The sequence below is a fragment of the Schistosoma haematobium genome, chromosome 1 (assembly GCF_000699445.3).
Source record: "Schistosoma haematobium chromosome 1, whole genome shotgun sequence".
Lineage (NCBI taxonomy): Eukaryota > Metazoa > Platyhelminthes > Trematoda > Strigeidida > Schistosomatidae > Schistosoma > Schistosoma haematobium.
In genome coordinates, this window is record NC_067196.1 from 21,044,983 (window position 1) to 21,295,096 (window position 250,114).

General features: G+C 34.8%; 4 protein-coding genes across 8 annotated transcripts in view; 2 read left to right on the forward strand and 2 right to left on the reverse strand.

The window, feature by feature from the left end:
• Positions 1–4,694, forward strand: part of MS3_00004745 (uncharacterized protein) — a 15,809-nt gene extending 11,115 nt beyond the window's left edge. For both annotated transcript variants that reach the window (XM_051212708.1, XM_051212709.1), the window contains one exon: positions 4,249–4,694. Coding sequence is in view for 1 of the 2 variants with exons in the window: in XM_051212709.1 (XP_051073384.1) it covers positions 4,249–4,390 (142 nt within the window). In the remaining variant the exon portion in view is untranslated. The remainder of the gene's footprint in view (positions 1–4,248) is intronic.
• Positions 4,695–13,191: 8,497 nt separating this feature from the next.
• On the forward strand, positions 13,192–156,296 carry MS3_00004756 (uncharacterized protein). 3 transcript variants are annotated; one of them, XM_051212722.1, is made up of 23 exons: positions 13,192–14,226; positions 16,014–16,176; positions 19,193–20,038; positions 45,296–45,594; positions 46,889–46,977; positions 61,102–61,772; positions 67,702–68,576; positions 70,627–71,197; positions 77,585–77,972; positions 80,867–81,942; positions 84,446–84,893; positions 90,269–90,809; positions 95,155–95,257; positions 96,761–96,850; positions 98,336–98,451; positions 101,104–101,185; positions 111,576–111,707; positions 114,162–114,216; positions 116,020–116,393; positions 118,518–119,172; positions 120,179–120,253; positions 121,322–123,781; positions 155,312–156,296. In XM_051212722.1, the coding sequence occupies exons 3-22, from the start codon at positions 19,352–19,354 to the stop codon at positions 121,831–121,833; spliced, it is 7,839 nt and encodes a 2,612-aa protein (XP_051073386.1). In that variant the 5' UTR covers positions 13,192–14,226; positions 16,014–16,176; positions 19,193–19,351; the 3' UTR covers positions 121,834–123,781; positions 155,312–156,296. The 3 variants fall into 3 exon arrangements, with proteins under 3 accessions (XP_051073386.1, XP_051073385.1, XP_051073387.1); XM_051212723.1 differs by lacking the exons at positions 45,296–45,594; positions 46,889–46,977; positions 61,102–61,772; ... (15 more) ...; positions 121,322–123,781; positions 155,312–156,296 and adding exons at positions 15,683–15,887; positions 20,923–21,792 and having other exon boundaries at positions 13,192–14,082; positions 14,127–14,226; positions 15,927–16,176; XM_051212724.1 differs by lacking the exons at positions 13,192–14,226; positions 16,014–16,176; positions 19,193–20,038; ... (16 more) ...; positions 121,322–123,781; positions 155,312–156,296 and adding an exon at positions 41,181–42,144 and having other exon boundaries at positions 46,889–47,565.
• MS3_00004768 (uncharacterized protein) lies at positions 86,705–87,816 on the reverse strand (the record flags this gene model as incomplete). 2 transcript variants are annotated; one of them, XM_051212741.1, is made up of 2 exons in its annotated part: positions 87,366–87,816; positions 86,705–87,335 (listed from the first exon to the last, which is right to left on the reverse strand). In XM_051212741.1, the coding sequence occupies exons 1-2, from the start codon at positions 87,697–87,699 to the stop codon at positions 86,890–86,892; spliced, it is 780 nt and encodes a 259-aa protein (XP_051073388.1). In that variant the 5' UTR covers positions 87,700–87,816. The 2 variants fall into 2 exon arrangements, with proteins under 2 accessions (XP_051073388.1, XP_012792614.1); XM_012937160.2 differs by having other exon boundaries at positions 86,890–87,816.
• MS3_00004779 (uncharacterized protein) lies at positions 113,234–185,087 on the reverse strand. The gene is made up of 8 exons (XM_051212749.1): positions 184,867–185,087; positions 153,494–154,198; positions 145,949–146,098; positions 132,564–133,592; positions 131,352–131,519; positions 128,251–128,667; positions 125,124–126,608; positions 113,234–115,038 (listed from the first exon to the last, which is right to left on the reverse strand). Exons 2-7 carry the CDS (start codon positions 154,166–154,168, stop codon positions 126,402–126,404), a joined length of 2,646 nt encoding a protein of 881 aa, XP_051073389.1. The 5' UTR covers positions 154,169–154,198; positions 184,867–185,087; the 3' UTR covers positions 113,234–115,038; positions 125,124–126,401.
• Positions 185,088–250,114: the final 65,027 nt, after the last annotated feature.

The following is a 250,114-nucleotide window of genomic DNA, read 5'->3' on the forward strand; positions in this document are numbered from 1 at the left end:
ATAAGTGAGATCCATCGGACTTAAGCTGTACATAAAAGATTAGCTTCGGGAGAGATGCCATTTTACTATGGTCATGAAGAAGAAAGTGCCTCACATACGCAGAGCTGAAATTATGCTGTTCAGAAGAGCACTTATAGGATAATCATCTCATGGATCCAGAATCATCACACCATTCTTCGAAACAAAGAAGGTGGTGAATACAATAAATTTTATACGTCTACTATTGATAGCAACAAATATGATAAAAACCAGTTTATGAGAGGCCACAATCGATCGTAGAGGAGTGTCCAGGAAAGGATCTGACCATTGTGATGAAGGACTTGAGCACAGAAAGTTAAGGCACAAAATAGATTCACAGAAGCATGCATGAGAGTGAAGAGCAGCATTGAACCTGATAAGCAGAAATACGTGGGAGACCTAGCATTGACAGTGGAAATAGCTGTAAGAGAAGAAAATATGAAACCTCTCCATAAGTGTTACCCCACCAACGATCCAAGAAATCAGCATGGCCACCAGAAAAACCAAGAGTGGGAAAACAGCAGAACCAGACAAAATACCAGCTGAAGTCAGACATAGAGGTGACTGTAAAGATACTCCACGTTCTACTCAGAAGGATTTGGGAGTAGGAACAAGTATCGACAGACTGTAAAAAGGGATATCTCATCAAGATACCAAAGAAAGGAGATCTCAGTAAGTATGAGGACTGCAGAGACATTACATTACTATCAATACCAGGTAAATTTTTTGACAGTGTTGCTGATCCAAATGAAAGAGTTGGCAAACGCCCAACTTCGAGACCAACAAACTGGCTTTCGTACGTGGTCTATCCATGCGTCGATAAAATTGCGACACTCCGGATCATTGTTGAGTGGTCAGTTGAATGGAACTCATCACTGTACATGAGATGACATTTGGTTGTGTGGATGAGAGAAGCTTATAAAGCATTCTTCTACACTATGGTGTGTCTGAGAAGATTGGCATCGTCATACGGAATTCGTACGACGGAACACACTGCGAAGTGGTGCATTGGTGCAGCTGACAGTTGCATTCCAAGTGAGAACCGGCGTCAGACGAGGCTTCTCACTCTCCTCCTTTCTCTTCATTCCGGTGGTTGGCGTCCACATTTGAGGAGAAGCACTGAATACAATTGAGAACTCGGATGCAGCTAGACGATTTGTGCTTTGCAGATGACCTAGCTCTTCTATCCCATACACATCAAAAAATGCAAGTGAAGACAACCACTGTAGCACTAGCCTCTGCATCAGAAAGACTCATTATACTCAAGTTGAAAAGCAAGATATTAAAGTACAATACAGAGAACACCAACGCAATCTGACTTGCTGGAGAAGCTCTGGAAGGTGTGTACAGTTCTACGTACTTGGGCAGTATCATCGATAAATAAGGAGGCTTTGGTGCAGAAGTTGGAACACGGATTGCCAAACCAAGGACTGCATTTTCATGGTTGAATAACATACGGTTCTCAAAACAGCTGCCAGCCAACATCAAAGGCAGGATCTCTAATACAAACATCAAGACAAATCTGTCGTAAGTAGATGGGATGTGGTGAATTACTACAACCATCATCATAAATTTAAAGGTATTTTAAACAGTTGTCTATGCAAAATACACCAGATCCGTTGGATGGATCCTACTGCTGCAGCCAACAAACCAGCTGTAAATTGCAGAGGAGTTTAGGTAAGGACACTGAAGGTAGGTAGGATATATCCTTTGGAAATCATCAGACTGCATCTCGAGACAAATCATGACTTGTAATCCTGAAGGCGAAAGCAAAGGAGGTAGAACAAAGAACATATTGCATCGGTAATTGAATGAATAGCAAGTGGGAGCAACAGGAAAGGATTGCCAAGACAGAGTTAACCAGAGATTCCGGGCGGGTGGCCTATACTCCACAAGGGTTAACTGGTCCAAGTAAATTGAATATAATGTCAACATTGTGTTTTGAGCTTCGTATCCTAGCTGCTCAATAAATTTCTTTCCACTACTTGTGAGCGTGTACGAATGTTTTTTTCTATCTCTTTGGATAAATCGGTAGATTATCATACTAATCAAAATTTGAATGTAGCATTCTTCCGATCAAATGTTGTAATCCAGCAAAAAATAGATGAATGGTTTTTATCTAGGTGTTCCTTTAAGAGAATTATATAGTTTGAACACAGTTCTAGGTATCGACCATAGAACAAAGTGCAATTGCTACTGTTGATAATTTATCCACTCCTTATATGGTTAGTCTCCGTTTATGGTATGACGGATGGTTTAAAATATTCTTCCCACTCTCAGGTACATTATGGTAATAATACAACTCACGTTATATCAGATCCAGGATTCACGACCTAGATTAGTTGACCATATTAACACTAGATAGTAATTAATTCAACACAATTATAAAAACTGTCACATAGTGAGTCCGGAGTAGATATCAATAACAGGAAAGTAAACCAGATATTCAGTAGTCAATAGCCTAATTGCTTGTTTGTTCATGCTCAACGAACAATCATATTTTAATTTCACCACCACATGAATTAGTAGTCACAACTTTTCTTCTCATATACAGCCACTAGCAAACACGCAACTGTGATTTATTTTAATGATCTGTAAGAATTTGTTCAGTTCGAAGACCGGTTTATTTACAGACTTTCATTAGATGATTAACATTGGAAACTATGGTATGAACATGTTTTGCCTAGTCCCAGTCTCACAGTTCCGTGAGTACTCAATACCCTATTGTGACTGTAAGTTCAGCTAGTTATCACGTAATTTATCCACCAATCGAAATACGACTTATTCACTCTTGTACTGTACTAAACCAATGACGTTCAACCGGTCTGATCATCCTAGCGTCTTTATTGGTCCTTTGCTCTCCTAGTCCGTCCAGTTGAGTCCGGAACACCAATAACAGCTTCTGCTGTACGAATCATTTATTTCAAAACATGCTTAGTTTATATGCCAGCAAAACAGACCTCATCGTAATATAAAATAGGATATAACATTTATGCAAAATAAAGCCCAAAGTGGCTGTGAACGTGCGAGACTGTAATCAATAAACTGAACATAACTTAAGAACAGTAAATCGTACAATAAAAATCTATAGGTCAAAATGAAGCTTATAATAAGAGGAAAATAGATATACATAATCCAATTACTAAATAGTTATACCATAAGAATATGTAGATAATATTAGGCCATTAATAAGTCTCAGAAGTTACTCGTAATTTAGTCTTCGCTAGGATATAACAGATCCCATACGTGGAATCAAACAATCAACTTTCAAGTCTCATAACCACTTTGATACACTCAGAAATAATTTTTACTCATTTTATTCAAAATAAAATATCATATGATCACTAACAATGTTTATGAATACGTAGAGTTGTTTAAGGTGGATACCAAAAATGTTTAAAAGGAAGAAATTACTTTGACCAATTCTTGTTTTTGTTTTTCCCTCTGACTTTTGTTTTAGATAGTCGATAGTTTTTTAAGAGATTTATTGTTTGGTATATTCACAAAAACAAGAGATTAGTTTTTCCAGTGAACTATGTTCTTTAAACTGCAGAAAAAACTTGCAAACACAGTACTTACAATAACAATCAGTACAGGACATGAATTTATATAAATATTTTTTGAACAGAACCAATCACTATGGATTTGGTTTTACCAGTAAAAGTTATCAATCTGTATCTGTGTATATGTGCGCATTTTTGTTAGTTCAATTATAACCGTTATCGGTATATGGTTATGGAAATTGTTGATTTTCATTGAAATCATGAACCGATCGATGTTAGATCACCATTGATAACCTGGGAGTATGCTTCTGATTTCATGTCAATATTAACCACTTTATTTCTAAGGTCATTCGAAATAAAAGACTCCTGCCCTCCATGTCTTTATTTCTTACTTTAGGAAAGTTTATTTAGGTAACTTATTTAATGTTTAGAGGTATATGTACATTGACCAGATTGAGGGCGTACCGTTTTTTCAGCCATTTTTAACTCATCAACAATTCAGTATGCGATGAAATTGTTAGAATGGCTTACATATTTTTGATTTTGAGATGGTGGAGAAGATTTGATATTTCTGATTAAAAATAACTGTGGGGCGGTATGTTACGTTAATACAACCTTTAAATGTGTACTGGTCAATTTATCCAAAAATTAAATTTAGATATATTATATTTAAGTTATTAGTCCAAGGGACTTCTTCTACTCTTATTATTATTGTTGTTATTATTAGAAATGGCGAGTTTATGTGTTGTTGTGATCCGTACTTGAATTTACCGTGTCGTTTTGGTATCACTGAATTGGCATCATTGGAGGACTTTGTAAAACAACATATTTGGTCATCCATATACAAACAATTTGCAATTGATGAATGAATTTCTTTGTAATATATATCTGGAGTGAGAGATTCCATATTTTCCTTCAAATGATTTTTTTGTACAGATTACCTATGCTTTATTCTATTTTGGTTGAGATAATTGACTTATGTGTTAATATCCTCTTAATGAGTAAACGAGTACTTCACACCTGAATTGTGGACTTTACTGCTATCCAATGAACGGTCATGCATATAACAGCTAGAAAATAAAAAAGGTCGTAATTCGGGTTTTTTGAAATGTTCGTACTATCGAATACAAACAAAAAGTCTAAGGGTTATTTTCGCAACGTATATTAGTCGACTATTTCGGTTTTAAGTGTCCAACTTGAAAATAGGACTAGTTAGATCCAAAGTTCGAAGCACATGGATTCCATATCTGCTTACAAACTGGTAGGGGATCATGTTTGCTAAATATCGCTTGTTAATGCTTCTCCGATGAGGCAACCTTTTCTGCTAAATGTATTGATCGTTAATTTTGTGTTACCTAAGGATATCCAACTGAAGGAAAATACGGAATACATGCCTCACATCATTCGGTATCAGTGCCTGAGCCACGATTCGTTGCCAAGCGTTGGTAATCAGACACTACGAATAACTTACTCGTATCATAATCCTTACTATAAGCAGGGCACATTGAGGATGAAATCGAACTGCATGTTTACAAGGAAATGAAGCAGCCGAGAGATCTACACTCTATCGACAGTAAACAAGTAGTCGGACATACCTTTGACGACTTGGAATAAGTCCATTGCTCTCACTTTAAATGACAACTGGTCATGTTCTAAACTTAAGAGCTAAGACTTATCGTAATGACCTTGACAACCTATCTATTCTGGCGAGTTGGAAATTAGAGGTGATACGGTAGGTAAGTCGTAACTACTTTACAAGGTTGAGCTGTTCAGGAGCATGTCAAAAACACTTGGTCTACATAGACCGTTTTGTAGTTGGCTGGATAGCAGCTTTTGAACCTCAAAGTCGGTTCTGCTATATTGCTACACTAGACAGACAATTTCTTTAAACATTATCTCCCTATGTTATGGTAGAGAATGTGGATCTAATCGTTCAGGCTACAAGGACATGACAGTGTATCGACTACATAATACAATCAACTGATCTAACTGTTCGATCAACAACTAGAGTGAACCAGTACTTAGTGGTTCATAAGTGAAGCGAATCGACAGTTCAGGTTACCATTTGATATGTAGTGTGAATTGGTGTGTTTTTTCATTTCTTGACAAATTATAGACCACCTTGGTCTGACATTTCGGTTTTTGTCGCCAGAAAAATGGATTGTGGGTTCCATCCGTGCTAAATGAAGTTCATTCAAACACTACAGGGAGGAAAAATCTTAGAATTTAGATGTTTATTGCCGTATTTCAAACAAAGTGTTGTTATTTTGCAAAAGTACCATAAGTCACATCGTATACTCATGCCTCTCATGGTGATTTTAGATGGATTTTTCTTCCAAACAGTTTGCCGGACGTTGTATAGCTCGTTGAGAATTAGTTGTCTGTAAATCTAATTTTTTCGTGATCTTTGCTGTGCTATCAGTGTAATAATACCATGACTCTGGTGCTTCAGCAGCGAGGGTGGAACCGCCAGAATTCACTGGATGATTCTTTGTATCGAGTAGTGCTTGCACGTATGGCGTAAGACTGGCTGTAACCCTAAATTTTACCTGCAATATTAGTCAAGTTCTCCGGGCCTAGTGGCTGAATAAATGTGCAGGGAATTCACCTTGCTGGTGTCACATCAAAATTTCTAGGAAAGCATTGTCCACGTTATAAGGTTCAAATAATTGTTTCATCCGCCATATCGATTGGAGCGGAGACTGTCCCCTAACTCGCGTTCATTCATGCTGAGGTAGTTTTGACAAACTACTTCAGCCTATCATAGGCTTCAGGTACTTGAAAATTGTCTATAACATCAGGTATCTCTGATAAGACTTCTGTTATGAGGATTCTCGGCATAAAAGAATTTTTCGAAGCCTTTCAAAATGACGTTGGCCCTCAATTTGTGTTAATCGAACACGCGGGTTAAGTTTACTAAATTATGTTACATCCATCGAGTTACAGGCATTTAATCGAGATTCCAATAAATTCACTAAGTTATGCAAAGGAATCACTTACGGTAGCAGGCCTCAAAATACCGAGGAATGGACTTAAAATTATGATATTCAGTGTAAGGACAGGGCTCACAAGATTTGTTATTGATTCGTACGAGAACCTAATCAAGACTTGAGAAGTAAAGGATAACATCCAAAGTCATGTATTAATAAGCAAGGCTGTAATGAGGTATGCAAGTTGAGGAGAAGGTAAAATTACATTCAGAACGAAGTTAACAGCAGTCATGTGATGACTGATACTTAGGGTTCCTCTTGAGCAACCACCACAGATATATATCACTCGGTTACTATATGTCCACCGGAGCGTTCAGAATCGATGGCATTGACAGTGGTACTAATATAGCAATATCCTTTGGCGTAACCTTGACCAGTTATTTCGTGTAGTGTTGGAGTCCCAGAAAGGGCATCACTAAACTACTGTGATCTCTGGTCGCAGGCCATTATTCATAAGGCAAAGAAACGAACGACGTTAGTAACATTTATTTCAGCATCAAGTGTAACGTGAGTATCAATCAATTAATAGTAAAGTTTATTTGAAACCGATACATACAAAAACAAGATGCCGGACATAAGTGTGATTGAGCACAGAAGATTATGTCGCATTATAGATGGGGGAAGTACTTTATACAGCAGGACATACAAATATATATAGATTGATGTGTGAACATTTAATGACATCGATATGGGTTATCTCACCCCTTAACCAATGACTAATTTGTGAGACTAAATATCTCACTTCCTCTCAAAACCTAAGTTTTTCTTTTGAATCTTTGAAACAGCTACTCGTGTTTTTGTTATGTGTGGTTTTATTTTGAACATTTTGTGTGAGGTGGTATTAGTGTACTGATGAGAAATGTTTTGTACATGTTTCCCATGGTTCGTGATACCCAGAAATGCACCAGTGTTTCTCCACTCTAAAGATGGCATATGTGCCAAGCAATTCGTGTTTATATTTTCACTTCATACAATTATCAGTCTATCTTTATTTGTCTATGTATTCGGGTAGTCCTCTTAGGATAAAAATCACTTTCACGTGTTATGAACTCACATGACATACATGAATTTTTTCTATATATTCAATCTCTTTACTCAGTTTCTCACTGATTTTGGGACGTCCAAATATATTTTGTCTAAAGATCTATCGTTAGATTCTCTTGGGCTATGAGTTTCTCTATGTGAAAGAAGTGATCACTATAAAAGTGCTTCGAATCATTCTCTTATCTTACTTTAAAGAAGATAATGTGTTAAACGGTTTATCTTGATTGGTGTCACCTGTATCATCATTGTGTGACCCCCTTTGTGGCTGTATTGTGTGCGTTCCGCAGTGCGCAACGGAAATCAAGAGTCGGCGACAATATCCAACAGAAGAATAAAGACACCTAATAGCATTATTTTTGTTAAATAGTTGTTACTGATATCTTTCCAGCATCTTTGTATCAGTGAATGGACTTAATGCAATTGTTAGGTAAACGGATTACTGTACCATAGTCCGTTCACTAATTCTAGTTTGGCGGTTATTGATAAGTAAAAACGGTGTATTTCATTCTTTATAAAGATGTTGATATTCCAACCACGATCTCACATGTCTAACATTGAATAATCTGTTTGTGTTGCCACTGTGTTTCCAGTCATTATGGGTATGGCTGTAATAACATTTTGAACTAACGGAATTCGATACTCATAACAACCCGAGGAATTTGCTCTGTATTTATTTATTCGTCACACCGATGTTCCCCTAATATGAGTACTACTGTGCTTAACTGGATAAGAATCATAATTCAAGCTGATCCTCTCTTTGTAATTTTCGGGTGCAGAGAGTAAACCTTGATTCTTGTGCACTTGGATGTTAACATATTCGCAACTTACGCTAGTCTCTGCGCACAGACAAATGCAAGATATTTAGGGCTGTCTGCAGAAATTTTCACTCGGAATGTTTTATACGGACAAAAATTGTTAGTGTGATATGAGGGGTAACCATATTATGCTCTCCGTACTAGTCCTCAATACCAACAGCTGGCTTGGAAGTTTTCAGATCGTTCCCATAGGCTCTGCATAATGGAAATCTGCTTTTCTTCAGCGAACATTATAATAATATTTTTCAGATTCTGAAAAGACTATATATAGAAGTGAAAGCTATAACTCTGAGCTTTCAGTTCAACAAAGTATTCAGTTCTGATCTAGTCATGACTATTACAGTTTACACAAGCTACCTATGAAAATTACTAGATTGGACACCTCACTTAGTCCTATTACTATTTGGTAGCACAATAATAGACTAGAGCATAACCCAAATGTTACAAGTAAAAACATGACAACTTTATATGTGAACATCAACATATAATAACCATAAATGCCTGACTGTAAGTTTCAAGCAATCGCTAGTAGGTTTTGTTGAATATATAAGAAGTGGAAAAAATTGAGCTGATGACGATAAGCACTGCTTCTTACAATGATGTTGAAGTTCAATAAGAAAACGAAGTTTCTGGAGTTCAATACATTTGAGAAATTGAGTCTTGCACGCGTACTTATTTTTAAAGGCAAATTACTTGACCTTCAAATATATTTACAGTTTAGGACTAGAGGACAGCCACTTTAGTAAGTAATCGCGAAACAAGAAATACGTGGAACTAACACTGAGATCACATTTATGCTTTGGACGTAAACCGAAAGAAGTAAATTTGAATGTAAAGGTATTATATACTTCATTAATTGGAATCCTATATAATCAACTAATTTCTTATTGATAAATGGTAATTTTAGTCAGTTAAATGTAAAACAGGGATGTTTCAGTCAGAACTCATGAATATTTCATCAGTACTGCAAGTCTAAACACTGCTCATAAATATCTTACTATGTACTGTCCTGTAACACACGTTTTCATGGACGATATACACAATGGTCTGTTGGGAGATCCTTTTATTTAGAAACAAAGAAACCAGTCAGGTTTCCAGTTATAAATATATATTAAAAATTCGAGGTGAACAAAGACACCCGTCACAGCCCTTTGAACCACCGGAGCTAAGCTAAAAGTTAATCACTATGGCAAAAGATGAACGAGAAATGAATACCACAAATCGTGAAATAGATAATTCGTGAAATATTAAAATATATACTTAGATTGTATATATTTGGAAACACTGTACTTCCTGATTATTTCTTCAACATTATTTGTTTATGTGGTCATGGACACCAAATCCTACTTATCCACCGATGTGCCAAAATATACAGGTCCAGCAATCACGCCAACCGATCCTCTTCATTTAGTTTTTAGTATTATATAGATAATCAACAGGCTGGTAAATATTTACAAAAAATTCAGTTTATGTAATGATTCGAAGATCAAGTGTTCGGGTTCTGGAAACCTGACCTCTATATTTTCAACTTCTTTTTCTCATACTTGCGTGTTATTAGATTATTATTATCATGAAGTACCAACTAATCCCTCCGTCTCATCAAACAACCAGGGATCTTTTGTAACTGATCAGAAGACTGAACTTGATGAGTCGTAAACTGGAAATTATTTAATGTAAAACGTTATATGCCTGATTTTTTACCTACTATGCTTGTTGAATCATGAAATACAACTATGCGGACTATAACTGTGATATCGGTGGCACAATTTTTCCGTTCCAAAGTAGACCACTCCACACACAGGAAAACGCTCACAACATAGTGGCTAGCAGCAAAAGGACACAATCTTTACATCTGTCAAAAGATATTGAGTCTCAGTCATAAGACTAATGAACAACCGTATCATGAAATTACTGTGGAAGGAAAAGATGACTTCGAACAGAATGCTTGTACGATTATTTTACATGTCTCTAAAAAGCTTAAAAATACGTTTCAAAAGTTTGAATACAAATACTTTAGGTAAATACTGATTTTAGTGTGGCGAAATGTATTTATTGGGGTTTTGTTGAACCAATCAAGGTCACCCTAAACATTTCCGCCTCTTTCGAGTAAGTTCTTAGATTTCGTTGGTGAATATTTTCATTTCGTTTTATTATAACGGTTTTATTTTATTATTATCAATTCTGACAATAAAGAAAAGTCTTCTTGCGAATAATCTTTCGTCTGGCAGCCTAGTATTTCAGTGTTCTTAAACTAGTTAGCGTCTGGTTTGAATACTCATTTAGTTAAAATACATTGAAGATGGTTATGAAATGAGATCAGGAAGAATCTGAAATATGGTGCTTATCCTTAGGTAACTATGGATCTCTTAGTCAGGTAATCTATTGATTGAGACTTCTGTGTGTGTTCGTACCACTTTTCAATAAGGCAGTATCATTGTAAAGCGAACTCTAGTACTTGTGCAAAGTTATGTAGCAAAAAATGTCAGCCTTTGTTATTTTATGATAACCGCACATAGTATTGAAGCTTATACAGCAAGCCTGATAAACGTTGCGGCCTAATGTTTATATATATATATATATATATATATATATATATTCCTGAATAGCTCATAAACAGTGAAACATTTTGTACATTTTGAAGGATTTTGAACGTTTTTCCAATTTTTGATCAGCGAACGGAATGTCTAATTGCCTGTGCTTATCTTTTTCTGGTAAAACTCACGGGTGTTTCGTCTTTTTTAACTGAGTTGCTTACAAGCGTATGCATGCTAGCAAGCTGTTTCTGCCTCAAAAGTGCACATATTTTGATATCGTCTTGGATCATAAAATCCCTTAAGCTTTTTGAACGAATTTGTCCGGGTTAAGAATCACAGTCAGTTGAGCTATACTAGGTTACTGTTCAGAGATATGTTTATAAAAGTCAGGTGGCTTCTTGGTTAACATTGTTGTCAACTAAATAAAAATTTACCATTAATTCAACACCCAGTTATTAGATCATCGATATTTTGTCTTTCTAATATCAACTGTTCATGAAACTTTCTTTCATGGACATTAGGTACTTGTTTTGTGTAAACGATTACCAAATGGTATATCATTTCCTTGCAAACCGTTTTGAGATAATCGGATGCCAAACTTTCTATTCAGAAATCAGAAATTAAACTGTAAAAGCTTTTGTTCCACCTAATTTGTTTTACGTGATAACATTAAGTTTTTGCACTCAGATTAACCGAATCAATGAACTTTTCATGTTTACAGATGAATGAAAATAAATAAAGATAACTTTTCGTGTTCACATTGCTCTTTTTTTAATCCTTGTACATTGTTCGGTGTTACTAATTACATCATTTAGACTATTTGGTCTTAAAACGCCTGGATACTCAATGTTTTATTAATTCTAGCCTTGACTTTACTTTTAATCTGTATTCAATGCACATGGTGAATTCTTATCGTTTACCTGTTGAAAATATGTGCATCCTAAAGAGGCATATGAGAAGGTAAGCTTGAGGAAAATGTTAGCACAATTTGTCAAGTATTCGTGATTTTCATTTGTCACAACCATTAAAGTGCTTTAAGAACAAACTTTTCCGTTGACGGATCGTAGTTTTAATAATATTTTAGCTTAACTGGAAGGAATATGTAATAAATGATGTCTAAATGTCTCAATATACCTTACATACTTCTTTCAGATGAAAAAAGGTGAATCATACAAGATGTAAAAATAAATAAAATGACACACGTAAGATTAAACCAGGGTAAACACAACTTCGCTAAGATTAATAAAATAACAATGACCATAATTGGTCAACCTAGTGTCGTTGAGAGCAGTAAAAATTAACACAAATTTATTCTGATAAGAGAACTAAAAATAAAGTGAAATAAAATATGTTTTTTTAATTTTACCGAGTTGATTTTTGGATTAATTTCGATATGGACTTGTTAATTTATAAGTGCATTTATCAAGTAGAATTTTTTAGTTTTGGAGATATTTCTTTTACATACGGTAAGTAATTTCAGAGTTTGAATAAATGTCTGTGTTTCATAATGGTTAGCCAACGCCGAAAAATCTTCCAAAAACCAGAGCCATGACTTTTCATCTCTGAGGTGAATGTCGCATTTTAAGTAGGAATTAGAAATTCAAACGTATGGCGGAATGCCACTTTGTATCTTGTTCCTAGGTATAAATATTCAAAACTATAATTTGGAAGTTTTTGTAATGTGTTTATCTGTAAATAAAGTCTAATCACTGCATCAGTGGTTACTTACTTAATTACGTCTGTTACCCATCTTGGATGAGCATAGGCCGCCCACCAATACTCTCCATCTAACCCTGTCCTGGGCAATCCTTTATATGTCTGCTTCCAACTCCCAATGTAGTATATTCTTCAGCCTCTCTTTATTCCGTTTCCCTTCACTATCCAAAGTTGGGGTTTACCTCATGATGTTGTACTGTGATTTCTTCAATGTGTGTTCTATCCATTTGCAATGTCCTTTCCTAAGTTCTTCTTCCAAAATCTGGTTTATTCTCTCCTACATAAGCTATTGCTGATGGCATTCGACCAACTGATATTGGGTACCTTGCTCAATCAAATGTTTACAAATACCTGTACTTTTTTGTTGATGGTTGTGATAGTTGTCGAAGTTTCAGCTTCGTACAGTAAGACTGTTTTGACGTTCGTATTAAAGATACTGATTTTGGTATTGGCTGACAGTTGTTTTGAGTTTCATATGTTCTTCGACTATAGAAATGCTGCCCTTGCTTTGCCAATCTTGCATCACTGGTTTCCAGGGTTAATTATAAATCCATTTGCTTTTCTATTGAATGTTGCCAATCACTTCTGGCAATTTATAAAGACGTATTACTTAAATTCAAGTATGTAATTATTTATTTACATTACTTTTTCTTCAAGATTCTCGGTACCTGTACGTTTGTATAACAGAGCATAACTGTTCTATTAAGATGTAAGAGCCTGGATAGAACCTGTCTTACTTGAATACTAGTGTGATGATAAGTTGCTCTTTTGTAGGATATATATACAGATGTAAATTAAACCAGCAACTTAGCGGTCTGAGCACGCGGCTTTAAAACAGTGATTCATAACTTTACACCCCAATCACTCTTCTGTGGTTAAATTGAAGTTTTTGATCAGATAAAGTAACTTGAGTGAATGGTTTTATCTAATTACCTTATTTTCGGTAAGTATTTACTTTGGAGCTCTAAACCTTAAAAACCTTAAACCTTAATACGAGAGAATTAACGTCAATTAGATAGTTTAGTCGATATAAAAACATTTAATTTTTACACATACTTGTTGATTCATCAAAAGAGGTACTGTTATACCTTACCAGTTACTACTCAAGCTGAGATACAAATTGATTCACGTAAATAAACAAGGTTTATCTTGCTAAAACCAATTCTAAATGCCAGACAACACATTTGGCACAATCTATTACTTTTGATAAATCATACAATTAAACGTAACTATGGTGAATATGTTTGTTAAATGTTCCGCTAATAATACTAACAAGTCTTTTGAACATGTTATTTTGTAAGGTTATTGTTATAACAAATATGACAATGTTTAGCTAAAAAAAACTTTTTTTTAAAAGAATCGGTAGAAAATGCACTCCGTACGAACACAATTTTAGAGAGCAACTGGCATCTGAGACGTTCTATAAACAATACGATACTTTATTAAGCTGATGTATTTGCACGTACTAATAAAAGTTTTAATGAATTGTGTAAATTAATTTTTCAGTAAAATATTGGTTAGAAATGAAACAGTTTTAAGACTTCAGATACTTGAAATTGTGGTAAAATATAATCCATAGATCCTTTATCCACAAGCTTTTATTATGGTAAGTAATATTTATCCTATGTATTACTTCTAAAATTCAAATTATAGATCAAATACCACTCGCAGTTTAGCTTTTCTCTATTTATGTCGACTAAAAATCTTTTTCTGACTTCGTTTGGTAATATGAACTTTAACAAACAACCGTTTATTAATAAAGTACACATATTTACATATATGGCATTATTATCAAGTATAACCCTTATCTTGGTTGGTTTATATGTAACCTTCCCGAGTTGTAAGACTGAATCTCTAATAGAAATTTACGTTGCCTTAGTATCCAAAGTGCTTTTTGATAGTCAAAACAGGTTTTACTGTCTACTTCTTAATATCATACACAGTCGTGTAGTTACTGAATCTTGTTCTGAACCAAGTTATATAAAAATGCTTCTTTGCTTAAATCATCATAATGTCAAAGAGCAAAAAATAAATATTGTAAGTAGTCTAACCAAACGCTGTTATAATGCTGTAGTTGAATGGATGTTGTAGTAAAAATTTTGTCAAACCAAATTTAAAGTAATTCACAACTTTTCGTATCTAATCAAAAGTTATTTGAAAAAGTACTTCTCATCATGAACTCGTACCATTGTTCAAACCACTTAAATCTATAAAGAATTAGACAGCTGTTGAGTTTTAGTTTACCACTCTTCAAAATCGAGGGTCTGTAGCAAAGTTACATGTGAAATTCTTATAAAATTATTATAGCATGAAACTTATCGCGTAATGCATGACAAGTCCTTCCCGAACAGTAACTTTTATAAATAGAACTATGAACAAATACGATAAGATACTCGTTAATGATAAGAGTTGATCCAAACTAATATATTATTGACTGATTGAACTAATGAATATCATTTCACCCGATAAGTACTGCAAGCGCAAAATTAAAACATTTTTTATCACAAGTATTTTCTAACTTATTGAGATTACTATTTATGGAATGGACTACATGCAGACATTAATTATTACAAAAAGTACAGACATAATTAGCTTGTAAAATATATATACATTTATAATGATTTTACAGTCGTAAACTATGCAACTTACCATGGAAAAGTACTCTTCCTTTTTGAAGTATAAATATTAGTTATATAACCCAAAAGGAAAATAACCGTAGCCTTATACATGTATTTAATACATGAAATGTAGTTGATGCCTGTCACAAAACAGGTTGTTTCATTAATTTAATTTGAATTAGTTAACAAAAAATTAGATAAATGGCTATATGCTTAATGAATTATACATACTGTAAAAAATAAACTATATAATATCTATGACCTGTAAATCCTGTGATGGTTTATAGGATAAATCAAAGCAAAAATACAATAAACACAAAGAATATGTTTTAAATTTTGGAAAATGAATTTTTTCTAGGCTTGGTAACTACATTTTGTCAGAGTGCTACACACTCAGCCCATTGACTTACCACAGCTTTTTATTCTTATTTATATTCAACAAAGTTTTATGAAGCGCTGTCTTCGTTCATGATCAATTACACAGTCGTCTGTTATGGCAGTCGATAAGTTATTACTTAAGCTGAAGTGTCTGGGATATCTTGTAATTGTGGTTGTGGTAAAATTGTTTCCAATTAGTTCAAATGATTTCACGGTAGTTGTATGGCATGCCATTCAGAACTTAAATAAAGAAAATAGAATAACCCTCTGGGTAAATGGAATACTTTTTCATAAACGTTTTTCCCGTTAGAATATTAAGAACGTTTCCAGCTTATCGTTGAGAAAAAATATATACCGAAGTAATAAAATGAATCGACTACTTCACTTGAATTTGTAGCCGCATCAACACTGGTAGGTCGACGTCCAACAGAATCTCGGCATGAATGAAGAAAACTCATCTCTCTTTTTAATGCCTATCAAGAGACAAGAATGCTGCTGAGCAATCTGCTTTCTATTATTATATGGCTCTCGAAGACGACTTATGAAACAAGAAGACACAAGTAGGTTTCAAATATTTGGTCATGGGTGTTTATTAAACATTCATCCCCCTATGGTGGAACTACTGAGTAAGCGATACTAAGGTTTCGAAAAGCGTTATAGGTAATATGGACTAGTTCGTCAACGATAATAGTAATTTTCATCGACTGAGGTGACTGAGACTTGTACTAAATATGTTTAATCACTGTCTACTTCAATGTTCAACGTTGTGCGACTTAAGGGCAGGTTGGGAAGCTAGCGGTTATCAAATAATGACATGGGATCAGTTCGTGAAGTCGCTATTTGTTGGTCATAGCCACGTAGAGTAATTCGGACTCCTCGTTTATGCCTGTTTAATACTCGTAATGTTTCGCATGTACTAGAAACCTCATCACTTTGTTTCAATCTTAACGCCAGACGACTGACATATGTACTAAGTATACTCAATATCTAACCAATAGTTCAAACTTTGTCGAAAGTTGTGATGTACTTTGATTATATTGCCTTTAAGTTAAGCTATGTCACAATCAATGCAAATACTCGACACCCATCCTCTATCAGATGATATTCTTGTTAACTAACTGCTCTTCTTGCGTTGGTCCTTGGCTTTTAGTCACACTTAGCATCATAATTCCTTTTAAGTATTTATTTCCTTCTTTATGTTGTTGAATCTCTTCCCATTTACCAATGTAAAGCAAGACAACTTGAATTAGTTCAAACTTTATATGTTTCTAAATAGCTTTGATTTTGTCTGACTGTTTTTATCCTAATAATGCAGTTTCATTTAAATATTGTCTAATTAAAATATTCCTTTTATCCTTTTAGTATATCCCTCAGGTTTTCTAGTCCCTTTTTTTAGAGTAGAATAATCGCCATTATTTATATGATTTACGAGTAATGAAGTTAACGGCCAAAAATGGTTTCGATTTCTATGGAGTATATATATATGAAAGTTTATGTATAGAAGTTCGTTCAGCCCCCAAAATTTCCTTCTTTACTTTTAGTCTTCTTGCTCAGTAGCCGTTTTGGATTAATGCATAGGAAGTTCGTGTATTAGTATAAGTCTCGGACATCGTGCGTCATAAAAAACCCGATCCATTTTCAGTTGATTTTTGTTCCCAATACAATTGTCATTATAATTGGTTAATTCCGCATATTTTATGCCAGATAAATTAAATTCTTAATGAGTTTATGGAATATTATCTTCGTGAAAATAAACCAGTATTTTTCGTAAAAATACTGTACTTTTTAAAATCCTATAGTAAAAATTGAATTTCAGGTCATATTGATCAACCGAAAACTGGCACATTTCCCACATTTAACCTCTTAAATATAAACCTTTCTTGACTAAAACTCTAATGCACATATTTTTTTTAAAATGGCTTAAGTCTTAAAAGGAGATTTAATAAAAAGGAAGACAGTTTCATTCATTATTGATGAATTAGTGAAAGTTTAGTTTAGAATAAAAAACGAACACGATTAAACAGATATGTCTGATTTTCTTTTATTCATTTAACTTTCAAACGATAACATACACAAATACCCATGTCCACATGTAACTAATTTACACTTAAAAGTTTATTCTTCTCTTTTCTTTTTATTGACAATAAAATGTTTAAGAAAAGTTTTAACATCCTCTTTCTTTTTCTTCTTCTTCTTCTTCGTATTATTATTATTTTCCATTTTGTGTATATTTTAAACAATTTTTCTCGGTCAAAGGCCTTTAATTTGAACACTTTCTATCCTATCAATAATTAAGTGTTCTACATTTTCCCTCTATAAATTCACATATATATGAATATGTATACATACGACTAAACATGCATCATATTATTATCCTTTTCTATTTTGTTATACACTTGAAGATAATAATAAATTATTTTTTGTGAATAAAACATAATTCATAATGAAAGAGTCTCTATCTCTTAACTGTTTAGATTATATTATAAATATATTATTCAGATGTTAAAAATGTTTAAAAAAAACTTCCCAAACACTGAATATTGTTGTAGCATAGATATTTTGTCTGATTAATTAAAATTATAATAAAAGAAATTGTAAGTTTTAATAATATAATTTAACTGAATTTGTTGAGAATGAAAATAGATATAGCTATAGCTATAGTTAACATGCATCATACTTCAATTGGTTAACTACCATATGTAAAGTTCAGTAGTAACATTTTGAATTACTCATCTAAACACCACAAATTCAATTGACTAAGAGTTTCTTTAAAGTTTCAGAAATATTTTAATAATCAGTTGTAACAGTTATAAAATATTGATTTAGGTTTCCTCGGTATAAATACGTTATACTATTCGTACTAGTTTTTTTAGAATGGACGGATTGTGGTTGGCAGTGAAATACAGAATACACGTTTTGTATTATTTAGGGATCACCATTCGGGTGTACCTAAACTACAGTAGTGGTTTTCACACTAAAACACTAACCTAGTACCTTTCAATACCAATAAAGGCACAAATTGAACCCGTATCAATCATTTTTGCACTAATTGCTTCTTTGATATTCTAGATATTAGTTACTTACTTACTTACGCCTGTTACTCTCAGTGGAGAATAGGCCACCGACTAGTATTATCCAACCCACTCTTTCCTGGGCCTTCCTTTCTAGTTCTATCCAGTTGTTATTCATTCTTCTCATTTCTGTCCCCATTCCTCGGTGTAATGTGTTCTTTGGTCTTCCTCTTTTCCTTCGGCCTTGTGGATTCCAAGTGAGAGCTTTCCTTGTGACGCACTTGGGTGCTTTCCTCAAGGTGTGGATATTATGCTTCCGCTTTTATTACTTTACGTCAATCCGTAAACAGTTACAAATCAAATAAATACCAGGGGTAAGTATATAATGTTTTTGTGTGTAGGAAGTTTCCTGTCTATAAACTTAGAGTTTGAATTCGACATACGCCTGGGCATCTTTCATATACCACTAAATAAAATTTAACCTCATATTTTGTGAGTCAGAATTGGTGGTTTGATCTTCCTGATCAACCATTATTCAAGTCTGTATATCTTTTTTACATTTTAGAAAGTGACACCATTCAACATGTATGCAATACTCTCATCACTGTTTCTCGGTCAAAACATGGTTCGAATGGCTTTAAAAACCACTGACTTATTTTACTATTTCCTACGAGAATGTGAAGATATTTGAGATCATGTTTATTTTTAAATTTCAGTCTCAACAATGTTAAGTAAATCGTCAACTTTTCATGTTTCAACGCGACACGTCTATGAGCATGAATTAAAGCACCTTCCATATCACCAAAGTCAAAACCATCGATCACAGAAACAGTCAAAGGTCGATGATCCAACTCCCCATTCAAATCAATACACTAAACATAATCAGCGTCAAGTTTTAAATTCGAATATGTTCCGATCGGAAATCATGTTTAATTCTAAAGTAAGTAGATCACTACATATTGATGTTAATACTATTACTAACAATAATGTAAGCAGTATCTCACCTACAAATTCATGTTTTACTATTTCTTCAAATGATAATCATATCGCTTGTAAATTAAACGATATTAGTGATACTGATGAAGAGATCATTGATGATAATGACTCTGACAATGATATTGATGATGATAGTTTCTATAATAAAGATGAAGTCGATGAATTATTCTTTTTCATACCAACTGTATCTTCTAATGAGGTAAAGTATGGGAATCAATTAAAACAGCACCAATCTATTCCATTCACACAAAACACAAATCGTATACATAAATTGTACGATGATTCACTCAATTTACAAGTTTCACCAAAACTTCCAAGTTTAAAAGAACGTATAACTCGTACACAAAACATCTGGTGTCTACCAAATTTAAGTAGGATAGAATCCGAAAAATTATTGGAGTTTGCTGAAATTGGAGTAAGTATAATTTTATCATTAGTATTTTTCTATTAATAATTAAAATGATAATCTAAAGTTCTTGATTCCTTTCTAAATAATATGAATTTCAGGAAACTATTAAAAATCAATAAATAGTGAATACAGATTAAACACTGGTATAGTGTGCTTAAATAATATACATTTTAAAACTTATCAGTTATAAAATATTTACTAAGTTTTTCTTAGGAGAACTGAAAACGACAGATTTCATTTACAAGTATAAATACTGTAAGCTTTAAATTAATCTCAAGTTTAGATAAAATAGTTGTCTAGTATTGTTTGCTTAATAATAATTATAAGAAGAAGAAGAAATTTCGAAGTATTTACACTTGGTACAGTTAAAATAAGTTTGGAAGTATTATCACAATAATTTTTATACCTGCAATTCCCGTATTCAACGGATTAGTAGGTATTTAATTTTGTGCAAACCTAACATATAGGAAGTAATATTATAGATTAATTACTATTGTAATGAACAGAACACGGGTGGGGATAATCGAATTATATTTAGAACAAAATTACAGAGTTACTTGGTGAAATAGAAGAACCATACTATAATACTTAATTTGCAAAATGTTCAATAATTGTCTCGAACTTTGTTGTTCTTGCATTTCCACACTAATTGCTTTCTATTCCCGCTCTTCCTTTCTTGATCTTTCCCATCTTCTGCTGCCAGACATTACATTCCTGACTCGCGTCATATACTATTCATATCAATATAAGTAGTACGCACCACACTATTGCTACCAATATTATCATTACTATTATTATCATTATTATTATTTATATTATAATAGTAATTAATTAGTATTTTTTAGTCAGTTAATAAGAAACAATTAAATTTTGATTTATTTAACGTATAGAAACATATGAAGATAGAATTATCATGTTATTATTTGGAAGGAACTGTAAAAATAACTTATCCAATTTCGGGAGACAGTAGAAAGTTTTTTTGGATTAACTAGTTTTAAAGAGATGGAAATTTAAGCTCTGGATATTTCATTTTGGCCAACTATTTTGGAATCTTTTCTTTATTAGAAATAAAATTTAGGTGAATCATTCCAGTATTTTGTTCTTTGATTTTCCATATTTTTAAAGGTTCTTTTCTAACAACCATAGCAATTGGATTAAAGTACTCACTTTTATGATAAAAAATATATGTTTTTGTTACAGCCAATCATAAAAACTGATTCACTAGGAGTTTTAGTTTGATTTGGTGTTAGTTTTTGTTTAGTGACCATAATAGAGATAAGAGGCCTTGTTTGAATGAAAATTTATAGTTCTGTTCTATTGCTGTCAATGATTCGACTGCGCGAAAGATCGCTTTTTCAGATCCATTGAGATAGATTTGGGAGATAATTGCCCCTACACCATAATTCTAAACAGCTGAGGCAATGGCATTAGGTAAGGATGGATCGTATTAAGTAAAATATTGGGAGATTGGAGTTCCTTTATTTTACCGAAAGCTGATTGATAATCTTTATACCGATTCCGTCTTGTAATTCCCATCAACTAATAACTCAAAGGAACGCATTATAGCCTATTCTCTTAATTAATATCCCGAAATATTATTATCATGCTGAAATGATTGACTAATAATTCAGTTTTTAACACGAAGTGATATTTTCACTTAGGTTTATTACAACCTTATTCACTTATATTGTTTTCTAAGATTTAAAAACAGCCACATTTTTAGGCTGTTCATGTCACAACACATTTGTTTAATAAATTCATTGTCTTTCTTAACATAACATGAATTATGTGTAAACCACTGACCTTATTTACGTGCTGTGTATAAATGTAGATCAACTGGAGAATATGATGTTTTTACTCATTTATTTATCGATAATGGAGTTATAATCAGGATGTTGTTAAGAGATTCACTTCTGCTTAATACATATTGATAATGTTGGAATTAGTTGACCGACTCAGAGAGATTAAATATTCAGAGGTAGAGCTCCTAACTGCTTTCCTATCACCCTTCTAAAACCGCACTATCTGCTTTTGTGGGGTAAGGTAAACAAGTCGTGATTAGCTCTTGCGTTCAATATGGATACAAGAATATATTCCGCTATGATTTTACATGGGTGAGAGGAAAGCGGTTACGCGTTCTATTATTGGATGAAAATAATAATTTAGTTATGATATAATAATTGCGTTGATCAACTTTCTTTGTGTAACAACTTAAAGGGATAAATAAGAGAGACTGATGATATTCATTTATTATACTAGAATTTCTATTCATAAAATTAAAATAATGAAATTCCAAATAAATAAATGGATTATTGTATCCACTTTTCACCACTAAGGCTAAAATATATCCTTCATTTTACCAGTATAGGAAGGCTGTTTCGTGGAGATCGTAGGATTTTCATGGATTAAATCGCTAAGTGATCTGAGCTAGGTTTCCATTAAGAGCCACGAAGCACTGGGCAGCCGCTTCCTCTTAATATAAAACTTCTCAGAAAAGTGCATAAATGATCCCGCCACTTGAGATTGAATCCTAAACTTTTGGTCTCACACACGAACCCTCAACATTTGAACTAATTAGCCGATATCTATCGATATTCATGTCTAACTTCAATTGTTTCACGATATTGGTGAATAACTGTCTCACATCCGACAGAGTTGAACGCCACTGATTGCCACTTCTCACTAGCTTTCGAATGGTGATATATCTACGATCATTTCATGGTTTAAACTGTAAAAATATCTTGAAGTGTCCGAAAAGTGTTTTAAATGTCTTGTAACTAATTGGTATCTTAAGAAAATTCCCAAAAAATCTAGAGGTCAATCTATTTGTGTTTGTCCCTTATCAGATTTATCAGGTATTCTGTAAAATCTCTTTTCCAAGAGCTTCTAGAACAACAAGATTACCAGTTCACATAAATACTCTTTGATTTCTGTAAACAATACTAATCTTCTATATCTTGCCTCGTAAGGAGTTCGAGTGTCAAAGATTCCAGAAATCTGCAGGTAGATTTTTAGGTCAGTGTCTCGAGCACTCAGTCTACTGTACACGCTCACTACTTAAAAATTTGTAGATCGAATGAAACAAATCTCCAGTGCTCTTTGGCTGTCAATGGGTATCTAGCTGAATTCACTCATTAATGCAGACTAACTGTACAAGTAAAGTAGATCTGTATTTTTAGAAACCTTGTTTCAATATAAGAACTTAATGAAATGAGATATAGTTTATTCTTGACATTTACGAGACATACTACTGATATAATGGAATCATGATATTAACTAAAACAAATTTAGATTTCTGTTTGAAAACCCTCATGACATTAAAACCTACAGATAAAAGAACGGCGAACATTTTTTCGATCAGTGATTGAATAAAATATCGAAGTTTAAGGGAATTAAATTTTATAACGTACAACATATTGGTTTCAGGTCGTTAGTACTAAAATTTTATCATCATAAGTAGATGAACAGTGGCTAGCAATGGAATCCGGGACGTGGGTTTCATCCTATTAGGGACTCGTCAGATGAAGGTTGACGTTTACTCTGAGACTAGGACCCAGTACTGTTTGCTTCAAATGCCATCGGGTTATCCACTGAGATGAAGGTACATACAGCTAATGAGCCCCAAATGGGACGAAATACTCGTCCTGGATTCCACTACTAGCCATCATCCATCTCTGCTTATAATGCTTGTGACTTAAGGTAAAATCGAGGCCATCCGAGCAGGATGCACATGTGCCAATAAGAGATTGATCAATTGCGGTCCTAAACATCAATGGGAAGATTCAAAAACTAATACAAAAATGAATTTTATGGTCGTTTTATGATCATTGGAACGATTAGTGTTTAATTTACACTGGAATCATATTGCAGTCCAAACAGAATTGTGAGATTATTAGTCAAACCAGATGTAGGTAACACAGGCTGATAAAAATAATGGTGGTGAAGACAATTCAGTAAAAAAATATCCTCCACGATTATACCATTCACTCAGTCTTTAGAATCTCGTTTATAGCAATTTAACAAATAAAGTAGTCTGCTGGAGGAAGGAAAGAGGATTTTTTATTTCAAATATCAAGAAGAGAGCTGTGTACCGATCAAGACAATGAGAATTATACGGTTCATTATAAAGATTTATGCACAGAAAACTGACTTGAAATGGCTAGTATAAGAGTTTTAAAGCCGAGTCACAAGTTAAATGTGATGTGAGATTTAATGATTTAACGACTGAATTGGATAGTTTGTAAACTCAATTACCATTGTAATAAATATAGTCTGTCAATCTACACTTTTACTTATCATCATCAAATGACAATAATGGCGATGATAAACCTTATTTTCTAAAAGTTTTGTTTATCAGTTTTGTCCAATGATCCAAATCAATTGCAAAATTATATGTGCAAATATGTAATTCATGCCTAGTAAAAATAAATACATGAACAATGTTTTATTGTAGACAGGAAGTCTATAATGATATGAAAAATTGATTAAAAATGTATTCGTAAATAATAGTTGTGTTTACTGAAATATTCTGTTAAACTTTGTACACAATTTGAATGGTGTATCAAAACCATAAAAAACTGTTACAATACTTAACTGATTTAATTAACGTTTCATCTGATTCAGTTCAACGGAATAGAAATACGGTACTTCTGTAGGGTACGTTACATACAGGGATGTTTATTAGTAGTGTGACTGAATGTGGTGTAAAAGTTGCAACAATTGTGATGACTTTCAGTGTATCAGAAGTATGGATTTGGCAGAAACACTTAGAGATCAAACGTGAAGACAGTTCGGATGGTAGAAAACACTGAAAGATGCAAGTGGACGACCAACGGCTATGTATATGCATAATGTAAATACATTGCAACTTCTCTCAATAAAAAAGACATTATTCCTACCTATTACCGTGTTTGATACTTCAACTAATAATCGATAACTTTCGTCTATATAGTAGTTAAATGGATGACACTTTTATTTGTGACTAAAACATCAACCTCAATATTATCCTGAATAGGTTCGGTAATTGTGATCAGTTAGTGATTTAATATATGAGTAATTCTTTGAGGACACTGCCCTACTAGAACTATTTACACTTTTAAACAATTATGGCAAGGTGGGAGAGGTCGGACCAAAAACTTATGCATTGTAGAGGCTTTGGTAACTTAGCACTTCAGGTTTAGATTTTGTGAGTGTGAGCAACATGTGCAATCTTTCATTCTTCCAAGAACCTAAAACTTCTTCTGGTATGTTTCCCTCTGGTTTTTATCATTTTGTTTCACATTTTAATCAGTAACCAGTTATTATTATTCCCTTACAACCTTGCATTATCGCTATCGGATGGTTGTTATTACCTCCATGCTTTTCAATTTTTCATATCTCTCAAGTGAACAGTTATTTCTCTTATCTTCGACCAACAAATTCTTTTCACTTTTCTATTTTTTTAAAAACCGCAAGATCATTATACAAACTTATTTTGAAGTCTCCAAACAGTATATGATTTAATCTCCTTTTCTTCCGCAAACTCATATATTTGTTAAATCATTATAAGTATGATGATACAGATATAGTAGATGATATTAAAAGTTCCTTCCCTGTACAACTTTTATCTTTTACTACCTAAATGATTATAGATGTCGGAAAGTTTCTGTCAAGTCTTCTAATATTCTGATCAGCTAAAAGATTTCAACTGAAATGGTTCATCTCATTATTGAACTTCTAAACAGAAGAAATAATGATGATCATGTCTGAAATTTCGCAAACTATCATAATTACTTGGATAGATAGCGTAAAAATACAATATACACAAGTAAACACGAATAAACAAGACACGTTTTACTTAATTAATCAATACTACACTCATAAGAAACATTAACTAGATAATATTTAAATGTTAGCATTATTAGAATGTAAATTTGTTGATTTATTAGTAGTTAAGTTGCAATTATAATTAGCTTATCAGCGGTCGTACAAAGTTGAACTTCAAAAATAATGAGATAATACTAAGTAATAAATCAGAAACATTAAAATGTCAATCACTGATATTTTTCAACTATTACAAGGTCAAATTAATATTAGTCATCGTCACTGAATCGATCCTTCTTGATTAACTGTTAAAAACCAATAAGAATTACCATAGCTGATTTATCGTAGTTTGGGACCCTACATCAGTGCTTATTCATGATCTTATCAGGAATTATAAACCTGACTGGATCATGGTATTCACAGATCTCTGCTCTTAAAAGCTTCACTAGCTTAAGTTATTCCATAAAGAAGATCTCGAAATCGGGTTAAGCTTGACAATCAACCAAATAGATAATGCAAGTTAATTGATATGTACACATTCCCTATTTGACTAAGTAATATCAGTTTATGCTAACTGTTGAATTCTTCAAAATAATCTTATCTCAATAGTACTTTGCTATTAAAAGGGTTAAAATAAAAATCAAATATTTAACGTTATGAAACTCAAACAAAATATGCCCAATTATTATTTATTAAATGTAAAACATAAACAAATTACTACCCATATTTTAAAATTAGAATAGTCCAACCACTGCTATATTTAAACAATGAATAAAGTTCAGTTGTTACCAGAGTATTAATTTAAAGGTGAAACAATATGTAAAAATAATGAACATATTCTAAAGTCTACAAACTTGATCAATTTTCATAGCAGTCAATGTTGAATATGAATTTGTTTTGTTTATAAATACCAGTTTCCAAACAGTGATAAGTAGTTTAATGAATACAGTTTTTCTCATTATAAATTTTCTAAATTTGATACTTATACTAGTTAACGTTTTCTAGTCAAAATACTTATTGGGTTCAGAGGTTAAAGAGTTTCTCACTGTGAAGATATTTCACTTTTTCACATGAATACTTATTGTTAAGGACCATTACTCAAATATAGTTAGGTTATTTGTAGTAAGATGTTGAAAATTAACAAGTACATGTGATATGTAGTTATTTAGACTAACCGCCTTTTTGAAATGTAATTACTCGAATATGACCAATACTTAGGAATAAAGCGACCTTAGTTTATACTCAGTATACATTAGTCACTATCTTAATACCTTACTGATGCTGTCTCTAACTTTGATTCTGAATGATGCAGTCCTAGTCCCACGGAGAACATCAAATTGTTTAGAACGTAGAACTAGGATTTCCTGCCAATTGCCAAAATCGACCAAACACCAAAATATATTTGCACGCAGTCAGATCACTTAAACTAATGGGTAGCTCTAAGAATTAGATACTGGTAGCTACTCAGTGATTACTGGTTGTAGTTTATTAAGTATTTTTTAGGGTCATCTAGTTGACAGTTATCACAACAACCAAGCTTAAATTAGGTAAGGTTTTCAGAAATATATATACACGAAAACTCAGTGTGGACCAATTGATTTTAGTGATTTTAGTGACAAAATCCTCAATCAGAACATTGATTCCTATGACATTGTCCCTGTGCTAAACCAGTGTTGCGTCAAAAAGTACTAGCAACTTTGAGTTTACTCTGAGTCCTTGTTGGTCTTCTGTATAATAACTTCTCGCCTAGTCCGGCCCGTTCAGTTCAGAACACAAATATCTGCCTCCATTGTGTTAATCGTGTATTTCAACCATACATAGTTTATATACAAGCAAACCAGACATCACACCATAAAATAGAAAAGAACAGTTATACAAGATCAAGTCAAAAGTGGCTATGAGTGTGAAATACTGTAACTAATAGATTGAGAATAACTTAAGAATAGTGAATCGTTTAATAATAGTCAATAGGTCAACTGAATAACATAATTATCAAATTTGAACACTGAATATTTTTATTGTTGGAATATTGAACTGACCTTGTCGTTGTTGAACAGTTGAGTCATACATAAACAAATCAAAAATATTTATTTTCAAATAACTCATGTTTTATGTGCAAGAGTCTGTAAAATCTCATTGTTGGTATTAACGATTGAACTTTGAAAAACTTTCGTTGTCATTTATGATTCCCGAAAGGCTTTCCTCTGTATAGTGGATTTCGATTGTGGAATCATAAAAGCGTGTTTCATCCCATTTGAAATTCGTCAGCTGAATATACCTAAACCCCAATGTCAATGTTCACAGTGCGGTACATCCATCTGACCAGTACCAAATAGGATTGAACAGACGTCGTGGATTGCGTTGTTAGTTACAGTTCAAATGCATTAAAACTCAAGTTATAGTTACATTTCATTTCCAAATCAGTCGAATGAATCTAAATAGCTGTCAAGAAAAACATCACCATTGCACTGTTGTCTGAGTTTACTTATAATATGTGGCTTTCTAAATATTATTCATAAATTTTCAGTCGTTTGATTTAATTTTTTTTGTAAAATATCAAGTAAATCATCATAAATGACACCTAACCTTATGCTCTTTATCACCATTACCGCTGATTATGAACTCTTAACTAATTTACCTACCATATATATTTTTGAACTTGGTTAAACCTTTTTTTATTCCATGCCAATCATCCGGCTGATTTAAGGAAATTTACAGAATTCATGAGTGAATGCACTTTATTTCTACCATATTGACTGATACACAACAACTTATTTGATCATAACAACATTGAAATTTAAAATCACCTGTTTATTGGAATCTCTTATAAACAATATTCAAGCATATGTATTTGTGCATAGAATGAAATCAAATCAAGGTCAGCAGTGATGTTTTAAATATAAAGTAGTCAATAAACTGCTTTCACTAAGTATACTTTAAATGATAGGGTAAACATACACCTTTAGACTGGTACACTACTTCTTATAAATAGCATGAATAATTTTGTCCAAATGTTTGATTGCTTGATGATAAATGTCTTGTACAAAGTTCCATTATTCTTTTTACTACTGTATTCCGTAGTTAGATGTAATAAAAAATAACTACAAATGAGGTGAATAGACATCGAAATTACTATTGCGAGTATTACAATAAAAAATGATCAGGTTATTGAGGAAATTTATAAAATGAATGGTTATTTAAAGTTTAAATTCATAAATGAGAGCTAGGATGTTACAGGTTCTGTGTTAGAAATTCATCGCCTTCTTGTCGTCAGTTAACAAATCTATAACCAAAAATAAATATTCGATAAGTAATAGATTTTGTTCTGTGAACCATTTTACGTGAGAAATGACAATAATAATGACAAAATTGATGGTAATGAAACCCATAGTTCATTTGACCGGTTGATCCAGTTGAAACATCAAGACAATAATTATCTAGTCTTTACATCATTCTCTACTGACCTGCACATATGTATGTATTTAAGTATATTGTCTGAGATGTTTAGTGTATTTAAGTGTGTTGCTAAATACACTGAATAGATAATTAATTAGCACAATCATAAATTTACAGAATACATCAAAATTGCGATCACACTGATTCGTTAAATAAACCTGTGAACTGAATTATCTATTCAAGAAAACCTGATGTAAACCATTTTTAAGGTACAGCGTGTTTCGTTAACCACAAAGTAGTCTAATGTGAAGTGTTTAGTATATTCTTTGTAACATTTTCATAATGTTATATATAACAGATCATATTTGCTACTTGATCAGTCTCTGTTGACATATGTACGCCGATGCTAATTGAATATACAAGTGTTCTTTTTGATTTATTTTGCCCTGCGTGAGACTCATCACCTTATCGCTTCAAATCTAAATGGGTTACTCAAAAATGTACCGAAATGTATCTGCTTTGTTATAATTTAATCATCGTCTTTCATTTCTATAAAAATAGTACATCAGGTGACTGCCTATGAGACTATGATATGAGGTTGACTAAGAATTACTTACCTGAAGCAAATTAATAAGGCAAAGCTCAGGTGAATTGACATTAGAAGACAAAGCTGACCGATTATTTGTAATTTAAACTAATGATTAGTACTAGAATCCAGAACATACCGTTTTATACATATATTGTAATTCCTAGCCGAATGTATCAAAGAATCGGATTCAGTTCTGTCTGCTCTGATAACATGGAGGCTATCTAATAGGATTGAGGTAGCTAATCGATTGGTTTGTATGTGTATAATTATCAAACTTTTTAGCTAGAAACCGACAGTTCCATTTCACGCAAGTATAAATAAGTTTTCTACGAGTAAAAAATCGTAACAGATCTACAATAAATTTAATGTAGCGATTATGAATGTACACCAGCACGGCAGATTTACCTACATTGTTGTTGACAAATACATTCATAACAACCATCAACATTCCATTCCCTTAACTTGTATGTTTATTCAACTGGAACACTGTGAATTGAAACTTGCTGTACTTCATACCGTTGATTCATCCCCTAAATCTTTTTTGATTATAGACCAACTGAATGAATTCTAAAAATTACGGGTTTTACAGTTTTGATTAGAATATTATTGAACATCTGTGTAGTTGTTATCATATTCAATTAAGCAGAGAAATGAAAGAATCATATTTTGTTTTTATATGAAACATAGTAAGGAGATAATGAAAATAGAATTTAAATTATGGTTCTCTTTGATATTCTGTTGCAAATAGTTTGCTATTTAAATTCATGTGCGAACATTAATATTCAAGGTTGAACAAATGTGATTAATTCACCTTTTATCATCAAAGTGAATTTATTTTCTTTTTAGTATTTTGACAAATTTTTTTTCTATGGTTAAGATCATGAATCAGTTGAAGCTAGACCACCATGGAGTCCCAAAATAGGACGAAACGGCCGTCCAGTGCTTTCAGGTTTTCCATGGTGGTCTAGGTTTAACTGACTCATGATCTTAACCATTGAAATTACTATAATATCCACAAAACCTATCTGATATTAAATTTTTTTCCTTATAATTTTTTCAGCTTCTTATTCAATTTGTGACAAGTAATTCATGGTAGTTACGTCTCTGTAATCTCTAGTAAACATTTAACATTGAAAACTTATTTACAATCCTGAAGGAAATTTTTCGTATCACACTTTTGTTAAAAAAAGGAAAAACCTAGGGATAAATCATAACTGACAGGAATTTAAACTTTATCACATGGCTCAGAATCGATCACAATGGCGTAAGTGTATACACTCTCTGTCTTCCCTTAAACTATGAGATTAAAATCGCTTCATGTCTTTCTTTTTACAAATTGATTCTTTCTTCTTGTACTATATCCTTACATAAAATATATTACACCATTGAGTTAACTGCCTCTATGAATCCGGTATTCGTCTTGATGTGCTGATGAGGTATGGCAACTTGGACCGATGCATATATGTTCCTGGTCCTACGTTGTAATTGACTGACTGAGGCTCAAGTCGAATCCTTGAGAAGTTTGTTGGTATCTAGTTATAAGAAGTTCTATATCTGAAGGAAACAATTAATCCGTGCCTTACGGTTTTTAGTGATTGTCCGACCAAAATCAGTCCATAACGCGAATTATTTCCAGGTTATCAACTAAGTTTCGTCAATCGTAAGTAATAAGTGTTAAATAGCTCAGTTGGTTCAATACATTATCATATTCTAAACAGTGTTAACTTGACAGAAGCTGGTGAAATTATATGAGCTCTAAAGATCTGAAACTAGGTCTTTGATATAGCCGGTTGACCATGGGGTCATATCATGATATTTTGCATTGTTTCTGACTTGGTTTTGCATTTAAATCAAACTATCACAAAGACTATTAACTGATGGAATTTAAAATATCTAAGTTTGACTCTTTTAAAGGATCGAGAGTTTGAGAAATATTCCGATAAACAGGTCATGTAGTCCTCATACTCTACAATATTTTGTTCCCTTCACGGTATGAAAACGTAATCCTATTACATAACGCCTATCTCCATTATATAAGATTTAAGTTAATTTTCACTAACATTTTTGATCGTACTGGCAAAATATCAGTATAAATTGCTAACAGAAATATCATCTTTTTATACATCTTAACAGCACTTCGGTTTATTAGATATTTACTCCGCAAGCAATGAAAGATGAACAAGCAGTTTTGTGAATTGATTCAAGCTAGATATACACACTTAGATGGCCGCTCAGTGATCGAGAAGTTAAGCATTTTCTCACGAGGTTAAAGATCTTAGGTTCAATTCCTGATAGTGTATTCGTACAACATTCACTACGTCGGGGTCTCATGACAGGACGAAACGGCTGTGCAGTGTTCTTAGGTTTTCAGTGGTGGCCTAGCAAAGATCATTTCATGATTTAAGCTATGAAAATTCTACAATCTTCACAAAACTGTGTACCGAAAAAGTATACTTTTTTGAAAAATAGATTGTTTATTCATCAGCATGATAGTGGGCATTTTATCTTATAAATAAAAGTATATCTCCTGAGATCGAGTGTTATGCACCAATAGTTCTGATGTTGCTCAAACTTAAATTTGTTTTCCATCAAGAATTTACAAGATTTTAATTATATGGGAAGTACTACATGAGATGAAGATCTACTTTCGCTAACATGTGACAGTGCTTTTTCTTAAAAAAATCTAGATGAATGTGAATAAAACTTTGAAAGGCCTCTTCGGTCTAATGTTGTGAAATTGTTTTCTTATGTTAGCGGGTAACACCGAGATTCAGAAAATAAATCACTTTTGTGTAGTAAATTTTGTATACTCACGAGACCCTGTTTTCACCAGAACATTAAATAAATGCCATGACCAGTTGTTGAGCCCATATGCATTTAAGAAACCTACGTCTTGGGAAAATATACCTATGGATAGTAACCATTTTAGGTTAAAAAATCAAATAACATTACAAACGGGATATTCTTGCGTATAACAATGAAACATGCTATGAACAACATTTTTGTACTCAAATAAATTAAATAACGTTGAACAGTCTATTCTGCTGTCTAATGACTATGTTTCTCTGAAAAAACGTTCCTGAGGTCCTTCTCTGCTGGTTCGTTAGTTCTCACGCCACTGCATATATGAGTAATGGGTGTAGACTCAGCAAATCTAGTCCTGGGTTACCAGGTTCTTTGGCTAATGAGTGGGATGTCGCAAGCAGCGTCGAGTTGCAGGTGAGCATGGTGACCGTCAACCTCGACGGCTACATATTTTCGTCGACTATGTTCTGTTCGTGTGTGTGCTACCATTACTTTTCTGGTTGATTCATGACGTTTACATCTCCTGAAATAAAATCGCGGTGGACGACGATACGTCTTCATTTTACAGCAGAATTCCTTATGTCCTTTATGCTGATATTTAGTGCAACAGTGATTTTTATATGGGCAAAACTTCTTGTAATGCCACTCATCGCATAACCGGTACGAGGATGAAGGCTGTTTGTCAGCGCTGTCCAGTTTTTGTACAAAAGAATCTTTCTGGCCATTTATTACCTGTACGTATGGTAACCGACCACTATTTTCAGCCATAAAAGTGTCGTGTTTTCAGTTCATCGACTTTTGATATTCACTAGTCACTTCTTGTAGCGTTATATTTGGATATTGTTCAATTCTACTCAGAATTCCGGTTCTGGTATCTGCATCTTCAGGCGACAGTATACTGCATACAAAACGAGACACTTGAACTGGTCTTCTGTAATTAGCGATAATTTAAAACGCTCATTTCGCGATTTACTATACTAGCATATTGCACCCACTAATAGTTTCCAGCTTTTGCTAACCTGAGACATTGGTAACAAATATTGAAAAAAGATGACAACAAAATTACGACCATTGTATCAAATGAATGATCTTTGGGATTCTTGAGGGGAATGAAGTTGGTGTAGCGTTTACGTTCAGCTGTGCCAAGTTTGCGTAGCAATACTCCAACCTATGCGGCATCACAAAATTTTTCTAGGTCGCCCTTGAGTACATCTTCGTATTTCTTTAACCACGATTCGAATGTAACACCAGTCAAACTATCAAAATGAAATTTACGAATAGAATTAATGATGTGATCGACATGGGATTTGAATGAGTCATCTGTTATCCCCATTTGATTTAAGTTCATTTGCTGGGTTAGACTTTCTAGAATTCGTTTTCGTGTCGCTTCAACTTGGTTAAAGGTAAATGACGTCCTGATAAGTTGATGCCGTTGCAGTTGTTATATCTAGGGACTAGATTCTTGATATACCGCGTACAACTTGAGCACTCGAACACTAGAACCCTCCAAGTCGCAAATGAGGAGACAGATGACGAGTGAGAGTGAATGCTATTTCAAACAGTGTCAAATGTGGTACGAAACTGTCTGGTATTTACAGTTTTTATTAAAAGTGAAATCATCATTATAGTTATCCAATCCGCATACAGTGGTTTTTAGCACTTGTCTAATAGGGAGACTATACGTCGAGATTCTGGAATGTTCTTCCAAAATATGATTGGATGGAATGTCTTCGACTATTTTTGAGCTTATTAGAGATTCCTCGAATTCACCCGTGAGCCGTACTTTACAAACTTATGCATGTGGTACTTTTTAAATCAAGTTTTCCTTTAAAGCATTTCTCTTTTGTCTAATGAGAGCATCAATGTTAGAATAATTAATTATATTCACGAAATTTCTTCCATCATATCAGAATAAGCAAACAGCTGGGTGATATTTTTATACTTGTAATTTTAAGATATTCATATCAATCAAATATTTTCAACATGCTTTCGTACGCTCACAAATGATTTACTTTATTTCACACTAGGCAAAAATATTCCATCCAAATTCAATAAAAGTTTAGTTACATTATTCCTACAGATTAGATAATCATGTAGTTACTATTTATCACGAATCGATGTTAACTGATGAGCGACTGAAAACTAAAGATCATTGGTGAGCTTTTTCATTTTTAATTTTAGAACTTCTCAAGAGTTCTGTATTCACTACCCATTATAGCACCAAATCCAGTATCTAATATCCTCGCTTCGAGCATGCTATCATTAAGTCGAAATTAAGTAGTTCAGATTTATAATTCCAGTAAACCCATGAGTGAGAACGATAATCATCTAGTGTCATCAGAAACATTTATCTTGATCCAGATCTGATTGAATGCCATTGGTCCTATCATTTTACTAAGATTTTAAAAGACTATTATCAGAATAGTTGCTACTGAGTATATGACACTTATTAGGATATAAGGGTAGTATGAGATAAACAGAAATTAATTTCACTGAACCAGCCAGTTACATTTAATTTGGAAAATGGGGCCAGATTAAAAAGTGTTGGATATTGGCTCAGTGTTTTAGAGGTTAAGCATTCACGCATAAGACCACAGGTCTCATGTTTGATCACTGGATGCGAGGTCATGGATATGCACTACTGAAACGTCTCGTACTAAAACTAAACGGCCGTCCAGGGCATCCAGTTTTTCCTTGATGGTCTATCTAAGATCAATACTCGACTTAAAATGTTAAAAAGCCTGTTGTTTTAACTTTCAAAACTAGATGTGTTGTGTGTATGTGTACATCTGTTTATCCTAATACTTCAAAGCCAATCAATGCCGAATGTCCATCATATATCTTTAACATAAAATTCAGTGTACACAAAAACTTTTGTATTGGCAATAACTGTCTGATAGATAACAAGAGACTAATATACAGACAGATAGGTGTAATTTTTATCCATGTACCTGTGTTTGGTAAACACATATTTTACATTACTGGGATCTGAAAAAATTCTAAGTGAATAAACTTGATCTTTTTTTACAGAAAAAAAGCTAACTCTTTATGAAACATTTAATTGTATATCTAAAATAAGTCGACTACATACGTACTACATATATAAATAAGCATTATTCATTTATTATTGCATTACATTTATTGGACTATTTCTGTTCACTGTTTAGTCTGAAAGTACTGATAATTTATTGATATTAATTGACACATGTAGTTTTATATTACCTTAGTTATTATTGACAGACACTCAAATTTCATAGTTAACATTAAGTAAAAATTAAGACATCAAATTTGAAATCTTGTTTTGAACTTTAATTTATTAAAGATTGGACTTGATCTTTTTTTTAAGTTATCACTTGAAAAGCAGTACATTTTCATAACTGGATTGATAAAATAAATAAACTACAACTTTATTTTTGTCGACAATGTTCACCTTAGTTTTTCTATTATTTCTCTCCATATAGATTTTATCAGTTTACATAAAAAATGGATCATTAACCAAATTATTTTTTCTCAATAAACACTTTAATTTACAAAATATGCTAACGGTTTAGATAAATATGATACTGGCTTTTACTCAGTGATCAGTCAGGGTGAACAATGAAGTTCTAGGAGGGGCTATTTAAGGTCAAAATAGGTGTATCGTAAAGTAACTGATTGTGATACAAATTGACCCATGTTCCAATCTTATGAGATACTCCACTTCTCACAAGACTGATTTGTTAACTAACACAAGATCTAATGCAAACAAGATTTCTTACCGACAACTTCTGACTATTTTAAAAGCGATTACTTTTTATTTACAAAGACATCGTTTGACTCATTACGAATTTTGTGAGTGATATAATAGTTATCATTGAGTGTGACTGTTAGCACTCTCCAAATAGATATAATCCTACATCACAGAGTGCTGAGCCATATTCCACATTATATAACAATACTGTGTCATCATTTCATACATACAGTTATCGTTATCATGTTGAAGAGAGCAGAGACAAAGATTTGAGTAGAATGGCATGCATTTATTTTCTTTCGTTAGGTTACCATCAGCTGTAATATTAAAAAGTCATAATTCTAATATCATTGCGAGGAGAATCAGCAATCCTTTTTCCTTAATTTGCCAGTTGAAGATAAATTTTACTGACCAATAAGAACATGAGTATAAACTCTGTTAAAGGTCCACTTGAAAATATTTCATTTAAACAAAAATATAAGAAAAAACATCTTGAAATTCACTTGTTACTATTGTGTAATAACTTCAAGATTTTTATCTATATAATCTACCCTTTTACTGGAATATGATAGTCGGTTAAGCTGGCATTTGTTAAATATAATTTTCTTCCAATACTGACATCAAATTAAAAATTATTGCAAATGGAGAAGCACTAGACTGAAGTTTCAGTATTTAACATGAGCGCGACATCTATCGCTAACAAAAGTAAATGACTGTCCTAAAATTTTGTAGTTGTGTTAAATAGGAAATACAGGTCTTCAGATTCGAATTTAGTAATCACTGAATGCTCTTTAAATCCTACGCCCGATCCCTAATGAGAATGTGAGTACGCGTTTCTGAGAAGTTCTAACATTTAGACAAAACAGTCATCGAGTGTCCACTGGTTCTCGATGATTCTTCAGTTGATACTAGTTTGCAATGAAAATTGTCTTCAAATCGAACTGCTTTCCACAACCACTTAGTTAAACATTGGTACATATTTTCAATAACAGTCAACTTAAAGTATGCACCGATGTCCATCTATTGTCACCGAATTCCAGTTAAGCGGTCTAAATATATCTTATCCGCTAAAGGACGTGAAGGTTCTGATTTTAGTATTTTGGGAGGGAATTCGTATGCTTATTGTCTTGTAATCTGATACTAAACGAAGCGACTATTCAATACTTTGTGATGTCAGTCTGTGACATAGTTTATCAATAATTTAAGCTATCTGGCAAACTGAAAGACAAACCCCATAAAAGCAGTCTTTTAACAGTAGAGCAGACTTTTCAGTGTTCTCTTGCCTGAAAATGTTGATTCTTAATCACTGAGCGATGTAACTCTATTGACTCACCTACTTCATAAAGAAAGTGGAGTGCATCAACATAAAAGTAGTACTTTTTCTAATACTAATCGATGATGTCTTGAAAATTGTCTAGTGATTATTTACCTTGTTAAGTGTTTGTCTGGTAGGCAAACCAATAAGTTTACTAAAATGAATATGATATGAAAATTGTTGGTCTGAAATGTGTACACCACTCATTCGCTTAATACAATTATTAGATAGCTTATAAAATGGCAGTTAACAATGACATAACTAAGTTATTTGTTTTAAAACCATTATATAAGCGAATAACCAAAACCATAACTTTTTATTAGAACCATAACTAAAATCCTTGTAACACATAGACTTGAAATATACAGCAAAATTATTCATAGACTAGTGGAATATAAATGAAGCGGCTAATAACTAGCAATCAAACATCAGTCCTAAATATATAGATTACTATACAAGGAACTTAGTTGTTTACTAATCATTTGCTGAAATGACTCACATAATTATATTCATGAGAGGCAAAGTTATGCTGACCAATCTTAACTTGATCAATATGAAAAAAACACATCTACGCAAATTGATGACTTTTGAAGCGAATCAAAATTTACTTCAACTATTCTGGTGAAACGCGAAAACTAGTTAGTCTCTCATAAATCAACGAATAAATAAATTCATTGGGATTGCAAACATAATGAATTGTTCCCAAAGGGGCAATTTATGTTTTAACTGTATTACATGTATCATTAGTAAAGATTCTTAACTTTGACAAGTGCTAATTCTTTTTTAAAATAATATCATGCAAATGTTAGTATAACATATAAAAATAATTACCGAATTCTTCCATAATATTTGTTTAGAAATTACTTCATATCACTTTTTTCATTAGCATATATAAACTTTTATTTTAGAAATTACATTATTAGAGGGACTTATATAAGATAGTGATAGGTGTTGTTTTAATCGGTAACAATATTGCTGCAATAAAACGTAACTTGTTCAAATTATGTACTGTTCTAATTTGAGATAAGATGGTGGTTGGAGGTAGTGTACGCAATGTTGAGTCGCCTAGACTATTGGCCACATTGCAACTTGGTCGATAGCATTCAATCTGCACTAAGAAGGACTTGAAACACATGACATTGATCACCACCCAGTGACCAATAAATTGTGACTGTTCTATTTTCTATAGAATACAACTAAATTGCCCAACAAAGGAATATATATATATATATATATATATATATATGCACGTATATCAGTGCAGACTATTTGGTTTTTGACTTTCCTTGTTTTTCGTTACAATCAAGGTATTTGTTTATCTTTCACTTTGCATTTCTAACTGGCTAATAATAATAATAATAATAATAATAATAGATTTGATTACTTTCTCATGATCGGAAATGAATAAACAAATGTGTTGCACAAAATAAGTACTTGACTGATAAATCGAATTTTTGTGAGAGCTATGTACAACAATTATTAATCATTTCTCCCATAAAATAAAACTTCTTTTAGTGGATTTTCTTCATTTTTTTATACTTAGAGGATTATTCATTTGATAATTATGCTTATTAGTTGTAATTTGTTCTCATTTTCTATGATAGAAAACTAACCAGGTATACAAAAAATGACATGGGTTTCAACCAATAAACAAGTATATCAACTGATGCATTCTTATTTTACGGTAACTAAACTAATCGATCAAGTTTATGGTTCTACATAATTTACAATTCTTTATACAGTTGAACAAAAACTGAAATGTTGTGATTTTATATTTTTTTAGTAGAAAATAATTAACTCTTTCCATAGCCACTGTATCCTATTAACTAATGTAAGTAACACTAAATAACTTCTAGCTAGAAGATTCACGTCTTTCCATTTGGATGAACATGTGTAGTTAATGGTGTACGGGATATTCTTGGCTTCATATATCAAAACTTGCGGTAAACGATTGTCTTTGTATTTATTTACGGTAGATTGAAACCCGTTCAATGTCAGTCACTACTAACTGGTGTAGCAATTTTTCTTATTCAGTTTATACAAATCATTAGTCTGTCATATTTCTTAAGGTGGGAGAATGTTTACTTATAACCATAAAATAGATATCATTTCCAATCATGTATATGCAACTCTATGTGATGGTAATTTATGGTAATAAACGTTATTATACCTTATTAGGTGGTTTGATGTACCTGGGAGAGAACCTTTGACCTAATTTTCGTGCTAGCTAGCAATAGCCAACACGACAAACCTATAATCTTGAAGGGACTAATGTCTGTTGTATGATTCGATTCTGTAACACCCACCTTCACAGTATGAAATGTTGAACCTAAGCTACTGAAGGCGAGATCAATCTACATTAGAACAAATGCATTTACATTGAATGACCACTAAGTAATGACCAGTAACAAATCTGTCTAGTACTTAGTAATGATAATCGTATATCGATCAAAATATATTCAAATTGATCCCGATTCACCTAGGTTAGTAGCCTCATTGCAGCTAGAATTATAAAATTCAATCCACATTGTTCTTACTTTACTCAAATAAAGGATTATTTCATAACTGTATTTTGATCAAGTTTAAATACTACTGAGCTCAGTTTTCAACTGGAAGATCCATAGGAATAAACGAAATCACCAATCACTTTTTTCGGTAACACAACGATCCAACTATCTCGAGCGACAGAAGACTGGAAAAAGTAAAGAAAAAACAATGTATTAGTGCATTTTTTTAGTTCCCAGCATATATTTGGAGAATTTTGGTTTATTTTTCAAGTGAAAACATTTTACTGTGTTATTAAATATTAAATATTGTGAACATAGGTTGCAAAGTGGAGTATTCCATCTGTTTTTTTCTATTGTTCAATAGGTGTGCGGTGCCCTGGATTTTCGGACATTTTTTCTATTCATTAAGTGGATAAGTTACACCTAAGAGTATAGCATTCACTAGAGGTTTTATTTTAAATGTCTGAAGTTGTCTACCTCCGTTTTCTACCAACACGTTAGTGTAGCGCGTATAAACATCCTGGCTGAAAAATGCAACTAATGTGAAATTAGAGCTATAATTGAAATTACATGTAGCACCCATTCACTAAATGGACGAGAAAATACCTGAGAATCCAGAGCACTCCATGCTTGTTGAACGTTGAAAATCGGATGTATATGTTCATACTAGGTTTTACGGTATCGAAATTTAGTTTGGCGTTTGTCTTATCAAATGGACTCAGAACATTATATTGTGGTTTTTGATGAACAATTAAACAAATGGACTAGCATGGAAATGCTGATTAGCATAGATGATAGGGTCAGACATGTGACCTTATCTAGAAGTTTACTTAATTTTGACCTTACAACCATTATTCAATTAGTTGCATACGATGAATCAGTTAAACAACCAGATGTTTGCACACTTCAGTTAAAGACAATTCCAAATATAATTAGATATCGATCTGAAAAACATCTATGAAATATGTGTGTCTGTCAACTACAATAGTCAGTCTGTTGTTCTAGCCAATTTGTCTCTATGTCTTCCTCCCTCCTTACCTGTATATCCATGCACGCACCTGGGTTCCATTGTAGATACATTTCATTTAATCTAGTTAGAGGAAATCTTATTATTACAGGTAATTCCGGTTCCTATTAATTTTTATTGGATAATGGACATAAGCATACAAAATGACTTTATTTCTTCGGGCTTCACAGCAGCTTGACAATAGGTTGACTTACTATTTCTCAAATGTCATAAATTTTTAGAACACATAGTAGATGAACCTTTTTCATCACAATAAATGTATCATCTACATATCTAAGCCAAATTCGTGGTTTAATGTGATTGGTGAAAATATTTGATTCCTTTTCAGCGACCACCAAATCGATTTCAAAAATACCAAAATATTACAAAAAGGTTTTTCCAATTACAAAGAAAGGAGAGTAGCTGAAGCGTTCCATATAATGTTTAATCCTACTGCTCTCAATAGAAAAGAAGGCCTTACTATACATCCTACTTGGACTACGTATCGGAGCCACATAGTCTGATATTATTTACAATTCACACTACCATATTACAAATTAAACTCAATCCTTTCTCACCATAAAAATCATACAATTTTCATCCTTAACAGTGTACACTTACATACACACAAATTACATACACGTCGCTTATGAAACACCTTGACCGAAATAACACGACATTGATTTATTCAGACCTGTTTTTTGATTGATCGCAAAATATTCTTGTTGTTCTGTTGTACTATTTAAACTTGGATTAATTTTAATTCGGTTATCTATTGTCTGAAGAAGTGGCTTACACTAAGTCACAAAACGTCAGAAAATTTAATATTTCTACTCATTGGGATATTACAAATATATTAATTTATTTATAACAGTCTATCCAATGCTCAATTTATTCGAAATTATCAAATCAAATCTTGGTAATGATACCTACAATGAAGAATTTCCTTTATATGATCTCATGTAAATATTTAATAGTAGAATAGGTTTCATATGTTTTTTATTTACTCAATATAATATTGAAAAATGAAAAGATTCTCTTTCACTAGCATTTAATTAACTATTTAATAAATATCCTAGAAATTTCGTATAAAAAAAGTTTTACTTCATATTCTTTGGCTACTAATGAACTTTCATAGAAACTAGACAGCTATAAAAACAAACTATGAGAATAGTTGAAGACTGACATTATAGAAGATTATTATTATTTTTAATAGAATAAATAGAATAATAATTTGATGTTTAAAATGATTCATAAAGTTGACTTGATTTATGGTGTGTACACATTTATCAAATTATAAAAATGTCAAGCCTTCTTCTTTTTTGTTTTACTTTCTTGTCATCATTTCCAAAAATCATATAAACATTGTAATCAATGACTTGTGATACCATTCAAATATTGTTTCAACTAGTGATCAATGATGTTTTTGTACAGAATAAACAATATGTATTTGATCATCCTCATTGAATCATTGAATATATAGATATATAATAATAATAATTATTATTATTATTATTATTATTATTATTATTAAGATGAAAAATTGAATGATCACTAGGATACAAGCAAATAAAAATTTATCCAGGTTTTCCATGGTGGTTTAGCTTTAATTGACTCATGATTTCAACCAGTGGAATTTCTAAAAATCTCCACAAAACCGATTGTGATAATAATCAACTGCTCACTAGTGACTGACTTCAGGAGATACTCCTGGAGTTCTAGTGAGAAGCCGTTACCAGTGGAGTTCAACCAGGTCTGTTGTGAGATATCAGCTCACTGAAGACAATAGTGTACGGTGACGCAACTTCGTGGATTGGTTGAAGTTAGACATTGACAACGTTGGATGCCGGCTCAGTGGTCTAGTGGTTAAGTGCTCGCGCGCAGCCAGTAGGTCCTGGGTTCGAATCCCGCGAGGTGCGGGATCGTGGATGCGCACTGCCGAGGAGTCCCGTACTAGGACGAAACGGCCGTCCAGTGCTCCCAGGTTTCCCATGGTGGTCTAGCTCCAACTGACTCATGACTTCAACCAGTGAAATTTCTAAGAATCTCCATAAAACCCATTCTGATAAAAATGTATCCATCTTAAAATTGTGTATAATATTAAAAATTAAAACTTGATTACTAAATTAAATCAATAACAATATCAAAAAGAACCCTATAAATAAAACTCTATTATGATTAATTGTCTTGAAAGTTTGAAATTATATTCATCGGTACTGGGTTTCTTTCAAAATTGAATATGTTATTGTAGTTAAATAGATAAAACAAACAAATAATAATGAATATAAAAAGTAATTTAAGTTTGTTCACTTTTGTTTTTACGAAAAAAAGAACAATTACATATTAAGTGATGAGTTGACAAAGAGTTGAATGATAATAAAATATGATTTAGTCATTGTTTTATGTTAAAGTTTAGATTAGAATTCATTAAAATGCCTAATCACAATTCTACTGAATTACTTCTAAGTACTTACTTATATACACCTGTTACCGTTCGTGGAGTAGAATAGGTTGCCCACCAGCACTCTCCATCCAACCCTGTCCTAGACAATAATTTACAGTTGCTATACACTCTTTTAATGTTTGCTTCTGATTCTCAACGCAATATGCTGTTCAGTCTTCCCCTCTTCTGTTTCCCTCTAGGATTCCAAGTTAACGCTTGCTTCATGAGACAGTTCGATGAGTTCCTCAATGTGTTTTTTTATCCATTTACAACGTATTTTTCCTAATTTCTTCTTCTTCTCCTGCGAGCTGGTTTGTTCTCTCCCATAGTAGAATGATACTGATGGTATCCGGTCAACGGACATTGAGTATATTGTGTAGAAAATTGTTAATATATACCTTTACATTTTTGATGAACGTTGTAGTAGTTCTCGAAGTTTCAGCTTCATACAGTAGAACCGTCTTGACGTTCGTACCGAAGATTTTGACTCTGATTTTGGTTGACAGTTATTTTGGGTTCCATATATTCCTCAATTGTAGGAATGCTGCCCTTGCTTTGCTAATTCGTGCCTTCCCATCCGCATTAAATCCTCCTTATTTATCAATGATACTGTCCAGGTACACGAAAGTTTCTACCTGTTCCAGAGCTCCTTCGTCAAGTGTGACTGGATTGGTGTTCTCCGTGTAATTCGGGATCTTGGTTTTTCCTTTGTTTATGTTTAGGTCTACTGATGCAGAGACTGCTGTTACACTAGTTGTCTTCATCTAAGTTTGTTCGTGTGCATGGGATAGAAGGGCCAGGTCATCTGCAAAATCCAAATCGTCTAACTGATTCTGAGTTGTCCGTTGTATTCCATGCTCTCACTCAGATGTGGAGGTCTTCATAATCGAGCCCACCATCAGAAAAAAGTGGAAGGGAGAGAGTAGACAGCCTTAGTTTTAAGTAATTAGCTTTAAAAAGCTACATGAATAGAATTATATATGAAAACTGAAATTACACGTTATAGATTCTTGATTATATTAACTGGAATATAAATGGTCATAATGACCAAACTGTTAAATCTTCAAATCCATTATTTATTGAAATGAAAGCAAATTCCTTACAATAGTCATTTCATTTTTTACCCGACTATTGTAGATGAGTCAGTTGGGAACTTTTATAATTGAATATGTACTTCTGGTTTCATAACCTATACTATCTTATACAGTATGAAAATAATGAAATGAATTAATATTGTGGTGAATGACAGCTTAGTTGTGGAAAACTGGATCATCGTTTTGTGCAAAATTACACAGTGGTTTTGTAAAATATGAAAAGCATGCACTAAATACATTATTTGTATATCTTCTTTCACTTGTTCATGACATACTTCATGATTCTTCCAATTCTGTTATTGTTCCAACTGTTCTCTGTTTCCCTTCCTGTTCTCTTCAATTCAATCCTATTCGGGCAAGCATTTCACTTCCGACTGGTGTTACGTACTACTTATATCTATCAGCATAAGCAGCGTGCACCATAATATGAGCTATTTCAAGTTAAATTTCTTAAAATCCACTTTCATTACTACCAATGATAATAACGCTACTCAAAAATTAACTAGCGATATAAAATCATTTAGAATTTGTTACTACGTTTAGTGTCATAAATTTCTTCTGTTTTCTACCTTTCAGAATTTCATCGTTCGTGTAAACCAACAAAATTCAAGTATGGTACTCACTCGTGTTTGTCCACCAACAACAGCGATACGTTCACTCAATAAAATTAACGGTTATTTACATGCTAAACACAAAGACTACATTGAAGACAACTACAACAAAAATCAACATCAGAATGTTTATTTACCAATCAAACATAATTTGATTGAAATACTTCCTCATGATGGTTATTGTTTGACTGGAGATAAGAAAATGCGTTTAATATTCAAAAGTTTGATACATTTATTAGAATTCTATTTACTTGTTCAAGTAAGGTAAGTCAATAGTGGCATAGGAATTTGTGGAGATTGTAGTATGATTCGATTGAAGTTAGACATTATTACCATTAAATGCCGGCTCAGTGGTCTAGAGGTTACACGTTCGTGCGCGGGACCAGAGGTCCCAGCTGCACACTGCTGAAGAGTCCCGTACTAAGACGAGACGGCCGTCCAGTGCTTTCGGATTTTTAATGGTTGTCTGGCTTAGACTGACTCGTGAATTCAACTGTTAAAGTCAATATTTATTAACACGTCACTAAATTTTTTCGATTGTTTGCTCTGCGATCTGATATCATTTAGGGAGTTATTGTTGTTCTTGGGTGGAACTCCTGATTAATGTGTCTGTCACAGCACACGGAGTTAAATGCACGTCTGTATTACTTACCAATCTGGTCTTGTAATGATCCATCTAGGATTGTAAGACCATGTCATCTGTCTAAGATGATTTGAAGCGCTTTTATCCTTTTTCGTCTAGAAGTGTCTATTACCAGTACAATTGAAGATTTTATTAACATTAAGTTCAAGTGTATAAGCTTTCAGTTAGGTCAGCCCCTGAAATATGTTCATTACAAAGTATATGTGTTAGATAAGATAATCTAGAATTTTTATACTTTTCTCGAGGTTCATGAGTTATGATCTAATTGCATTTCACTCCGCTAGAAGCGATACAAACGGCAGTATTTGAATGAAGTGGATGGTTTTCACCTAATAAAATAAAGCTCACGACTTGTTTGCAAAACTTCAAATATCTATCTATAGCCATATTCATAATGACGTCAAAAGATTCTCCATTCACCCCACTAATTCTCTTGTAAATATGAGGCGACACAGAGTGAAGTACTGCTAAAATTATAAAAAGACAATAAGACTTCAAAATAATAGAATAAACTGGTGAGATAAATGGTTTGTTGCAACAAATATACATTTTTATCAGTTCATAGCCTGTAAAAATGTTTGATAACAACCAAACTACTGAGCATCAACAAGTAGCATAGCATATAACACAAAAATGGAGATTCTCAAATGCGATAAAGTACGCGTCTTGAATTCCACTTATAGCCACAATCCATCTCTTTCATAAAATTTGTATAATTCTTTATCAATAAAAGTCGTAAAAACTCACTTATAAAGTCTACTTGTTCTTACCATTTCTTCAATGGTTAAGGCCATCAACCTACAATTCATTGTGTAAAGGATTTTTAGATTAAATAATTCATCCAATAAAAAGTCCATCCATTCCTTCTGAGTCTTTTACTTACTTCTTTCCTGATTTTCTCACTCTGTTAAAAAGCAATCGTGGATCATTCCTTCGTTTACCATCGGCAATTTGTCAAGCAAAAACTACGCAGGAACTTGACCAAATTAATAAACAGGGGATAAGTAAGTAACATATTTTATACGAATACTTCTGTACCAACGCCAATTTGTACTATTTTATAAATGATATTATTATGTTAATAACAATATAAACTGTTGCTTTATGTCATGTTTAAACATAATTTCTATCTCACTCTTACTCTTTATTACTAAGTGATTGGGAAAATCCAATCTGATGGTTCATTTTGAATCCAAACTAAAAAGTAGATATTCGTTAGCAATGTAATTAATTACCCGAGTCTTTATGCCGAAAAATATCAGATGAATCCTGCATCTATCTGACCAAATGAATAATAGCACAAATGACTTTATTCAGCTATCTAAATGTGTTGTACGCGGTCACTAAACTTAATCTCATTCGAAACAAACATAGCAGTTTAGGTGGCCAAATTGTTTAGGGTTATCTCCTCATAAAAACTTACTTACTTAACCCTGTTACCGCTAGTGGAGGATCATGGGTCGTCCACCAGTATTCTCCATCGAACTCTATCCTGGACAATCCTTTACAGTTGTCTCCAATTGTTTCCAGTCGCTATTCATTCTTTTAATGTCTTTCTCATATTCTCGGCACAGTGCGTTGTTCAGTCTTCCTCTCTTATGTTTCCCTCTAGGATTCCAAGTTAACGCTTGCTTCGTGATACAGTTCGATGATTTCCTCAATGTGTATCCTATCCATTTGCAACGTCTTTCTAATTTCTTCTTCCTCTTCTGGAAGCTGGTTTGTTCTCTTTCATAGTAGACTGATACTAATGGTATCCGGTCAACGGACATTAAGTATATTGCGTAGATAATTGTTTATTAATACTCGTGCATTGCTGATGATGGTTGTAGTAGAAAGGGGAGAGAGCAAGCAGCCATGTCTGACTCCGGCCCTCACCTCGAATGCGTCTGTCTGTAGTCCTGCATGCATTATTTTACAGTGTAGTCCATCGTATGAATTCTGGATTATGATGATTTTCTCAGTTACTCACTCCATAGTGTCGAAGAAGTTTCCACAATGTTTTCTTATCCACACTATTGACTGCTTTCTCACAGTCAATGAAGTTGATGTATAGTGACGATTTCCATTCAATTGATTGTTCAACAATGATCCTTAGTGTTGCGATCTGGTCTGTGCACGACCGACCATCACGAAAACCAGCCTGTTGATCTCGAAGCTGGACGTTTACTGAGTCTTTCATCCGGTTTAGCAACACTGTGTTAGGAAATTTTCCTGGTACTGATAGTAGTATGCTGCCTGTGTAGTACTCGCACTTGCTCAGATCTCCTTTCTTCGGTATCTTGATGAGGTATCCTTCTTTCCAGTCCATGGCACTTGTTCTTCCTCCCAAATCTTCCTGAATAGAACGAGGAACATGTTTGCACTTATTTCTATATCCGACTTCAGTACATCAGCTGATATATTGTCAGGTTTGGCTGCTTTCCCACTCTTGAGTTGTCTGATGACCATCCTGATTTCTTCGATCGTTGGTGGGGTGACATTTGTAGGATAGTTTTCATGTGCTACTTCGATGTCTTATGGATTCAGTGGAGCTGCCCTATTCAAGAGTTAAATTGCTATGTAACATTATTCTTCTATGTATTTCTTCTTTTAGAAATGAAAGTCAGATGTATAAAGGTCAACACTTCACAGTATCGAACTCAACAACCATCCGCCACCCCTTGCAATACATAAAATCGTAGGTATCCTTAACGCATCATTCAGCTAGCAATGTACCGATTACTCTTCGCCGTTAATGATTTGGAGTGATGAAGACATTGTAGTTCAGACGGATACTTTGAGTGATTCTGAGTTCTTTGAGTTAGATAATTCTAGTAGAAACCTTGATTTAAGAGACTTTGTTGTTGTTCAGCATTATATTATAAGTTTCAAGATTAAACCAGTTGGTTTAGAAAGTGTAACATTACTAAAATACTGATTAACTTACAATTTCGCAGTGGATTTGTGGGAATACGTGACTGTTCTTGATTATATGTGTTCTAAATCAATACTAGCAACTTCATAAATTCACCATTATGACATAGATTCATAGTAGTCAGTATACGATAATGTCTCTTCAGGCGTTCTTTTAGGACGCAGTTTTCATATTAATCAAACTAACTTACTGTGATTATTTTTTGAAATGTCAAACTCATAGATTTTTTAAATGTAAGCTGTCATGAGTTTAAAACAAATAGTTAACGTGTTTAGTTTCCATTTCTTCATCCTGTCATATCTACCAATTGAATCAGCGAAGATCAGTAATGATGACTCAGCTTAATTCAGAGATACCATGCTGTCAAATTGTATAATTACTAAGCAACATCAAAATTTCAACGTCTATTAGTTTAAATAGTATGTAACTTATCAAAAATGGTTTGAATTATCCCTCTGTTGATATTCTTGACTGAATTTAGATCAGTCTTTGTTGGCACATGTACCCTCTACCCGAAATCTCATCATATAGTTTTATCCGGAACAGATGGACTATAACGATTAAAGTTAAGTCCGGAATATCAGCAATCGCATTATTTAAACTGTTCTTTGTAATAGTGGTACAAATATCACATCTATTGCACAAATGCTCGGATATTTGTATACATTAGCCCTCTAAACAACACATCGTTTAAAGCGAAAAGTATTATTTTCTATTCCCAGTGTAAACGTCATCACATGCAATCGATGGGTCCCTAATAAGGTGAAACGTGCATCATAAATCTTATCACTAACCACAAGCCGTATATTCTATATAAAACAAGTAATTTGTGCAGTAAATACACGAACTGAGATCATGAAACTGTCTTTGATATTTTAAGTACATCAATGTCATTCACTTCAAAATACCCCCCTCACTATTTATGGTAATACATATGTGTCATCTCCGCCTCCGTTGTTCCGAATATCCGTGGAAGTTATCTTGAGTCGCGTTGTTCATCTGAGTCCTTTCAATGTTATACAGTTGTAACTCACCCTCATTATTATCACCATCATCACCTAATTAAGGCTAGATGTAATTCTGTATAATGCATAAATATCCACAAAAATAGAGAGAGATACATTTTCACTTATGTACAGTTACAAACTCAGATATTTTGTCATTGTGCGAAATAAATTATTTGGAAATTTGGGACACCATCTGGAATGGATGATTTGAAATCCATTCTTTGTCTAGTTTATGGACAGAAATATGACATAAATGATACATGTTTTTTTGTTCAATATTATAAAATCTCTATAATTCGGTCAAAATATAATGCCCATAAGAATTTACAGGTGGAAATGCTATTATCATTCATAAATTGTTGGCTTTTATCGATTACAGTGAAAATATCAACTTCTGTTTGACCACAGGATCAGATTACTTGTGGGATTTGTATGTATTCATTTCGCAATATGGCAAAGATTTTTACTTTGTAAACGCTTATTGTTTATATATGTAGGTGTATTAAGACCTTATCATCAAGCATAGACATAAGAAAATAGATCATTGAGTTATCTATGTTTCTAAATGCATATTGCACAATCAGATTGAACAATTTAATTTTGTGATAGATATTTGGGTTAAGCTTTAGGATTAAAAGTTAAAAATAGGAGTTAGGGTATTAAATTAGAGTCAGAGTTTTTCATCATAAACTGACATGGGTTGGAATTCAGGAATGCTATTTAGATGAGAGCATAACCATCGTTTTTCAATGGTCAATAAAAGTGCGAATTTTTATGTTCATTTAGTGTGTCAGTGCTGCAAGTATGCGTTTATTTTTACTGGGGACTTTATTTAAATAATCTGAAGGTATCTACATATATTTTCTGTAAACAAGCCACTGCACCGCATCCCAGCTTGGCTGATATCAAAGCAAACGAAATGAAATTTAGAGCTCTAAATTAAAACCTCAGTGAAGATTATGCTTTAGTATGTAGTATCTACTCACTAAATAGACGGAAAAATGATATTGCACACATGTTGAACATTTAGAAGTATGTGCGCAACAAATTCATATGCACGCATCGTATTCCTTATGTAGCCATATGGATGACCGAATTTTGAGCAAACATCCAGGAGGTACTATCTTAAATTTGATCAGTTTGACCTTTATATGTCAGCTAACCTTGAAACTATTAACTATATACCTATATATACATATATACCAGTAGGATATGTTTATTTCACCCACTTTTCCAAACATTCACGGCAAATAAAATCATATTGCGAAAAATTTAGAGTTATGAATGAAACACAATCAAATATTCATATACTGATCATTTTAAAATTGATCCATCTGTCTTTCTGTATCCATATTCGATGATCGAACTTCGACGTGTATGTTTATATGTCCCTAACAAGTTTATTTACATTGATATATTTATTATGTCACAGATCATAAACATATAGTCGATGTAAGTGGTTCTGTATAAATCTTTCATAATTTGAAGATGTTTTTCATTACAAACCTACATCCGATAAAGAAATATTGGATTACAGGCTACATCAGACAGATATTTTGTTCTAGTATTAAACTTATCAACAATGCATACACTTCAGGGCATATGGGACTGAAGACAATACAGTCACCCTGACGAGTTGGTATCGAATGATCCATTTACAATATAGAATGATCTACACAACCACTCTTATGAGTAAATTGGAGATCAGTTTCTGGATTTCTAGTCGGAAGTCATGATTTATGAAGTTACTCACATGAGAATCAAAGTATTTGAACACATATGGGGCCCGATCATGACACTATATCACCATTGATATTTTACTTCCTAAAAGACTTGCACCATTGGATCATGGGTGTGTACAATTGAGAATTTCCAAATTCAAACTGAACAATTTTTGAGTGCTTTATGGTTTTCATTGGTTTCTAGAGTAATATAATTTGATCAAAACGTAAAGTAATTTCAAATTAGGCAAAACAAGCTCTTTAAAAGATAAGCTTTAATGAAATCTGCTTTCTTCCAGTTTCCAGTTTCATATATTATGAGAGAGCCCTTTTCATCTCACCGAACAATATTGTCATTATTTTTAGATTTAAGGTCAAATTACCTCGACGTTATTTTAATTCATATATTAACTATATTTTTTGACACTCAATAGCAGTCAAATCTAAAAAGGTTTGTTTTGATTTATTTAGGCCTTCAATAGTTAGGTGAATCTACACCAGCTAAATTCCAGTCTCATTTGAGATAATGAAGCGGTATATTTCGCTAAACAGTCTTAAACAGAATGAAAGGCACCTCCTGAATTTTATTGCTAAAGATTTTCAAAATATATTGATTTCTTTGTAACGAACACGATGATACTGAAGGTCATTTAGGTTTTAAACACTATTGCATTGATTCGTTTTGTTTTTCAATTAGTGAACCTGTCTGACAAACACCATAGTAATGATACTAATAATAATAATTAATCTACTGAGATGATTCATCCGTGACAGTAAAAATAACATTTACTACAATAAAGAAAAAAGATATACAGAACAAGAGAACAATTAAGAGAGTAACTAGATTCACTTTTTCTATTAACTAGTTCGTCGATTATTTTTTGCATTTGACATGTCTATTTTGACAGATCCAAAAAATGATGCTGATATTTAATGTGTTCAATGATAAATCAATATTCGATATGATTAAGGAGATGACAAATACGACTAGAACAAGAGTAACATTTTGTTATCTCAGTAAAATAAATAAAGCTGTCTGGCATCTCTCTGTTAAATTAATAACATTTATGTGTATTTATTATTTGTTGCGAAAATTATTCTAAATTGTTTGGATTCTACAAAATGAACAGGTGATATTTTAAAAGATGATCTTCTCAAAATTAGAGATCAGATGAAAAGGCATTGTAAACTGGGAGTTACTAGGAACGTTGTTTCACCCTATTATAGGACACTAACTAACCTAAATATGACAAAATATAGAACCTTGAAGTGTCTTTTGAAGAGTATCGCACCTTTAAGACACTCAGTGGAAATCTAATATTTCACAGTGTAACTATCATTCAATATCATCAGTGTACAACTGTTTCGTCATTCGAAAATGGTTAATTCTAATGGTCTTTGATTATCACTAGGACTGTGGAATCCATTTCATAGTTAATCATCATTGCGCATACTATTATTACCAATCAGTACGGTTTTGATGATTAGTTTAACTGATCCTATATGAAGTACCTCATATACATGACTAAGAAATGTCAAACCTGAATGAAATAATTATCCAGTACCTTCTAGTTTTAAATTATTTCCAAGTGGTTGATTAAAAGCTAACTTCCAAACGATCAGTCTTGACAGACTTTTAGCCCGAATTAATTAAATTTTTAAAAATAACAACCCATAAAACATTTATCAGATAATGCACATCACTTAACTATAGACAAGATCATTGTTTATAGATAAATTATTTATTACATTTCTATTTGATTTAGTAAAACAAATTAGATACTATTTACCACCTGCAGATCAAACATAAATCAATAATTTGCAAAATCTAAAAAACACATTAAAATCAGAAATGAAGCAGTCGCCCTTCGAACAATTTTCTTTTGGAAAACACATAGTTCCTCTAATAAATGGTAGTCTGTAATATTCAGTACGAGGTCGTGGCTCATTGGCCTAAAGGTTAGGCGAAGTTCCTGGGTTCGATTCCCGCATGTGAGGTAGCAGATGGACGCTATTGAGGAGTTCCATACCAGGACGAAACAGCTGTCTAGTACTCCGAGGTTCCCGATTGTAATTTAACTCAGACCAGTTCGTGATTTCAGTGGAAGTCTATAATATATATGCAGGTGATATTCGTTACGGATTGAAATTATCTGAGCAACCATTGGAAAACAGTGAGGTTTGAACAGACGTAACCACTTAGTATGGTATGAGCTTCCTCAGGAGTATCTGCTCCAATTCTCAATAGAAATTGGATCTAGAACTGTAAGCGATTAAACTTTTGACCACAGAAATTAAACTCGATTGCCTTCATTTCCAAATACAACTAGTTCACCATATTTCGAAGCCATTACTGATGGCATTGAGTGTTAGAATTCTTCACTTATAGTGAAAAAGTATCGTTTTTGTTACGAGTACATACTTTTTTAAATCGTTGATCGTGTGTATTAGTCATACTTCTTGTTACTGTATTAATTTAGCTGTTATGGAATGAGTTATAGTTGCAAACGGAATCATTATTTCAAACAATAGTACTTTACAAACTTAGAAACATAAAACCCTTTTGTGACATAGTAATCTGATCAAATCAAGAACTGGACAGTGATTTTTTTTCAGTAATGGTACGGTGAAACGATTCCATGATCAACTGGTCGAGCACTAAACAGATCAAACGTAGTGGCTATGTATGCAGTTTTTCACTCTGCTTAAAGTTCACTTTCCCTTGTGAAAACTAGTGATAATATCCGATTATCCTAACAAAATAGATGGAAGTAAAATGTGGTCTCCAAATTCTATGGTTCCAAGTTGAACAGCCCATCTCTGAAGCTACTAATTGAGTTAATGAGTTTGAATCGGTTAACTTTAGAGTTTGGTTTTATCTTTGTACCGCTAACCTATTATCTAGTGTTTAATGAACATTGGTGACATTTCTAATTAGATTAATATATTTGTAATATCCCAATGAGTAGAAAAATTAAATTTCCTGACGTTTCGTGACTCTTGCGTTGTTCCTTGGTACTATTTAAACTTGGATTAATTTTGATTTGGTTATTTATTCTCCGAAGAAGTGACTTACACTGAGTCACGAAACGTCAGAAAATTTAATTTCTCTACTCATTGGGATATTACAAATATAATAATTTATTTGTAACAATCTACCCAATGTTCAATTTATTCGAAATTATCAAAACAAACCTTGGTAATAATACCTATTTTCTAATTAAGAACCAGGTATTCGATTCTGTATGTAATTATTTTATTCAACTAGTTCAGTTTAATTTTAATAATATCGTCAATGATTATAACATATTTACTCTTTCTCAAAACATATTTTTAGATACAGCTAAGTATGGATTGAAAAATATCCATCCACTTACATTTCAAGTATGAACCCACTAGGTGATTTTAAATACATACTATTCAATAAATAATGAGAAATAAGGTCAATTCGATTAGTTCTGAATCTTCTTACTTAACATAAAATCAATTTTACTGAACTAGAGATAAACTGTTTTAAATCAAGTATTTCACATCAACCAAGTAGATTCTTCTATATAGTGAACTTGATATCAACCTTTCAATATCATGCAAAATAATAATCAAGGAAGTAAGATCTATTCAAGCTTTCAATTTTTAAAGCTTCAAATTTAATTTATGTCTTTAAAAAGATATCCCCAGTCCAGTTATGTAGTTTTATGAGTTGCACTTCAAAACTTAGCATATTCTTTTTATCATCATCTGAAGTTTTCTACTTTTATCGTGTCAGCCAGCTGGTATGTTTTCTTTGTTGTGATTGCATAGTCTGGAATGTTAATTATGTATTTCGGAAACTCAATCTCTGTTCTCTTTTCCTCGATATGTTCTCTCAAATAAATGGGTAGTCAATTTACATTATTTGATCACCGAGTAGTAACGGATACCTTGTTAGTGGTGCTGATCGAATACTACCACTCAAGTTTCAAGGTCGCCACTAGCCTAAGTAACTCGATATCACATGTAGTATGTCAGGTGTTTGGTGTTAGTCGGCGGGATACTCTGAACCCAGGTTTCATCTTAATTGGTACTCGTCAACAAGGCGTGCTTGCACTCTTCATAGAACTAACGCTTCCTTTTATAATTCGAGTCTGAATCACTGTAATTTACAGTCCGAGAAGTTTCTGCAATTTTACGGATAGCCAGTACCATAAGCAACTTTTACAAATCCTTTTGTTGATTTCACACGATCCCTAATAAATTACGACCGAATGATATATTTGGTAGGACAATTTGAATCCACTTATTTTATGGATTTCTTACAACTTTGTCAATTTTTAAAGTCAAAAACTAAGTAGTAATCGATGTTTTGTTTTTCTGGTCGTTGACGTGTACATTAAATTGATGAGATAGTAATTTATGGTCGACCTTTGAGCGACGCTAAGATGGCCTTGAAAATGTTCACCTACCTACTAGAGTTAAATAAGGGTTATAAAGCAGTTTGAAGAATAAGGATTAAAATTTACAGTTGATGGTTGGAGTTAAGAATTAGATTTATAGTTTTCATCAGGAACTGATATCAACTCTAATACCAAAACGCTATTTAGCCAAGTGAATGACTGAAGTTCGTGCCAAAATCTAAGTCGTGTTATTCTAAATCTGATTGGTTCGTCCGTAAATTATAGTCTCGCCATTAAATTCTATAGATCTCATTGAAATACGATCACTAGTTTAAGTGAATTGGTATTGTAGTAGAATTTGTTAGTTATCAAGCTGTTGAAGGGTGCGGATAATGAGGGAAAGATGTTTTCTTTAATTTGACCCATACTGTCAATCAATAACTGTTGGATGAGCGATTGAGTTTCCGCCATAAACTAGTCATTCTTCTATTTCGGGAAACCGTAGGCAAGCAGGTATATAACCAGACAATGAGAAGGAGAAGAAAGCGCGTAGATGAAGATTTATTTTACAATTATTTACATACTGATCCAAGTCACATTGATTAGAGGTTTAAATTCTTAAATAATTTCAACTAAGTTTAATTCATCGTGGATATTGTGGTTAGGGTGAAGTAGTGTAATCATTAATGATGGCTGAATTACTGACACATATTTTTTGGATACTAATGGCAACAGAATTAGTCTAGTAGAAGCTCATGGCCTAAATAATATGCTTTCTAACGCTTATCAATAACGTTTGTCTACAATTTCCATGAAAATGTACCTTACTCTGGGACATGATAAAAATTAATATCAGAAAGATTGTCAGTAGTTGAATAAACTATATGTAAATTATAAATTCATTTGTGATCCTGTTACAATCATTTTTAAATCAAAAGAAAAGAAAAAAAGTTGTGAGAAATAACTTTCTGAATAAGATAAAACAAATTCTGGCATAGTATTAACTGATTTAAAGCAAATTAATTGAGCATATGTTATCATCTTCAAATCAACACGCAAACACTATTTAGTTAATTTCGAAAAAAGAAAGTGTGATAATATATGTTAATTAATATGAAACTGAGAATTTAACTAACTTATATATTGAATTATTTGAGAAATAAAATTACATTTGTCTGTATAAATTCTTGTTTGATGAATACATTGATTAAATTGGTAACACTGAAAAATTGGATGATAGAGACTTACTTACTTACGCCTGTTACTTCCAATGGAACATAGACCGCCGACCAGTATTCTCTAACCTACTCTATCCTGGGCCTTCCATTCCAGTTCTCTCCAATTTTTGTTAATTTTTTTTCATATCTGTCTCCATTTTTCGACATAATGTGTTCTTTGGTCATCCTCTTTTCCTTTGGCCTTGTGGATTCCAAGTGAGGGCTTGCCTCATGACATAGTTGGGTGCTTTTTTCAATGTGTCTCCTATCCACTTCCAGAGCTTCTTCCCGGTTTTTTCCTCCGCTAGGATCTGGTTTGTTCTCTCCCACATTAGGTTGTTGCTGATAGTGTCCGGCCAACGGAACCGAAGTAGTTTGCGTAAACAGTTATTAATAAACACTTGTATCTTCTGGATGATGGCTTTCGTAGTTCTCCAGGTTTCCGCCCCATACAGTAGAACTGTCTTGACATTTGTATTGAAAATTCTGACCTTGGTGTTGGATTATAGAGAGAGTTGGAAATTAAGAAAATTCTCATTTTGTTTAAGTTTCGAACTATTGTAGTTTATCATAATTTTAAGATATATTGGTCTCGCTCATATTCTAACGTGAAGTCTATGGAAGGGTGGTATGAGTTAAAGGTGTGTAAGATATCCTCTAATTCAATATTATCATCATAAACAAAAAAATATGTTGTCCATGTGTTCAAAAAGGAATAGAAAGTTAGAATATTTTCGGTGTTAATAAAAGATTTCCATGTAAAGAAGTTGTAAACGAATAGTCATAAATGAAATCCTGTAAATAAAACATAGTGTATAGAAATAACTTTCACATCTCAGGAAATGCACGGAATACAGTGGACAGTTTGAATACAACTAGACGATTTGGATTTTGCATATGATCTAGCTCTTTTACTCCATACACACTAACAAATATAAGTGAAGACAACTAGTGTAGCAACAGCCTCTGCAGCAGTAGACCTCAACATACACAAGAGAAAATGCAAGATCGTGAAATGTAATACAACGAGCACAAACCTAATCACATATGGTGGATAAGTTCTGGAAGATGTGGAGACCTTCACGTACCTGGACAGTACCACTGATACATAAGAAGGATCTGATGAAGATGAGAAGGCACAGATTGGCAAAGTAAAGGCAGCACTCCTACAATTAAAGAACATGTGGAACTTACAACAACTGTCGGCCAACTTCAAAGTCAGAATCTTCAATACAAACGTCAATATAGTTCTGTCGTAAGTAGCTGAAACTTGGGGAATTGCTACAACCATCATCAAAAAGGTATAAGTGTTTATTAATAGTTACCTACGCAAGATACTCCAGAATCATTGGCTAGACACCTATTGTAACAGCAAATAAACCAGATTTCAATTGAAGAGGAAATGAATATTTGACTCTGCAGGTGGATGGGAAACACTTTGCAAAAATCGTTAAATTGTATAACAAATCAATCCCTAACTTGTAATTTTCAAAGGAAGAGGAAAAACTGCTGGCTCTAGAATACACTGTGTTTCGAATCGGAGGTAAATATCAAAACGACCAAAATGACTTACGAATAACTGGAATGGAGAGTTCAGGACAGAGAAGGCTGGAGATTCCTGGTTTTTGGTCTATGCTCCATAAGAGTTAACGAGCGTAAGTCAATAAACAATTATAGAAATGCATAGAAATATTGTAACATTAGTCAAGTGAACCTTTTCTTCCTATGATTCAAACTTTTCAGTTGTACATATAATTATGTACATAATGTTTTATCAATTGTACATCAATTGCGATGTTTAGGCAAAAACAAACTTCACTTCTGATACCACCTTTTAGTGCAAACCACTAGTTTAGTGATGGTTAAAACCGCTTGTAGAATAAACTTAATTTTCATCGACTAACAATTTGAAAATTATCAGCAGAATTCCGTTTCTTATTTCTCAAAGTACCTTTATTGAGATAATTTATTGTAGTGAATTTTTGATGACTGAAAATCTAGACACAAACATTTATGCATCAGCACAATAAATAAATGTATCATAAATTGTGTTGATTTATTTATTCTATTAAACAAAATGAAACAAATTTAACAAGTATACCAAATAACTTGGCAATAGATAGAAAATTTTACTTAAATTTACTATAGTACTATTACTATGGTAGTACTATAGTACTGCTCGTACGTAAGACATAGTTGAAATCAGATGTAGGTAATTAAGCTTTTGGTAATGTTGTATTTATTTGAACCGAATCGTATAATCGTAAACATTTCATTTTTTTTCCCACCATTAATGATGATGTTGTACAGAAAGGCCGATTAAAACTTGGCAACTAAGTCATTCATCTGAAAGACATAAATTATTCCTTCTGATTCACGAATCATCATTTCTCATACAACTGGTATCGATTTTCATATATTTTTAAAGAAGGACTACATTAGTTGTATTTTTTTAAATTTTATTTTACTAAGTCTAATTGCTAGGACTGATCTAAAATAATTATAGTTGCGCAATCACAAGTTTTTCTAAAAAAAATAGTTATCAGATGATTGATTATGAAGTTTATTCTTCAGTTTGAGTGGATATGATATTTTGAGTGAATTTTTGCTGAAAGAAAACTATTCATCTCCCTATAATTCAATTCTCAATGGTTCTTCTATTTATATCTGTTCCTAATCAAAGCTAACATTGAAATGTGAAGAAACATTCCAATTTTGAATAAAGGAATGAGTGAATGTACAAGTTAAGTAATAGTAGTATATGTTATTTTAAATATATATATCTTAGTTATCTTCAAAATCACTTAAATGTAAAATTATACAAAGAACATATTGTTTGACTTGAAGATTTAACTGGTGATAAATAGGATGTTGTGAACATAGAAATTATATTTACTACATACTATATATATTACTTAGCCCCAGTATCTCTCAGAGTATAGGTCGATGATTAAGTATATCCAAGTCACTATGTCTTAGACTTTCCATCGCAGTTTTTGCCACGTCATATTCGTGGGGATTTATTAATCCATCTCTTCTATTCAAATTTACGAACGGCAGTAACCCCAGGTGGGTCGCAAGAGGAGTTAATTGTATATTTCCCTCTTTCAAATCGAAAATTTTCATTGGATTATTAATTAGTTTATTATGACATGTTAATTTATTTAAGTATACACATGTGTTTGTGTGTCCTTAACTATCTGTTGATTGTTTGTGTGCCAGTAAGGTGTAGACATTCACTTCATTCAACATATGATCTGATAATCATCATTACACACACTAAGGTAAATAAACAAGTATGTTTTCATAGAACTTTGTAATCGCATTTAATTGCTTTGCTCGAAAAAGTTTGATTTCCCTGTAATAAAAAATCAATTCTTCGGTAATGGATTGGCTCTCCTTTATTGTTTGACTAACACTAATTCCAAACAGTTTATTAGATAAAGGGGAGGAAGGACGATGCATACCTAAAGCTGTATGCATAAATGAGTCATGGATACACAAAAAGAAGTAGGTTTGAAATGCAATAATGAATCACAGTTTTATCATACATGCACATACACACCTACAAAACAGTAGCAGGTGTGTGTTTTAAAACATCGTAGCTATATTTTCCCTTTATGTAACATACAGATAGTTAACCTTCGAAAGGTCACATGCATAGTAATGGGCTGGTTATAATGTCAGATATTGATTGGGTTAAGTTCATTTTCGCAACCGACTTGAAACGATTTTATCTCCTTCTTCAGAGTGGAAATGCTAATTTATGTATATGCATTCTATTATTCAGTTTACTGGAATTGTTTACAAATAGATTGATAAAAAATTACTTATCGTTCTATAAAAGTGAATAAAATAATAAACCACAATTCTTATAATTCAATATTCGACAGAATTTTGGAAATCAACCAATAATTGGAATGTTGACTATAAACCATTTTTGAAAAATCCATTCCTTCCTAATTCACAATTGTTTACTTCACAAAATTCAATGAAATCATCCAAATTAAGAAATCAACAAGATAGTAATATGTCAGTTAATCAGATATCACAACAACAGACACGAGAATATCCACGTTGGAGACAAATGAATATCATTTGTAATAAAAAAGATAATAAGCTGACAACAACGACAACAACACCACGTATACGCCCGAGAGCAAGTTCAGTAAATGATCGTTCAACACAACATCATTATGAAACAAAATTAAAACATAAAGAAATTGAGAAGCCCATAAATATCAATAATAATAATAAAATTAATCATGCAGATAATTTATTTAAAACAATGAAACAAAGATTAGATTTTAGAAATAATTATTTACATAAAACGAATGATAATAATAGCAAAGTAGATCGATTGTCATTAGAAAAACATTCTTGTCAACAGATTACAAATATTCTATCACCATCATCATCATCATCATCATCGTCTTCTTCAAATGTTCCCATAATTACTACAACTATTCAGAAAATATCTCCTTTAAATAAAACTGATAAAATTAATGAATCCATTGAATGTTCTTCTCTTCGATTAAATCAAAATCGACGTCATCAAAATGGGGTAAGTCATGGTATTTTATAAGGAATTTATATAGATATTGGTGCAATTAGAATTTTCGGTCATACTTAGTCACTTACTTACGCCCGTTACTCCTCGTTGAGGAGTATAGGTCGCCCACCAGAATTCCCCATCAAACTCTGTCCTGGGTTTCCCGGTCATAAAATGTAACCAAATAGATTATGAACTAAGGCAATATCGAGGCACACGCACAGTATGCACATATGCCAATAACAGAGTGGTCAGTTGCATTCTTAAGCCTCAGTGGGAAGATACAAGCAAAACAATACCAAGTGAATATTATAGTTCAGTTTAAAATTATTAGATGATGTGCAATCGCTACACAATATGAGCTCAAAGGTAAAACCTTGAAGTTCGAAAGTGAACACTAGTTTACCTGAAGTTCCTGTAGAAAGTTATGAACTAAGGTAGTTTACATATTTTGGGAATGAGACAAATATTACCGATTTTTTGAATGACTGTTGTCCAATGTTACAAATTTATTGATATTGAAAATATGAACTAACTCAGTAGTCTGGCGGCACAGTGTTCGTGATGAAATATAGGGATCTTTGGTTAGATCCCTGTAGGTGTGTCTATTTTTTAGGCGTGATGAACTAGGATGTATACAACTATCTAACGCTTCCCAAGTATCCATTAGGTTTCTTCTTAAATGATATTAGTTTGTATTGAGATCAACTCCAGATTGAATAATCTTCACAGAATTCCATTATTATAAAACCATCATATTTAATGAACTTAATGTAATCAATAGTTCAATATACAAGTCTGTTACTAATTTAAACAGCAGACCTTAAACACTTAGGAAAAATTTATCTGTATTGGTTGTTTAAATCCTCATATTGATATTCAGGATTTTAATTCATGTACTAGACCTCAATGAGAAGATTTAAACAACCAATACAAACGAATTAAACCTCATCCCATTTCATAAGTCAGTGATTATCTGGTCTCAGTAACTAAGTGGATAACGCGACAGAGTTTGAAGTGTACGGTACTAGGTTCGAATTCCAGAGTAAATGTCGACTACGAGGAACAGGTACATCCAGCTGATTAGTCCCAAACGAGATGAAACGCGCACCCTAGATTCCGCTGTTAACCACCATCCTAGTCTTCCCATTTAGACAGAAATTTTCAGGTCGATCGTTTAAAGAACCATTCTTCAACCTGACATCAATTTGTGCAATGGTTGTCGTTGGAAATCATATTCACAAAAAAAGTATGCAGTCTTGGAACTCAAAATGTTTCTCAAGCTACAAGGTAGGAAGCAGTGTTCACCTCGATGAAATAGTTGAAGTTTTTAGGAAACTGCGTTCATAAACAACAATCAAAATGAAACAATTAGTACGGGACCATTTTGTATCTCACACTTAGATCACGTGAACTCCGTCTGCATTCCTCATATTAACTGTCGAAATCTTGACTTGACTGGTAAAGTACGCAGATACATCAGTGACTGTAAATAACTGTTTAGATTATCTAAAGATGAACCCGTGTTTGTGTGCAAGTATATCCTTATAGTGAACTAAAAATGTGGTGGTATGTTTCACTTTAAAGGTTTTATTTACGCTTATAGACGTCGTTTACACACTCACATACACGCACACATAGAAGTACTTTGTCTGAATATATAATCCTCGAGTGGACTAAAAATATTACAGTTTCTAATAATAACTAACAAATAATATATTTACTGTAGAATTTCTACACTTTACTTATTAATAACGTAGAATTGATAATATTTAGAATAAGTAATGGCTTTTTCTCATTACGACAGACTAGACAGTCGTATGATTGGAATTATTTCATTTTCCGCGGTTCCTCATAATAAACATATGATTACCAGGAATTATATAATTTTACATTTTAATATTCGGTGAATAAATATGTATGAATGGATTCTGGTTAGCGGTTAAACTCAAAAAGCGCGTTTCGTCCTATTTGGGACCCATCAACTGGGATAAATACACCCCTGTATTGACTGTCACAGTATGCATTCTACAAAAAACTCGTTAAAAAGTGTTTTTGTTGAGACCATTTGTTTAGAATCTGTGTATTCCAACAAAAACTGACCCGAAATTCAACCAAGAATATAAACAACAGGATTATCCAAACGCTTTCAAATAATGATATGAACCTGCACAGAGTTTCACGAATCCTATCTTTAGTATGTGCTGTTGCTAAATAGTGTTATAATAGTACATTTCTATTAATAAATTAACGTATAAATTTACTATAATAATTTATACCAACTTTTTTAAATGTAAACTGTCAACTTTTCAGTCAACTTGTCAGTTTTGCTTAAATTTCTTCTTTGTTCAATGATCACACTGTCATATTCCAAGCAAAATGTTTCACGTAAACCACTTATCAAAACTATCGAAAGTTGAATAAAAATCCAGTGTGCCACTAATTCAAATATCACTAATCATATGAAATTGACAGAATACAATAAAGCCAATCAAGTTTATTCAGTCTTATTACAGGACATTAGTTAGATGATCAGGCAAAACTTCATTGGATAATCAATGAGCTTCATTGATGTAATTCCTTAAATTTAATCAGTCTTGTAACATCTTTACGCTTTAAGCATTAGATATAGCTAAATACCACATGTGTTAGTATGTTTATACAGATTGAAGAGAAACTGACTCGAATATATGACTTATATTTTCGGTCTGAACACTGGTTCATTTACTATACTGCGGTAAGTCAAAGGTATTATTAACCCTCTTGCAATAGCTGTCAGACAAATGCTGGTGCATGTGCATAGTAAACTACTTAATGCACTGGGTGTATTGCTGTAGAACATTTCAAGACAAACATTACACTAATTACTACTCAGTGATTAATCAATTCAAAGATGAGTCTTAGAGGGGGATTCAGTAATGTCTTGGACTATGAATCAAGGTAACTAGGGTTCGGATCGTGCAGGTAACATGAACTAGCCAAAAGCTGAAGGTTTATTTTCATGAAAAGTAACAGATAGCAAGACACCCAGCTTTAGAATTTCATATCGATCACTTCTAACCACCCAACAACTAGTATATTAATTTGAATCTCATACTAACTAATTTATTTTGAACGCTTGAGTAATAAGGTTGGTCGACAAACGTTAGATATAAACCACAGAAATATGTTTCGGATTAAACAGTTATCCCTGATGTTCTTTCGTTTGTTTTAACATCTATCTGTTGTGGTCACGGTTATACTCTTACCAAATATTTTTCTGACGTCACAATGGACAAAATTTTATAGTTTCAACCAAAAAAATCACAGAAAGATAATAAAAAGATTTTCCAACATATCCAATTCAAAAAATTGTTTTAAAGAGTTTCAGTGTTAAGCATTTATATTAAGGTGACTGTTTGTGGAGGAAAGTTTTTTCCGATAAATAGTAAAATTGTCCATTTCATCTTCCAATTAGAGTCACGATCAATTTGTTTATCCGGAACACGTCCGTGATCTCTCTCCCGTATATTTTCATATTAACGCATAATTACATAAAAACTGCATCAAGATGTACGTCAACAGGTATGGAAAAGTAAAACACAATATTTCATTACAGTCAATAATAGAATGTCCAGTAGCTGGTTACAAACTATTACACACTTTTTTGCAAACCACCCTTTCTTTTTTCAATGATATTAGCTTTATATAATTAGTTTCTAATAAATTTGAACAAGTAATAGAAATAAATAAACATTTGTTACAAAGCGCAATCAGTCAGTTGCTTCTATTTTCCTCAATTCCGAAAGTTGAACAACATTACAATTAATTCTACGTTAAGTATTTAAGTGCCATGGATCATAATTCCACATGACTAAATGTGGTTCAATATAGAAAAGATGGATTATGGGCAGTAGTGGGATTCAGAACACTCACTTTGTCTTGATTGGGAATCTTCAAATGGGTGCATTTGCATCCTAGTGTTTATGTTCACTTGGGGACTCGAACCCAACACCCTTTGCTCCGAACTCACAGCATGCTATCCATTGAGCTACCGAATTCAAATAGCCAGATATTTATGAATGGTTATTAGTAAGGGTTAGAATTCATTTTTGGAAAAGTGAAATAGACTGCTATTAGTTACTTAAATTCAGTAAAAATGTGTCGTATCACAATAATTATAATATAGTTGACTAAATTTTATCTTATTACTACAAATTTACCGTCGCGCAGAATGACGGTTTGAAAAAGTGATGAATTTATAAGAAAAGCTTACTATATACAATATGAATATGAATTTACTGGTATTTGCTACGCAGGTTTTCTTCTACGATTTTCTGTTTAATGACTTGAACATATTCATAGTTGTTAGTCTAAGCTGTGTTTTTATATAAAAAGTATGTCGTGTGGATTCATATGATTATCGTGAATAGTGGTTGGAGATGCTGTGTAACATTGAGCAGATTCGTATAATCTTTACCTTCTATTAGGTCCTGTGTTTTGAAATTAGGTGATACCTTTTTACTATCACTGACATTAGTGCCATATTGGTGTTCATCTCAATGTACTGACATTATGTGCGTGCTTATACCAATGCACATATTTTGTTAGGTGTTACGTTTCTCTTGACTGACTGACTTGTACCTGTGGTACAACTTAATAATATGAATGAAATATTTTTCACTCTTTACTGGCCCTCAACAAATCTGAAAAAATGATTTCGAGTATAAAATTTACTTGTGATATCAAAGAAGATTGGTGGAATTAGGAGAAGGAGAAGATAGCCATGAAAAACTCAACCAACCAACAAGAGCAAAGTTTCGTTAATCATGATTAAATGAAGGACATGTAGAGTTGCAAATTTTGTAGGGAATAAACATAAACTTACGGTTGTAATTAACTAAATAAATGGCAAAACAATAAAGAATTCTAACGGCCCAATCTCCCAATTTTTGTGAAAACTTGACCCATTTTGGGGAAATTTTGAGGTTTTGGTGCCATTTCCCCAAATCCCCAGTATTTCCTCAAAATCTCCCTTAAACCTTGGTGAAGGTCATTTGACTTTGGTGGTTTCCCCAAACTTGGAAGATTGGGGGTTTTAGGGACTGATTAAATACCAACAGCTTGTTTATTCTTTAATCAGTTAAAGCTTGGAAAATTTTCTACTTTTAATGTAGTTGATCAACGTCCAACCGGTAATAGACTGGATAACAGGAAACATGCTTCGTTTACAGAACGTTAACATAATTGTTTTATCGATGTACTGGTTAACAGAAGCGATAAGCTTCATGGTTTTTAAATGATCGAGACAATTTTTAGGTCACGTAAGATCTTTCCGGTAGTGTTTCGTTTTCTCAGTTGGTTTAATTGTGAACCCCTCATTTTCATCCTGGACAGCATCATGAGGCTCAACTTTAAGTAGAATTCATCACTCTTGACTATTAGACAAACAGTAAGTCAGTCCTTATTGGTGATCTTGCTTTTGATTGATTGTCTTTTCAGGTTTTACTAGCTTCATGTAACCTTCCTCGTAACGCCGTTGACTGAAATCAACCGACAATTCGATACAGATCACTCCATGTAGAAATGGTCAAGGGTTAAATGAACTAAGCAACCAGCGGGAATGCACTGACAAAAAAGGACAGTAAAACCTGCCATGACAACTAACCTGAGACAAATTCGTTGAAACAAACTGACTTAGTGCTTGCAGAATAATTGGAGAGCTTACTTTTCCATGAGCTTACAGCTCCATGGTAACAGCGTCCAGAGTGACAAAGAAAGCTCTGAAATTAAACCGTACGTAATATAGAAAACTTTAGTAAGCATCAGTTATGCAGTTTACTTGACTATCTTCATACAATCCTACGTAACGTTTTAGGTCTCTGCACTTTTCTATTGATCTACATATTGATTTACCTTATGAAATCTACCTCTTTAACACATATGTTCACATAACTTTCAGGTATATGAAGGAGCTGAAAACGAATTCTGGGATGCTCTTTTGCAAGCTAAATCTTCAAATCCAGTCCAAACTGTTGAGACACAGGCATGGCGTTTATGGAATCCGAACCAAAATACAAAACATCCTATGAACATAACCAATACATTCACCGGGGTTAATACTTCCATCATCATTACCACCACTACTACCGCTGCAAATACCGACACTAATAATCAATCACAAGAGGGAAAATTATTCACTTCAGCTTTTCATTTAAACAGCACATCTTGTGAACCAACAAAAACAAGTACTCGTAGTAAAGGTAACACTGAGTATCATGATTTAAACTTTCCACTTGAAATTGTCAACTCACAAGATAAAAAGCGTCAATTAAAACATCAAATCTCATTACCATCAGATAGATCCCATTTGACATCAGATGCATATGATAAACAATTTGTACTTAAGACTCACCAAACAACTATACAGCCTGTATGCATGAATCTGGTAAATGATAGTGTAGGGAATTCAACCACTAATGCTATGAAGTGTAATCCCATTGTACATACAACAAGTAATACTAGTCATACTACTAAAAACTGTGCTGGTAGTATATGCGACGATTTAAAACTTCCAAATTACTTTACACGTATTGTAAATACTAATCATTATAATGATACCGTGAATTACCAAGACACTGCAACTAATCCAATTTATTCAAGTGGATGTTTGAACAACGAGCTAAGAGTTGACACTAGTTTTAACTATTATGATACTAATGATAATAGAGATGATAATTTACAGTTTAATGGAAAAGAAACTGGTAATATCGACAAAACATTATCGGATTACGATGCATTAGTGGATCAAGAAATAGGAGGCTATAAAAATACAAGGTTAGTTATATCTTTTACTAGTTTAGTTCAACATGTATTATTCGATTTTTGTCATAACTATGACAAGTTATTTATTTTTATAGACCAACAGTTTATAACATAATGTCCGTTGAAGTAATGTTGAATTGAATGACGAAATTTTAATCGGTTCTGAAGTTTATAGAATGTTATTATTTGTTAGGAAGCCTGCCATGAATACTATAAGAGTAAAGAATTCTCCAGAACACATTTGGCCAATCAGCTTCATTCAGCAAATTTTAGTGAATATTACATGTTACTACTAAAAGAATTTATCACTTTTCATCATCATAGAATATGTTACTGACTATCGAGACTCCATAACCTCGTGTTATTATTGTTCAGAGATAGGTAGTGAGTTTAAGTCTCATCGTGAAAATCAGCATGAATTCAGAAACACTCACTGGATGAGTGGTAAAGAAAATGAAACACATCTATAAATTGATTAATAGATTTTCACTCGAGTAAAATTCGGACTGTCAGTTTTTACGACTTGTTCAGCTGGGTTTTCATTGAAGTATAAGTAAGTAATTATCGACTATATTGACGAATATTTATGACATATCAGGACATAATTCAAGCTAAAAACTATAAACCGTTTTATTCCGCTAACAAATAGACCACTTACCATAAGAAATTAAGATTTGGTATTTAGTTATGAACAGGGTTCAGAGTGCATACTATCAAAACGTTCCCAAATTTGAGTGAAGAATATCTAGAAACGATTAGTCTTTTTGAGTCTAGTAATGTTAACCAGTCACATGTGTATATATTCGAATTTGTGTCCAACTATTTATATGAATAGGAGAATGAAAGTAGATGAAGTAGAGTTCGAACCCGTTTGAAACCATAATGTTTTACATATCAGATATCTGTGTAATCAAAATAAATATAGAGATATAAAACTTAGTATGGAATAAAAGAAACTAATATTTAACTTGTAAAGTTTTATTGTAAGTTTATCCTGCAAAAAAAAACGGTTGATCAGATGGAAATTCGGGTACGACGGTAGATATTTTTTTCAAAACTCATAAGTATCATGTTTCATTGTTAAACTTACTATACCATATTTAATTTTCTTTATGATATTCTAATATGAGACTAGGTGTTACAGGAATAAAAATCGATTAATAATTTGAGTTAAGGTTTCTATAAGCATAAAGTTACAAATCAATGAAAATATTGTTTATTCATGATAATATTTAATTGTATAGTTTCCTTTTTTACATTAAATTTACCTTGTAAACAATTTTTGTTAAGGGCTAGTATCATTTACTTACTTACTTACGTATGCCTGTTACTCCACGTGAAAGAGCATAGGCCGCTCACCAGCATTCTCCATCCAACGACTAGTATCACTACAACACAATTATTTAATAATCAAAAAAAATATTGGACAGGTTAGATTAAAGTAACTATTGAATACCAATCAAATGCCCCTAATAATAATATCGTGCTCATATAGACAAAACAATAGAGAAAGGAATATGAATGTCTTCCAAATTAACTTTTATGAACTTATCTATGATATAAACTACTGAAAAATTTGACGAGGATCTTTAAACGATTAAAATTAGATCACTGTGTAAATATTAACTATAACTAAAAATCAATTAAAGCAAATTAAAGTAAAAAGTGCTAATATTTTCGATTTATTATTATTATTATTGTTATATACATTAACATTTTCTTATTAACTCAGTCCAGTCTATTTCGAATTATCATTTATTCATTACAATATTGTAATTTAATAATGCATTTATGATTGAAATGGACAAAATGCCTGGATAACACTTGTAAATGAAACAACAATTCACACTCATACATATACACTACCGCATGTGAATAATGGAAATCTTAGGAGTATATATATATATATATATATATATATATATATATATTCACATGTATTGATAAATGTACTGTATAGGCATGATAATTCTAAACTTATCAATTATTAATTACTCAATCATATTTATTATTTACATATATAACTAAATATTTATTAAATATTTCTTTATGTAACCTTTAGATATTCATTAAATTTGAATGATTTAGCAACACCTCAAACAGTTGGACATGTATTTGTTATGAAAGCTACAGCTTATCCTATAGATGAATATAATTTTTCATCGCATCCACCAATTGATTCCTTAAACAATAATTTCTCTTCAATTTCATTGAAATGTTCAACAACAACATCAACAACAACCACAGTATCAGGAGCATGTTATGCAAAGTTGAAAAAAGACATATCATATCAAGACAATCATACTCCAGGAACAATAACCACAATGTCAACAATAAATGATACATGTAAACATAAGAGTAATAACAATATATCTGAACCTTTGCATACAAGCAATAAACCAAAATTAAGACGCGCATATTCGCTGAAAAAACAATCATCATCAACATCTAAGCGAACACAGCCATATGAAGATTTATTATTGTTTAATGCAAATTTGAATGAGAATAATAATAACACTAACAACAGTTTGGACAATGATGGTAATAATGACAGTTATAATCGTAGGCATGGATTATTATTTCTAGGGGAAAGTTCAACATGTTTACGCAATAACATATTGCCTACAGATAAGGTTAGTGAAAAATACTACCATGACTATTATTATTATATGGTTGTCTATTTTAATGTTCAAGCGGTGGTTTGATCGTTAGACTTCGGATGTTACTATCTTTTGATACATTTCTGACTGAGAGTTTAGTGGAAATTTATTTAAAGCGTAACTGGATTTTATTAAGCATTACTATCATTTTCAAAATTATGGATAATTATAGAAAATTTACAATTATCTTATCCTAGTTTGGAATATCAGCCAACATTTGTGGTGAAAATGATCTAATCAGAATCAAGAAAGCAACTATCAGCTGTTTTGCTAGAAATTTTAAAAAGCAATGCTAGCGGACATGTTATTAAGATCTTTGTGGCAAAGTATGTGTGTATCGTTTAACAAACGAAGACTAGGATAGGATAAACGAATTTATTGTATTGTGCGAAATTACACACTGCGTTTACATAATATGAAAGTAATGAATTGAATACATCATTTGACCATCTTGAATTGTTTCTTACAAACTCCATCATTCTTTTATTTCTACTGCTACTTCGATTGCTTTTGCTCTCGGTTCTTTTCCATTCATTTTTCTCTTCTGTCGGTAATAATCCTACTTTCAGTTCTTGATACATACTACTTCTATCTGTTCGCATAAGTAGCGCACAACACAATAGTACTTAGATTAAATAAGATTAGTAGAAAAAAATCTACTGTTCAGTCATACAACAAAAAGAAATACGACATGAGAGGGAACTCAAAAGTTGAGCCTACTTAATCTGGCACAGATTCCCTCCAAAATACATTCTAATAAACTCGAGTTTATTTCTTCATTCGAAATAATTTTAACAACTAAATCATGCCTTTATAGATGTATGGAATATAATAAACACCATTGTACCATATAAATGATTGACAGGATTTGGATTTTGTTCTTAGAAATTCACTTCATTAAATATTTGGCTAACCTTTTTAAAAATGTTATAAAAAACTGAGAAATGTTTTCTGGGAATATAGGAGAGTCTATGGCCTGATAAAAGATTCAATTAAAACTCTTCACTTGAATGAAGATGACTCTGTAGAGCAAAATAGTTTGCTGAAAGATACGGAAAATCGATTATAAACCTCTGAAAGATTAGTAATCTTTTAAAGCGATCATGCCCTCTAGATCTTTATTATTTTTGTGTTAAAAAATTCTCGATTTTCACAATCTCTTTACCTACTGGCTTAGTGAAGTTGTGATCATGGTTGGAACAACTGAAAATTTTCATTGGACTTCATAGATCAAAACCTGGACCTACAAGTTGTGCGGAGGAAAACGTTACTTTTAGAACGCGAATAGGAATTCAGTGATCCACATTTTCGAATTCAATCAACTTGAAATATAATGCAATGATCAGTCAATACCGTTAGTTAGTAACCGCTTCACCACTGACATCGTTTAATTTAACCAACCATGACTACTCAAGCATGCTGAGCGCTACGGAGAAAAACTATACAAGGATGAAACAGTATTTCTTAGTTCCCATCCGTTCTTCAGTTGACATCGATTAGTGGAAATATCACTCACGTATGCTTAAAAATTAAGTTGGTTAGTTCGTGAAAACGGTGTAAGGTTGGAATTTCGATCGTTTTAAAGTCAATAATAATATTTGAAACTATTATCATTATCATATAGAACGATAGCCTGGACTGTTGTTTCAGAGAATTGGCATATTTTGGAAAAGAAGAAAAGTACAAGAACTTATTTTTCGATCGACCTCTATCTACATGATTTATGAAACTCGATATACTACTGAAATAAATGCTACTAAAATAAAAGTCACTAGACGGCTGTAAATTATTACAGCTACTCATGTTATTCAATGGAACGTTTTGTTAGTCGTTGATAAGAATGAGATAGCTATTAATGATTGGAGTGGATGATGGCTAATATTGTGAAATGACGGAATGTTGGAAATATGTATCGTTTGGTGCTTAGTACCTATAAGGTAATCGACAAGTAACGAAGTCTGTTGGTCCTGAGTTCCATTTGAGGTAATGTCGTGAATGAAATTTCATTCTAAGACAAGACAGCTACCCTCCGTCACAATGGTTTTTAACAGTTGTCTAACTAAAGCCGGCTTGTGATACAAACTATATCCGAATTAATTATTTTCCAGAAGATTCCCATTATCGTTCAGGTTGTATTACAATCAAGAGATAATACTAATCCATGAGACTATTGATTGTTTGTTTGAATCATCAAATAAAATGTACTATATAATAGCTCACATCCTCGAACTATTAGAAACAAATAGTTGAGGCTGGTAGATGGTGTAATGGAAAGTAAAAGATTACATTGCTATATTGTATCTACTCTTTGTCAACCTCTAAATTTCGAACGTTGTCATACAGTCTATTAGTACGGAGCTCGGTTCCCATAGTTACTGATGTGTATTTTTTCTCCATTCTCTGATTTATTCCTTATGGTTGAAAAAAAACGAGTTTTGGTTAGACAAGTGTTTTTAGCTGTTTAATATGATCTAGCTGAATGAAATCTTTTTCGCGATTCATTTTTATATGATACAACTATCAAATATTAATAATAATAATGAAAGGACGACTGGATTTATTCGCAAATGTCTGTTATGAGCACATTCCTCCCAACCTGTCATGCCAGATGAAAAACACAAGTAGTGTGAAATCTGTGGTTCGAGATTAAATGTTTGGTGAGAATAACTATCCAATATACTATACTAACCTACTAAACGAACGGAAAAATCCAAAAAGTGCTAGGTACGATACGTTTTCTGAACATTGAAGACGTTGTAGATAATCTCAACTAGCAAACCATTTAAAAAGTTGTTTGAGTACCTTCACTGTTGATGTAATGCAGCTATCCATAGATGATATGGAATAATGAATGAACGGTATTGAGAATTAACTGCGATCAAATAATTCGCACCGTCGGTTTAGGATTCTAGATGTTAATGTGCTTGTTGAAAATTCAAATTATCCTGGTCCTGATCTTACGCAGTTTCAAAGTTTTGTGATTCTGAAATGTTCCAAACCAGGACGAAAAAACTATATATTTGTCATTAGTTTCCAATGGTTCAGTGTCTAACGTCGATCAGTGGTAAAAACCAGTTCTATATTCCAACAAGTTCTGAATTCGTTTAAGGTAAACCATATAATCGAAAAATGACTAATACTCAAGAAGTGAGTATCTAAGAAATGCCGAGTATTTCATTTGACATAAAAGTGTAAGTGAAAGGTTAGGTAGAAAAATGTTAAGTCTATAAAATATGGAAATACCTGAGTAATCTACTTTTGAAGATTTTAGAGCTGTGATATTCCTGGGGTCAAGTTTAACTGCCCCATCCACTTCGTAGATACAATTGTTATTTTACCTACACTATAAAATGCGACCAATCATAATTTAAAAAGTAAAAGTCAAAAAATTAGGCACATTTAAAACGAATGATATCAGTGCGAAAAACGATGAACAGATTACCTGATTATTAGCTGTTTTCAAAATTCTAACTATTCAACACGAACAATATAAACTAACATAATATTTAGTGAGAATATGTACACAAGACTACTGTCAGGCTAATTCAATAGTATGTTAATTGATGAAACAAATTTTCGGAGGCATTTTTATACCAAACGACTCACATTAAATCTAGATGTGGAAAGGTTTGACTGGAAATCCAGCACAACACTGACAGTAAAAGAAAAACGGAACAAATTTTTATGAAACTAAATTCAAACACAGTACTTTGAATAAATTTGGTAAATTGTTTTTAGTGGAGTTTCGTTGTCTAAGATGGATGGTTTAGTCGAGAGGCTTTCACTGTCTTTCTGGATGGTATCGTCAGCACAAACTTTATGTAAAGATGAGCTGTTCGAATCTTCCCACCTGTGAATGTCAGCCTATCCTTTCGACTTTGATCTTTATTAGTTGCTATTGACTCTTGTCCTGTCATTACTGACAGATCTGTTCCAATCATCTTCCCCTTCGACCTGATTCCTGATACCGTATTTGTCCATGATTTTGCTAACTGGTTAGTGAATTAGGTCAGTTTTGGTACGTTTATTGACTGCTAATGAGCTCCAAAAAATCCTCTGGTCTTCTTTGCCTTTGATGTGTCTGAACTCTCGACATTTTCGCAGTCTAAAGTATGTCCACAATGGTTCATGTCCATTGACATCAGCGAAGCCACATAATAACGTTTGATAAATTGTCGATTTTCATCTTGCTTCATTAGAATTAGATATTGAAAGGGATTTCGCTCCTTGCTTTATGTTTATAAGTTGAGTAATACATTTATATTTATAAAAAATTTATATGCGTTGACTAATTATAACCTAATGGCTGAATTCCTCAATTTTTAACCAGTAGGTTACACATTCGACTTCCATCTCCCCCTGGTTTAGACATCTGAGTAGCGTGGTTAATTTTGAGGACAATTCTTACCAGAAAGTTGACTACGTAACCTTTTATGTAATAAAAATTTGTAATACACATGACATCATATTTATATAAGTCGTCTACTGAAACTGTGTTCTTTTAATAAGCAAGATAATTTTTGTTTTGTAGTCTGAAAGAGATATAAAACTTAAAGTTTATTGACTACTGAACCTATATATTGGTATTGAAATGAATCATCACAGCCTAGTTTTACTTTTTATGTCACCTATACTTTAACTGAATATGAGTCCAATTTATTTTTAGCTATTCAGCGTACTTATTGACTTTTAGTGTAGTAGAAAGTCACTAATTTCATGGACTAATGGTGTAAATTGATTAGTTCACTTTTGAAGATTTTTATCAACAAATTTGTTTATCATAATGATCGATGCTTAACAGTTGAATTATTCAATCAGTGGAAATGAAGATTTCGACAGATCTCAGTTTATTGAATATCAGTTCAGGTTGTTACATTATATCATTACTGTGACAAGAACTTAATCATCTGGAAGTTGGACGAGTTAAAATTATAATAACATCAATTATATAGGCTAAACATAAATAATATGATTTGTACGTATTTGTATGTATCTTGTCGTTGTTGATGTTGGGCGCTGTAATTGATCAGTCTCTTTCGATAATGCGTGCATCTTGTGCGAATTAATTGGATACTGAAGTTTGGTCACAAACTCTTAATTGAAGCTAGATATTTGCTAGCAGTGGGATGCGGGACACATATTTTGGTCCGAAAAAACTGATCAATTGCTGTTCTCAACATCAGCAACAGGAAGACACAAACACTTACAGATTAAGTTCATCCTTGTTACACAGGGCGGTGGCTATCTGAATTTAGCAATTCAATGGATGACGTGTTGAGCGTTTGAAGCTCAATGTGATCAACAACACTGAAATGCAGTCACATACAGATTATAAATCCTACTTAGGACGAAACGCACATCCTGGATTTCACTGCTAGTCACCATCTAAATCCAACTAAGTGGAGAATATAGTTAAAAAAGAAAAATGAAATTGAGAGGTTTGATATATAAGAGATAAAATTTAAACTTAAGATCTGAAGGGAGATAAATAGGGAATACCCTTGGTTTACTACAGTCTATCTTTAGCTATAACACCTAACCCTTAACGGACTCTAATCAGAAATTTTACGTCTACCAACATGACTCAGTTTGAAATTCAGTGGCTCTATTTTTAGAAGAAGAAAAACATATCAGAAATATTCTTGAAGTGTTACTCAGGTTGTTTAGTAGAAGTTGCGCTTTGTCAGAGTTCATATCAAATAGTACTAGTCTGCCTTATTTTACTTCAATGGAAGATTCTCTGTATAGAAGATCGATTAACAGCAGATAGTTATAAACGGTGATGAGTTAGGGTTTGATTCACAATAAAGCATACTGTTAATCAAAATAGATCGCCAAGTGACAATTCCAAGTTATCGGTCTTGATTCTGTCTGTCAAAAACTTATGTTAACAGTTGAATTCATGTATCCATCTAAGCTAGATCACCAGTGAAGAACTGGTGGTATTGGATGACCGTTTAGTACTAATATGGAACTCTCTAAAAGCGCGCATTCACGACCTCACACGCAGGACTCAAACCAAAGACCTTCAGTCTCGCGCGCGAATGCTTAACCTCTCGACCACTGATCCGGCATCCAACGGTGTTAAGGTCGAACTTCAAGATCATAGACTACCTTAGATCGACTCGTGAATTCAACTGTTAAAATACTACAATCTCCACAAACCCCCATACTGTAAAACTTATTCCATTTATTTTAAATGTTTAAATTCATCTGCCATATGATCATTTATGAATACTCCGTATAAAAGAATCATCTCAGCTGGAGGTAAATACCTTCACTGTGATTACAGTTTCGTGAGTGTGTTGATTTTTGTTATTATATGTATGTCCTTCCCTCTCTTTCATCTCCATTTGATAGACTGAGAAAATTACTAGAATGTACGATGAAAACGAGGCGGATACAACACATAGACAGAAAACAGTTAAAACAATTTCTGAAAATAATCATCGACCTACTAGTTCATCATCACCGCCGTTATCATCCAAAGTAGTCATGCAAAAACTGGACGAAATAAAAAATGACTCATCCACGTATAAACCGGTCACTAAAATTATTTATTCAAAAACATTGAATAGTCAAAGTAATTATCACCCAGACTTAGAGACATCAGATGTTACTGATACATTTGTAAACCATTATGATAAGTCCAAGAAATATGATATACTACATGGAGATCATACAATTTGCTTTGAAACTGATATGGAATTAAATAAGAATTATTTCCAAGATATTGAACAAAATTCAAGTGAGTTAACATATTTAAACGGTAATTGTAAATAAATCTTTTATGAGAAAACGGAAATGTTATATTTAATTATCTAACTTAAGCAATAAATATTTGGCTGATGGATATATTGAATGATTTATTAAAAACGTTATGTAACCGAGTCAAATCGGCCTATGCTTTTTTAGGAGTAACAGGCGTAAGTAAACCTAAGTAAAAAAAACAATTCAAATATTGTCACAATGATTTAAGTGAACTGTAAAGACTAATGTACTACAATGTACATTTTCACCGTGATTTGATGTTATCTAAAGTATTACTAGAGATCAGATGGTACTCTATAAGATTTTCATTTTTTTATTGGAAATTTCTTAGTAGAACCTTTTTACAACCTCGTAAACTCTTGCAACATTGAATTTCATTTCAATGGTCTGAAAGTAAAGTGCTTACTGAAGAACCTGAGTGCTATCGATTCAATCTCGTGTAAAGTCGTAGGTGAATTCAAATTGAAGATGGGACTGTTATTCATTGGCAAATCATCTCAGTAGTTTCTTTTCAGATGACAGAACATCATGTCGAAAAGTATCTGGACAATATAATAAGCTCGTTATCGAGTTTCTAGATCGTGGCCGAAAAACGATTGAAACAACATTATATTTTCGTATTCATGAACATCATCCCAAGTGACTGAGTAAAGATGTAGTCAATGCAGTAAACAACTCAATACTAGCCCATTAAGTGCAAACTGATCATCATGCGAGTATAAGTCAATCTTTTTCAACAATTTATCAGGTTAGTAATTCTTAACCAAAGTCAGTCCGACTCAAAGTTTTTCAAGCAGTAAGAGCAATAGCCTTTCGGATTAAAAAGTCGAGACTGTGTACAAAAGAAAAATCTTCAAGACCGTCTCTTGCCTTGGCCAATAAACCAATAATAGGCCTAACCATGGGAAGACCTCATTTAACTAATGTACGTACAACATTTCTTGGTCAAACATTATTGTCTTTCTTATTTTTATTTACATGCTTTTGTGTTATTATTATTATTGGTTCAATATCACTATTAATCTCCCAAACACATGATTAATTCAGTAACCACGTACCCCACTTTATCATTTCCTACTGAATTCATATGATTTTGTGCATGATATTGTCATCCACTAAACAATTAGTCGAATTTGTAACTACATTATCGCTCATTATATCACTTTATTTATATATAATAAAACCGTTTGTACTGTCATATCATTTGCATGACAGTGTTAAGCGATCTATGTATGTTATTGTTCTGATCGTGATACGTAATTCATCCTAATAAATTTTATTTAGTAAAAATTGTATTTGTTATGCTAACCGACAAATTTTGAAAGTATTTTAAACTTTGATGTTTATTTAAGTGGTTTATTTATTTTGTAACGCGTGATTTCAGCAGTCATTTTGATTATTTCATCTTTTGATCCTAGCATAATTTAATATTATCTTAAAGTGTTTAAGTGATTGAATAAATTAATCTAACCATATTTGTGAGTGATTATATAGTATTTTACATAATGGTTGATACTGGAATCTAGAAGTCACGGTCTGTCCTCATTTAGGATATTCTTTTTTCATACTGTTAATCTTCTCACTAGGGATTGAAACCAGAACCTCTGGTCATAATTTCCATAATGTTCTTTGTCCGCTACGATAATGAGCAATGGTAGATCATAACCAGTTCAGTAGGTATGACATTTAGATAATGAAGGATATCCAGTTTGTAAATCGAGACAAATGTCGGAGAAAGCTATGCGTTAGTAGAGATAAACTGGTGGAATTTGGCACTAGCGAATAACAATGGGAAAATGTAAACCTTCACAGCTTATTTTTACATTATCTTTTTAAGTGGTTTTTCAAGTTTTTAAAATCCTCTGTTAGACAGCATTAAGCACTGAACTATAATATTCTACTGTTGTATAAGTTGCAGACTGGATAAGATAAATATGATTTCTATATATTAAGACTTGACATTAGTGAAGCCAATTTGTCCGTTTTAAGGAATAATTTCACCAGACATAGCATTATCAATACTATGTGACTTATTCCCCTCATATCACTTAAAAAATCACCTTTCAACTAAAGAAACCATTAGGATAAAATGAAGCATTGAATACTTTGTTTTATCTGTGTTCGGTACTTTGACTTTTGTTCATTGTCCACATAAATGTGTTCGCTTTAAAATAACGAACCTATTGGTAAAAACAATATGTTGTTCATAATGGTGAAATAAAATAAACCCATAAAATAAGATGTTTAGTTATGATTATTTAAAATATATACCACATTTTCCTATAAAATCTCTTAATCATCTGAAGAGAAAAGTACTTGGAGGGGTTTAAAAATAAAAATAATCGTCGAGACCATTATTTATGGACGAACCAATCACGTATAAGATAAAAGATCTCGGATTTTGGCGCGAAATTCATCCATCAATTTGGATAAATAGAGTTTTGGCATAATAGCTGATGTCAATCCGTGATGAAAACCCGAAATCTAATTCCTAAGCTTAACCAACAACTGTAAATTATAACTCATTACACAAGTTCATAACCCTCATTTGGTCCTGGTTATTAAATGAACACTCTCAAGGTCAGTCTAGTGTCTCTCAAAGGTCGTCTATAAATTTTGGTCTCACCAAATAAACTTTTAATAACTGTTATGGTTAATTCAAATTATGCAAGTTTTCTGATTTAACTGGATTCTGAAGATATGGGAGATCAAATGGAACTATTGACCAAATGTCTGGATAAATTACTCATATTAGAAACTTTTTATTTACACACCAGCTGCTAAACAATAGTATTTTGGACATAATCTCAACAAAAATAAATAAGAATTTTCGATTCCTTATTCATAAATTATTTTTTATCTCATATATAGAAGTAAAGAAATTAACCATGTCAACGGCTATAACGATGACGGCAACGACAACAACAGCACTGATATCAGAAACTGTAACAAAATCAGTTAATTCTGAATGTCCAACATTAACTTTGTTGTCTGCTCCAAGGATATCACTGCCTCATGAGATTTATCAAAGTGAACAAAATGTTTGGGATAAAAGTTCAAACAGTAGACAACAACAACAAAATAATAATCCACACTCTTATCGTCATCAAATATCATCAGATTCTCAACAAAATAAAAGTTTCAAACTTGAATCTAATACATCATCACCTGGAGCTAGTAGTCGAGCTAGTACTGTATTTTGTCCACCATGGGATACTGCCCCAATTGGTCCATATATTGCAGATTTATTAAAATTAAATCCACCGTTCTCATCAACTCTTGATGATTTACAACAATCTCCTAATGCTTATCACTCTAATGATTATAATTCCAATAATCTTAATAACAGTAAAATTCATTCACAATCAAGGAATACACATTATCAACGTAAAGATTCTACACGGAGTCGTAGTAAAACATTATCTAGTGTTGAACATCAACTATTGATTGGAAATTTACTTACTGACTATAATAATTATTATTGTTCTTCGTCTACTGCGACAACAACAACTACTAATGATAATAATCCAGTAATTTCACCTTCATCACTATTAAATAGTAATAATAAAACTGATATGTCTAATCTTTTCAGTCTGTGGGAACAACAACAACAAAATCAGTCGAACAATAGAGAACTGAAAGAGTTGTCATCAACATCACTAGGAAATATGAATGAGTTTTTTAAAAGTTTACAAAATGATTTTTTAACTGAAACGACAACCGCGGTATTGGAAACATCAACGACGACGCCGACGACGGTGACGATGTCAGCAGCAGCAACAACAAAATCGTTAACAATGAAGGATGATAGTGATAAATTATCACCACCACTTCCAGTGAGAAGTAAAGGTGGACTAAATGATCCTTATTCACTTGTTAATGTGTCAAAAAATAATTCATTAGATTACAAATTACATTCATTTATTGATTTTACAGATGACATTAGTGTAAGTTGAATTAAATTAATTCATTTAGAAAGTGAATGATATCATGTATGAAAATGTAATTTATTTTAAGTTTTATTCAACCACATGAATAACTATGAACTATTCAAGATGGTTATTTACACAGTTATTAATAGTGAATATTGTATGAGAATTAAAGAGAAAAAAGATATTATCAGTATGAGGATACTGGTTGGTCGTTCCTTCCTAGTTTGGCAATCCCCAGCAGTGCTCATCCTTAATCGGTCGTCCAGTACTTCCAGGTTTTCAATGGTGGTCTAGCTTAGATTGACTTGCGAAAAAAGATACATTGAATAGTTTGTCTGTTAATATTTATTTAGAATAAATTTTTAGTCAGGACAAAAAATATGACCAGAATGTCGTTATAATTCGATTTACAGAAATTTCTTTGTGTTTTATATTATGAAAGAACGTTAGTTGAAAATTCCATAATCAGTGAAATTGATATGCTATATAACATTAATTTGAATTTGGTTTCTATTGAAATTAGCTTTCACATTCACAAAAATAGGTTCTCTCTTTCACTAATATTTTTCTGTGTAAGAATTGGGGAAGTATCACTAAATTTCACTAGTGAGACGAAGATGGTTGAATTGTTACAAGCCTTTGCTTAACCACACGGGGAAGTACTCAAGAGCCCGAATGTATAAATTCCTAGAACATCTGCCAATATAACTTGCTCCACAGAAGCAATTGAACTGATAGATACAGATCCCCATGTGTTTGAGCAAAGGTGTTGTCAAAACGGTTAACTCCATTTTAGACCATCTAGTTCGAACAGGACATACAGCCAACATGGAGCAGTCTTTCGCAATAATATATCGTACTAACAGAAGTCTACCTAATTCCGTCAGACTGCGAATCCTACAGACGGTTGAAGAAATTGCTATTCGGATCAAAAAGCCAGAGCTGTGCATCCAAAAGAAATGCGTTCAGCCACTTTTTTTTACCCTGGTCAACTTTGGAGCCAACCAGTTAACAATCACTCTTATAATATGGTGACGTAATTTGTATAATGTTCATTTTATGTCCCAAACTTATTATTATTGTTATTACTATTATTATTATTATCTTTACCATTGTTATTACCATCTTTATCGTTCTTCTTCTTATTGTTATCACTACACTTGATAACATTTCTGAGAAAATTATTCAGCATCCACCCCTATCTACTATATCTGACCTAATTCATATTATTCTACATATTACGCAATTTCTGATTTGTAATCACAATATTCTCTCTCTCTCTCTCTCTTACCCCATGTTGACCATATTTATTCTGATCATTTATACCACAATTTCATTTCGCCTATAAACTGATTCAAGTTAACACTTTATATTAAACAGCCCCAACATTAACGAGCTGAGTTGATTTCATATAACAAACAACAATTCTCAATTCACATATTACAATTTCCAAATGATTTACTCTGCCTTAAATCTGACCAATTTTATGGATTATTAATTTGGATTTATGAATTGTAGAACCTGATGAGAAATTCATTGAAAAGAATGTTCATTTTTATTTTTCCTCCATTAACAGATTTCGATTATTGTACAATATGTTGTAAATTCAGTAAGCGCTTCTAAAATGGTTAACTAATCAATAGATTATTGGTACGAAAGTGGTACATAAGTCTAATATGAAGGGACCCATGAATCGTGATACTAATAGTATCAAAGAATCGAAAACGAAGAACAGTGTGAAATTAATTAGAGATTTTATGCAAAAAATTCCATATACCTGCCTTACTGTTATTCGTAGTTTCAAAAATACAATACTGATTGTATCTGAGACCAAATTTATTGGGTGGACTAACCACGTCGTTTAGTCAGCTTAAAATTTGCTATAATCAGAATAAGTGTTGACAGTAGTTAGTTACATCTCATAAATATTATCATTAGTTTCTTTAAGATAGACAAGCAGAGTGATTTAAGCAGATATGCTGGCTGAATTTTATTACTAAACGAAATTTATTCAAGTTTAATATCGTCTTTCAATACTTTATTGTTGGTTTTGTAATTCATACTTTAAAACTTTGTTAAATTCAAATAACTGACAGTATGAACATAAAATCAGTGTACTTTAAATCTAACAGGTGAAGAGCAAAGATTTAAAAAAAAGTTTTAAAAGAAAAAGGTCATCACTTTGAACAGAGTTTTCATCATGATATGGTATAAAGCAGAGGAACTATTAAGATATCAGGAAGCATTTTATAATTAGTTCCTCCTTGTTTAATACTATTTTACGTTCATAAATGTATACAAAACGGAACTGTTGACATTCAACTCTTGTATCACGCATGATACTATAAGATTAATGAAACAAACTGTTTTAATTCATTTTTTTCCCATTTCAGTTCATTAATGATGGATACTTTTTATGACTATTATTACTTAACAAAATAATTATTTAACTATTCAATTGTATGTTGAGCAAATATATTCTGTAATCACTTTTCATTCGTACTTTTTTTAAATTTAGCCATATGCTGTAACTGCCTGTCATTCAATGAATTATAATAATAACAATAATAATAATACTAGTAACAATTCAGTACAAGATTGTTCATGTCTAACATCAAGCGAATTACAAACTTCTTCATCTCATATAACGAGACCGTTGAATAATCATCATATTCATGGTAAACTTCGTGATGATAATAATAATGGTAATAAAAATGTAGATGATAGAAGCAATATTAACATCAATACCACTACCAATATTACCAGTAACGGTGCTACAATTGATAATCACAATACCAATTACAGTGTAACTAATAATGCGGATAGTACTACTATCGAAGAACTGATACCGTACGATTATTCCTTGTCAAATAAATCACTACCTTTAGATTTCTGCCAGAATCCATTAAATAGTTCATTGGATAGTACTACAAGCCATGGTAAAATATGGCCGGATAATTATGTTTGTAAGTCGGACTGAATTTTTTGTTTCACTAATAAAATATTTTTATTACACTTGCAAGAACTGCTTGAGAACTATTAATTACTTGCTCTTCATCAGTGTTAACCTTATTAGTAATCTACGTGCTTTAACTTAAGATGCAAAAGTGGTGTATAGACGAACAATTCTTTTACAGTAGTTCAGCAGTTAAACAATGGCGTCTTAACCTCAGTATCTTGATATCTTGAGTCAAACATTAAACAATGCGAAGAGTGTACACTTCCAGAGAATCTTAATACAAGATAAAGTAAAATATATCGATCAATTTGTGTTTCAAGTGAATTGATTTAATATTTTATACACATATATCCAGGTGGAAATATCACGAGTTTGTTACAAATAGATATGAGTCAAGCGACTTTTTACTACCATTTTACTCACTCGATATTAATTAATAATTGGAAATAGGACAGATTTATCTACATAACCTTTTACAATGTCTTGTAATATTAACAATAGATCTACCATACAATAAGATGTCTATGTATGTAGTTTGCAATCATATTCATTTGAGAAATCTATCCGATTAATTTAAGTTTTATTTCTAGCTGATATTCATAATTAATTTTTATCGCTTAGGAAATCTGTGATAATCAAAGATAACTAGAGAAATGTTTAGTATTAGTTCAGATGTTCTCAACAATATACATCCACAACCATACAGGAGATCAATCCCAGGACAATTATGTCTCGTAGAGAACACACTGTTTCCAGATCACTGATATGAAATCTGGTATCTCTAGATTCAATTAGTCTGTTACACTTTCTCTGAATAAATGAAACTCAACCAATTATAACTCTTGTCAACTTATAAAACAAAATAATCTGTCAATAAAAAAAAGAGAATGAATTCTAGAAGTATGTATCATTATTAGAATAAAGTTAATATGGAGTATAAATGAAATTTGAATGTTATTCATAACTTTTCTAGATTAAAATATATATCAAGACATAAAGTGTCCATAGAATGTTCACAATTGAAGGTTATCAACAAGTACACTTGGTCAAAGTAATACAATAAGCGATTATTTCAAGATATTAAGAAGTTAATTGAATTTGAACATTATTTGTGAAGAAATTAATTTGAATTAGACCTTGAATTTGTGAATAACTGGATACCTTAAAAGATTAATTATTAATGCTTAATAATTACACTTATATTGTAGAAGGTTGTATCTTTATAATGCTCTATTATTATTATTAATTTGAATTTCACGCTATTAATTACTCCTTAAATAACATCTTCAGATACTAATTTTTTCGATGACTGCTTATACTTTTACTACCTCTACCACTATGAGATTTAAATCGACAATTCTATCTCTGTACTAGTGTGGTATGACAACTTGAACTGATGTACGTACGTACGAAGTTCTACGTAGTTGCTGACTGACTGACTGATTTATTATCAAAATACTGTGGTGCGTGCTAGTTATATTGATATAAGTAGTATATGACGCGAGTCAGGAATGCAATGTCTGGCAGCAGAAGATGGGGGAAGATCAAGAAAGCAAGAGCGGGAATAGAATGCAATTTGTATGAAAATGCAAGAACAATGAAGTCCGAGGCATTTTGAAACAATTGGTGGACATTTTGCAAATTAACGCTTTGATATATGGTTCTCAGATTCTATTGAGGTGCTCTGTAATTTCGTGTTAAATGTATTCGATTGTCCCCGCCCGTGTTCTTGTTTACTGCAATACAAGTTACATAATGTATAATCTATTCGAAAATTGTTCAGTTATCTTGGAACCAGATAAATAAAAACGACTTGTGTACAGAAAACGAGATTTATGATTGTTTATTATAGATATACATGTATATATGCAAATTATTTCAAAGATTTACTTGATTAGTTATTTAGAAAAACATATAAGTTGATTCTTACGAGTTGTATTTGTTAGATATAAAACTGATTATTAACTATTCATCTGAGTTTCTTTTATAAGAATAACATTGTGTTATTCATTATCGTCTTCACAGACATCGAATTCATCGCTTATATAGAGAATTTCTTTGTTCTGTAGTTTACTATAAGCTTCATAATCATGTTTATATTGTTCTTCTTCATGAGAACCCACTTCATAAATATCTTCTTCGATAATTTCATCATCACTATCCAATCTATCTCTTTCGTATTCATACCATTTTGCTTCATAATCATAGTCGTCAGTAATTTCGTGTTCATTCGTCTGGTTATGAATGTCGAAAGGATTATTATCAACTAGTCTATGATAAAATCTTACATGTTTGAATTTTCTGGTGATTTTGTAAACAGTTGGATTGTAGTCGTCATTGTCATCTGTTAAGCTTTCAGAATAGTCTAGACTGTCATATGTGGAATCACTGAACCTCTCCTCATTGTCAGATTCATTGTTATCAATTTTTTCAAATAGTTCATTTCGATCTATCAATAGAAGACGATAAGTCCAATTACCAATGGTTAAAGTAGTCGTATGATCGAAATCATGATAAGAATGATTCGTTAAGTTGAATAATTTATCAAGATATAGATTGGTCATCGGATCAACGCTGTCATAATCACTTTCGAACCCATTAACATTAATATTATTAATACTGGTACCAGCTTTACATCGATGTTGATGCCTCATAGTTTTCAAAACATAATAATAACTTTTTTCCAAATTAAATCCACAATCTGTAATATGATTATTACATATTTCGTCATTTGTAAAATCATCTTTTTCATAAACTGTAATTTGTATAAGCTGAGATTTCTTAATTGGTAAGAATTCACTTATCTCCATCATGATCTATATAATATATTTGTCATCATCAATAATATGACCTATTTATTTTTCTAGTGTATGGTGCACACTATGCACATTCATGTTTATTTAATCATCATCATGACTATTAACACTATCAAAAACAACAACCGATTACTGGTTTAAATACCACAAATTATATGGTAATTTCCTGTGTGATTGGTTAACTTGTTGACCATGCTCATATGACTATAGTAATTACGTGAATTACCTTTAAAAAATTGTGCTGCTATAAATGGAAACAACATTTACAAAAAGTTACAATAGATTTTCGAAACATATTTGTTTACATATTGTTTATGAGTAAAGAGCATTTGGAAAGTGAGGTGTTCATATTGTCAGTTTGTATATTTTTAGATTTTTAGTATTGAAGAAAATTATGTTGATAGTACCTATTATGTTCGATTTCAGGATTGATATACCTGAATAATATTTTGTTTCATTAACGGAAAAAATCTGTTAGGTACGTTTGGATAAATAGAATGGAATGTAAATACTTAAAATGTGTTGTTTACTTTTCAGTCAGTGTGGATCATTCTTTTGTTATTCACTTTGTAGGAAATGTAACAGTTTGACATGTATTTACTCGATTAATTTTACTGATCCTTATTGATTGATCTTTGGATACATTTTGACAAAGAGACAAAATATTAGTTGAGTATTTGATGGAAAAATAGCTTAGTCGTTACAATATTCAGCTTCTAATTCTGAGGTCTCTCGTTTGAGAGTTGCTCAATTAATTTAGGTTTGGACAGCCAGGTATTAACACTAGCTCCCATGAGCTTAGTTCACGATTCCAAGTTTAATAAACAAACTCGTTTATGGTAAATCAGTAGCGGAACATAATAAAACCTATAATGGACAAATTTTGACTAGTTTTGTGGATACGTTTTTTTTTCTCATCAAACATGGATGATGTAAACGAAAGTAGAATAGGGTAAAACACCAAGGATATCTAAACCCAGGTGATTTAAAATGATCACATGGCTATTTTGAAGGTCAGATGTCGAGTTGAAACTTTTCGTCTAAAGAAGCAAAATTTAATGCAGATCAGTATTGATCAAGATATTTGTAACTGGAATTTCATATGCTCAGACACCATTTAAGTTAGCATTCATTAATGATTAAAAAAGATAGCGAAAATTAGCCCATGCCAGTTTAGATCAAGAAATAACATTGATCTATGAAACCCACTAATTGCGAATTTAATTTCTGTGATGGAATTCTATTGAAGAGATATTCATACCATCAGAGACCAGATAGATTATGCAAAATAATCTGAAAGTGGTACATAACCATACTATTGCTACTGCATTTCTAAACAATTCTGTATGTATGCTCTTAGTTTTACGCTAGAATACTCATATATTGAAATATTCACAGTATTTAATACAAAATCATCTCTTGTAATTCTTCTATACTTATTGTTCATTTCGTGAATCTTCTTTGATGAGTACACTTTTGATATTATTCTGAAAAGTACGTCAGCTAGTTTTTAAAGATTGATAATATTACGTTTAGATTGTACGGAGTTGAAGAAAAACCACGAATTAAAATAAACTTATATTATTCCGCTATGTTTATTGTGTTTGCTTTAGTCATTTTATTTATATTCTTCAATTCATACCGACTGTTTATTTTGTTTTATCCCCTATTCAAATTATTGTATACATTCATTCGCCTGTATCATAGATGTAAAAACTTTTCAATGAATTTTTTTGCATTTATTTGATATTGTTCACCCATGATTTCTGCCGGATTTATTTACAAGGCTGAAAAATTCAATGAATAACTAGCTACAACTAAATAGGGTCACATGGTAAAAATTACTATAGGAGTTAGCCTGGTTGTAAACGTTTGTGATAAAAGATAAGTGGCAATTAACCACTGTTAAAAATTACATCTTTTTCCAAAAAAAAATTATATTTTACATATTCATGAGTTCATTGAATGTAATGCAGAAAGTTGTTGCTACGCTATGTATTTTATTTTCAAGATTTTGGAATATAATTAAACTGAATGTTATCATTACCATTATTGTTGAAATGTTTTAGATAAAAATAAGGTGATTTCAAAGATGTTAATCTGTCCTTCTGTGCTGATATGAATCATCCATTTGAATCATTACTATTCACATTAATTCCCAACTTACTGACTGACTAAGGTCAGGAATGAAGAGACTCTAACAAACATAAATGAGCAAACACTTTTTTTAGATGATTTACAGAATTTTTTTTACATTCTAATATGGTTATGTTGTAGGGAGGAGTTGTAAATATTCGTTCAATTTCTAGGCCGAGGTGTCACGTAATGATTCCCTTTTAGTTACTGACTAAATTCAATGAGAAGTGAGTGTTTATTTTGACCCTAGCATCTAACTCCTTAAAAATACATACTCATGACCTTGCTAAGGGTCGAACTCAAAATTCTCAGATCCTAGTCCAATTGGAGTTAAAGTCATGATGAACACTGCCAACATTTTAGTATACATATAATTATCAGTGCTTTATAATATTTTTTCCCGAAATATTGTTTAAATTCTAAACTACAGATGCTCAAGTACTACCAAAACATTTACGCGATCAAGTTCAATTCACTGATATCAATTCATTTGATCATACAATCACATTTCGATCAGATCCGTTCAATGATATGCCACAAATGGAATTTAACAATTTAAAAACTCTTGAACATATATCATTAAATAAAAAAGATGAACTAACTGATAAGGATTCATTTACACAACAATGTATTGCACCTTTATCAATTGGTGAATCATTACAAACTTCATCATCTACTAATTCATTAGCTTCATCATTTGATTCAAAAACATCACTTTCTTCATGGAATTCTTCAGAATCTTATTCACAAATACCTAGTAAATCAGAACAATATCATTTACCATTGAATACAAATATGAATAATAAATTAATTCATTCAATAAATACAAGCCAATTGAATTTTGAAAAAGTTTCATTATTAACTCATGAACAATTACAATCTTCAAATAATTTAGATAAAATAAATTGGTCTAGTGATTTACCACAAAAATCAAAGAGAGTTGGTCGGCATATTAAGAAATTTTTTCATAGGTAAATTTATTATTTCATTTCTATTTCATTAATTAGTTTTATAAATATGAATTTACATTAAAAGGTTTGTAAAGATCAATTTTATCTGAATCTAATTCTCATCACAGTTTGATATCAACTAGGAAACTATTGAAAACTAAGGATCTTTGAACATTTTTTTTTGTTGTATTAAAACACTTTGGAAACTAACATTCACTTGGAATAAAGTAATTTGTTAAATAAAATTAGTACTATATTTGAATTACTAGCAAATGAGTGTGTGTAATTGAAACTATTATTATTATTATTATTATTATTATTATTAGTGGCTTTATTCAATATTATATGTTTACTACAATATAGAACACCAGTGGGGACAATCGAATGTATTTAACACAAAATTACAGGACTTGTTAATAAAACCTAACAATTATAAAGTGAATGCTTCATTTGCAAAGTGTCCACCACTTGTCTCAAAATGACTCAGACTTCATTGTTCTTACATTTTCATACAAATTGCATCCTGTCCCCATTTTTTAAAAATCTTCGATCCTCTTGTCTCTCTGCTGCCCGACCTTCTGTTCACGACTAACATCATATACCACTTATGTCAATATAAGTAGCACACACCACACCAATATTAAGTATTTCAAAAAGTTTTTTTTACAAAATAAAAAGCGGAAAAAAACAAATAACTGCATATATATAGACATGTTTGAGAATACAAGTTATTGAATAGGTCAGCTGTAACAACCTATTCATCGCATAGTATATTTGCTAGATAAGGTAATGCAGATCTTTCATACCTTCACTTACGTACGTGAATTCTGATGTATTGGCTCCTCGTTCTACTAGAAGATATACTGGGCGAAAGATAACAATGAAGTGGATGATTAGTATTTGATAAGGTAACACCTGTTAAGAATTTACAAAATTTCAAATGTCTACTCACGAAGATGTTAATAATGACCTTAAAGATTCACCACACTTCCTGCTTACTACATTCAGCACTCCCCATAATACCACAAAATCCCGGAAGAACAGTAACGAACAATAGGTAGTATGTGAGAATTAACAAATGACGAGTAATGCCAAAAACATGAAGCCTCCTTATTTAGTAAGTCAGATTGAAAACTTTATTCGCTATCGATAAAACATAAGAAAACCAAGAGAGATCAGAGGAAAAGTTACATCAAGATAAATGACCTTGGAAACTTTTTATTATGGAATCTCCAACAGTACAAACTTTATTAAATGTGTAATCGCTGCTCATATCTCAGGCTACAGTTAAGAGTTTGACATTTGGAAAGAATAATTGTGAGACAATTAACAACGGACCATCGTTCAGTGAGAGACTAGAACTCATTCATTTTAAAGGGATGTGAAGAGGTAGAAATAGACATACATACTGTGAGATTGTCCGCATATTTAACAAATGTGTTTTCTGTGGGGGATGTCAGTCCATGAAGAAAAAAGAGAGAAGAAAGGAGAGAACATCTCTTTGTGGCACACCTTCTTGAGTCAGTAGAGAAGTTAAACAGTTGAACACAGTGTACTGTTCTCTTCCAGTGAGGTAGGAACATAGGCAGTTGGTTATCCAGCTGTCAGTGTTGATGCTGATTAACTTGTTAAGTAGTACTCTTGGAATAGAGTCGAAAGCAGAAGTATAGTCTAAAAATGCTGACATACTTTATGACTGATTATTCATGTGATTATAAGTCTGTCATCCCTGTAACTTGAACTGTCTTATTCAGATGTTGTGAAGCAATAGGAATTGCTTTTGCATTTGGTTTAATTACATCAGTAGTTCAATTAGTTTATATCTCGGAACTAAGTTGTGTTTAGTTATCAAACCTGAATATCTTATCCACCAAGCCATCGGTTGGGTGGCAACTATCCGTGGAAAATGTCGTTATGGACTGCAGATTTTACTATTCGCTTTCATAATATTTTGCATGTCTTCGTACTTAACAATTCAAGGAGTTTTAAGAACACTTCAATAACCTCAGAATTCATTTTTTACACTAAGCAATATTTGATTTGGTTGGATTTAAATGGTTATTAATCTCAAGATATAGTACATTACAACACAAATGATAGCATCAATTTCGGTAAAGATAATTTTGATATTGATCGGAAATCTACCTTTATTTTATATGAGTGTTAGACGCCATTAACCTTTCTAATTCAGTAAATCTATTTCATGCATTGAATGACAGCTAGTAATGTAGTACATGATGCGCGTTTCGTGCTACTTGGAACTCGTCATCTGGGTGTGCCTGGGTACTATAATCTGTGTTCACTCTGGGACTCGGACCCGGATCTGGTATCTTTCACTCCAGTTGCCAACGCATCATACACTTCGCTACTGAGTCCATATATCCCCTGGCTTTGACGATAGGATGAAGTTTAATACATTTGTATTGATTGTTCAAATCTTCCCATTGATGATTCAAATGAATTAAATAATAATGTTTGGAACATCATAAGGTTATAAGTAAAAGGGTTCATATTACTCCTAGCTTTCATACAGACTGCTTTGTCAGTATTGAAAAGTTTACTTATTTCACGTTGTGGTAGGAAACTACCATAAACGATCAAATATGATTTGTTGTATAAACAAGTTCTTAAGATAAGTGTTGACTAATACATAATTATAACAAGTGAATAACTCTATTTCTAACCCTGTTACGATTATGTTGAACTATTTAAACTTTTCAACGTGTGAAAACATAATATGGTGTATGTATGTACGTATATATTTGTGTTATCATGCTTAAATTTTCTTCGCTTCCACAAAACCTCATGCCCTTTACCTATCTACGGAGGATTTATATGTTAAGTTTCATTATGCGTATATTAATAAAAGATGCTGGTGTTACTATTATTATTACTATTGTTATTATTATTATTAATTTATTCCATTTTAAGTGAAAACATGACCTCATATCAAACTCTGACATTCTGCATTTATTTCAACGATATTATTATGTCCAGATAATAGTATGTTGAAAAAATCATCATCATTGTAGACATGTCTTGTCAGACGCGAAATAAAAAGATTGGTATATATATATATATATATATATATATATATATATATATATATATAAGGGGAGGATAGAAATGATCAATTGTTAAGCTATTGTACATTTATTTAACTGCATACAAATAGCTTCCTGATGAAAATACCAAGTAGATGTGCTGGAATAAAGAATCATTTTGGCTGAAATATATCAAAATAACAAAATAAGTAAATGTGTTAAGTGATACACCCTGTCATTGATTTACTTATACACAACTGAAAAATACTGATGTTTATTTACATGCTACATGAATTAGAAGATAATGAAGATCCAGATAGTTAACAACTCGTTCTTCGTAAGTTTACGATTCCGAAAATCACTGATCTATAATCCTTTTTATGATGTAACTTGAGGTTACCAGATGCTTTAAAGATTCCACTGGTAACAATTTTTATTTATAAAATTGTCTAAGATCATAATATGAACTACATTTCACACATAGACGCGTATAAGATGTTTGTCTCTTTGGTAATGAGTCATTAGTCCACACAGCAGTTCATGAAACATGGAATATATGTCTAAGTTGTTAATATTTGTCACAAAATGTATTCAAAGCATTTCTGGTCTATGGTGGAACAGTAGAATAGTGAGGTTTCAGTCAAGTACTGAAAAAAATGTTTGTTAAAGTTGTGATCCTATATTATTTGGTATGGCTGAGACAAATGTCATGTATGCACACCCATAGCCTACCCCAAAACTGTAAGGATAGTTAAAAGAGAAGCAGGTTGAATGGAGGCTACAAAACTCAAATCCATTCGCGAAATCATTGACTGCTCTTTCAGTCGTGTCGGAAGGTTAAAATTTCTGAATCTATGATTGTAATTGGTAATTGGTGACTTAAGGCAGTCATATACGACATATAAGTTATGTAATGCAATGATATACCACAAAATCGACTAATTTAATGCAGATATCTTCTCTATATATTTCATAATTATTATTTTACAATTTCATTCTATCATTGTTGTGATTTGTAACAACCTAAATCGATGCAAATATTCATGCCAGGTATTAGATTGTTTACAATTATCTGACTGACAGTGAATACAAATTAAATCGATCATTTACCAATGGTAAATCATATAACATTAAGAAATATCTAATTCACGCTGAGTTATAATAAAAACATCATTAAAATAACATTGTACATATTTATTATTAATAGGGAATAATAACAAGAATGGAATGAAAAAATAACAATTTTACATCGTTCCGTTCCATTCTATTTTCTTTTCTTTATTCATGTAAAATGTTTTTATTTATTTATTTATTTATTTTAGATTAATGACTAATCCTAAAAGTCAAATAGCAGAACAAATTAATTTATTTATAGAATGTACAAAAGCAAGCAGTGATCGTGGTCCATATCGAACAATGCAATCAGTAAGTGAATATGTATAAATATAATCTATTGAACAATGTCTATGATTTACTAATCATAATAATCGCTGAAAAATTCCCATTATATTAAAACACAATTAATATGAACGAAGAATATTCTTTTCAATGAATTTCTCATCAGGTTCTACAATTCATAAATCCAAATTAATAATCCATAAAATTGGTCAGATTTAAGGCAGAGTACATCATTTGGAAATTGTAATATATGAATTGAGCATTGTTGTTTGTTATATAAAATCAATTCAGATAGTTAATGTTGGGACTGTTTAATATAAAGTGTTAACTTGAATCAGTTTATAGGCGAAATGAAATTGTGCGATAAAGGATCAGAATAAATATGATCAACATGGGGTAAGAGAGAGAGAGAGAGAATATTGTGATTACAAATCAGAAATTGCGTAATACGTAAAATAATTAGGTCAAATATAGTAGATTCAGGGGGTGGATATTGAATAAATTCCTCAAAAAGGGGTTATCAAGTGTAAAGACAATAATAGTAATAATAATAATGGTAATAATAACAGTAATAATAATAATAACAATAAGTTTGGGACATAAAATGAACGTTAATCAGATTACGTCACCATATTATAAGACTGATTATTAGTTAGTTGGCCAGGGTAAAAGGAGTGGCTGAGCATACTTCTTTTGGATACAAAACTCTGGCTTTTAGATCCGAATAGCAATTTCTTCAACCGTCTGTAGGATTCGCAGTCTGACGGAATTAGGTAGACTGCTGTTGACACGATAGATTATTGCAAAAAATTGCTCCAATCGTATCCATAGTGCATATAGTCTTGATTCTATGATGTAGTGTCTTGATAAGGTTCCTTTTTTGTTGTAGAGGAACGGAACTGAGAAAGTTAGTATATTGACCCGTTCAGGTCATTTCCCTGTTTATGTTTCTTTTTAGCGATCCATCTTTTCTCCTTGTAAGCAGAACATCTAGGAAGGCTATTTTACCCCCCATTTTCTTGTTATCCACACCCTCATATGGTATCCACCTGAGCATCGGTAATCAAATAAATGAATATCTACTGAATAACTGATAGTCATCTTTAATCATTAAAGCTAACTAAAGTGTATCAGTAAATGAATTCAACACTTGCGGTATACAATATCATATGATACTGAATTAAGTTATATTTATCGTTTGGTTTCAAGAATGTTGTTAATAAGTGATCGAAAACATTTCTAATATTAATTTGATTGACCGAACAGGTCCTAATGTAATTATCACATTACCATTGGAAGATTTAACTATTTGAATTTACGAATTCATTAAATACTTGCTCAAAAAATTAGTTCAAGCTTTTAAAGTTATTAAACATACGAACTATTAAAATTAGAAAACCTATTTGCTAGATATTTGGTTGTGTAAAAATGACCCTGAATGGAGCAATTATCGACTCCTTCATCTTTGCTTTTTCCACATATGTATATTGTTCCTTAACTACGTCATTTAGTTTATTTTTTCCTGTATAGATTCGCCAATTCATCAATGGTATGACCAATTATCTCCTCAAGAATCCATATCTTGGTCTTCCAAAAGCTGTTGAACGAGAGAAAAAGGAGGTAACATCTTTCTATCAATCCCAATAATTATTGTCATTACTGTTTAGTAGTCTTATTTGTCTTTGTTTGGTTTACTCATGTTGTGATATGCTCGTTTACTAGCTAGTCACTTAGTAATCTCAACTTCAATACAGTGAACTAGACCACTTTTATCCTCTGATTTCCTGTCTTGTAATAAGAACGAGAATTTCACTTTTGTATAGAAGATTTGTTAGTAGAGACCCCAGAAGAAATAATTTATATTCAAGTTTATTCCTTTATATATTGTTTATTCAGTGATTAATATTTACGAAATTTTATCAAACGGGACAATTGTTATTGAACACAAAATACAGCGAGTTAAAACAAACGAAAATGCATTGAAAATCATACAACTAACTGTATATTGAATATTCGATATAAGCAAAAACGTCCTATAAGTCCATGAAAAGAATTCATTCTCCATAAACTAATGTAACAAAAATGCGTTAAAAGTTGACTAGACGAAAAACACCTTAAACTGATGTGTGAATTTTAAGATAGACTTTCTTCTTCATACGTTGTATTTGAAAATTCCACTTCCACAACATGGAGAGATATCCAAATAAATTATTATATTGATTGATATGAATATTCAGGGAAGGGGTCTAGAAATATCATTCAAGCACTAATGATAACTCGGACAATGCAAGCATCTACAGGTTAGTTATCGTCTGAAGAACTCTGAAATAATAAGGAACATTAGTATATACACAAATACAGGTTAAAATTACACTGAATTTTCGATCTTATAAAAAGTGAATAATAACAGTGCAAACTAATTTGAGGCCAAAAAAGCAAACACGTTTTATTTTCTTGTTTCATGTGAATGTGTTCGATTAGAAGGTAGTTTATATCACGAATGGATATTGACCGGTATTAGCTCTACCGGGAACTTAAAAGTCAATAACAAGGATGGTCCTTGAGCTATAGAGCAAAAAGAAACCCTTAAAATTTGAGCCACCGGATTCTGAAGTATTGGCCTGAATGTAATGTGATCAATGTATAAACCAGGTTTTCAAAGGTAATATAAGGTTCGATTTGAATGTAAAATGTGTTTTATGATTTTATTTAAACATAGACAACTCAGACGTGCACACAACTGACACATTTTGAATGGATTCTGGCTCAGAAATCATTTAACACCAAACAATACAGATTAGTTATTTCATCTTTGTCTAGGCTCTTTAAGATTGCAAACTTATAACCTTACATCCACTAAAAATAAAAATCTTCCGGGTATTGAAATAAGTACAATATCATGATATTGCTCACATGAAATTCAACAGTCTTCATTCTGTTATTTTAATCCTTGCCACAAATGATTCACTGTAGTGTTATTTAAAGAAATGAAGAGGAAAATAAAGTATCTGATTGATTTCTTAATCACACACATTCTAATTTATTCTTTTTTAAAACCTTCACCGATTCATATCATAAATTGTCTTTTAATTAATTTAATTTTAGTTAAATGAATTCGGATATGTAAATGTTGGTTTTCATTTAGAATCAGCTTTACAACGATATATCCTCAAACCATTACATCTTCATGTGATTAAACAATTAGAACAGGAACAAGTAAAGTGAGTAACTGAAGTGATAATTATTAAATTTAACTGTAAGAAGTAGGTTTATTTTGTAGTTTCATCAAATGTATCGAATAGATTAGTATTAATTACACTTAATAATCACTATGATCTAAACTTATTTAAGGTATTTAAAATCAGAAGGCATTAAATAAGTGTTTTGTCCTAGTATGGAACTCGTCACTAGTGCAGAGCTATTAACTCATCGATGATCGAACACAGTATCTTCAACTTTTTAATGAACATGTTACTACTAGTAATCCATATTTCTCTCTGTCAGCTCACAATATGATATTATTATCATCTATTACTATCGCCGTTAACTAGCTTCTTGCAGACACTATTGAATTCAAGTGCTTATAACTTTTCGTTAAAAACTGACAAACTTGTCTTGACACTACTCGTTGGCAAACTTACAATCATAGTTTAGTCTAAAGATCTATAAAGATATTTTACTCAATAAATCCATTTTAAAATTATTCACTTCTCTCATGAGAAAATCACACAAAAAGTTAGTAGACAACCTAATAACTCTGCGAAGAAATTATTATTAAATTTTGTTTGACTAGACTAGGCTGGAAAAAATGAATATAACCGTGTCTTGTTAAAAGATGATTATATACACACGACAGTGCGTGATGCCATGCGGTCTCGTGAATCTAGTAAAGATCGAAATGTGGAATCTAACTTGGTGTTTTACAGCTCATGCCTTCACTGAAGGACCTAAATATTTTGTACTTGATCAGTAGCTGAATCGTGGGCTCACATTGTTAAGACTCCTTAAATTATGATGAAACAGCCGGCCAGAGCTCAGTCTTTTCCTAGTTTTTACCTAGTTAATATAAATTTGTGACAAGAATAAACTTCGTTATTCGTATTCCTTATCAAGTTTTCAACATTTTAAAATATTTTGGGAGGACACCATACAACAGTTCTTGCTTGAAAAGAGTTGTCTTTATATATGAATGAACGATAATTAATTTAATCGAAGTTTAACTAACCTATCACTATCATTTTAGTAGTTGGAATCATGAGTTGACCTAAGCTAGATCACTACTGATGGCCTGGAAGCACTGGATGGCCGTTTCGCCCTAGCATGAGACTCCTCAACAGCGCACCCACGATCTCACACACAGAACATTAACACCGTTGGATGCCGGCTCAGTGGTCTAGAGGTCAGGAGGTCGCGCGCGAGACCGAAGGTCTCGGGTTCGAGTCCCGCGTGTGTGGTCATGGAGAGTCACCCATATTAGGACGCAACAGCCGTCCAATGCTCCCAGGTTCTAAACTGCGGTCAAGCTTAGATCGGCTCATGAATTCAACTCCCAAAATTACTACAATCTCCACAAATCCCCATTCTGATATTATTATTATTATTGTCATGATCATCAGTGTGCATATTTCTATGTGTAAACTGATTTTCAAGCTTAGTACAACTAAACCTTAGTCAATCAATTCATAAATAAGCCTGTCAAATAGCAGATATGTCACATTCAAAGACTAATTTGTTTTATTGTCAGATAAAATGAGGAAATTTCCCAGAGTTTAGAAAGTAGGTTTTATTATTATTTTTAAGATAGTGTAAACTCACTAAACTACTCACTTCGAATAGACATAAGAATTCACCTTCAAATCAGCGTTTACATTTTATTTCATACTGCCTAGCTATTATACTGAAAATTGATCATTTCCATGCATAAAAGGAAAGTTATAAAAATTGGATTTTATCACACTGTTATTTATTTGTGTTTTCATCTTTAGTATAATTATATGTAAAGAATAATGTTTGGTCAGTTGATCTATTTATCTCAAATTAATGAGGACAATTTTTTGCCCCTAACAAAACTTCAATGCATCAAAAGGCATATAATTGTACCCAATTAAAGAAAGCATGATTGCGGTTTACATGTGATAATTCCATGCAGATTATTTTAATATGTCGCTGATATTTTGTTATGGATTGATCTCATTGAGAGTATGATTAAAAACCATGGGATTTTAGAAATACGCTTTGTCCTAGTATGGGATTCCTCATTAGTGCATTATCCACAACCCAACAACAACGTATCAAAGTCGGAACCTTTGATCTCGCACGTGAACAGCTAACCTCCAGATAACTTAGTGGTATGGGATCCCGGGTTATGAGTTTCGATCTCTGGTTGTGGGCTTGCCGGTGTACACTTCTGAGGAGTCCCGTACCTGGACGAGACTGCTGTCCAATGCTTCCAAATCCTCAATGATTATCTAACTTTAATCGGTTCATGATCTCAACAAAATTCAACCATTTCCATAATGCTATACTCACTACAATGGATTGGTTAAAAATAGTGATTTTATACTGAATAATTTACCATAAATCCGCTGTTCTAAAATATGAATTTATTATTAGAAATTTACTAAAAATAATTTATCTGATCGAAAAGTTAAAAACAAAACAAACTAATTTATCGAGATTAATTTTCATAATAGACTGATGTTAGCTGTTCAAAATTTAATGACTGAATAGTATCATACCTTTGAAAAGAATCTAACAGCCTCAGTAACATTGATAACAACTATTACTTTCAAATTAATAATTTTACCTTGATGGATAATTGAAAATATTTTATACAAAATCTTGTTTTATTTATATATTTTTATTATTTAAAGGAACACGGATCTCAGTAACTTACAAATTAAAGTTCAAAAATTATGTGATCCCGAAATTCGAGCATCAGATCTTGGAATACAGGTAGTAATAATAATAGTACATTTTTTCAGTTTGTAACTAATAATGAGTATTATACAATTATCATTAAGATTGATGCGGCGAGGAAAAAAAAACTAAACGGACATTTTTAATGTTAGGTGTTTGATGACAGTCAATCTCATGTAGTCTAGAAAGTTCGATTGACACTTGCCACCTACTACTACATCATCTCAATTTCTTTTGCTAATTATCTTGTTCATTTCATCTTGTTATGCAAATGTGATATGACAACTTGGGCCAACACATTGTTTATCAGGCTCTACGCTGTTGATACTTGTTTGTTTTGCAATAGTATTTAAATAATCATGGCTTCATTTATAATTAGTCCGGTTCATCTTTGCATCTCTTCTATTTTTGAGCTTGAACTCAACAGAACTATTCTTCAAAGTCTGACAAAGAGTTAGTGATGATAATAGACAACAAAATGGTACATATAAAATTTGGAGTACAAGTTCTATAATTTAAACCTGTACATCTAAAAGTGTTATTGTACTTACTGGAATTATACAAATGAGATACATTCCATAGCTATGATGAGAACGGACAAGATAATTTCAAACAAATTAATTCCATTAATCGGATATTACTATTGAAAACTAGTTTTTATCACAGGCTGATACCAGTTGGAATGCCGTTGAAAACCGGGTATGAGTAATTTTGATTTGGGACTTACTAGCTTTGCACAACTCTTGACCTCACAACAAATCCTGCCAAACACCTTCGAATCTTCTAGTATGTATGATACGGAATCATTATTCAGTGATCAGTGAATTCGACTTTGTTTTCTTAAAGACGGCTTGACGAATATCCATTGTAATCGGCGATAAACTGAACTTTACCAGTAATGGTTTCTTACTACAAGTCAGTCATAAAACTTGTTCAGTTATCAATACTAGCATAAGTTTGGACTAAATCATGGCTGCGTATATAATTATTAGGTCTACATGGTACAGATAATGAGTTTTCATCAGGAACCCCAAAAACTCTGAAAAAGTCTCCAGAAGACAGGAAAATACTGAAAATATTTTTATCAATTAAAGGTATTCTGTAGAAATTCCAAACGAATTCTAGATAACGATGGATTATATTATTTTTAGTGAATGTTTAGACATTTCACCTCTGACTTCACATGTTTTCTAAAAGTTTCTAGAACTTTAAAGTTACATGTTATCCAGTAATTGTTTTTGCGTTCTGTACATGAACTAATCTTGGAAATAGAAATCCTTTCCATACTGCTCGAGATTCGAATATCAGAAATTCTGAAGGGGGATCTGCAAACGTTCAGAAAGTCAATATGAAGTATTTAAGTATTAGTTGTCTAACTTCTATAGTTTATTGTTAAGGAATATTATTATCGGGATGGATAAATTGATTTTTCACTGTTTGTTTTCTATAGCTCTTAAAGTATGCATAATTTAAAGCACAATTTGAAGTGTTTCTGTATTTATGCGTGTGTTACGAAAGAAGTAGTAGATATGCACACAAAAAACGATACACTAATATGTTTAGCGATTTATTAAACATACTTATTAATTAAAAACAATCTCATAAAACCTGTGAATTATATTTCCATGATACCTTGTTAAAGAATTAAACAGACACATATGTGTTACCTACAGAGTCAAGTTTCGGTATATGGTGATTATTGAACATAAATTTTTGTTACGTTAAAGATACTAGTGTTGATTCATTCACCTCCGTGAAACGTATGTATACAAGTTTATGTGTTCACGTGTTTGAGTGAAAGTGATTATGCAATAAATATAACTGCTTTAATTGAATTATTTATAATTTCCTCGTAAACATTCACATGATAGCCATGCTTTCTATTCATTTATTATGTCAATTATAGATAAACACGATTATTATTATTATTATTATTAATACTCGATCATCTTGATATCTTAGATAATAATTAGAATGGATGATTTATAAGTGATCGTAATTGTGTCTAAACTAATAGCTAGTCAAAACATTACTTCTTGTCATAATGTACAGTAATAAGACCCCCTGCCCAGGCGTTTGACCCACCTCTTTTCTAACTGTGAATATACTTCAATTTCACGTTTTAGATTTGTTTGGACGTAATAATTTTGACTCCTAACTCTATGTACTTACATGCTATTATAAAGGGACTAAAAACTATTACAATACTAAACATGAGAAAAATCAAACGGAAATGCTGTAGTTATTAACGTTATTTAGTGTAGAAAATTCCGCTCTATAACAACATTTATAGCATTGGAGAAAGTTATTGTTGCACTAATATATCACATAGTTCTGATGATCCTTGTTTTATTGTTACACTATCAAAAGTTATTATTATTATTATTAATCCTTTAATGTACTTTCCTTCAGATAGTCACCTCTGATTACTGACTTCATATCATTTTTATTTCACAACTTATACGAACACCTATACGCAGTACAATGAACAACATTATCAAATAGTTATCCACTTCAATTAATAATTATCAGTATATGTTACGATTATTAGGTGAGTTCGTAGAGATTTATCAGTTTGCAGATGTATCAGTGGTTTACATCGTCTGGAGTACCATAGAACATGAAGGAGCACTGAATATCTGTCCCATTCTAAAACAGGACTCCTCAGTTTTGACTAATTTTATTAGTATTGGTTATTGGATTCTAACTCACTAATCTAAAGGCAATGTCTTTTCCATAAAACTTAGTAGAGTACTTTTCATGGAGTCGTGATTGGATTCATATGAAGATGAAATACCTAACCAGTGCCTTATAACTTTTCAATGTTACATTGACGATTCTCAATATGTACAGAATGTAACCCAAAAGTGTTATGTTTATTTACATGATCCTGTGATCTTCCAGAAACAGATGATATTAAGTGCATTTCTATTGTATATTCCAGTTTAAAGCTTTTCAGTAGTGCCTACATATGACTTCAAATAGATTATTGTTATAACCTATCTTGAAATTATTTTTAAAAAATCTAAAACGCCTTGTCACGCTTGGTAATAAATATGAGGACAGCAGTTAATAGCTTCAGCTTGCAATTCACTGAATCCCAAAAGAACGCTGTGGCAGGCAAAGACAATGGGAATGAATGAGGATATCCTATGAACGCCTAGTGAAGTGACTTTGGTTAGAAACTATAGATCATTATATTTTGATTCAGTGCCTAAATAAGGTCATTCTAGCTGAGACATACATAGGTATTATGTTCGGTCCCATATGAGGTTGTAGATCGTTCACACAGTTCGCACCCTAACATTAAAGCTAGTACCAAAGTGTTATCATCTTAAAATGCCATATATCCCATCGGAATCAAATTAAGGTTCAACACCATCTTAGTAGCTGATGTTGATGACTTCTAATAAGTTTCCTTGCATTTTTACTTATGTCTTAAATCATAAAAACAAACTAGATGGAGATAATTTCCTAAACACTCTACTGAATATTTACTGAAATAAGACTTAAAGCTCTTGAATATAAAGATGTCAAATTTTAATAAGTTTTCATTCCATTTTTTTTCTTGTTGTAACTATGCTGTATTAATTGATCCATACATTTCGAATGAATCAGCGAAAACTGAAAAGCAGATAGTTTATTTCTATCTGTACACATTAAAAAAATAAACATATCATTAAACATTGAGCAATGAAGTCAGTAATTAAAGCTTGCAATTTAATTAGTTTAAATGTTTGGTAAATAGATTATAGTTTATTCATCAATAGTACTTATTACTAATAAGATTGTTATGGCCTAGATATTTTGATAACTTTTGATTAACTCCGTAAAATTAGTTATATTAAAGTCATGTTTTATAGTTCCTTCTTCAAGATCACAGATATAAATATACAAAAGAAACGACATCTCAGTCATACAATGATTTATTTCTAGCCTAAATAGCTCATTAATAAAATCTATGAGACTGATACTCTATAGTTCGAATCCTAATATCTAGAGTGATGAGTATCATTTGGTTTGGGATTGAAAATGTCCTTTTCCGGCTATTGTAAACAGTTGTGTTCAGTGGTCTAGTTTTAACCAGTGCCAATTACCTGACGTTAAATTGACTCACATGTGTAGTAACACACCATAATTGGATCGGAATGTTTATTTCCAAAAGCTGGATGATAAAGTTTTCTCAGTTGATGGATATTTGTAGTTTATTATTAGACTAATAGCTCATTTGTTTATAATAAGCAAATTGGACTTATGATGTACTGCCGTAAACCTGTAAGTAATCTACCCCGTTTTGCTCGCCATATCACTAACCATGAAGAAACTTATGTCCTGCACTTCCTGAAAATTGGTTTTAGCCGTGTAACATTAGAAAATTTGTTTTTACATAATGGTTAGGTATTTGAAGGCCATTTGATAGGCATGTCTAAAGAAGCCAGATATGTTTACAGTTATCATTCTCATTTCTGTTGATGCCTCCATCACAACTCAGTCTAAACTATGAATCATGAAAACACTTTAAAACAAGCTTTTATAATTCACCCGATGTTTGATATTACATAAAGCTGAATTGAACGACTTTCCTCGTCAAAGGAACCTCTTTCCACCTGACAAAGTATACCCCAAATGATATTTAGATTATTGTATGGAAATGTTCATAAACATTTAAGATCAAAAGGACATCGACTTTAAGTATTAAACTAAGCTAAAAAGGTAAAAAAGATACAGATATAATAAAAACACTTGTATAATACTTTGACCAATTAAACTCCTAGGAATGGCCTCCAAAAATAAATATATAAGTTTGCTATTCCAGCGGAACAAAAGGTAGAGGCTGTAAATCACCGTAGGTGGAATTAATTTTATGGAAAGTGCCCTAATACCAATTATGCAACACTCTAACAGATCTACTTTCACCAATTTTACTAGCTCATCCTATAGTATGAACCACTTAGTGAATGATGTAACATTGTTTTACGTTTAAGAATTCTGCTTTGCTTGATTATTCTCTGTATATACACTGTCGTTTCAGAATTAAGTGGAAATGAGTAAAAACTAGTTATTATCAGTGAAAAACGTAGGTCAATTGAGTAGAATTTTTTTAACTCCTAAAATAATACACATAGACTTCTTAACTTAATACAAAAATCATGTGAAGGTAATTGATAATTTGATGATATAATGTATGTAGTAAATTTTAATAAGAATAGCGAAAATTCCTCATCCTTTCCCTTCAAACACAATGCCCCCGAGTGCCCTGGTACGGCCGAGAGTGGGGAGAGTCCGCTCTCCCTCTCGAGATGCTCTCACGGCCGCGCGTATATAGCCTCTGCCAGGGAAGTCCTACTCACTGTCTTCTCGTGGCGAGGATGTTGTTTACGAAATTGAGAGGATGAAAAGTGAATGTACGGCGCCTTGACCCGGTTGGTGGACATGGAGAGTCCACCTAGGGGAGTTGGAAAACCCTGATTCCAAACCAATGGTGTACGTGGGCTCCAATATCCTGATGGAACAAATGGCGTATGAACCAACTATTGGCTACCATGGGACTGCATTTCCTGACGTTGCTCCACTGCCTTGTGGACCTTCAGGTCGAAGGCTCCAGGTGTGGCCCTCTAAGAAAACAACTTGCTTCGGTTTGGGCACCCGAGCACTATCCCAGCCCTCACACATATCAAATGAAATCCGTGTGGCGTATATGTATTTGGTGCCTCTTTGTACTAATGTCTATGTGTTAAAATAAATAAATAAACACAATCATTACCCTTGTAATTATCATTATTATTCTTTGATTACATTAATGATCTCCAGAGGTGTTACAACCTTGAATCATGACAAATAATTTATTGTAAAATTATACATATACAAACTCTTGACTCTAACCATTATGTTCATACATAACATATACCCATGTATATACAGTATAAATCATTATCAAAAACTATATGTAATCACCTGAGAATAATAATACAAGTATAAATAATTCTTCATTAATGTATACCATATGTATAATAGATTGTATAATTATTTGTAAATTTCACCGTTCATTTGTATAAATCAATTTCTTCTTCTTTTTTTCTTTCTCACAAAAATTTCATTGTTTCAATATTTTTCATTAATCTTCCATCAAAGTTTCTTTTTTTTTAATTCAATATAAAGTGCATCAATGTAACAAGTAAAGAGGCCTATAGAAAAGAAAACGTTATAAATTTCCTATTTTAATAAATCTAGTGTTTTCCTTTTTCTTTTCCTTTTTTATAATACTAGAGAATAGTTCATAAATTTTCAGATTTGGATTAGAAAAAATAAAAAAAAATAAAAACAATCATCAAATATATATATATGTGTATGTTCATACATCAATATAGATGAGGAAACAAAAAAAAGTATCAATAATACCATGCCCCCCCTTGCCTATTAAATAAGGATAGTTGTTATAGTATTGTGTTGGTATTTTTATGATTGTTAACAAGTATCAATTAGATTAATTTTTTTTTGTCAGTTGTTATTTACATAACTACAATGTACTGATTATTATTACTAAATTATGAGGTGGCATAAAATTAATAAACATAATGTTTTTTGTAAACATGCAAGTTCATTCGTTAGATATCTTTTTCTCTTTTCTGTATAAGGTATTGTAGTAATTTGACTGTTGGATGATAATGAGTAGTATGTACTACATTTTAGTACTAAAGAACATCTACATAGGATAGTTTCGATCACAGATGGACTTTAACTGGAAAACCATTGAAAATTAGTGAGGATTGAACATGATCTTGTCCCAGTATCAGGCCACATAGCATTATCTACTTCAGAGAGAAGTGACTGAAGTTGGAGATTTGATTCCCTAAATGACCTAGAGGTAATCCATTTGCTCTAAGGCTTAAGGGTCCTGAATTTGTTTCCTGGAAAAGCTTTGTCTGGTTACTTTCAAGAAGTCCTATACAAGGGCGAAATAACTTCCCAGTTCATTATTATATAAACTATCTTCCAACTGAATATTCTCTAAAAACTTCATATCCTAAGGGGGATCTAATGTTTATGTTGTGGGAAATGTCAACTAGATGAAATCAAATTGTTATATTTCTCTCTTATGGTTATGACCCAGCTATTGCTATTGCTTAGTATTCTCGGACACCGATTCACTCGACAAGTCCCCAAATCAGAACACGGTTGAACAGGAAAGAGATTATATTCCAAATAACAAGGTTAGATGGAAGTAAGAAGCAAATAAGTAGTGCAATAGGGAAAACGCTAGTATATTCATAGTTTTTCACATGAGAAGATTTCTACAGTGTTCACTAAGTATTGGCTAACGCTGATTGGCCAATTCTTGTACAATCAGCGCGCACCGAAACAATCATGCATTGAGTATGCTTTAATCCAGTCTATGTCCCGCTAACACAAATATTGAAAAGTCACAAAACTTGCTTGAAGTATTTTAACCGTTCTTTATTGTTCACATTAGTGATTTGTATAGAATAACCCGTTAACGTTACATCCTAGCCAATCAACTTACGGCTACACCATACTGATGAGCTAATACTATAGCCTCAAAGTAAGGTGTTAATTGATGAGATAGTGAGTAATCTACAAGCTGATTTCCTCCACTCTATGAAGGCACTCTACCATGCTTATCTTGTGCTAATATTTTGTATATCGGCGCGTCAGTTTACTACATATAAAACCTATTCTTCTGGATGGCGGTTTTTTCTTCGATTACAAACCATTCAAAGGCTTAAGTCAATAATATGGTCTCGTGAGTAGTCGTCACACAGTCAAGTCGTTTCATCGCATATTATCTATCTATCGTAATTCATCCTCTTATTTCACCAACCGAAAATTCGCTCATTAAAGTCATTAAAATTCTTCTTGATTCAGTATACTTGCTACTCATCAAGTAAAAAAAACGGGAGAGATGGACAACCAGTACACTTACAGGTAGGTGCGACATCCGACATTACCATTATATCACATAGACATTGAATACTGCTTGGAGAACCTATAGTGGAAGAAACTAGGCAAAAGATGGTAGAAGTAATTTGAAATTAACAAAACGATTTCGATCCAGCGTTTCCTTTCAAGATTTAGTTTTCTTAGTAACATGCTATTTCACAGACTCTGATATAAGCCTTCTAGGTTTAGACTGGTCTTACAGTCTGCACCAGACTAAAAGGCTTCTTATTTTCACATGCAAGAACATTCAATTCGCTGTTTCTACTAACTTTTCAATTGGGACTACTGGAAAACGTTTCTGCTCTCTTCAAACCTGATTTGAGTCGTTCCAAAACTGTGCAGGTGGCAAATTACTTGTCTAGCCCCGTTTGACAGTGGAGAATATCCAGCAGGTATCGCTAAGTGACCATATACGGCCAGAGGAACCATGTTAACAAATTCAAAGTTAAAAATGAAGAGAACTGCAGTCTACAAAATTTCTTTTTTGCATATCTTGTCACACCTAGTGAAGCAACTTTCCAGAAAAACATTCACCATAAACTTTGTTAGGATGAAAACTCAACACAACTCCCCATATTGTCTCTGTGATTTCCCGAAGACCATGCAAAACAGTCGAGATTCCAAATTACAACACTAATGTTTGTTCTTGTCTATCGATCTCACCAGAAGGATATGAAGAGACATCAAGAAGACAAATAAAATGATTGTAGTTTCAAACGGATCGGACATTCTAATCTACTACGTAAGATAAGTACTCCTGATTCTTCTATTACTATCAGGAATATCACTGAGCATCTTATTCAGTCACTTCAGTTACCCAACCCAGGAAGAGGACTAAGCAGAACTAGCATATGACCCAGATTTGGATGCTTGAAAATATCTATAAACCTTCAAACCAATTTTAAAGTAGTTGTTTGATAAATATATGACCCATTTAATCACCAGCACAATTTCTCTTTCATTATATAATACATAGATCAAGTTAGAAGTTATCTTTGAATCCTTCTTACATTCTGATGTATCATGAAAATGTTAAAGTTTTATAACTTTTTCTCTCTTCATATTTAAATGGTGCCATACAATTCTATCTATCAGTTTTATTGGAATTTTTCTACTCTGTTTCATTATATCTTAATAATTTTCTTAATGATAAAGCTTTGATTTACTTTTCTAGCCTTAAATTTTGTTTCTTGTTTGGTTGTTTGTTTGTTTGTTTTTCTCTTTAAAAAAACCCATTTGATAACATTTTATTGCCTTTTTCTCTTCATAAGGTAACATTTTATCAGTTTATTATTATGATTGTTACTTTGTGGCAACAAATTTCCTTTTCTTTTTCCTTTTAAATTAAATAGAATTATGAAAAGATCATCAAGAGACTTATTTGTTTTTCGCTTTTTGAAAAATGGCAGAGAATATTTTTACTTCAAGTAGATATTTTTGAATATGTTACTCTCTCTGAAATGAAAAAAAAATTTAGTCGTTAAGGTTATATTATTATTTAAAATAAGATCAGTAGTTTCTACTTTGAGTAAATTATATAGAAATCTAGATGGAAATAAACTTGGATAATGTTGTATAAAAATGAAAACATATGGTTTTTATAATTGAACTATTATTAAAGGAAGTAAATATTTACACAAGAATATAATATGTGCTCATTGTAATGAGTTGAGGATAATTCTCATAATACAAGTATTCATTTTATATATTTAAAATAAATCTATTATTAGATATCTTGCCCTAATTTGTGACTTCCCCATAGAGTACACCTTTGATTCTGTATCTTCTTTAATGTGGAATATTGCATATTCGAAACTCATTTTTTTTGGAGTTTGTTCCTTGTATCTAAATCTAATTTTTCCTATTTTTCTTTAAACTTCTGTTAAATCATATTGTGATAACAAGTGGTGAAGTTCTTGACTTCAGTTGGGTTATCCATTGATTTGTTATTTTGTGAGAGTTATCCAAACTAGGTTGTTGCAATGACTTAAGTATCCGTAGAATTTGCCGTTTACCTACTTTCATAATACATATATGTATGATGTTGTGTGAAATATGAGACGGTATTTTGTTTTGAATAAATGGTGTCTCCTGATCGCCAGTCTGGGGCTTTTTTTTATCTAATCTTACAGTTTAATCGCTGAATAAGTTCTAGACAAGCATGGTATTAGTGACTGATGAACCAACCATTTAATGCCACGGGAAACTAGAGGATATTCGTATTGGAGCTCAGGACTTCTCAGTACGTTACACCTACAAATATATCGACGGTCTAACTCAAAATCTTCAAGTTACCTTCAAATTGCTGAGTTAATATTCCATAGAAATAGCTTATGTTTTAAATTTTTAAGTTCATCGTCATCCTACTAAAGTTTTTTTAGTTACAAATTCATCGTTTTATGAAACTTTGTATTTTTTTGTTGCTTCTTTTTCGAATTTATCAACGAAATATAAACTTATCAATTAGGCACCTATCGCACCGCCAAAAGAATCTCTTATACAATATGTGGTCAATGTTTATTCACATTTAGCAAATACCTATTCAGTTCAACGGAAAATAAATTATCTTGTTTCCATATTTAATTATATTCGAAAAAGTGTAAGTGATTTGAATATTCCTTTATTTTTAATATCTATATTGTCACTTTATCAGAAAGTCTGTTCTCATATTAACACTCTATAAAACGTTTCATCAATATACATTGAATAGTTGAATAAGTATATTTAAAGTTATTTGTAAATCTCTCAATATCTCCTATAAATAATGAATCAATCAGTTAATTCTAAACAACGTAATACCTTATATAAATACATAGCGATCCGACTTGTTACACAAATTACATCAGTATTTTTCTATTAAGTACAAATGTAAATATTCACCTTTGAGTTAACTTTCTTCATATTGAGATTCATATACATACACAGTTGATTACTTTATAATAAAATGAAACTAACGTCAATACTGCCACCGTCAACAATACTAAATTTCAATCAATAACTTGTAATAAAATCTTTTCAGAACCTAAATAAGAACTAAATTGTTTAATTACAAAAAAAGTATTGGATTAGATTTTAAAAAATAGATGTTAATTTAGCTACACAATAACTAGATAGTGAGTGCTGTTTCCTAATTTAATTAACATTTCCTTGAGTTAATGCTTATGTCGTTGCTTGGTTACTCAGATATATATAGGTAAGCAGACTCGAGCTTATGACTTGGTACTTCAAAGATGAATTTTTATTTAATCATCAAATAAACCCTAATTCTATTGTATAACATGTTATGATGTAGGAAGAATTAAAAAACATAATTTAAAGAGTTTATCTATTATCGACCGAAATAGAATATTTAAATGTGGTCAAGTGGTAACAAAGATGACTGAAGAATCTTTAAGTGACTCATATCTGAATATACTACTTTTTATGTGATTTATTTACTATCAGATTTGTATGATTTGAACTGAGTAGTATTTAACATCAATTAATCATTAATTTACCATGTGAACACATACCATACTGATCGATTTTTATATTGACTTAATTTTGCTCTTTTGATTCCATCATAGCAATAATTGATCACAACTCCTGCTGAATAAATATCAGAGGATAAAACAATTAAACCTTTTCAACGCTATCTATCAATCGACAAAAATACTTGTCTAATAAACACATACACAAATTAGATTGATTTTAAGTGGAGAAATTCATTTCGTACATAAGTAACATGAACCTAATTTGTAATTACAGATTAAAGATGATTGGATATCTGCTTCATTTTATTCTATGATTTTAAATTAGAATACGAATATGTCTTTCCGTAAAACTAAACTCTAAACGTTCAGGTGACATAGTGAGCTTAGACTATTAAAACACTTTTGAGATTTATCAATAGTGAGTATGATAAATCTATAGATTATTATTCTTCAATACTGGTGGTAGAGTTGATTCTAGAAACCACGACTCAATCATAAACCGATCAAAATACATTTGATCGCCCACAAGGATGAACTGTGTTTTTTTTCTGTTCAAAATCAGACAACCACGATGGTTTTTTTCTTAGCTATTACTGTGTATTGGTTCTTTATCATTATGTCTTATGGAAAGAATGATAGAAATTAGAGTTTGATAATAGTGATAATAATTATCGAAAACGTTATACAAGTGTATGTACCCAAAGACTGTAGTTTGGTTACAAGTTATATATATCAGTGTAGAGTAGAGGAAGCATTTTATCGTATACATAAAGATCAGATTTTATTGAGATCATGAACCGGTCAATGTTGAACCACCATTGAAAACGTAGATACACTGGGTGTCTGTTTCGTCCTAGTATGAGACTCCTCGACTCGATAATCACCTCAGCACTGTATTGATAAAAATAAGATTTTTTTATCTTTAAATATTGGTCTTCATCGTTAGACAAATTTTGGTGTGTGTCCATGACTAGCTGGTAATTGTTTGATTGGAAATAATTTTGTTTCATCATAATCACTAGGACTTTGAAGTATCACTTGTAGTTCTGTGTTGAAGAGGTAACTAAACTACTGTCTCCACACAAAAATATTCACTGATATAGTTCAATAATTTAAGAAGGTGAATAGAGGGAACAATTTCTTTGACAAAAATTGGCATGATGCATCACTGGATTTGGTAATAATCTGTATTAAAATAACAATGAACCAGTAAACAAGAGAAATAGTAAGTTTTTGTATCATCTCGTTGTTGATATTGAAAATGGTAGTGACTATCTAAGCTTAGTAGTTTAGTAGATAACTCACTAGCATTTGGAAGGAGAGGTATGAGTAAAAGGATTACCACTGGGAACTTGATAAATTCAGCCAAGATAGAATGACACACATTCATAATTAGCTATAACCTATATGTTTAAAAAAAAGAAAGAATTCCTCAATCTAACTTTGAAGAGTGTAAATCATGTATTCAAGCCATAGATACAATTTATTATAATTAATAGTATAGTTATACACCTTGAAATGTAAAAAAAGTAAATAACTCAAAATTTATTTTATTTTTATGATTAAAAATGTTCGTTCAGATATACAATTTGAAATCGGATCAAGAATTAGATGCAAACTCTTTGAGTACTGAAGGTTAGTGATTTTATTCACAATTACACAAACAAAAATTGATGTTGATATTTTCTAATAAATAATAATAATAATTCTTTGAGACAGTAACTGAATATAAGTTGGCTGACATGATTTCAATTCATATTCAATTGTTGTAACTGAATTAAGTGAAAAGAAATTTAGATTCTTGAACTCACAGCTACATAGTGTATCATCAGAAATAAAGTTTGACATTACTTCAAAAAAGCATTTATCATTGTTAAATTTGTAGATAAAATGATATTTCAACTTATAATTCAGTTGAATTATTCATTTTACTTATTCACTTACGTCTGTTACCCCTCGTGGAAGAGCATAGGCCGCTCACTAGCATTTTCCATCGAATTCTGTTTTAGACAATCCTTTCCAGTTCTTTTCAGTTGCTATTCACTCTTTTAATGTTTGCTTTCAATTCTCTGTACAGTGTGTTCTTTGAACTTCCTATTTTTCGTTTCCCTTGAGGATTCCAAGTAAGCGCTTGACTCCTGATGCAGCTTGACGATTTCCTCAATATGTGTCCTATCCACTTCCATCATCTTTTCCTAATTTCCTCCTCAGCTAAAAACTAGTTTGTTATCTCCCATAGTAGGCTGTTGCTGATGGTATCCGGACAACGGACACTAAGTATCTTGCGTAGACAACTGTTTATAAATACGTGTACTTCTTGATGATGGTTGTAGTAGATATCCGCGTTTCAGCTCCGTATAGCAGAACTTTCTTGGCGTTCGTATCAAAGGTTCTGATTTTGATATTGGTTGACAGTTGTTTTGAGTTTCATATGTTCTTCAGAATCATAAATTGGGACTTGAATTAAAGAATCAAATAGAAATAAAATAACTCGGTAAAATGTATTAATCTGAAATTCAGATGTTTAATACCAAGAAAATTTCAGATTCAGTAAAATAGTTTGCTACTTCCATAAGATGTATATATTTCTAGTTTTTATTACCTCTATTTGACCAGATTCTTTTTCGTAGTTACTTTAATAACTTCTTTGATCACATCTTGATGTTGATTTGAATTATCAGCAACTGATCTCAGTTGTTGCTTTCGTAAATCACTTAATCTATTTTATATTGACATCACCATGTAGTAAATTATATCATTTCTTTTAGTCCTTAGTACTGGTCAAATTTCTTCGATTTAGTTAAGTTCTACAAAACTTCTACAAAAAGTTTGTCTATAGTTGGTTGACCAACAACAACTTGTCTGATCGTGATAGTAGGTTATATGAAATCGAATATTACCATAAGCATGATGTATGGTAGGCTAATAGACGTTCATTGGTTAGATTTTATTAATATTAGTTAAACATTTGTATGTTCTTAATGTCCTCATTCAGATTGTTGAAATGATGCATATGTAAGAGATGTATAACAAACTGTCCCCGATTGTATTGATTCTCATAAATCTGTTTGTGGGTCAGTTGAAGTGAGTCAAATAGACTAAGTTACCTATAAAGTGTTCTTATTTATCACGTCCGAACCTCGTTACATCAAAGCATCGGCCGGCCCATCATTCCCAAACACCCTCCTGATGGACAACATCTATCATGAAATATTAGTCGAAACGTTTCTGTAAACTGACTGTAACACTTACAACATCAATTTACTCTACTGTTTTCTTGATTGTCCGAAAGTTGTTTTCTAATGATGAGAAGTTGATGAGAAATAAATAAGTTACCGCATGGTTACAGAAAACATGTTCCTACACTCTTCTATATTTATGATAATAACACCATTACTCACAATCAGTTGATTATTTTTACTCCTCCTCCCACCTAAGATCTTCATGCCTACTACGCTTGGGTATTCGCTCGATCTGGCCTACTTCTCACATCACTTAATCCAACAAACAACCATGACATTGGATTACAGACCACTTTACTTACAAACGGTAATAATAATATCAATAAATCAATAATTTGTCCAGCTGCATTACAAGCTGATTATCTAGATGGAGTTTTAAATACCCCTCAACTAAATGATCAAGCAACAGGACTGAATGATTTATTCGGCTCACTGTATTGGATATGGAATGATAAAAATGCATTATACCAATCACATGAATCTAGTCCATTGACACAACAAAAACTTTTAAACACGGAACAACAAAATGCTTCATCATATTCTATAAATAAGCAAGAATCGCAATTAATTGTAAGTTGGCCATATGTTTACGGAGTTATTCACTACCGTTTATTATTAGTAGTAATATTATTATTGTTATTATCATTATTATCCAGTGCTAACAAGGAGTTTCTCTAAATGCCACTATTTAAGTAGATTGTATAGAGACTGAGTGTGGCATACGAGGTTGTGAGTGATTAGCCATTGATAAACAGTTTACAACTTTAAAAAAAGATGAGAAAAGGTAGACATCACGTTTCGGTAATATCATTCAGAATCATTTAACTAAAACACAAATAAGCTCCCTTTAGAATCTAAAATACCATTTAGTGAGGACTTTATTTAGATGATTGAAGGAGATACAGACATGATAGAATTTGGAAATGGTTATCATTTTTCATTGGTTTGTCATCCTAGTTTTAAAATAACCAAACAGTAACTTCAATTCTCAAAAAGTTTATGGTTTCTCAATACCAAAGATTTCACAAAATAGTATTGAACAGCTATTTGATCTCCTCTATTCTCATTAACTTCTCAAACAACTCCATCTTGTAAAGACAGTTTTTTGAAATTATAATAAAGTGGAAATATTCCTTGCTATTTTGAACAAGGTTTCACATAATTCCTGTAGACTGTTAACTCCTGTAAAAGTTATACGAGAACATAATGTCAACGAAGAAGAACTCCGTTGATCCTAGCACTTTATACGAACATTTTGAACATGGTATTTTAATGAATCATATAGGTGATTTTGATTTGAAAATGTAATTTTCTTAAGCACAATTCCATTTCATAAAGTTAATTTAATCGCCAAACAGAACTGTATATTAGTGAATTCTACCAGATACACTACATATTTGATAAAATTAATTGAAACATTAACTTAAACTACTTATAACCACATATCAGTAGACTTTTATTTCTAAATAAAAAACAAATGTATTCTAGATTATTTCCTCTATCATTACACATAGATTTCAGCTCAGTTTCCTCTAAAATTGGTAAACTATTTAAAATCTATTTATTGGTTGGATTATATAATCCAATTATTAATTGGTTAAAATAAGAAATTATTAAACACTCAGACAATTGTATTATTAACTCAAAGTTACTGTTACTGAATTTCCATAAATTTCACTATTTTGAGTATGGATTTATTTATTTGGACACATAGATATTGGTACAAGAAGGCACCAAATACATATGCGCCACACGAATCTCATTTGATTTGTGTGAGGGCTATGATACTGCTCGGACGCCCAAACCGAAGCAGGTTTTGAGTATGGAAGTATTATCAAAATTAAATCAATATTGAAATGCATAGTTTTAAAGGTATAATTACTAAGATAAATTGTAGATGCAATCTTGAAAAAAATTACTGAATAATTATTGCTTTGGAATAACTCTTACATTTCATTATAGATTGATATGACAGCTAACCTGTGGTAAATATTTATTATACTATAATGAATATAATGTTTCAACATATTAACCTCAAACATAGTGACGACATGTTCATTTTCTTACTAAGTGATGTTAGAGTAAGCGAATATTTTAATGTACATGAACTGCGTTATGTGTTATATGAATGATACAAACAAATCAATTAGGAATCGATGATTTCACCACAAGATTTAGTCGTTTATGAACTATTTTCTAGTGCTTTTCGATCACATTAATTATCATTTGGATAATAAATAGATCCTAAAGAATGATAATAATGAATTTTTAATATCCCAGTGAGTAGAAAATCGAATTTTTGATGTTTCTTAAATTAATATTTTACTTTGTAAGAGGATAAACAACCTTCTATATTGAAGCTGGGATGTGTGTTAGATTTAAGTGCTTAAAATTGTAATAGATTTAATTTTCTTCACTTATTCGGTAGTCATAGAGTCACCTTCGAAATTTTGCTATTCGTACAAACGTTTTCCACAACCGAATTAACTAAACGTCACCCAGAAAGAAAAGACTTGTAATTTAATGACTGGAAGCCTTAAAATCTTTATTTTCGGTCTAAGTCATTTTCGGTAGATTCTTAATGTGTTTTTCAAAATCTATACATGTTCTAACATTAATCACTTGTCTTTTCATCAGCTTATCCTAATAATCATATTGAAAAATCTTTTGTAAATTGTTTATTTCAATTTACAGACTCAAGATGAATCATTACAGAACATGATCAATTCATTTAATTTAGGTTCCTCGAAATACATTCCATATCAACATAAGCAAGATCATTCAACTTCTATGGAAAATAAAAATTCATCTAGTAGTTTATTTCGTTTAACTACAGAATTTAGTAGACGACGTATAATACCACCACGTCGAAGAAAAACCGTCACTGGTGTAAATTTACCAAAGATACCTAATATTGAACATTCGAATGAAATAAAATCTTCTCCAACTAAAATACAACATAATGTTAAACATCTGACAGCTGATTCGAGTATGAACACTACTAGACAGTTCTCAAATCTATCAAAACCTCAGTCCATTTCCCATTTAACATTGAACGAAGATCACTTTAGTCCTGTTCCATTGAATCAAAATAATAATAACAATAATACACTGTCAAGATGGCGTCCATGGATTGCACAACCAACCTTGCTGACACATTCACCGAGTACATGTCCTCTACCTGTTCAGTCTTCTCTTTCTTCGACCGCAAATCTAAAAATGTCTTCTACATCTCCCGTTCATGCGAATACAACAAACTATTTACAAGTATTAGTAATGAATGAAGAAACGAACCAATTACAGGCATTAAATTACCCAATAAGGCCAAACATGACAGCTAGAGAGCTAAGTGAGTATATTTACATTCAAACTACATTTTCTGTATATATTTACTTGTTTACAAGAACAAAGATACTCATTTAATTTATAATTTTAAAGTTATTTGTGTATCATATAACGAGAAGTAAGATCTCTATAAAAACAACTCTCATCATGAATTGACATCACTTAAAGATTTATAGAGGACCAGAAAACATTGAAAGGTTGTTTTTTATCGGTCTCCTAAACCTTAACAGTGTACATTAACAACCCCACTAGAGATGAAAACCAGGATTTTCAACACACATGATCAGCTATCAACATTTATACCAAAGGCCCAAATTGAAAATGTCTACCAATTTTCGGATAATACACGTCAATTGTTCAATGTCATCCACAATAAAAACAAAATTGAATGAATATGACAGAACATATTCACAAAACGAAGTTACATTTTAATTAAAACAATTAGATTATAAATAAACAAAGGTATATCCTGATTGTTTATCGAACTCAGTAAACATAATCATGTAAACTTCATTGATATTTAACATATAATCTGACTAGTTTTATATTTTATTTACATTTTTTTCAATTGTTGAGGTCATGAGTCAATTGAAGCTAGATAGATCGTTTCGTCCCATTGTGGGACTCCTCAGTAATGAGCAATAGGACGAAACAGCTGTCTAGTGCTTCCAGGTTTTCCACGGTGGTAATTGTGTTTATCACAAAAATATAATGTTAACTTTAGAATCGTTTAAAATGAGAAGATATTTCATAGATTTTTCGTTGTTGTTTTGTTTTGTTATAGAAATGTAAGTTGATGAATTCATGCATATGATCTAATCTAAACAAGGCTTACAGATCTCTCATTTCCATTCAGTTTATATTGTAGTTAACGTGTCATCTATTGTCATGTGTCAACTTACACTGTCCTTTATGTTGTTGTTGTCGTCTTCATTGTTTTCACTCAATGTTATCATGTTTATTATTTATTCCCTATCCATATTTTATTTGTTTTATTCACTTGTTTTCAGATAATTTGATAGCATTTCAAATGAGAATATTTGATTCAAAAGATTTTGGATTATTTGCTTACATTAATGGAACAGGTAATAATTTTCGACTTTTTTTATTTATAACTTAAATGTTTACAGTCTTTCCTAAATCATCGCATAATTCATTTAAAGTGTATTATTTTTATAGATTTTATTTAAGGTGCTAATAGTCCTTAGAAGATACTACTAATTGTGAATAACTTGACCAGAAAATTGAAAAACTAATACACAAAGTAATCATGAAATGCTCTCACAACCGATTGTATGTATTATAGAGAGAAAATTGAAATTCATGAGGAAGCTTTAATGCCTCAATTGTCAATGTGTTGGGTGCTTGAAATGTAAAGTATTAAATTCACATTCTAGTGTTAATCCCAACATTTAAGTGCAATTTTGTTCATGTGATGCGTTCCAAATAAGAATAAACGCCCTTCTTAGATTCGTCTATTAGCCATTATCAATCTTTACTTAGAAACTTGTAATTCATTAGCAGTATCAAGGCAATCCGCTCAAGAAGATATATGGTAAAGGAAAATGAATAAAATTTACTCAATAACATCAACAACGGAAAGACTGAAACAATTACATATTAATAATGGTATCATTACTTTGTAATTTAATAGTTAAATTTACAAGTCATTTAAGGCTAGACCACTATGAAAAACCTAGAAGCACTGGACGACTATTTTGTCCTAGTATGGGTCCCCTTAGCAGTGTGCACCCACGATCCCACTCGAGGGATCGATGAACGAAATAATTATTCCTTTCTTTTAATAAAAAGTTTTACTCTTTTCATAACAAGTTATCTAAACTAAATAAAATTTTTCAATATATTTGACAACTTTTTAAAAAATCTAATAACTGTAAAATTAATAATCATGTAACAAGTGATCTTATGACTTAATATCAGATCTATTATAATCAAAATTAAAAAAAAATAGACATTATAAACTCATTAGTTACTAAGATCTCACTATCTATTTGAAGAGTTCATGCTATCCTGTTTATCTTGTCTAACTTACATATAGTACAAACTTTTTATAAATTCATAATATCATCGAAATTAGTTTGTTAGATTTTGATTAATTGAAAGTTTTATTTATTTCTTTTTCTGATTAAAAGAAATTCAATTAGAAGATGAACTACGAATAGCTGAATATACTAGTTTAAATCCAGATATTTCATATTCAACACATATACTTCCAACAACAATGACAATGGTCACACCATCACGTTCACAAACCGGTACACCTAATTCACTGAAAGACCATGAAACACTTCCATTCAAAAGTCATGTTTCTATTAGTTCACATTCTGATTCTACTACCAGTAGTTCATCTGACTTTCGATCGCGAACAGTATCACATCGTACGGGAAAGTCAAATCGAAATCGTGCTGCTTGGTGGACAATGTGTGGATCGAATGGTCAATCAAAGCATCAGTTAGTAGTACCAGTTCAAGATTCAGCTTGTAAAAATGGTACAGAATGTCATGAAAATTTAGGCTTGCATAAACCAGTGTTAGTTTATAAACGTAAATCTGGCTATTTCGCCTTATCTGACCGTCTGTTGGGATCAGGATTAAAATTTATCCAACAACAAAACTTAGAATTATCTTCCCCTGAACAATCATAATTGTGTAAAATAAATCAAAGGAGTTTCGAATCATTTAAAAAATTCCAAACTCCTGTATTCAACTGAACTTTCAAAATTCTCACATTTCATGACCCAAAATGTATTTTAGAAAATATCTCACCGAAAATGTATGTTACTTATACATTCGATCAGTAGTAACAGTTAACAAACTAAAAAAACATTTTACAGAAAAAATGAGTTGAGACGATCTAAACAAATCCTTACAATGATGTGCATTTAATCGGACCAGATTTTCTATTCATTGTTTTATTACAATCAGTTGAAGTGGTCAAAAATCTGGTTGAGTAGATACACAAACATATGGCACTATTCATAACAACATTTATTATGATTTTAGCTTTCATGACTTGACTAAATATTTGTGCTTACGATGCTTCTAATTATTAAAGTCTATTTAAAAGTAAATTAATACAATGATGGCAGTTCTGTCTCTGTAATCCTTCTTATCATTAATTTGTTTCCTTCATATCTATATTTTTTTCTTCTTATTGAAAGTGATAATTATAATTTTTGCATTGAAGTTTTTACTTGTGCATATTACCTATTATTAGGAAAATACAGTGTTAGGATTTCACGGAGGAATCATCTGATGTTGAACATAATATTACTTAATACAAAAAATACCCATTTACTTGGGTACGTGCGTTTACACTGAGGATAGCAAACTGAAAAGTCCGACAGAAAAAAAGATCACGTATAAAACACAATAAGGAGAATATGATTAAAACCGGTTATCAAGAACAAAATGATAAAATTGTCTCTAGGCCTAGATAACCCAAAATCATAAGCACAATATCATGTACACTTTATTTTTGCTGCTAAAAGACATATTTTACTCTGCTTAAGGCTTCTTAACCTTTGAAAATGGTTAGAGTAAAACCTAGGAACTGACATTTGAATATTTTGGTTCTTACAAGTAAAATGATATTTGAGACTAGTACATAATCGATTCTTCTCGATTTGAGTCCTCATAGTTGAGTGCTACAGATTAGGCTGTACTATTCAAGTGATAAGAAAATAGTCCGCTTGATAGAGCTATATTATAGCTTTTTGTAGCACATTAAATGTTAGGATAGGTGATAATATCAATAAATCTTTCTGAATTTTGCTCTTATCCACTACTCAACTAAAAATCTTCCAGCTGTACACTTTTATAAATCCTTAAATCATGATATAGCATATCAAACATCCAATACACTTTATCGATTTGTTGTTATTTCCCTTTTTTTATTCATTTGAGTGGAAATCTTAGAGAAACTCACCCTTTATTTACTAGTATTTACTAGTAAAACTCCTGTGAAATAGAAAAACTAATTTTTTTATTGACAATTGAGTGTATTTTTTTTCTGTTAAATGAACGCCACGATCAAATCAAAGTCTATAGGCAAGTAATATCTAGTGAACATATAGCAAAAGATATAGTTTGACAAACTAGCCACTAAAATCTTGAGGTTCCAAGTGCTATGTGCACGGTTTAGATACTGTGATGACACTAACTGTGTGTATTATTCAGTATATCATTCATAAAACATTATTTTTTTAACATTTTCTCCAAATAAGCGTCGGATGAAATACGATTTTATTTGGTTGTACCACAGATGTGGATCGTTCCACGTTTCTTTGCATTTAGATTATCCAGTTTCTACCATATTATTGAACCAAAATCGTTCTTTTCACTTTTTCTCACCAAGAGATCGATAATTGGGAATAATTTTGCAATTTTATACTAGAATGTGAAAGTCATACCAACTTGAACCTGATTGTTTTAGTAGTATAGTATGGTTCAATCGGTCCAATCATATATGTTTGAATTTCATTATAGCTTATTCATATGACAAGAATTAAACATAATTATTTAGTGATGGAGTATTCTGTATTTCCGAAAATTTAAAAAGATTTTGAATTTACCAAGTGTCATTTGAACAAAGTAAGTGTTTGATACAGATTCTACTTTTTTATGACATATCAGGAGATACATTTGAATACCCAAATACATATATATCGAAAACAACTACTTGAATAAATAACTTTGTACTTACAAAATTTAAAAAAAAAAACGATTTAACCCAAATCAGACGGTACAATAGGTTAGACGGTCACTCCTTCCCCTGGTAATGCACATTATCAAGTGATTGTAAAAGTTTGTTCAAAGGTTTAAACGGTGTTTTTTATTAGAATAACACTAGAAATGATTCAATGAGTTTATGTTTGATGTCCTTCTTGAAATCATTTATTTGTCATTTTCTATACGCATTCATTTTTAACACTTTTTTCTCTAAAGCACAGTTTGTTTTCGTTTCCATCAAGCTAGTTTATCATAATAGTCTGAATAATAATTTTTTTTAATAACTGAAATCTGGAAATTAAATTTAGTGGTCATGTGCATTCGATTTGTAACATTTGTAACACTTGAGGTGTGCACCTATCAAGTGGATGATAGCAAGTTATAGTAACGTCCGAACTGGGGTCAATACTCTGGATGCATGTAACACAGAAATTAAACAGTTTGTGTTTAGTTACACTTAAAGACTTCAAGTTGGTAGACTGATGAAATATCATCATTTTTAAATATCAATGTACTGACCGTCGATCAATAAATTATTGAATTTAAAGGAAAAATTAACTAACTGGAACATTATTGAAGTCACACCATAGGGTTTCCTATCAGTTGATTCTACTAAAAATCTGGTCAAGCTTCACTTTCCTCTACCTTTCTAGTCTACAATATGAATATTTATAAAACTTTCTTCTAACTACATATTAATTGATTTTTATGAACTATTATACACCCATATTACAAAAACCTGTGAAAATACTGCAATCTCCATAAATCCTATATACTGCTGGCTTCAAGACGTAACTCCTGGAGTTCCTGTGAGAATCTGTGACCAGTGGAATCCAATCTGTATCAGGTTTGAGACAGCAATTCATCACAGGCCATGGATGAAACGTTTCGCAAGATCATGGACTGATTGAAGTTAACCATTGACATAGTTGAATGCCAACTCGGTGGTCTAACGGTAAGGCATCGAAAGTTCTAGGTTTGAGTCCCCGCTTGACGAATGATGAGTATGCACACTCGAGGATTCCTGAACCAAAATAGAATGTCCATCCGGTGCTCTCCGTTTTTCAATGATGGTCTAGCTTACATAAACTCATGATTTCAAATATGCAAACATTTGTCATTATATATCATCCAGCTATGTAATAGATATAATTCAATAAATCTCAACGATTTTATAAATAAATAAGATTACAATTTATCTTACTTGGAGTTGAGTGCTTCGGCTGTTAATTCAACCTGTACTTAATATTGATTTATGTACTAAGTAGAAAGAGTCTGGGAGTCAACATGAGACTAAAAATATGAATTTTTAAACTAGTTAAGAAACATGTCCATGATCTCAAAGGTATATCCTTGATTAAAATCGAATATAAATTTCATTGCTTCTGTTTAACATTCCCATAAACTTTAGATAATAAACGCTAACATCGGACTTATCTATTATTCTCTATATAAAAAAATCATTTCATGACTTTCAATAGTAAACAGTTCCACTTACAAAATAATTCCCATGAAAACTAATTATCATTATCATCACCAAGATGTAATAAATTATTGATTAAATGAATAATAATAAGCATGTTTATTAAAGAGAGTGAGAGAAAGGGAAAAAGATAAAACAGATAGAAAATCCCAGTAAATCAAAAAAAAATTTTTACTCTAAAATAGCAATCATAATAGTAACTTTGATAATAATAATAATGATAATAATAGTAATATATATAATAATAATAATAATAATTGCACAGCCATTAATTAAACCAATGAAAGTATAATGACCAAAAACTGTTTTATCGACAATATCATGAAGAGAAAAAAACATAAACAATAAAGAAACAAGAAAAAGGAATAAAATCAAGTCAATAAAAATAGTTAAGAATAAATATTATGAATATGAATAGTGCCAAAATGAAATATCTTCAATAATAATAATAATAATAATAAGTGTAGTTATTGAAAGAAAACAAAAGGAATCATCATACGTTACTAAAAATCAAACTGTATATGTCTTTTTTTTCTTTGAACACAACAATGAAAAAGGGTAGTACAAATGATGACTACAAGAGAGTATAAAGAAAAGAAAAAAAGAGATAAGAAACAACAAAGTTTCAGGAAAGGTAACTACTTGAAAACACTGGTTCATAATATATATGTATATATATATTCATTTGCTTATTAGTGGTTGTGTTGTTTTGTTTTGTTTCTGTGAGAAGAGTGTAGATGTTAAGTGCTTAGGAAAGGATGAGTGATGTAAAAAGTACTTAATATTGAGTGATAGATCGGTATAAAACATTGAATACACAATACACTTGTAAACAGCGATATACACAGATATTATATCTATATGTATGTATATTGAAGCAATTTATATCTAAGAGGTTTATAAGAGCTATTTTGATATGTGAATTTATCAGATATGTAATGTATAAAGACAGTGAATGTCATTGTTGTTTTAATGTGTTATTGAATGATATGATGATAATTATCGATTTACGTCTGAAGATTTCCCTATAATGCTAATTTCTGGCATTAAACGTAATTCTGATAAAGAGTCAATTGATTTATCACGTCGATTACTAGATGTATGTTGATGGTGATGATTTCGTTGAGTTGATGAATTTGACTCTGATCTCATTAATCGTCTATCATTTATACTTTCATAATTTGTATTGTGTTGTCCATCGGAAAACTGAATTGACAGTAGAAAAATAAAACATCATGTTAATGTGATGATTTACATTTGAAAATTAATTTGACGATACTAATTTCATGTTTAAGTTCATCATTTCTTCGTCTGAGAGCAGTTAACCATGGGAATAAATTAAAATCAATTTTATAAGACTTCTTATCTCAGATTTTAGGAAAGATAAATCTATGAGTTTATTAAAAAGTCCTGCGTTCGAATCTCGCGAGGTGGGATCATATCATGACTAACTTATTGAATAATAGAAACTGATGTATGATGTAGATTGGTTAAAAAAAACCAAGATTTTCATTCGAATGGTTCTCACAGTTTTGTCTCATAACGTCAGTTCGTTAACCATTTAATGAGTTTATATATAAATATTATAAAAACTATGACTAATCAAATCCACTTGCATCGTTAACTCGAAACTTCCCTTTGATGTTTAGGAACGCAATTGATCAGTCTCAAATAAACAATACAAGTAAATTTAAACTTCATCCTATTGCACAAGCAAGTGGCTATCATGACTCAGCAGCTATGTGGGTAGCTAAGTACTGGGTTCGAGTCCCACACTGAACATCAACTCTGAGATGCAGGTACATCCAGCTGAAAAGTCTCAAATAGGGAGAAACGCGCGTCCTAGATTCCACTGTTAACCACTATCCATCTTTGCATATGAGTAATCATTTCACAATTGTATACAACTCGTTAAATAGCTCAAATATTTAATGGTCATTAGAATGAACACTTTTCTTTGTAACGAAAATAGCCTACTCTTAAATAGAAAACACCTATTGTGAATTTTAATAAAGCTCTCTAGTCAAGTAAATCCCTCACAAATGTTACAGTCTATTGATTCAACAATAGATTCTTGATTCTGATTTTCTACTGATTAGTGAATAAATACGACAAAACATCTAAGGTCATTCTTAGCCTCCCTCTCTCTTTCTATTTCTACAGTGTAGCATAGTTTTATCCTAATCATAAGAATGTTAATCGTTCCGTGAAAAATTACTTTTCTTAACTTACTCATATTATCTTTAAATTTCAAAGCTAATCACAATACTGGGATAGATATTTATATTCTTCTGAAACCAGATATATACTACTTCCCAAGTACCGATTTATCGGCCCGTTTACATGTTAAATTTCTAACTGCATTCTAATAATTAAAAGTCAAGTAGTTTAACTGTTAGTTCTTCACTTCCTATTACTATAGCCAATGATTTAAATGGATAACGAACTAAATTTAATTATAATTCCATAGGCTTTACTCATTAAAGATACAAAGATTTATCTAGAATAATCAGTTTGTTGGTATTTTTTCTATACAAACTTAAGTAAAAAGCAATACCGAATGAAGGTATTCTTGTCTTGATAAAAATCAGTTCACCTGTCTTCCTACTATCAACTTGTACTTTTACCTATTATGTGTAGAGACTTATTCTATTTCATTGTGATTATTGACTCATATTGCCTTGATTGGTTTGACATTTTCATATAAATATTCATGTATATTAGAGTAAAACCTGATGACGATCTAATTGAAAACAATTGTTCGCTTATATGTGTTGTTCCAAATAAATAATGAACAAATAATAATCAACATTAAATGCAATTCCTTCAAGTTTATACTCCAATTTACCTCTGTGAATATAGTTGTTTTGCTTAAATCTGTTTTCCGTCCACTTACATCTCTTCTTAAATCACCATATCGTGAAATTGCTGAAAAATTATTCTTGTTTCGACAAGTATCCATACCATCCTCTTTACAACCAGAGTTGTTATTGTTATTATTATTACTATTATTACTATTATTTGCTATGGTATATCGTGAAGTAGACGGTGATTCAATTGTTAACATACAAGGTGATATTAAAGATGTTTGAGAATGTGCTGGTGTCAATAAATCAACTGCCGCTTCATGTGCTTTATTCAACTGGGACCAGACAATCGCTTGTTGATTAGACATTTCTGCATGAGATAGACGCATATTAGATTCTGCTAATTTACTCATTAATTCCATTTCTTTAATTCGTTGGCCAACTTTAAACTCTCGATGCTGTTTATTAGTTTGAGAGAAAAGTAATAATAATAGTAAAACAGTAAAAAAACTTAAATGAATAACAGAATATTATCGACACATTTCAATGAAATAAATTCATTACAACCAACATATAATTACGTAATATAAACTGATGACTAAATTTCAAGGTTTTTGGTTGAGATCATGAACCGATTGATGTCAGACCACCGTTGGAAACCTAGTAGCACTGGATGGCTGTTTCGTCCTATTGCGGGACTCCTCAGCATTGCGCGTCCACGATCCCGCTCGCTAGATTCGAATCCAGGGTCTTCGGTTTCGCGAGCGAACGCTTAAGCTACTGGACCACTGAGCCGGCATCCAACGATGATAGTGTCTAACATCAACCAATCCACGAAATTGCGCAACCATCTTCCATTGTACTGAGGTAGATACCTGTCTCTACCCGACATGGACTAGCTTCACTGGTCACGGCTACTCACTAGAACTCCGAGAATTGCCTCACGAAGCTAGTCACTAGTGAGCACATGTTAATTACTAGTATAGGGGTTGTGGAGATTATTAAGTTTTTGATTGAGATCATGAACCGACTGATGTTAGACCACCTTTGGAAACCTGGAAGCACTGAATCATTCAGTAAATTAGCAGTATAGTTACAAAGTATCAAACGTAACTGAGTTGTTATGCGGATCAAACACTACTTTCTATTTAGGTGACTTACTTACTTACTTACGCCTGTTACTCCTCGTGAAGGAGCATAGGCCGCTCACCAGCATTCTCCATCCAACCCTGTCCTGGGCAATCCTTTCTAGCTCCGTCCAGTTGTAATTCATCCTTTTCATATCTGCTTCTATTATCCAACGCAATGTGTTCTTTGGCCTTCCTCTTTTTCGCTTCCCTTCAGGATTCCAAGTTAGGGCTTGCTTCGTGATGCAGTTTGACGATTTGCGTAATGTATGTCCTATCCATTTCCATCGTCTTTTCCTAATTTCTTCTTCAGCTGGAAGTTGGTTTGTTCTCTCCCACAGAAGGCTATTGCTGATGGTATCCGGCCAATGGATGTTGAGTATCTTGCGTAGACAGCTATTTATAAATACTTGTACTTTCTTGATTGTGGTTGTTGTAGTTCTCCAAGTTTCAGCTCCATACAGTAGAACTGCCTTGACGTTCGTATTGAAGATTCTGACTTTGATATTAGTTGAAAGTTGTTTTGAGTTCCATATGTTCTTCAATTGTAGGAATGCGACCCTTGCTTTGCCGATCCTCGCCTTTACGTCTGCATCGGATCCTCCTTGTTCATCGATGATGCTTCCCAGGTATGTGAAGGACTCTACATCTTCCAGAGTTTCGCCATCAAGTGTGATTGGATTGCTGTTCTCCGCTTTGAATTTGAGGACCTTAGTTTTCCCTTTGTGTATGCTGAGGCCTACTGATGCAGAGACTGCTGCTACACTGGCTGTCTTCATCTGCATCTGTTCGTGTGTACGTGATAGGAGGGCTAGGTCATCTGCGAAGTCCAAATCGTCTAATTGATTCTGAGCTGTCCTTTGTATTCCGTGTTTTCCTTCAGATGTTGAGGTCTTCATAATCCAGTCGACCACCAGAAGAAAGAGGAAGGGAGAGAGTAAACAGCCTTGTCTGACTCCGGTCCTTACTTGGAATGCATCTGTCAGCTGTCCTCCATGCACTACTTTGCACTGTAGTCCGTCGTATGAGTTCCGGATAATATTGACAATCTTCTCAGGAACTCCGTAGTGTCGAAGAAGTTTCCATAATGTCCTCCTATCTACACTGTCGAATGCCTTTTCATAATCAATGAAGTTGATGTATAGTGATGAGTTCCACTCAACTGATTGTTCGACGATGATCCGTAGTGTCGCAATTTGGTCTGTGCACGACCGATCCTTACGGAATCCAGCTTGTTGATCTCGAAGTTGGGCGTCTACTGCATCCTTCATCCGGTTCAGCAACAATCTGTTGAAGACTTTCCCTGGTATTGACAGTAGTGTTATGCCTCTGTAGTTTTCACATTTGCTCAGATCTCCTTTCTTTGGAATCTTGACGAGGTGTCCTTCTTTCCAGTCCATCGGCACTTGTTCCTCCTCCCAAATCTTTTTGAATAGAAGATAAAGCATGCTTGTGGTTGTTTCGATGTCTGATTTCAGTGCTTCAGCTGGTCTATTTAGGTGACGGGAAAGATTATTCAAAGGCATACCGATTAGTCAAATAGTCTAGGGTTTTTAGATTGATCTGTTTAGCTAATCAAAAAGAATGCAACTTATCGTAATTAAGCGTCAGAAAGCCCTGGACTCCAGTTTCATGATAACTAGCACTTGTCAGCAAAGCATTTATGGAGTCTTAATATAACTACATCCCCCATTGTCACATCATAGACATTATTACTGGAAACTATAATGGAGACTGTTAGTTTCAGCAAATCGCTCATTAGTTCATCTAGATTTATGCATTATCTTGTCAATTAATGATTTACTGCCTCAAAGTTTTCAGCTTTTTCAATTACTTCATTTTATTGCTCCTCTCTTTCTCATAAAAACAGTACATTTAGTCCAACTATTCATTTGCTGAAAGTGGGATTCTATTAAAAGGAAATTCCTCTAGTATATATATACGACAGAATAAATCACTGGACTAAAAACTTCAATGAAAAAGGTTGAAAATAAAAAAAGATTTATGATGTATACCTCGGCTTCTATTTGAAAGATTCGAGTTTGTAAATTCCTAATCTCTTGACGAAGTTCACGATCATTAGCTACAGCATCTTCAAGTTCAGACATACGAAATGAATTGATAGCTTCCAGACGATCAATATGACGTTGTAATGTTTGACATCTGGATTGTACTCTCAGAACCTGAGGAAATAGACAAATAACACTTTAGTTTCACTTATCAGGGACTGACATTTACATATTTTATAGTGCACATAGGTACAAGTATACAATTTAAGCTCTAGAATAATGTTAAGCAGTTATTAATTATAATCCATCAACTTCTCCAGTAATATTTTACTTTAAAAGATTACCACTATGACCCAGTTAGACCTTCAAGTAGCTTAACTACCAATCACAAAATTGTACCTGTTTATAAGTATGACTAGTTTTTGATTGATTCGTTGTGTTGCAACCGTTAATACTGATTGATATACACTTTTTATGACTCCTTTTCTCTGACAGTTATTTCTTGGTTTTGTACTAGTTGTATTAATTTATATTTTAGAAATAAAAAAAGTTTTTGACCTTTCTGTACATGGCTCCTTTAAGACTCCATGTTCGACAGTTGAGGGACTTGTTTAGAAAATCAGCCTACATGTAAAATTAGATCCTAATATAGTCAAATGATCGCTAATGATCTCAAATTATACAACACAACTACTTAAATAATCAACGCAATAATATTTCATGCTAATTAGTTGTCACAAAGTACTCCTGTGAAAAAGGGTGTAATTTGTTTTCCAGAAATCTCAGTGGGGACTCATATGACTATGAATGTTCAGGATTAAGAATAATAAAAGAATGAATATTTATAGATATTCAATAAGCCTCATGCAAACCATTAGCGTCTATGATTATTATAATTTAATAAATGGCTTAAGTGACTATTCGATATAAATGGCTTATTTGAAAATAGAGCGATTTGTTAACTAATTAAATTGTTATCAGTTTTAAGACAGCTACTAACTGCCGTTACAGTAAAGGCTTGATAATTATGATAATGATGTTCTGGTCAATGGAGTAATAAATGGAAGATTCAGATTCATTTAGGAATACAAATTTACAGTTATGTATTAGATCCAAAAGAAGATCAAATACTGAGACTAGTATTTTAATGTCAATCACTAAAAATGATGTCAAATAGAGTATATATTAAATTGAATACTAGAGTAAGATAAAACTTACATCCATTCTGGTCTCTCTGAGTTTTAGCAAAGCTCTAGCTTCACCTTGCCTAGCTGCAAAGGCTTCCATTCGAAAATCTGGTTTTGATGAAGGCCATCCAAATGACTGCCTAAGAGAAGCTCTCAATCGACTTAAACGATCACCTGGTTTTCTCTCATTCCCACATATTTCATATTGTTCTGATCCCGAAGCACCTGATTCTGTCGGTGTTGGAGTATCTATTGATGCTCGATTATGATTAATTGTGTCATTAGAACAAGGAGAGTTAAGTTCACTTCGAAATCCATTCATCATAATATGATCAGCAGCACTACTACGACTTCTACGTAATAATGAAACAAATCCTTTTGGACGATTATTTTTTGACTCTGTGTCAAAATCTTCATCTTCATCACCACCATGACTTCTGTCTCGACGAGAAGGAGACATTGTTCGATTGTTTGCTTCAATTTGAAAGTTATAATGAGGTTGAGTTAATCGTCGAACATTTATACGATTATTAGAATTATCATAATTCTCTGCACCAACTGTTACTCGACCAAACGCATTCGTTACTTCTTTTCCATCTTTACCATCAGATGTTGTATGACTAGCCAGGCTACAACCACTATCACTTTGAGGTGAATCCAACCCTGATTGTTGAATACCTCGAGGAAATTCACCATCAATATCATTGTTAAAATTATTATTGTATTGCTCATTTTGAAGACGAGAATAAATTCGACTAGTGTAACTATTATTATTATTATTATTATTACTGTTAGATACACGACTATACAAAGATCTATTGATTGATGGTGAAGCTAACTTTTGAGAATTGTTTTCTTCAGTTGAATATGGGGATGAACGAATTTCGCGTACTATTCGTTGATCTTCCATATCAGATAAATTGTGTTGTGTCGATTGATAATTGGCATATTTTGCAGGTGAACTGTTCTGACTTGAATTAGGTATCTGAGATTGTTTTTTCATAGATAAACTTGTTGGCGATATGGTAACAGCATTAAAAAAGTTCTCCATTTCCGGATCCTTCAGGTTATCAGCAATAAAGGAGGTGGGCCGAAAATTATGTAAAAAGTATATTAGCTTTATTTCAAACAGTATTACATTTAAATATGTACAACTTTTAAAGAGAGTGTGACTTAATGTATTAGCTGATCTAAGATAAGTTATTTGTTCTGAACTGAAATCTTAGTATACGTCAGAAAGTCCAGTGATATATGTTTATGGTTAAAGCAATAAAATAAAAAGGTTGTCTACCCTCATGAAACACATCGATGCTTCCTAAGTAGGTTCAGATACACTATGCTGATTAGCTCTAGTGAGTACAAGACCTCGATTCACAATATCTTTATCATTACCTCCAACTGTCTGATTATAGTTTATTTCACCAGGTGGAATCCACTAATCGTAACTGATTGATTTCAGCTGAAAAACAAAGTATAAAGCAAAGGACAATAGTTAGCTGTAGCTCTAAGATATTAAATTTGGTAAGATGGTGATTGGAGGTAGTCAACAGGAAATCCTGGACGTAGGTTTCATGCTACTTGGCACTCGTCAGCAAGGTGTTCCTTAATCTTGAGGGAACTGGTGCCTACTGACAGATTGGATCCCGTGTCACCCAGCTTCACAGTCAGAGACGTTACTACTGAGCTATCCAGGTCACGACTGACCTCCTGTAGGACTGGGATGTATTTACAACTGATTGATCACTGGGTGGTGATCAATGTCATGTATTTCAGGTTTTTTTTAGTGCAGATCGAATTCTATGGACCAAGCTGCAACGTGGCCACCAGTCTAGGTGACTCGATGGGGTTCGATCTGCACTAAGAAGGACTTGACATACATGACATTGATCACCACCCAGTGATCAATCAATTGTAAAGATTTTATATTTGCCTAGATCCGTATGGTTTTGATCTCGTACATGGTAGCTGATTGCATAAAGTTGATAAGTGTTAAACTGTCCTGTTTCTCAACTGATTACTAACTGGTATCAGTTCATTTTTTCAAAATAACATTTTCAAATATACATTACTCTATAATAAACTTAAGTTGTTCATATCATACTGGATAAATCAACGAATAATAACTACAACAAAACATAACAAGACCAAACGTCCTGCGTTTGAGTCCCACATGCGGGATCACAGATGCGCGCTAATGAAGAGTTCCACAGTAGAACGAAACAGCCGTCCAGTGCTTCCAGGTTTTCCATGATGGTCTAGCTTTAATTGACTCATAATCTTGACTATTGAAATTACTGAAATATCCACAAAACCCCTTCTGATATTAATTGTTATTTGTAAAATTGCGAAAACAAACAAGCTTAAACATTTCATTGTAATCAATTTATGAACAATGTGTTCATATTCTTATTATCCACAAAACAACTCTATTCAAATGTATTTGAAATGTGACACTATTGCTTTTGTGTATGTGTATGTATTTCTCCATGTACTTTGTATTTTGCATAGAGAAAGTCTATATGTTTAATAATTGTTTTTCATTTAAAATCATCTTTTTATGTTCTCTGGATTCAGTTAGAAATACTAACGAAACGAAATAATCAATGCTCATTTTAGTTGTGAAAAAGGAATATACAATAAGGTATAATTAGTAAATTTACTATTGTTTATTTTATATAGACAATGACTTAAGTTTCAATAGGTACTACTATTAAGTAATGATTCGAACCACTGACTTGAGATTTATTGATTAGACGTAGAACCAAATAGTAAGTTGCAAGATTCATCTGGCATTCAAATCATATTTTATTTTTAGGATAGATAGTTATGGAGATTGTTGAATGTTTTATTTTCATGTCACGGAATGATCTTATTTAGACAACCAATGAATAATAATAATAAGGAGTAAGTATCTGATACATTCTAGTAAAAGACTCTACATCAGTACATAATCATAAACTCATCAGGTATTGAAACCAGGACTTTCAGTCCTGGAAGCTGTTGCCTAAATTCCAAATAACTAAGTTGATATCTACCTGCCTACATTTTTACTGCAATCAATTTGTTGAATAGTTTCTAGAGTTTCTGTGAGGAGTCAGGGCTGATGGAGTCCAGCCATGTCGAATGTGAGACAATAATCTCCAGTACCAATCAATGTTGATTGCACAGTATTGCATAATCTTACACAATTGATTAAAACCATTGAACGGTTGTTTCATCCTTGTTTGAAAATCTATAGAACTGTGTTATAACTATCATGTATGAGATAAACCTGTACCATTTAGTGGTTTCTCAAAGTACATTTAAATAACTTAGTAGAACTCCGTCCCCTTATGATGAGGTTTTTCCAGTACAATTACTGTGAATAGATTTTTTCTAATTCAGATTTCTGCACCGATCCTTGCTTGTATCTGATTAGATATGCTCATGTTTAACTCGGTAATTTTACTACAACCGAAGGATTTTTTATTACCATATGTATAAAGTTGTTCTACCTCAAAGTTATCTTCTTGAATATTAATTTCTCCTGATCGTCTGACTTCTTCCCATCTTCTATAGTGTTAGGGATTACTGTCAAAACGTTGTGTCATTCATCCGGTTTATATAACTCACATTAGATACCAATTATATTATAGTAATCTTAATCATTCATAATTTGAAATTACCGTTAGGTTATTCAGTCTTTAAAGTAACAGTAGTATAACGTGAAATGAGTGAATGAAATCAAAGAAGATGAAGTTAAGAAGGATCACTTTATTATTTTAGGAGACATGGATTGTGATCACACAACGTTGATCAAGTACCTAACGCCCCCAACGTTAAATTAGGCATGTTGCGCTAGGTCATCCAGGAGGTCTACGTCCACTGATGTGGGTTAGTATTAATTTTTGCGACCGACGTACAGTAATTCCTAGTTCCAAATAATTGGGATTCTTCTCAAATGAATTGAATCTACTGCAAAATCCATAGACTGGATGACCGACACTTACAACATTTCAACAATTATCCCAATTGCGATGGAACAGATGATAAATATGCATTCAGGAGAACCTTAATATTCGAAAATTCGAAGTTAATACAGAACAACTCTATCTATGTAGCAACTAAAATTGGGACACAATAAAATTAGTTAGCCAAAGGCTATTGTGATTGTCCTCTCACGAATGAACTAAGTTTTGTTAACAGAAAATTAATTAACCTGAAGTCCCCTTAAAAACAGACAGTTATTAACTATATTCACTAATGTTATTTTTTGTTTAGCCTTCTCTAGTTGTTTTCCGATTTGCTTCCATGTCAGCCAGCATTGTATGTTAGAGGAAGGGTTGTCAAACACATGTACAATATGGTGCAACCACCTGAAGCAATAAATGTTTATAACCTCATAAATCACCTGAACCGTCTAATTTTAGAAATGATTTGAAGATATGTATGATTAAATGTTAATAGCCCATTCATATCTCCTACTTTCATAAGTAAGGTTTTGCAGAAGTAGAAGAATACACAGCATGATATTTCCATATATATATATATGCCCCTCAAAAAAACTAAGTCAAATTTCGGCTAATAACGTGCACCTGTTAACATCTCCCACTTATCCCTTGACTTTGAACTGATGTGTTACTGACCAAGCCAAAAATAAATCCGACCTTTTGGAAGTCAGCTGCAGAAACTGGACATGAACCTATATCAGAAGTAACTATTATAATCCAATGTGGAAATTAAAATAATCAGTACTAATTTATAGTTTTAATAAGAACTAAACAATCAACTTCCATAATAAAGAAAACGGACAGTGTGAAATTAACTACGAATTGACAATTAATCAAAACATCATACTTTACTATCCTTTTTTTATTTCTCTTTTTATATTCAGTAGGAGTGTAGCTACTTAAAAATCTGACTGATGGAATTTTTTTAATAAAAAAAAAATAAAAGTAAAACAATCAGTTTTCGCCTCAGTTTTACTTCAGTAAAATGGATTAAGAGTAGAGTATTCAACTGAAACCTCGTCATTCATTCATTCATTCATTTATACAATTGAATGGAATTAAAATTATTAAGGGCTTGAAATTTTCAAGTGTTCATTGCCTAGTAATAACTAATTTCAACATTACCATGACAATAATTTTTAAATACTGAAAACTTTTTTTTTGCTTTTTTTGACATACTAAAAAAACGTTTTTTTGTTTTTTCAATGTTTCAATGTAACAGAAACATTATTTATTCATAATAATTAGTGCATTACAAAGTTTAATATGAAATATGTGTGTCAAAGCGAAATAATTCACATTGTGACCACCATCACACACAGCTTTAACAATGATAATAATAATAATAATAATAAGCGTGAACTAACTAATGAACGTGTTAGAAAATAATTCTGAATAGAACCAGTAAGTTGTTTGGATAAACTGTTCAACTACATAAATATAACTAATTGATTAGACTGTTTTTTTTAACTAATTAGAATGAATGAACAAGTCTAGTGATTTGACTATGACTCTTTCTTAACTATAAGTGTTAGTCAATGAGCCTGGAATAATCTCAAGCATTTAGTATGATGATGAATACAATAGTTTATATCATTGATTGAGTTGATCAAGACGGTCAATCATTAGAAATCATAGGATTGTGGAGATTGTTGAGTTTAGATTGATATCACGATTGGATCAATGTTTGACTACCATTGAAAAACTTGAAGCATAGGACGAACATTTCGTCCTAGTATAGGACTCGTCAGAATTGTGCAGCCACGATTCCACCCTAAGGACTCCAACCCGGTACCTATCAGTCTTGCGCGTGAACGCTTAAACTCTAGACCACTGAGTGGGAAACCAACGGTGTTAATGTCTAACTTCAACTAATCCAAGATATTGAGCGACAGTTCGCCATTGTCTTCAGTGAATAACTACCTTACAACAGAAACGGTTGAACTCCACTGGTTGAAGTTAGACATGAACACCGTTGGATGCCTACTCAGTGGTCTAGAAATTAAGCGTTCGCTCTTGAGATCGAAAGTCCTGGATTTGAGCCCTGCTTGCGAAGTCCTAGTTGAACACTTCAGAGGAATCCCATAGCACGACGAAACAGCCGTCCAATGCTTCCAGGTTTTCAGTTGTGCTTATCCATGCATGTACAACCGTTTCCCGGAACCTTTAGGCTATATTCAGAATATATTATTATTAGACTTCTGTAACATTCAACGAACTATGGTTTTCAATGTTAATTAATAAAACTTATAGGTGTTTGACTTTTAAAGATGACTATACAAGTATGAAAATACTGACTACGGCTATCTAATTTTTGCATAATTATTTAGTTAAAGTTTGTCAGTTCAAACTATCATCAATATTAAACAATTCTTTATCTTAATCACTGCATGTTGGTTAGATAATTACACTTAACTACTGGATTGTGTAGAGATAATTTATAAAATGATTTCATATTGTATATAGTTGGTAAATTGTATTTCAACTGATTTTTCACATATACCCATTTAAAATCAATTTTATTCAGTCACTAATCATGTGAACTTCAATATGTTTTGAAATAAAAACAAAAATTGTTTAAATTCTTACTTACACAAGTATTTTACTTGAGAGAAAAACTAACAGGTAAATATCCGTTAATTTATAATTGAAAAGTAAATGCAAATCAGAAAATCAACATTGTAGTTTCTGCTATATTTTGTTTAACTATATTTGTAGTTTTGGTGGTAAATCACAGTGGAATTCAGGATCCATATCTCGTCCCACTTGGGACTCGTCAGTTGGATATACCTGAATCCCAGAGTTGATGTTCACTCTTGGGCTTGAGCCTGGTACTGTTCATTCCAAATGTCAATGTGTCATTCACTTAGCTACTGAGTCCTGTTAGCCACTAGCTGGGGGTGAATTTTAATTCATTTGGCATTTGTTGTTTGGATCTTCCCATCAATGTTTAGAACTAAAACTGATCAGCTCCTTTTTGATCTATGTACATCCTGTGCGGATTGTCTCTATATTACCATTTAATCACTTCTTTCCTGGTAATGCTTTTGACCAAATGGTGACATCGAGGCACTCGGCACAGAATGCACATATGCCAATGAGACTGATCAATTGCAGTCCTAAACATCAATCGGAAGACTCAAACAATCAATACAAGTTAAGACAATAATCTTTACGGTGGCGAATGGGAGTGTTTTTTAATCAGAAAATAATTTCTGTTAACATTGTTTTCAAAGATCTTGGTCTCACCCAATTCTGGATTTGAGCATGCTCTTCGAAGGACATTCATAAACTATAAATCGCTAATTATCATGTTCTGTTAGGTTTTCATGAAATCTCTAATTCATTTCAGTTAGTGATGTTAATTGCAGTGATTTGATTTGAAAATAATTCAGCTTCAATAGGGTAATATTATTGTATATAAAATACTTGTTAGGATTAATTAACCGCAAAATACTGCAATAAATATCAATCAGTAGTAGTAAGAATGGTTGAGAGTGGAATTTTCTCAAGGCTCCATTTATTTATAATAAATAGTCTGTGTAATAAACAGGTAAACTTATATTCTGGATGTTTTTCGACAGCAGTTTCTCCTTTAGCAATAAATAGTGAATGCTTATATTTACTTGGAGGCAAAGTAATACTTTTGCGGTCTCATGTGTGTAACACCAATAGTTGGCTGCTGTACCAAAAAGACATATAATGAGTGACTGTAAGTTTCCAATCTTTAATCACCGCTCTAGATCAATGTCCCTACTTGTGAGATTAGAAAGCTTAACTAGTAAGCTCACTAATAAGTGTTAATTATGCTGTCAAAAACGACAATTAATTATTTAGGGTTAAATAATCTAACTCAGGGAACTTGACAACATCAAATAATAACTTTCATGATCAAAGTTCAAGCATTTCAATGGACAGATATTAAATTTTAATTAATTACTTGGAATTAAATATTCTGTTTATTCATTCGCTATCACAATTTCGACTTATTAAGTAACTTAGAAAAGGTGACTCTATTTTATGGTTGTATACTTTAGATGTTTATATTATCTATTATCAATCATTTGATTTATAGTCATCAGATAAATATAAATGGTCAGATTTTTATCTGGTTCCAGATACTGATCAAAGTCCTCAAATCATTGATTGATTTCTACAGGTTGAGATAATTAATTCGTAAAGTATTTTGTTGTGATTGATTAATTGTTGGATCGTTAACACTGAGATTGAGGTTTTATCATTAATTTTACTCATTAAATAGAGATTCAATCTTAATTTATAAAATCTACTCGTGTATTTCAACTTCTATCACAGTTGAAGCATACAGTAATGGTTGTCATTATTAATGAGGATAAAAAGTTTGCATATTGACAACTAGTTAGTGTTATAACTTATGGCCTTGTACCCTATTAATATATAACGTAATGATACTGTCAATTAGAGAAAAGTGGCTTACGGACTGGACCAATAACGCATAAACCCATACGAGCAGTCTACAGTCTTTATCAGTCCTTCCTCCTGACTAGCCCTCTCTGTCTGTTGAGTTCAGAGCATCAACCTCAGCCTCTGCGATATAAATCATGTATTTCAAACATATTGGGTTTATATACAAATCAAACAGACCACATCGCACCATAAAACAGAAAAAAACATTTGTACAAGATCTAGCCAAAAGTGGCTGTAAATGTGGAACACTGTAGTTCATAGGCTGGGCAGAACTCAAGAACAGTGAATCGTATGATAATAGTCTACGGGTCAAGATAAAGCTTATAATAAGAGAAACATGAATATGCATAGTTCAGGTACTTAAAAATTATACAATAAAAATATTTGTACTGTATTATTTCATAAATAGTTCTCAAAAGTGACCATTCATTATTCCCGTCAGGATATAACAGGATCTAAACCCATATCGGGATATAATAGTTAGTATGATCAATCTGTATAAGGAGATAATTAAACTAAAATGAATTTCAAAGTAACTATATAAATTAAATGAAATTTTCCGGAACTTTTTCACGTCTCAATATTATGATTAAACTATACAATTTTTTTCCAAGGAAACAAATAAAAATTTGAATTCATCGCCTATTCTGTTTAGATCTTACTTAATGAAAAGAAACAATAAAAAATTGTAACGCTACACAGTTAAATCATCCAATGTTTAATGTCATATGATCAAATTTAGTAACTAAATAAGATAGAAATACAATTCGTTTACGTCATAAACCGACTTGAATGGATTATATTATTTGATATTTACGTAAAAATGGTGTATTAGTTGGAAAAATGTTTGTAATTCTTACACAGAAATGAATTTCACAAAAGTAAATTCATATGGTGATAATGACAATAACGATAGTCACATCCAACTTATCAATAAAAAAACTATAATATTTAATTGATACAAAATCCTATACACTTAAACAGTGGAAATAACTGACAGCTTTTTTTAAAAACAAAAAACACTAAACAGATAGGTCAGTGAATTTGGATATTAAGGTCCTGAATCCCGTTACTCACATGGCTGTGGATGTGTACTCATGAGGAGTCATATACTAGGATGAAACAAATGTTAAATAATTATCAGTATAGCGTTGTGGAGATTATTAGATTCTTGATTGAGATCATGAGCTGATTGGTGTTTGACCGTTGGATGACGACTCAGTGGTCTAGAGGTTAAACGTTCGCGTGCGAGACTGAAGGACCTGGGTTCGAATCTCGCAAGCGGGATCGTAGATGAGCACTGCTGCGGAGTACCACAATAGGACTAAACGGTCGTTTAGTGCTTCGAGGTTTTCAGTGGTGGTCTAACATTAACCGGCTCATGATCTCAATCAAAAATGTTTAATAATCCTTGCTTTTTATTACTTTTTTTTGCTACAATCACTTCGTGATATGAATTATGAGCTAAACAATTTCCAAAAGCCTTCTATGTTAACGGTCTTTATATACTCATAAATGATTAGTTTTGATAGTTCTTGAAGTTCTGGTGAGAAGCTATGGTTAATGGAATTTTAACCAACTAACAATAGAATTCTCACCTATCAAAATAATGTCCTTTTTACATCTCTGTAGTTAAGTATGAACTTTAGAAAAATGCCAAGTAATCGAATTAACATTTGTTAACTAACATGCTTTTATAAAGAGTCAATTTGTTCTCAAAACCCGATATAAATTAGTAAACTATGTGGGAAATAACAACAAAATGATTGTTTGGTTAGTACCTTCCCTTACTAAATTTATTTGAACAGATAATATTTCATTATTGAGTAGACGGAATATACCTATTGAAATAGGAAAGATTGGTTTCATGAAGAGTTCTCATTTTTGGCGAATTCATTGCCAAAGATGTACAATCGTAAATATGTATATTTATTTTTTAAGATGATAACAATTACAATAATAGTGATAATAAAATTCTGCTAAACATGGTAACAATGAGCCATCCTTGCCCAATTATAATTTCCCTATTTATCTTGACAATGAATATTCAAGCCCTTAACAATAAAACTATTATTAGTTTCCCTGGTAAAAAGAAATAATTTGTTTAATACCTTTGTTTACTCTACGTCACTATTACCATGTTTAACAGAATTTTATTATCACTATTATTGTGATTATTATCATCCTGAAAATATAAATATGTATATTTGCGATTGTACAGTTTTGAAAATGAATTCACTGGAAAAAGAGAACTTTTCGTTCAACCAATTTTTCTTATTTTAATATTTCCGTTTGAACTTACAAATCTTCATATCACTAAGGAGTTTGAAAATGAAGCAACACAACTGTCTTGTTTCTCCATTGACTTTATTAATTCTCCAACTAACATCAATCCATTATGAAAAGTAACTTCAAAATAGATAACCTATGCAAACTCTTTTTATTCTTAATTTTCAATAACAAATAATTGAATTCAATTATAATAACTTAATGGTTATCTAATTAGGCCCATTGCGTGGTCTGATATGTGAAAATCATTTTGTTATTCAGTATATAATCGATTAAATACACGTTTTATGGTGTTATTTTTTTAACTAATAGTTTCCAACAAACGAACACATATCTGTATGGAGTTTTGGAGATTGAGATCATAAAATCGACCAATGTTAGACCACGATTAAAAATCTTAAAACACAGGACGACCTTTTTGTCATAGTATGGGACTCCTCAGAAGTATGCACCCACGATCTACCACGCGGGATTCGGACCTAGGTCCTTCGGCTTCGAGCGCGAACGCTTAACCTCTAGAATACTGAGCCGTATCCAACGGTAAAGACAGGTATCCACCTCAGACAATGGAAGATGTTCGCTCAATATCGTGAATTTGCTGCAGTTAGACATTAACGCTGTCGAAAGCCCACTCAATGGTCTTGAGGTTAAGCGTTCGAACGTGAAACCGAAGGTCTCATGAGCGGGATCGTAGATGCGAGCTGCTGAGGAGTCCCATACTAGGACGAAACGGCCGTCCTGTGTTTTCAGATTTTCAATAGTGATCTTACATTTACCCATTCATGATCTCAATCAAGAACAAACCCATACTTAGGCAATTACTTATTTGAAAACACTGAGCCTTTAGCCATTTAATTACAAGTTCATCTTACGTGATGAATACAACTGACAGAATGATAAACGTATGTAATAATCAGCTTTTGTAACACATTTAATCCCCTTTTTCCACAAACATAAAACACGTATCATATCGGAGCAAAAAGATATCATGTACATTTCTATTTCGAGTAACGAGGTGATCATTACTTAATTCATTAATAAAAAGCAAAACTGTAATTAGATACAGTCTGTTTATTCCTTAATAGTTCATCGTTCAATGAATGATGTATTCATATTTAACTGGAGTTTAAACATACTAACCAATAAATCTCAGTTCAATGTATAAGTAGTAACATAGTTAACAATAGACGTGCATGTTTTAGGTCAGATGTCTTACTAAACTTTGTCAATAACACTGTTGAAATTATAGAAAAACTTATAAAATCGATAGAAAATTCTCATCATAATAAGACACAGTCATATGAACGAAGAATATTCTTTTCAATAAATTCCCATAATTTTCTACAATTATATATTCAAATTAATAATACAAATAGTATCCAGGTTTAAGGTAAAATACATCGTTTAAAAATTGTAGCATGTGAATTCACGATTGTAAGATGAAACAAAATCGTTAGTGTTGGGATGACTAATATGAAGGGTTAATTTGTATCAGTTTCTATGTGATGTGAAATTGTGAGATTAATGAACAAAGGTATAGTTAAAACTTTTAACAGAATGAGATTATACATAATATCTAAAGCCTTCCTAATAGGAACATTAGTGAACATAGAGCAACCATCAAATTTTGCCATTAATTTATCTGTTTCTATGCTATTAGAAGTAATCATCTCTTTGAATTCACTAGAACTTTTTTTATTCCGTATTTGATTTCACATTCATATGGTTTAAGGATCTTGGCTATTCATCTAGAAAGATTGTAGGTTGGTGAATTTATATAACCAAACACTGGTCTTAGTGGGACATATGTTTTATGGATTTTTGAAGGCCCATAAAGTTTAGAAAGGCTGCTGCTTTTTGGATATAGAAAAAACCGTAGAGATGGTCCTACATAGCGACTTGAACATGAGAGAAAAGGCGTGAAATATGGGAGGAACGCTTTACTCCGAGGTTATTTTATGTACAGAAAATCTAGGGTATTTATACCACTTTAGGTGGCCTTGGGCTTCTGAAAAATTCCGGAACATAGTAGCAGGATAAGTAGTCATCCAATCAGAAATGTTGGATTTACTTCAAATTGATTCACTAAGATTTAACAAGTACATTCTTCCTTCTTAATTTCTTACATCAACTTGGCGCCTAAATACTGTGAAACTATTCGATCAAATTTAGACGAAAAGTTTTATAAAATATAATTTTATATCAAAACAGTTTTAATGGTATTTCTTTAGTTAATACTGAAAATATTGGTGATCGGTGACCAATATTCCTAAGTCGACTAATAATCTGAAAACTAGTCCATAGAATATTCTAATTAAATTTTAAACAAACATAATAATTAACGACAAAATTCTTGTTATTAAAAAGCTTTAGTTGTTGTTCAAAATAACATCACTAATATCTTATCTTGTTCAGTTGACTGTTACTCGAACAAGACAGTCAACTGGACTCTAAGGACAATCTTAGTTAATGAAATTTACTAGAATAACCAGCCACAAAATGATCATCAGGATATACTGATCTAATGCTTATGAAATTAATGAATATATGAAGTAGATATTTATAATGTCCAGAACGTTAGTGAAATCTTCATAATCAGAGCTACAAATCATCTTTATCATCTTAGAATAATTATAACCATACATTGTTAATATTCTTATAGTATAATATGAACAATTATCATATAACTTACAGTTTCTATAAGCCGATCTATAGCTGTTATACGGTGCTGCAATTCTTCAAATGATATAGTCAGTTCTGCTTCTCTCATTCGTGCTTCACCTAATTCCGTTTGTAATGTTAAAATTTCATTGGATGGATCTACTGCTGCTTCTCGTTTTTCCTGAAAAACAAAATAAGAATAAACTAGAATTAAAATTAGAGCAAATCAGCCATTCGCTTTATAAGTTTCATACAACAAACATTTATCAGTAATTGTATAGACTACTTGATACTCACTTAGAAAGTACAATGTTTTACAACAACGTAAAAATGAGTTAATCAATTATGCCTTAATTTAGAATATAGTATGTAATGAATATAATCTAGGTATTTATTCGAACAATACGTTGTAATTTTATTAATATTGAAAGATGATCGCAAGACAAACCTACTTTGGGAAATTCTGTCATTGAGCTATTGATGTCAAATTAATAAGATCTAATTTACCTTGAATGTCTGAAGACATATGAAATAAAGCAGAGTGAAATATTTTATTTGACTGGATCAATAAGATGCTTCATCTTTTATTCGGGCGAGACTGTAACTTATGGACGAACCAATCAGGTATAAGATTATAGGTCTCAGATTTTGACGCGAAATTCACTCATCCATTTGGCTAAATAGAGTTTTGGCATTATAACTGATGTCAGTCCGTGGTGAAAACCCTAAATCTAATTCCTAATCCTAACCATCAACAGTAAATCATAATTCCAATTCTTCATACTGGTTTATAACCCTCGTTTGGTCCTAGTTATTAAGTGGACACTCTCAAAGTCACTTTAGCATCGCTCAAAGGTCGTTCATAAATTATAGTCTCACCCTTTCAAGCTAAAGACTGTGAATTCTAGTTGATTCTGTTCGTTGTTCAGGTTACTACCCCTTTTCATGTGAATCGTGCTTGTTTTCTAGTTTTAAATTTGTAAATAATCTCAAACGGTTAATTGTTATATATATATATATATATATATATATATATATAATATGTAATCCCTAAACCATGACAAATGGATGTTTATCTTATCATTGGTGTTAATCGATCTGATAACAATGTGGTCACTAACCAAGCGATTTGGTATCAGTGGTTAGAGATACTCGAAAAGTGGGTTTGAACATCGTTTTTGTCCTAGTTAGCCTTCATCAGCAAGGTGGATTTACGATTAAGAGAGAACTGTTTCCACTTGTGAGATTTAGGCACAAGTCAACTTGTGTTACAGTTAGAGGTGCTACATTTGAAATATTTATACTGAAACTGAATGATATATATTCGAGCCTCTACAAGAAATGTCAATTTTCTCAACATTTTAAACACACTTTACTAATGAGTACTAGATAGCATGAAATTTATTTATATAATGATTCTTTTAGTAGTACCCTACTACTTGTTCTACTTCTAATATTATTAAACTTTATCTTGAAAATTTAACAAAAGGTCTAATATCACCTATTGGTTAAACTATACATTTATAAATAGCACATTTTTTTATCAACATTTTTTATATCTTAACCATCCCTCTCTTTCCCTATGCAATGCATTTTAATTAATCAACAAATTATCATTGAATATATCACTTTCGAAATGCAAATTACAAATGAATGTGATAAATTTTTTTCTTCTTCAAATTCAAGATAACGTATTTGTACATATTTGTACATTATACCTTATTACTTGTAATCTTTAAGTCATAAATACACATATTTAAAATGATTTTACTTTAGAAAATTTCAAATAAAGATAACATTACCATGGAAATTTATGATTCTTGAAATAATTTTTTTTTCAAATTTATCCAGAACATTATCAAATATGTTTAACTGATAAATTAGTTTCTATGATGAAACGGTATAGATTATTGATTAATTTTATGGTTTATAAATGATAGTTATGTTATAACTTGTGACCTGTGTGCCCTGCTAATGTATGACGTAATGATACAACCAATTAGAGAGCAATGAATTATCGATCGGACCAATGAGGAGCAGTCTAGAGTACTTATCGTTCTTGTTGCCTGACTTAGACCAACCAGTTAAGTTCAGAACACCAATCTCAGCCTCTGCAATATGAATCATTTATTTCAAACATACCAACCAAACAGACCACATCGTATCATAAAATAGGAAACAATAATTGCACAGGATTTAGCCAAAAGTGGCTGTGAGTGTGAAAGGTAGTAATTAATAGATAGGGCATAATTCAAGAATGGTAAAGCGTATAGTAATAGTTCATAGGTTAAAATAAAGCTCATAATAAGAGGGACACGAATATGAACAGTTTAGTTATTTAACAATTATACCAAAAAATGTACGCATAGTATTGGTCCACAAATGGATCCCAAAAGCTACCATTCATTATTCTTATCAGGACATAACAAGTTATGAATTATTTTGTGTGTTTCATCTATGAAAACAATTTTTAATTGATATATAATTAATTACTTAATTAATTAATGAGACATGAAAATATAATTTAATGGTGAAAGTATGTTTTATTTTGATTCATTTATGGTGTTATAGGTATAATTATTATTCCTAATTAGATAAAAACCTGTTTCTTTCACATTAAGATATATGGATGTGTCATTCCAAAACGAAAAATGAATAAATGAAAAGAAAGAGGTAGAAAAGGAAAATTAATTAAATTCAAATGTCAAGTACTTGCTATTCAATCTCTGACCATTAAAAATGTAAAAATATAGAGGAATCAAATGTAAGATTTTTAGATTATTACTATTAATAATAATTACTAGATTGTAAACAATAATTGGGTATATTCCTTTCTTCATACACAAAATTATTGATCAAGTGAATTCACCAAATAAATGTAGTTCAGATCAGGTATTAACGCTGTTGGATGCCAGCTCAGTGGTCTAGAGGTTAAGCGTTCGCACTCGAGACCGAGGGACCTGGGTTCGAACCTCGCGAGCGGGATCGTAGGTGTGCACTGCTGAGGAGTCCTACAATAGGACTAAACGGCCGTCCAGTGCTTCCAGATTCTCAGTGGTGGTCTAACATCAATCGGTTCATGATCTCAATCAAAAACTTGATAGCCCCCACAACCCCATACTGATAAATGTGGACAGTTTTCTAAAGCCAGTTCTTTATGTATTTCCCAGTATAACTATTCCTGTAGAGCCATATACTTTAGATGTACTTCTGTTGGGGACTTTCAACTCGTAAAAGACAGACAAAAATAATAACAAACAGAAATCTTCTCTATCTAGTCAAAAGTAGACACTGAAATTACAATTATTTGGCTTCTAAAGTTATCCACTGAATCCTATTCGGCTTGTAATTTACTTCACGACTTCTCTGATATACATATGGACGATCTAAGGAATTTATAAATGTAACCTTTGTGTCTATAAGAATTATATTCGGCCACTTTCTTTACCATGGCCATTATTTTTATCAAATGAATTACTCAAAAACTGTAGCGTGTATACAAATGATATATTGCATTTTAGCTTGCTTAACTATTGTTAATTATAAACACTTTGGTTAATTCATGCATTGTCGTACTACAAACTATTTATGCCCAACATGGCAACTTTTTTCAAGCTATTCAACGTATAACTAATTATCAGTATAGAGTTGTGGACATCGTCGAGTTTCATTGAAATCATGAACTAATCAATGTTAGGCCATCATTTAAAACCTGAAAGCACTGAACGGTAGTTTTGTCCTTGTATGAGACTCCTCAGTAGTGAGCATCCACGATCCCGCACGTGGGACTTAAACTCGGGACCTTCGGACTCGCGCGAACTTTTGATTTGTAGACCAATGAGTATGCAGGTTTAAAGTCAACAAAAACCAATCAACATTGAGGTCTACAGGACAATTTGTGAACCACATGTGCAGAAATTCGAACACTTCACTTCTACCTGAAGTTTGCTCTGATAATGTCGTTCAGAAGAACAATGAAAGCTCCACGACCAAACCATCCAGCTCAGAGAGCAATACTCCATCAAAATCATCCACCTGAGCTACAAATTTTCTCCATCATCTCAGTTAATTACTTACATAGTTCAGTGATCTATGCAAAGATATCTATCAAACGAATCACTATGAATTTTAAATAATCAATTTTGTTAAAAATACACGTAACATTTAGCAGGATTACTAAATGCTTAGAAATATCAGTACAAACTGAAAAGAGTCGATTTTATCATTAAAATTCATTCTAACAATGCTAATAATTAGCAGAATTTAGAAAGTTTATGCTTTACAGCTCGACAGTAAACACTGAAGTCCTTACTTATAAAAAGATTACAAGAAACTTCAATGTATGATGAGAAATTAATAACTAAATTTTAAAAAAACGAGTCATATTGTTTATCATTATCAATATTATTAGTCTGTTCACAATACTATTTGATACAGATGTAAAGAACTAACAGAATATAATATACTACTTACTGATGACAAGTAGTATTAACAAAAGTTATTCGTACATTCAAACAAAGTAGTTAACATTAGCTCATTAACAGATTTTTGTGAGTTGGACAAATCAATGAACCTTACATACACTCACTCTATTTCTTAACAGACTTTAAATAAACTATTCTCTTGGGTAAATGAATAGACATTCTGTTATTTCAACTGGAAAATTAAACCTGGCAAACGTTTCACTGTGTAATCCTAAGAGTTGAGATTGAAAAAAAATATTTGAAAGTATTTATAAATATGTACTTCTTCTACCTTCATGTCATGGTGAAAAACAATTTCATACCAATCACTGTCAAACGATAAACATGAAATACATTTTGAAGTACACTTAACAACTTTCAGATTCAATCTTCGATTTTGATAGAAACACACGATAGACTACGGCAGAAATTATGTCATCATTTCATAACATTGCTAATACCTTAAGTTATTATCCGAATTCAAAGACAAATCAATCTAAAATGTATCGAGTAATGAATATGTAGAGTTAAAAGAACAAGTTAAAAGAGTCAATAGCTCAAGATCACAAATTTAGGGTATTTATGGTCTATAAGTATCGATCTGATGCTCTTTAAAAGTTAGAATTAATATGAATGGAGAATATATGAAACCTCGGTAGTTATCACTTGAGTGAATCAATCTATTCTATTTATTTACTAAACAACTGTTTAATTGAATTTTTATGCAGCCTTAGTTGTATGCTATACTTTTCCATGTATTGCTATGACTCCATCTGATGAGCCTTTTAGACTAGGGCAGAATAAAGAAGAAGAGTTAGGAGGTGAAGTCAACAACCTTACCTCACAAAAAATATCTCACTAATCAGAAATTATTGTCATAACTTTTACACATAAAAAAATACATGATTAATTACTAATTGATTATTTAGTTTTTATAGTAAAAATGCACTAATTAGGTACCTATTGAGATTTATAGATAGAAATGCTGTCTAGTCTTGTATTTCACATTGGTAATTATGTGAGTTATGTATCTGAATAAATGCTTAAAACCAAGTGTTTGTGACTGCTTATTTGATTTTGTGCTGATGTATTAAAAAGTTTAGAAAGTGAACAATAGTTTGTATTGTAATCGGAAGAAGGAGATTATCATAACTACGTGATATATTAGTGTAATACATTTTGAACAATCTGATCATATATATACTTGTTAAGAACATTCTTGTATAAAAACAAAAAGGTCAACTACATAAATGTAGGTACGAAACAAAAATAATAAAGAAATTAATGTGAAGAACAATGTGAAATTCACCACTCAGGATAATAAACTATTATTACCAGGGTAGGTTTCAGACGAGAACAATTTATTATCCAGCGCAGTGAATTTCACATTGTTTTCATATTATTTTCTATATTATCTTTGTCTCCACTTACTTACATTTGTCTAGTTGACCTTTTTGCTTTTATACAGAAATGTTCTTAACAAGTATATGCGTGATTAGATTGTTTGAAATGTATTGCGCGAATATATCATATAGTTCTGATCATCTCCATCTTCATATTCTTTGTCTACTTATTACAATACCAAAGTTTATACTGTGTCGAGTAAAAGATTTCTTTAAGAAACAATGTACAATCAAACCCGATTGATTTTTAGACCATAATAGTAATTCATTTGATGAAACATGGTTAACTTATTAAATGGCAGGGTAGTTGGTCAATTATTATCAGGTTTTGTAAAAGAAAAATATTCTCTTTGATAAGTTCTTATCAAGTTCAACAATTTTTGGTTTGAATTAATAACCAAGGAATATAAACCAATTTGAAGGCAAATGCTTAGGTAATAATATCAATAGTTCTATATCAGAGCATCCAGTTCAGATGGATCCTCAAGCTGACACTAATCAATCATTCCCAATAATTCATCATAGACGGTTGCAATCCAAATCTTTTAAACTATGGGAACGATTTACAGGAAGGATAAAAAACCAGAGTAGTGCATTCAGAAGAACCAGGTTCTGATTCGTTTCCTATCTGAGAATAATTAATCAGTATTTCTCTTGACAATAGAGTCGAATAGGTACACCTCCTGTACCTATACTCTACCCTTCAATATTTTTTGTTTAAAATAAATTTATCTGATTTAATTGGTGTGAATGATTTTGTAAACATCCGTCGTTGATCCTGAACCTATTAGTTTTGATAAATAATATTAATTAAAGACGCTTGGTCATGTATCATGGCCATATCACAGAACAGACTAACGTGAGATGCTTCACCTCCTCTAGACGTTCAGCCTAGTAGTCACACGTTTCTCAGTCTTTCCTCATCATCAGACATTCAGTTCCTACCAACCATCATATCCTTCTTCTTTATTTGTCTTTGGGGTATTACCTTCTGTAAGGTATCTAGTGTACTATTTAATTATATTGTTGTCAAGATTATCTTCACAAACATTATGTAGCCATGTATTTGAGTTATTTATTATTTCTGTTACGCTAAATTATCTGTATTCATTTTAATAATAATTCTTATGTAAATATTCCAACATTTACAAACAATCTTTAATTCATCAATTCGATAGTTAAAGCTGGATTTGCTAGAAAATTTCTTTTGTCTTTTTTTATTAATTTGGAACCTGATGATAATTTATGGAAATAGAATATTTTTTCAGTATAGGGTTGGAAAGATTGTTACGTTTTTGACTGAAATCATGCATCAATCGGTGTTAGACCACCGTTGAAAAACCTGGAAGCATTGGATGGCCATTTCATTTTAGTACGGGATTACTCATCAGTGCGCATGTACGATCCCGCACACGGCATATGGACCTAGGACTTTCGATGTCGAGCGCAAATGCTTAACCTCTAGATGACTTAGCCAGCATCCAGGTTTCAACGGTGATCGAACATCGATCGATTCATGATCTCGATCAGAGAATATTTTTCGTTCTAATGTCTTTATCTTGATGAAATGTGAACTTTTAAACAGTTGGTAGCTAATTGCTTTACGACAGGAAATCACAATTATCAAATACCACTTTCAATCTAAGTTCTCAGTGGCAAACAAAAAATAAACTGAATTCGTTTATATGTATACACGTATATATTACTTACGCGTTCAATAAATGCTATCTTTTGTCGATAATCGTCAATTCGTGACACAAGCTTTTCATTTTCCTCTAATAATTTTGATATTTGTGATCGTAGTAAATCAATTAAATCCTGATTCATTGCTTCACGTAACGGATAATGAAAACAATCGATATCAAAATTGTTATTACTACTGGGAGTATTATTGGTAATTGAAGTAGCAATAGTATTATTATTATTATCATTACTAAGATTAGTTGAAATAACTCCAATGTGACCTATATTACCACTGGTACAACTAGTAAAACCACTACCGACACCATCATTATCAATCGATTTCAATATTTGAATTTTTGTTTCATTAGAAGAAGATGCATTGGAATCCTCCATATTGTAATATGGATTGATTGTGAGATATTTATTAGGTGTATGCCGATTTGAATTATTTGCTTTATTACTATTATTATTATTAAAATGTTCTGGTGACCATCTATTATGACTTGGATTATATTCAGATGATAAATTATCAAATTTTGAATGATTTGTCATTCTATTAATAACACTGCTACTATTATTATTATTTTGATTATGTCCTGTCAATTCAATTGAAGATGTTGAAGGCGATAAAATTGAAATTGAATGTTTTCTAGATGGATTATCGCTTTTTGCATTCCTGTTGTCTTCACTTTCAAAAATCATCAGTTATTTATGTTTTTGTTTAATTGTAGCCTATTTTATTATTTATTGTGAAAAAAAAGAAACAAAGATAAGTTATAATTGATAATGATGATGAGAAGTGTGAATAATGTTAAATATAGTTACATAGTATGATAACAATCTAAAAATAACTTTATAACAACTTACAGTTTATCGATTAGCAACAAAACATATAACTTCGAAATGAAGAGACTTTTAAGTTTTGTATGTATTTATATGATGATTAAACTTTTTTAACGTTTCTAATAGGCTCCTCGGTGTTCAGCAGAGGAGTGCCTCCTGATGACTGTAGACTATTTCTAAATAAATAAACAGTGCTCAAACGTAACTGGTATACACAGATGTTGAAGAGTCATCATTCTATATGTGAAGATACATACATACACATCAAACAATCATTTTTATACAGTGAAATCTAATTTAGTCCAGAGGCTGATATGAACCGAAGAGTCAGTTAGATATAAGTTTTCACTTTATTCTAATATAAGAATACAGAGATTCAGGGATCGGAAATAGAACAATCTGATTGCAATGAAAGTTTGTAATGCTTAAGTTACTAAGTTCAAATCTAATATTGCATATATTTAACTTAAGTAAATTCCCATAGTAACACGAGAATTATCTCGTGCTGATGGGTAGTCTTATGTTTAAAAATTTTTATTTGGTGACATGACGACATTTCATTAAAAGAGGTATTTCAACCCTAGTTTGATAGGATGGGCGAACCCAAATATATCATGCATATGTGGACGTATATTATTTCAGGGTCGAAATGTCTGTGAGAAAGATGAAAAAGCACATGTTACTCACTGAAACCGTTCGTGTAGTTCATCAAGGCTTGATTCAAATATCTGAGGGATATATATATCAATGAATTGTTTATATAATAGGTTCAGTTTGCCAATGCTGTGTCCCAGTTGTTCTTAGCCTTCTCATTCAAGTACTACGTCGAACTCAAGCATATATATCAAATCTAAGTAGGACAACCATACGATCTGACCAAAATTTTAAGATCTGAAATAGTTTGCTTATTAATATACGTGTTCATTAGATAGTTACTAGATACTTATTTGTTAAATTCTTGTATCATTCCGTTCATAAGGTGTCATTTTCTCTCTCTTTCAGGCAACAATCCATTTCTCAACAATTCCATGAAGCTTATTGACTTCACAAAGCATCCTCTTTATAAAATTAATGAATATGAGATAAATGGTCAACGTTTTATTTGGAATTCTATCCCTGTACTGAATATGATTTCATTAGGAGTGTGATTTAGTTTCAACAGTCTTACCGTTGAAATCAATATCTAGTTATTGTAAGGCCCAGATCTATAAAATATCCTCATTTCTGGCTAGCAAATGCTCCATAAAAATTACTTTATCGGAGATCTGCAAGGACATATACAATATAGTGTAGCCCAACAAACAAAATATAAACACAAATATAGAAAACTACACTCAGATACATAGCATTAACCTACTAAATGAATAGAAAAATCATCAAAAGCACTGGATACAGCATACTAAGTGGAGGTTGTAGGCAACCTTAGCTATTTTTTAGACATTATTTAAATACTATCACTATACGATAAACTTTGTTAATAATCACTTAATTTATATACACATTCGTTAGCATAAATATAGTCCATTCAGTAGTTGAGATCATGAGTTAATTGAAGCTAGACCACTATGGGAAACCTGGAAGCACCGGACGGCTGTTTCGTCCTACTATGGGATTCCTCAACAGTGAGCATTCACGACTCCATCTCTCAGGATTCGAACCCAGAATCTATTGGTCTCATTCAATTAACTGATAATGTAAATCATAATGGCAATATATACTAATTATTGATTAATATCAAGTATAAAATATTCTACAGTTTCAGTATACAATAAGAACTTAGTTATAACTATGGAGAATGTTAATGTTTAATAAAATTTAGAAATTCTAACCAGTTTTTAATTAAATTCAACATTATAACTTCCTTTATTCTTTTTATTTGATTTACAGCATAATTGTATGTAAACAGGTATTTATAAGTTTCATCCCTATCCATTATTACCTATGGTCTTGTAGATTAGTCTGAATTAGTTCATAGAAGAAACGTTCTAAATACAAGTATCATTTAATGAAAATATATTTCTTTTTTAAAAGCAAAACGGAAATTTTAGAATAATGAAGTATATTATATATATATATATATATATATATATATCACTTTAAAATGTTTTATTTCTTATGTTGGATAATCATAATGAACGGGATTCTAGCTTAGAATTGATTCTCAAACAATTGGGTATTGATATAAAGATTGTGAGTTTTGACACTAATGTAAAATGAATGAAATACATTTAAACATCTAGTAGTAATAATAGTTAATACTTAGTAATTGATCATTATAAATCATGCTGTTCCTTCATCTCTATACTTAACTAATAAATCATGTACCATGGAATCAATGATTGATAAGAGCTATAACGATGGAAATGATTAAAAAACAATTATCAGTTTAGGTGTTGTGGAGTTTGTTAAGTTTTTGATTGAAATCATAAGTCAATTGAAGCTAGACCACGATGGAAAACCTGGTAGGTCCTGGGTTCGAATCTCGCGGGGTGCGGGGTCGTGGATGCGCACTGCTGAGGAGTCCCATACTAGGACGAAACGGCCGTCCAGTGCTTCCAGGTTTCCATGGTGGTCTAGCTTCAATTGACTCATGATTTCAATAAAAAAAACAATTCTTGAATTGTAAGGAAAAACCCCAAGAACTAGATCTGATAACCTGTGAATTTCAAATATCGATTTAAAATATTTTTCTGAAGTTACACAAATTAAAATAAATTGTCTTGAAGATGTAACAAGATCTGGGTAAATAATTTCAATCATGTGTGGTATAAATATAATCAAGTGACCTTAATAATAATAAATTATTTACATAATCTATACATTAGTATTTACAGTTGTATGATAAATATTATATCATTACGTAACCTCATTTGATAAGTGGATTATTGAATCACTTTATTATGTAATCGTTTCTATACTTCAATCGAAATATATTTACCATACAATTATAAATACGAATGTACAACTTAAGTAAATAACCTGGAAGCACTGGACGGCCGTTTCGTCCTATTGTGGGACTCCTCAGCAGTGAGCAGTGAGGGATCGTGGATGCACACTGCTGAGGAGTCCCACAATAGGACGAAACGGCCGTCCAGTGCTTCCAGGTTTTCAATGGTGGTCTAACATCAATCGGTTCATGATCTCAATCAGAAACTTAACAATCTCCACAACCACTATACTGATAATTAAGTAAATAATTTCATCAAAAAAAATTTTTTTTTCTTCCCTGAATTCTCTCTATTTTTATTCAATGAAATTGAGTTAGTTTAATGATCTTGATAACTATAACAAACTCTACAAAATATCAGACTCCTTTTTTATGAGTCTGACAGTTTAATTTAGCTTGTTGAACATTTCCAGGAAGACAATGTTAATAATTCATAAACTGTATAGTCGTATATAGTCATATATGCATGCAGTTTACAATGATTTACTTGTGTAAAGTTCAAAATGATACTACATATATCTGTTAAAGCTTCATACAAACTATATAAATGGAATCGTACACCATTCGAATTTGCAAATTTAGACATTAAAACGTGTTATAAAAATCTGATTAACATGTATATAATATATACATTACCTTATTATATAGACTTAATGACTCTGATTCATTATTTATTATATGACAGTACATATATTAGTAGTATCATTTTGTTACATTATTAAACCACCCTTGTAATTTTGGGCTCTACCGATATGCGTTCATTTTGTAGAACATCCACTTTATACTACTTGACATAAGAACGCTTGATTTGAATTTGAATACTGGAAAAATATTACAGACAACCAGTCGTCAAGTAGATAAGTAATTTTAATATTCAGAATTCAGTATTACAACTAAACAAAACATACAATATGCTTTCAAAAAGAAAACATTTTCCTTTTACATAACTTTTTAATAATATTCTTAATTCGGTTTATATTATATAAATCATCATCGGTGATCATATCGCGAAATAAAATCGGTGTTTAATCAATCGTTTCTTTTGAATGATTTTCATAATTCTTTCTTAACATCAAAATGTAAGTGCAAAGAAATCAATTGGCTGATACCAGTTTCTCGGGAGAATGAAATCAATTTATTAATATACATTATTGTTGTTATTATTTTTACGACCACCTTCTATCATCTTGCAATTGTGTCTCTAGTTTTCTCCTTCAATGTGTACATCTAAACGTACACATAAGGATATATACATATATATTTATATGAACGTACTGTCCCAACATTTCCTCATATTTTCATAGTTTACACAACAGATTGATCTTAGTCAAACTATCACTAAAAACTAGGAGGCACTGGATAGTTGTTTTATCATAGTTTAGAACTGTTTAACAGTGCACATTCATGAGCCCATCACAGGGGATCTAACTCAAGGTTTATGGTCTAATAAGCAAGCGCTTACACAGAAGCCCGATAATAATTTCTTTGCACACTAGTTACTTTATGATTTATCTAAGAGGTATGCGGATTATTGATTACTATTACTACTAATTGCTATTTTCGTTATTTGGATTACCTGGTATTTTAAAAATAAGCACTATATGTTATTACTACCGATTTTATTGACATAGTGAAAAGCACTTGTTTTTCTTTGCGTTGAGATGGCTGTAAACCAAAGTGATTGACTTTATTTCTTGACCGCATACTTTAAATATGAGAGACAGTATTAAACATTTCCGTGATATATGACTGAATAAGTGAGTAAATGACGAAATGCACATTTATTGTGGATGTCACATTACTAGTAAAATTAACATTTAACAACAAACTTGTTCTATAAAACTAATTTTATTGAAAAAGAGAAGTGGATAGACAGTTCAAAAGTCACAGACTATTTAGTTTAGTAACTGATGGAGATTAAATCAAATCGATTGAATCCGTTTATATTAAGAGTTTAAAGCTAGTGCATAACAGTTGTTTAGTTCCATCTAATTTTCACCAGTTTTTAAATGACGTCAATCTGTGATGAAAAGTACTTGAAAATTGAATAGGTCATTCAAAATCGCTAATGAGAATAATGATTATGTCTTCAGTAATTAGTAAATTCAAGGTAAATCCCTAAAGATATTTTAGCTTAATATATGACTAATGAAATCCAACAATAGTAAAATCGAAGCATTCATCTATGACAATAGATAGTTGTCAGGCTATACTGTGGAACGACAGAAGTCTAAATATGGGATATTGGATTTCTAACAAATGGTCTGAAAATAGCATATTTGATGTGAAGTAACAAGATTCTGGGTTTGAACTCATATGCTAGGATGTTAATACAGTATGTCGAGAAGTCTAAAACTAGACTAAAATAGATGTTCACTTCATTGTAACTTTAAATGGTCATATAGGTTTTATCAATCTGTAATGAAAACTGTTTTCAGGAAAGTGAAATCCTATTCTTAATTTTTTTTTCTATAATTTTACAGATTTTTAGATCGAATTGTTCAATATACAATAAACGTAATAAATCATAGAACTTCAAGCCAGTTAATCAATTTTACTTCTCGTAAACATTTAAAAATCTACAAAGTGATCTTTAAAGCTGGTTATCATATCCATGATAAATTGAACTAATATTTGGTTATAGTAAAGATCCTTTGAATTATAAGCATCTTACATTCATTAAACAGTAGTACCCAAAACCTTCACATCTTTTAATCCACTCTAAAATTAAGGCCCTCAACTTAGAACTGAACAGTTTACTTTTTTTTTTAATTTTGATGCTTCATCACAAATTTTATTTTCCTGACACCTAAATTCCAAGATTTTTTAATATTGCTGTCTTTTACAAAATAAAATATTCTGCTGAATTCTAAATAATACAAATTAGTTACAAGACGAATGTGTATATAATTTTATAATGATATACAGATGAATCTACTTCCATTTATTAAAAACTTAGATCTAAACTGACTTAAAAAATATGTCAGTATCAATTAAATGTAGAACATGGTGAAAATATAAAACATTAAAAGTCGAACGGATCAATTTAATCTCTGGAAAAGTTTCAAGATATAATAAACTACACATTTACTTCATTCTAGAAGAAACAGTATTTAGATTGAGATCATGAACCGATTGATGTTAGACCATTATTGAAAAGCTGGAAGCATTGAATGGCCATTTCGTCCTATTGTGGGACTCCTCAACAGTGCGCATCCACGATCCCGCTCGCAGGATTCGAACCCAGGGCCTTCAGTCTCCCGCGCGAGTGCTTGACATCTAGACCGATGATTCTTTGATTTGAATCTCGCGAGGAGGGATCATGGATGGGCACTGCTGAGAAGTCTCATACTTGAACAAAACAGCCATCCAGTGCTTCTAAGTTTCTCATGATGGTCTAGCTTCAATGGACCTATGAATTCATCTACTAAAATTCACTTGGTATTGTTTTACTTGAATCTTTCCATTGATGTTTAGGACTGCAATTCATCAGTCTCATGTTGGCATATGTGCATTCTGTTTGTATTGCCTCGATATTGCCTTAATTTACAAGAATTATAAACAAAGATGGATAGTGGCTAGCAGTGGAATCCAGGACGCACGTTTCGTTCTATTTGGGACTCGTCAGCTGGGTGTACCTGAATCTCAGAGTTGATATTCACTCCGGGACTCAAACCCAATAGCGTTCACTTCGAACGCCATCGCACTATCCACTTAGCTACTGAGTCCTAAACATCAATGGAAAGATTCAAGTAAAACAATATCAAATGAATTAAACTTCACCCCATTGTACAAGCAAGTGACTATCAGGACTCAATAGCTATGTGGATAACACGATAACGTTTGAAGCGAACATTACTGGGTTCAAGTCACGGAGTAAACATCAACTCTGTGATGCAGATACATAAAGCTTACGAGTCGCAAATAAGTTGAAACGAACGTCCTGGATTCTACTGCTAACCACTATCCATCTTTACTCATCTATTAAAAGTTTTATTTATTATTTAGTACAAGTTAAAATGATAAATAATTCATTTTCAAACTTTATAAAATTTAGAATTTTATAAAATTAATATTTTGTTTAAAATAATTTTTATCTTAACATAATTAAAATAAACATATTAGATAATAATGTTAAAATATAGTGAATATTTACTTACTCCTCAATGACCTTGAATGATACTTTAAATGATTCTGACTCATTTAAGATCTGATGTTATTTCATAAGAAATAAATTAAATAAACTATTGGCTAAATCAACATTCTATTTTATACAAATGAATATAAATATAAATGTATTATGATATAGAACATGATTATTATATTGATATTCTATTGATTGATTGATTGATTTCTTTCATGAAATCAATATATCTATTTCATATAGAAACAATTGCAATCAGAGTAGATCTAATATGTGTGTTTAGATCATTTTATAAGTTCAATAAATAATAGTGTTTTTTTCTTTCTATTTATTGATTGATTGGAGTGGGTGTAACTTAGTTTACTTTTTGTTATAAAATGAGTCATTTGATTTTCTTAATGAATAAAACAAAGTACGAAGATAGATAATAATTGATTATATCAACAACAAAAAATTTCACAAAAGAATAATTTATAGCTTATGTGAATAATTTTAATAGTTGAAATTCATAAGTTAATTAAAGCTAGACCACCATAGAAAACTTGAAAGCACTAGATGATCGTTTTGTTATAGTATTGAACTCCTCAGCAGTGCATATCCACGATCCTGTCTGCAATTTCATGGATTGGTTGAAGTTAGTCATTAACACTGTTGGATGCCGGCTTAGTGGTCTTTAGTTTAAGCGTTCACACATCAGGCTGATAGATCCTGGGTTTGAATCTCACGGGTGGGACAATGAATGCTCACTGTTGAGGAATCCCATACTAGGATGGCATGGTTGTCCAGGGCTTCCAGGTTTTCCATAGTTGTCTATCTTTAATTGACTCATGAATTGAACTAATAAAATTACTATAATATCCACGAAATCCCCTTTCTGATAATTATGTGAATAATGTTTATGTTATGTTCGGTCTTCGCAGAATGCTGTGCCGGAAAAAAACGCTGATCACCTATACTGGGAACGAGGGACCTCGGCAATTCCCACGATGCGAAAGTAAGAATACAAGACTGGTATAAGTGAAGATTTATTAGCCTCAAAACACTTTGACGACGACGAATCAAAATAGTCTAAAATACACTGGTTTATATATTGCTTTTACACCCATTTTGATTAATAATTAGGATTAAATCACATACTCAGTTATAACAAATCACTTAGTTCATGTCAACTGAATACAAGAATATCGTATATTATACAGAAGAAAATATCATACTGGGAAAACATATCAAATACTACACTGAATGATCATCACGTTGAATTAAAACGGATGTAATGTTGAATAAAACTTATAATGAGTAATTCAATCGAAAATTGACTTTTCTTTCCATCATAACATAATTATACAATAAAAATATACGTTTAGATTGGTTCATAAACTTACTTACTTACTTACGCCTGTTACTCCTCGTGAAGGAGCATAGGCCGCTCACCAGCATTCTCCATCCAACCCTGTCCTGGGCAATCCTTTCTAGCTCCGTCCAGTTGTAATTCATCCTTTTCATATCTGCTTCTATTATCCAACGCAATGTGTTCTTTGGCCTTCCTCTTTTTCGCTTCCCTTCAGGATTCCAAGTTAGGGCTTGCTTCGTGATGCAGTTTGACGATTTGCGTAATGTATGTCCTATCCATTTCCATCGTCTTTTCCTAATTTCTTCTTCAGCTGGAAGTTGGTTTGTTCTCTCCCACAGAAGGCTATTGCTGATGGTATCCGGCCAATGGATGTTGAGTATCTTGCGTAGACAGCTATTTATAAATACTTGTACTTTCTTGATTGTGGTTGTTGTAGTTCTTCAAGTTTCAGCTCCATACAGTAGAACTGCCTTGACGTTCGTATTGAAGATTCTCACTTTGATATTAGTTGAAAGTTGTTTTGAGTTCCATATGTTCTTCAATTGTAGGAATGCGACCCTTGCTTTGCCGATCCTCGCCTTTACGTCTGCATCGGATCCTCCTTGTTCATCGATGATGCTTCCCAGGTATGTGAAGGACTCTACATCTTCCAGAGTTTCGCCATCAAGTGTGATTGGATTGCTGTTCTCCGCTTTGAATTTGAGGACCTTAGTTTTCCCTTTGTGTATGCTGAGGCCTACTGATGCAGAGACTGCTGCTACACTGGCTGTCTTCATCTGCATCTGTTCGTGTGTACGTGATAGGAGGGCTAGGTCATCTGCGAAGTCCAAATCGTCTAATTGATTCTGAGCTGTCCATTGTATTCCGTGTTTTCCTTCAGATGTCGAGGTCTTCATAATCCAGTCGACCACCAGAAGAAAGAGGAAGGGAGAGAGTAAACAGCCTTGTCTGACTCCGGTCCTTACTTGGAATGCATCTGTCAGCTGTCCTCCATGCACTACTTTGCACTGTAGTCCGTCGTATGAGTTCCGGATAATATTGACAATCTTCTCAGGAACTCCGTAGTGTCGAAGAAGTTTCCATAATGTCCTCCTATCTACACTGTCGAATGCCTTTTCATAATCAATGAAGTTGATGTATAGTGATGAGTTCCACTCAACTGATTGTTCGACGATGATCCGTAGTGTCGCAATTTGGTCTGTGCACGACCGATCCTTACGGAATCCAGCTTGTTGATCTCGAAGTTGGGCTTCTACTGCGTCTTCCATCCGGTTCAGCAACACTCTGTTAAAGACTTTCCCTGGTATTGACAGTAGCGTAGTGTCTCTGTAGTTTTCACATTTGCTCAGATCTCCTTTCTTTGGAATCTTGATGAGGTGTCCTTCTTTCCAGTCCATCGGCACTTGTTCCTCCTCCCAAATCTTTTTGAATAGAAGATAAAGCATGCTTGTGGTTGTTTCGATGTCTGATTTCAGTGCTTCAGCTGGTATGTTGTCGGGTCCTGCTGCTTTCCCGTTCTTGATTTGTCTGACGGCCATTCTAATTTCTTCCGTAGTTGGTGGGTTGACATCTATAGGAAGATCTGTGTGTGCTGCTTCGATGTTCGGTGGATTCATTGGAGCCGGCCTATTCAGGAGTTCCTCGAAGTATTCTACCCATCTGTTACGCTGTTGTTGAATTTCGGTGATTTTCCTGCCTTCTTTATCTTTGACCGGCCTCTCTGGTTTACTGTATTTCCCTGCTAGTTTCTTCGTTGTATCATGAAGCTGTTTCATATTTCCTTCTCTAGCAGCTTTTTCTGCCGTCGTTGCTAGTTCTTCAACGTATTTCTTCTTGTCGGCTCTAATGCTCCTCTTCACTTGTTTGTTTGCTTCTATGTATTCAGCTTGTGCTTGGACCTTCTCTGCTCGTGTTCGGCTGTCGTTTATTACTGCCTTCTTGTTCTTCCTTTCTTTGATCTTGTCCAGTGTTTCTGTAGAGATCCATTCATTATGATGGTATTTCTTCAGACCGAGAACCTCTTGACACGTTGAAGTCAATGCTTCCTTGATGCCTTTCCAGTTGTCCTCCATACTAGTTTCTTCTTCTTTCAGTAGATCTTGTAAGGCTTGGAACCTGTTGTTGAGAGCTATCTTGAATTCATTGAGTTTGTCAGTATCTCGAATGAAGGCTGTATTGAACCTTTGTATTGCTGTTTGTCCACTTGTCCAGTTCTTTTTTAGCTTCAGTTTTAAATTGGCTACAACTAGGTGGTGATCTGAAGCTACGTCAGCACCTCTCCTAGTTCTCACATCTTCCATTGTCCTTCGGAATTTTTTGTTGATGCAAATATGATCTATTTGGTTCTCTGTAGTGTGGTCCGGTGAGATCCATGTAGCCTTGTGTATACGCTTGTGTGGAAATATTGTGCCTCCTATGACCAATTTGTTGAATGCACATAGATTTGCAAATCTTTCTCCATTTTCGTTTCTTTCTCCCAGTCCATGTCGTCCCATAATATCTTCATATCCATTGTTGTCTATTCCAACTTTGGCATTTAGATCTCCCATCAGAATAGTTAGGTCCTTTCTTGGGCATTTCTCAATGATTGACTGCAGCCGCTCGTAGAACTGATCTTTAATTTCGTCGTTGCTATCATTGGTGGGTGCATAACATTGGATAATATTCATTAAGATCCCCTCCTTCTTTGTTTCGAATGATGCTTTGATGATTCTGGATCCGTGAGATTCCCATCCTACAAGTGCATTTCGTGCTACTTTGGACAGCATAAGAGCGACTCCCTGAGTGTGTGGAGCATTGTCCTCTTCGTGACCGGAGTATAGCAGCATCTCTCCCGTAGCTAGCCTTTTCTGTCCAGCTTGGGTCCAGTGGGTTTCGCTGATTCCCAGTACTGCTAAGTTGTATCTCCTCATTTCCATTGATATTTGACTGGTCTTCCCGGTTTCCCACATTGTTCGAACGTTCCATGTACCTATAAAAATTTTTGCTCTGGTTGTTAGAAGGGGCATCGGCCTCGTGGCTTTCGAAGGAACTCGGCTTTCACCATGAAGCGTCATAATTCTTCTAAATGAAGACCTTCTAACTCCCAGGGCAGAGTTAAAATGGTTTGAATTATTTTTTCTGGTAAGCGTACTTTTAGCGAGTTAGTTTTCTACGGGATGGGGACGCTAACCCCATGCCCAACCCTCCTCCTTTATCCGGGCTTGGGACCGGCAGTAGCCCCCAGAGGGACTCCAGGCGGAGTTTGGTTCATAAAAGGATCCCAAAATTACCATTGATTATGTTTCTCGGGTTCTAACAGTTTACTAATTCCCATGGCACATAGTATATTGTGATTAAGAATGAGATTAACGCATTGGACGAAGTCTACACCAGACCAATGATTGATACATTGACTTAATCATAAATATTTCTTCAAGTAACGATTATTGTCAGAGTATTCTAGATTTTAAAAGATAATTTTCATTACATACCGATATTAGCTAGAGAATTATTAAGAAATGACAGGTAATAGACACCTGCTTTAATGCAATCAGCTACAATTCCTCAAATGTATAAATTCATCAACTAGCACAGGATAAAACCACTGACTTACATCTATCTCAATATACAGGCTGCATTGAAGCCAGTGATTGGAAACTCAAAGGTTCTTATATTTAGCTTCAGTTATCTTATAACACGATCCCTGTCTAAAATATTATTTCAGAGTTTCTGTCACGTTTCTACTATAAGATGGAACAATTGTCTAATGGTCCTTGATTTTCTCCCATTGATACAAATTCCCTCCGGATATATGATGCGTAATATCTCTGAAACTGGTTGACGCACGTTGGTATCCCAGATGGAGTACTAATTTCCTCAAGATTACAGGTACACTTTTCTGACAACTTCCGGCTAGCATAAAATCTAGGTCTATGATTTACTGTAAACTACTTCCAACCACCTAACATCTCGGCATAGTGAATACGGTGTCAACCCACTTAGACTGGTATTCGGAATGTGACTTCATTGACAGAATTAGATCACCAATTAAAGGATAAGACAATCATGATATTGGCTTCCACTTGGAGATCGATCAGTTGTAGTGAACTACAATATAAGATGATCATGCTATTATCCCTATAAATTCACTACGGTTGAAAAACATTAACAAATGACTTTTAACGCGATGGCATTGTGTTAATTTACTCGGCTAGAAGCCTAAATGCCATGGATTTGGGTTTGTGTCAGATGGCAAGTATATAAAGTTCAGGAATCCTGTAAATGAGATGAAACAATTATCCAGTTTTCCACGGTAATATCAGTTCGTCATACTAGGTTTTCTGAAAAAGAATCTAAAAGAACTACAAATAATATGTAGATTTTAATATATACATATTCAGTTTTGTCTTAAAGAGCTATACGTACATCGATCACATTGTCCAACTAACTATTTTTTTTCCCCTTCACTTGAAAATGTATGAAATAGGTGAATCATTAGAGTGAAGAAAACTGATAATGATCTAATAATAAGTTCATTTTATTTTGATTAATGAACAATATTTCTTTTGATACCACATACATTGAAATCAATTTTTTGGCTTCCAAAAAACAACAGTCGGTGTACTTGTTATGAACTTCAAATGAATATTTAGATAGATGGCATGAATTACTATGATGATTTGTAAAAAGAAAAAAAACGTTTCATTGAATTTCAATGAATACTAGCTAATTGGTCTTTAAATCTGTGTTCAGTTTCTAATAAATTAGAAAAGATTTCATTGAACTTAAATTGATACACAGTACTTCTTTTTCAATAATTTGCTTCTTTAACAATCAACTAGTTATTTGATGGAATTTTAAGAATCAACATGTTTATTATTTGTTAGTACTTTCATGTAATTTTTGATAAAGGAGGGTAACATGTTTGCATTCTGAAAAGCGTGCTCCTTGACGTTTGTTTAAGTTCTTTCTTCATCTTAAGATCATGATATTATTGCTATAGTTATTCAAAGTATGAAATCTGTGTATGATAATTAAAGATCAAAAGATTCCTAATTGTATTCACTATTTTCTTTTAAATATTACGTAACTTTAATCATCCTTTTCAATCAATTATTTTACGGTCAGTATTTTAAGATCAAAATTGTTTACTTTCTTAAGAAACTAAAGACTATCTTACAAAGATCAGTAATCTTTCTTATCCCATGTGCTGATAAATGTTATTCAAGTACAGTTATATAATTCTTTTCTTCCAGGATCTTGGTATTAACTCTTTGCCTGTATTTTCATTTGATCTCTACCCACTTTACTACCAGTATGGATCACAGCATGAATATACTATGAGTTAAATAAAATGACAGAATCATTGTTTACTTTCTGAGCTTGATTTCTGTACATTTTTCGGAGTGTTTTGAACAAGAGAACAGAAGATCAGATGAGTGTAATGTCAGAAATGCGAAATACTTTAAAGAAATTTCGTATACTGAAGGTTTTATGATCTAAGTTTGCAAATATATATAATTTATATTAAGTACTTGACAATGAAACTGACTTATATGTCTCCCTACTACGCATTTCCTTATACATTACATTATTCAAACAATAGCTCAATAAATGACACATGATTTTTTTCAGTACATATAAAAACTTCAAAAAAAAAACACATTTATTCTTCTGTCTGAATAATTTCCATGCTAATCACAAAATCTAAGTAACATTTTTACGGTTTACTTAATCTACTTTAAGTAACCAAGACAACTATTGAAAGTAATCTGTAAAAAATAATTCATGTTTGTAAATAGGAAAGGATATTTATGTGTGAGATGTGGTAGGAAACATAAATGATAAAAAGTTTACTTATTTATTTAAGTATAAATAAAATCAAAATGCGTTCCCATCATTGTTTTGAATAAAAAGGGGATGGATCGATTTCTGAGTTCAAATGAAAGTTATGTTTATCATTCCTATTGGTACTTAATTAGGTAATTTCTGATAGATTTTAAAATAAATTTCAGTCGTTAAATTATTGGAAAGTAAGGATTATCTAATAATCAGAAGGATTTTATAGAGATTGTAGTAATTTAGTAATTGGATTCATGAGTCAATGGAAGCTAGACCATCATGAAAAACCTGGAAGCACTGGACGACCGTTCCATTATAGTATGAGATTCCTCAGCAGTGCGCATCCACGATCCCACCCCGCGACGTTCAAGCCCAGGATCTATCAGTCTCGTGCTCGAACGCTAAAACTAAAGACCACTGAGCCGGCATCCAACGGTGTTAATGTTAATCTAATAACTCATTTGACTTCTGATATTGTTATTCATTATTTAGTGTATGTATACGTCCATCTTTCATTACTAAAATGGAATTTATTTAAATTATAGTTACACATTGATCAACATGATACTTCCATAAATCAACATTACGAATTTGTATTGTGAGATAACAGTCTGAGAAGCATATACATGAAAAATATTGATCGTTTTTTTAATTAGCTGGTAAACTCTAAGTATATACATTATGCAATGCATCATTCATGAAATAAATTGGTTAAGAGCTTACCGTTACTACTGAAATAAGAAATGAATTCCTATTGATTTATATTTCATGAAGAGTTCACTATATACAATTCTTAATGTTAAAGGACGAAGTTAGATATCATCTAGATGCTTTGGAGAAATCTTTCTAATGGCTTCAAAGAATTCATTATTAAAATAACCGAGATTTATTTTGTTTGTAAACTAAGATGACTTGAAGTCTGAAGGTTCATCAGTGTTCCTATTATTCAGTGAATAGATGATCATGTATGTTGATAAATTTAATTTATCCAATAGTGTTTTGAAAGTATCATAGAATTTCATATGATACTAAGCAGTTAGCACATGACTCAACAAGCATTTTATTTTATACACCACATTTTATTCAAATAATTCATTATATCTGTTATAGTTACTCAGTAGAGAAAGCACTCACGATATTTATTAATTATTGCATAAAATTCCCTCATTCTGTTAGTAAAAAATTCATTTCTAAATAACGGGTCAATTTCAGTAAGATGACCATTGAAAATTAGGAAGCACTGGATAGCTTTCTCGTACTAGCATGGGACATCAGCTCAGTGATCTAGAGATTAATTGTTCTTTACGAGACTGAAAGTTCGGCGTTTGATCCCATTTCGTATGGTTATGGATGCTTACTGATAAAAAAGTGCCATACTAGGATGAAACAGCTGTCCATTATCTTCTGGTTCTTCATGGTGGTCTAAGACTATCATGTGACTTGTACATAAGAAATTTGACAATCTCCTAAAAACCCATGTAGTAAGATATCCATTATTGTATGAATCTAAGTAACACCGATTATTAATAAGAAAATGTCTAGTTTTTAAAATCTCTTTATTACCCGGGGCACTTGTTGAAATTAAAAAGTGAATAACTTTAGAAAAACTAATACAAGTAAGTTGAATCTATAGGACATAGCTTATTTAAACTTTGGTCGTAATACATTGCTAATGAATTCATTTTTGCCCTTCAGTATATTCTTATGAAGTAAAAGTGAATTATTGCATGGTCTGAAGGCTTGCAAATAAAAACATTCTTCAGGCAGGATTTATTTCCCACACAATTCTACTGTATTTAAGTTTCTGGAATCTCATCTGCCACTGTAGATAAGTATAAAGAGTTTGCTATGTCAGCTTTAGTTAATAATCCATCAGTCTATAAATATTCTGATCTATAAGCACATTAATTAATAGAAAACTGTGATATATAGTTATAATTTGTAGACAACAGGTTTTTAGTGTTTTTTTTACTTTAGGTACAACCGCATTATACTAATATCTTCTCCTCCATCGTAATCACCATCATCATCATCATCATCGTCATCATCATCATCACCGTCACCATTAACACAAACGCAACTTGGCAATTTTGCGTCAAACAACATGTATATTTTGTTAAATCACAAATGAAATGCAAAGATCCCACATTTACACCACTGTATTGTTAAATTAATACGTTTATCAAAGGTCCTTTTTAATTGTAATCCAGATATGTGATTATATAAACATTAATAAATACCATTATATAATGATAACATTCAACTGTTTTTACTCTGTGAAGATAATTAATAGGACAGATAAGAAAAATCGACTTCTATTCGTGTTTGAAATGAGCGCAAGGATGGTGGAATCTCCTCGGTAATAGAGCTTCATATTGTCATGTAGATTAATATCTAGCATAATTGTACCACAAATCCACCAATCATATATTTTCCTGATGATTAAACTAATTCATCTGTCCACAACAACGAAAAAAATAACTGGAAGGTCATATCTTGTTAGATGATTATTTTTCCTACAAACTGAGCTAGTATATCAGTCATATCCAAAGTAATACCTGGAACCTAAGTTCATCAAATCAAGTTACCACATCACAATATTACAGTGAGATTAACAATGCAACTGGAAGAGTAGTAACAATATTAGCAGTAAGAGAAAAGATTAGGTATTGAATGATGAAAAATTTATTAGAAGATTCTAAGACCTAGAATCTGGGGAAACATAAAAACTGAATACATCTGCATTGTAACAGTCGATTCCGAGTCATATCAATCAAAATTTCTAATAACTGGTAGCGATGATCACTCAGGATCCAACCATGGGATCCTCTTTTTCATTCATGGAATAGTTCAACTGTCAATGGTTTCATAGAATAATACTACATTTTGGTTTGGCAGCACCTAGTTTTCTTTCAGCCTACAACTTCATCAGACAAGATCCCCCTTTAAGATCGAAGGTGGTTGTGCACACATAATATATATATCCCAAATACCTCAGTTAATGAAGATTCACGATATCATTAACCGTTTTACCATCTTTAACCAGTACCATATGGCTAACCTCAGCACTGATTTATTCAGTGATCATAACATACAGGAGCACTGTTTCGAAGACACCTACAGTCAATTACTAAGAGTAATCTAAGAGCCATCTCTGTTTTCAGTGGTTGTTTTACATCTATAAATTTGAACTGACCAAAGTACTGCGCGTTAAACTCGTCCTGTGGTAAGCAGATCGACATCTAACTTACAAAATATATGCCTTTTGAAAGACATTCCTTGTTACTCTGCTATTCATTGACATAGACTAGCTTCTGGTGTTGAATAACTGTTCTCTATATTTTCTTTCGCTATATATCATTTTATCAGTTTATGTTTTATTGCGATTACCCTTAATGTATGTGAAAATCTCAATTATCTTTCATGGTCCACATATAAGATTACTTCAAATATTTTGTTATTCCGTGATTTGAAAAGAAATCAAACAACTTGAATAACTTACTAGCGAAGAAAATCTGGTAAATATGCTTCTTAGCAGTTTACGCCCTTCAACCAGATCTACTGTTATTTCAACTAAGGTAGGATTGTTTCCTAAGTTTACTAATATTCTAGTATTGATATTGTTACAATACGATGTAAAATGAAACAATATTGATTAGCTTATGATTTTGAAATCTTGACTACTTATTAGTTGGTAAGAAATAAAGTGTAATCCACAGATATTGAGCGAGTATTTCATAAAGAAAATAGAGATATAATTTCACATATAATCAGTCTCTAGACTAAATTCTCATGTTGACTTCTTCTATTATATCAGCAAACTACAAAATAAATAGATCTGTTATATTTGCATTCACCTAAGTAAAAGTTATAATAGAAAGGTTGAATGTATATACTGTCATGGAGGTCCACTACTTAGTAATGCCTTTTCCTTATTCTCTCAAAATTTTATTCATTTACTATTATTATTGTTATTATGACTATAAAAAGCAAAAAAAATTGGTTATTTTATTATTATTATTATTATTATTATTATCTCGTTACTTTACGTTTCCTGTAATACTTCATAAATATCGATTATTTTAGGAAGTTAGCTTCCATTGATTGGCTTTTGCTGTTGTATGAATGGTTGCTATGGCAAAGTATTAACTGATGTTCCCACCTTTCAAAAAGATTCCTATTCAATTTATGATAAATTCTTCTACTAGTTTCATTTATTTCTTTGTTTATTTATTTATCCAATTACTGTATCAAAATAATATGATTAGACAAGACGCTTGAGTTAGTAAAAAATTTTCTACATGGTTTTAAAGAAAACCAGTGGAGTGTAAATTTGTTATTTTATTATATTACCTAGATCAAATTACATGTAGTTTAGGTTAGGATAGGACACACATTGAAGAAAGCACCCAACTTCGTCACAAGGCAAGCCCTCACATGGGATCCTCAAGGCCGAAGGGAAAGAGGAAGATCAAAGAACACATTACGCCAAAAAATGGAAACAAACATGAGAAGAATGAACAAAAATTGGATTGAACTGGAAAGGAAGGCCCAGAAAAGAGTGGGTTGAAGAATGTTGGTCAGCAGCCTATGATCCATTGGGAGTAACAGGTGTAAGTAAGTAAGGTTAGAATCTGGCACCGAATGGTTAAGTACTCAACCCAGTAACCATTAACCTACTGTCTTAATCCCGTACTTATCGTTATTACCTACAGGATAGACTTGTTTGTAATGAGTAAAATTGTGTAAACAGGGTACACTATCAAAAACTTTATACAATACTATTGTAAAACAAGAGTTTTTTAGCTTATGCTATGGTATTTAAATAGACCTCAGATGAAAATTAACGGTATTGTTATCTTCTGTTCTTCTGCCGAGTTGATAATCACTGTCACAACTGAAGTCTTAGATTTATGAATTAAATTATTTATTTATTTATTTGAACACATTAATATTGGTACAAAAGAGCGCCAATATATATGCGCCACACAAAACAATGAGCATTCGAAAAGAAAAAAAAGAAAAAAAGGTAAGGAGCGTAAAAAAAGAACAATAAGGAAGAATTTGGCGTAAGTCAGTGTGGTAGTAATGAAGGGACGGAAAGGTACAATCGGAAGAATTCTTCCAGTTAAGGAAGTTCAAACTACTCTTTATGAAGAAAGTAAAAGAAGGTTAAAGCAGGATCGCCACTGGCTTCTATTCTGAGCCATATCTGATAACAACTCTAGCTACTGTGTTAAACCATCTCTCGGACCCCAAACAGGGAGTCGTGAAGGACCAACACAAGCCAGCCTTTACAGCTTTATTTCATACCACGACACCATGTCATACACTGACCACCTCTCCGCTTCTTCCAACCAATCCCAGAGTCGGCAAATAATGCACGACGTGGAATTCGCTGGGACGACATTCGTAGAACATGTCCAAGCCACCGAAGTCGATGTTTCAAGATGGTGACACCAATTGGATTATCGTCTCGGTGCCCAAACACACGATGCCGAACCTCTGCATTACTGACATGTTGTTACCACTGGATGTCAGCAATCCTTCGAAGACAACGATGATCAAACATAGAAAGTCGTCTAACATCTTCAACTCGGAGAGGTCAGATTTCACAAGCATAGAGCAAAATTGCTCTCACCGACGCGTTGTAGATCCGACCTTTTACAGCCAGACTAACATCACGAAGGCGCCAAAGATGGCCCAGATTGGCATAAGCCGCTCTGGCTTTTATAATACGTGGATCGATCTCATCACTCACGCCACTACCAGCACTTATGCAGCTACCCAGAGGCACGAACTTCTTGACTACTTCTATCTGCTCACCATCCAGGGTGAGTACAGGATTAGAATCCTGCCAGTCTTGTAGAAGTACTTTGCACTTCGAAGGTGCAAAGCACATACCCATATCTACGGACACTGCAAACTGATTGAGTGCGGATTGCATGGCTTGGGCATTATCGCACGGTAAGACAATATCATCCGCATACTCAAGGTCGGGAAGTCTTTCTTCAGGCAATAGATCCACACCGCGATTACTTACACCCATCAGAGCTGTTTCCAGAATGTCGTCGATGGCAAAGTTGAAGAGGAATGGTGAGACTGGGCAACCCTGCCTAACCCCACTTCTCGAATGGAACAATGGAGAGGGGTGGTTGTACGCCTTCACTCTGCCTGAGGTGTTTGTATATAGGGCTTTTAGGATGTTAATAAACTTCTCAGGCACACCCTTCTTCAAAAGACAACCCCAGAGAACAGTCCTGTCCAACGAATCGAAGGCAGCCCTAATGTCAAGAAACACTACGATTGTTGGCCTGTGATAAGTATGACGGTGTTCTGAAATTTGGTGGAGGGTGAAGATATGATCAATACATCCTCGACCAGAACGAAACCCATCCTGCTCCTCGCGAGTCAATCTTTCTCGGGTTTTGAACAACCTACGAAGTATTACGAAGCCAATAGCTCGAACGCAATCGGAAGTAGACGTATCCCCCGATAGTTGTTACAGGAACGACGTGAACCCTTTTTAAAGATAGGGAAAACTATCGACTCATTCCACGACGTTGGTACACTCTCTAGCTTCCAGACCTTTGTAAACAACGTTGTCAGTTCCTTAACCAGAAAGCCACCACCAACTTTAAAAAGAGTCGGAGGTAAGTCATCTGGGCCCGGTGATTTGTAACGCTTTTAGAGTTGGAGTTCCTTGCAGACTTCCGCCTCATTTGGTGGATCAACCGTCGCCAGACATGGAGGGCAGGACAGTCTGACCGATGTTGCCGGAGCAGCAGGCCAGTTGAACTGCCCTTCGAAAAATTCTGCCCATCGTCCAAGACGTCGATGGATGTTAGTGATTGGCATCCCATCATCCTCGCAGATTGTTTCACTCACACCATACTTCTTGCTGCCAGTGGCTTGGATGAGCTGGAAGAGCTTCCGGTAATTACCAGATGCAGCTGCTGCTTCCAGCTCATTAGCACGCTTCAACTACCAGGCTTCTCGGTCCTTACGCAAGCTCTGCCCAATTTCCTCACGTAACATCCTTCGTTTATGGTCAGGCTCACGGTCACCCGGAGTAGATCGACGGGCTTCAATGAGTTGTAAGGAACCAGAAGAAACCCACTGCCTATAAGCGGGACGTTTCGCGAACCCACAACTGACTGTACCAGCCATTTTCATGGCGTCATGCAATTGCAACCAATGCTCATCTATACTTTTCGGTGGAATGGTAGCTAGCCTGGCCCCCGAATGCCCTGGTATGGCCGAGAGTGGGGAGAGTCCGCTCTCCTCTCGAACTACTCTCATACGGCCACGCGTATACAGCCTCTGCCAGGAAGTCCTACTCACTGCCTTCTCATGGAGGGGTGTTGTTTACGAAAATGAGAGGACGAAAAGCGAATGTCCGGCGCTTTAACCGGATCCCAAACCAATGGTGCACATGGGCTCCAGTATCCTGCGGGAACAAATGGTGTATGAACCAATCGTTGGTCACCGGCTACCATGGGACTGCATCTCCTCACGATGCTCCACCGCCTTGTGGGTTAGACTTCTAGGTCAAGACCTGCTAGTTTGTTCCGTTATGAGTTTAGAAAAGAAGAGGAACAATAAAAACTAGTGAAATATATGTGTTTAAGGTGGTGGATAAGACTTTTTACCAAATGTTATAGCATTGTTAATTCACCTTCCCAACACCTTGGATTTAATTATCCTAATTAATTAAAATTAATTGTATCAGTTTACAATGAATCAATTTTTAGGTATATCTATAGCTGGAACACCCTGCCAGTGAGAACTTATAGTTTCTCTAAAGATTGACAAGAATAAGCACTTATGAATGTCGTGATCATAATGAAAATGAAAAGCCATCATCAATATACTTTACATTTAATCAATACAAACTAATCTTCTTTGTAAAATCCTTAAACAAAAATGGATGATTTCATTTCATGATAAAAATCCTATCATGATAATCAACATAAACAATGAAATCCGTTAAATTACATCTATAAAACTTTTTTAAAAAAACCATGTATGTATACGCCAAAATCATCTGAATAAGTCTTCAATATTGTGAATGAATGAGAGAAAGACAAACAAAAGACAATCGGCAAACAATATGTAGATTCCTGTAAAACAAGTCAGTTACCAGCATAAGTAGTATATATATAGGCCTAATATCAATCTAATTCTTTGAATAACATTGTCAATATTATTCACACAAACAAATTCACTTTATTGATTGATTAATTGAATAATCGATTAATTGAATCGATTATAATTTTATTACTATAAAATTTTAACTAAGTCATTTACTTGGTAACTAGTAAATTCTTTTTTTCTCTAGAAAAAAAAAACTAAATAAATAAATTTATTTATTTATTTATTCATATTGTTGTGCTGGTTATTAAATCTGCGTGTAAACTAATACACACTAATCAATAAATGTTTGTTTATTTATTTTTTTCCTTCATTTGATATCTTACAGAATTATTGACAATATGACAATAATTATATAAAATTATAGATTGAATCAATAAAAGGCAGTGGTTAAATGAATGAATTTAAAGTAAAAACTCAATAGTAATTCAACATTGAATTGTTTCATGGAATATGAATCAAGCAATTTGATTTAATGAGAACAAAAAACAAATTTAAACTGAAATTTATTTCGATTATGAATTTATGTAGAACTTAAGATCCAGTGAAACTTAAGAAATATTGAACAATTGTTTCTTATCAGTATAATAATATTTCACAGTTGTTAACAATTAGAATAATAATAATGATGATGTGAATTGTCTGGCTGTAAAAGGTCGGATCTACAACGCGTCGGTGAGAGCAATTTTGCTCTATGCTTGTGAAATCTGACCTCTCCGAGTTGAAGATGTTAGACGACTTTCTATGTTTGATCATCGTTGTCTTCGAAGGATTGCTGACATCCAGTGGTAACAACATGTCAGTAATGCAGAGGTTCGGCATCGTGTGTTTGGGCACCGAGACGATAATCCAATTGGTGTCACCATCTTGAAACATCGACTTCGGTGGCTTGGACATGTTCTACGAATGTCGTCCCAGCGAATTCCACGTCGTGCATTATTTGCCGACTCTGGGATTGGTTGGAAGAAGCGGAGAGGTGGTCAGTGTATGACATGGTGTCGTGGTATGAAATAAAGCTGTAAAGGCTGGCTTGTGTTGGTCCTTCACGACTCCCTGTTTGGGGTCCGAGAGATGGTTTAACACAGTAGCTAGAGTTGTTATCAGATATGGCTCAGAATAGAAGCCAGTGGCGATCCTGCTTTAACCTTCTTTTACTTTCTTCATAAAGAGTAGTTTGAACTTCCTTAACTGGAAGAATTCTTCTGATTGTACCTATCCGTTTCCCCTATTATTATTATTTATTTATTTATTATTATTACCACACTACCATACACTAAGCTGTGGTCGTTATTGTCTTTTTTTTCTTATACGCACCTTGCCTTCTTTTTCTCTTCCCATTCTCATTGTGTTTTTGTGGCGCATATATCTGGTGCCCCCTTGTACCAATATTTATGTGTTCAAATAAATAAATAATAATAAATAAATAACAATTAGAATCTGTTAAGAAGTTCTATATTGGTCTAGAACTATTGTCTTTAGTTATCGGGTAGAGACAGGTATCTACCTCAGTACAATGGAAGATGGCCACGTAATTCCGTGTATTGGTTGAGGTTAGACATTAACACCATCGGATGCTGGCTCAGTGGTCCAATAGGTTAAGCGTCCACGCGCGAGACTGAAGGCACTGGGTCCAAATCCTGTGAGCGGGATCGTGGATGCGCACAATAGGACGAAATGGCTGTCCAGTACTTCCAAGTTTTCAATGATGGTTTAACATCAGTCGGTTCATGATCACAATCAAAAACCTAATAATCTCCGTAACCCCTTTACTGATAAAGTTATCTAGTTATTAGTGATTCTTCAGTTGTGATAAAATGAATTTAATGAAAAGCGACTTCGTTTCAAACAACGAAGGCCTATTTAAATTTATTTGGTATTTCTATGATGTAATAAGAAGACGAAGATTATCAGAACTATTAGCGCAATACATTTCGAACAATCTGATCACATATATACCTGTTAAGAGCATGTATATATAAAAATAAAAGGTCAACTAGACTGGAAATGGGGTAAGAGGAGATAAGGATAATGATGAGAGTAATAATAATAATGTGAACACATTTCAAAACCTAATCACTCTGGATAATAAGTCAATATTACCAGGGTAGGTTTAAGGTAAGAATAAACTGTTTTTTAACACACTAAAGGGGTTTGAATTTTCAATAAACCTTAGTATACGCCTTTAACACTTTTATACAACACCACAAAAGCCGAGCTTAGATCAATTTTATGACCTGTTTCAATTATATGTTTAGCAATAGAGGATGATGGATGCTTATCCTCTTCTCTTATTGAGTCACTTGATTGTATTTGTTTTTGCAGCCATTTGGGTACATGTTCACCCACCCTAATGTTGAGATCACGATTGCTCCTCCGTCTTCTTATTACATTATCGAAATTTATCAAAGGGACTAATTGTTTTAAATTTACTTGGTATTGTTTGTTTGATTCTTCCCATTGCAACTGATCGGTCTCCAATTGGCGTATGCACATCCTGTGCAAATTGGCTCGATATTGCCTTACGTCACAAGCACTATATGCTTGGTTGAATAGTGGCTAGCAGTGGAATCCAGGACACACGTTTCATCCTATTTGAAACTTGTCAGCTAGATATACCTGAATCTCAGAGTTGATATTCACTCCGGGACTCAAACCCAGTACCGTTCACTTCGAACATCATCGCATTATCCACTTAGCTACTGAGTTCTGATAACCATTTGCTTATGCAATGAGGTGAAGGTTAAATTCATTTTTCACTGTTTTTTTTTTTCATGAAGCAAATTTAGCATAGATATTTAAATTTTCCTTAGAAATTGAGCTACATTAACTAAATAAGATAATTACCAGAAGTCGTTAAAGTAGTAATTTCTATCTTTGAGACAAAAGCTTTACAAATTATTTTAATTTTGACTATTTTAACTTTAGACGACCTATTCACTTTTTGTAAAATTACAATTTATTAAATAATTATGCTAATTAACAATATGTACTTTCTTTAATTACCATTGGAGTTCTTATTCTATAGTTAATGTAATCTGTTAACTGTATTAATTTCAACTGTGATCGTCTACAAATTTTAAGAATATTATAAAATATACGAATCGTTTTTTTATGTCCCCTTCCCTCTGACATGTAGAAATATTACCATTGATTTAGATATTCCTACTATGTAAAAATCATAATCTTTTTGTTTAGATTAATTATGTATTAACATTGTGTATCCAAACGTAGATGGTAAAATAATTTATTCATCAATCCTTAACACTCTGTTCAAAGTTAAAATACTTTCATTCATTTAAGTTGTCCTTGGTTCAGTTTCAACATAAATTACATGCAATATATTGATTACTTGATAAATATTCACACTGATGACTAGAGTGATTTCCTAGTTTCTGAGTGAGGCTGCTTTTTAGAACTATAACACTAAACACATCAATTAGGTGAAGAGGGAAACTATATCTCACGATATATAGATGTTGATTAACTTTAAGAACCATAGTTCAATTTTATTAACTATACTAGGACTAATTATTATTGCAATTTAGAGTAATTCACTGATTTCGTCAAAAAAAAGCATTTGATCCTTCAATTCAACGTTACTTCGGTTCATGATATGAATAATTCCGATCCGTTAGATGATGTTCACCATAATGAACTCATTTAATACACTAACTCTGATGGTTGTTAGTGATCCTGATCAGAAGTTGAATATTAGATGAAAATTTGTGAATGAACAGTTGCTTGGAACACTATCTGAGAAACAGCAATCGATCTTTTACGATGATTAAAGTTATATTCAAGTATTAAGATTCTAGATAAACTATTATATTCTTATCAAATGCTTTATTCTCGATACCATATTGATTGATAAACAAAGACGATGATCTTTCAAGGACCTTACCACCACCAATTTATTATTGGTCAATCAACGTCTAACTTATCGAAAGTAATCAATAATAAAAGCTTGAATATCTTTATGGAGATTGACAGTGATCAATATATTTCTACTAATTAATACTTATAATAAAGATAGTTTACTAACAGGAAAGTATCTTTTTATCGTTACTGATTATTAAAGAAAATATTTTTTTATATTGATTATGTGTTCTCTTATTTTTCACTGACCTTTTAATGTTTTTCAACGATTGATTTAAGTGAGTTGATGAAAAAATTTGTGAAAAAATTACATAAGCGCTTCAGTGTTGATTTAAATATGAGTTAACTTCCATATCAAGTATTCTTAGTTGAGTTAAAGCTACCAATATAGTTTATAGGTGAATTCAACAATCACCTAAAAGAGAGAAAAGTTACCTAATGCCATTTCTTTCTGTTGATATGTTTGACTAACGAGAAATATATGCCATAAGAATAATAACCACCCAGTGATTCAATTATCTTTAAATGCTAGTTTTCTAAGATGAATGCAACGCATGATAGACAGCAATATTGAAAAGGACCAATTTTATATTCACACAGAACATTAGATGTGAAAAAGCACAGACATCTGAAGTGCTGCTATTATTGTCCTTTTATGACTGTAATCAGCGATTTGATTAGTTTGACGCGAATACTTATGGCCACCCTGGTTCAAACCTGTGAGTCTTCTCAAAGTAGTGTAGATAATCTTTACTGATGAGCAACAAACAAACAAGAAAACTGAGTTTTCGACCTTCTGTACTTTAATCTTCAGCTTATAATACACAGTTTCTACATATACATAACTGAGATGATAGGTGATGTATTTGATCAGTATGAGTCCGTATAAATGTAGTGGGATCAATGTTAAAATTGAGTCAATTTTAGGGGAAGTAGTAATGAACTGATAAGAGTGTCATTTGATCACTGAAAAATTAATTCACAATCTACTTAGAGGTATTTCATAAGATTTACCTCGAGTACAAGATACTGTTCTCACTTGGATATTTTTTAATATTAAAATTGTTTACTACCCCGGTCAAGAGCACTTTATAACATGCTACAATTATTTGTCAGAATAAACTCACCAGAATTAAGATTATTGAAAGGTTTATTCAGATATCTGAGGTCATTAACTTACTATAATATGAAAGAAACAACATTAAGAGAAAGCATTGAAAAACAAGATAGACAAAGATAAAATATTAGATCACTCTCCAACAGCTTTGTTATTCAATGATAATGGGTGTAACGGTAACTTAATGTTAAATACTCCTTTACCCTTTATGATGACTCATTTATTAAGCTTATTTATGTATCAGAAGGGGTTTTGTGGATATTGTAGTAATTTCAATAGTTGAAATCATGAGTCAATTGAAGCTAGACCACTATGGATAATATATATATATATATATATATATATATATATATATATATATATATATATATATATATATATATATACTATTTTTGTTCAAGGTTAGCAGTTAATATCTATTCATCTGTCCAAGTCAAAGCGCTCCATTAAATATTGATTAGCTTGTTCTGTGGTTGATCTTTTAATTTACTTGAGAATTTCTAACCTTACATTGTCATTTTAAACTTTTCGTCTTAAATAAATAAAGAAGGTTTGATTAGTCATTTACTTCAAGCTTAGTGTTTTAAACGAGTCGTTTTGCACGGGTGAGGTAACTGATTGTTTCTTAATCAACATGATGAATGAGGGATTGTTCAGGAGAGTTTAGAATAACAAAATATGAAACCACAGATTCCGAATTATTAAAAGTCACTTTAAATTGGCGATATACCTCTCAGTTCCATTTCTTTTGATAGCAATTTGAATGATAGTCGTATATGAATGTTTTCATAGTTATCAAGAGAGGGTAATTTCTTTTCACTGGTTAAATATAATTTCATCATTTACGTTACCAATATTCTATATCATGTGTGGTTGATTTCTAAAGTAATCTATTATTAAGCTCTCAAATGATCATCTGTTTATTATAAAACATGTGAATATTTGTTAACTATACATTTCTTAATATCAACTATTGATAGACTATGAAAACAATCTATTGATCGATAAAGAACAACCAGTATCATACTCTACAAACTTTTATGTTCAATGGTTTCTGTAAGTCAAGTTCATGATGTTCTTAATGTTCTAAGTAATTCAACATTTTGTATGTAATTAACGATAAGTCTCGAAGAAGTTTAATATAAACTTTGTCAACAAGTGTTAAAATTCATCCTCAACGTCACGAAGATTGTGTCTACAAGGATTTAACATTCAACCAGTCAGATATAAAGAATCTGAAATTTTTACCAGAAATAAAAAAACGACAAGACAATTATTATTTTTGCTGTAACTAACATAAATTAAAAATGCGGGGTGGCACAGCTCACAAATTTATCAGCAATAATGACGTATAAATTTATTTATTTATCATTGAAACAAACTACGTGTTCATTGTAAATCGAAATTATAACGAAATTTGTCCAGAGTTCCAATGACCCTATTATGCAACATCTCAAAAGCTTAATCTTAGCCAGTTAAATATGATAGATAAATCTTTATGTTCGACTAATCAAAGGTTACCGTTAATATGTTATAAACTAGGTTTTAAGTTTATTAATAGTTATTGGCGGTAACCACATATATCCTGAGAGAATTGGAACAAGGCAATATTGTTTCTCCTTCAAAAAGATCATCAATGAGACTGAGAGAATCATTAATCATAAAAATAAAACGATCCACAATGATCAGCTAGGGTGATTAACTGATGAAGTTCCAAGCTTACTCAGTAAAGAGTTAAAAAACATAATTCTGGTAACTATTGGAATTCAGTACTTGAACAACAGTTGTTTACATGAAAGCTATTTATATTTATGTATACGAATCTGTGCAGTTCGATTTTAATTTTATTTCTAATTTGAGCAAACAACAAGTTCTTATCGTTTACCAGAAATTGAAATATTGAACTTGGGGGGAGAATTCTAAAATCTTCATTAAAAAATATCCGTTATCAGTTAGACTGTAAAGAAATTAACACTAGAATGTGTTTTGCAGGAAATATGACTGTTTGTTTTGTTTTGTTTTTTAGTGATAAAATTTCCCCATAAATATAATAACCGAGAAAAAGACTGTTCACGTTCAGAGGAACATTTAAATACATTTGTTAACTACATAGAAACATAAAGTGAAAACTGAATCCCTAATCATTGATAAAACTTAAGTTAATTGATAACCATGAAAAATATCGGTTGTTATGCATGCAATAAATATATCGGGGTAATAAAAATAACCCATGGAAAAAATCACGTAGTGCATAAAAACATGTTAAATCTATACATTAAACGATAAGATTAAACCACACCATCAACTCATTCAAATATGTGATGACGATGTCTTAGTTTTGTTTCTTTATTTAAAATCCACTCTAAAATATTCACTAATTAATAAGTAGTCTCTAATAATATACCTTTATAAATAAATTGAGATGTTTCGAACAGATAAGTAAAAAATCACTGAGTTATTACGTAATAGAAATGCCTTTATATAGATACAGAGACTTTCAAGAGTTTTCCTAACCCTGAAATAAATTGTACTTGGAGGGCAAATTCATCTAGATCAATTAATTCTTATTGATTAATCATTTACAAAATGTAAATGTTATGTGAATTGATTTTTTTTACAAACCAAAAAATTAACTGAACAGATTTTTTATGTTACGATTGAAAGACCAATTTTGAACTTGAACATTCAGATACCATGTAAAAACAATGAAAAAAATGAATCAAGATTAACAGTTTTTTACTTAAAGATTATAAATTTTAATCTAATATAAGGAAATCAAGATCTTGAATTTCTGTCTACCTCACCAGTATAACATAGTTATCTCTGTAAAAATGTTTCCGTTTTATTTTTAAATAAGGATACCGAAGTTACGGTTCTAAAAGGTTTAGAGATTCTACCATTTTGTGACTGGACTCTTCACTTAGATTTTTAATCAATTCGAATAAACTATGATAGGGTTTACTTATTAATAATAAATTTATACCTAACAACAAGATTATATAAACTTACCAAACATTGATAATGAACATTAAAAACCATCGTGTTGTTATATTAAGATTCATTCCAGTTTGGAACAAAGTAACAAAATGAAGTAAATCTCAAAGAAAAAGAAGAAAAAAAAGAACAAAAATAAAAATAAACTTACCTAATTATTATGCAATTTAAATGATTGAATAATCAATTGTAAAGTAATCAAGTTTTATAACATTGTCATAATCGTTTTATTTGTTATATATTTAACAATAAGAGAAGTTAAAAGAAAATAATCATAATAAATTATAAGATTTATAAGTCCCAAGCATATTTAATATAACAATTTCATTATGACATAATCAAATTCAAGTGTTATGATTTAGGATTTATTACATAATATTATTAATAAATAGTGTAATATATATGGAATCAGAAATGTTTTAACCAATCAAAGTAAAGAACCAATCAAATTCATCCATTTCGTCTTAATCATCATATAATATGGTGTGTCTATTTTCAGGAAGAAACAAATGTACTTGCATTCTTCAGAATAGTACTATTCAATCAATATCGAATAATAATAATAATAATAATAATAATAATAACACATTTAAAGTGTTTTCCATTCATAACACCTTGTTATTTATTTGAGCTTGGTGATTATCTACAATGAATTAAAAGTATAGTCAATAAATTTATGTATCTATTAGTAATATGATAGAAAACAATTGATTCTTGTGTAGAAATCACAATTCCTTTGTGTTTATATGCCAAGAATAAAAAAATATTTGATGACTAGAAGATTTTTTGTTTGCTTGTTGAGAAAATCACTTTATTATGATACAAAGTATGAATTGATATCGCCTGACTAGTTACACGTATCAAAAGAAGGTCTACATTGGAATATTGATTATTGATAGTTGTCCTAGTAAGTAACATTAAATTTTCTTAAAACATGTAAATAGTTTTTTTATAGGAACGAATAAAGATAAACACTTAAACAATGTAAATGTCATAACTAAAAGGAATTCAATAAAACAAAATTTTCACATATGACTAGATTAATCAGTATCTTTGTTAGCATATTGGCTTTTTGACTAGAAATTTTGAAGGTGTTCAAGTTGTAGCATATTCATCAACAGAAATTCAAGCAAATTCAGCAGACGAATCTCTAATACAATGAAATATAAATTGTCAACTATAGTGTAGACCACTTTTCAGAATATCAGCGACAATAAAACGTTATGTATCCTGATTATGCAAAATATTTCTGACAAGTTTAGATTTGAGTGAAACAAGAACGCTAAGTATATTCCGTATATAAAACTCCTCATAACATTCTGAACATATCACCTTGATCTTTGAAATAACAACTGAAGATTGGATTTTGTCCCTTTATACAATAATAAGCTATCAATACTAAAAACATGAAGTTAAAATGGTAATAATTGTGTGATTACTTTACTATGCTGTTATGTTTTGATGTTTGATATAGTCACAATATATAATTCATACGGAAGCCCTAATCCACGATGAGAAATGAGAAAATTCTAATGAGTAGGAAGGCGTAATCTCCAGTTCCGAACGACGTGTACACAAATATTTGGTATACATACGTCTGTCCTTAAGATCAGGATGAGAACATATAGGCTAAAGCCTTAACAATGCGTATTAACTGTTTGATACTGTAGCGTGCCTTATTAATCACCTCACGTGTAGCGTTTGTCATCAAGGTAGTATACAGGGACCGACACATGTCTCTATCCACTCAGGTTATCAGAAGTGAATGATTTCTATCCTCAGTAGAGCTTCAGTATCATGAAATCCAGACAGAAATATAAATCTGTTCCATTTTAGAAAAAGGCTTCTTAGAATTGGCATACATTCTCGCTTTAATCGATTTTGAGAGGCACAATGAAAAATGAATTGGAAAAAAATTTGTCTGGAAATACTTCAAATAGACTTTAGAATAAATATTGGGCCATAACCCGATTCGCTTTCATTTAAGTAGTTAGATGTTTGTGATCTACGGGAGACAATCAATCACAACTAGTAGAATAGGGGAAAACAGATTGACAATCTTCATGTATGAGTACGAGGCTGTTACAATACAAATTCCGTCAAATTTGTTACGAAGCCTCTTCGGGAAACAATAACGACAGAGAGGAAGCAGTACTCTGGGTCAATGACGAGTGAAGGATTCTGATAGGGACATGGTCAAAGCTTTGCTTCAATTTCTTGGGAAATAGGTATACGTGATGTAGCCTAACATTTTGGAGGACACGTCTCTACATTACTGAATGTGATGTACCTATATTTTCTATTCGACTAGCCAATAAAAACTTCCAGGTCAGTGTGATGTTTGAATGAACTAATGATTCCTTTGTACTTGTTGAATGCTTGATTTCGAATTCCAAATACAGTACATTCGTTTGTGCTTATCTAGTACTTCTTGATCCCATTACGTTATTTCTGGGATTCTTAGTTCGTACTACAATTCAGATACTCCTAATTATCGTAATCAGTCTTGATTTGCTTACTCAAGGAACTGCTTTTGACCTTGAATGACCAACGAGCATAACAGGCAGTTACAAATAGAATCCAAAACTTTGTTGAATATATAACCAATTGTTCATAAAGCCAAACTATGTTCATCTTATAAGTAAATCGCCTAATGGATGACCTTGGTAAAATTAGATGACGCTCAACCAGATCCTTCTTACTTGTTTTTTTTTCGATGTTCTCTTTCAACAAACTAATTCACAGGGAAAACTGATACATTTTCCTCACTAGAACAATTATGTACCCAATAATGGTTACGAATAATCTAGTATATGTTAGTTTTCGATCAAATGATACATCACAGTACGTATAGTGAATAATCAATATAAGTGGACTGATTTTTTAAATATTCAAATTAAACTATTGATTACGTTTAATTAGCTCTTATCATGTTAATTCACCAGTCAATTGTTGTTTATTTTACAACAGCTGATTGAGTAATAGATGTTATGTAAATAGTGTTTTGTAATAATAAAAAGTATATATATACAAGTGGATTGTACATTCAAATGAATTAAAACATGAAAAAAGTTATTTGTAGTTTATGATTAGGATTCTTACTTAAAACGATAAGAATAACATTTAGATAAGTAACAAGAGGTACGATAACTGATTGGATTATTGATAAAAACCAAAGCATCTCAATTAACAATATTATGTCACTACATAAGATTAAAAACACTGAAACGTTCTATTTCTTCATGTTGAATAATTGTATTCACAATTTTTTTGTAAAGAAAAAATAGGATGTTTTTATTGAATAAAAAACTATATGTTATTGAACTATATTTGTATGTATTGATCAACGGACAGGAACTAAATCATATAGTTATACAGTCTGATTTATTCAAAGTTTAGAAAATTTATTCCCAAGAGAATGAATAATATAGGAAAGATATACTTATTGATGAACGAAAATGTTTAGCGAAAGGTTTGCAATGAAGAAATATTACGACTATTACAAGTGAGAAGTTAAGATACTAGATAGGATTGGATCAGCACTAGACAAGCATAACACTGTCTGGTACTTAGTAACCAGTCCATTTTATAAAAACGAACTAGATGGCCTGTGATTCATAGTGTAGTAATCCATAAGTTTCAGTTATCAATAAGAAACTAAGAACATGATTTATTGGTGCACATTAATTGTTCAACATATTCTGTCATAGATCTTCCACTAAATAACCCTGAGTATATGAATGACTTTAACCAATTAGCGTTCAGTCTGAATTAAAATTTCCTTTGTCCATTCCTCCGGTTAAATTACTATTGTATTATTCTCCACTTATTATGGGCATATTTGAACTAGTACACTTGAAAATCTGTTGGATATTTAATTCCATACTTATATATACACAAATCAGCAAATATGATATACACCAAACATGAATCAGATTGTTGATAAGGTGTTTGTTTATCAAACTGTATATATATATCCACATTGATACAATACTGTTTACTCGTTGACTAACGTATGTAGGCAGGTAGTTTACTAATCAGATAACCGTATCATGTTACACCACTTTACTATATTTAACTAATACTAAATGTATTGTCCAACACTGTGATTTAGTAGGCAAAATGTTGTTTGATCACAATACATCTGTGGCTACATCAAAGTACCAAGTTAAGAAAATTTATCAATAATGTATAATTTAGTAAGATACTCATGATTCTTCTACAATATTGATGTAATCCACTATAAATTCAATGGTATTTTTCGTCTGATAATTTTTCACATAAATTGATATCGTTCACAGAAAACTATGGAAAACAGGAAGTGACATACTGTCCCATCCTGGGCACAGACCACCTAAGCATGTTCACTTATCTTTCCAAGATAAGTCATAAAAGTTTTTTTGACACTAAAAGTAGTCGTCAACCATTGAGATGGAAACCACTGAACTCAATGTTCAAATTTAGTCAGTCTGTGATATACTGTAATCTTTAACCAATATAATTATTAAGTTAGTGTTTACTGTATACTTAGACAACTCCATGAATCATTATGTTCCACAAGAATTTCTGGAAATGTATCCCGAAATTATCTAATAAAGCCCAGATGATTGTTATTTATCCATATGATTATTGTAGTAAGTATTCTCTGTTCAATTGGTTCAGGCTTGTTTAGATGCGTGCACTGATTTCGAGTCATAAACTAGAATGAAACAACTTTGCGGTACATTCCACGTATTTCTATGAATGTTGCACTAGCCTAAGTAGTTTGTAATGGATCATAAATTGTCTAAAAAAACTATTCTTTAATAGAAAATTAGATTCCAATAAACATTTCTCACCAGTATAGACTAGTAAAATGATATGACTGATGTAATAAAAATCGCAACTCAGCACTAAAATGAAGTTTACAGTTATTATTCGTCCAAAAGGAGGCTCTCCATTGAACTTCTGGGATTACTTTTTTGATTGATTTAAGAGTAAGGAACAGAAAGTTACTCCGAAACACAATTTTGAACCTTCAGAAACTTAATTCCTCTCAACTACACATCATTCGTTCCCAGTGTATTGGCTACATGATTTTAGCGTAAAATTCAAAACAGAATTCTGAATATCCATCATATAACGTAGGATTTGGAACTGAATCCAGCTTCATATATTTTAGAAGCAGAATACTGTTCATAAACAATCTGTTGTGTGAATAAGGTTGCTGAATTATGTCATATAAATGAAAAGTTGTTCGCAATAACAAAATTGCTAGGAAAACAGTTGGGCATGCTAGATCCTCAAATACAACATTTGGAAGAAATCAATTCTAAAATTGGCGTATTGACATGAAGTGTGTTTTGTTCACTAACTTTCAGTATTTAAATTGATATTATTTCATCAGCTTTCTATGAATGTTCATTTTTATTCATTCTCTCAATGCACAATTAGTTATTTAATTTTAATACATTTTTAATTATATTCGTAAATTCACTGTGATTTTGTGCTTATATGACGATTGCTTAATTTGACAAGTTTTGTAATTGATATTAACACTATTGAATGCCGGTTCAGTGGTCTAGAAGTTAAGCGCGCCGGACAGAAAGTCCTGGGTTCGAATGGATGCACATAGCTTAAGAGTTCCGTACTAGGAAGAAGCGACCGTCCAGTGCTTCCAGATTTTCAGTGATGGTCTAACATTGGTCCATTCGTGATCCCAATCAAAACCCAATAATTTCTACAACCCCATACTGATAATTAATAATCGTTGAATACTCGATGGTATAATTGGAGTTGAATATAATAAGACTTCTCTGTAGCAACTATCACGAAAAGGTTCTACACAAACTTTAAACTTCTCACATTAGTTTTTGGGTACGAAGCAATCTTATTGTATTGAGGCTTAAGTTATGAATAATAAGCCTGGCGTTGAAAGGTAGCAGTGATGTAAAGATATAACAGAGAAGACATATCTTCTTTAACTATATTTTTTTAGAAATACAAAAGAAAAACAGTTAAACTGATCACTTAAAAACGAAGGCGAATAAAAAATCATCCCTCATTGCAATAATTTAAAGGTACACGTATGAATATCATTGGGATACCGTGGGACTGGTAAAAAAACTACGCATAACCATAAAATAGTACGTAAGCCCATCTACAAAGTGAACTAAATAACTTATTGAGTTCATAAATAAAAATAAGTACCGAAGAAAATTACTAGCCCGGAAGATTTGTGGAAATTGGTTAATTTTGTAGTTAATATCAAGAAATGATTGAAGCTATATATTATTAGAAAGTATTGGATCACTAGGGAGCTGTTTCGTCATAGTATGGAACTTCATAGCAGTGTGCGTCCATAATCCTGCAAATAATTGAACCCAGGATCATCGCGGCTCTGGTAGAGCGCATAATCCAATCATTTTTATTTCTAATTTCCAAAGGTACCCGGAAATGAGCAACTATTTTCAGATTCCAGTGCAATCTATCTGTCCCACATCCAATATGGTTAAATTCGTCTGGTCACAGCTTCTCACTAAAACTTTTAGAATCACCTCTCAAAATGAGTCACTAATGAAATTATGGTTATCGGGTTCCAATCATAGACCCGATTCTTGATGAAGTTATGGATACTCACTGTTGAGAAAACTTATACTATGGTAAAATAGCTATCCCGTGCTTTCTGATTTTCAGTAATTTTTTAGCTATAAAATTCAACAGTTTACACAAACCCTCTTATGAAACGAAACGTGATATATGTTAAACAACTAATCTGTTGGAGAAATAGCCTAACTAGAAAAGGAATGACCAAATGTTATAGCTCAGTTCATCTTCATTGTTTTCAATATTCAATAAGTGTTTGTATCCAAGTTTCGGTTATTTTCCAGTTCATTCAGTAAAAAGTGCTAAGTAAATAACGTGCAATTTTTATTAGACTTTCCATTTCAAAACTTAACTTTCAATACATTTGTGTTTGTAACCGCCATATTAGTTTAGGATATATTCATACAACACAGTTTCGGTTAGCTCTAGACTCTTGAAATGATGTCTTTGGAAAAATTTATATTCTAATATGCAGCATTCATATACTAAATAAACAGAAAAAAATATCAGTAGGGTTTTTGTGGAAATTATAGTAATTTAAGTGGTTGAGATCATGGGTCAATTGAAGCTAGAACATCATGGAAAACCTGAAGGCACTGGACGACCGTTTCGTCCGATTGTGCGACTCCCCAGAAATGCACATCAACGATCCCACCTCGTGATATTCGAACCCATGAACTATCATTTTCGTGCTAGCGAGTGTTTAACCATTAGACTACTAAGCTGGCCGGCATCCAACGGTATTAATGTTTAACTTCAACCAATCCACGAAATTCAGCGACATATCCACCATTATCTTCAGTAAAAAAAACAAATATCAAATGTGCTGAATTTAGTACACTTATTGAACATCAAAATATAATGGATATACTCAGCTAACATTCTTCATCAAAAATTCATTTAATATTACTATTTTATAATAATTTAAATATGGATTAATGTAAGAAAAAATATATATCTCATAAAGGTCTTAGAAAATAGATCAGTTCTTACTTGAATATATGATTGGATAATAATAATGGTAATAATAATAATAATATCGAATGTAATCATCGTTTCTAGCCTACTTGAATTAAGTAGTTCTGATATACAATAGAGTATATCATACTTAATTTATATTATAATAATATTTGGAAAGATTTCACTAAAAGCAAATCATGTGACATAATTAAATGGTATATGTATTTATATATAAAGTTGAAAGATAATTTAAAAAAAAAAATGTATTAGTCACCATTATGGAATGTGTTGTATATGTGTATGAATGAATAAATGGATAAGGTGAATGAGTAGGTAGTTAATTACATGATATAAATGAATATAAATCCATTGATTTGAGATATATATAAGTTAGAAACAAAAAGTAATAAAGAATAACATATCGATTAAACTAATAGGTTATGATTAATGTCATGTAATATTTGTGATGTCTGTGTATGATCTGTTGAATTGGAATACTGATATTGCTTCCAGTTGAAAAATTATTATAGCCTTGAATGGTGTACATTCCTCTCAGGTCATCAGAAAATATATTTCAGTATTTCTTTTTCTTATTATGTTGATAAGGGATGTTCATTTTATGCTGAATCTAGGTGATGTTAATGGATAATCTATTAACTGAAGCTTTCCTGACAAGTACAGTAATATGGAGATTCGTGAGATAAAGAATGCGCTTCATAGTTAGTTCATTTAAAGTGGTTTTGTTATATATTTTATTGATAACATTCAAGTTCTTAAACTGTGGGTTTATTATTCAAATGAATAGACTGAAGGTCTACTAATACTTTCCCAGGTTTTTTTTTGTTTATTAATATCTTAGGCTTTGTTAAGATACTGACGGACACAAAGCATAACAATTTCGAGGGAAACTGATTTCCCCTGACTTTGTAAACTAGTTTGATTAAGAACTACGATTACTCCAGATATGCAGGTTCGAGGTCTGAGTGTTTTTGGTTAGACTTTCTGGTGTCAATGACTTTCCCTGGTCTTGTAGTGACCTTCTTTGCGGTTTTTGAGGGGACAATCATAGATTTTCGGATGATAAAGTCCCTTAAAAAGTAGCCGTCCACATATTCAACATGGAAATAAGAGGTTATATTTGTTGATGCTTCTGTTTTATCTTGCCAGGGTCTTTCTGATATTTTCTAATTACTGAAAAGACATTCAAAAAGTAGTCATGTTGTGTTTAAGTTTACTGACTTCTAAAATACAGTATTCAGATTTTACAGGTTTATGTAGAAGTATTTTTTATTGCCGAGAATTCTGGTCCAGACATCAGCATCTTCGGGGTGCAAATGAACATGTGACACCTAAACTGCTCTTCAGACATGGATGGTGGGCTGAACCATTCACATTCTCGATTCACGATTTCCAAACCTTTCATCAAGTTCTCTCCTGGCTCTTAAGTTATCCTCGAACAGTGTTAACAAACACTAAACCAAGATAACTGTTCTCCAAAGAAATGCGATAGTTTTTGATGGTGTCATTAAGACGGAAGTATTTTGGATTCTTTAGAAAAGCAAACCTACTGTTGTATTCATGTTCCGTGGCACCATTTTCCCGTATAATATTCCAACCTTCATTGCATCACTGAATTTACAAATATCGATATTAGAACGGGTCTTTATACTTTGGGAACCATGCAATAAATGTAACATCCTCAAAACCGTCACATTATAATTCATAAATGGAAATGGTGTCCGAATTTGTATCTGATAATCGCAACTCATCTGATACAGAAGGTGGTTGGGATAAGTAACTTTTTAAGTCAGAGCATCAATGATTTCCATTTGAGCCTATTAATATTACTTTTCTCAATACTGTATAGAGAGTTCTGACTGTTCAAGAGAAATACTCACTGTAGGTTCACTACGTTAACTGTAGATTAGCCCAGTAAATAAACATATAAACACCGACTTCTTGACTGTTTCCTACTCCTCTGAAATCTTTTAATCCTAAACCCAGAACAGAAAACATAAAAACTTTCACGTCGAAGGTTAGATTATGCACAGAAAACCAGATTATCTATTAGATGATGACCTTAAAATTCTAGAAGCTTGTGGAAACCATTCTACAATTGTTAACTGCATACTCCATTGTTCAGTCAATATAACGAGAGCATAATGCATCATCTTCTAGAATCACTGACTGGATGAAATATATCATTGTTTTTCTACATTCTGAAAACTTCTCTGAGGAATTACGGAAGGGTCCAAACAGTCATTTATCTAAAACACAATCAAATGAACGAAGAATATTCTTAATAAATTCCCATAAGTTTCTACAATTATATATACAAATTAATAATACAAATAGTATCCAGGTTTAAGGTAAAATACATCGTTTAAAAATTGTAGCATGCGAATTCACGATTGTAAGATGAAACAAAATCGTTAGTGTTGGGATGACTAATATGAAGGGTTAATTTGTATCAGTTTCTAAGTGATACGAGATTGTGAGATTAATGATCCAAATAAATATGGTCAACATGGGGTGAGTAAGTGAATAATGTAGTTACAAATCATAAATCACGTAATACACAGAATAATATGATTCAGTAAACAGAGGTGGATGCTCAATAAATTTCTCCGAAAGGTTAACAAGTTCAATAATAATAATATGTGTGGATAAGTTCAAGATATAAAAATGATCATTAGTCAAATTACGTCACCACACCATAAAATTGATTATTAACTAATCAGGCCCGAAATTGGCCAAGGTAAAGGAAACAGTTGAACGAAATTCTCTTGGACATGAAACTCTGGCTTTTTGATGCGAATAGCAACTGCCTCAGCCATCTGCAAGATTCTCAGGCTAACGGACTTAGTCACACTGCTGTTAACACGATATATCATTTTAAAAGACTTCTCTATGTTGGCTGTATGGTCCGTTTGAACTAAATGAAGTAAAATGGAGCTGCTAACAGTTTTGACTACATCTTTGCTTAACCGCACTTGGAGGTGCTCGCGAGCCCGAAAATATATAGCCTGCTAATATAACTTGCTCCACAGGAGCAGTTGCATTGATAGATATAGAAAGAAGTGGCTAGTCTAGGCAATTCATCTTTCAATCTCGGAGTGATGACCGAATATGTAGAAAACAATAATTATGACAGAAATATATGATCATTTGATCTAAATCAATAAATGAACATAGATTTAACAGTATTTTATGTTGTTCAGTTTTTAGCTTGCATTCAGTTACAAATACAAATTTTCCCTCTCCATAATGAAAGATATTGATTTGATGGCAAAAATAAACAGATTTCTTGTTGATAACTTGTGAGGTCCGTGTGATGTAACTGTAGGACAGGATAGCAGTTAAACTGATCTAGTCAGAGTACTGATTTGTATGCCTAGACTGTTTATCTAGTACTAATCACCTTTGACTAATCAGTGACACGATGACAACTAAGAATAACACATGATGACTATTAGTTCATAATGCAGTTTCCCACATTCGCTCGCCTGACAGTTGGGACAGAACACTACATAAAAAACAGATAACTTCTAATTTTACAGTTCGAATTTATGAATTACTCATGTAATAATATAAAGTAAAATCCTGACCACACAACAAGATAATTAGGAAATTACATTAGGGGCATAACTTAGCTATAATTGGAAGAAGACTAAGTAATGAATCTGTAATAGAATAACGGTAAATGAAGAATGGTAAAACTTATAACAACAATAGATATATGCAACACGAAAAAGCTTACAGGTATGAAAACTCAGACACCAAATAGTTTAACTAATTAATAATTATATAACAAAAATATAAGTTCAGGTTACTGTATTTCAGATGTTAAACTTTGCATAGTATTTATCTTCTCATATGAAGTATAATTTGAATGAGTGAGTTGCTCAATAACTTTTCTGAAGTTCAAATATACTGATAGTAACCTTTCGAACATGTATTTGAATAATATCTAGATCAATGTGATAACTGAAGACTTTGGATTCACTTTCTCCTTGAGATCGTAATTGGATAGTTTTGTAGAGCTAAAGCTATGACAAAGTTGATGTCCAGTAAATTTCTATGTTTATTAGTTATTCCATAATATACGTCAATGAATAAAATTACCTTTAAATGACGGAAAATCTTTACTAAAACAACAATGTAATTTGTAGGTATGATTTATCACAGATTGGCGGAACCATTGGACAAATTTTCCATTCTAGTGTAGGATTTTTCAACAGTTCATATCTACAGCCCTATCGAAAGTTGGACCCAGTACCTGCAGATCATATGGTAATCATATAACCACTAGAGCACTATTCCTTCAAAAATGACATACATTCACAACTGATATCAATTCATAATACAGGGCAACGATTATCCTTGACATATCGTGCCTAAAAATTAAACCAATTTCCGCAGTACCCTTTCATCAGTATTTAAGTATCCATTAGAATTAATGTTAGAAAAAGGTTCCAAGTGCTAAACATGAGTGATTGGATTTAATTCGTACACATACGGAAAAAAATGTATTAAGGGTATTTTAATTTTTCTAAACCACATTACATGCTGATTATAATTATCAGTGGTATATAAGTACATGTAAAGGGATTGACATTTAACAACACTCGTCTCCCTATCTGCATTAACACCAACAAGCATTTCCTGACCACTCACACTACTAGCATCGGTCACGTGCTCACATAGACAGTCAAGCACAGAATGTCGAATGACATATTTATCAGTCGTTCCTCTTGCAGTATTTCGAGAATACTCTATTCACACTACGATTCACACACACACACACACAAACACACATGCTCGCCTCAGCACGTCTCAACTAACAAAACAAACAAACAAACTGTCATGGGAATTTACACTGAAACTTCGAACAATTCAATTCTCCTCGACTCATTCCTCGATTTGTGAATGTGGAGAAGGTGAGGTAAGACACAGTGAGCCGTTGCAAAACATATGGACAAATCTGACTCATCAATCAATCCGGAGTCTCGCTATCAACCATTCGGAACGTCCGATCCCTACAATCCACACAGATCGGATGAGTGTGGTCATATCAGTCATACGTATATTCATTCATGCATCCATTCAGTCAAACACACTCCAACCTTGTGTTGAACACAGTTGCTGAGCACTCGTCAACTTTGTCTAATCATACAGTACTGAATGATACCAACAATATTATTTATTATTCACACGATCATTATTGTTGTTATGATGATCACCGTGACATGCATATCTGCCCGACTACTGATATGTGAACTCTGTTTCAATATTGCTTGAAGAGTTGTGCGAAAGCAGACAGTGTTGATTGTTTTGTGCAAGTGGGGTGGGATGAGATGGTCACATACTTCGTCTTCTCATTCCAATGTGTGAATGGATCAGGTGAACTGACTGCTGGAAGTATGTGTTGAGAAATATATATTGGTTGTTTGATCAGTGTGGTTGGATGCCGTGTTGGTGTTGTAGGACGTGTATTGTTGACGATTGTTCTATGAACTGGTGTGCTTGTTGTTGGTGTTTGTCTGTTAGTTAGAATTTTGATGTTGATATTGGATTTGGCGTGTAGTGTGTGCGTATGCTGGATGAAGATATGCTTTTGAGTGTGAATAGATGTGATTGTGCGAACCTACGTCGCCGGAATAGCTCAGTTGGGAGAGCGTTAGACTGAAGATCTAAATGTCCCCGGTTCGATCCCGGGTTCCGGCAGGCGACTGGCTCTCAGTTTCCGCCCACACGTTCTACCACTACGAAACATCATTTACATCACTGTAATCACGTGCCACCACTAAGCGTTCCTCCTCACAATCCAATCTCGTGTTTTCACTTGGGCTCCGTGTAGCATTGCACATTCCACTCCATCACACCTTCACTCACATTCAGTCATTCACTCTCCTTCCATTTAGTTCTCTCTGTCGTAGTCTGTCTTAGTGGTCAGCACATTCAGCTGGTGGCAGTCTGGAAATCATGATGTCTAACGAACCAGGTGGATTGTTGAATATACACAATGAATTTGATGGGAGTCTATTGTGATTGAATGTGTGGATTCCTATTGACATTCGCATAAACACACCACATACACTTGCGCACACATGCCCACACACACCCACTCACACAATCACACAATCGAACGAACAAATATGTGCGGTCTTGTAGTCTGTGGCAGTAGGTGGAGAGGAATATGTAGAGGAGTGATGTTGTTCCCAACACCCACATTTTCCCGACAATTTATCAGTCGGTAGATCAGTAACTGTGAGTTCTCTGTCCAGATAGTGTGAGGTGTTGTGTATGATAAGGTGACGGGAACACATTTGTGTGTGTGGATGACGACGATGTTGCTGCTGCTGCTGCTGTTGTTGTTGTTGTTGTTGTTCTCATTGTTCTTTGTGATGATGTTGATGATGACAATATGGTTGTTGGGCAAGTTGTTACTTGAAGTGGTGATGAGTATGCTGGAATAGTGTGTTTTCGATGCATGTGTGATGAATGTTGTTGCATATGTGTTGGTGATGTTGATATAGACTGTAGTAGTATGTGGACATATTGTGTATGTGCATGTTAGTAGTTGTGAATCGATGGTGTTTGTTGTTGTGTTGTACAACAATTTGTCCCGCGTGGTCTAGTGGTTAGGATTCCTGGCTCTCACCCAGGCGGCCCGGGTTCGATTCCCGGCGCGGGAGAGTTTTCACATCTAACAACACTCGTCTCCCTATCTGCATTAACACCAACAAGCATTTCCTGACCACTCACACTACTAGCATCGGTCACGTGCTCACATAGACAGTCAAGCACAGAATGTCGAATGACATATTTATCAGTCGTTCCTCTTGCAGTATTTCGAGAATACTCTATTCACACTACGATTCACACACACACACACACACAAACACACATGCTCGCCTCAGCACGTCTCAACTAACAAAAAACAAACAAACAAACAAACAACCTGTCATGGGAATTTACACTGAAACTTCGAACAATTCAATTCTCCTCGACTCATTCCTCGATTTGTGAATGTGGAGAAGGTGAGGTAAGACACAGTGAGCCGTTGCAAAACATATGGACAAATCTGACTCATCAATCAATCCGGAGTCTCGCTATCAACCATTCGGAACGTCCGATCCCTACAATCCACACAGATCGGATGAGTGTGGTCATATCAGTCATACGTACATTCATTCATGCATCCATTCAGTCAAACACACTCCAACCTTGTGTTGAACACAGTTGCTGAGCACTCGTCAACTTTGTCTAATCATACAGTACTGAATGATACCAACAATATTATTTATTATTCACACGATCATTATTGTTGTTATGATGATCACCGTGACATGCATATCTGCCCGACTACTGATATGTGAACTCTGTTTCAATATTGCTTGAAGAGTTGTGCGAAAGCAGACAGTGTTGATTGTTTTGTGCAAGTGGGGTGGGATGAGATGGTCACATACTTCGTCTTCTCATTCCAATGTGTGAATGGATCAGGTGAACTGACTGCTGGAAGTATGTGTTGAGAAATATATATTGGTTGTTTGATCAGTGTGGTTGGATGCCGTGTTGGTGTTGTAGGACGTGTATTGTTGACGATTGTTCTATGAACTGGTGTGCTTGTTGTTGGTGTTTGTCTGTTAGTTAGAATTTTGATGTTGATATTGGATTTGGCGTGTAGTGTGTGCGTATGCTGGATGAAGATATGCTTTTGAGTGTGAATAGATGTGATTGTGCGAACCTACGTCGCCGGAATAGCTCAGTTGGGAGAGCGTTAGACTGAAGATCTAAATGTCCCCGGTTCGATCCCGGGTTCCGGCAGGCGACTGGCTCTCAGTTTCCGCCCACACGTTCTACCACTACGAAACATCATTTACATCACTGTAATCACGTGCCACCACTAAGCGTTCCTCCTCACAATCCAATCTCGTGTTTTCACTTGGGCTCCGTGTAGCATTGCACATTCCACTCAATCACACCTTCACTCACATTCAGTCATTCACTCTCCTTCCATTTAGTTCTCTCTGTCGTAGTCTGTCTTAGTGGTCAGCACATTCAGCTGGTGGCAGTCTGGAAATCATGATGTCTAACGAACCAGGTGGATTGTTGCATATACACAATGAATTTGATGGGAGTCTATTGTGATTGAATGTGTGGATTCCTATTGACATTCGCATAAACACACCACATACACTTGTGCACACATGCCCACACACACCCACTCACACAATCACACAATCGAACGAACAAACATGTGCGGTCTTGTAGTCTGTGGCAGTAGGTGGAGAGGAATATGTAGAGGAGTGATGTTGTTCCCAACACCCACATTTTCCCGACAATTTATCAGTCGGTAGATCAGTAACTGTGAGTTCTCTGTCCAGATAGTGTGAGGTGTTGTGTATGATAAGGTGACGGGAACACATTTGTGTGTGTGGATGACGACGATGTTGCTGCTGCTGCTGCTGTTGTTGTTGTTGTTGTTGTTCTCATTGTTCTTTGTGATGATGTTGATGATGACAATATGGTTGTTGGGCAAGTTGTTACTTGAAGTGGTGATGAGTATGCTGGAATAGTGTGTTTTCGATGCATGTGTGATGAATGTTGTTGCATATGTGTTGGTGATGTTGATATAGACTGTAGTAGTATGTGGACATATTGTGTATGTGCATGTTAGTAGTTGTGAATCGATGGTGTTTGTTGTTGTGTTGTACAACAATTTGTCCCGCGTGGTCTAGTGGTTAGGATTCCTGGCTCTCACCCAGGCGGCCCGGGTTCGATTCCCGGCGCGGGAGAGTTTTCACATCTAACAACACTCGTCTCCCTATCTGCATTAACACCAACAAGCATTTCCTGACCACTCACACTACTAGCATCGGTCACGTGCTCACATAGACAGTCAAGCACAGAATGTCGAATGACATATTTATCAGTCGTTCCTCTTGCAGTATTTCGAGAATACTCTATTCACACTACGATTCACACACACACACACACACAAACACACATGCTCGCCTCAGCACGTCTCAACTAACAAAAAAACAAACAAACAAACAAACAACCTGTCATGGGAATTTACACTGAAACTTCGAACAATTCAATTCTCCTCGACTCATTCCTCGATTTGTGAATGTGGAGAAGGTGAGGTAAGACACAGTGAGCCGTTGCAAAACATATGGACAAATCTGACTCATCAATCAATCCGGAGTCTCGCTATCAACCATTCGGAACGTCCGATCCCTACAATCCACACAGATCGGATGAGTGTGGTCATATCAGTCATACGTACATTCATTCATGCATCCATTCAGTCAAACACACTCCAACCTTGTGTTGAACACAGTTGCTGAGCACTCGTCAACTTTGTCTAATCATACAGTACTGAATGATACCAACAATATTATTTATTATTCACACGATCATTATTGTTGTTATGATGATCACCGTGACATGCATATCTGCCCGACTACTGATATGTGAACTCTGTTTCAATATTGCTTGAAGAGTTGTGCGAAAGCAGACAGTGTTGATTGTTTTGTGCAAGTGGGGTGGGATGAGATGGTCACATACTTCGTCTTCTCATTCCAATGTGTGAATGGATCAGGTGAACTGACTGCTGGAAGTATGTGTTGAGAAATATATATTGGTTGTTTGATCAGTGTGGTTGGATGCCGTGTTGGTGTTGTAGGACGTGTATTGTTGACGATTGTTCTATGAACTGGTGTGCTTGTTGTTGGTGTTTGTCTGTTAGTTAGAATTTTGATGTTGATATTGGATTTGGCGTGTAGTGTGTGCGTATGCTGGATGAAGATATGCTTTTGAGTGTGAATAGATGTGATTGTGCGAACCTACGTCGCCGGAATAGCTCAGTTGGGAGAGCGTTAGACTGAAGATCTAAATGTCCCCGGTTCGATCCCGGGTTCCGGCAGGCGACTGGCTCTCAGTTTCCGCCCACACGTTCTACCACTACGAAACATCATTTACATCACTGTAATCACGTGCCACCACTAAGCGTTCCTCCTCACAATCCAATCTCGTGTTTTCACTTGGGCTCCGTGTAGCATTGCACATTCCACTCCATCACACCTTCACTCACATTCAGTCATTCACTCTCCTTCCATTTAGTTCTCTCTGTCGTAGTCTGTCTTAGTGGTCAGCACATTCAGCTGGTGGCAGTCTGGAAATCATGATGTCTAACGAACCAGGTGAATTGTTGCATATACACAATGAATTTGATGGGAGTCTATTGTGATTGAATGTGTGGATTCCTATTGACATTCGCATAAACACACCACATACACTTGCGCACACATGCCCACACACACCCACTCACACAATCACACAATCGAACGAACAAATATGTGCGGTCTTGTAGTCTGTGGCAGTAGGTGGAGAGGAATATGTAGAGGAGTGATGTTGTTCCCAACACCCACATTTTCCCGACAATTTATCAGTCGGTAGATCAGTAACTGTGAGTTCTCTGTCCAGATAGTGTGAGGTGTTGTGTATGATAAGGTGACGGGAACACATTTGTGTGTGTGGATGACGACGATGTTGCTGCTGCTGCTGCTGTTGTTGTTGTTGTTGTTGTTCTCATTGTTCTTTGTGATGATGTTGATGATGACAATATGGTTGTTGGGCAAGTTGTTACTTGAAGTGGTGATGAGTATGCTGGAATAGTGTGTTTTCGATGCATGTGTGATGAATGTTGTTGCATATGTGTTGGTGATGTTGATATAGACTGTAGTAGTATGTGGACATATTGTGTATGTGCATGTTAGTAGTTGTGAATCGATGGTGTTTGTTGTTGTGTTGTACAACAATTTGTCCCGCGTGGTCTAGTGGTTAGGATTCCTGGCTCTCACCCAGGCGGCCCGGGTTCGATTCCCGGCGCGGGAGAGTTTTCACATCTAACAACACTCGTCTCCCTATCTGCATTAACACCAACAAGCATTTCCTGACCACTCACACTACTAGCATCGGTCACGTGCTCACATAGACAGTCAAGCACAGAATGTCGAATGACATATTTATCAGTCGTTCCTCTTGCAGTATTTCGAGAATACTCTATTCACACTACGATTCACACACACACACACACACACACACACAAACACACATGCTCGCCTCAGCACGTCTCAACTAACAAACAAACAAACAAACAACCTGTCATGGGAATTTACACTGAAACTTCGAACAATTCAATTCTCCTCGACTCATTCCTCGATTTGTGAATGTGGAGAAGGTGAGGTAAGACACAGTGAGCCGTTGCAAAACATATGGACAAATCTGACTCATCAATCAATCCGGAGTCTCGCTATCAACCATTCGGAACGTCCGATCCCTACAATCCACACAGATCGGATGAGTGTGGTCATATCAGTCATACGTACATTCATTCATGCATCCATTCAGTCAAACACACTCCAACCTTGTGTTGAACACAGTTGCTGAGCACTCGTCAACTTTGTCTAATCATACAGTACTGAATGATACCAACAATATTATTTATTATTCACACGATCATTATTGTTGTTATGATGATCACCGTGACATGCATATCTGCCCGACTACTGATATGTGAACTCTGTTTCAATATTGCTTGAAGAGTTGTGCGAAAGCAGACAGTGTTGATTGTTTTGTGCAAGTGGGGTGGGATGAGATGGTCACATACTTCGTCTTCTCATTCCAATGTGTGAATGGATCAGGTGAACTGACTGCTGGAAGTATGTGTTGAGAAATATATATTGGTTGTTTGATCAGTGTGGTTGGATGCCGTGTTGGTGTTGTAGGACGTGTATTGTTGACGATTGTTCTATGAACTGGTGTGCTTGTTGTTGGTGTTTGTCTGTTAGTTAGAATTTTGATGTTGATATTGGATTTGGCGTGTAGTGTGTGCGTATGCTGGATGAAGATATGCTTTTGAGTGTGAATAGATGTGATTGTGCGAACCTACGTCGCCGGAATAGCTCAGTTGGGAGAGCGTTAGACTGAAGATCTAAATGTCCCCGGTTCGATCCCGGGTTCCGGCAGGCGACTGGCTCTCAGTTTTCGCCCACACGTTCTACCACTACGAAACATCATTTACATCACTGTAATCACGTGCCACCACTAAGCGTTCCTCCTCACAATCCAATCTCGTGTTTTCACTTGGGCTCCGTGTAGCATTGCACATTCCACTCCATCACACCTTCACTCACATTCAGTCATTCACTCTCCTTCCATTTAGTTCTCTCTGTCGTAGTCTGTCTTAGTGGTCAGCACATTCAGCTGGTGGCAGTCTGGAAATCATGATGTCTAACGAACCAGGTGGATTGTTGCATATACACAATGAATTTGATGGGAGTCTATTGTGATTGAATGTGTGGATTCCTATTGACATTCGCATAAACACACCACATACACTTGCGCACACATGCCCACACACACCCACTCACACAATCACACAATCGAACGAACAAACATGTGCGGTCTTGTAGTCTGTGGCAGTAGGTGGAGAGGAATATGTAGAGGAGTGATGTTGTTCCCAACACCCACATTTTCCCGACAATTTATCAGTCGGTAGATCAGTAACTGTGAGTTCTCTGTCCAGATAGTGTGAGGTGTTGTGTATGATAAGGTGACGGGAACACATTTGTGTGTGTGGATGACGACGATGTTGCTGCTGCTGCTGCTGCTGTTGTTGTTGTTGTTGTTCTCATTGTTCTTTGTGATGATGTTGATGATGACAATATGGTTGTTGGGCAAGTTGTTACTTGAAGTGGTGATGAGTATGCTGGAATAGTGTGTTTTCGATGCATGTGTGATGAATGTTGTTGCATATGTGTTGGTGATGTTGATATAGACTGTAGTAGTATGTGGACATATTGTGTATGTGCATGTTAGTAGTTGTGAATCGATGGTGTTTGTTGTTGTGTTGTACAACAATTTGTCCCGCGTGGTCTAGTGGTTAGGATTCCTGGCTCTCACCCAGGCGGCCCGGGTTCGATTCCCGGCGCGGGAGAGTTTTCACATCTAACAACACTCGTCTCCCTATCTGCATTAACACCAACAAGCATTTCCTGACCACTCACACTACTAGCATCGGTCACGTGCTCACATAGACAGTCAAGCACAGAATGTCGAATGACATATTTATCAGTCGTTCCTCTTGCAGTATTTCGAGAATACTCTATTCACACTACGATTCACACACACACACACACACACAAACACACATGCTCGCCTCAGCACGTCTCAACTAACAAAAAAACAAACAAACAAACAAACAACCTGTCATGGGAATTTACACTGAAACTTCGAACAATTCAATTCTCCTCGACTCATTCCTCGATTTGTGAATGTGGAGAAGGTGAGGTAAGACACAGTGAGCCGTTGCAAAACATATGGACAAATCTGACTCATCAATCAATCCGGAGTCTCGCTATCAACCATTCGGAACGTCCGATCCCTACAATCCACACAGATCGGATGAGTGTGGTCATATCAGTCATACGTACATTCATTCATGCATCCATTCAGTCAAACACACTCCAACCTTGTGTTGAACACAGTTGCTGAGCACTCGTCAACTTTGTCTAATCATACAGTACTGAATGATACCAACAATATTATTTATTATTCACACGATCATTATTGTTGTTATGATGATCACCGTGACATGCATATCTGCCCGACTACTGATATGTGAACTCTGTTTCAATATTGCTTGAAGAGTTGTGCGAAAGCAGACAGTGTTGATTGTTTTGTGCAAGTGGGGTGGGATGAGATGGTCACATACTTCGTCTTCTCATTCCAATGTGTGAATGGATCAGGTGAACTGACTGCTGGAAGTATGTGTTGAGAAATATATATTGGTTGTTTGATCAGTGTGGTTGGATGCCGTGTTGGTGTTGTAGGACGTGTATTGTTGACGATTGTTCTATGAACTGGTGTGCTTGTTGTTGGTGTTTGTCTGTTAGTTAGAATTTTGATGTTGATATTGGATTTGGCGTGTAGTGTGTGCGTATGCTGGATGAAGATATGCTTTTGAGTGTGAATAGATGTGATTGTGCGAACCTACGTCGCCGGAATAGCTCAGTTGGGAGAGCGTTAGACTGAAGATCTAAATGTCCCCGGTTCGATCCCGGGTTCCGGCAGGCGACTGGCTCTCAGTTTTCGCCCACACGTTCTACCACTACGAAACATCATTTACATCACTGTAATCACGTGCCACCACTAAGCGTTCCTCCTCACAATCCAATCTCGTGTTTTCACTTGGGCTCCGTGTAGCATTGCACATTCCACTCCATCACACCTTCACTCACATTCAGTCATTCACTCTCCTTCCATTTAGTTCTCTCTGTCGTAGTCTGTCTTAGTGGTCAGCACATTCAGCTGGTGGCAGTCTGGAAATCATGATGTCTAACGAACCAGGTGGATTGTTGCATATACACAATGAATTTGATGGGAGTCTATTGTGATTGAATGTGTGGATTCCTATTGACATTCGCATAAACACACCACATACACTTGCGCACACATGCCCACACACACCCACTCACACAATCACACAATCGAACGAACAAACATGTGCGGTCTTGTAGTCTGTGGCAGTAGGTGGAGAGGAATATGTAGAGGAGTGATGTTGTTCCCAACACCCACATTTTCCCGACAATTTATCAGTCGGTAGATCAGTAACTGTGAGTTCTCTGTCCAGATAGTGTGAGGTGTTGTGTATGATAAGGTGACGGGAACACATTTGTGTGTGTGGATGACGACGATGTTGCTGCTGCTGCTGCTGCTGTTGTTGTTGTTGTTGTTCTCATTGTTCTTTGTGATGATGTTGATGATGACAATATGGTTGTTGGGCAAGTTGTTACTTGAAGTGGTGATGAGTATGCTGGAATAGTGTGTTTTCGATGCATGTGTGATGAATGTTGTTGCATATGTGTTGGTGATGTTGATATAGACTGTAGTAGTATGTGGACATATTGTGTATGTGCATGTTAGTAGTTGTGAATCGATGGTGTTTGTTGTTGTGTTGTACAACAATTTGTCCCGCGTGGTCTAGTGGTTAGGATTCCTGGCTCTCACCCAGGCGGCCCGGGTTCGATTCCCGGCGCGGGAGAGTTTTCACATCTAACAACACTCGTCTCCCTATCTGCATTAACACCAACAAGCATTTCCTGACCACTCACACTACTAGCATCGGTCACGTGCTCACATAGACAGTCAAGCACAGAATGTCGAATGACATATTTATCAGTCGTTCCTCTTGCAGTATTTCGAGAATACTCTATTCACACTACGATTCACACACACACACACACACAAACACACATGCTCGCCTCAGCATGTCTCAACTAACAAAAAAACAAACAAACAAACAAACAACCTGTCATGGGAATTTACACTGAAACTTCGAACAATTCAATTCTCCTCGACTCATTCCTCGATTTGTGAATGTGGAGAAGGTGAGGTAAGACACAGTGAGCCGTTGCAAAACATATGGACAAATCTGACTCATCAATCAATCCGGAGTCTCGCTATCAACCATTCGGAACGTCCGATCCCTACAATCCACACAGATCGGATGAGTGTGGTCATATCAGTCATACGTACATTCATTCATGCATCCATTCAGTCAAACACACTCCAACCTTGTGTTGAACACAGTTGCTGAGCACTCGTCAACTTTGTCTAATCATACAGTACTGAATGATACCAACAATATTATTTATTATTCACACGATCATTATTGTTGTTATGATGATCACCGTGACATGCATATCTGCCCGACTACTGATATGTGAACTCTGTTTCAATATTGCTTGAAGAGTTGTGCGAAAGCAGACAGTGTTGATTGTTTTGTGCAAGTGGGGTGGGATGAGATGGTCACATACTTCGTCTTCTCATTCCAATGTGTGAATGGATCAGGTGAACTGACTGCTGGAAGTATGTGTTGAGAAATATATATTGGTTGTTTGATCAGTGTGGTTGGATGCCGTGTTGGTGTTGTAGGACGTGTATTGTTGACGATTGTTCTATGAACTGGTGTGCTTGTTGTTGGTGTTTGTCTGTTAGTTAGAATTTTGATGTTGATATTGGATTTGGCGTGTAGTGTGTGCGTATGCTGGATGAAGATATGCTTTTGAGTGTGAATAGATGTGATTGTGCGAACCTACGTCGCCGGAATAGCTCAGTTGGGAGAGCGTTAGACTGAAGATCTAAATGTCCCCGGTTCGATCCCGGGTTCCGGCAGGCGACTGGCTCTCAGTTTTCGCCCACACGTTCTACCACTACGAAACATCATTTACATCACTGTAATCACGTGCCACCACTAAGCGTTCCTCCTCACAATCCAATCTCGTGTTTTCACTTGGGCTCCGTGTAGCATTGCACATTCCACTCCATCACACCTTCACTCACATTCAGTCATTCACTCTCCTTCCATTTAGTTCTCTCTGTCGTAGTCTGTCTTAGTGGTCAGCACATTCAGCTGGTGGCAGTCTGGAAATCATGATGTCTAACGAACCAGGTGGATTGTTGCATATACACAATGAATTTGATGGGAGTCTATTGTGATTGAATGTGTGGATTCCTATTGACATTCGCATAAACACACCACATACACTTGCGCACACATGCCCACACACACCCACTCACACAATCACACAATCGAACGAACAAACATGTGCGGTCTTGTAGTCTGTGGCAGTAGGTGGAGAGGAATATGTAGAGGAGTGATGTTGTTCCCAACACCCACATTTTCCCGACAATTTATCAGTCGGTAGATCAGTAACTGTGAGTTCTCTGTCCAGATAGTGTGAGGTGTTGTGTATGATAAGGTGACGGGAACACATTTGTGTGTGTGGATGACGACGATGTTGCTGCTGCTGCTGCTGTTGTTGTTGTTGTTGTTCTCATTGTTCTTTGTGATGATGTTGATGATGACAATATGGTTGTTGGGCAAGTTGTTACTTGAAGTGGTGATGAGTATGCTGGAATAGTGTGTTTTCGATGCATGTGTGATGAATGTTGTTGCATATGTGTTGGTGATGTTGATATAGACTGTAGTAGTATGTGGACATATTGTGTATGTGCATGTTAGTAGTTGTGAATCGATGGTGTTTGTTGTTGTGTTGTACAACAATTTGTCCCGCGTGGTCTAGTGGTTAGGATTCCTGGCTCTCACCCAGGCGGCCCGGGTTCGATTCCCGGCGCGGGAGAGTTTTCACATCTAACAACACTCGTCTCCCTATCTGCATTAACACCAACAAGCATTTCCTGACCACTCACACTACTAGCATCGGTCACGTGCTCACATAGACAGTCAAGCACAGAATGTCGAATGACATATTTATCAGTCGTTCCTCTTGCAGTATTTCGAGAATACTCTATTCACACTACGATTCACACACACACACACACACACAAACACACATGCTCGCCTCAGCACGTCTCAACTAACAAAACAAACAAACAAACAAACAACCTGTCATGGGAATTTACACTGAAACTTCGAACAATTCAATTCTCCTCGACTCATTCCTCGATTTGTGAATGTGGAGAAGGTGAGGTAAGACACAGTGAGCCGTTGCAAAACATATGGACAAATCTGACTCATCAATCAATCCGGAGTCTCGCTATCAACCATTCGGAACGTCCGATCCCTACAATCCACACAGATCGGATGAGTGTGGTCATATCAGTCATACGTACATTCATTCATGCATCCATTCAGTCAAACACACTCCAACCTTGTGTTGAACACAGTTGCTGAGCACTCGTCAACTTTGTCTAATCATACAGTACTGAATGATACCAACAATATTATTTATTATTCACACGATCATTATTGTTGTTATGATGATCACCGTGACATGCATATCTGCCCGACTACTGATATGTGAACTCTGTTTCAATATTGCTTGAAGAGTTGTGCGAAAGCAGACAGTGTTGATTGTTTTGTGCAAGTGGGGTGGGATGAGATGGTCACATACTTCGTCTTCTCATTCCAATGTGTGAATGGATCAGGTGAACTGACTGCTGGAAGTATGTGTTGAGAAATATATATTGGTTGTTTGATCAGTGTGGTTGGATGCCGTGTTGGTGTTGTAGGACGTGTATTGTTGACGATTGTTCTATGAACTGGTGTGCTTGTTGTTGGTGTTTGTCTGTTAGTTAGAATTTTGATGTTGATATTGGATTTGGCGTGTAGTGTGTGCGTATGCTGGATGAAGATATGCTTTTGAGTGTGAATAGATGTGATTGTGCGAACCTACGTCGCCGGAATAGCTCAGTTGGGAGAGCGTTAGACTGAAGATCTAAATGTCCCCGGTTCGATCCCGGGTTCCGGCAGGCGACTGGCTCTCAGTTTTCGCCCACACGTTCTACCACTACGAAACATCATTTACATCACTGTAATCACGTGCCACCACTAAGCGTTCCTCCTCACAATCCAATCTCGTGTTTTCACTTGGGCTCCGTGTAGCATTGCACATTCCACTCCATCACACCTTCACTCACATTCAGTCATTCACTCTCCTTCCATTTAGTTCTCTCTGTCGTAGTCTGTCTTAGTGGTCAGCACATTCAGCTGGTGGCAGTCTGGAAATCATGATGTCTAACGAACCAGGTGGATTGTTGCATATACACAATGAATTTGATGGGAGTCTATTGTGATTGAATGTGTGGATTCCTATTGACATTCGCATAAACACACCACATACACTTGCGCACACATGCCCACACACACCCACTCACACAATCACACAATCGAACGAACAAACATGTGCGGTCTTGTAGTCTGTGGCAGTAGGTGGAGAGGAATATGTAGAGGAGTGATGTTGTTCCCAACACCCACATTTTCCCGACAATTTATCAGTCGGTAGATCAGTAACTGTGAGTTCTCTGTCCAGATAGTGTGAGGTGTTGTGTATGATAAGGTGACGGGAACACATTTGTGTGTGTGGATGACGACGATGTTGCTGCTGCTGCTGCTGTTGTTGTTGTTGTTGTTCTCATTGTTCTTTGTGATGATGTTGATGATGACAATATGGTTGTTGGGCAAGTTGTTACTTGAAGTGGTGATGAGTATGCTGGAATAGTGTGTTTTCGATGCATGTGTGATGAATGTTGTTGCATATGTGTTGGTGATGTTGATATAGACTGTAGTAGTATGTGGACATATTGTGTATGTGCATGTTAGTAGTTGTGAATCGATGGTGTTTGTTGTTGTGTTGTACAACAATTTGTCCCGCGTGGTCTAGTGGTTAGGATTCCTGGCTCTCACCCAGGCGGCCCGGGTTCGATTCCCGGCGCGGGAGAGTTTTCACATCTAACAACACTCGTCTCCCTATCTGCATTAACACCAACAAGCATTTCCTGACCACTCACACTACTAGCATCGGTCACGTGCTCACATAGACAGTCAAGCACAGAATGTCGAATGACATATTTATCAGTCGTTCCTCTTGCAGTATTTCGAGAATACTCTATTCACACTACGATTCACACACACACAAACACACATGCTCGCCTCAGCACGTCTCAACTAACAAAAAAACAAACAAACAAACAAACAACCTGTCATGGGAATTTACACTGAAACTTCGAACAATTCAATTCTCCTCGACTCATTCCTCGATTTGTGAATGTGGAGAAGGTGAGGTAAGACACAGTGAGCCGTTGCAAAACATATGGACAAATCTGACTCATCAATCAATCCGGAGTCTCGCTATCAACCATTCGGAACGTCCGATCCCTACAATCCACACAGATCGGATGAGTGTGGTCATATCAGTCATACGTACATTCATTCATGCATCCATTCAGTCAAACACACTCCAACCTTGTGTTGAACACAGTTGCTGAGCACTCGTCAACTTTGTCTAATCATACAGTACTGAATGATACCAACAATATTATTTATTATTCACACGATCATTATTGTTGTTATGATGATCACCGTGACATGCATATCTGCCCGACTACTGATATGTGAACTCTGTTTCAATATTGCTTGAAGAGTTGTGCGAAAGCAGACAGTGTTGATTGTTTTGTGCAAGTGGGGTGGGATGAGATGGTCACATACTTCGTCTTCTCATTCCAATGTGTGAATGGATCAGGTGAACTGACTGCTGGAAGTATGTGTTGAGAAATATATATTGGTTGTTTGATCAGTGTGGTTGGATGCCGTGTTGGTGTTGTAGGACGTGTATTGTTGACGATTGTTCTATGAACTGGTGTGCTTGTTGTTGGTGTTTGTCTGTTAGTTAGAATTTTGATGTTGATATTGGATTTGGCGTGTAGTGTGTGCGTATGCTGGATGAAGATATGCTTTTGAGTGTGAATAGATGTGATTGTGCGAACCTACGTCGCCGGAATAGCTCAGTTGGGAGAGCGTTAGACTGAAGATCTAAATGTCCCCGGTTCGATCCCGGGTTCCGGCAGGCGACTGGCTCTCAGTTTTCGCCCACACGTTCTACCACTACGAAACATCATTTACATCACTGTAATCACGTGCCACCACTAAGCGTTCCTCCTCACAATCCAATCTCGTGTTTTCACTTGGGCTCCGTGTAGCATTGCACATTCCACTCCATCACACCTTCACTCACATTCAGTCATTCACTCTCCTTCCATTTAGTTCTCTCTGTCGTAGTCTGTCTTAGTGGTCAGCACATTCAGCTGGTGGCAGTCTGGAAATCATGATGTCTAACGAACCAGGTGGATTGTTGCATATACACAATGAATTTGATGGGAGTCTATTGTGATTGAATGTGTGGATTCCTATTGACATTCGCATAAACACACCACATACACTTGCGCACACATGCCCACACACACCCACTCACACAATCACACAATCGAACGAACAAACATGTGCGGTCTTGTAGTCTGTGGCAGTAGGTGGAGAGGAATATGTAGAGGAGTGATGTTGTTCCCAACACCCACATTTTCCCGACAATTTATCAGTCGGTAGATCAGTAACTGTGAGTTCTCTGTCCAGATAGTGTGAGGTGTTGTGTATGATAAGGTGACGGGAACACATTTGTGTGTGTGGATGACGACGATGTTGCTGCTGCTGCTGCTGCTGTTGTTGTTGTTGTTGTTCTCATTGTTCTTTGTGATGATGTTGATGATGACAATATGGTTGTTGGGCAAGTTGTTACTTGAAGTGGTGATGAGTATGCTGGAATAGTGTGTTTTCGATGCATGTGTGATGAATGTTGTTGCATATGTGTTGGTGATGTTGATATAGACTGTAGTAGTATGTGGACATATTGTGTATGTGCATGTTAGTAGTTGTGAATCGATGGTGTTTGTTGTTGTGTTGTACAACAATTTGTCCCGCGTGGTCTAGTGGTTAGGATTCCTGGCTCTCACCCAGGCGGCCCGGGTTCGATTCCCGGCGCGGGAGAGTTTTCACATCTAACAACACTCGTCTCCCTATCTGCATTAACACCAACAAGCATTTCCTGACCACTCACACTACTAGCATCGGTCACGTGCTCACATAGACAGTCAAGCACAGAATGTCGAATGACATATTTATCAGTCGTTCCTCTTGCAGTATTTCGAGAATACTCTATTCACACTACGATTCACACACACACACACACACAAACACACATGCTCGCCTCAGCACGTCTCAACTAACAAAAAAACAAACAAACAAACAAACAACCTGTCATGGGAATTTACACTGAAACTTCGAACAATTCAATTCTCCTCGACTCATTCCTCGATTTGTGAATGTGGAGAAGGTGAGGTAAGACACAGTGAGCCGTTGCAAAACATATGGACAAATCTGACTCATCAATCAATCCGGAGTCTCGCTATCAACCATTCGGAACGTCCGATCCCTACAATCCACACAGATCGGATGAGTGTGGTCATATCAGTCATACGTACATTCATTCATGCATCCATTCAGTCAAACACACTCCAACCTTGTGTTGAACACAGTTGCTGAGCACTCGTCAACTTTGTCTAATCATACAGTACTGAATGATACCAACAATATTATTTATTATTCACACGATCATTATTGTTGTTATGATGATCACCGTGACATGCATATCTGCCCGACTACTGATATGTGAACTCTGTTTCAATATTGCTTGAAGAGTTGTGCGAAAGCAGACAGTGTTGATTGTTTTGTGCAAGTGGGGTGGGATGAGATGGTCACATACTTCGTCTTCTCATTCCAATGTGTGAATGGATCAGGTGAACTGACTGCTGGAAGTATGTGTTGAGAAATATATATTGGTTGTTTGATCAGTGTGGTTGGATGCCGTGTTGGTGTTGTAGGACGTGTATTGTTGACGATTGTTCTATGAACTGGTGTGCTTGTTGTTGGTGTTTGTCTGTTAGTTAGAATTTTGATGTTGATATTGGATTTGGCGTGTAGTGTGTGCGTATGCTGGATGAAGATATGCTTTTGAGTGTGAATAGATGTGATTGTGCGAACCTACGTCGCCGGAATAGCTCAGTTGGGAGAGCGTTAGACTGAAGATCTAAATGTCCCCGGTTCGATCCCGGGTTCCGGCAGGCGACTGGCTCTCAGTTTTCGCCCACACGTTCTACCACTACGAAACATCATTTACATCACTGTAATCACGTGCCACCACTAAGCGTTCCTCCTCACAATCCAATCTCGTGTTTTCACTTGGGCTCCGTGTAGCATTGCACATTCCACTCCATCACACCTTCACTCACATTCAGTCATTCACTCTCCTTCCATTTAGTTCTCTCTGTCGTAGTCTGTCTTAGTGGTCAGCACATTCAGCTGGTGGCAGTCTGGAAATCATGATGTCTAACGAACCAGGTGGATTGTTGCATATACACAATGAATTTGATGGGAGTCTATTGTGATTGAATGTGTGGATTCCTATTGACATTCGCATAAACACACCACATACACTTGCGCACACATGCCCACACACACCCACTCACACAATCACACAATCGAACGAACAAACATGTGCGGTCTTGTAGTCTGTGGCAGTAGGTGGAGAGGAATATGTAGAGGAGTGATGTTGTTCCCAACACCCACATTTTCCCGACAATTTATCAGTCGGTAGATCAGTAACTGTGAGTTCTCTGTCCAGATAGTGTGAGGTGTTGTGTATGATAAGGTGACGGGAACACATTTGTGTGTGTGGATGACGACGATGTTGCTGCTGCTGCTGCTGTTGTTGTTGTTGTTGTTCTCATTGTTCTTTGTGATGATGTTGATGATGACAATATGGTTGTTGGGCAAGTTGTTACTTGAAGTGGTGATGAGTATGCTGGAATAGTGTGTTTTCGATGCATGTGTGATGAATGTTGTTGCATATGTGTTGGTGATGTTGATATAGACTGTAGTAGTATGTGGACATATTGTGTATGTGCATGTTAGTAGTTGTGAATCGATGGTGTTTGTTGTTGTGTTGTACAACAATTTGTCCCGCGTGGTCTAGTGGTTAGGATTCCTGGCTCTCACCCAGGCGGCCCGGGTTCGATTCCCGGCGCGGGAGAGTTTTCACATCTAACAACACTCGTCTTCCTATCTGCATTAACACCAACAAGCATTTCCTGACCACTCACACTACTAGCATCGGTCACGTGCTCACATAGACAGTCAAGCACAGAATGTCGAATGACATATTTATCAGTCGTTCCTCTTGCAGTATTTCGAGAATACTCTATTCACACTACGATTCACACACACACACACACAAACACACATGCTCGCCTCAGCACGTCTCAACTAACAAAAAAACAAACAAACAAACAAACAACCTGTCATGGGAATTTACACTGAAACTTCGAACAATTCAATTCTCCTCGACTCATTCCTCGATTTGTGAATGTGGAGAAGGTGAGGTAAGACACAGTGAGCCGTTGCAAAACATATGGACAAATCTGACTCATCAATCAATCCGGAGTCTCGCTATCAACCATTCGGAACGTCCGATCCCTACAATCCACACAGATCGGATGAGTGTGGTCATATCAGTCATACGTACATTCATTCATGCATCCATTCAGTCAAACACACTCCAACCTTGTGTTGAACACAGTTGCTGAGCACTCGTCAACTTTGTCTAATCATACAGTACTGAATGATACCAACAATATTATTTATTATTCACACGATCATTATTGTTGTTATGATGATCACCGTGACATGCATATCTGCCCGACTACTGATATGTGAACTCTGTTTCAATATTGCTTGAAGAGTTGTGCGAAAGCAGACAGTGTTGATTGTTTTGTGCAAGTGGGGTGGGATGAGATGGTCACATACTTCGTCTTCTCATTCCAATGTGTGAATGGATCAGGTGAACTGACTGCTGGAAGTATGTGTTGAGAAATATATATTGGTTGTTTGATCAGTGTGGTTGGATGCCGTGTTGGTGTTGTAGGACGTGTATTGTTGACGATTGTTCTATGAACTGGTGTGCTTGTTGTTGGTGTTTGTCTGTTAGTTAGAATTTTGATGTTGATATTGGATTTGGCGTGTAGTGTGTGCGTATGCTGGATGAAGATATGCTTTTGAGTGTGAATAGATGTGATTGTGCGAACCTACGTCGCCGGAATAGCTCAGTTGGGAGAGCGTTAGACTGAAGATCTAAATGTCCCCGGTTCGATCCCGGGTTCCGGCAGGCGACTGGCTCTCAGTTTTCGCCCACACGTTCTACCACTACGAAACATCATTTACATCACTGTAATCACGTGCCACCACTAAGCGTTCCTCCTCACAATCCAATCTCGTGTTTTCACTTGGGCTCCGTGTAGCATTGCACATTCCACTCCATCACACCTTCCCTCACATTCAGTCATTCACTCTCCTTCCATTTAGTTCTCTCTGTCGTAGTCTGTCTTAGTGGTCAGCACATTCAGCTGGTGGCAGTCTGGAAATCATGATGTCTAACGAACCAGGTGGATTGTTGCATATACACAATGAATTTGATGGGAGTCTATTGTGATTGAATGTGTGGATTCCTATTGACATTCGCATAAACACACCACATACACTTGCGCACACATGCCCACACACACCCACTCACACAATCACACAATCGAACGAACAAACATGTGCGGTCTTGTAGTCTGTGGCAGTAGGTGGAGAGGAATATGTAGAGGAGTGATGTTGTTCCCAACACCCACATTTTCCCGACAATTTATCAGTCGGTAGATCAGTAACTGTGAGTTCTCTGTCCAGATAGTGTGAGGTGTTGTGTATGATAAGGTGACGGGAACACATTTGTGTGTGTGGATGACGACGATGTTGCTGCTGCTGCTGCTGTTGTTGTTGTTGTTGTTCTCATTGTTCTTTGTGATGATGTTGATGATGACAATATGGTTGTTGGGCAAGTTGTTACTTGAAGTGGTGATGAGTATGCTGGAATAGTGTGTTTTCGATGCATGTGTGATGAATGTTGTTGCATATGTGTTGGTGATGTTGATATAGACTGTAGTAGTATGTGGACATATTGTGTATGTGCATGTTAGTAGTTGTGAATCGATGGTGTTTGTTGTTGTGTTGTACAACAATTTGTCCCGCGTGGTCTAGTGGTTAGGATTCCTGGCTCTCACCCAGGCGGCCCGGGTTCGATTCCCGGCGCGGGAGAGTTTTCACATCTAACAACACTCGTCTCCCTATCTGCATTAACACCAACAAGCATTTCCTGACCACTCACACTACTAGCATCGGTCACGTGCTCACATAGACAGTCAAGCACAGAATGTCGAATGACATATTTATCAGTCGTTCCTCTTGCAGTATTTCGAGAATACTCTATTCACACTACGATTCACACACACACACACACACACACAAACACACATGCTCGCCTCAGCACGTCTCAACTAACAAAAAAACAAACAAACAAACAACCTGTCATGGGAATTTACACTGAAACTTCGAACAATTCAATTCTCCTCGACTCATTCCTCGATTTGTGAATGTGGAGAAGGTGAGGTAAGACACAGTGAGCCGTTGCAAAACATATGGACAAATCTGACTCATCAATCAATCCGGAGTCTCGCTATCAACCATTCGGAACGTCCGATCCCTACAATCCACACAGATCGGATGAGTGTGGTCATATCAGTCATACGTACATTCATTCATGCATCCATTCAGTCAAACACACTCCAACCTTGTGTTGAACACAGTTGCTGAGCACTCGTCAACTTTGTCTAATCATACAGTACTGAATGATACCAACAATATTATTTATTATTCACACGATCATTATTGTTGTTATGATGATCACCGTGACATGCATATCTGCCCGACTACTGATATGTGAACTCTGTTTCAATATTGCTTGAAGAGTTGTGCGAAAGCAGACAGTGTTGATTGTTTTGTGCAAGTGGGGTGGGATGAGATGGTCACATACTTCGTCTTCTCATTCCAATGTGTGAATGGATCAGGTGAACTGACTGCTGGAAGTATGTGTTGAGAAATATATATTGGTTGTTTGATCAGTGTGGTTGGATGCCGTGTTGGTGTTGTAGGACGTGTATTGTTGACGATTGTTCTATGAACTGGTGTGCTTGTTGTTGGTGTTTGTCTGTTAGTTAGAATTTTGATGTTGATATTGGATTTGGCGTGTAGTGTGTGCGTATGCTGGATGAAGATATGCTTTTGAGTGTGAATAGATGTGATTGTGCGAACCTACGTCGCCGGAATAGCTCAGTTGGGAGAGCGTTAGACTGAAGATCTAAATGTCCCCGGTTCGATCCCGGGTTCCGGCAGGCGACTGGCTCTCAGTTTTCGCCCACACGTTCTACCACTACGAAACATCATTTACATCACTGTAATCACGTGCCACCACTAAGCGTTCCTCCTCACAATCCAATCTCGTGTTTTCACTTGGGCTCCGTGTAGCATTGCACATTCCACTCCATCACACCTTCACTCACATTCAGTCATTCACTCTCCTTCCATTTAGTTCTCTCTGTCGTAGTCTGTCTTAGTGGTCAGCACATTCAGCTGGTGGCAGTCTGGAAATCATGATGTCTAACGAACCAGGTGGATTGTTGCATATACACAATGAATTTGATGGGAGTCTATTGTGATTGAATGTGTGGATTCCTATTGACATTCGCATAAACACACCACATACACTTGCGCACACATGCCCACACACACCCACTCACACAATCACACAATCGAACGAACAAACATGTGCGGTCTTGTAGTCTGTGGCAGTAGGTGGAGAGGAATATGTAGAGGAGTGATGTTGTTCCCAACACCCACATTTTCCCGACAATTTATCAGTCGGTAGATCAGTAACTGTGAGTTCTCTGTCCAGATAGTGTGAGGTGTTGTGTATGATAAGGTGACGGGAACACATTTGTGTGTGTGGATGACGACGATGTTGCTGCTGCTGCTGCTGCTGTTGTTGTTGTTGTTGTTCTCATTGTTCTTTGTGATGATGTTGATGATGACAATATGGTTGTTGGGCAAGTTGTTACTTGAAGTGGTGATGAGTATGCTGGAATAGTGTGTTTTCGATGCATGTGTGATGAATGTTGTTGCATATGTGTTGGTGATGTTGATATAGACTGTAGTAGTATGTGGACATATTGTGTATGTGCATGTTAGTAGTTGTGAATCGATGGTGTTTGTTGTTGTGTTGTACAACAATTTGTCCCGCGTGGTCTAGTGGTTAGGATTCCTGGCTCTCACCCAGGCGGCCCGGGTTCGATTCCCGGCGCGGGAGAGTTTTCACATCTAACAACACTCGTCTTCCTATCTGCATTAACACCAACAAGCATTTCCTGACCACTCACACTACTAGCATCGGTCACGTGCTCACATAGACAGTCAAGCACAGAATGTCGAATGACATATTTATCAGTCGTTCCTCTTGCAGTATTTCGAGAATACTCTATTCACACTACGATTCACACACACACACACAAACACACATGCTCGCCTCAGCACGTCTCAACTAACAAAAACAAACAAACAAACAAACAAACAACCTGTCATGGGAATTTACACTGAAACTTCGAACAATTCAATTCTCCTCGACTCATTCCTCGATTTGTGAATGTGGAGAAGGTGAGGTAAGACACAGTGAGCCGTTGCAAAACATATGGACAAATCTGACTCATCAATCAATCCGGAGTCTCGCTATCAACCATTCGGAACGTCCGATCCCTACAATCCACACAGATCGGATGAGTGTGGTCATATCAGTCATACGTACATTCATTCATGCATCCATTCAGTCAAACACACTCCAACCTTGTGTTGAACACAGTTGCTGAGCACTCGTCAACTTTGTCTAATCATACAGTACTGAATGATACCAACAATATTATTTATTATTCACACGATCATTATTGTTGTTATGATGATCACCGTGACATGCATATCTGCCCGACTACTGATATGTGAACTCTGTTTCAATATTGCTTGAAGAGTTGTGCGAAAGCAGACAGTGTTGATTGTTTTGTGCAAGTGGGGTGGGATGAGATGGTCACATACTTCGTCTTCTCATTCCAATGTGTGAATGGATCAGGTGAACTGACTGCTGGAAGTATGTGTTGAGAAATATATATTGGTTGTTTGATCAGTGTGGTTGGATGCCGTGTTGGTGTTGTAGGACGTGTATTGTTGACGATTGTTCTATGAACTGGTGTGCTTGTTGTTGGTGTTTGTCTGTTAGTTAGAATTTTGATGTTGATATTGGATTTGGCGTGTAGTGTGTGCGTATGCTGGATGAAGATATGCTTTTGAGTGTGAATAGATGTGATTGTGCGAACCTACGTCGCCGGAATAGCTCAGTTGGGAGAGCGTTAGACTGAAGATCTAAATGTCCCCGGTTCGATCCCGGGTTCCGACAGGCGACTGGCTCTCAGTTTTCGCCCACACGTTCTACCACTACGAAACATCATTTACATCACTGTAATCACGTGCCACCACTAAGCGTTCCTCCTCACAATCCAATCTCGTGTTTTCACTTGGGCTCCGTGTAGCATTGCACATTCCACTCCATCACACCTTCACTCACATTCAGTCATTCACTCTCCTTCCATTTAGTTCTCTCTGTCGTAGTCTGTCTTAGTGGTCAGCACATTCAGCTGGTGGCAGTCTGGAAATCATGATGTCTAACGAACCAGGTGGATTGTTGCATATACACAATGAATTTGATGGGAGTCTATTGTGATTGAATGTGTGGATTCCTATTGACATTCGCATAAACACACCACATACACTTGCGCACACATGCCCACACACACCCACTCACACAATCACACAATCGAACGAACAAATATGTGCGGTCTTGTAGTCTGTGGCAGTAGGTGGAGAGGAATATGTAGAGGAGTGATGTTGTTCCCAACACCCACATTTTCCCGACAATTTATCAGTCGGTAGATCAGTAACTGTGAGTTCTCTGTCCAGATAGTGTGAGGTGTTGTGTATGATAAGGTGACGGGAACACATTTGTGTGTGTGGATGACGACGATGTTGCTGCTGCTGCTGCTGTTGTTGTTGTTGTTCTCATTGTTCTTTGTGATGATGTTGATGATGACAATATGGTTGTTGGGCAAGTTGTTACTTGAAGTGGTGATGAGTATGCTGGAATAGTGTGTTTTCGATGCATGTGTGATGAATGTTGTTGCATATGTGTTGGTGATGTTGATATAGACTGTAGTAGTATGTGGACATATTGTGTATGTGCATGTTAGTAGTTGTGAATCGATGGTGTTTGTTGTTGTGTTGTACAACAATTTGTCCCGCGTGGTCTAGTGGTTGGGATTCCTGGCTCTCACCCAGGCGGCCCGGGTTCGATTCCCGGCGCGGGAGAGTTTTCACATCTAACAACACTCGTCTCCCTATCTGCATTAACACCAACAAGCATTTCCTGACCACTCACACTACTAGCATCGGTCACGTGCTCACATAGACAGTCAAGCACAGAATGTCGAATGACATATTTATCAGTCGTTCCTCTTGCAGTATTTCGAGAATACTCTATTCACACTACGACACACACACACACACACACAAACACACATGCTCGCCTCAGCACGTCTCAACTAACAAAAAAACAAACAAACAAACAAACAAACAACCTGTCATGGGAATTTACACTGAAACTTCGAACAATTCAATTCTCCTCGACTCATTCCTCGATTTGTGAATGTGGAGAAGGTGAGGTAAGACACAGTGAGCCGTTGCAAAACATATGGACAAATCTGACTCATCAATCAATCCGGAGTCTCGCTATCAACCATTCGGAACGTCCGATCCCTACAATCCACACAGATCGGATGAGTGTGGTCATATCAGTCATACGTACATTCATTCATGCATCCATTCAGTCAAACACACTCCAACCTTGTGTTGAACACAGTTGCTGAGCACTCGTCAACTTTGTCTAATCATACAGTACTGAATGATACCAACAATATTATTTATTATTCACACGATCATTATTGTTGTTATGATGATCACCGTGACATGCATATCTGCCCGACTACTGATATGTGAACTCTGTTTCAATATTGCTTGAAGAGTTGTGCGAAAGCAGACAGTGTTGATTGTTTTGTGCAAGTGGGGTGGGATGAGATGGTCACATACTTCGTCTTCTCATTCCAATGTGTGAATGGATCAGGTGAACTGACTGCTGGAAGTATGTGTTGAGAAATATATATTGGTTGTTTGATCAGTGTGGTTGGATGCCGTGTTGGTGTTGTAGGACGTGTATTGTTGACGATTGTTCTATGAACTGGTGTGCTTGTTGTTGGTGTTTGTCTGTTAGTTAGAATTTTGATGTTGATATTGGATTTGGCGTGTAGTGTGTGCGTATGCTGGATGAAGATATGCTTTTGAGTGTGAATAGATGTGATTGTGCGAACCTACGTCGCCGGAATAGCTCAGTTGGGAGAGCGTTAGACTGAAGATCTAAATGTCCCCGGTTCGATCCCGGGTTCCGGCAGGCGACTGGCTCTCAGTTTTCGCCCACACGTTCTACCACTACGAAACATCATTTACATCACTGTAATCACGTGCCACCACTAAGCGTTCCTCCTCACAATCCAATCTCGTGTTTTCACTTGGGCTCCGTGTAGCATTGCACATTCCACTCCATCACACCTTCACTCACATTCAGTCATTCACTCTCCTTCCATTTAGTTCTCTCTGTCGTAGTCTGTCTTAGTGGTCAGCACATTCAGCTGGTGGCAGTCTGGAAATCATGATGTCTAACGAACCAGGTGGATTGTTGCATATACACAATGAATTTGATGGGAGTCTATTGTGATTGAATGTGTGGATTCCTATTGACATTCGCATAAACACACCACATACACTTGCGCACACATGCCCACACACACCCACTCACACAATCACACAATCGAACGAACAAATATGTGCGGTCTTGTAGTCTGTGGCAGTAGGTGGAGAGGAATATGTAGAGGAGTGATGTTGTTCCCAACACCCACATTTTCCCGACAATTTATCAGTCGGTAGATCAGTAACTGTGAGTTCTCTGTCCAGATAGTGTGAGGTGTTGTGTATGATAAGGTGACGGGAACACATTTGTGTGTGTGGATGACGACGATGTTGCTGCTGCTGCTGCTGTTGTTGTTGTTGTTCTCATTGTTCTTTGTGATGATGTTGATGATGACAATATGGTTGTTGGGCAAGTTGTTACTTGAAGTGGTGATGAGTATGCTGGAATAGTGTGTTTTCGATGCATGTGTGATGAATGTTGTTGCATATGTGTTGGTGATGTTGATATAGACTGTAGTAGTATGTGGACATATTGTGTATGTGCATGTTAGTAGTTGTGAATCGATGGTGTTTGTTGTTGTGTTGTACAACAATTTGTCCCGCGTGGTCTAGTGGTTGGGATTCCTGGCTCTCACCCAGGCGGCCCGGGTTCGATTCCCGGCGCGGGAGAGTTTTCACATCTAACAACACTCGTCTTCCTATCTGCATTAACACCAACAAGCATTTCCTGACCACTCACACTACTAGCATCGGTCACGTGCTCACATAGACAGTCAAGCACAGAATGTCGAATGACATATTTATCAGTCGTTCCTCTTGCAGTATTTCGAGAATACTCTATTCACACTACGATTCACACACACACACACACAAACACACAAACACACATGCTCGCCTCAGCACGTCTCAACTAACAAAAACAAACAAACAAACAAACAAACAACCTGTCATGGGAATTTACACTGAAACTTCGAACAATTCAATTCTCCTCGACTCATTCCTCGATTTGTGAATGTGGAGAAGGTGAGGTAAGACACAGTGAGCCGTTGCAAAACATATGGACAAATCTGACTCATCAATCAATCCGGAGTCTCGCTATCAACCATTCGGAACGTCCGATCCCTACAATCCACACAGATCGGATGAGTGTGGTCATATCAGTCATACGTACATTCATTCATGCATCCATTCAGTCAAACACACTCCAACCTTGTGTTGAACACAGTTGCTGAGCACTCGTCAACTTTGTCTAATCATACAGTACTGAATGATACCAACAATATTATTTATTATTCACACGATCATTATTGTTGTTATGATGATCACCGTGACATGCATATCTGCCCGACTACTGATATGTGAACTCTGTTTCAATATTGCTTGAAGAGTTGTGCGAAAGCAGACAGTGTTGATTGTTTTGTGCAAGTGGGGTGGGATGAGATGGTCACATACTTCGTCTTCTCATTCCAATGTGTGAATGGATCAGGTGAACTGACTGCTGGAAGTATGTGTTGAGAAATATATATTGGTTGTTTGATCAGTGTGGTTGGATGCCGTGTTGGTGTTGTAGGACGTGTATTGTTGACGATTGTTCTATGAACTGGTGTGCTTGTTGTTGGTGTTTGTCTGTTAGTTAGAATTTTGATGTTGATATTGGATTTGGCGTGTAGTGTGTGCGTATGCTGGATGAAGATATGCTTTTGAGTGTGAATAGATGTGATTGTGCGAACCTACGTCGCCGGAATAGCTCAGTTGGGAGAGCGTTAGACTGAAGATCTAAATGTCCCCGGTTCGATCCCGGGTTCCGGCAGGCGACTGGCTCTCAGTTTTCGCCCACACGTTCTACCACTACGAAACATCATTTACATCACTGTAATCACGTGCCACCACTAAGCGTTCCTCCTCACAATCCAATCTCGTGTTTTCACTTGGGCTCCGTGTAGCATTGCACATTCCACTCCATCACACCTTCACTCACATTCAGTCATTCACTCTCCTTCCATTTAGTTCTCTCTGTCGTAGTCTGTCTTAGTGGTCAGCACATTCAGCTGGTGGCAGTCTGGAAATCATGATGTCTAACGAACCAGGTGGATTGTTGCATATACACAATGAATTTGATGGGAGTCTATTGTGATTGAATGTGTGGATTCCTATTGACATTCGCATAAACACACCACATACACTTGCGCACACATGCCCACACACACCCACTCACACAATCACACAATCGAACGAACAAACATGTGCGGTCTTGTAGTCTGTGGCAGTAGGTGGAGAGGAATATGTAGAGGAGTGATGTTGTTCCCAACACCCACATTTTCCCGACAATTTATCAGTCGGTAGATCAGTAACTGTGAGTTCTCTGTCCAGATAGTGTGAGGTGTTGTGTATGATAAGGTGACGGGAACACATTTGTGTGTGTGGATGACGACGATGTTGTTGCTGCTGCTGCTGCTGTTGTTGTTGTTGTTGTTCTCATTGTTCTTTGTGATGATGTTGATGATGACAATATGGTTGTTGGGCAAGTTGTTACTTGAAGTGGTGATGAGTATGCTGGAATAGTGTGTTTTCGATGCATGTGTGATGAATGTTGTTGCATATGTGTTGGTGATGTTGATATAGACTGTAGTAGTATGTGGACATATTGTGTATGTGCATGTTAGTAGTTGTGAATCGATGGTGTTTGTTGTTGTGTTGTACAACAATTTGTCCCGCGTGGTCTAGTGGTTAGGATTCCTGGCTCTCACCCAGGCGGCCCGGGTTCGATTCCCGGCGCGGGAGAGTTTTCACATCTAACAACACTCGTCTCCCTATCTGCATTAACACCAACAAGCATTTCCTGACCACTCACACTACTAGCATCGGTCACGTGCTCACATAGACAGTCAAGCACAGAATGTCGAATGACATATTTATCAGTCGTTCCTCTTGCAGTATTTCGAGAATACTCTATTCACACTACGATTCACACACACACACACACACACACACACAAACACACATGCTCGCCTCAGCACGTCTCAACTAACAAAAAAACAAACAAACAAACAAACAACCTGTCATGGGAATTTACACTGAAACTTCGAACAATTCAATTCTCCTCGACTCATTCCTCGATTTGTGAATGTGGAGAAGGTGAGGTAAGACACAGTGAGCCGTTGCAAAACATATGGACAAATCTGACTCATCAATCAATCCGGAGTCTCGCTATCAACCATTCGGAACGTCCGATCCCTACAATCCACACAGATCGGATGAGTGTGGTCATATCAGTCATACGTACATTCATTCATGCATCCATTCAGTCAAACACACTCCAACCTTGTGTTGAACACAGTTGCTGAGCACTCGTCAACTTTGTCTAATCATACAGTACTGAATGATACCAACAATATTATTTATTATTCACACGATCATTATTGTTGTTATGATGATCACCGTGACATGCATATCTGCCCGACTACTGATATGTGAACTCTGTTTCAATATTGCTTGAAGAGTTGTGCGAAAGCAGACAGTGTTGATTGTTTTGTGCAAGTGGGGTGGGATGAGATGGTCACATACTTCGTCTTCTCATTCCAATGTGTGAATGGATCAGGTGAACTGACTGCTGGAAGTATGTGTTGAGAAATATATATTGGTTGTTTGATCAGTGTGGTTGGATGCCGTGTTGGTGTTGTAGGACGTGTATTGTTGACGATTGTTCTATGAACTGGTGTGCTTGTTGTTGGTGTTTGTCTGTTAGTTAGAATTTTGATGTTGATATTGGATTTGGCGTGTAGTGTGTGCGTATGCTGGATGAAGATATGCTTTTGAGTGTGAATAGATGTGATTGTGCGAACCTACGTCGCCGGAATAGCTCAGTTGGGAGAGCGTTAGACTGAAGATCTAAATGTCCCCGGTTCGATCCCGGGTTCCGGCAGGCGACTGGCTCTCAGTTTTCGCCCACACGTTCTACCACTACGAAACATCATTTACATCACTGTAATCACGTGCCACCACTAAGCGTTCCTCCTCACAATCCAATCTCGTGTTTTCACTTGGGCTCCGTGTAGCATTGCACATTCCACTCCATCACACCTTCACTCACATTCAGTCATTCACTCTCCTTCCATTTAGTTCTCTCTGTCGTAGTCTGTCTTAGTGGTCAGCACATTCAGCTGGTGGCAGTCTGGAAATCATGATGTCTAACGAACCAGGTGGATTGTTGCATATACACAATGAATTTGATGGGAGTCTATTGTGATTGAATGTGTGGATTCCTATTGACATTCGCATAAACACACCACATACACTTGCGCACACATGCCCACACACACCCACTCACACAATCACACAATCGAACGAACAAATATGTGCGGTCTTGTAGTCTGTGGCAGTAGGTGGAGAGGAATATGTAGAGGAGTGATGTTGTTCCCAACACCCACATTTTCCCGACAATTTATCAGTCGGTAGATCAGTAACTGTGAGTTCTCTGTCCAGATAGTGTGAGGTGTTGTGTATGATAAGGTGACGGGAACACATTTGTGTGTGTGGATGACGACGATGTTGCTGCTGCTGCTGCTGTTGTTGTTGTTGTTGTTCTCATTGTTCTTTGTGATGATGTTGATGATGACAATATGGTTGTTGGGCAAGTTGTTACTTGAAGTGGTGATGAGTATGCTGGAATAGTGTGTTTTCGATGCATGTGTGATGAATGTTGTTGCATATGTGTTGGTGATGTTGATATAGACTGTAGTAGTATGTGGACATATTGTGTATGTGCATGTTAGTAGTTGTGAATCGATGGTGTTTGTTGTTGTGTTGTACAACAATTTGTCCCGCGTGGTCTAGTGGTTAGGATTCCTGGCTCTCACCCAGGCGGCCCGGGTTCGATTCCCGGCGCGGGAGAGTTTTCACATCTAACAACACTCGTCTCCCTATCTGCATTAACACCAACAAGCATTTCCTGACCACTCACACTACTAGCATCGGTCACGTGCTCACATAGACAGTCAAGCACAGAATGTCGAATGACATATTTATCAGTCGTTCCTCTTGCAGTATTTCGAGAATACTCTATTCACACTACGATTCACACACACACACACACACACACACACACAAACACACATGCTCGCCTCAGCACGTCTCAACTAACAAAACAAACAAACAAACAAACAAACAACCTGTCATGGGAATTTACACTGAAACTTCGAACAATTCAATTCTCCTCGACTCATTCCTCGATTTGTGAATGTGGAGAAGGTGAGGTAAGACACAGTGAGCCGTTGCAAAACATATGGACAAATCTGACTCATCAATCAATCCGGAGTCTCGCTATCAACCATTCGGAACGTCCGATCCCTACAATCCACACAGATCGGATGAGTGTGGTCATATCAGTCATACGTACATTCATTCATGCATCCATTCAGTCAAACACACTCCAACCTTGTGTTGAACACAGTTGCTGAGCACTCGTCAACTTTGTCTAATCATACAGTACTGAATGATACCAACAATATTATTTATTATTCACACGATCATTATTGTTGTTATGATGATCACCGTGACATGCATATCTGCCCGACTACTGATATGTGAACTCTGTTTCAATATTGCTTGAAGAGTTGTGCGAAAGCAGACAGTGTTGATTGTTTTGTGCAAGTGGGGTGGGATGAGATGGTCACATACTTCGTCTTCTCATTCCAATGTGTGAATGGATCAGGTGAACTGACTGCTGGAAGTATGTGTTGAGAAATATATATTGGTTGTTTGATCAGTGTGGTTGGATGCCGTGTTGGTGTTGTAGGACGTGTATTGTTGACGATTGTTCTATGAACTGGTGTGCTTGTTGTTGGTGTTTGTCTGTTAGTTAGAATTTTGATGTTGATATTGGATTTGGCGTGTAGTGTGTGCGTATGCTGGATGAAGATATGCTTTTGAGTGTGAATAGATGTGATTGTGCGAACCTACGTCGCCGGAATAGCTCAGTTGGGAGAGCGTTAGACTGAAGATCTAAATGTCCCCGGTTCGATCCCGGGTTCCGGCAGGCGACTGGCTCTCAGTTTTCGCCCACACGTTCTACCACTACGAAACATCATTTACATCACTGTAATCACGTGCCACCACTAAGCGTTCCTCCTCACAATCCAATCTCGTGTTTTCACTTGGGCTCCGTGTAGCATTGCACATTCCACTCCATCACACCTTCACTCACATTCAGTCATTCACTCTCCTTCCATTTAGTTCTCTCTGTCGTAGTCTGTCTTAGTGGTCAGCACATTCAGCTGGTGGCAGTCTGGAAATCATGATGTCTAACGAACCAGGTGGATTGTTGCATATACACAATGAATTTGATGGGAGTCTATTGTGATTGAATGTGTGGATTCCTATTGACATTCGCATAAACACACCACATACACTTGCGCACACATGCCCACACACACCCACTCACACAATCACACAATCGAACGAACAAACATGTGCGGTCTTGTAGTCTGTGGCAGTAGGTGGAGAGGAATATGTAGAGGAGTGATGTTGTTCCCAACACCCACATTTTCCCGACAATTTATCAGTCGGTAGATCAGTAACTGTGAGTTCTCTGTCCAGATAGTGTGAGGTGTTGTGTATGATAAGGTGACGGGAACACATTTGTGTGTGTGGATGACGACGATGTTGCTGCTGCTGCTGCTGTTGTTGTTGTTGTTGTTCTCATTGTTCTTTGTGATGATGTTGATGATGACAATATGGTTGTTGGGCAAGTTGTTACTTGAAGTGGTGATGAGTATGCTGGAATAGTGTGTTTTCGATGCATGTGTGATGAATGTTGTTGCATATGTGTTGGTGATGTTGATATAGACTGTAGTAGTATGTGGACATATTGTGTATGTGCATGTTAGTAGTTGTGAATCGATGGTGTTTGTTGTTGTGTTGTACAACAATTTGTCCCGCGTGGTCTAGTGGTTAGGATTCCTGGCTCTCACCCAGGCGGCCCGGGTTCGATTCCCGGCGCGGGAGAGTTTTCACATCTAACAACACTCGTCTCCCTATCTGCATTAACACCAACAAGCATTTCCTGACCACTCACACTACTAGCATCGGTCACGTGCTCACATAGACAGTCAAGCACAGAATGTCGAATGACATATTTATCAGTCGTTCCTCTTGCAGTATTTCGAGAATACTCTATTCACACTACGATTCACACACACACACACACACACAAACACACATGCTCGCCTCAGCACGTCTCAACTAACAAAAAAAACAAACAAACAAACAAACAAACAACCTGTCATGGGAATTTACACTGAAACTTCGAACAATTCAATTCTCCTCGACTCATTCCTCGATTTGTGAATGTGGAGAAGGTGAGGTAAGACACAGTGAGCCGTTGCAAAACATATGGACAAATCTGACTCATCAATCAATCCGGAGTCTCGCTATCAACCATTCGGAACGTTCGATCCCTACAATCCACACAGATCGGATGAGTGTGGTCATATCAGTCATACGTACATTCATTCATGCATCCATTCAGTCAAACACACTCCAACCTTGTGTTGAACACAGTTGCTGAGCACTCGTCAACTTTGTCTAATCATACAGTACTGAATGATACCAACAATATTATTTATTATTCACACGATCATTATTGTTGTTATGATGATCACCGTGACATGCATATCTGCCCGACTACTGATATGTGAACTCTGTTTCAATATTGCTTGAAGAGTTGTGCGAAAGCAGACAGTGTTGATTGTTTTGTGCAAGTGGGGTGGGATGAGATGGTCACATACTTCGTCTTCTCATTCCAATGTGTGAATGGATCAGGTGAACTGACTGCTGGAAGTATGTGTTGAGAAATATATATTGGTTGTTTGATCAGTGTGGTTGGATGCCGTGTTGGTGTTGTAGGACGTGTATTGTTGACGATTGTTCTATGAACTGGTGTGCTTGTTGTTGGTGTTTGTCTGTTAGTTAGAATTTTGATGTTGATATTGGATTTGGCGTGTAGTGTGTGCGTATGCTGGATGAAGATATGCTTTTGAGTGTGAATAGATGTGATTGTGCGAACCTACGTCGCCGGAATAGCTCAGTTGGGAGAGCGTTAGACTGAAGATCTAAATGTCCCCGGTTCGATCCCGGGTTCCGGCAGGCGACTGGCTCTCAGTTTTCGCCCACACGTTCTACCACTACGAAACATCATTTACATCACTGTAATCACGTGCCACCACTAAGCGTTCCTCCTCACAATCCAATCTCGTGTTTTCACTTGGGCTCCGTGTAGCATTGCACATTCCACTCCATCACACCTTCACTCACATTCAGTCATTCACTCTCCTTCCATTTAGTTCTCTCTGTCGTAGTCTGTCTTAGTGGTCAGCACATTCAGCTGGTGGCAGTCTGGAAATCATGATGTCTAACGAACCAGGTGGATTGTTGCATATACACAATGAATTTGATGGGAGTCTATTGTGATTGAATGTGTGGATTCCTATTGACATTCGCATAAACACACCACATACACTTGCGCACACATGCCCACACACACCCACTCACACAATCACACAATCGAACGAACAAACATGTGCGGTCTTGTAGTCTGTGGCAGTAGGTGGAGAGGAATATGTAGAGGAGTGATGTTGTTCCCAACACCCACATTTTCCCGACAATTTATCAGTCGGTAGATCAGTAACTGTGAGTTCTCTGTCCAGATAGTGTGAGGTGTTGTGTATGATAAGGTGACGGGAACACATTTGTGTGTGTGGATGACGACGATGTTGCTGCTGCTGCTGCTGTTGTTGTTGTTGTTGTTCTCATTGTTCTTTGTGATGATGTTGATGATGACAATATGGTTGTTGGGCAAGTTGTTACTTGAAGTGGTGATGAGTATGCTGGAATAGTGTGTTTTCGATGCATGTGTGATGAATGTTGTTGCATATGTGTTGGTGATGTTGATATAGACTGTAGTAGTATGTGGACATATTGTGTATGTGCATGTTAGTAGTTGTGAATCGATGGTGTTTGTTGTTGTGTTGTACAACAATTTGTCCCGCGTGGTCTAGTGGTTAGGATTCCTGGCTCTCACCCAGGCGGCCCGGGTTCGATTCCCGGCGCGGGAGAGTTTTCACATCTAACAACACTCGTCTTCCTATCTGCATTAACACCAACAAGCATTTCCTGACCACTCACACTACTAGCATCGGTCACGTGCTCACATAGACAGTCAAGCACAGAATGTCGAATGACATATTTATCAGTCGTTCCTCTTGCAGTATTTCGAGAATACTCTATTCACACTACGATTCACACACACACACACACACACAAACACACATGCTCGCCTCAGCACGTCTCAACTAACAAAACAAACAAACAAACAAACAAACAAACAACCTGTCATGGGAATTTACACTGAAACTTCGAACAATTCAATTCTCCTCGACTCATTCCTCGATTTGTGAATGTGGAGAAGGTGAGGTAAGACACAGTGAGCCGTTGCAAAACATATGGACAAATCTGACTCATCAATCAATCCGGAGTCTCGCTATCAACCATTCGGAACGTCCGATCCCTACAATCCACACAGATCGGATGAGTGTGGTCATATCAGTCATACGTACATTCATTCATGCATCCATTCAGTCAAACACACTCCAACCTTGTGTTGAACACAGTTGCTGAGCACTCGTCAACTTTGTCTAATCATACAGTACTGAATGATACCAACAATATTATTTATTATTCACACGATCATTATTGTTGTTATGATGATCACCGTGACATGCATATCTGCCCGACTACTGATATGTGAACTCTGTTTCAATATTGCTTGAAGAGTTGTGCGAAAGCAGACAGTGTTGATTGTTTTGTGCAAGTGGGGTGGGATGAGATGGTCACATACTTCGTCTTCTCATTCCAATGTGTGAATGGATCAGGTGAACTGACTGCTGGAAGTATGTGTTGAGAAATATATATTGGTTGTTTGATCAGTGTGGTTGGATGCCGTGTTGGTGTTGTAGGACGTGTATTGTTGACGATTGTTCTATGAACTGGTGTGCTTGTTGTTGGTGTTTGTCTGTTAGTTAGAATTTTGATGTTGATATTGGATTTGGCGTGTAGTGTGTGCGTATGCTGGATGAAGATATGCTTTTGAGTGTGAATAGATGTGATTGTGCGAACCTACGTCGCCGGAATAGCTCAGTTGGGAGAGCGTTAGACTGAAGATCTAAATGTCCCCGGTTCGATCCCGGGTTCCGGCAGGCGACTGGCTCTCAGTTTTCGCCCACACGTTCTACCACTACGAAACATCATTTACATCACTGTAATCACGTGCCACCACTAAGCGTTCCTCCTCACAATCCAATCTCGTGTTTTCACTTGGGCTCCGTGTAGCATTGCACATTCCACTCCATCACACCTTCACTCACATTCAGTCATTCACTCTCCTTCCATTTAGTTCTCTCTGTCGTAGTCTGTCTTAGTGGTCAGCACATTCAGCTGGTGGCAGTCTGGAAATCATGATGTCTAACGAACCAGGTGGATTGTTGCATATACACAATGAATTTGATGGGAGTCTATTGTGATTGAATGTGTGGATTCCTATTGACATTCGCATAAACACACCACATACACTTGCGCACACATGCCCACACACACCCACTCACACAATCACACAATCGAACGAACAAACATGTGCGGTCTTGTAGTCTGTGGCAGTAGGTGGAGAGGAATATGTAGAGGAGTGATGTTGTTCCCAACACCCACATTTTCCCGACAATTTATCAGTCGGTAGATCAGTAACTGTGAGTTCTCTGTCCAGATAGTGTGAGGTGTTGTGTATGATAAGGTGACGGGAACACATTTGTGTGTGTGGATGACGACGATGTTGCTGCTGCTGCTGCTGTTGTTGTTGTTGTTGTTCTCATTGTTCTTTGTGATGATGTTGATGATGACAATATGGTTGTTGGGCAAGTTGTTACTTGAAGTGGTGATGAGTATGCTGGAATAGTGTGTTTTCGATGCATGTGTGATGAATGTTGTTGCATATGTGTTGGTGATGTTGATATAGACTGTAGTAGTATGTGGACATATTGTGTATGTGCATGTTAGTAGTTGTGAATCGATGGTGTTTGTTGTTGTGTTGTACAACAATTTGTCCCGCGTGGTCTAGTGGTTAGGATTCCTGGCTCTCACCCAGGCGGCCCGGGTTCGATTCCCGGCGCGGGAGAGTTTTCACATCTAACAACACTCGTCTTCCTATCTGCATTAACACCAACAAGCATTTCCTGACCACTCACACTACTAGCATCGGTCACGTGCTCACATAGACAGTCAAGCACAGAATGTCGAATGACATATTTATCAGTCGTTCCTCTTGCAGTATTTCGAGAATACTCTATTCACACTACGATTCACACACACACACAAACACACAAACACACATGCTCGCCTCAGCACGTCTCAACTAACAAAACAAACAAACAAACAAACAAACAACCTGTCATGGGAATTTACACTGAAACTTCGAACAATTCAATTCTCCTCGACTCATTCCTCGATTTGTGAATGTGGAGAAGGTGAGGTAAGACACAGTGAGCCGTTGCAAAACATATGGACAAATCTGACTCATCAATCAATCCGGAGTCTCGCTATCAACCATTCGGAACGTTCGATCCCTACAATCCACACAGATCGGATGAGTGTGGTCATATCAGTCATACGTACATTCATTCATGCATCCATTCAGTCAAACACACTCCAACCTTGTGTTGAACACAGTTGCTGAGCACTCGTCAACTTTGTCTAATCATACAGTACTGAATGATACCAACAATATTATTTATTATTCACACGATCATTATTGTTGTTATGATGATCACCGTGACATGCATATCTGCCCGACTACTGATATGTGAACTCTGTTTCAATATTGCTTGAAGAGTTGTGCGAAAGCAGACAGTGTTGATTGTTTTGTGCAAGTGGGGTGGGATGAGATGGTCACATACTTCGTCTTCTCATTCCAATGTGTGAATGGATCAGGTGAACTGACTGCTGGAAGTATGTGTTGAGAAATATATATTGGTTGTTTGATCAGTGTGGTTGGATGCCGTGTTGGTGTTGTAGGACGTGTATTGTTGACGATTGTTCTATGAACTGGTGTGCTTGTTGTTGGTGTTTGTCTGTTAGTTAGAATTTTGATGTTGATATTGGATTTGGCGTGTAGTGTGTGCGTATGCTGGATGAAGATATGCTTTTGAGTGTGAATAGATGTGATTGTGCGAATCTACGTCGCCGGAATAGCTCAGTTGGGAGAGCGTTAGACTGAAGATCTAAATGTCCCCGGTTCGATCCCGGGTTCCGGCAGGCGACTGGCTCTCAGTTTTCGCCCACACGTTCTACCACTACGAAACATCATTTACATCACTGTAATCACGTGCCACCACTAAGCGTTCCTCCTCACAATCCAATCTCGTGTTTTCACTTGGGCTCCGTGTAGCATTGCACATTCCACTCCATCACACCTTCACTCACATTCAGTCATTCACTCTCCTTCCATTTAGTTCTCTCTGTCGTAGTCTGTCTTAGTGGTCAGCACATTCAGCTGGTGGCAGTCTGGAAATCATGATGTCTAACGAACCAGGTGGATTGTTGCATATACACAATGAATTTGATGGGAGTCTATTGTGATTGAATGTGTGGATTCCTATTGACATTCGCATAAACACACCACATACACTTGCGCACACATGCCCACACACACCCACTCACACAATCACACAATCGAACGAACAAACATGTGCGGTCTTGTAGTCTGTGGCAGTAGGTGGAGAGGAATATGTAGAGGAGTGATGTTGTTCCCAACACCCACATTTTCCCGACAATTTATCAGTCGGTAGATCAGTAACTGTGAGTTCTCTGTCCAGATAGTGTGAGGTGTTGTGTATGATAAGGTGACGGGAACACATTTGTGTGTGTGGATGACGACGATGTTGCTGCTGCTGCTGCTGTTGTTGTTGTTGTTGTTCTCATTGTTCTTTGTGATGATGTTGATGATGACAATATGGTTGTTGGGCAAGTTGTTACTTGAAGTGGTGATGAGTATGCTGGAATAGTGTGTTTTCGATGCATGTGTGATGAATGTTGTTGCATATGTGTTGGTGATGTTGATATAGACTGTAGTAGTATGTGGACATATTGTGTATGTGCATGTTAGTAGTTGTGAATCGATGGTGTTTGTTGTTGTGTTGTACAACAATTTGTCCCGCGTGGTCTAGTGGTTAGGATTCCTGGCTCTCACCCAGGCGGCCCGGGTTCGATTCCCGGCGCGGGAGAGTTTTCACATCTAACAACACTCGTCTTCCTATCTGCATTAACACCAACAAGCATTTCCTGACCACTCACACTACTAGCATCGGTCACGTGCTCACATAGACAGTCAAGCACAGAATGTCGAATGACATATTTATCAGTCGTTCCTCTTGCAGTATTTCGAGAATACTCTATTCACACTACGATTCACACACACACACACACACACAAACACACATGCTCGCCTCAGCACGTCTCAACTAACAAAAAAACAAACAAACAAACAAACAAACAACCTGTCATGGGAATTTACACTGAAACTTCGAACAATTCAATTCTCCTCGACTCATTCCTCGATTTGTGAATGTGGAGAAGGTGAGGTAAGACACAGTGAGCCGTTGCAAAACATATGGACAAATCTGACTCATCAATCAATCCGGAGTCTCGCTATCAACCATTCGGAACGTTCGATCCCTACAATCCACACAGATCGGATGAGTGTGGTCATATCAGTCATACGTACATTCATTCATGCATCCATTCAGTCAAACACACTCCAACCTTGTGTTGAACACAGTTGCTGAGCACTCGTCAACTTTGTCTAATCATACAGTACTGAATGATACCAACAATATTATTTATTATTCACACGATCATTATTGTTGTTATGATGATCACCGTGACATGCATATCTGCCCGACTACTGATATGTGAACTCTGTTTCAATATTGCTTGAAGAGTTGTGCGAAAGCAGACAGTGTTGATTGTTTTGTGCAAGTGGGGTGGGATGAGATGGTCACATACTTCGTCTTCTCATTCCAATGTGTGAATGGATCAGGTGAACTGACTGCTGGAAGTATGTGTTGAGAAATATATATTGGTTGTTTGATCAGTGTGGTTGGATGCCGTGTTGGTGTTGTAGGACGTGTATTGTTGACGATTGTTCTATGAACTGGTGTGCTTGTTGTTGGTGTTTGTCTGTTAGTTAGAATTTTGATGTTGATATTGGATTTGGCGTGTAGTGTGTGCGTATGCTGGATGAAGATATGCTTTTGAGTGTGAATAGATGTGATTGTGCGAATCTACGTCGCCGGAATAGCTCAGTTGGGAGAGCGTTAGACTGAAGATCTAAATGTCCCCGGTTCGATCCCGGGTTCCGGCAGGCGACTGGCTCTCAGTTTTCGCCCACACGTTCTACCACTACGAAACATCATTTACATCACTGTAATCACGTGCCACCACTAAGCGTTCCTCCTCACAATCCAATCTCGTGTTTTCACTTGGGCTCCGTGTAGCATTGCACATTCCACTCCATCACACCTTCACTCACATTCAGTCATTCACTCTCCTTCCATTTAGTTCTCTCTGTCGTAGTCTGTCTTAGTGGTCAGCACATTCAGCTGGTGGCAGTCTGGAAATCATGATGTCTAACGAACCAGGTGGATTGTTGCATATACACAATGAATTTGATGGGAGTCTATTGTGATTGAATGTGTGGATTCCTATTGACATTCGCATAAACACACCACATACACTTGCGCACACATGCCCACACACACCCACTCACACAATCACACAATCGAACGAACAAATATGTGCGGTCTTGTAGTCTGTGGCAGTAGGTGGAGAGGAATATGTAGAGGAGTGATGTTGTTCCCAACACCCACATTTTCCCGACAATTTATCAGTCGGTAGATCAGTAACTGTGAGTTCTCTGTCCAGATAGTGTGAGGTGTTGTGTATGATAAGGTGACGGGAACACATTTGTGTGTGTGGATGACGACGATGTTGCTGCTGCTGCTGCTGTTGTTGTTGTTGTTGTTGTTCTCATTGTTCTTTGTGATGATGTTGATGATGACAATATGGTTGTTGGGCAAGTTGTTACTTGAAGTGGTGATGAGTATGCTGGAATAGTGTGTTTTCGATGCATGTGTGATGAATGTTGTTGCATATGTGTTGGTGATGTTGATATAGACTGTAGTAGTATGTGGACATATTGTGTATGTGCATGTTAGTAGTTGTGAATCGATGGTGTTTGTTGTTGTGTTGTACAACAATTTGTCCCGCGTGGTCTAGTGGTTAGGATTCCTGGCTCTCACCCAGGCGGCCCGGGTTCGATTCCCGGCGCGGGAGAGTTTTCACATCTAACAACACTCGTCTCCCTATCTGCATTAACACCAACAAGCATTTCCTGACCACTCACACTACTAGCATCGGTCACGTGCTCACATAGACAGTCAAGCACAGAATGTCGAATGACATATTTATCAGTCGTTCCTCTTGCAGTATTTCGAGAATACTCTATTCACACTACGATTCACACACACACACACACACAAACACACATGCTCGCCTCAGCACGTCTCAACTAACAAAACAAACAAACAAACAAACAAACAACCTGTCATGGGAATTTACACTGAAACTTCGAACAATTCAATTCTCCTCGACTCATTCCTCGATTTGTGAATGTGGAGAAGGTGAGGTAAGACACAGTGAGCCGTTGCAAAACATACGGACAAATCTGACTCATCAATCAATCCGGAGTCTCGCTATCAACCATTCGGAACGTTCGATCCCTACAATCCACACAGATCGGATGAGTGTGGTCATATCAGTCATACGTATATTCATTCATGCATCCATTCAGTCAAACACACTCCAACCTTGTGTTGAACACAGTTGCTGAGCACTCGTCAACTTTGTCTAATCATACAGTACTGAATGATACCAACAATATTATTTATTATTCACACGATCATTATTGTTGTTATGATGATCACCGTGACATGCATATCTGCCCGACTACTGATATGTGAACTCTGTTTCAATATTGCTTGAAGAGTTGTGCGAAAGCAGACAGTGTTGATTGTTTTGTGCAAGTGGGGTGGGATGAGATGGTCACATACTTCGTCTTCTCATTCCAATGTGTGAATGGATCAGGTGAACTGACTGCTGGAAGTATGTGTTGAGAAATATATATTGGTTGTTTGATCAGTGTGGTTGGATGCCGTGTTGGTGTTGTAGGACGTGTATTGTTGACGATTGTTCTATGAACTGGTGTGCTTGTTGTTGGTGTTTGTCTGTTAGTTAGAATTTTGATGTTGATATTGGATTTGGCGTGTAGTGTGTGCGTATGCTGGATGAAGATATGCTTTTGAGTGTGAATAGATGTGATTGTGCGAACCTACGTCGCCGGAATAGCTCAGTTGGGAGAGCGTTAGACTGAAGATCTAAATGTCCCCGGTTCGATCCCGGGTTCCGGCAGGCGACTGGCTCTCAGTTTTCGCCCACACGTTCTACCACTACGAAACATCATTTACATCACTGTAATCACGTGCCACCACTAAGCGTTCCTCCTCACAATCCAATCTCGTGTTTTCACTTGGGCTCCGTGTAGCATTGCACATTCCACTCCATCACACCTTCACTCACATTCAGTCATTCACTCTCCTTCCATTTAGTTCTCTCTGTCGTAGTCTGTCTTAGTGGTCAGCACATTCAGCTGGTGGCAGTCTGGAAATCATGATGTCTAACGAACCAGGTGGATTGTTGCATATACACAATGAATTTGATGGGAGTCTATTGTGATTGAATGTGTGGATTCCTATTGACATTCGCATAAACACACCACATACACTTGCGCACACATGCCCACACACCCACTCACACAATCACACAATCGAACGAACAAATATGTGCGGTCTTGTAGTCTGTGGCAGTAGGTGGAGAGGAATATGTAGAGGAGTGATGTTGTTCCCAACACCCACATTTTCCCGACAATTTATCAGTCGGTAGATCAGTAACTGTGAGTTCTCTGTCCAGATAGTGTGAGGTGTTGTGTATGATAAGGTGACGGGAACACATTTGTGTGTGTGGATGACGACGATGTTGCTGCTGCTGCTGCTGTTGTTGTTGTTGTTGTTCTCATTGTTCTTTGTGATGATGTTGATGATGACAATATGGTTGTTGGGCAAGTTGTTACTTGAAGTGGTGATGAGTATGCTGGAATAGTGTGTTTTCGATGCATGTGTGATGAATGTTGTTGCATATGTGTTGGTGATGTTGATATAGACTGTAGTAGTATGTGGACATATTGTGTATGTGCATGTTAGTAGTTGTGAATCGATGGTGTTTGTTGTTGTGTTGTACAACAATTTGTCCCGCGTGGTCTAGTGGTTAGGATTCCTGGCTCTCACCCAGGCGGCCCGGGTTCGATTCCCGGCGCGGGAGAGTCTTCACATCTAACAACACTCGTCTTCCTATCTGCATTAACACCAACAAGCATTTCCTGACCACTCACACTACTAGCATCGGTCACGTGCTCACATAGACAGTCAAGCACAGAATGTCGAATGACATATTTATCAGTCGTTCCTCTTGCAGTATTTCGAGAATACTCTATTCACACTACGATTCACACACACACACACACACACACAAACACACATGCTCGCCTCAGCACGTCTCAACTAACAAAAAAACAAACAAACAAACAAACAAACAACCTGTCATGGGAATTTACACTGAAACTTCGAACAATTCAATTCTCCTCGACTCATTCCTCGATTTGTGAATGTGGAGAAGGTGAGGTAAGACACAGTGAGCCGTTGCAAAACATATGGACAAATCTGACTCATCAATCAATCCGGAGTCTCGCTATCAACCATTCGGAACGTTCGATCCCTACAATCCACACAGATCGGATGAGTGTGGTCATATCAGTCATACGTATATTCATTCATGCATCCATTCAGTCAAACACACTCCAACCTTGTGTTGAACACAGTTGCTGAGCACTCGTCAACTTTGTCTAATCATACAGTACTGAATGATACCAACAATATTATTTATTATTCACACGATCATTATTGTTGTTATGATGATCACCGTGACATGCATATCTGCCCGACTACTGATATGTGAACTCTGTTTCAATATTGCTTGAAGAGTTGTGCGAAAGCAGACAGTGTTGATTGTTTTGTGCAAGTGGGGTGGGATGAGATGGTCACATACTTCGTCTTCTCATTCCAATGTGTGAATGGATCAGGTGAACTGACTGCTGGAAGTATGTGTTGAGAAATATATATTGGTTGTTTGATCAGTGTGGTTGGATGCCGTGTTGGTGTTGTAGGACGTGTATTGTTGACGATTGTTCTATGAACTGGTGTGCTTGTTGTTGGTGTTTGTCTGTTAGTTAGAATTTTGATGTTGATATTGGATTTGGCGTGTAGTGTGTGCGTATGCTGGATGAAGATATGCTTTTGAGTGTGAATAGATGTGATTGTGCGAATCTACGTCGCCGGAATAGCTCAGTTGGGAGAGCGTTAGACTGAAGATCTAAATGTCCCCGGTTCGATCCCGGGTTCCGGCAGGCGACTGGCTCTCAGTTTTCGCCCACACGTTCTACCACTACGAAACATCATTTACATCACTGTAATCACGTGCCACCACTAAGCGTTCCTCCTCACAATCCAATCTCGTGTTTTCACTTGGGCTCCGTGTAGCATTGCACATTCCACTCCATCACACCTTCACTCACATTCAGTCATTCACTCTCCTTCCATTTAGTTCTCTCTGTCGTAGTCTGTCTTAGTGGTCAGCACATTCAGCTGGTGGCAGTCTGGAAATCATGATGTCTAACGAACCAGGTGGATTGTTGCATATACACAATGAATTTGATGGGAGTCTATTGTGATTGAATGTGTGGATTCCTATTGACATTCGCATAAACACACCACATACACTTGCGCACACATGCCCACACACACCCACTCACACAATCACACAATCGAACGAACAAACATGTGCGGTCTTGTAGTCTGTGGCAGTAGGTGGAGAGGAATATGTAGAGGAGTGATGTTGTTCCCAACACCCACATTTTCCCGACAATTTATCAGTCGGTAGATCAGTAACTGTGAGTTCTCTGTCCAGATAGTGTGAGGTGTTGTGTATGATAAGGTGACGGGAACACATTTGTGTGTGTGGATGACGACGATGTTGCTGCTGCTGCTGCTGCTGTTGTTGTTGTTGTTCTCATTGTTCTTTGTGATGATGTTGATGATGACAATATGGTTGTTGGGCAAGTTGTTACTTGAAGTGGTGATGAGTATGCTGGAATAGTGTGTTTTCGATGCATGTGTGATGAATGTTGTTGCATATGTGTTGGTGATGTTGATATAGACTGTAGTAGTATGTGGACATATTGTGTATGTGCATGTTAGTAGTTGTGAATCGATGGTGTTTGTTGTTGTGTTGTACAACAATTTGTCCCGCGTGGTCTAGTGGTTAGGATTCCTGGCTCTCACCCAGGCGGCCCGGGTTCGATTCCCGGCGCGGGAGAGTTTTCACATCTAACAACACTCGTCTCCCTATCTGCATTAACACCAACAAGCATTTCCTGACCACTCACACTACTAGCATCGGTCACGTGCTCACATAGACAGTCAAGCACAGAATGTCGAATGACATATTTATCAGTCGTTCCTCTTGCAGTATTTCGAGAATACTCTATTCACACTACGATTCACACACACACACACACACAAACACACATGCTCGCCTCAGCACGTCTCAACTAACAAAAAAACAAACAAACAAACAAACAAACAACCTGTCATGGGAATTTACACTGAAACTTCGAACAATTCAATTCTCCTCGACTCATTCCTCGATTTGTGAATGTGGAGAAGGTGAGGTAAGACACAGTGAGCCGTTGCAAAACATATGGACAAATCTGACTCATCAATCAATCCGGAGTCTCGCTATCAACCATTCGGAACGTCCGATCCCTACAATCCACACAGATCGGATGAGTGTGGTCATATCAGTCATACGTACATTCATTCATGCATCCATTCAGTCAAACACACTCCAACCTTGTGTTGAACACAGTTGCTGAGCACTCGTCAACTTTGTCTAATCATACAGTACTGAATGATACCAACAATATTATTTATTATTCACACGATCATTATTGTTGTTATGATGATCACCGTGACATGCATATCTGCCCGACTACTGATATGTGAACTCTGTTTCAATATTGCTTGAAGAGTTGTGCGAAAGCAGACAGTGTTGATTGTTTTGTGCAAGTGGGGTGGGATGAGATGGTCACATACTTCGTCTTCTCATTCCAATGTGTGAATGGATCAGGTGAACTGACTGCTGGAAGTATGTGTTGAGAAATATATATTGGTTGTTTGGTCAGTGTGGTTCTTGGTTTTCCCTTTGTGTATGCTGAGGCCTACTGATGCAGAGACTGCTGCTACATTGGCTGTCTTTATCTGAATCTGTTCACGTGTACGTGATAGGAGGGCTAGGTCATCTGCGAAGTCCAGATCGTCTAATTGGTTCTGAGCTGTCCATTGTATTCCGTGTTTTCCTTCAGATGTCGAGGTCTTCATAATCCAGTCGACCACCAGAAGAAAGAGGAAGGGAGAGAGTAAACAGCCTTGTCTGACTCCGGTCCTTACTTGGAATGCATCTGTCAGCTGTCCTCCATGCACTACTTTGCACTGTAGTCCGTCGTATGAGTTCCGGATAATATTGACAATCTTCTCAGGAACTCCGTAGTGTCGAAGAAGTTTCCATAATGTCCTCCTATCTACACTGTCGAATGCCTTTTCATAATCAATGAAGTTGATGTATAGTGATGAGTTCCACTCAACTGATTGTTCGACGATGATCCGTAGTGTTGCAATTTGGTCTGTGCACGACCGATCCTTTCGGAATCCAGCTTGTTGATCTCGAAGTTGGGCATCTACTGCATCCTTCATCCGGTTCAGCAACACCCTGTTGAAGACTTTCCCTGGTATTGACAGTAGTGTAATGCCTCTGTAGTTTTCACATTTGCTCAGATCTCCTTTCTTTGGAATCTTGATGAGGTGTCCTTCTTTCCAGTCCATTGGCACTTGTTCCTCCTCCCAAATCTTTTTGAATAGAGGGTAAAGCATGCTTGTGGTTGTTTCGACGTCTGATTTCAGTGCTTCAGCTGGTATGTTGTCGGGTCCTGCTGCTTCCCCGTTCTTGATTTGTCTGACGGCCATTCTAATTTCTTCCGTCGTTGGTGGGTTGACATCTATAGGAAGATCTGTGTGTGCTGCTTCGATGTTCGGTGGATTCATTGGAGCCGGCCTATTCAGGAGTTCCTCGAAGTATTCTACCCATCTGTTTCGCTGTTGTTGAATTTCAGTGATTGGCTTGCCTTCTTTGTCTTTGACCGGCCTCTCTGGTTTACTGTATTTCCCTGATAGTTTCTTCGTTGTATCGTAGAGCTGTTTCATATTTCCTTCTCTAGCAGCTTTTTCTGCCGTCGTTGCTAATTCTTCCACGTATTTCTTCCTGTCGGCTCTAATGCTCCTCTTCACTTGCTTGTTTGCTTCTATGTATTCAGCTTGTGCTTGGACTTTCTCTGCTCGTGTTCGGCTGTTGTTAATTGCTGTCTTCTTGTTCTTCCTTTCTTTGATCTTGTCCAGTGTTTCTATAGAGATCCATTCCTTATGATGGTGTTTCTTTAGGCCCAGAACCTCTTGACACGTTGAAGTCAATGTTTCTTTGATGCCTTTCCAGTTGTCCTCCATACTAGTTTCTTCTTCCTTCAGTAGATCTTGAAACGCTTGGAATCTGTTGTTGAGAGCTATCTTGAATTCATTGAGTTTGTCAGTATCTCGAAGGAAGGCTGTATTGAACCTTTGTATTGCTGTTTGTCCACTTGTCCAGTTCTTTTTTAGCTTCAGTTTTAAATTGGCTACAACTAGGTGGTGATCTGAAGCTACGTCAGCTCCTCTCCTGGTTCTCACATCTTCCATTGTCCTTCGGAATTTTTTTGATGCAAATATGGTCTATCTGGTTCTCTGTAGTGTGGTCCGGTGAGATCCATGTAGCCTTGTGTATACGTTTGTGTGGAAATATTGTGCCTCCTATGACTAATTTGTTGAATGCACACAAATTTGCAAATCTTTCTCCATTTTCGTTCCTCTCTCCCAGTCCATGTCGTCCCATAATATCTTCATATCCAGTGTTGTCTATTCCGACCTTGGCATTTAGATCTCCCATCAGAATGGTGAGGTCCTTTCTTGAGCATTTCTCTATGATTGACTGCAGCCGCTCGTAGAATTGATCTTTAATGTCGTCGTTGCTGTCATTGGTGGGTGCATAACATTGGATAATATTCATTAAGATCCCCTCCTTCTTTGTTTTGAATGATGCTTTGATGATTCTGGATCCGTGGGATTCCCATCCTACAAGTGCATTTCGTGCTACTTTGGACAGCATTAGAGCAACTCCCTGTGTGTGTGGAGCATTTTCCTCTTCGTGACCGGAGTATAGCAGCATCTCTCCCGTAGCTAGCCTTTTCTGTCCAGCTTGGGTCCAGTGGGTCTCAGAGATTAAGCCATGCATGTCTAAGTACATACCTTAAAACGGTGAAACCGCGAATGGCTCATTAAATCAGCTATGGTTCCTTAGATCGTAAATACTACATGGATAACTGTAGTAATTCTAGAGCTAAAACATGCCTTGAATCCCTGAATCGCAGGGGAACGGGTGCATTTATTAGAACAGAACCAACCGGGCGCGGCTTCGGCTGTGCCTGTTACATTCTGTGATGACTCTGGATAACTTTACTGATCGCAGTCGGCCTTGTGTCGGCGACGGATCTTTCAAATGTCTGCCCTATCAATTTGTTGGTAGGTGATTTGCCTACCATGATGATAACGGGTAACGGGGAATCAGGGTTCGATTCCGGAGAGGGAGCCTGAGAAATGGCTACCACATCCAAGGACGGCAGCAGGCGCGAAAATTACCCACTCCCGGCACGGGGAGGTAGTGACGAGAAATACGGATATGGGACTCACTTGAGGCTCCGTAATTCGAATGAGTACAATTTAGATCCTTTAACGAGGACCAATTGGAGGGCAAGTCTGGTGCCAGCAGCCGCGGTAACTCCAGCTCCAAAAGCGTATATTAAAGTTGCTGCAGTTAAAAAGCTCGTAGTTGGATCTGGGTCGTGCGGTCGCATGCCGCTGCTTGTTCACGGTTTTGGTTACGATCAGGACGTGTTCAGCTCGGTGTAGTGGCTGTGCAGCCTTTCAGCCGTGTCTGTGTTAAACGGGTGCTGGTGGGTTGACAAGTTCGTCTTGTTGACCTTTCGGCATGCTTCCGGATGCCTTTAAACGGGTGTTGGGAGCGGACGGCATCTTTACTTTGAACAAATTTGAGTGCTCAAAGCAGGCCTGTGCGCCTGAAAATTCTTGCATGGAATAATGAAATAGGACTTCGGTTCTATTTTGTTGGTTTTCGGATCCGAAGTAATGGTTAAGAGGGACAGACGGGGGCATTTGTATGGCGGTGTTAGAGGTGAAATTCTGGGATCGCCGCCAGACAAACTACAGCGAAAGCATTTGCCAAGAATGTTTTCATTGATCAGGAGCGAAAGTCAGAGTTTCGAAGACGATCAGATACCGTCGTAGTTCTGACCATAAACAATGCCGACTGACGATCCGCGTTGGTCCTATAATTGACATCGCGGGCAGTCCCCGAGAAACCTTTAAGTCTTTGGGCTCCAGGGGGAGTATGGTTGCAAAGCTGAAACTTAAAGGAATTGACGGAAGGGCACCACCAGGAGTAGAGCCTGCGGTTTAATTCGACTCAACACGGGAAAACTCACCCGGCCCGGACACTGTGAGGATTGACAGATTGATAGCTCTTTCTTGATTCGGTGGGTGGTGGTGCATGGCCGTTCTTAGTTGGTGGGGCGATTTGTCTGGTTAATTCCGATAACGAACGAGAATTTAACCTGCTAAATAGTAGACTGGTCCTCTGTGCTCGTTTAGGGCGCGGCTTCTATTGCTTCTTTGTGGAGTAGTGTGGTCGTGATCCGGCGGGTGCGGTGCCAGTTTTTACTTCTTAGAGGGACAAGCGGCACACTTAAGTCGCACGAAATTGAGCAATAACAGGTCTGTGATGCCCTTAGATGTCCGGGGCCACACGTGCGCTACAATGACGGTGCCAGCGAGTCTGGGAGCCTGGCCCGAAAGGGTTGGGCAAACTGTTTCATCACCGTCGTGACTGGGATCGGGGCTTGCAATTATTCCCCGTGAACGAGGAATTCCTGGTAAGTGCAAGTCGTAAGCTTGCGCTGATTACGTCCCTACCCTTTGTACACACCGCCCGTCGCTACTACCGATTGAATGGTTTAGTGAGGTCGTTGGATTGGTGTCGTTGTAGTGGCGTTGCCGCTCGACTGGTGCTGAGAAGATGACCTAATTTGACTATTTAGAGGAAGTAAAAGTCGTAACAAGGTTTCCGTAGGTGAACCTGCGGAAGGATCATTATCATAACCCAAAAATATATAATGATGCATGCACCTGGCTTCTTGCTGGGCTGTATGTACCCTGGCCTGGTGGTTATTACCCTAGGCTCCAGTGGTTGAATATGGCATGCACCTGGCTTCGTGCTGGACTGCATGTACGCTGGCTTGGTGGTTATTACCCTAGGCTCCAGTGGTTAATATTTTCTTGACCGGGGTACCTAGCATGTCGTATGCCCTGATGGTGTTCTCGTAACTTTCGGGTTGCCTGATCTGCCAAGGGCGATGCAACAGTGCATGACGCTATTGTTGTGTGCTAGGTTCAAAGAGAATTGTATGCTATATGCATGCAAATCCGCCCCGTTATTGTTCCTATTTCAAACTTTTACACTGTCGAAGCGATCCGGTTTGGCTTGCCATTCACGGGTTTGCTGCCTGGCATGCACCTGGCTTCGTGCTGGACTCCATGTACGCTGGCTTAGCGGTAAATATCCTAGGCTGCAGCGTTAACCATTGGTTGTATGCATTTGGGAAACCAATGTATGGGATTATTGGCGTACAACTTTGAGCGGTGGATCACTCGGCTCGTGTGTCGATGAAGAGTGCAGCCAACTGTGTGAATTAATGTGAACTGCATACTGCTTTGAACATCGACATCTTGAACGCATATTGCGGCTACGGGATATCCTGTGACCACGCCTGTCCGAGGGTCGGCTTTTCATCTATCACGGCGCACATTGAGTCGTGGATTGGGCGAGTGCCTGCCGGCGTGTATACCCGCATCTCAACGCGGGTTGCTGGTCAAAGGCTCCGTCCTAATAGTCCGGCTACAGCCTAGTCCGGTCTAGATGACTTGATTGAGATGCTGCGGTGGGTTGTGCTCGAGTCGTGGCCTAATGACATTATACACGCTCGGGAAGAATCGCACCTATCGTATGCTACATTGGTCACTTGATCTTGTCTCTATGGTTCGGTCTATGGTTTGCACCGATGGTGTGTGTATTACGCACAAATTGTATAATTGACCTTGACCTCGGATCAGACGTGATTACCCGCTGAACTTAAGCATATCACTAAGCGGAGGAAAAGAAACTAACAAGGATTCCCCTATTAACTGCGAGTGAACAGGGATTAGCCCAACACCGAAGCCTGCGGTTAATTGATCGTGAGGCAATGTGGTGTTTAGGTTGGCTTCAGACATTACTGCTCTACCCCAAGTCCAGCAATGAGCACAGCTTCCCATTCTGGCCCAAAGAGGGTGAAAGGCCCGTGGGGGTAGAGATCAAGTGTGACAATTCTGTTCTGAGCTACCCTTGGAGTCGGGTTGTTTGTGAATGCAGCCCAAAGTGGGTGGTAGACTCCATCCAAGGCTAAATACTTACACGAGTCCGATAGCAAACAAGTACCGTGAGGGAAAGTTGAAAAGTACTTTGAAGAGAGAGTAAACAGTGCGTGAAACCGTTCAAAGGTAAACAGGTGGAGTTGAACTGCAAGCTCTGGGAATTCAGCTGATGAGTGTGATTTGTGCTTGGGCATACTGGCCGCCTTTAGTGTCTGCTTAACCGCAGGTGCCTGCCTTTTGGTGGGTATGTGTGAATCGTTTACATACGACGCACGCACTGTTGGTGTGAGGGTCTGCTTGTCAGTGCACTTTCTCAGAGTGTTCACCACGACCGGCACTGCTGCCTGTCTGCTATGGCCAAACTGATCAGGTCTGATTTCCATCAGTCTTGGTTGGGTCGGCAGGTGACTCTTTGGCTCATCTATGGGCTGTGAGTGTTACTAGCCGGCTGTAGCGGAGCTGTGCGGTGTGTCGGAGATGGCGGCTTCGCATGCGTGCCTAGACCTTCGGGCGTTGTTGAGTCTGGTCGGCTCGTTACTAGCTTCGGCTGGTCGGCTGATGGCTTGATTTTGTCACGTTGGCGGTTGCGTGTGTGGTTTGCGTTGGGCCAATAGTCTGTGGTGTAGTGGTAGACGATCCACCTGACCCGTCTTGAAACA

Excerpts from the sequence above, each read along its gene's own strand:
- MS3_00004779 (XM_051212749.1), bottom strand. The coding sequence starts at position 154,168 with ATGATTTTTGAAAGTGAAGACAACAGGAATGCAAAAAGCGATAATCCA. Across the intron at positions 133,593-145,948 it reads TAGATCGGCTTATAGAAACT|GATCCGGAAATGGAGAACTT; the intron begins GTAAGTTATATG and ends GATAACCTGAAG. Across the intron at positions 126,609-128,250 it reads AAACAACTATATTCACAGAG|TTTTCCGATGGACAACACAA; the intron begins GTAAATTGGAGT and ends CTGTCAATTCAG.
- MS3_00004756 (XM_051212722.1), top strand. The coding sequence starts at position 19,352 with ATGTTAAGTAAATCGTCAACTTTTCATGTTTCAACGCGACACGTCTAT. Across the intron at positions 77,973-80,866 it reads AGATATTGAACAAAATTCAA|AAGTAAAGAAATTAACCATG; the intron begins GTGAGTTAACAT and ends TCTCATATATAG. Across the intron at positions 90,810-95,154 it reads ATTAAGAAATTTTTTCATAG|ATTAATGACTAATCCTAAAA; the intron begins GTAAATTTATTA and ends TATTTATTTTAG.